This window comes from Salmo salar, chromosome 24 (genome assembly GCF_965601325.2).
Source record: "Salmo salar chromosome 24, fSalSal1, whole genome shotgun sequence".
NCBI classification, from domain to species: Eukaryota; Metazoa; Chordata; class Actinopteri; order Salmoniformes; family Salmonidae; genus Salmo; species Salmo salar.
Window position 1 is genome coordinate 29,943,881 of NC_138314.1, and position 288,358 is coordinate 30,232,238.

General features: G+C 43.9%; 3 protein-coding genes across 8 annotated transcripts; 1 reads left to right on the forward strand and 2 right to left on the reverse strand.

Moving 5' to 3' along the window:
- The first annotated feature begins 2,662 nt into the window (after positions 1-2,662).
- LOC106585716 (protein FAM219A) lies at positions 2,663-14,654 on the forward strand. 2 transcript variants are annotated; one of them, XM_014172253.2, is made up of 6 exons: positions 2,663-3,039; positions 4,384-4,486; positions 7,150-7,252; positions 7,485-7,565; positions 11,361-11,436; positions 12,991-14,654. In XM_014172253.2, the coding sequence occupies exons 1-6, from the start codon at positions 2,971-2,973 to the stop codon at positions 13,147-13,149; spliced, it is 591 nt and encodes a 196-aa protein (XP_014027728.1). In that variant the 5' UTR covers positions 2,663-2,970; the 3' UTR covers positions 13,150-14,654. The 2 variants fall into 2 exon arrangements, with proteins under 2 accessions (XP_014027728.1, XP_014027729.1); XM_014172254.3 differs by having other exon boundaries at positions 2,669-3,039; positions 11,361-11,415.
- Positions 14,655-14,901: 247 nt separating this feature from the next.
- LOC106585360 (Krueppel-like factor 9) lies at positions 14,902-23,740 on the reverse strand. Of its 2 annotated transcripts, XM_014171470.3 has the most exons (3): positions 23,297-23,740; positions 19,966-20,141; positions 14,902-16,070 (listed from the first exon to the last, which is right to left on the reverse strand). In XM_014171470.3, exons 1-3 carry the CDS (start codon positions 23,305-23,307, stop codon positions 15,793-15,795), a joined length of 465 nt encoding a protein of 154 aa, XP_014026945.1. In that variant the 5' UTR covers positions 23,308-23,740; the 3' UTR covers positions 14,902-15,792. The 2 variants fall into 2 exon arrangements, with proteins under 2 accessions (XP_014026945.1, XP_014026944.1); XM_014171469.3 differs by lacking the exon at positions 23,297-23,740 and having other exon boundaries at positions 19,966-21,835.
- Positions 23,741-29,356: 5,616 nt separating this feature from the next.
- Positions 29,357-197,983, reverse strand: LOC106585358 (transient receptor potential cation channel subfamily M member 3). 4 transcript variants are annotated; one of them, XM_014171466.2, is made up of 26 exons: positions 197,071-197,983; positions 115,931-116,010; positions 112,535-112,736; positions 112,036-112,249; positions 111,035-111,159; positions 109,883-110,054; positions 91,761-91,935; positions 91,418-91,541; positions 71,923-71,995; positions 68,788-68,888; positions 68,361-68,495; positions 67,938-67,988; positions 62,369-62,404; positions 62,062-62,202; positions 55,591-55,620; positions 53,601-53,893; positions 52,497-52,725; positions 47,964-48,128; positions 46,009-46,149; positions 44,474-44,602; positions 43,775-44,026; positions 43,029-43,203; positions 39,983-40,133; positions 36,206-36,399; positions 35,985-36,117; positions 29,357-35,812 (listed from the first exon to the last, which is right to left on the reverse strand). In XM_014171466.2, the coding sequence occupies exons 1-26, from the start codon at positions 197,161-197,163 to the stop codon at positions 34,261-34,263; spliced, it is 5,166 nt and encodes a 1,721-aa protein (XP_014026941.1). In that variant the 5' UTR covers positions 197,164-197,983; the 3' UTR covers positions 29,357-34,260. The 4 variants fall into 4 exon arrangements, with proteins under 4 accessions (XP_014026941.1, XP_045562807.1, XP_014026942.1 ...); XM_045706851.1 differs by having other exon boundaries at positions 47,928-48,128; XM_014171467.2 differs by lacking the exon at positions 62,369-62,404.
- Between the last annotated feature and the right edge of the window lie 90,375 nt (positions 197,984-288,358).

The window sequence follows — 288,358 nt, forward strand, 5'->3', positions numbered from 1 at the left end:
AGGGTGATTAAATTAAGATCCTACATCTGTACCACCAAAATAGCGACTTGAGTTAATGTGATATGTCCCACCATGTTTTAAGCACAAAAGGCTGAAATTTCCCACTCGCAAAGAAGCACTAAGGTCTTATGGAGGACAGTTCACTTTACTGTCACAAATTTGAAATTACGTGTTCCGACTTGACCCCTGAAAATCTGAGAGACCTTCTCTGTTGGGGTTAGAAGAAACTGCCAATTCCAACACTCATATCAACATGGTAAGCTTGGATCCATGGCATCCCTCCAGGATAGGGAAAGGAGTGCATTAGCCAGTAGGATTGGCGGTGTTTACACATTCAGTTTTCCAATTGACCCATCCTGGTGGAGATTTAGGAGCTGGACTCAGCATGGCATTACATAACACGTTGAGAATATATTGCAAAAGCAGAATACTAATAAACAGAGGACCGCACAATAATCTGCCTCTCCATCTGCACCGCTGGAGGCGTTGCATAACCTACATCCAGGTAGAGAAGCTGGGATGAAGTCACTGAAGATAGAGGTCAGTGTGTGTGTGTGTGTGTGTGTGTGTGTGTGTGTGTGTGTGTGTGTGTGTGTGTGTGTGTGTGTGTGTGTGTGTGTGTGTGTGTGTGTGTGTGCGTGCGTGCGTGCGTGCGTGCGTGCGTGCGTGCGTGCGTGTGTGCGCGTGTGTGTGTTATTGAAAGATAATGAGGCATGGGAAACAGAGTAGTGGAAGTGAATAATGAATGAGTCACCATGCAGCACTAAGGTTCTAATCACATCTGGCACTGAGATTCCCAGAGATAGATAACCATTCTGAAATTGGGTTTATCAAGCCAATTCACAAACACAAATCACTATGATTCAACATAATTTTCCCTAAGAATGATATAGATGTCTAATTCTGGAAAGAGCAGAAAGTATTGTGCCAACAGATTACAAAATAAAACAAGTATGCAAAATGGTGTACGTGCATGCGATGTGTGTGTGTGTGCGTGCGTGCGTGCGTGCGTGTGTGTGTGTTAGAAGGCTTATTAACTAATTGCTATGACTTGACTGTGTATCCTCCAGTAACAGTGATTCATTTGTAAATCAGGAGTTGCTGGAGCACATGAACATGAGACACTGAATGACCTGCGGAGCTCAGAGGTCCTGGAACATGCATTCACAGTGAGAACATGCATTCACAGTGAGAACATGCATTTTAAAGATGCCATGAATGCATGCACATTAAAAGACATCATAGACTTACCTATACAAATGATTTCTGAACAGATTGGAGATATACTATGGGTATCCCAGGCCTGAGTGACAATGGCCAAAACAGATCTGGGACCAGTCTAATTAAGCAATTTACAACACCTACAGTAGTGACGCACACTAATGAGACGCACACTCTATGGTAACTATACAGTACATGGAAGAAGTCCTAATAGGACGTAATGTTGGCCTGTGTACCGCGTACGTGTAACTATCAATTCTTGACCATGGACAGTTACCACGAGTCACAACCGGCTGGCTAGTGGACAGAGCCGCACCTGCAGTGACGGCCATGTTTCCTTATGCTATTGTTCCCATTCCCCTTTCCCCACTAATTTTGAATTGTAAACTGATAGGGAATGCATTTGAAGATTTTTAAAACTACATGGATTCCATGTATTTGATGCCATTCCATTTGCTCTGTTCCAGCCATTATTATGAGCCTGTCCTCCCCTCAGCAGCCTCCACTGACACACACACACACACACACACACACACACACTGCTCTGTGTCAATATGAGGGACCATAAGCCTACCACAGCCTCTGCTGTCTTTAGTTTGTCTCATTGCCCCGTTGACTATTATCACAAAGCCTATGTTTGGAGCGCCATCTGCTGGTTCACACTGGCCAAGACAACTGGCCCTTGAAATTATAATTTAAATAAATACTATCGTCTTCATTAGTATTGATTAGTTTGCAGTTAGTACATGATATTGGTGCTCTCTGCTGCCAACGACATGTTGTTTTAATTGGGGAGAAAAGGCAGCCTATAATAGATGTGATCCGACAAAGAATTAGGCCTAAATATGTTTATAAAATACACTTCGTTTTTATAAAAAATATATATAAAAATGTCATATTACAGAAGAGGTCTGGGACCCCTCTGAGCCTGGTTCATCTTTAGGTTTTTCCTAAGGAGTTCATCCTGGCCACTGTGCTTCTGCTTATGCATTGCTTTCTCTTTGGGGTTTAGGCCAAATATCTGTTATTTACTTTGTAACAACTGCTGATATAAAAAGGGATTTATAAAATATGTTTTGTCATTTGTTTTTCCAAGTGCACGTATTTAATTATATAACCTATATTTAAGCGTTAAGGCACGATGGGGTGTGGTATATGGCCAATATACCACGGCTAAGGGCTGTTCTTATCACGACACAACTCGGAGTGCCTGGATACAGCCCTTAGCCGTGGTATATTTGTCATATACCACAAACAACCTAGGTGCCTTATTGATATTATAAACTGGTTACCAACGTAATTAGAGCAGTAAAAAAACATGTTTAGTCATAACGGTGGAATACGGTCTGATATGCCCCGGCTGTCAGCCAATAAGCATGCAGGGCTCGAACCACTCCGTTTATAAATAGTAGTATCTTCATTGGAGTTATGCCATGAAGAATCACTGGTCCACATTGTCAGGCCATTGTGGAACAGGTTTACACTCATTCTCGGGCGGCAGTAAGGCGGGCGAGACCATTATGGGCGAGACCGATTAACGGATCCGTACCCGGAAGTGGGTGGTTGAGTCACCGACTGGTCACTACAGATACTGCCTGCTGGGATGAGGCAAAGAACTGGAGAATAGCAGAGATTGATAGAAATCTGAGAAACCGAAAATCTCAGCCACAATTGATCACACTAAAACACACGGCGCTGCCGTATTATTAATTACATTGGCATAAACGGTAGAAATAACACCTCGCCAAAATGATGGAAGAGATACCGGTAGATAGATTTCAGGTGCCTAGCGCTGTTCAGGCGGAGATGCAGCCGCTTGTAAGTGGGATGTTTTTTATAGGCTACAACTTGTTATGATAAATTAATGCATTGGCTAATACAGTCTGCTCCTATACTGTTAGACTAGGCTACTACATGTTTGACGCTATCAATTTTGCCTGTAATGTATTGTTGAATTTCGATATTGGCCTGGTGTTATTTTGTTGCATTTTGTTTTAGCTGTCTGATAAATGTAGATAATGTCGCATTATTGGTAGGCAACCATAAGGTCAAGAGAGTATGCCTGGCTTTATGGCGATGAGAAGCGAATTTAAGACGACCTTGATCAATATCCGTTTTTCAAGTGATCGAGCTGCGTAGTGAGCATCGGTGATGCTTGGCGAAAACAACCAGCCTCGCTGAGCCATCCGCTCTTGGGACAAACAAATGAGACAAAGCCTGTCATTGCAAAAATCGTAGGTAGTGGATTGGCATGTATGCAACAGATCATGTTATTATTTAATTGTTTGCTATTTCTGAACATTACAAAGCAATTGGGTAGCCTATCGGAGCGAGTAAGGCCTAGCCCCCCTTCGATTACTTCATCATGCGGTGACTGCGTGGAGCGGTACCCTCCGCGGCAGCATATGGCGTTTCACTCTGAATCAAACCCGCTCGTTCGCATCAGATGCTGTAGGCATATAGTTAGTGTTGTGTCTCAGTAGACCATGTTAGTTTGCTGTATCGAGTTCGTTTTTCAAGTCCAGGGATGGGCAATACTTTTGGCTCAAGGGCCACATCTAGATTAAAAAATTCAGTGGAGGGCCACACAATTTTTTCCTGAGCAATTTGTTAATCAGAAGCAGTTTGCGGGCCTGAAAAGGGGAAGTTATTTTAAAACAGTATAGGTCCATTATAATTTCTACATACTTGCTGTCTAGTTTTAGACATTCAAGAGTGGTTTTCCTTTTTTACTCAAACCTCCCTCGGGCTAGATTGAATGGCCTGACGGGCCAGATTCGGTCCGTGGGCCGTATGTTGCCAACCCCTTCTATGGTGGAACCTATCTGGAATACCATGATTCAGCGAAAGTGTTGTCTGTATCTGCAGTGGCATAGCTTTTGGGAGTTGTGAGTGTAATGTGTGTCATGGCAGTCAATGAATGGACTGTGTACAATTAAGATGTGACTACCTGACAACCTTTGATGTGTGTGTAAAGTGCATATGTGTGTGTGAGCCGGACAGGGAATCTCACAAATATATTTTTCTAATACAGTAGCAGTAGGCCTATTGTATTTACTAGCCTATACATAATGACAATGTCATATAAACATCCCAGAACGTAAGTCGTGTGACACCAATCTCTCACTACTGTGATGCAATTTAGAACCTCTCTCTCTCCAGGACCCGGCATCGTCCACGGCTTCTTCGGAGGCAGACTCAGACACGAGGGAGGGCGAGCCAGTCACTATTAACTACAAGCCCTCTCCTCTGCAGATGAAGATAGGTGAGTGTAAGAGGTCTCAGCAGAACCTAGTACCTCAGTTTATTTCAGCACCTTGGACAGGGGTCACATGTCCGGAGAGCAATACAAAGATGTTGTGGGGAGAAATACAAGGTTCTGTAGAAGAGAGCAATACAAGGTACAATAGAAGGGAGCAATACAAGGTACTGTAGAAGGGAGCAATACAAGGTACAATAGAAGGTACTGTAGAAGAGAGCAATACAAGGTACAATAGAAGGGAGCAATACAAGGTACTGTAGAAGGGAGCAATACAAGGTACTGTAGAAGGGAGCAATACAAGGTACTGTAGAAGGGAGCAATACAAGGTACTGTAGAAGGGAGCAATACAAGGTACAATAGAAGGGAGCAATACAAGGTACTGTAGAAGGGAGCAATACAAGGTTCTGTAGAAGGGAGCAATACAAGGTACTGTAGAAGGTACTGTAGAAGAGAGCAATACAAGGTACAATAGAAGGGAGCAATACAAGGTACTGTAGAAGGGAGCAATACAAGGTACTGTAGAAGGGAGCAATACAAGGTACTGTAGAAGGGAGCAATACAAGGTACTGTAGAAGGGAGCAATACAAGGTACTGTAGAAGGGAGCAATACAAGGTACAATAGAAGGGAGCAATACAAGGTACTGTAGAAGGGAGCAATACAAGGTACTGTAGAAGGGAGCAATACAAGGTACTGTAGAAGGGAGCAATACAAGGTACAATAGAAGGGAGCAATACAAGGTACTGTAGAAGGGAGCAATACAAGGTACTGTAGAAGGGAGCAATACAAGGTACAATAGAAGGGAGCAATACAAGGTACTGTAGAAGGGAGCAATACAAGGTTCTGTAGAAGGGAGCAATACAAGGTACTGTAGAAGGTACTGTAGAAGGGAGCAATACAAGGTACTGTAGAAGGGAGCAATACAAGGTACTGTAGAAGGGAGCAATACAAGGTACTGTAGAAGGGAGCAATACAAGGTACAATAGAAGGGAGCAATACAAGGTACTGTAGAAGGGAGCAATACAAGGTACAATAGAAGGGAGCAATACAAGGTACTGTAGAAGGGAGAAATACAAGGTACTGTAGAAGGGAGCAATACAAGGTACTGTAGAAGGGAGCAATACAAGGTACTGTAGAAGGGAGCAATACAAGGTACTGTAGAAGGGAGCAATACAAGGTACTGTAGAAGGGAGAAATACAAGGTACTGTCGAAGGGAGCAATACAAGGTACTGTAGAAGGGAGCAATACAAGGTACTGTAGAAGGGAGCAATACAAGGTACTGTAGAAGGGAGCAATACAAGGTACTGTAGAAGGGAGCAATACAAGGTACTGTAGAAGGGAGAAATACAAGGTACTGTCGAAGGGAGCAATACAAGGTACTGTAGAAGGGAGCAATACAAGGTACTGTCGAAGGGAGAAATACAAGGTACTGTAGAAGGGAGAAATACAAGGTACTGTCGAAGGGAGAAATACAAGGTACTGTAGAAGGGAGCAATACAAGGTACTGTAGAAGGGAGCAATACAAGGTACTGTCGAAGGGAGAAATACAAGGTACTGTAGAAGGGAGCAATACAAGGTACTGTAGAAGGGAGAAATACAAGGTACTGTCGAAGGGAGCAATACAAGGTACTGTCGAAGGGAGAAATACAAGGTACTGTAGAAGGGAGCAATACAAGGTACTGTAGAAGGGAGCAATACAAGGTACTGTAGAAGGGAGCAATACAAGGTACTGTAGAAGGGAGCAATACAAGGTACTGTAGAAGGGAGCAATACAAGGCACTGTAGAAGGGAGCAATACAAAGGCTAGGTTTAGTGTCAAGGCTTAAAATGCATAAATATAAACACATTGACACACCTCATTGGGATGTCCAGAAAATGAAATGGTAAAATAATGACTCAATTTAACTATTTTGTAAAAAGACATGTCTTTGATGAGCAATCCCTCCTCATGATACCCTGTTAACAAATGTTCCCATAACATCTGGGATGAGGGAGGGAGTCACTGTTACTGGTGGATGGTCCTAGTCCCGCACACCAGATATTTCCTTCCCAAGCCCAGAAGGTCTGTTATATCAAAACCTCAAACTAGCACGCTGCAGTCATTAGCCTGACTTGTGTAGCCCCTATTCCCACCCATATGCTTGTGTGAGGCAACATGAAGATTTTAGAAAATGTATTTGAGTTTGTTCTTTATTTTTTATGGGGAAAGTTTTCCCCACAAGTGCGACACATCACCCACAGATTAGGATACTATCATTATTTTTGTCTATGTGAAGCTTCTGCCCTTTAGTTAGAAGGTAGCTAGCTAGCTACCATTTATATTTTTCTATTTGGAACCACGCCTTGTAGGTCTAGTAATGTGATTTGCTAAGATTGAATAATGACAAAATACCTTACTCTGTAAATTCACTCAGAAATTGTCTCAGTAAGTTCATTAGGGCCAGAATTGAGTCGTTCTTGCACCAGGTGTGAATGTGCTGTGTGTGTCATAGTCTGGGGATGTGGTGATGGCCCTGGCCTGTCATCTTTGACACATCTCTGACTCAAAACCAGATGACCAGTTGAATGGTGTCAGGAGACTGGTTATCTGAGAGCTGCCATGGCAGGATTGTGTCTGTGGCCCTCTATATTTGTCAATCCTCTGATGTCACATCTTGTGATGTGCAGAGAAACAGCGAGAGCTGGCCAGGAAGGGATCACTGAAGAATGGCAATGCAGGAAGTCCAGTGAACCAGCAGCCCAAGAAGAACAATGTCATGGCCAGAACACGGTGAGAGCTGACCTCGGTCCTGACTAGGGTCTTCTCCATTTTGGCCCATCATTCATTGTTTTCTTTCTCCCTATGTCCCTCTTTACTGGTATCTTCAACCCCTCCCATTTCTTTCACTCTCACTCACTCTCTTCCTCCTGGTCTGTTCTACCTCTTCCTTCTTGTATACTCACTATCCTGCCCACCTCCACCTTTCCCTCTTTTTCACTCGCTCCCTCTCTCCTCTCCACAGGCTGGTGGTGCCCAATAAGGGCTACTCCTCCTTAGACCAGAGCCCTGATGAGAAGCCCCTGGTGGCCCTAGATACAGACAGGTAGGTGATATCGTACACATGTAATGTCACCTGTCCACCATCACCCTTTACTATCAGTCCTGCCAACATGGATACAGTATTTAGGTTATCTTATCAAATCACATTTTATTTGTCACATGCGCCAAATACAACAGGTGTAGACCTAACTGTGAAATGCTTACTTACAAGCCCTTAACCAACAATGCAGTTAATAAAATATTTACTAAATAAACTCAAGTTAAAAAAAATCTCATCAATCAAAAAGTAACACAAGACATTTACATAACAATAACGAGGCTATATACAGGGGGTACCAGTACCAAGTCAATGTGCGGGGGTACAGGTTAGTCGAGGTCATTTGTAAAGTGACTATGCATAGATAATAAACAGCGAGTAGCAGCAGTGTAAAAAAAGGGGGGGGGATCAATGTAAATAGCCATTTGATATGTTTAGTTGTTCAGCAGTCTTATGACTTGGGGGTAGAAGCTGTTAAAGAGCCTTTTGGTCCTAGACTTGGCGTTCTGGTACTGCTTGCTGTGCGGTAGCAGAGAGAATAGTCTACGACTTGGGTGACTGGAGTCTTTGACAATGTTTTGAGCCTTCCTCTGACACGCCTAGATGTCAGGAAGCTTGGCCCCAGTGAAGTACAGGGCCATACACACTACCCTCTGTAGCGCCTTACGGTCAGATGCCGAGCAGTTGCCATACCAGGCGTTGATGCAACCGGTCAGGATGCTCTCGATGGTGCAGCTGTAGAACTTTTTTAGGATCTGGGGACCCAGATCCTAAAAGGTGTTGTCGTGCCCTCTTCACAACTGTCTTGGTGTGTTTGGATAGTTTGTTGGTGATGTGGTCACCAAGGAACTTGAAACTCGACCCGCTCCACTTCAGTCCCATCGATGTTAATGGGGGCCTGTTCGGCCCTCCTTTTCTTGTAGTCCTCAATCAGCTCCTTTGTCTTGCTCACATTGAGGGAGAGGTTTTTGTCCTTGCACCACACTGCCAGGTCTCTGACCTCCCTATAGGCTCTCTCATCGTTGTCGGTGATCAGGCCTACCACTGTTGTGTCGCAAACTTAATGATGGTGTTGGAGTCGTGCTTGGCCATGTACTGGACATTTACTCCTGAGGTGCTGACCTGTTACACCCTCGACAACCACTGTGATTATTATTATTTGACCCTGCTGGTCATCTATGAACATTTGAACATCTTGGCCATGTTCTGTTATAATCTCCACCCGGTACAGCCAGAAGAGGACTGGCCACCCCTTATAGCCTGGTTCCTCTCTAGGTTTCTTCCTAGGTTCTGGCCTTTCTAGGGAGTTTTTCCTAGCCACCGTGCTTCTACACCTGCATTGCTTGCTGTTTTGGGTTTTAGGCTGGGTTTCTGTACAGCACTTTGTGACATCAGCTGATGTAAGACGGGCTTTATAAATACATTTGATTGATTGATTTAGTCGTGGCTGAACAGGAAGTACAGGAGGGAACTAAGCATGCACCCCTGAGGGGCCCCAGTGTTGAGGATCAGCGTGGAATATGTGTTGTTGCCTACTCTTACCACCTGGGCGTGGCCCATCAGAAAGTCCAGGATCCAGTTGCAGAGGGAGGTGTTTAGTCCCAGGATCCTTAGTTTAGTAATGAGGTTTGTGGGCACTATGGTCTTGAATGCTGAGCTATAGTCAATGAACAGAATTCTCACATAGGTGTTCCTTTTGTTCACGTGGGAAAGGGCAGTGTGGAGTGCGATTGAACAGCCTTTCAAAGTACTTCATGGCTACCGAAGTGAGTGCTACGGGGCGGTAATCATTTAGGCAGGTTACCTTCACTTTCTTGGGCACAGGGACTATGGTGGTCTGCTTGACACATGTAGGTATTACAGACTCGGCCAGGGGGAGGCTGAAAATGTCAGTGAAGACACTTGCCAGTTGGTCTGCGCATGCTTTGAGTACACGTCCTGGTAATCCGTCTGGCCCTGTGGCTTTGTAAATGTTGACCTGTTTAAGGTCTTGCTTACATCGGCTACAGAGAGCGTGATCACACAGCTTCAGTGTTGTTTGCCTCAAAGCGAGCATAAAAGGCATCTACCTCGTCTGGTAGGCTTGCATCACTGGGCAGCTCGCAGTTGAATTTCCCTTTGTAGTCCATAATAGTTTTCAAGCCCTGCCACATCTGACAAGCGTCAGAGCGGATGTAGTAGGATTCAGTCTTAGTCCTGTATTGATTGACGCTTTGCCTGTTTGATGGTTCGTCTGAGGGCATAGCAGGATTTCTTATAAGCATCCGGATTAATGTCCCGCTCCTTGAAAGCAGCAGCTCGAGCCTTTAGCTTGGTGTGGATGTTGCCTGTAATCCATGGTTTCTGGTTGGGAAATGTACACTACCATTCAAAAGTTTGGGGTCACTTAGAAATGTCCTTGTTTTTGAAAGAAAAACACATTTTTTGTCCATTAAAATAACATGAAATTGATCAGAAATACAGAAATGCAGTGTAGACATTAGCTAACACAACATGCCAATGGAACACAGGAGTGATGGTTGCTGATAATGGGCCTCTGTATGCCTACGTAGATAATACATTACAAATCAGCCGTTTCCACTTGTTGATGAAGCTGATGACTGAGGTAGTATACTCCTCAATGCCATTGGATGAATCCCGGAACATATTCCAGTCTGTGCTAGCAAAACATTCCTGTAGCGTAGTATCCGCGTCATCTGACCACTTCCGTATTGAGCGAGACACTGGTACGTCCTGCTTTAGTTTTTGCTTGTAAGCAGGAATCAGGAGGATAGAGAAATGGTCAGATTTGCCAAATGGAGGGCAGGGGTGATGCATCTGTATGCATCTCTGTGTGTGGAGTAAAGGTGGTCTAGAGTTTTTTTCCCTCTGGTTGCGCGTGACATTTACCTGCATTAAAGTCCCTGGCCACTCGGAGTGCCGCTTCTGGATGAGCATTTTCTCATTTGCTTATGGCCTTATAAAGCTTGTTGAATGCGGTCTTAGTGCCAGCATCGGTTTGTGGTGGTAAATTGGCGGCTACAAATGATATGGATGTGAACTCTCTTGGTAGATAGGGTGGTCCACAGCTTATCATTAGGTATTCTACCTCAGGTGAGCAATATCTCGAGACTTCTTTAATATTAGACATCGCGCACCAGCAGTTATTGACAAATAGACACACACCCCCGCCCCTCGTCTTACCAGACGTAGCTGCTCTGTCCTGCCGAAACACGGAGAAGCCAGCTGGCTCTATATTATCTGTGTCGTCATTCAGCCAAGTCTCTGTGAAACATAAGATATTACAGTTTTTAATGTCCCGTTGGTAGGATAGTCTTAATCGTAGATCGTCCAGTTTATTTTCCAATGATTGCACATAGGCCAATAATACCGAGGATAGTGGTGGTTTACTCACTCGCTGACAAATTCTCACAAGGCACCCAGACCACCGCACCCTGTATTTCCGTCTTTTCTTCACGCAAATGACTGGATGAGGGCCTGGTCTCCGGGATGCAGTATATCCTTCGCGTTGGACTCATTAAAGAAAAAAAAATCTTTGTCCAGTTTGAGGTGAGTAATCGCTGTTCTGATGTCCAGAAGCTCTTTTTGGTCATAAGAGACAGTAGCAGCAACATTATGTACAAAATGAGTTACAAACAATGCAAAAAAACTAACAAAATAGTACAGTTGGTTAGGAGCCCGTAAAACTGCCGCCTTCCCATTCGGCGCCATTGTGACAGGCATGAGGTGAATGTACATATAAGATCAACAGTGATGACATGAATCTATGTAAATGACCATCCACTTCCCTTTATGTTGCAGTGACGATGACTTCGACATGTCCAGATACTCCTCATCTGGATACTCCTCAGCCGAGGTGAGATGTGTGAGGGACCAGGTACCTATGCACTCTGGGTAACACTACTTAAGCCCGGAACAGATACAACAGCCGACATAAGGAGAAACGAGACGAGACAAAACGAACCAGTTTTAGAATGTTGTGTTGTAGAACAGCTGACTAAAGAAGGGGCATTCAGATAAAAAAAAAGACCATACGTGTATTTGCTACCATTTCCACTGTGATGGTGCCTCTTTACAATTTATTTGGTTTTTATTTATTTAACCATTATTTAACAAGGAAAGTCAATTAAGAACAAATTCTTATTTACAATGACGGCCTACCCCGCCAAACCCTAACCCGGACGACGCTGGGCCAATTGTGCGTTGCCCTATGGGACTCCCAATCACGGCCGGTTGTGATACCGCCTGGAACACAGTGACTGATGTACTTTGAAACAAAGCTGCCTCTGGTTGTAACAAGTTGTAGCAAATGAGTATCATGAAATGCATGCACCAGAAACAGGGTGGACTTTCGTGACTTGTCAGAGAAATATCAGCAAGTTAGGCTAGCTAACTGCAGCAAAATAGCTATCTGTCTGGTAGGCTAGCTAGCTAACGGCTTGGCTAAACACAGAACATCTGTTAAATGGACACCTCTCTTCTTTAGCTAATATTTGAGTAACTGAATCTTATAAACTCCAGCAGCTGACATGAGACGTTCTAAAACTAGATCAAGCAAACCTCGGTTCTAAAACTGCATAAAAACCGTCGTCTCGTCTCAGCTGTTGTATCTGTACTGGACTTTACAGTCATGCCTGGCCATTGCTACTCATCCCCACCACACTCACAATCTTCATGTTCTCTCCCTTCACAAACCTCATTACAGTAAATACGGATTACTGTTGGATAAAATCTCAGGCTACCTTTATTCATTTATGGTCACCACAACTGACCCATTCTTAAAACCACTTACATTACATATTTTAGTCTTATGTCTTTGTCATTAAAACATTTAACTACTGTAACAAGACTGTCTTCAAAAGCCTGATATGATCGCTGAAGTAAGTAAACTTCAATAACTTATGATAAAACATAGTGGTTATGGCTTTCACAGTGTAACAATATGACTAGCCTTCAGTTCCATGGGTACTCCTTGAAGACTCTACTTATCTGGGAGGAGACACACTAGTCTAGGCCTCTCTGATTCCTCCTGGTCATTATTGTGTAATACAAGTGAAAATAAAAACAAGGTCAGTTGATAAATAAGGGGTGTAGACAATGGTCAGGCATGTTACTAAGGGGTGTAGGGGATGGTCAGTCATGTTACTCAGGGCTTTCACCGTGTGAAAAGCCTTTAGTTACATGGGTACTCCTTGAAGACTCTACTTAATAGTCTTCTTAAGTCTATGGTAGAGTGTCTGCAGCCCCAGTAATGTGACATTCCCCTACACCCTCTAGTAACATGACTGACCATCCCCTACGACCCCTTAGAACATAACTGACCATCCCCTACGACCCCTAGTAACATGACTGACCATCCCCTACACCCCTTAGTAACATGACTGACCATACCTTATACCCTCTAGTCACATCCATATGTCCACCCTTGCAGCAAATCAACCAGGACCTGAATATCCAGCTGTTGAAAGATGGTTACCGGCTGGACGAGATCCCTGACGACGAAGACCTGGACCTGATCCTGCCCAAATCTGTCAACCCCACCTGCATGTGCTGCCAAGCCACCTCCTCCACCGCCTGTCAAATCCAGTAGCCCACACATCTGCTGTGAGTTTACTCTGCCATTAGAGCGGCTACAGAGAGCATTGATAGAATATGATAATTATATGAAAACAAATAATCAACTTATCGGGCAGAAAGTTAAATGTAAAAAGAAAAAATAGAAAAAAAGGAAAATTAAGACAAACACAAAAATGTTAAAATACGACTAACAGTGATTACTTCCTCCTATGGTAGGACATGCACTTCTGTTTGTGTTTGAGATCTGGGAGGAGACACACTAGTCTAGGCCTCTCTGATGCCTCTTCCTGGTCAATATTGTGTAATACAAGCCGAAAATAAAAACAAGGTCATTTGATTTAAAATATAATTTTCATGTCCCTAAATAGGAAATATTATCTTAACTGCTGGTGATAAAGCTGCTCTGCTTACTTGACTTCGTCATATTTATTGCATTTTATTTCGTTCATTTTTGTAGTTATATACTTTTTATTTTAAGGATCTGTATGATTGTATGTACTGGGGTGTGTTGTAAAGATTAATATCTGGTATCTGATACTGTAATTTGGTACTGAAAGCAGGGTTGTGTAGCATCGGCCTGGTCCATGGACTCATTCAGTCTACCTTGACACTTTTGCCCTGTTTCTTATGTTCTGGTTGGAGGTATTTATGGTTTTTAAGGATGAATGTATTGCAAAGGGATGACATTCATGATGAGCACCTACTGTAAAGGGATTGGGAAATGTATCTGAATTGGCTGTTTGTTCCCACATCTTACTACTGCACACTCTGCTACTTTGTCCATTCTTCATAGATTTATCACTTTTGAATGTGTTATTCTTGCACATTTGAGTTTGTTTGGGTTCTACGGTAATATGTGTACGGTGATTAAGGTGATTGCTAATCTGCGATGACCCTTATTCAAGAGGATGATACAGCACTCTGTATCATTGGACTCATTCTACAACACAATACTTTTTCCAGTTTGCTTACACAATTCACCCCAGTAGAGGCCAAAGGGAACAAGTGGTTTTGTTAAGTAAAAGTATAAGCCGACTTTAGATAGCTTTTTGGATACAGCCTGTTGACATCCTACCATGCCCCTCCCACATTGTGTCTAACTAACCACTTCTGCTATCTTGATTGGCACAATCATTCTAAATAGTGTCAACAGAGCAGACACACAGCATGGGGTGGGGTGCAGTTTATTTTCCTTGTGATTGGTTGGAAAGTGATCTAAGTATCATTAACTTTGAGTACTAATCCCTCACTGAGTCCTTCACTCAAACACCTCAGAGTTGATTTGCGATTAGAATATGCCTTAAAGTAAAGAATATTCAAACAAAATGTGTGTATTTATTGCCAGTCTCATGACCTAATGTATTTTAAAGGGATTTGCAGTATGAATGTATGCATTTAATTTTTTCATTTATTATTTATTTTACTATTGTGTTCTCATGTAGACACTTACATTCTAGTATTTAACAATGTTACTGTCCTGTGTAGTGTATAATATCAATAAACACAAAGCCAACTGAACCTTCTTGGGGTGTCTACTGCATACTGGGGCATTTTTCTAAATGCATTTCTCTCTCGCAGGGTGAAGGCAGGTACTACGTTCATTAGCAATCTAACAATGAACATGTAATGGAATACATTGTTGAAATAAGTAAGCTACATAAAAAAAATCCATATGGGGAAAAAAGAATGGATGATATTTGGCCTACAAAATGGGTGACACCATCTTGGCTCCCTATAAAATGATGCAACCTCACATAGATCATACTGATGTACAAAGAATTGTTTTAATGTTAAAAATATCTGACATAATTAACTACACAGGTATTTACAGTGAGCAATACTATTATAAATTAGTTATCCACAGGTTGACAGATGGAGCTTCAGACTTTCAGAAAATTAGAACAACTTCAAAACGTCCAAGAATGCTGAGCATGAATTCAATCTGAAAGGCACAAAGTATTACACAATCCCCTATACAAATACAAAAATAATGTACAAAGTTCAAAAAATGTTGCAATACTGCAAATGTTGTAATAGTAATCTAAGCTGCAACACACAACTTTACATTCTATTTGGATAGTTTCAGTTGGCAATTTGACACCTATCTCAGTTGTACAAGTAACCCGTCACTGCACTGCTTTGTGTTATAACATAACCATAATTTAGGCAATTCAATATCAACTACTAGCACACACACACAACTACCAAGGTGATTTATACTATTACATTATGGAGCACTTTAATACATAAGGCCTCTCATTGTCTGGTAGTGTAAAAACAAAATATATGTCCAAAGAATTGTTTTGGACATACTTCACATATATTATTACACTGCTACTTGATGTACTTAATGTACAGCATTCCTTGTAGAAAGAGGAAATGAAATATTATGCGAAGAAAGTGAATGGCTCGACGATTTATACCGCTTTTGTCATTCCAGTGATAATATTGCTCATACCACTAGGGGTCACTAGAGGCCAGTTATTACCAAACAGAAAACAAACAGGGTCATGTTCAATCGGGCACTGGGCCCACAGTAGATAAAACATTTTCATAACATTTTGCTAAAAAATGTATTTGTGTTTGTTATTGGGTATATAAAGTAACTAGCCTACTTCCACCTCCCTGTAGTGTATTTTGGTTGTGCCTGTGTGTCTCACACCTCAGTAGGGCTCTGGTCTCCAGAGTCGCAGGAGGAGAAGGAGGTGGAGGAGCGGCTTCTTCTGACTGTGGGGCCCTGAAGCATGCTGGGGTGAAAGCCTGCGTGGCGGCGGGCGTGTTTGGTCAGATGATCACTCCTCATGAAACACTTGTCACATAGTGGGCAGGTGAAGCGCTTCTCCCCCGTATGTGTTCGGTAGTGGCGTGTCAACTCGTCTGAACGAGAAAACCTCTTAGTGCAGTCTGGCCAGGTACACTGGAATGGCCTCTCACCTGAAGAATCATAGCCACCAAGAGGACAAAGAGAAGGAAGAGGGAATAAGTGGAGTCATTCTGAGGAGTTCTCAATGACAGAATGAAGGTCAACATTTTTCATAATAAATCAAATTGGCTAACATTCTATTCTACAGGTGTGCAATTGAGTGAAAATTCCGGTTTTGAAACGTCACTTACCATTAAGCACTTAAGAGCTGTTGTAATATTGAATTCTTATAACAAGGCTATATAACAATAATATGTTCTCTATGTATCAACATTTATATGAAATGATAGATATGTCAGGAACATTGTAAGATTTGTATAAAATGATCTTAAGGGGATTCTACATGCTCATTATTATACCGACTGATCAATAGCAGTTGTACTACAAATAGGCCTAATTCATTCAAGTGTTGAATTCCTTCATGACCAGGTATCCTGTCTAGAAACAAAAATATGAGTGTAGTGAAATATGTGATGTAAGAGGAAGGGGTGTTGCATGGTTACCAAGGACAATAAGTGGGCTTGAGTGGGTTTATTACAATAATATATCCAGGCTACACATTAAACATAGGTAACAGGTCCTTAACACTTGGATGAAATGGTGGGCTATAGACAGGTTGGTTGATTAGCAACTAAACTGACGTGTGCGCAACTATGGGGCAAAACAGACAGGGTTTACTTAGACCGTTGACAACATGTAAACTATATTTCTTCTCCAAATGTTTATTGAAAACATAAATACATTTGAACAATGAGTACCTGTTGCCTCTAATACATTGTTACAGTTGTTGGTATTATCTATGTATAGTCACCTACCTAACGTTACATGTACATATTACCGCAATTACCTCGACTAAACTGTACCTCTGCACATTGACTCGGTACTGGTACCCCTTGTATATATCCTCGTTATTGTGTTACTATTTTTCCTTTAGTTAATTTAGCACATTTTTCTTACTTACTTTTTAAAAACTCTGCAAGTAAGCATTTCAAGGTAAGGTTGTTGTATTCGGCGCATGTGACAAATACAATTTATATTAACCTGTCTGGGCTAGGGGGCGGATAAAAAATGTACCAAATTTAAACAGGTTACTACTCTGGCCCAGAAACTAGAATATGCATATTATTAGTAGATTTGGATAGAAAACATTCTGAAGTTTCTAAAACTGTTTGAATGGTGTCTGTGAGTATAACAGAACTCATATGGCAGGCAAAAACCTGAGAAAAATCCAACCAGGAAGTGGAAAGTCTGAGAATTGTAGTTCTTTTGATTCTCTATCGAAACTACAGTTTCTGTGGGGTCACGTTGCACTTCCTAAGGCTTCCATTGGCTGTCAACAGCCTTCAGAAAGTTATTTCAGCATTCTCCTGTCGCTGGGCAGATAATAGGAGATCAGTCACTAAGTGGACTGCCTGTGAACAAAGGGATTGGATATGCTCGGTCCCGCGAGCGCGCCGTTCCTTCTTTTTCTTCTTGAATGAATATGCTATTGTCCGGTTGGAATATTATCGCAATTTTACGTAAAAAATACCATAAAGATTGATTTTAAACAGCGTTTGACATGCTTCTAAGTACGGTAATGGAACATTTTGACTTTTTGTCTCTCGTTCCGCGCTCGCGCGTTTTGCCTTTGGATAAGTGATCTGTACGCACGAACAAAGGTATTTGGACATAAATATGGATTATTAAGAACAAAAACAACATTTCTTGTGGAAGTAGCAGTCCTAGGAGTGCATTCTGACAAAGATCAGCAAAGGTAATACAATATTTCTAATACTAATTCTGAGTTTAGGTTGCCCCGAATTTGGCGGGTGTCTGAATAGCTCACCGTGATGGCTGAGCTATGTACTCAGAATATTGAAAAATGTGCTTTCTCCGTAAAGCTATTTTAAAATCTGACACAGCGGTTGCATAAAGGAGTAGTCTATCTATAATTCTTAAAATAATTGTTATATATTTTGTCAACATTTATGATGAGTATTTTTTGTAAATTGATGTGCACATTCACCAGCGTTTTGGTGGGAATACATTTTCTGAATATCACGCGCCAATGTAAAATGCTGTTTTTGGATATAAATATGAACTTTATCGAACAAAACATACATGTATTGTGTAACATAATGTCCTAGAAGTGTCATCTGATAAAGATTGTCAAAGGTTAGTGCTTCATTTCGCTGTGTTTTGGGTTTTATTGACACATGTCCTTGCTTGGAAAATGGCTGTGTGATTATTTTTGTCTATGTACTCTCCTAACATAATCTAATGTTTTGCTTTTGCTGTAAAGCCTTTTTGAAATCGGACAATGTGGTTAGATTAACGAGAAGTGTATCTTTAAAATGGTGTAAAATAGTCGTATGTTTGAGAAAGTTGAATTATGACATTTTGTTGTTTTTGAATTTTCCGCCCTGATATTTCACTGGCTGTGTCCCGCAGGTGGGACGCTAGCCCATAGAATTGAATATGAAAATAAATCAAATGTACAAATGAAATGCTAGCTAGCGAATTGAGCCACATTGGCATCAACATTAAAACAGTCAAAACACCTCAAAACAAGGCATGGTATCAATAACAAGATACAAAGAGCTGAAACGAGCCACCTACGATTCCGCACGACAGCGTCTTGTCATTGTTGCTAGCTATCGGACCATTCAGAATCATAACAACGCACTCCTTCTGGACACATCTATGAGCGCGCATCATTTTTGTGACATTGTCGACCAACCCGTCTATAATGACAGGTTCACAATCTAGTCGGGACTATGAAATTTCCGACTTGTAACTGGTTGAATGCGGCACGTGTAGAACTACAACCAATTAGCAAGTCGGAAATCTTTGAGTTTCCTAATTCTGACTAGCACGTGAGCAAGACCTATGTAGCCTAGTAGAAGTTTGAATAGAGTACCACAGTATGAGTCATAATACCCATAAAACCTAGCAGTCAAACATAGAAATGGTTCCAATCGTTTTTCCACCATTCATCTTTCTCATAGGGGATTTTAGAAACACTTAAAATAGGGTCTGTGTTTCATGTTGGCTTACCCTGGCGTTACATTTTGATAACCGTGTAAATCTCTCTAGGACAAGGTGACTTTAATCAATATATTCAGCTCTATTTACTGTCATATTCAAAAATGCTAATTAGCGTCAAAGTAGACATGCAAGACTACAAGTCCCTAAACCACTAGGTTTTATGGGTATTATAACACCTCCACTCTATGTGCCGTATCTACATGTCTAGGAAGTCAGTTTCTGTACTACTATGCACACTGTTCTCATTTCTTGCTCAACAATTTGTGTCAACCATAATGAGAGATTGAGGACTCATCTTTGTATCTGTGCCATTATAGCACCTGTGACAACATGCACAGCTCCATTGAGGCAATCTCCATTTTGAAGTAGTACATTTTGTTCTTCATGATTGGCTGATCACTCCTGATGTCCTGGTTGGGCATGACTCCAACAGGGTCATCTGGATGGATCAGCCAATGAAGTCGGAAATCCCATCCAGTTAGTTAAAGTGGTGAAAGCCCTCAATGGCGCTGCCAATGCTAATACTGCCTTTTGGTCACTAGAGGCCTCTATGGTGTCAACAAGAATCACGTCCCACTTTGTGCACACACCTCTCTGCCCATGGATACACCTCCGCAATCAAAACACACAGGAAGACAGTTCATGTGTAATTTGAGTTATGTACAACACGCACACATACTACAGAGCGTAGGCACGATGGTTATCTAGATTCTAGAATACCCCAAATCGAATTGTCTTTAGTACAAACTATGAGAGCCATAGTAGACTGGTCAAAGTTATGTTCTCAATAATCTCTGCGCCAGTGTGGGCATACAGAGCTAGGCTATATACCAGTATAGACTATCTAGTTTACTTCTTAACCTTTACAACACTTACCAGTGTGCACTCTAAGGTGGGCTTTAAGGTGGGAAGACTTGCCATACATCTTCCCACAGCCGCTGAACGGGCAACAATGTCTCTTCTCTGAGGACACATGCACAATCACAGCCTTCTTGTTCCGTGACTGCTTTTCTGTCGAGGAATGTGGCGCCCTTGCAGTGTCCCCGCTCACCCTGTGACCACACAGGGATTCGTTAACCATGCTGTTGGCATCACTTTGGCCCAGACATCTACTACCCCCACCACATGTCTCACTGCGTGTTATCTGGTTACATTTGTTCAGGTCGAGCAAAATCATCGCCACCATTAACAAAGTCCTATTTTCTTGGTTCTCTTTCGACATGTCTTCTTTCGGTTTGGCATCGGGACAGCGGTCCTCCGGTGGGCGGCGGTTTGCGATGGAGACTAAACACTCGGCAGCGAGATCAACCTCCGACATTGCCGAAGCCTTTATTTATTTAACCGGTAACAAAAATATGTTCCCTAAACGGATGCTGATATTTTCGCCTTTGATAAATTGACGCTCCTTGTAATTTATCAAGTGGGTTATCTTCACATCACAGAGATTTCAGGAAACATGTGGTTTTCAGTTCCACATGCGTCTTCTTTGTGTCTCAAAATAATACTATTTTACAGAAACTGATCAAATAAACGCTCTTTGGTAACTAGGCTACTGACTAGATAATTATCTTTATGTTTGATTTACTTCTCTGTAGCCTGTAAATAATAAATACGGTCCTGGAATAGTGTTGTAGGTTCTGCTGTCTTCTTTCTCTCCTCGCAAATGCGTCAACTTGTCCTACTTTACAGCATGAAGCTGTTCCCAACTCCAAGAAACAAATTCGCGGAATCCCAGGGTGTCATAATAAAACAGGGCTGCAATTGGCTACGAGTAGAAGTGACGTATTTTTTGTATACACTACTTGGAATAGCTCGTTCATATTCATTGATGGAAGGGATGGTGGGCCAATCACTGGATGAACAATATGAAAAGGGGGACTGTTTCTGTCATGCCACACATCATTGTTGACCAGACTGCGCGAGTGTTCTTTTTCAAGGGTTAAGGCAAGGCGCATTGCAACACAATTCCTCTAGCTCATTTCCGTAACACATTTCTTCAGCACCGAACACGTCTCTTTGACAAAAACGAATATTTTTTCCCTTACATTTTTTCCAGCGTAGCCTATAGCCTCACATGACAATTAAAAAGTGACATTTATTTGGGAATATCCAGCGCTCAAGATGCAAGGACTGACTAGATCCATGACGTCGACATAGTTCTGACCCTGTTTTGTGCTAAACTCGTGAGGCATTTATGGATTATATTCTTCAAGAATCAATGGGAAAATATCAAGAATTATAAATACTGTAGCGAATTCGAGGCCGAACCTCTTGACGAGGTCACTAGGTGTTGTGTTAAGGTCACTACAATACTATTGAACAGCTTCCCAAATCCCGAACTGTAGCCTACTTTGAACTTTTGGGGTTATTTTCTTAGCTCAGGGTTATACACTGAGTGTACAAAACATTAGGAACACCTTCCCTTTCCATGAGAGACTGACCAGTTGAAAGCTATGGTCCCTTATAGCAAAAGGAGGTGCAATTCAATATTAGGAAGATGTACCGAAATGTTTTGTTCACTCAGTGAATAGCCTAATAATCGTTCTATTTTAATTTACTAACACAAGCTATAGGCTACATTTGAATTAACTGACCTTACATAGCCTATTATAACCACAGCGTGTCTTCATTATGTTTCAGTGGTTTGTCATTTTACTCTCAAGGGAACTTACTAATTTAAAACAATGTTGCTCTACTTGAGTTTCTGATAATTCATTTCTCTGTTACAATTATGGCATACTCATCTGCAAATGCATACATAGAATGAAGTCCAGGTCCTGAGAGGTAGGAGAAATCAGCCAATGAGGCTGCTTGTAACAAGAGCCCCTCCAAATGTAAACCCCTTTCTCCGAGCTCACCAGGACACAGTTCGAAGAAAAAATAAACCGTGTTGCCACTTGTCAGGAGAAAATATGTTGCTACAGTCCCCACCGTGATATCCACGTGCCTGGTTTAATTAGGCTTGTGGTTTATTCCATTCTACCCCAACCCGGTTAGACTTCGGTAAGACTATGCCTAGGACCTAGCCTAATATCAGAATGAAATTATTCTATAGCCCCCCCCCCCCCCCCCCCCCCAATACACCCATGTCTGGTGGCCTTACTAGGCTAACAGGATATAGGCTATACGAGTGTAGGAAGACGTCGTGACCATAGGCTATTGCCTGAATCTACAGTCTGCACTGGAATTCTCCACTGTCCATAAACACGTCATTGGATGTCTGTTATTGCCGCTACACCCCTTACCGACAGTATATCACGTTGGTACGCTCTAACATGTTATTCTAACCAACACCACCTCCCTGTGTGTCCACGTGCGACTGTAGAACAGAATGTTCTCTTCCGTGAACTGAGTATGAACTCGTGCGCCATAGCAGTTAAGAGGGCCAAGTTCCTCGAAGATTAGGCTACAGCTACAGAGCTCCCCAGTTTGTAGTCCCAATACCCAGAAAAAAAACGTTTCTGGTTCGTTCAGTCATCCTTACAGGAAAATGAATAGGGTTTTGGAATAGGCTAAACACCGAAAATACGATCTCAGGCTTAGGAGATCTTATACGTTTTTGTTGTACGATATAATAGCAGTCAGTTAACATGACCTTTATGAATTATGAAGCCTTTGTGTTTTTTTTAAATCATTACATAAATTATTCAAAATTCACAAAAAGTGACGTTAGTTGATGAATATTGTCTCATTTAACAAAACGTATAAGATCTCATAAGTTTCCTGTGTTTACCACATACCTTATTTTCGAAGATTATCAAAACCCCCTACAAAAACGTCATTGATTTTCCTCATAGGCTTTGTTCAACGAACCATGGCAGAGTTAGTGCCTACAAAAAGACGCCATTACTATTTCTCTCTATTGGCATGCGTCTCTGTTTTCATATAGGCCTATCTGTAATCTATAGTAGTTGTCCCAGATAGCCTACGTTCCAAACAAACATATAGCAACGCGTTTTCACACAATTCTTACATTTGAGTAATTTAGCAGACGCTCTTATCTAGAGCGATTTAAAGTAGTGAGTGCATACATTTTCATACTGTTTTGAGCTATCGTTTGTATCAGAGTTAGGCAATTTGTTACATTGTATTTTTTAAATTTGGTTTTTGAATAGGTTTCACGTTGCCAAATGTCAAACGAACTAAAATGCCCAAACAAAAACATGTGTCCATGCAAGTCATTTGTTTATTGGACAAAAATACTTACCTTAAATCCATTTTTGATTATCATAAAGCATCACTTGTGTCTCCCAATCTTCATATTGCTTTCGCTTTGGTCTTCCAACAGCATGCGCCAGGAAAGAGCGCAATAACCGCTCTAACTGCGACATTAATAAGCTATATTCAGTATCCTATATCCCTTGTATAGCCCCCTTTTCCCCTAATCTGCATAACATGCGCTCAAAAATGCCCTGCTACTCACAAAATGTTTCAGAGATTTCAAGTTATGATGCTGCATGGATTTCATCAAATGCTCGCAGTCAAACAACCAATAATAATGCGCGACTAGCGTTCTTTTTCTGTGTTTGGTCCAGACTGCGTTCTCAACTACAGCTGTTGTTCGAATTGAATTGGACCGAGATCACACTTTTTGAGCGAACCATGGTGCGTTGTTTAGTGCGCTCCAAGTGTGGATAGAGTATTCACACCAGTTCAAAGGGGGTAAACTCACCAGAGTTCGGAAAAACCTTTCGGAAAAACTGCACCAAAACAATTTGGTGTGAAAGTCCCCTTTACTTTGAGATCTCGTTGAATGATCGATGTGTGTGGATGTGGTCCGTTCATTGAACCCGTAGTCAGCATCTGCTTGGATTGGTATGAACACTATATGCACTAGGAGCGCACTAAACAATGCCTCACGGTTTAGGGTGATCTTGGTCCGAATCCATTCGTAGGCAATCATGATGCGGTTTGCGGCAGGTGAGAACCCAGTCCAGACCAAACACAGGAAAAGAATCAGAGGCTCTCAGTATTGTTGCTTGGTTGGTTGACTGCGCAGTACCATATTTTTCCAGGCTGTAACTTGATATCTCTGAAACATTCTGTGATAAGCAGTTCATGTACAGTAAGAGCTCATTATCTGATGCAGATTAGGGGAGACGGGGGCTACACCGGAGATATAGGCTCAGTGGCGACCTGTCATTCAGTATTTTAAGCCCCACATATTTATCTATGTACAGTGCATTCGGAAAGTATTCAGACTCCTTGACTTTTTCCAAATTTTGTTACATTACAGCCTTATTGTAAAATGTATTACTTAAAAACAAATCCTCAGCAATCTACACACAATACCCCATAATGACAAAGCGAAAACAGGTTTTTAGAAATGTTTGCAAATTTATAACAAATAAAAAAACAGAATTACCTTATTTACATACGTTTTCAGACCCTTTGCTATGAGACTCAAAATTGAGCTCAGGTACATCCTGTTTCCATCGATCATCCTTGTTTCTACAACTTGATTGGAGTCCACCTGTGGCTGTGGTAAATTCAATTGATTGGACATGATTTGGAAAGGCACACGCCTGTCTATACTAGGTCCCAGAGTTGACAGTGCATGTCAGAGCAAAAACCAAGCCATGAGGTCAAAGGAATTGTCCGCATAGCTTAGAGACAGGATTGTGTCGAGGCACAGATCTGGGAAAGGGTACCAAAAAATGTCTGCATAATTGAAGGTCCCCAAGAACACTTAAATGGAAGTAGTTTGGAACCACATAGATTCTTCCGAGAGCTGGCCGCCCAGCCAAACTGAGCAATCGGGCGAGAAGGGCCTTGGTCTGGGAGGTGACCACGAACCCGATGGTCACTTTGACAGAGCTCCAGAATTTCTCTGTGGAGATGGGAGCACATTCCAGAAGGACAACCATCTCTGCAGCACTCCACTTGGAGTTTGCCAAAAGGCACCTAAAGATTCTCAAACCATGAGAAACAAGATTCTCTGGTCTGATGAAATCAAAATGTAACTCTTTGGCCTGAATGCCAAGCTTCACATCTGGAGGAAACATGGCACCATCCCTACAGTGAAGCATGGGGGTGGCAGCATCATGCGTGGGGATGTTTTCAGTGGCAGGGACTGGGAGACTAGTCAGGATCGAGGGAAAGATGAACAGAGCAAAGTACAGAGATATCCTTGAAGAAAACCAGCTCCAGAGCGCTCAGGACCTCAGACTGGGGTGAAGATTCACCTTCCAACAGGACAACGACCCTACACACACAGCCAAGACAACACAGGAGTGGCTTCGGGCCAAGTCTCTGAATGTCCTTGAGTGACCCAGCCAGAGCCTGGACTTGAACCGGATCGAACATCTCTGGAGAGACCTGAAAATAGCTGTGAAGTGACGCTCCCCATGCAGAGCTTGAGAGGATCTGCAGAGAAGAATAGGAGAAACTATGTGCCAAGCTTGTAGCGTCATATCCAAGAAGACTCGAGGCTGTAATCACTGCCAAAGGTGCTTCAACAAAGTACTGAGTGAAGGGTCTGAATACTTAAGTAAATGTGATATTTCAATTTTAAAAAATAAATAAATTTACAACAATGAAAAAAAAAACAGTTTTGGCTTTGTCATTATGGGGTACTTATTGTGTGTAGACTGATGAGGGAAAAAACAACAATTTAATCAATTTTAGAATAAGGCTGTAACGTAACAAAATGTTGAAAAAGTTACGGGGTCTGAATACTTTCCGAATGCACTGTATATATTTTATTTTATGTTTGTTGCTTGTTTTGCATGTTATTTTGGCATTAATACGTGTCACATATCAGTTTGCAAACAATATAAAAAAAAAATATATATATATTGAGTTAATAAAGCCACATACAAACAGTCTCTTTTTTTGCTTTCTTGAGTAAGGCAGCTCCAAAATGCAGCTGTTTTAGCCTAGCTCAGTGCTTTCTGTGGTGGTGCGGCAGCCATCAGAAAATACAGACCATAAGGGTTGGTAGTCTTCTCTAGTTGCGCCATGATTGGCTCAGTGTTCTGTCACTCATGGGGACACTACATCACCGCATAATCTACAGGGAGAGCTAGAAAGTTCAAGCCCCCTTGGGTGCTACCATAGATTTACATTAGAAGTGCCCATCCAAGAAGGCTCAATGTCATTGGCCATAGATAAAATGATGTCAAATCAAGTCTACTGTAGCTTTGATTGGACTGATCATGTCAACAACATACTTTCAAAATCTTAGCTAGCAACCTAGACAAGGAGTCGTCCTTATGAATCACGTCGCCATCTACTGGCAAATCCTTTTTAATCCTTGTCAAATGAAGATAAATAATGAAGAGAAATTATAGATAAAACGTGTCGGTGCTCATCGGGCATTGGACATAAACATTACACAAGTTGGAAATCGCAAATTCAACAATGAGTGGTTTGGAAGGAATCAGTGGCTAACTGCAAGCGTTGCAAAGCAATCACTATTTTGCTATTTTGCTTCCCCTGCTATTTGGTGGAGAGGGTGTGTGGTCCAAGTCTGGTTTTAAGGGTCTCTTTTCCAAGCTTAAAAGGAAAAACATTCATATGCAACACCATGGGCCAGAAAGGTTGAATACATTGGCCATGCTGTCAATCCACCATGACTTCTGCCGCGTTCAAAACTACTGGAAACTCTGAACTGAGAAATCTCAGACTCCAGTAAGTTTAAGACAACTGGGAACTCGGATAGAAACAAGCTCAGACTGGGAAAATACATATTGAATGGTCATCCAACTCGGAATTCCAAGTCGGGAACTCTGGCCTCTTTCTAGAGCTCCGACCTGAAGATCACTGACTTCATAATTCAACCTTGCTTTTTCAGAGTTCCCAGATGTCTTGAAATCACCATACATACAGAGAATGCAAGACTTTGTTGACAAAGTTTTATGAAATTTTTTTTCACAAGGACCGCTTCGTCACCTTCCTGTTCAAGTGAGCACAGCACAACAAGGTGAGTCCAAAAATGTCTTGTATGCCGCTGCATAATTTGCGTAATTTTTAAAAATATTGTTTTATTTAACTAGGCAAGTGAGTTAAGAACAAATTATTTACAATGACTACCTACCCCAGCCAAACCAATTGCCTTAGAGCACTACGCCACTCGGGACGTAATAAATTACGTAATTTGCCAGGGAGATACAATGCATTCGGAAAGTATTCAGACCCCTTGACTTCTTCCACATTTTGTTACGTTACAGCCTTATTCTAAATTGACAAAGCGAAAACAGGTCTTTAGAAATTTTTGCATATGTAGCTCAGTAGGTAGAGCATGGTGTTTGCAACGCCAGGGTTGTGGGTTCGATTCCCACGGGGGGCCAGCACAGAAAAACAAAAATGTATGAAATGTATGCATTCACTACTGTAAGTCGCTCTGGATAAGAGCGTCTGCTAAATGTAATGTAAATGTAAATGTAAAAAATAAAAAACAAAAATACATTATTTACATAAGTATTCAGACCCTTTGCTTTGAGACTAGATATTGAGCTCAGGTGCATCCTGTCTCCATTGATCATCCTTGAGATGTTTCTACAACTTGATTGGAGTCTACCTGTGGTAAATTCAATCGATTGGAAATGATTTGGAAAGGCACACACCTGTCTATATAAGGTCCCACAGTTGACAGTGCATCTCAGAGCAAAAACCAAGCCATGAGGTCGAAGGAATTGTCTGTAGAGCTCAGAGACAGGATTTTGTTGAGGCACAGTTCTGGTGATGGGTAGTTAAACATTTCTGCAGCATTGAAGGTCCCCAAGAACACAGTGGCCTCCATCATTCTTAAATGGAAGAAGTTTGGAACCATCAAGACTCTTCCTAGAGCTGGTCACCCGTCAAAACTGAGCAATTGGGGGATAAGGGACTTGGTCAGAGAGGTGACCAAGAACCCAATGGTCTCTCTGACAGAGCTCCAGAGTTCCTCTGTGGAGCTGGGAGAACCTTCCAGAAGGACAACCATCTCGGCAGCACTCCACCAATCAGGCTTTTATGGTAGACTGGCCAGATGGAAGCCTCTCCTCAGTAAAAGGCACATGACAGCCTGCTTGGAGTTTGCCAAAAGGCACCTAAAGGACTCTCAGACCATGAGAAACAAGATTCTCTGGTTTGATGAAACCAAGATTGAACTCTTTTGCCTGAATGCCAAGCGTCACGTCTGGAGGAAACCTGGCACCATCCCAACGGTGAAGCATGGTGGTGGCAGCATCATGCTGTGGGGATGTTTTTCAGTGGCAGGGACTGGGAGACTAGTCAGGATCGAGGGAAAGAGCAACGGAGCAAAGTACAGAGAGATCATTGATGAAAACCTGCTCTAAATACTTTCCTAACGCACTGTATGTATACTGTAGCTACGAAAGTAATACTAAGTATATGTTGTGTAGTAAGCTGTTGGGTCAGGTGCTGAACAAAAAGTTATATTGACTACATCTGTCTTAACTCGCTCATTAATGTCTTAATTGAAATTACGGATTGCATCTTATCCACTCATCGTTCCTTTATGACATAGTTTGTACATCTCAACTGTCTGTAGAAGCCACATTTGTTTAAACAAGTCAGCCATCAGCTATATATTTTTTTAAAGGCAGTAAATAAGGCTGAATTAACTGTTTCGCTGCCAGATAAGGCTCCATGGTGCTGAAAAGAAAGCTCTGTTGTTGGGATAGCTTTATGTAGGACCTAACAGTTTGTGGGCACATTTTGTCACCATTATAGTGCAATGAATGTATTGTTTGGTATTGTGTTGTGTAGTGGCTTTGCTGGCATGCATAAATAAATGAGTTTGTCCCACCAAGATTTACATGCTAAAATCGCCACTGTATAGGCTACTGAATATAGACTGTTCACATTGCACTTAAAGCTGCTATTGTTTCCTCCCACATGTTGTTGAAAGACCAAAGCAAAAGTAGCCTAATATGAAGTTTGGGACACAAGTTATGCTCCTTGATAATCATAGATGGATTTAACGTGAGCATTTTTCTCCAATAAACATATTACCTGCATGAACATGTGGTTTTGTCATTTTAGTTCGTTTGACTTTTGGCATTGTGAAACCAACCAGACCCCCAAAAAATGTAAATACAATGTAACAAATAATCTAATTCTAATTCAAACTATAGCTCAGAACTATGTGTGAAAATGCCCTAAGACTGCAGAGAATTTTCCTCCATTGACTGAGCATTATTTCTCTTGGATGTTAACGAAAAAGTTTGTTAGAACATTATTTATTCCCTGTGTCCCTGGTAAACATGATGCATCCCTTTCATAACACATTGAAAAATAGCCTACAACGGGGACACCATGGTTATGCATTCATGTGTTTATTTAATAATGCATGCCAGACATGATCCTATTCATACTGAAGAATACAGATTTGCATTTGCATCCAAATACTCACCACTGTGACACAATTTATAATCTCTCTCTCTCTCTTACTCTCTCTCTTTCATCAATTTCACAGAATGTATTTTGGTACATCATCAGTGGAAGAACTGCATGCATTAAAGGACACTAAATGAAGTGAGACTGCTGGAAGATAAGTCCCCTCAAGTAAAACTACAATATCAGCATTATTGCAGAAAACATGTGCTTGGACTCCTCTTTAGCATACGAGTAGCCTACTCACCAACAGATTGAGGGGAAATAAAAACCTATTTGAATTATAACCATAGTCTATGATTCACAAAGCTGTATGCTACAGTATAGGAAAATATTTAAAAAATACTGTACATTAGGTTTTGTTGGATCACATTGGCACAATTCTCAGTATTAGGCTACTGTAATTTCTGTGTCAGAGTCCTCAGACATACATAGACCTCCCTTTTATTTTATATATTGATATATTGTACAACAGCCACAGCAACATATACAAAACATTTACAGAGCATTTACACATGAGTTAGAAGTGCTATGGACATGTTTGTCCTTGCATGTCCCTCTCCATAACGAAAATAAAAATATCTCTTATGTCCCCTGGAGGGCTGACAGCCTATTCACTGAGGTTAGTTAAAGGACCCAGGACCCAAACCAGTGCCTGGACAAAAAGCCAAAGAGTAACCAAACGATCACCTTATCTCTCCTCTATTCTCACCTAATGTTCCTTCAATGAGCGTGTTCAATGAGATGTTCAGACATCTTTTAAACAGTTTGTTAACTTATTTTAAAGCTTATTTTTCGACTACAAATTTGGAAAAAGTGATCTATCCCATGTTTTGTGAGACAAAACCCCACCAACAACTAACATCCGGAGTGTCCAACATTGTGCGGGTATTTCTTTCTTTTTCAGGACTATACTTTACGCACCCCTGCACCTGAACGTTGGATGTGCTTACACTAGTTTTCAACAAAACTCCAAGCCCAGCAAACTATTCTTCACACTTTGTGATCGTATTAAAGCTCATAGTTGGTTTTAACTTTGACTCCTGTGTCCACAAAATGGATGGGAGGGTTTGGTTTCATGGAACACAACTGATATGGGAGTCCCATGAAAATGTGGGTTGAATGCATAAGCACAGTGATTAGTGGAGGCCTGTCTGCTCAAGAGAGATTGAAATATTCCTTATTTTTTGGTTTTCAGCTCATACAACACATTTCCTTCATTTGCTGAGCGTCACTCGCGAATCTACAACCTTACAAGACAAAGAAGCAGCTTAGGAAATGTGTGAAAACACCCTGCAATGGTATTGGACATTGATAAGGAAAATTAAACATTCAGATCAATAGTGAAGATACACAGAGCGCCGCTAGCCCTCCCCCTCAAAAGGCATCAAGTAGTTATCTCTCCTAGTTCTAGCTCCTAGTTCTAGCTCCTAGTTCTCTCTCCTAGCTCTTACGCATGTTCTTAGCCATGAAATCAATGCCTTTCTCCAGTGTAAGAAAAAATGCTGTAAACACTTCAGAAATGCATTATCCCAATAGTTGCGAAATACAGGAAAAGGATACCATGGGTAAGTAGATTTGTGAGAAGAATTACTAACAAAAGAAATGTGCAGATATATGTAGATGTTTAAGTTACTGTGAATTTCAAATAGTTACTCCAGGCCTGAAAGACACCCTCAGTTTGGTAATGCTTGCAGCGGAGTATTGCATTGAAATATCCAACCTACATTAAAAAATATATATTTGTATTTCTTTTTGACAGCTGCTCATGAACATACAATATAGCAAATTATTAAATACTTTAAATATGATTGTGATGTACAATATAGTAATTTATCACATAATATATTAAGTGAATCATATAATACATACGTTTTTAGTGCTTATAGGTGACACCTTTCATTAATGTTAAAACCTTGTAATAATTCAAAATACTTTAAATTAGACAAAATAGCACTGAAAAGATATAAATAGTCAGTTTGTATTTCAAACAGCCATTCAATTATTCATTGTAAGCAACACAATAGTCAAAAATAATCAATCAAAACAATTGCAGTGCAATTAAATTGAAGTGATTTAATAATGATCAAATATAAAAAATAACTAATTTGAGAACCTGTGATGTAAATGTTACTCATCATGTTCCATTATTACAAACATGTTGTAACAGGTATTCCACTCCTGTCAGATATTTTTAGTTGTAATAAATTAAGAGATGAAAAAAAAATGGTTCTCTGCCATTTACATCAACTTGAAAGGTGCCTCTATGTCTCTTAAAATGCATATGATTCATAGAGCTGACTCTTTTGCAAATGTTTCAAATAACTCCATCTTGTGGAATTCAGTTCTCTAACCATTCTCTTCTAGCCTACACATACAATGTACAGTATTATGTAGTCTTACATGTTGTGCAGACTATTCTCTGCTGTTTTCAGATGACCGTTCTAAACAATTACTCTGGTTAGTCTGGTGCTTCGATTTGAATAGAATAAATCATGAATGAATGTCCAAACAATGTAGGAAGTATGGATCCAATGATTGTAGTTTAGCATGTCTGGCTACCCGAGACTAGCAGGTGTCAGACCCAAGCAGCAAAATGCTGCTGCCAGAGGAATGAAAGGAATGGGCAATGCCATTACCAGACATGCTTGATGTTTTCTTGCTGAAAAGGCTGATCTTGAAGTGTTCTAATTTCAACATTGGTTTACTGCTTGGGATGAAGGACTCCTTAAACTGGGTCACAGCCCCCTCTTGTGCCCAGTTTTGAGTTTTGCACTGAGCAGAGTTAATCCAAGGGAAATAATGATGACGCTGGGCCTATCAAACAATCTGTTACATTAGAGGAATTCTTTTGGCTTTCCTTCAGCCATTCCATACACCTTGCTGGCATTAGAGTGCATGTATGACTATGTGTATGTGTTAACACTTTGTTCATACCTTTACACTGTAGGCCACAATGACACTAAGCCCAGGTGACTGGGGATGGGACAACAAGTAGGCACATGATGAGTCTACAATTAATCAAATTCCCCATCTTCCCTGTTACTCAGGCCCTGTAGGTAATCGATTTTACTGCCCTGATTTTGACCCCTGAAATCTATTGAGTCAATGTTACTTGACTGTCAATGTGCATGGATTTTAAACCAGGGACATGCATTATACATAATAGAGCCCTATTATGTCTAGAAATTCAACCTGTACAATGCTCATTGTCTCTATCCATTGATAAAGTCATCACCAGCTGACTGGTGTCCATGTGTTTTACTATAGTCACTACTGCTGTAAAGTGTTTAGTGGCCCTCCTCTTGACGGTGGAGATAATTTTAGTAATTTTAAAGTTCATTTTCTACAAATTTTGCCATGGGGCGGAGAGAAAATGTAACACATTTATAACACATTTCATGCATTCTACTGATTTTGCCATGGGGCAGCATTAACTTTTTGCAGTTATAAGTATGTTTTCTGCCGTTCTACACATTTTGCCATGGGACGGAGATAAAATGTTGCAATTTTATAACATATTTCATACAATTCTACTCATTTTGCAATGGGGCAGAGAGAAGGTTTTGCAATTTAAAGCTAATTTCCTGCAATTCTACCCATTTTGCCATGATTTATGTAATGTTAATGATATCTGAGTGAGCGTGACTAACAAAATCAATGAGGGCCCTCTGGAGGTCAGGGCCCCTGGGCACGTGCCTGTTTAGATAACTGGCTAGACTAACTTATCAATCTAAAAATTGTTAGCTGACATGGCTAATTGAGCGACTGTCAGTGAATGACAAAACAAGAAAAAAAAACTGCTGATGCACAACCAAATTTCGAACTTGCACCTTGTGTATTCTTCTATTCTATCTCTCAACAGTAAGTTGAGACCCAGACTGAGTTCCCAGACTGAGTTTTGTTGGGTGGTCGGGGGCCCCCGGAAGTGACCGCTTATGTCACTTATGCATGCTTGGACAGTCTGGTGGACCAAAGCTTCAAACGTGGCCTTCATTATCCCAACAGAAAGATCAGGAAAAAGTCCTAATCCATAGCCATTGGCTTTATTTGTAATCAATCACCTCCCTCTGAGCACTTCCCACCTCCGTCTTGCTAGCGTCGCACAAGTTTTTTGATTCGGAGACACAACGCCCAGTCGTGTGATTCGCTAAGATCAAAAATGTTTTTGTAGTTTTAATTTTTTTACTACCACATAGGCCAGATTTGAGTCGGTGGTGTTTCAGACTTATATGCAATATGTACAATTACACTGGGGATAAGGTTACTACTGCTGCTACTGTTGTAGCATGCAGTGCTATGTCTGTGGTGAAAAGACTGAATGCTACTTCAGTGGTGGAAAGACTGCTATTTCAGTGGTGGAAAGACAGAAGTATAGAGTCATATCCATGAGTATGGGCAGTTTAAGGGCAAAGAGGAAACTAGAGAACCTGAGGAAATATGGGTTGAGGTGACAATTCTGACCTCCAGTCTTATATTGTCAGGTGGCCAAGTTTATTATTTTCTAAAGACTGACTAAACTGTCCTATCAGAGATTTCATTTTTATACTTTCTATTTGGGCTACACTAGTGTTCTGTGACGTGATGCATTACAGTAACAATGTGTTGACTTGACTAAAAAGATGGTAGACAGACACAGCACATACCCTCCATCACCAAACATACAACAAGTGTCAGCTTCAAGAGGAGGTAAGAACTACCCTAGCTTCATAGCACTTTGTTTTACACTGGTAGGAGCCCTCCCCATGACCCTTGCCTTTACCCCTGGCTGGCCCTATGGTCCTGTATAACAGAGTGTGCCCTGTCCCTGTTCTGTTTTCTTCATCATTGTCACGTGTAGTTGTGTCTACTGTCGAAGCTGCTGAACGCAGAGGGGGTGGTCAGCTTTCTCATGGAGAGGCTGTCTGTCTTGGTGTCGGGCCGCGCCCCAGACTTGCTCCTCAGAAAGGGGTTCCTGGGTCCCCCCAGAACCCCACGGTCTGCACCCCTCTCCATCCTCTCACTGACCGACAGGCTTTTTCTGTGTGAAGGAGGGGCCAATGATGGGTGGGAGGAGTCGTCTGAGGAGCAGCTGTTGGCTCGTTCCAGCCTGGAGAAGGGCGAGCAGAATGGGGTCCCACTCGCCCCTCTTAAGCCCCTCCCCATGCGATGGGGCTCAGGGGCCGGGGCCAGGTCCTCTGGGTCTTCAGGGTCTGACTCTGTGTGGCTGAGCTCGGCCTCGCGCTCTGGGTGGGAGGAGCCCAAGTCGGGGGGCTTATTGAAGGGGAATGAGGTGGAGCCCCCGGGGGAGTGGGAGCGCTCTGCGGTGGAGTAAGGGGCGGAGACACACCTGGTGTCTATGCAGTCGGTGATGCTGGTGTACTCAGCCGCTTTGACCTGAACCCCTGCCCCTAGGCCTCCGTAGCAGCCTCGCGGTGTAAACATGAGGCTGTGAGATTTGACCAGCTGAGTCTCTTCTAGGTAGCCCCTGCCGCCAGTGGACAGGTAGCGGCTGCTCTTGGAGCGCTCCAATGGTCCCGCTGACGGGGGCGGGGAGGAGTCCAGGTCCCAGGTCGGCATGGTGTTATCTGGGAGAAGGTGGGCGGAGCATAGCGACAGGTCTGCAGCCGCGCTGTCCTCGAACATGGCACCACCCTCCGAGTGTTTGTCACCCAAACCGCTGCCTCCGCTGTAGTCCCTCCCGCTTGACAGCACCGCCTCCATAATCTCAGAGTGGAGCGAAGAGTCGTGCCGGAGGGGAGGGGCCATCCTCAGCGGGTCCGAGAAGACCTCGGCTGGCCCCGCCTCCTCGGATGCCGACACATAGATGTCAATGCAGGAAGAGGGGCGGTGCTGCTGGGAGATGGACAGCGTGGCCAGTGGGAGGGGCTTAGACTCCTTGGGGGCAGTACCCGAGGCCACCGACTGAGAGCTATTGGCTCGGTGCAGGCTGAAGGAGCGCTCCTTGAGGAAACGGTCGGCCCTTTCGGCCCTGTCGGCCCCAGCTCGCTCACGACCTCCGCCCACGTAGAAGGAGTGACTGCGTGTGCGCGTGGCCAGGCCGGTGGGGGAGGGCGGAGACATGGAGCCCTCTGCACCCTCATTGAGCCGGTAGGAGTTTCCCTCTTGGCTGTTGAAGCTGCTCTGGCGCAGGATGTAAGCCGCATCTGGGCACTCACCCTGACGCAGCATGTAGGCCGAGTCTGTGCAGTCCGAGGAGGTTCGTGAGCGGGCCTTGTTGACCTCGCCCCGCTCCACTCCCGTGACTCGCTCAAGAGCCACAGCGATCCGACCAATCAGCTCCTCCATTTGGGCCAGCCGTATGTCCACGGTCTGCAGAGATGACTTCATGAAGTGTTCTCTCTCATTCACCTCCTCCAGGCGCATGGCCATGTTCTCCACTCTGAAACGGACAGAGAAAAAGGAGATAAAGAGAGAGAGATAGAAAGAAAATAAGGGAGAGGTAGAGAGAGAGACACACGCAGAGAGAGAGAGAGAGAGAGAGAGATAGAGAGAGAGAGTGAGGAGATAGGTTGCACTTAAGTATGACAGGATTGTGTTTGCCCATGCCCAACCTCTCTGATGTCACTCGGATCCTCTCATCATTTGAAGAGTTGAAGCGGTCATCCTTCTCGCGGAAGTACTCCTCGATGCACTGCTCCTCAAAGTCATGCACTTTCTTCAGCTCGTCTTCAGTGATGAAGAGCTCTGTGATGGAAGGATGAAGAAAAGCAACATGAAGTGTAAAAGGAAAGAAGGAAGGATACATTTCAAAAGGCCTAGGACATGTACTCACTCAGGCCATAGTCTCTCTCGTCATCGTCGTGCTTCCGCCAGCGACAGCACAGGTGCTTGAGGACCATGGTCATGTGACTGAAGATGATGAGGGGAGGGGGGAGGATGGGCCGCTCGTAGAAGGTCATGATGAGCTGGTACCTCTGGAACTTCCACACCTGGTTGGAGATGGACTTCACCTCAAAGAAGGTGTTGCTATGACAACAGACAGTAACAACCAAAATGTCAAACCAATCCTATGCAGATGGAATATGCACTGAACAAAAATATAAACGCAACATGTAAAACGTTGGATGAAATAAAAGATCACAGAAATGTTCTATACGCACAAAAAGCTTATTTCTCTCAAATGTTTTGCACACATTTGTTTACATCCCTGTTGGTGAGCATTTCTCATTTGCCAAGATAGTCCATCCACCTGCCTGGTGTGCCATATCAAGAGGCTGATTAAACAGCATGATCATTACACAGGAGCACCTTGTGCTGGGGACAATAAAAGACCTCTCTAAAATGTACAGTTTTGTCACACAACACAATGCCACAGATGTCTCAAGTTTTGAGGGACTGTGCAATTGTAACGGCTGTCATAATGAGGGGACCAAGATGCAGCGTGGCACGTGCTCATGATTTTATTCCACTCTGAAACACTTGAACAAAAATAACCAAACGAAAACAAGCCAACAGTTCTGTCAGGTACAGAAAACTAAACAGAAAACAACTACCCACAAACACAGGTGGGAAAAGGCTGCCTAAGTATGATTCCTAATCAGAGACGATAGACAGCTGCCTCTGATTAGGAACCATACTTGGCCCAAAACAAAGAAATACAAAACATAGAATGCCCACCCCACACCCTGACCTAACAAAATAGAGAAACAAACCGTCTCTCTCAGGTCAGGGCGTGACAGCAATTGGCATGCTGACTGTAGGAATGTCCACCAGAGCTGTTGCCAGATAATTTAATGTTAATTTCTCTACCATAAGCCCCCTCCAACATCGTTTTAGAGACTTTGGCAGTACCTCCAACCACAGACCACGTGCATGGAGTCGTGTGGGCCAGCGGTTTACTGATGTCAACGTTGTGAACAGAGTGCCCCATGGTGGCGGTGGGGTTATGGTATGGGCAGGCATAAGCTACGAACAATGAACAGAATTGCATTTTATCGGTGGCAATTTGAATGCACAGAGATACCGTGATGAGATCCTGAGGCCCATTTTTTTAAAGGTATCTGTATTCCCAGTCATGTGAAATCCATAGATTAGGACCTAATTTATTTATTTCAATTGACTGATTTCCTGATATGAACTGTAACTCAGTAAAATCTGAAACATTTTAGCATGTTGAGTTTAGATTTTTGTTCAGTATAGTATTCAAACACTTACCCCTCTTCCACCCCCCCTCTAATCATCCATCCACTCATCTAACCCAAATGTTCATTCATTCATCCTTCTGTCCACCTATCTACTAGTGCTACTGTAACCGATGTGAAATGGCTAGTTAGTTAGCGGTGGTGCGCGCTAATAGCGTTGGGTAACGATGCTTCGTGGGTGACTGTTGTTGATGTGTGCAAGGGTCCCTGGTTCGAGCCCAGGTTGGGGTGAAGAGAGGGATGGAACCTACACTGTTACACTACAACCATCACCACAACTTCTACCACTGCAGCCACTACTATGACTATGCCTTCTACTACTTCTACAACTAAAATCACCAAAATCTTCCTACATTTACATTTGAAAGAAAATTCCAGTAAAACAGAGATGTATTAAAACCTGTTGGGGATAGGGGGCAGTATTTGCACGGCCGGATAAAAAACGTACCCGATTTAATCTGGTTACTACTCCTGCCCAGTAACTAGAATATGCATATAATTAGTAGATTTGGATAGAAAACATCCTAAAGTTTCTAAAACTGTTTGAATGGTGTCTGTGAGTATAACAGAACTCATATGGCAGGCCAAAACCTGAGAAGATTCCATGCAGGAAGTGGAAATCTGATTTGTGGAATCACCTTCAACACTTTGCCTATAAAACACACCGTGAGTTAGGATACATTTAGCACTTCCTAAGGCTTCCACTAGATGTCAACAGTCTTTACAAAGTCGTTTGAGTCTTCTCCGGTAGAAACTGACCGAAAGAGAGGCTTGGAAAGTTGGTCACAGGGGGAGGGCCATTACTACTATGACGCGGGCGCCCATGGGTACCCTCTCATTCCGAAACGTTTAGTAAGACAATGCAATCGTCCGCCTTGAATATTATTGAAGTTCTGGTTGAAAAAGGCCCTAAAGATTTATGTTAGACAACGTTTGACATGTTTGAACGAACGTAAATATATATTTTCTGCACATTCGTGACGACAAGTCCCGCGCGCTTCAGTACATTATGAGTAGCCTTTGGAACGCGCTAACAAGAAGGAGCTATTGGGACATAAATGATTTACTTTTTTGAACAAAACTACATTTGTTGTGGACCTGGGATTCCTGGAAGTGCCTTCTGATGAAGATAATCAAAGGTAAGGGAATATTTACAATAGTATATTTGATTTTAGATGGTTCCAAGATGGCGCTAACATGTATCGCCTAGCCTATTTTTCTGAGCATACCACCTCGTTTATTGCAAAGTGTGATTTCCCAGTAAAGTTATTTTTAAATCCGGCAAAGCGGTTGCATTCACGAGATGTTAATCTATAATTCTTTGAATGCCATGATTACATTTTAACAATGTTTTCGAATAGGAATTTTTGTAAATTGTAGCGCTGATTCACCGGAAGCATTTGAGGGAAAATATTTTCTGAACGTCACGCGCCGATGTAAAATGCTGTTTTTATATATAAATATGAACTTTATCGAACAAAAAATGCATGTATTGTGTAACATGATGTCCTAGGAGTGTCATCTGATGAAGATTGTCAAAGGTTAGTGCTGCATTTAGCTGTGTTTTGGGTATTTGTGATGCATGCTAGTTGCTTTGAAAATGGCAGTGTGATTTTTTTTGGCAGGGTACTCTCCTAACATAATCTAATGTTTTGCTTTTGCTGTAAAGCCTTTTTGAAATCGCACAACGTGGTTCGATTCAGGAGAGGTGTATCTATAAAATGGTGTAAAATAGTCATATGTTTGAGAAATTGAAGTTATAGCATTTATGAGGTATTTGTATTTCGCGCGACGCGATTCCACTGGCTGTTGACTAGGGTGGGACACAAGCGTCCCAGGTTCCCAGACAGGTTAACAGTATGTTTCTTACACTTCATCTCTATCTGTACTGGAACTTTCCTCTCATTTGCAATTATTGGTAATTAGTAAAGTAATCACTTGCTAAGCTATATAAAACAAACAAGGATCACAGATGGAAATAAGTTATGTAGCTAACTAACCCTGGTGATATAGGAGTATGCTGTGCATGGGCCCTGGTAAACACATCAGTAAACAGAGTGGGTGCGGGAGAGTAAAAAAAAAACATCCTATGCACATTTTTGGCCGTGTCCAGAAAGAACAACTTTGACGGACCCTACCTCCCCACAATTGTGGAGAGCTGACAGGATTAGGCAGGTGTAAGCAATATGGTGAAAATTCCTCCTGGCCTAAACCTATCAATTTGCTTAAACCTATAAAATCCTCTCAGATCTCCACAAGTGTCTGGAGGGTAAGGGCTAGGGGTGGTCTCTGGACAAGGGCCTGGTATGTATAACTGAGTGGGCGTAAGGCGAGTGTAGGTCTACAGAGCGAGAGAGAGAGAGAGAGAGAGAGAGAGAGAGAGAGAGAGAGAGAGAGAGAGAACGTACTTGAAGACAGCGATGAGCAGGTTGACCAGCAGGATGTTGGCCACCAGAAGGTAGCAGGCCATGATGGCAGGAACGATCCAGGCTCCCGTCTTACAGGGCGGCAGAGCCACAACATGCCCGTCCTCTGTGGTGATATTCTGGCCACATGGAGCTAAGCACAATGACACAACCACAGCGTCAGGATCACACACAAGGTGTCACAGATTGTGTCACAAGACAAACTCTCTTAAAGCTACCCCATTTATTTTGTTATATGACAAAACAAATGAGTAGCCAGCCTAAAGAGAGTTTCCCCCGACAAACATTATTAATAAAGGCAAACATATTGTAAAAGCCAGTTGTGTGACAAAACAAATTAACATACAGACAACGACGAGACAAGCAAGCCAACAGAAGACGAACACAAAATCAAATGAAAGAAAGATGTCAACATACAACACAAACATACAGTACATACAAGCAACCCAGGCAATCACACCAAACAGACAATCACTACGCTGACATCTAAAATAAACAAACCAATAAATAAACAGAACAACAAATACTTCAAGTTTTGCAAACAAACAAGAGGCATAATATACTGTATATATGCATCTTTTTGTAGGGGATAGGAAGGAGTGAGCTCTAGAATGGAAAGGTGTTATGTGCTGAAATGTGTATCTCACAATATATTCTAAAATATATTGTCAATAACTTGCATTCCCAATATATTTAAACATGGCATGATGTTTAAAATATATTGTCACATATGCGTGCCATAGCCTAGCTGAATAATGACTATACTACAGATCAATTGAAATGTATTTAAGATACATTGACATGTATTTAAGATACATCATATGTTTTTTCCATCAGTGATGGTTCAGTTGCTGTGGCTTATAATGGGGACATTCAGCACTTTCACTTTGGATGCTCATTCGTTTGTTTGCCTATCAATCATTATATTCATGCTCATCTCTGGATTTCAATTGATCACACAAGGCAGCCCAAAGGTAGAGAACTGAAGTAATTTGCTATCTCTCTATCTAACAATTTTACACTCAAAGTAATTGGGTTAAAAACTCTGACAACTGAACCACGTGAAAAAACAGATTGCAGATGATGACAGGGTATGATATGTTCATGTTTGTTTGTGTGTGTGTGATTGTGTGTGTGTGTGTGTGTGTGTGTGTGTGTTGTGTGTATATGAATCTGGACGTGTTTGTGTGTGTGTGTTTGTGTATGTTTGGTTATATTTGGAAGTGTGCAGAAGTATTTGCTCATCCATGAGAGTATGGTTGAGAGTGCATTATTGTGAGTTTGTGTCTAGATGACATTGTAGTGATGTTACAATCATGTTCTAGTGATAGCAGAGCTGGCGTTGGGGGATGGCAATAATGACTGGGTTTACCTGGCAGGCTTACTTTTCCAAAATAAAACAAAATAGTGAAAATGTCAAAGGAGCATGTCTGTAACAATCCTAGTTCCCTTTCAGATTTAGTAATGTCATCAAAATAAACCAATAAATAAACCAAAATAAACCAAACAAGAGTGCTACTGCCATGAAACACAGTTATTGACCTGTCAGTATGTCGTGCTGCATGCTTAACCATAGAGATGGTAAAGAGGACACGCCTCCTATCTTTGCCATTGATAGCTTCTGCGACAGCATGGGCATCACCACTGAGAGCTATCTCATAGAGATAGATAAAGGACTCATCTTTATATCTGGGCCATTATAGCATCTGTGACAGCATGGGCATCGCCACTGAGGGCTATCTCATAGAGATAGATAGAGGACTCATCTTTATATCTGGGCCATTATAGCATCCGTGACAGCATGGGCATCACCACTGAGGGCTATCTCATAGAGATAGATAGAGGACTCATCTTTATATCTGGGCCATTCTGGCATCTGTGACAGCATGGGCATCACCACTGAGGGCTATCTCCATCTCTTCTACTTCTATGAGTTCATTGGCGGTCCATAAAAAAACTGAAAAGGTGCATACTGCCACCTACTGTGCAGCAGTGTATATAATCTGAACAAGCATAAAGCGAAGGTTGGTGATTTACTGCCAGCTGAAGTGCTGAAATATTTGCTCAGGAGTATAATTCATTGACTGATCCCTCCTGCTGACCAGTATGGAATTCTTCCCTCCACAACCTATAGAAAGTCCGACCCAGTTGACTACATTAAAATGGTGAAAACCTTCAATGGCGCTGCCCATGCTGAAACAGGCTTTGTGGAAAGTGTACCCTCTATCCATCTCTATGTGCATATCTGACTCAATAGCAGCCCCTAGATGAGGGTGCAGTGATGGTATGGCAGTGAGGCTGGAATGGTGTAGGGAGGGGACGGGACGGGGGTGGGTCTAATTATCGATTTACTGGCATTCTGATTGAACATAGCAATGTTGGTATGGACCATTATTACGCCAGGTTCCATGAGCTCGAAACTGATTTTCGATCATCCAGAGTTTTGAATTCAGCCTGTGCTTTAGCTTCCTACTATGCACATCTGAAACAAAGAATGACAGCATTATTTCAGATCTCCAGCTTTGGGCTAGTCCTTCCATTCTATACACTCTCACACACGCACACACGCACTCCCTCAAAACAAATGGTGCATTCAGAGAGCAAGCATGTTCCTTATTTGAGGCGATTACTAAATTACTAAGAAATGTTACCTGCTGTTAGACATCACCTGACCTCATCACTAAGAAAAGGTGAACTGTTAGTGATCTGTCCTCTGCTGTTGTCAGAAAATATAATATGGGTATTTTTTACTGCAATTTAAAATGTGCATGACCAGCGTGAATAAGAACCAATCCGGCCACCAATGTCTTTCGTTGCACTAATATAGTTCCCCCTGAAACCAGGGGGAACTGAGAGGTTCCAAGTGCGTGGCATTTCAGCACCTGGATGACTTCAGCTAGTCTGCTGAGTGTGTGTGTGTGTGTTGGAGGGGCGGGCAGCCTTACACTCCGAGTTCGACTCTACACCACTCCACCACCCTTTCCCCCTCACTCCCTCCCCCCACATCCACCACCCCTTGTGGGCTTACGGTCAATCTGATCAGCGAACACCTCTCCATAGATCATCCAGTAAGGCATGAAGAAGATGTTCCGAGCCAGCATCCAGGACGGGTCCTCATTGGGATTCAGGATGGCCTGCCTGGCCACTCCGAAACTCATCAACACTACCAGCATGATGATCACAAAGTACATCATGTCAATCATCTGAGAGAGAGAAGGAGTGGGAGGAAGGAGAAAGAGGGTGACAAAAAGGGAGACGGAGAATGTTGGAACCTGATAATACTCATTCATCTTCATAGAATTCTCATTAAGTGAGCAATTAAGTAGAACATTAGACACCAACTGACAGACAGACAGACAGACAGACAGACAGACAGACAGACAGACAGACAGACAGACAGACAGACAGACAGACAGACAGACAGACAGGCAGGCAGGCAGGCAGACAGACAGGCAGGCAGGCAGGCAGGCAGCAGACAGACAGACAGACAGACAGACAGACAGACAGACAGACAGACAGACAGACAGACAGACAGACAGACAGACAGACAGACAGACAGACAGACAGACAGACAGACAGGCAAACCAAAAGATAGGCTGCAACCAGATTCTCTACCCTTCTCCCGAAGGCTGCATTTGCACACTCCACATCATGGAATTCAAAGCATTGGACTGGTGTAAGCATTGGTTGGAGGGATTTTCCGCCATTGTTATTAAATCCATGACTGGGAGTGTGCAAGTGCACCCTGCCAGTGACAGACTCCGCCCCCCTCACCATCTTGCCGATCATCATGACATAGGGGCCCAGGTATTTGTTGACGCCAAAGATGTCGAGCAGCCGGATGTACCAATAGATGATGTTGACACAGTAGATGACCCGGCCGTAACTCATGAGGGGCGGCTCCTGGAGGCGGAGCACCATGCCCACAGAGAAGATGAGGATGGCCATGAGGTCGGTGATGTTCCAGTACTCCTGGAGCCACACCTTTACCTTCTGCAACAGCTTCCCCGGCTCTGACATCAGAATCTGGGGGAGGTAGACAAGGAGGGAGGGATGGAGGGAGAGAGAGAGAGTGGGAGAGAGAGGGAAAGAGAAAGAGAGACGTGCTGGCCTATAAAAGGTCACTGAAGAATCTGTTCTACATAAATAGGTACAGGTTTGGAAATGATGACGAATGCAAATATATGTTGCTTTAGGAGGATGACAGAGAGGGCAGGGCTCTCAGTAGGATCATTTCATATGGTCACTGGAATTTAGCTCCTGTACTTTATTTGATCTTGCATTGGAAAATCTGTGTTGATTGACTAGAATGACACACTTCATAATGTGCAACCCACCCACCTCTCTAACATGTGTCTGTGTTATAGACCTGCATATGCTTGACTGTATTGAAATATCCATGAGAAATCCTGGAGTTGTATTGAGAAATCCTGGAGTTGAACCATCTCTTTGTATATGTGTGTCCTGCCCTACCTCTCTCATCTTCTCGATTCCATTGGTGAAGATGTAAGCGATGACTATCCACTCCTGCGGTGAGGGCCACAGGTCCATCTTCACCAGCACAATATAGTTGAACAGCATCAGGTACGCCACATAGGCCATCTGGGGACAAACACACAGTGTCAGGGCCTCCCGGAGCATGTGAAGAGTCTTCAGTGCATGCAGAGGGTCTTACAGATGACATAAGGTGTGGGTCATAAGTGGGTCTTAAGTAGTCTTAGAGGGCATTCAAATTGTTTTAGCACAGAAAAGTTAGGTCTCACCGCGGTATAGGCAGAACAAGTGATAGTTTGTCAAAAATGAATTGCACAGAATCGCAGCAAATCTTCAGGGTCTCATCAAAATCTAGAGGCGATTCACGTAATGTAGTGACCTCATGAAGCCTGATTTATAAACTAAGCTAGTTTGAATCCCTTTCCCCAGCCTAAAAAATTTACTACTGAACTGCAGTGAGGTAAAAAGTACAATGCAGTGTGACAAGACTGTGTTCATGTTCATTTTCATGGCTGCTTTGTAGATAAGACAACTACTGCAGGAGAGGTAATATCACAGAGGATGGTTTTGAATGCAAAGCAGATCATGATGATTCCCTGACCAAGTATCAAATCAAATCGAACTTTATTTGTCACATGCGCCGAATACAAGTGTAGACTTAACCGTGAAATGCTTACTTACAAGCCCTTAACCAATAGTGCAGTTCAAGAACAGTTAAGAAAATATATTCCAAGTAGACTAAAATAAAAAGTAATAATAAAAAGTAACACAATAAGAATAACAATAACGAAGCTATATACAAGGTGCACCGGTACCGAGTCAGTGTGCATGGGTACAGGCTAGTTGAGGTAATCTGTACATGTAGGTGGGGGCAAAGTGACTATGCATAGGTGACAAACATACAGCGAGTACCACTGCACACAGACACAGACAATGCATACAGATACAGACACTGCACACAGACACAGACACTGCCCTCAGACACAGACAAAGAACACAGACACAGACACTGCACACAGACACAGACACTACACTCAGATACAGACACTAGACACAGATACTGCACTCAGACACAAACACTACACACAGACACTTCACACAGACACTGAACACAGACACAGACACATACACTGCACTCAGACACAAACACTACACACAGACACTGCACACAGACACAGATACAGACACTGACACAGACACTGCACACAGACACAAACACTGAACACAGACACAGACAATGCACACAGATACAGACACTGCCCACAGACACATACAGTGACACAGACACGGCACACAGACACAGGCACAAACACCGCACAAAGACACTGCACACAGCCACAGCCACAGCCACAGACACAGACACAGACACAGACACATACACAGACACAGACACAGAAAGAGACACGCTGTGTCACACACTGCATATATCTACTGGGTTCTCTGTTAAAAAACGTTCTAATCCCCCTAAAAATGTTATGGTTCTAGGTAGCAACAAGCCCTGACAGCAGACTCACTGTGTGAAACCAGAACTTGACGATGGGGGCGTTGTAAAACTCGTAGATCTTCCGGCCCATGGGAATGAGACGGTGTCTATTCTGGACCTCCCCCACGCCCTTCTTACGAGACGCCTCCGTGCTTACCTTACCCAGCATGGCCTGGTACATCACACCCAGAGAGACAGAGAGAGAGAGAGAGAGAGAGAGAGAGGGATGGAGGGAGGGAGAGAGGGAGGAAATCATGAAAGAGCATTAGAGCTGTTCATATACATAGTTGCATGAGCAGTAGCAAGCAGAGACAAACTCATTCTGAATGTGTCATGTTAGCGGCATTAAGTGCTGATGGAGATGATGACACATGATGCAGACAAACACTTATGGATTGAGTCTCGGATGACAGTGACGGACAGTAGAGAGATAGAGATCGAAAGAGAGACAGAGATAGAAAAGAAGGGAGATCGAAAGAGAGAAATAGAAAATAAGAGAGAGAGAGAGAAAGGAAGAGAGAGAGAGAGAGAGAAAAGACGAGAGAGAGATAGAGGACAGATAGGAGAAAGAAATATGTCTGAGGTCCATTTCTAGGACTCTAACAGTCAAATCCCAGAGGTTATGATCATGGATGCCCAAACTACACCACACCGTTGGGGAGCCAGCGAATGGTATTGTATTGTATTGTATTGCATGTCAAGGGATAAGGGAGAGACACCCTGCGGTGTGAAAATCACACTGCCATGCCTACATGCTTAATTTAACTGCATATGGACTGGGAGAGTTGGCGATTACAGTGTGTTTTTGGGGCATCTGAGGCTGACTTGCAATACAATCCCCGCTGGGTGTATTGTAGCCTAGTATATATTTGTATGAATCTGTCTTATTCATATAGTTTGTGTTCTGGGCTGCATTTGAACAATCAGAAACCAGCAGCCCACAATGGCAAGCGGAAGAGCTCATGACAGATGTAATCCTTTGAGTGTTTTGGGGAGTCTCAAGGACTCTCATCAGCATTCTCATAAGCTCTTGTTGCCAGTGAGTTTTGGTGCCGGCTGACTGAATGCAGATGACAATATGTATTGCAATGTCTATGTAGATGGACCGAGTCACCAATTGCCTGTTCTGTATTGAGAGAGAGTGTTCAAACAGTCAGGCGGTGTTTGAAATGGAACCCTACCTCCTATATAGTGCACTATTTTTGACTAAAGCTCTATGGGCCGTGGTCAAACGTAGTGCACTATACAGGGGATAGGGGTCCATTTCGGACACAGCCACAGACTGTGCATCTGCATAGACCAGGCAGATAGGCACAGTTATGTAACCTGAGCAGCTGAAGCTGCTGCCATAGATCAGATGAGAGACACCCTCTGTTAGCAGCATGCGGAGTGATGCGCTGTTGCCAGTGCCACAGGGGAGAGTGAGGGGCAGCAGTCGCATACGATACTGTACCTCTAGTAAGACCTTAGCTAGGAGAGAAACAGAACAGAGGAAGAGAGAGATGGGGGAGAGATAGAGAGAGGTGGAAAGACAGAGAGAGTGAAAGAGAGTGAAAGACAGGGAATGCGTGAAAGAGGAGGGAAAGCGAGAGAGGTGGAAGAGGGACATCCACAAGGAGCCGAGCGAGGCAAACACACTGAGACGTTACAACTCCACAACCACGTCTTCGCCGACACGACAGGAAACGAGAAGCAGGATGACAGGTAGGTTTTGGGGAGGGGCATTAAGAATTTACTACCCCTCCAGTTGGTCAGAATAGGGACAAGGCTTGGATGGGTGTGTAGGGACATTAATAATGGTGTGTGTTTGTTAACTGTGGGCCTATTTGCTGGCTAAGGGTGCATCCGAAATGGCGCCCTATTTCCTATAGGGAATACTAATAGGCTGCCATTTGAGACACAGCCTGCGTGTGTATAGTCTGAAGGCGGGGCTGAGGTGGGTGCTCTCACCACGGAGTTGTACTGCGTCTCACAGTAGGATCTTACTGTGAACTCCATGTCCTCTTCTTCCTTCTCATTGGCAGGCTTCTCAGGCTCCTCCTCCTTCTCCTGCAGGTAGGTGTCCTGGTCCTGAGGCATGTATGACATCTCATCCTTGTTCTTAAACTCCAAACTCAAGATGGACGGAGGCAGCAGCAGGCCCAAGATCACCTGTACAGGAGTGTGGAGTTAGACACATGCACACAGGCAATACACACAACACAAACGCATACAGAGACGCTTCTTCAACAGTTGTCACATGGCACGACGTCGGGAGAGCTGTGGTCGTAATGCGTGGGTCCGTTAAAGTGTCAAACAATTTTTTTTTTCATTGCTCCCGAAGCAAATGTAATACATACCTGACGTACTGCAGTAAATTCCTCACCTTGCAACTTTCTATCCTGCAGTCAAATGACCAACTCGCCTTCTAGTGGCCTCCCGGGCGGAATGTTATTCATATTTTTCATAATCTCATAATTAATAAACATGATGAAAATATGACATGAAAAATCCTGTGTTTCTATGTCAAACGGTTTTGCTATATTTAAGACTTCTGTGATGTATATAAAGTGTAATATTTGAATGCAAACTCAAAATGTAATACATTCCAACTCTATATCTGACATGGAACAAGTGTCTTGTTTTTTTAAGCCCATAACCATGTGTGTGAGGTGTATTCTGTTGTTTCAAAGTAGATTTGTTTAAGACTACCAAGAAACACTCTGTGTGACCCTGATTTTGCCCACTGCAGTAAAAGTTTAAAAGTTGCTCAACTGTCTTCTTGAACCAGTGGATCTGTATAAAGAGAGACACACACACACATGAATTGACTATTTAGTAGTCTTATGGCTTGGGGGTAGAAGCTGCCTTGGAGACTGTTGGTCCGAGAGCCGATGCTCCGGTACCGTTTACCGGACGGTAGCATAGTGAACAGTCTATGGCTTGAGTGGCTGGAGTCTTTGGCAATTTTTTGGGCCCACCTTTGGTACCACCTGATATAGAGGTCCTAGATGGCAGGGAGCTCGGCCCCAGTGATGTACTGGGCTGTCCGCACCACCCTTTATTGCGCTTTGCGGTCAAGGGCGGTGCCTTTACCATACCAAGCAGTGATGCACCCAGTCAATATGCTCTCGGTGGTGCAGCTGTAAAGTTTTGAGGATCTGAGGGCACATGCTGAATATTTTCAGGCTCCTGAGGGGAAGAGGCGCTGCCTTGCCCTCTTCATGACTGTGTGGGGGTGTGTGGACCATGTTAAGTACTTAGTGATGTGGACACCAAGGAACTTGAAGCTCTCGACCCGCTTCACAACAGCCCCGTCGATGACTTAGACCTGGGTGAGCACCTTGACTCCTCAAACATGTCTTACTATGATTGTGATATGCGGTTGTCTCTATTACAGTTTTTAACAATCACTTCGGCACTAATTTCAGAACCTTGTGGTCATTTTTCAAAACTCTAGACACAAAACTCAAAACGGTCATCACTTGTAACACAGGCTGTCTAATGTTCAAAACATTGCATTGTGCATTCATATCTTTAAAGAAACCTTGTACTTGCAGAATCATTGGTTCAAATAACTAATTTATCATGAAATACCATAGGAACATTCATTTAGATCACCCACACACAAGATACAGATAGTTTCACTGTGTAGTTGTCCGTACAATCATTAAATATTGTAGTACAAAATATGTGATACATGTTTCATTATGCTACTACACGTAAATACATCACTCTAAAAGGACTAGTAGAGAGAATATTACAGCCACAGTGGAATCATTGAACAAAATATGAAATTTATTGATGAAATACTAAAAAATCATAACATAGGTTTCTTTGAATCAAAGCAAAAATAGTTAGCTACAAAAAAAGAAAAGAACTACAGTAAAACGTGAACTGCAGTGTTCCTCACCTGGCTTACTGTAAAAAGCAAAACAAAGGATTGATTACTGTACTTCTATATTTCCATCAACCCTGTCTTGTGGATTTGGCCACAGGTTCTCATCCACATCACAATGGATGTTTTCATTAGCCAAACATCTTGGGAAGAATCTTCAGGTATGGTGAATCCAGGCCTGACACTGGTCTGCCGTGATGTCATTGCATGCGTTATCCATGGCCTGGAGAAGGGCGGCTTGTTCGTGAGGGCGCCTATCATATACCTTCCACCTCCAAGTGGAGAAAAATTCCTCAATCGGGTTAAGGAAAGGAGAGAATGGAGGTAAGTACAGGGTGGTAAATTGTGGTTGGGCCTGAAACCATGCTTGCACCATTTGAGCATGGTGGAACCTGACATTATCCCACACAATGACATAGGTCACGCCATCAGCTCTACAGACCTGATTTAGCTCATCAAGGAAGGTTACATTCGAACAGCGAATCATGTGGCTGCCTGCAACTCAATATATAGAGTATATAGAGTAGAGAGCTTTAGATGTTGTTCGACCAAACATTAGAACAGGCAAGATGAGTAATCTAAGCAACTTTGACCGTGGTATGATGGTTGATGCCACACATGGTGATTCCAGCATCTCAGAATCAGCTGCCCTCCTGGGATTGTTACGCACTACAGTCTCTGGAGTTTACAGAGAATGGTGCGATAAACAAAACACATTCAGTGAGCGGCATTTCTGTGGGCAAAAACACCTTGTTAATGAGAGAGGTCAGAGGAGAATGTCCAGACTCATTCAAGCTAACAGAAAGGCCACAAATGCTCAAATAACAGCTGTTTAAAACAGTGGTGTGCAGAAGGGCATCTCTTAACGTACAACACCGTGAATAATTCAGGCTGTTGTGGAGGCAAAAGGGGGTCCTACCCAGTGAGTGTACAGTAATGTCAAATCTGAAAACATGGTCTGGAAAAGCGGTACATGGGACCATAGAAACAGTGTCTGATAAAGAATGATGATGAAATATTACATCCATAGATAATATAGTCCAATTGGTTCATGTTCCACGGTAACTGGTGTCAATGGATCTCGTTATCCTGAAACTTTCATGATCTAAACATGGTATATTGTTTGTCAGTTTCCATAAAACTATGCATTAAGAGTAATGCAACAGTCATTTATCATTTTGAGCACTTGTATCAATTGATAGTTAGATCATTGTAATGAAATGAATAGACAGTCATCTCAGATGTAATGTGTGAATTGCATTTTGAAATGGTAATACTTTGATGTTAAGTTGTGTCATTTTGAACAGATGATTTTAGTTCAATGAACAAATGATCTTAGCTTTATGTGTATTGTATCCAAGAAATTGGAAAAAGTGTTAGAGTTTTGAAAAATGTGCATTTTGATCATCGGTTGTGAGTTTTGTGTCTAGAGTTTTGAAAAATGACATCAAGGTTCCTGAAATTAGTGCCAAAGTGATTGTAAAAAACTGTAACTACCTTAAGATTAATGCACTAACTGTAAGTCGCTCTGGATAAGAGCGCTGATAAAGAGCGCTGATAAATGACTGAAATGTAAAACTTTAAAATGTTTCAGATGAGTGAAGGAAAGGACATGTAGTGTCAAGGAAGCTATATAAGGAAGCTGCATAAATGGATAAGGACCCAATCCATCTTCTCACCACTCTCTACCTGACTTTCTGCTTCAGGCCTGTGGCAGCAGGCCAGTCGTATTCATTAGTGCACATGGTGGAAAAACAGTTTTGCAACTAAAGTACGAAAACAAGTGTTTCTCATTGGAAAGTTTAGGTAGTGCCTTCCTGTTTCAGTCCGTTGTCTACCATTTGGTGCCTGGTGAATAGAACCCAGACAGAAAGGTGTGTGTGGTGGGGCTTTATTGGTCATGATGTGTGTGTGTGTAGTGCTATTTGCTGTGCGATCTACTACTCATGGTATACCAGCCCTTTTGCTCTACCTTTGGTTTCTGCTCCACTGAATCTGTTTGCCAACCAGTTCTATACTGCACCTGGATTCATCCTCCTTACACTACAAAACCACCCAGTGGTCCCCAAGCACAGCTACTCATAATAATACATGACTGTGGCCTTTCATGATCTAAGCAGCTGTATGCTATCAAACCATAGCCAACTCACTGGCTAACCTACTTGACTGGGCTGAATAATAGCACAAGCCTTTACAGTGTAATTATAGGTGCGTTGTCGTAAATCAACATTCAAAGCGTTAGGAACGGTCAAGCAACAGCTCAGATATGGGATATCATTAGCCATTATTCCCAGCAGGCCAAGCGGGGTAATTGCAGCATCTATTTCAGTATACACTTTCACCTCTCCATCTGTCTGTCTGACAGTCTGACTGTCTGTTTGTCTCTGTCTGTCTGTCTGTCTGTCTGTCTGTCTGTCTGTCTGTCTGTCTGTCTGTCTGTCTGTCTGTCTGTCTGTCTGTCTGTCTGTCTGTCTGTCTGTCTGTCTGTCTGTCTGTCTGTCTGTCTGTCTGTCTGTCTGTCTGTCTGTCTGTCTGCCTGCCTGCCTGCCTGCCTGTCTGTCTGTCTGTCTGTCTGTCTGTCAGCTCGTCAACCTCTGAAACCCCATTTAGACAATGCACCGTGTGACCCCTAACCCTCTGACCTTAAGCCCAGAGTTCTTGCGCATGCGCAGCCGTCCCATCCACATGTCGGTGAGCAGCATCTGGCTACAAGTGTGGGCGATGAAGTCGCGGTGCTTGGCAGCCACAGCCAGCTGAAGGCAGGTGGCGTTACTCCAGTTCTTCAGCTCGTAGGTTAGCAGCTTCATGGCCATCTGCTCATCCTGCTTGTAAGACTGGTCCAGCAGCTCAACGGCTAGCTGGCCAAACTCACTGAAACACATATAGGATGTCACACAGTGAATGTTTGAGATGGACTAGGCTACATTGTAGTCTGACATATCAACATAATGTACAGATAAATGCACACACACACACACACACACACGCACGCACGCACACACACACGCACACACACACACACACACACACACACACACACACACACACACACACACACACACACACACACACACACACACACACACACACCAAAATATATTATGTACACAAACGCTAGTCAGAGGATTAGGATAAGACTTCAACAGCCAAACTCTCTGAGGAACAAACATACCAATATGATCTGCACTTGACAGAAAGAGAGGTGTCAGGGCTTTGAAGAGAATGTGTGTGTGCCACCTGGCAGTTCTTCCCTCTAATCAACTTCCAACATTTTCATTACAGTATTTTTACTTGAGCAAGAACACACAAAAAACTAACACGAAGGTCCATCCCACACACATACCATTAATTAAACTACATGTGTGTCATTGGCTAGAGTACCCTATATGTGTTATCATTAGCTCTATAAATGTACGGCAGTCCTATGAGATGTGTGTGTTATCTAAAGCAGGTCAGGCTGAGAGGAGGAGTGTGGATGCTGCTCCAGTCCAGACTCCCAGCTCAACTCTGCATTAATCATTTAGAAGAAAACTTTCAATTTTCCAGCCTAGAAAATAGACTCTGACCGCTTGGTTAGCATCTATCTCAGCATGCTGAGAAGGTGTGTGCGCACGTTCATTTGAGGGTATGTACACGTGTGGCAAACTCTACAAATGCTTACGTGTTTATGATTGCTTGTCTGACTCTGTGTGAGTATCTGTGTTTGTTTTGAACTTTATGTGTGCCTGTCTTGTGGTCGATAGTACCTGGAGTTGTGGTTGAGCTCCTGTGAGATGTCGTCCACCATGTCGTTCTCGGAGGCCTCGTGGGCCATGGCCTTACACAGCTTACAGGCCACCAGGGCTTTAGCCATGGCCTCCTCCCCGTGCTGCCAGAAGAACAGTGCCATCTTCTGTCTCTTCATCAGCACTGCCCACACCATCAACTCATGGAAGGGGAAGTGGAAGTGGTTTATCTCAGGGTCGTCCAGGTCAATGTCCACCTCCTCCTCCCGCTTCCGTGTAGTCTTCTGACGACCCCTTCGGATCGGCATGTCATCCTTACGCAGGGCACACAGGACGAGAGCAGAGAAATTGATTCATGGGTTTTTGAATGTAATACTCAGCCTTGGCACATTGAGGGAGACTGTGATCAAGTAATATTATTCATACTGGCTATGGTCTTGGAGAGATGGATGTAGTACCATGGCCATGTATTGATAAAGGCCTGTTGGTTTACACTCACGTCAGAGTGAAAGTGGAAAGTACTGAGAAAGGCCTTGGTGTATTCTGACATTTATTCCAATATTTATTCAGATATTTCCCTACTACTTCCATATCTCATTAAACAGGGAGACTTCAGCTGAGTTAAGATTCATTCATTTTCGATTTATGGATAAAGGAGTGATTTTAACTGATCTCAGCTAAACTGTGTGAAAATGAGGAAGATTCGTTTAGATTGAATAATATCTTCAATTTTGATTTGTTCACAGATTGCCTTAAGTATCCCCATCGACTAAAGAGTTCAACTTAGAGATCTCCATGGTAATGGTATCACCATGGTAATGCCTGCTTCACTGACAGACACACAAACATGCAAGGTATCAGAATGCTGTATAAGATATAATAACACAAGTCACACAAAGTATTTACATTGTCATAAACTCTGTACACAGACAGGATGTAATATCAGGGCATTCTGTTATTCTAACCAGGGGAAAACACCAAACTATACAACCTGGACGTAACTAGCCAGGTCACCCGTGATACAAGTCAGTATTCGATGTCCAGCCATGTCTGAGGACGTCGGGAGATGACATGGAAATTGTTCACTTGGGGCAACAATGAGCACGGTTACCTTCATGTAGGTTTTAGTTTTGCTAGGGCGTTGTGGACCGGGATGGCGGATGGTTGCAAGTTCGAATCCAGGGATAGAAAGTTGTTTTTGATACTTTTGTTTTAAGCCTATCCCAACCGTAACCCATACCTTAACCATTCAGAGTTAATGCCTAACCTTAACCATTCAGAGTTAATGCCTAACCTTAAGAATTTGGAGTTAATGCCTGAACTTAACCCTAACCTTAACAATTCTGAGTTAATGCCTAAAATGATCCTTAAACACTTTGAAATATAACGTTTGGAACAAATTTGAAATTTGACGTTTGAGTAACATGGATGAACGTCTAATTCTGACGCGAGACTGTCAGAGCTGGTAGAACGTAACATAGTAAATGTAAATCTGTCTCCGACCATTTAGTTTGATATGTTATGGTATGTATTAATTTGTGTATGTCCCTCATCCATTTCGTATAATATTGTACAAATTGCAATTAGTACAATATGTAAAAATTTTGCAATATGTATGATATGTTAAGAATTCCAATTTGTTATGCCTAACATTAGCTAGGTGGCTAGGTGGTTAATGCTAACGTTAGCTAAGTGGCTAACGTTAGTTAGGCTAGGGGTTACGGTTAAGGGTTAAGGTTAGGAGTTAGGTCAAAGAGATAGGGTTAGGGTTAGGGGAAGGTTTAGCTAAAATGCTAATGTTGTCTGTGATGAGATTTGAACTTGCAACATTTAGGTTGCTAGACATTTGTGTTATATGCCCACCCATCCACCCTCCTTATGTAACCACACCAAGCGTAACATATCATACTAATTTGAGTGTCCTGGATTTACTTTTACTATGTTACGTCTAGTCTATGAGACCAGGCTGAACTGTAAACGAATCATAACGACATTGTAACCAGGAACTCACCTCCATCCCCAGCAGTTTCAGGGCTTTGGGCTGGAAAGGTAACAAAAACATGGTTATAGAGAAATCAACACACTCAAGGGAAATGTTTCACATTTAAAATATGCACACACATAAAGTGACACAGACAGACAAATGTACACACACTCAATAAGCCAGATGTTCAAATACAGAAATATATGCATTAACTAAATAATACAGCTGTCCTGTTCCAGATCAACAGTAGCCTGTTGTAGACCAGACAGTAACCTGTTCTTGATCAACATTAAACTGTTCCAGACCAGACAGTAACCTGTTCTAGATTAACAGTAACCTGTTCTAGACCAGACAGTAACCTGTTCTAGATTAACAGTAACCTGTTCTAGACCAGACAGTAACCTGTTCTAGACCAGACAGTAACCTGTTCTAGACCAGACAGTAACCTGTTGTAGACCAGACAGTAACCTGTTCTTGATCAACATTAACCTGTTCTAGACCAGACAGTAACCTGTTCTAGACCAGACAGTAACCTGTTCTTGATCAACATTAACCTGTTCTAGACCAGACAGTAACCTGTTCTAGACCAGACAGTAACCTGTTCTTGATCAACATTAACCTGTTCTAGACCAGACAGTAACCTGTTCTAGATTAACATTAACCTGTTCTAGACCAGACAGTAACCTGTTCTAGACCAGACAGTAACCTGTTCTTGATCAACATTAACCTGTTCTAGACCAGACAGTAACCTGTTCCTGATCAACATTAACCTGTTCCAGACCAAACAGTAACCTGTTCTAGATTAACAGTAACCTGTTCTAGATTAACAGTAACCTGTTCTAGACCAGACAGTAACCTGTTCTAGACCAGACAGTAACCTGTTCTAGATTAACAGTGACCTGTTCTAGATTAACAGTAACTTGTTCTAGACCAGACAGTAACCTGTTCTAGATAGATTTTAACCATTAACCTAGATCAACAGTTGTCTTTAGATATACTGAACAAAAATATAAACGCAACACGCAGCAATTTCAAAGATTTTACTGAGTTACAGTTCATACAACGAAATCAGTCAATTAAAATTAATTTGTTATGGCCCTAATTTATTGATTTCACATGACTGAGCAGGGGTGCAGCCATGGGTGGGCCTTGGATGGCATCCACTGGGGAGCCAGGCCCAGCCAATCCAAAGGAGTTTTTCGCCACAAAATGGCTTTATTACAGACAGAAATACTCCTCAGTGCACCCCCCTTCAGACGATCCCACAGGTGAAGAATCCAGATGTGGAGGTCCTGAGCTGGCGTGGTTACACGTGGTCTGTGGTTGTAAGGCTGGTTGGACGTACTTCCAATTTCTCTAAAACAACATCGGAGGCAGCTAATGGTAGAGAAATTAACATTCCCTTAAAACTTGAGAAATCTGTGAAATGGTGTTGTATGACTAAACTGCACATTTTAAAGTGACCTTTAATTGTCCTCAGCACAAGGTGCACCTGTGTAATGATCATAATGTTTAATCAGCTTCTTGATATGCCACACCTGTCAGGTGGATGGACTATCTTGGCAAAGGACAAATGCTCACTAACAGGGATGTAAACACGTGTGCACAATATTGGAGAAAAAATCTGCTTTTTGTGCATACATTTTGGGGATGTGTTTTTATTTCAGCTCATGAAACATGGGACCAACATTTACATGTTGCATTTCTATTTTTCTTCAGTGAAGTAACCTGTTACTGTAACCTGCTCTCTTTCACCTGTGTGTGTTTGTGTGTGTGAGGGCGAGGCTGGCTAAGTGGAGCTCCATGCAGCGGCAGGCCCTCTAAGGCGTATTAAAGCAGGCTGTGTATGAATTATGTATTTATCAGCCATCATGTGATCTACTTCTCCAACTGCTGGTAAAATAACTCAGGCCTCCTGTGGGGATGTTGATGTCTGCATCTATTTCAGGGCTGTGTTCCTACCACTGTGTGTGTCTGTGTTTGTGTGTGTGTGTGTGTGTGTGTGTGTGTGTGTGTGTCTGTGTGTGTGTGTGTGTGTCTGTGTGTGTGTGTGTCTGTGTGTGTGTGTGTGTGTCTGTGTGTGTGTGTGTGTGTGTGTGTGTGTGTGTGTCTGTGTGTGTGTGTGTGTGTGTGTGTGTGTGTGTGTGTGTGTGTGTGTCTGTGTGTGTGTGTGTGTGTGTGTGTGTGTGTCTGTGTGTGTGTGTGTGTGTGTGTGTGTGTGTGTGTGTGTGTGTGTGTGTGTCTGTGTGTGTGTGTGTGTGTCTGTGTGTGTGTGTGTCTGTGTGTGTGTGTGTGTGTCTGTGTGTGTGTGTGTGTGTGTGTGTGTGTGTCTGTGTGTGTGTGTGTGTGTCTGTGTGTGTGTGTGTCTGTGTGTGTGTGTGTGTGTCTGTGTGTGTGTGTGTGTGTGTGTGTGTGTGTGTGTGTGTGTGTGTGTGTGTGTCTGTGTGTGTGTGTGTGTGTGTGTGTGTGTGTCTGTGTGTGTGTGTGTGTGTGTGTGTGTGTGTGTGTGTGTGTGTGTGTGTGTGTGTGTGTGTGTGTGTGTGTGTGTGTGTGTGTGTGTGTGTGTGTGTGTGTGTGTGCCAGCTTTCCCACTGCTGTTTTATCTAACATGAGACTGTGAGTGTGCCCAAATCTTTTCAAAACAGATCAAAGATAAGTTAGATGGCTACCTCTTCTTATTGCATCCTCTGTCTCTCTTTTTCTATCCTTCACTTTTGCCATCTCTTTTTACTCTATCGTACACACACACACACACGCACGCACACACACACACACACACACACACACACACACACACACACACACACACACACACACACACACACACACACACACACACACAGACACAGACACAGACACACACACACACACACACACACACACACACACACACACACACACACACACACATACACACATACACACATACACACACACACACACACACACACACACACACACACACACACACACACACACACACACACACACACACACACACACACACAGCTGGAATGAATAGACATTGTTCTACACCAGGGCTCTCCAACCCTATTCCTGGAGAGCTACCCTCCTGTACGTTTTCGCTCTAACCCCAGTTTTAACTGACCTGATTCAGTTTATCAACCAGCTAATTATGTGAATCAGGTGCGCTAGACTGGGGTCGGAGTGAAAACCTATAGGACGGTACGGTAGCTCTCCAGGAACAGGGTTGGAGTGAAAACCTATAGGACGGTACGGTAGCTCTCCAGGAACAGGGTCGGAGTGAAAACCTATAGGACGGTAGCTCTCCAGGAACAGGATCGGAGTGAAAACCTATAGGACGGTAGCTCTCCAGGAACAGGGTCGGAGGGAAAACCTATAGGACGGTAGCTCTCCAGGAACAGGGTCGGAGGGAAAACCTATAGGACGGTAGCTCTCCAGGAACAGGGTCGGAGTGAAAACCTATAGGACGGTAGCTCTCCGGGAACAGGGTCGGAGTGAAAACCTATAGGACGGCACGGTAGCTCTCCACGAACAGGGTCGGAGTGAAAACCTATAGGACGGTAGCTCTCCGGGAACAGGGTTGGAGTGAAAACCTATAGGACGGTAGCTCTCCAGGAACAGGGTCGGAGTGAAAACCTATAGGACGGCACGGTAGCTCTCCAGGAACAGGGTCGGAGTGAAAACCTATAGGACGGTAGCTCTCCAGGAACAGGGTTGGAAAATCCTGCTCTACACAATAGTCCTTCTATTGTGGACTGCTTCACTGTTCTTTAAGGAGCCTTGTCTTGAAGGAGGCCTTGAAACAGCACAATCAACAATAAAATATCTCCTTTCTATCTCACAGCCATTGTTCCTAACAGTATAATGTAGTGCAGTTCAGCACTGCTTTCTACTAGTAGTGTGTGAGAGTTGCACGCAGAGGGAGAAAATGAGGCCGTATCCCTAGTGCAGGTTTGAGTTAGAGTGACATGCATGTACATCCTGCATTCAGAGGGACTGCATATTTATTCATATTCATTTACAGAACCTTTGATCACACAAAAAACAGGTTAATTAAGTACCAAATTTTCATTACTCCAAAAGTGAGGCTCGGGTTGGCTTTCAGTTGGCTAGTCAGTTTGTGTTACTGTTACTACAGAGCACCTGTCAACACGCAGTACCTTCTTTAACTGTTCAGTCTGAACAGACAACAAACCATCCCATCACCTGCATTCAGCCCCGAATAAACTGACAAAAAGCACCACACAACCCACTACCGTTAGACATTGCGTATCATACCTTCACAGCTCACACACACAAACATTCAGTTCAGCCTCATATCCATCACACATACACAAAGACACAGACACATGGGCTGGAATTAAACCTGCCATAGCAATATCAACACAGTGCATTTCTTTACAAACGTCATCCCACATGGACACATGCTTCTCTTCTTCTTCTGAAAACTGAAAGCATACGTGAGGTGAGTCCACCAGGTTAGTAGTTGTAGGTTTGTATATAGTACCTAAGACCAGTCAATTAGTTTATTTGAACATGGGAAAAAGAGCTACTGCATAAATACCGCAATGCAGGTTTGATTAAACTGAGCCCACAGAGACAAGTAGACATGTAAACATCGGGGACAACAACTGCCCCCACGCACTGAAGCTACGGAAGTTCAAGGCCGACTGCGGTACTGCAGACATTGTTAGCAGAAAACAGGGTCCTCAATTATAGTTTCATCTTATAGTTTCATCTTCGTGGTCAAACTTCGTGTAAATATTATTCTTTTTTGAAGACAATCATGATGCCAATAATTGCTTCCAATACAGCAGATGTATGTCCTTTAACCGGTTATTTTACAATCACACACAGAAGAGGTGATAAGGATAATTGAGTTGCTAATGGCACCTTGCAGTACTTCAACTTGAGTTAGTCAATGAGAGGGAGCAGCACTGAGCTAGCCTGCAAGGTCAGTTCCTGGAGTAGGTCAAACTGTGTATGTTATGTCTCCATGAGACGTTATCTTAACCGACTTCATTTGGCTTCAATGCGCTATTGAGTCCCCACATAGGAATGAATGGTGTCACGTGATCGATGGCTTTGTCCACTTACTATGTATACAGTCATTGACATATATGCACATACTGTGCCTTCAAAAAGTATTCACTCCCCTTTACTTTTTCCACATTTTGTTGTGTTAGAAAAAATGGGATTAAAATGGATTTCATTGTGATTTTTTTGTCAACGATTTACACAAACTACTCTGTAATGTCAAAGTGGAAGAAAAAATATATGAAAAATAAAACACTAATATGTCTTGATTAGATAAATATTCGACCCCCTGAGTCAATACATGTTAGAATCCCCTTTGGCAGCATTTACAAATGTGTCTTTCTGGGTAAGTCTCTAAGAGCTTTGCACACCTGGATTGAACAATAATTGCACGCTATTCTTTAAATTGGTTGTTGATGATTGCTAGACAGACATTTTAGGTCTCGCCATAGATTTTCAAGACGATTTAAGTCAAAACTGAAACTAGGCCACTCAGGAACATTCAATGTTGTCTTGGTAAGCAACTCCTGTGTATATTTGGCCTTGTGTTGTAGGTTGTTGTCCTGCTGAAAGATTTATTTTTTTCTCCCAGTGTCTGTTAGAAAGAAGACTGGACCAGGTTTTCCTCCAGGATTTTTCCTGTGCTTAGCTCAATTCCGTTTCTTTTTATAAAAAAAAAACTCCCTAGTCCTTGCCAATGACAGTCATACCCATAACATGATGCAGCCACCACCATGCTTGAAAATATGAAGAGTGGTACTTAGTGATGTGCTGTGTTGGATTATTGGCCCCAAACATAACGCTTGGTATTCAGGACATAAATAGCTAATGAAATGGCTACCTGGACTACCTGCATTGACCCTTTTTTGCACTAACTCCCTTGCATTGACTCCATGCACACACACTGGACTCTACCTACACACACACACACATTCACACTCATGACATACGCTGCTGCTACTGTCTATTATCTATCCGGTTGCCTAGTCACTTTACCCCTAACTATATGTACAGTACATAGGTACCTCAATTACCTCGTACACCTGCACATCGACTTGGTACTGGTATTCTCTGTATATAGCCATGTTATTTTCTACTTCCTGTATATTGCCATGTTATTTTTACTTGTTATTTTTATTCGTTATTCACTGTTTATTTATTCCTTGTGTTACTATTTCTATTTTTTATATAATTTTTTATCTTATCTTTAACTCTGCTGACTCAAGACATTTTAGCTTTTCATTATCTATTATTTTAATTAATTCCACTTTAACATCATGGGTTGTAGGCCAGTGACAAAATAATCTTAATTTAATAACTTTTAAACTCAGGCACAACTACATGTGGAAAAAGGATAGGAGCACAACTACATATGTAGCACAACTACATGTAGAAAAAGTATAGGGGTGTGAATACTTTCTGAAGGTACTGTTTCATTTGCAGAATAGGAAAGTGTAAAGCTGGTCCGCCACTCACTCGTTTGGGTCCAAAGAGGTTATGATACAGCGTTCTAAACCTCTTCCTGGTGTAGTTGCATCGGTAAGCTCCGCCCATCAAGTACTCGATGACCAATCCAATGTCAATGAGACTAATGCGGTAATCTGGTGGGAGGTTACCCTGGGGACCGAGAAATTGGTGAGACAACGCCGCACACTCCCACGACAGTTGAGCATAAGAAGGTGAAAGGAAGAGAAAACACCCCACACAAATCATACACACTTCACGTCACACATCCACACACATTTGTTTTGTGCTAAAAAGAATACGTGATTAGTTGATTCACCTTGAAGTAGATCCAACTGAACCCTGGATATTCTTGCTTGGAAAGAGCACACAAGGTCAGTGAGTATACAGCACAAGGCCAAGGAGAGATGGGAGACACAGACCCCCAGATAAGATCACAGAGTTTATAACCTAACCTAATTTAAATGACCTTAACTTAATTTAAATGAAGTTAGCTTAGCTTAATTTAGTAGTTTAGCTTAGCTTAATTTATCTTAACTTAGCTCAGTTTAACTTAGCTTATTTCAACAGCACTGAGATCGACATCAGTATACTGTACTCTGAGAGGAGAGGGGTGGAGGAGTCAAGGAGGTAGGAGGAAGAGGGAGACCATGAAAATATGGAAAAGGTTAAGGAGAAGATGGAAAAAGACAAATCTTGAGGAAATGGAAAAATCTAAAAATCAGACCAATGCTTACTTAATTTGTCTGATTGCTATGTACTAATTTGCATATGTAATATATGACCAGATCTTATCAGGGGTTCAGTGCTGGAAGAGAGAGACAACCAGAAGTCTGAAGATGAGGATAAAAGGAGAACAAATGAGAGACGTTTCTTGATAGAAATAGGCCTTCATCATCCACTTCAGCTAGAAAGCAGAGCTCTATGAGCTGACTGTAATTACCAGGAGGCCATTAGGTCTAAACCAGTGGAGGCCGGTGTGGGGGGAGGGGGGGGGGGGGGGGGAATAGGGAGGCTGGGCTCCCGCCGCTCCTTAGAGCTGGGCCAATTATCATTCATCTACGGATGCTTTAAAGCCATCTCATCCACTGCCCCTGGTTACTTTAGTGGGAAGCTCCCTATATGCCCCATCAAAACGTACTCTATTTTGTTTCTGTTATCCCAGTAAAGCCTCAGTTATCCAGCCAAAGCTCAGAGGCAACCCTTTGAAGTGGGAGAACTCCAAAGCAGGATGCGCTTGTGTTTTTTCACACAAGTTCCGATTAAACGCAGCACTATATCGTTCCCCGCCCTCTACATAGAACGTTCTAAACCTTGCTGGGTGAACATACTGTATCCCATGTTGGCTACATTATTGGCTACATCTATTACCATGTCAGAGTACCGCCCTGCTGTTCCCTTCAAACAAACTATCCCTACAATGAGTGAGCTGACCTCACCATCACTCTGGGGTTCTGGAGGTGCACTTACACAGTCTTATGATGCCGAGACCAGAATACAAACAGTATTTATTTCCTGTCAAATATTTTGAGAGTTAAATCAAGCATGTCTGAAATTCCATATGGGCAGGGTTTGCCCTATTGTATTGGTTCCATTGCACCAAACAAGCTCAGTCAAACACACCTAAAGTAGTTGAACGAAAACAAATTTACCGTGTTTAAGTTTACCGTGTCTGCTTACACGCTCATACGGTTGTACACAGTAGCGGCACTCATATTGATTAAATATAGGCCCCCAAGTCAATCAATTGCAGATAAAGGAAAAGCACACTACAGGTTCACTCAGAATGTTTAACTCTGCATTTTGTAGGCAGGTGTGGTTTTATCACAAAATGTAAACCTGGGTGTGTCAGTTATAACAAGGTTAATACCTCCAATACGGCATAATTATTATGATAGAACTTGCAGTGCCCTTCTCCTTTATCTTCAATTGTTTGCATTGGGGCCATTGTACAGTGGGTCTGAAATGATTGACACCCTCGATAAAGATGAGCACACATTACTTTATGAACTATATTGTATGCAAAAACAAAAAATATATAATATTATTTTATACTAATACAGTTACTCAGGGAAAGAGATTTTGTTTAACAAGTAAAATGTTATATATTTTATTTGGAACCACGCTATGTATGTCAACTAACTGATTAACTTTTATTGTAAAAAGCTGTAACACCTCAACTTGCTTTTATGATGCTAGGTACGAAAGCCTGTACACAACTGCAGTCATGCAGTAAGCCAAGAGATGTCAGCTAGTTTCAACACTCCAAGTCATGTCAGGTTGACTTATTCCAGCACCAGAGAATCCAAGGGTTAGAGTTCAGGGGCCAAAGTTACACACTAAAGCCAATAGCAGTTGCACACTCCCTCTCATGGACTTAACGATGGTGCACCTTCATCCGATGCTTACACCAATTCAATGCTTTTAAATCCATAATGTGTGGAGAATCATGACATAGCCAATGATAGTCTAAGATTTCCTCCAGAGAGAGAACAGGGGAAGAGGACAGAATGTTTGGGCCATCCTGGTTAAAGCAATGCATCCTACTATACTGCACACTAATTCCACACACTCAATACCACACCTTCATACAGCAAGACAAGAGGAAGAGAATAAAAACACAGATATTGGGCAAAAGCCTAAACCGCCATGCTCTATGGTTAAATATGTGTGTGTGAGCTTTATCATACGTTTTAATTTGATAAAATATAAATAATTAATACATAGTATATACAGTACCAGTCAAAAGTTTGGACACACCTACTCATTCCAGGGTTTTTCTTTATGTTTTACTATGTTCTACATTGTAGAATAATAGTGAAGACATCAAAACTATGAAATAACACATATGGAATCATCTATTAACCAAAAAAGTGTAATTGAAAAAAATATATTTCATATTTGAGATTCTTCAAAGTAGCCACCCTTTGCCTTGATGACAACCAGCATCATGAGGTAGTCACCTGGAATGTATTTCAAATAACAGGTGTGCCTTGTTAAAAGTTAATTTGTGGAATTTCTTTCCTTCTATTGCGTTTGAGCCAATCTCTTGTGTTGTGACAAGGTAGGAGTGGTATACAAAAGATAGCCCTATTTGGTAAAAGATCAAGTCCATATTATGGCAAGAACAGTTCAAATAAGCAAAGAGAATTGACAGTCCATCATTACTTTAAGATATTAAGGTCCATCAATCCGGAAAATGTCAAGAACTTTGAAAGTTTCTTCAAGTGCAGTCGCAAAAATCATCAAGCACTATGATGAAACTGGCTCTCATGAGGACCGCCACATGAAAGGGAGACCCAGAGTTACCTCTACTGCAGAGGATAAGTTCATTAGAGTTACCAGCCTCAGAAATTAAAACCCAAATAAATGCTTCACAGAGTTCAAGTAACAGACACATCTCAACATCAACTGTTCAGAGGAGACTGTTCAGAGGCTTGAATCAGGCCTTCATGGTCGAATTGCTGCAAAATAAAAACACTACTAAAGGACATCAATAAGAAGAAGAGACATGCTTGGACCAAGAAACATGAGCAATGGACATTAGAAATTTGTGGTCTGATGAGTCCAAATTTGAGATTTTTGGTTCCAACCGCCATGTCTTTGTGAGACGCAGAGTAGGTGAATGGATGATCTCCGCATGTGTGGTTCCCACCGTGAAGCATGGAGGAGGAGGTGTAATGGTGTGGAGGGGCTTTGCTGGTGACGATGTCTGGGATTTATTTAGAATTCAAAGCACACTTAACCAGCATGGCTACCACAGCATTCTGCAGCGATATGCCATCCCATCTGGTTTGTGCTTTGGGGGACTATCATTTGTTTTTCAAAAGGACAATGATCTGAAACTCACCTCCGCGCTGTGTAAGGGCTATTTCACCAAGAAGGAGAGTGATGGAGTACTGCATCAGATTGCCTGGCCTCCACAATCACCTGACCTCAACCCAATTGAGATGGTTTGAGATGAGATGGACCGCAGAGTGAAGGAAAAGCAGCCAACAAGTGCTCAGGATATGTGGGAACTCCTTCAAGACTGTTGGAAAAGCATTCCAGGTGAAGCTGGCTGAGAGAATGCCAGCTGTGTGCAAATCTGTCATCAAGGCAAAGGGTGTCTACTTTGAAGAATCTCAAATAGAAAATATATTTTCATTTGTTTCAAACTTTTTTGGTTACTACATGATTCCATATGTGTTATTTCATAGTTTTGATGTCTTCACTATTATTCTACAATGTAGAAAATAGTAAAAAAATAAAGAAAAACCCTTGAATGAGTAGGTGTGTCCAAACTTTTGATTGGTACTGTATATTCCCATATCCATTTATTGGTGTGTGGGTGTGTGTATGCGTGCGTGCGTGTGTGTGCGTGTTGCTTGGTTATGTGTGTTGAGCATGTGTGTGTGCACAAGACTCATTAGTCCAATCCTCAGAAGTGCCTGTACGGTCCTCACCCTGCCTACAGAGCTAAGGGGGTTATGGGAACTTTTAAATGAGGGACGATAACACCATGACTTCCTGTAACCTCTACAGCTCTCCCATAGGAGCACATGTTACTGTAATCAACTATGATTCTATTCATCAGAACTAAATACAGATGCTGCTGACCTATGACCTTCTTTGAGCTTTCACTAGAGGAAGATCAAGAGCGTAATGGGTCATCATCTCAAGTTAAGGAAGAACATTTTCGTACAATTGTTTTGTTACATGGTACTGTAGTTCTGTCATAGAATTATCTAAAGGATTTTGGGTAACATTGTCATAATTTGTATGACATAAAATGTATAAAATGTTTATAAACTATTAATAGCAGTCCACTATTTGTAAACATTATACACATTTATATGCATTTATAAGCTATTAGTATTATTAGCCTTACAAATCATAAACGTGTATAACATTTATAACGCAAGCAATTACAAGCATAAAGGCTTGTTCATGAAAGTTATTGTAAAATATTAGTGGCTTTTGTATATTATAGAATAGAATGAGGTATCAGTATTTGAGGGCTAAGGCACAAGCAAGACAGACACAGGCAGAGAGTAGTAGAAAAAGTCATGTCTCATATACAGTCAACAGTCTAATCTCAGACGGACTCTCCATAATGAATGGCATGTTGTACACACTCACTCCTCAACGAGACACCCAATTTGGTGTCAATTGCAGAGAGATAGCAATACATAACGGTAGCTCATTTTAAATAATTGTGTCAAGGCTAAGTGAACTGTGACAGCTACAATTGGAAGTAGTCTGAAATACTGTGGACATTTGCTTTCAGGAGTGCTTTTCCCCTGGTTTAATGTCAGAGATGCAAGAGTACTATACGTTTGAACAATGCATGGTTAGTGTGCATGTGGATACATAATACACATTGGACCCAAATGGAGTAATAATGGATTGGATTTGTATGGGAGTGAGTGTGTACAGAGCAAAAGAAAGAGCGATGGGAGGGGTAGAGACCAGTGAAGGCTGGTGGGAGGAGCTAAAGGAGGACAGGCTCATTGTAATGGCTGGAATGGTCATAAATGGAACGTTATCAAACACACCAAACATATGAAAACCACATTTGGCTCCATTACATTAATTCCATTCCAGACATTACAATGAGCCAGTCCGCCTATAGCTCCTCCCACCAGCCTCCACTGGTAGAGACAGACACAATACAGAGACAGCTCTACGCAGCCACTGCTGTAACCCCCAGCTGAAAAGGAGAAAAGCCGTCTCCTAGATGCGCCGTTAGCAACAATAGCGATCTACAGAGCTACACACACTCTGCAAACAAAAGCAAGACAAGTCTAGACAAATAAGACATTTGCTGGACTTGCATTCACACACAAGCAAACATTCCCACAAACGCCTACGCAGTCACACACACTTACTGTACACGATAAGCGTACCTTTTTGACGTCTCTGACCAGGTGGTATAGAGTGTTGGATGGTCCATGCCTCTGACAAAGCAAACAGAAGCAGAGTTTAGTCCACAGCCACGGCCTCCAGCACGTTGTAGAGCTATGACAGATGGCTCACTTGAATAAAGTACCACACTGTAGGTATAGTGTTATGTCATTGTTGATAATAACTGCCTACGACAGATGCTACAATGTCTTATGTAGCTGTTATAAAGGCTTTAGGAATGAATACATAGGAGGGATACAGTGCAGAGTTACCATTTCATTATTCTAACAGACTCACCAGGAGAGAGTATAAAAGTAATAGTGATATACAACTTGTGTTCTACATACACAAGGGGTTGGAGCAGTTACAAAAACACTGGATTGAAATACAGAGAGTTCAGCGCTGTCCACCGTGCAGTGTAGTACCGTGTTGTAGAGCTCCTCCAGTCTGGAGAGGGTGAGGAAGCGATGCATGCTCACTCCGTTCTCGATCAGCAGCTTGACGAAGTCCACTCTGTCCAGCACCAGGGCATCCAGCATAGACTGCTCCAGAGAACCCACCTACCGTACACACAGGGAAGGCACAGTCAGTCAGTCAACTCAGGGTTAACCATAGAGAAATGCAACCTAAATCCTGATGGATAGAGGATACTTCACATTTTTACTTGGAGAGTGCTGTCTGTAGTCTATATTGTAAACAAGGAAGTAATAAGTTATAGGCTGGATCTTTCAGGCCACTGCTGTGGGTAATATAGAACTAAACACTCCATAAACTGTAAGTACAATAACTTCATGATCCATTGCACAGTGCTGTAGTCTATACTGTAAAGCAGGAAGTGAGGCTGAGTCTTACAGGCCACTGTTGTCCGTAGATGAAGATCTGACTGCGGGCGATGTCCACTCGGTTCCAGGCCAGGGCCAGACTGAGCTGGTCAGGAGCCGATGCGTTGGCTCCTAGGAGGAAGAACAGAGGGCATCACTTGTTTTCACTTGATCTACATATTGTTGTTTTTTAGGATGCAAGGTGATTTTTAGGTTAGTCAGTCTGAAGACACTGACTACAATCTCAAACTCATAGATTTACTTCTCTTGCTGGAGGTGGATGGAGGTATTTACTTATTTTTTATTGGAAGGGCAGAAGATCATTGTTTAGCAAGCAAAAAGCAGATTGCTGTATTTGTGCGGTTGTTCTTAAAGTACAGCTGAATGTAGTTGTTCTTGTCCTCCGACACCTACCACTTACTTTCTTTTTGAGAAAGGATATTTGTCAAGTGGATTGTGCCGTGATAAATTGTTTTGCAAAAAGCACTTTAACCAGTAGTTTGAAAACTCAAACGCTGACGGGAGGAAAGGTTGAGTCTGCACACCTTTTATGATGACTGACAGTTCTACTCGGCAGACTCACAGACTCAGTTGGCCAGCTGAGATATTGCACAGGCTTAAGAATGGGAGCTTTAACAGAGCTTGGAAATGAGATGCTTTAACAGAGCTTGGTAATTTTACCTTTATTTAACTAGGCAAGTCAGTTAAGAACAAATTCTTATTTTCAATGATGCCTAGGAACAGTGGGTTAAACTGCCTTGTTCAGGGGCAGAACGACAGATTTTCACCTTGTCAGCTAGGGGATTTAATCTTGCAACCTTTCAGTTACTAGTCCAACACTCTAACCACTAGGCTACCTGCCACCCCTAGTGGTTGAGATGCTTAACAAAGCTTGATAATGAGATGCTTTAAAAGAGCTTGGTAATGAGATGCTTTAACAGAGCTTGGTAATGAGATGCTTTAACAGAGCTTGGTAATGAGATGCTTTAACAGAGCTTGGTAATGAAATGCTTTAAAAGAGCTTGGTAATGAGATGCTTTAAAAGAGCTTGGTAATGAGATGCTTTAAAAGAGCTTGGTAATGAGATGCTTTAACAGAGCTTGGTAATGAGATCCTTTAACAGAGCTTGGTAATGAGATGCTTTAACAGAGCTTGGTAATGAAATGCTTTAAAAGAGCTTGGTAATGAGATGCTTTAAAAGAGCTTGGTAATGAGATGCTTTAACAGAGCTTGGTAATGAGATGCTTTAACAGAGCTTGGTAATGAGATGCTTTAACAGAGCTTGGTAATGAGATGCTTTAACAGAGCTTGGCAATGAGATGCTTTAACAGAGCTTGGTAATGAGATGCTTTAAAAGAGCTTGGTAATGAGATGCTTTAAAAGAGCTTGGTAATGAGATGCTTTAACAGAGCTTGGTAATGAGATGCTTTAACAGAGCTTGGTAATGAGATGCTTTAACAGAGCTTGGTAATGAGATGCTTTAACAGAGCTTGGTAATGAGATGCTTTAACAGAGCTTGGTAATGAGATGCTTTAACAGAGCTTGGTAATGAGATGCTTTAACAGAGCTTGGTAATGAGATGCTTTAACAGAGCTTGGCAATGAGATGCTTTAACAGAGCTTGGTAATGAGATGCTTTAAAAGAGCTTGGTAATGAGATGCTTTAACAGAGCTTGGTAATGAGATCCTTTAACAGAGCTTGGCAATGAGATGCAGAGTAGTGTAACCAGAGTTTAATAAATAAGTATTTTTAAAAGAGACTGCTCGGGTTTATCACTTAAATAACCCTGAGCTCTCCACAGTTCAGTAGTCGCTGGAGTTTATGGACTCCTTCCAACATAGTTAATCAGTTACTCTCTCTCTTTCCCTCTCTCTCCCTCTCTGTTTCCCTGTGTCACTATCTCTCACACAATCTTTCTCTCACTCTCGCTCTAAAAAGACACAATATGCATAATGAAGTCTGTACTCTTTACTGGTCATGCTTGTGACAGTCCATGTCAGATAGAGAGATCACTCACAGAGAGGGAGATGGACAGAGAGATATGAACAGAAGATGCAAAAAATAATGAGTGTGAGTGAGATAGATGCATAGAGTAAATCATATCTCTTACAGGCTGCCAAAAATGCATTATTTCTTGGCAGCATGTAGTAGACATGAGGCTTTTGTTTCATTACCTTCTAAAGCCAACTGTCTGACTTAAGGGGCCTCTGTTTATATAGTGTGCATGTATGGAAAATCACTGTAGAAAACTATTTCCTAAAATTGCTGTATTGTTGAAATGGTTCTAGTTGGAGTGTTTTCAAACTGGATTTGGGCAACGGCAAAAGTTTAAAGGTGGCAAAATGTAGATATTACGTCATTGTTTTAGCACTATCACCTGAGTTTTTAAACTACGGCGTGTCATATGTTTCAATGTGCCAAAAAATCTGCACAATCTACCTCTTCGGTTGAATTAAAACATAGTAACGGAGAGCAATGTACAATATGGTGAAGAAAACAAGGAATTTGTGGTAAGTGCATAGGGGCCACCATTTTTATGCACCTCCACTATTGAAAGATAGTCCTGAGCTAAGAACAAGAAACTGTGTTTGTGTATCCTAAACTCTTAGAAAAAAAGGTGCTATCTAGAACCTAAAAGGGTTCTTTGGCTGTCCCCATAGGAGAACCCTTTAAAGAATCCTTTTTGGTTCCAGGTAGAACCCTTTCGGTTCCAGGTAGAACCCTTTTGGGTTCAATGTCGAACAATTTCCACAGAAGGTTCTACATGGAACCCAAAAGTGTTCTACATGGAACCAAAAAGGGTTCTCCTATGGGGACAGCTGAAAAAACCCTTTGGAACCCATTTTTCTTAGATTGTAGTGTGTTTTCTGTGTGGTGTTTGTGTATCATAGTGTGTGTTACCTGTGTTTGTGTTCATGTATTCTAGTGTGGGTTATCTCCTCCTTGTGCCTTGCAAAGGACCTTGTAAAGGACCATGGAGATATGCTTTGGTAGATAAAACTGTAATTGGGGCTTCAGCAGGAGGAAAGCTTTCTGAAATTATATCCTATCCTTCTTTTAACTTCCCAGGATACACAGATAAACAGAGATAATTCCCTAAGTGTACCACTGAAGGGAACTCATGGAATACGAACACATTCACATGCGCACGCACGCAGACAATTACCTTTAAGCAGAGCAGTGAGAATGGCCAAGTCAATGTCCTGGTGTCCCTCAGACCCCATCCGAAAAACTGTTATCTGAGACATACAGAGAGAGAAAATAAATAAAGAAAGTGGAAGAGAGAGAGAGAGTGAGAGGGAGATATGAATATAATATGTATGTAACCTGTACATCTTTATTCATCAGGAGTCTATTTCTTATTTGCTTGCTGAATGAATAAATGAATGAAGTGTTTTTACCCATAGAGATAATTAGCGCTGTGAGTAAACCAGTCACGTCATAGCGCAGTGATTTTGATACATGGGATTAGAAAACATCTGTAAATGACTAAGATGTTCCATGAAGTTCTGAACAGAGGATTGTGCAATATGCTCCCTAGCTGACTCACTTTGTGGAACGGAAACAAACACTGTAATGTAGCTTGTATGCAGTGTGGTTCCAGTAGAAAAGAAGGGGAGAGATAAAATGGAATGGATAGAGAGAGAGAGAGAGAGAGAGAGAAGAGAGAGAGAGAGAGAGAGAGAGAGAGCTCTATAGTGACCCTTTTGTGGAGTACAGTATAGTACAGTATAGTATAGTACAGTACAGTATAGTACACTACAGTACAGTATAGTACAGTATAGTACAGTACACTAGGCAATAGAAAAAAGAAGGGCACAAAGCAAGACAGTGGGAGAGAGGGAGTAGGAGACCGGGAAGGAGGGAGGGAAAACAGAGGGAGGGTAAAAGAGAGAGGGAATGCGGCAGTTCCTCCAGATTTTGTCGCATGATGACATGTGTGTGAAGGGCACCTTGCAGCTCCATGTATGAGCTGCGTGTTCTCAATGCCAGAGCGCACTATGAACCCCAGCCACATGGTCATAAATCTATTCCTCTAATCCCTCCATCCTCCTCCCTTCCCCCTCCATCACATCGCCAACCCCATCTCCCCCTATAAATGGCTTCATTTGGTGGAGCACCAGGATTTCAGCTGGCTTTCACTCCCGCCTCCCCTCAGGCTATGATGCAATATAGTATATCTCTCTCTCTCTCTCTCTCTCTCTCTCTCTCTCTCTCTCTCTCTCTCTCTCTCCCCTTCTCTCCCTCTCTTTCTCTCTATTTTTCTACAAGCCCTTCAGACACCAAAGATGCGAGAGAAATGGCAAATAATTAAACTCAAACATTATTATTTATTTAGACACTAGCTCGTTCATTATTTGTCCGCTACTGAGATGACACACATTGTCCCCTTGGAATGGGCTGTGTGATCTCCTGGAGCGAAAGAAATGGGCATACTGTATGTGTTATCTCTTGTCCTGTGTAGCTCTACCATAAACTTTGTTAGATCACACATCTTTGTATCTGTCCCATCATGGTGTGTGTGAGCAGCGCCATTGAGGCCATCTCCATTTTTAAGTAGTGAATGTTCTTCTTCTACTAAGTTTATGAGTTGATAAACAAACTGAAAGGGTGCATACTGCTACCTGGAGTGTGTTGTTTGAACAGGAATAAAGGTTGGTGGTTTACTACCACCTGCAGTTATGGAATGTTTTCTCACAAGTATAATTCATTGGTTGATCCCTCCTGATGATCTGGATATAACACATTGGAAGTCCTCAATGGCAATGTCCATGCAAAAACAGGTTATTTTCCAAACAGTAATCTCTATCTATCTCTATGGTCTCTACATGAGTCTGTGTATGAATATTAATTATTGTGTTTAATGTGTGAATAATGTAAGTATCTGCATACTATATCATCTGCATGATATAAACCCAGCAAAAAAAGACACCTCTCACTGTCAACTGCATTTATTTTCAGCAAACTTATTTGTATGAACATAACAAGATTCAACAACTGGGACATAAACTGAACAAGTTCCACAGACATTTGACTAACCGAAATGGAATAATGTGTACCTGAACAAAAAGGGGGGGGGGGGGGGTCAAAATCAAAAGTAACAGTCAGTATCTGGTGTGGCCACCAGCTGCATTAAGTATTGCAGTGCATCTCCTCCTCATGGACTGCACCAGATTTGCCAGTTCTTGCTGTGAGATGTTACCCCACTCTTCCACCAAGGCACCTGCAAGTTCCCGGACATTTCTGGGGGGAATGGCCCTAGCCCTCACCTTCCGATCCAACAGGTCCCAGAGGTGCTCAATGGGATTGAGATCCGGGCTCTTCGCTGGCCATGGCAAAACACTGACATTCCTGTCTTGCAGGAAATCACGCACAGAACGAGCAGTATGGCTGGTGGCATTGTCATGCTGGAGGATCATGTCAGGATGAGCCTGCAGGAAGGGTACCACATGAGGGAGGAGGAGGTCTTCCCTGTAACGCACAGCGTTGAGATTACCTGCAATGATAACAAGCTCAGTCCGATGATTCTGTGACACACCGCCCTAGACCATGACGGACCCTCCACCTCCAAATCGATCCCGCTCCAGAGTACAGGCCTCGGTGTAACACTCATTCCTTTGACGATAAACGTGAATCTGACCATCACCCCTAGTGAGACAAAACCACGACTCGTCAGTGAAGAGCACTTTTTGCCAGTCCTGTCTGGTCCAGCGACGGTGGGTTTGTACCCATAGGTGACGTTATTGCCGGTGATGTCTGGTGAGGACCTGCCTTACAACAGGCCTACAAGCCCTCAGTCCAGCCTCTCTCAGCCTATTGCGGACAGTCTGAGCACTGATGGAGGGATTGTGCGTTCCTGGTGTAACTCGGGAAGTTCTTGTTGCCATCCTGTACCTGTCCCGCAGGTGTGATGTTCGGATGTACCGATCCTGTGCAGGTGTTGTTACACGTGGTCTGTCCGTCCTGTCTCCCTGTAGCGCTGTCTTAGGCGTCTCACAGTACGGACATTGCGGGGGGGGGGGGGGGGGGGGGGGGGAGTAAGGGAGTGAGGGAATGAGGTAATGAGTGAAGGCCAGTGTGTGGTCAGTGAAGGTTATTGATGACCTGTGGAGTCAGGACTGGACTGGACCATCTATGTATTGTGTGAAGGGAGGGAGAGAGTTACTATGGTAATTTCACTATGGGAGACACTAACAAGCAACCCTGCAAGCCATCTGCTCAACCAAAACATTATAATCAAGGATGTGTGTGTGTGCCAGGCGTGCACTGTATCACTGAATGTCTGTGTTTGTGACCATAATGCCACACAATCAGTGTCCATCACTAGGGGCTTAGGTTTTCCCTCTAATGTAGGGGTAAGAAACACACCCCTCCCCTTCTCCATTTGTATCCTAGAGGGAAATGTTTGCTTGAGTGCTCACTATTAGTATTACATGTACAGTTGAAGTCGGAAGTTTACATACACCTTAGCCAAATACATTAAACTCAGTTTTTCACAATTCCTGACATTTAGTCCTAGTAAAACGTCCCTGTCTTAGGTCAGTTAGGATCACCAGTTTATTTTAAGAATGTGAAATGCCAGAATAATAGTAGAGAGAATGATTTATTTCAGCTTTTATTTCATTCATCACATCCCCAGTGGGTCAGAAGTTTACATACACACAATTGGTATTTGGTAGCATTGCCTTTAAATTGTTTAACTTGGGTCAAATGTTTTGGGTAGCCTTCCACAAGCTTCCCACAATAAGTTGGGTGAATTTTGGCTCATTCCTCCTGACAGAGCTGGTATAACTAAGTCAGGTTTGTAGGCCTCCTTGCTCACACACGCTTTTTCAGTTCTGCCCACAAATGTTCTATAGGATTGAGGTCAGGGCTGTGTGATGGCCACCCCAATACCTTGACTTTGTTGTCCTTTAGCCATTTTGCCACAAATTTGGAAGTATGCTTGTGGTCATTATCCATTTGGAAGACCCATTTTCGACCAAGCTTTAACTTCCTGACTGATGTCTTGAGATATTGCTTCAATATATCCACATCATTTTCCTCCCTCATGATGCCATTTATTTTGTGAAGTGCACCAGTCCCTCCTGCAGCAAAGCACCCCCACAACATGAGGCTGCCACCCCCGTGCTTCACGGTTGGGATGGTGTTCTTCGGCTTGCAAGCCTCTCCCTTTTTCCTCCAAACATAATGATGGTCATTATGGCCAAACAGTTCTATTTTTGTTTCATCAGACCAGACCAGAGGACATTTCTCCAAAAAGTACGATCTTTGTCCCCATGTACAATTGCAAACCGTAGTCTTGCTTTTTTTATGGCGGTTTTGGGGCAGTGGCTTCTTCCTTGCTGAGCGGCCTTTCAGGTTATGTCGATATAGGACTCGTTTTATTGTGGATATAGATACTTTTGTACCTGTTTCCTCCAGCATCTTCACAAGGTCCTTTGCTGTTGTTCTGGGATTGATTTGCACTTTTCGCACCAAAGTACGTTCATCTCTAGGAGACAGAACGCGTCTTCTTCCTGAGCGGTATGACAGCTGCGTGGTCCCATGGTGTTTATACTTGCGTACTATTGTTTGTACAGATGAACGTGGTACCTTCAGGCGTTTGGAAATTGCTCCTGAAGGATGAACCAGACTTGTGGAGGTCTACAATTTTTATTCTGAGGTCTTAGCTGATTTCTTTAGATTTTCCCATGATGTCAAGGAAAGAGGCACTGAGTTTGAAGGTAGGCCTTGAAATACATCCTCAGATACACCTCCAATTGACTCAAATTATGTCAATTAGCCTATCAGAAGCTTCTAAAGCCATGACATCATTTTCTGGAATTTCCCGAGCTGTTTAAAGGCACAGTCAACTTAGTGTATGTAAACTTCTGACCCACTGGAATTGTAATACAGTGAATTATAAGTGAAATAATCTGTCTGTAAACAATTGTTGGAAAAATGACTTGTGTTATGCACAAAATAGATGTCCTATCCGACTTCTCAAAACTATAGTTTGTTAACAAGAAATCTGTGGAGTGGTTGAAAATGAGTTTTAATGACTCCAACCTAAGTGTATGTTAACTTCTGACTTCAACTGTATATATTTAGCAGTGATGTGTGCGTGCATTGGTTTCGCACAGGCCACCATACATGTTTTTCAGAAATGCTATAACCTCTAATGCTGATTGGTCAACAGTCTTTGTGAAGCAAGTATTTATATCTCATTCAATAGAGGATTGGCATTTTTTGGACTCTTTAAGAGCTTGATAAGGTTATTTCTGCAAAAAGAGGATTCTGAGATAAGTGTCTCTAATGTTCTAAACAGTCATTTGTTTGAATGGTGTAAGCAATTTCTATCTTGTATTCTTTTGAGCTTAAGAACATGAATTGGAGTATTTAGAGTACTGTATAGGTAGAGAAGAAGACTATGTCAATAACTACATGAATTGGAGTATTTAGAGTACTGTATAGGTAGAGAAGAAGACTATGTCAATAACAACATGCATTGGAGTATTTAGAGTACTGTATAGGTAGAGAAGAAGACTATGTCAATAACAACATGCATTGGAGTATTTAGAGTACTGTATAGGTAGAGAACAAGGCTATGTCAATAACTCCATTTGGACAAAAATGCAGATAGAACTTTCATGCGTATTGATTGACGCGTGTCGCTCGACTAGGACTGACGAAGAAGACAGGCCATTGACAACCGTCCATCACACTAAAGCAGAGGAAGAAGAGATAAACTAGTAAAAAGCACCCCTTTTAAGTGAGAATGGATGCTTTTTGATCATGGTGCTAGTGCATATTTAAACACTCAACATGATTAGGAATCAAGAGAATGCTCTTCACGGCCAAATGGTTCAGGCTGATAGGAAGACATTCCTTTTAATTTAGCAGGGAAATATTTCCCCTCACACCAGCCCACTGCCAACTCTCCCCTCACACCAGCCCCCCGCCAACCCTGCCTGTAGGTGGCCTACTCTCCCCTCACACCAGCCCACCGCCAACTCTCCCCTCACACCAGCCCCCCACCAACCCTGCCTGTAGGTGGCCTACTCTCCCCTCACACCAGCCCCCCGCCAACCCTGCCTGTAGGTGGCCTACTCTCCCCTCACACCAGCCCCCCGCCAACCCTGCCTGTAGGTGGCCTACTCTCCCCTCACACCAGCCCACCGCCAACCCTCGCCTCACACCAGGCCCCTGCCGACCCTGCCTGTAGGTGGCTTCCTCTTCTCTCCCCTCCACCAGTCTCAACACAAGCCCTGTGACCCACTTCACTGCTCCTACTGCTTAACCTAGTTAAATTGCCTCTCTAACTCTCTTTCTATTAGGGCTGGGAATTGCCAGGGACCTCAAGATATGATATTATCACGATACTTAGGCGGGAATATGATATGTATTATGATTCTCAAGATTCTATATGTATTAATATTCGATACTGCAATTTTATTGCGATTCCATGTTACAAATGTATTGTTTAATCCCAGCTAACCAAAATTGTTTCTGTGAAAGTTCTCAGAACATTTGTTAGGTCACGGCAAATGTTCTCACAACACAAAAGTTGTCCATTTGGGCTGATGATTATAGAGGGTTAACGATCTGGTTGCAGATCCAAAGATTGCAGGTTCAATTCCACATATTCTTTAACCGTGTTCCTTAAAAAAAAAATGAACAGTGAAATTGAGGCTCAAATACATTCTTCTAAAAGAGAGGATTTCTTTATTTTGTCCAGATTTGTAAATCCAGTGTCACGATCGTGTAGAGAGACGGACCAAGGCGCAGCGTGATTGAAGTTCCACATCTTTATTTTAGTGAAACTTAAAATAAACCAAGAGACAAACAACGACCGTGCAGTACTGAGGTGCACATGCACTCTCTCAAAAAACAGTATCCCACAAAGCAGGTGAGAACAGGGAACCCTTAAGTATGATCCCCAATTAGAGACAATGATAATCAGCTGCCTCTAATTGGGAATCATACTCTATCCCAAAACATAGGAAAAAAATGACTAGAACACCCCCCTAGTCACGCTCTGACCTAAACATCATGGAGAACCAAAGGCTCTAGTGTCGGTGTCGGTGACTAGTGTCGGTGGCTGCTCCGGTGCGGGTCGTAGCCCCCGCCCAGACCCCAGATCCGGCCATTGCGCCGGGCTGAACGCCGTGCCTGAACTGGGCATCGGCGCAAAGGAGGGTTCCGGCAATGGAGCTGGGTTAAACGCCATGCCTGGACTGGGCACCGGCGCAGTGGAAGGCTCCGGCCTTGGAGCGGGACTCTCCGGACTGTGGACCATCATAGGAGGTTCTGGACTGTGGACCGTCGCAGGAGGTTCCGGACTGGGAACTGTCGCAGGAGGTTCCGGACTGGGGACTGTCGCAGGAGGTCCTGGACTGGGAACCATTGCAGGAGGTTCCAGACTGAGAACCATCGCAGGAGGTTCCGGACTGGGAACCGTCGCCGGAAGCTCTGGACTGGGAACCGTCGCCGGAAGCTCTGGACTGGGAACCGTCGCTGGAAGCTCTGGACTGGGAACCGTCGCCGGAAGCTCTGGACTGTGAATGCGCACTGGAGGCCTAGTGCGTGGAGCCGGTACAGGTGTCACCGGACTGGTGACACAAACTTCAGGGCGAGTGTGGGGAGCAGGCACAGGACGTACCGGACTGGGGAGGCGCACAGGAGGCCTGATGCGTGGGGCCGGCTCAGGTTGCACCGGACTGGTGACACGCTCTTCAGGGCGAGTACGAGGAGCAGGCACAGGATGTACCGGACTGGGGAGGCACACTGGAGGCACACTGGAATTTTTTTTTTTTTTTTTTAAACGCACCCAATATAATTCCTACTTTGAGACACTTGACATTGTCCCCCCGTTTTATTTTTCGTGATCTGAAAAGCAAAAGTGGTCCTAGATCAGCACAGTCTTGGATACCTTGTAAATATGTGCAGCATATAAAGAGGATGGGTGAAGTGATCAGAATTTCCCTGGGTTAATTATGTCTAAGAAGGCTAAAAAGGAAGCATGGAATTCCTGATTGACCATACAGCCATGTGCTATATACTGAAAAAATAAGATATCTGTGTGATTCCCTGGTGGCGAAAAGGATAAAAGACCTAGCTTAGGAACCAACCATTTCAGGTTCAAACCCTGTATGTGCATATTGTCAACATAGAAAGTGTAAGAAGTATGTTTGAATGCTGCTCAAAAGTCTTATGAATGAAATGAAAGTGCTGTGTGTCTATATCACCTTGTAGTGGGCCTACAATGCAAATTGGCATTCAATCTGTTGAGAAACATGATGGGGATGTATTCCAATCTGCTTTAAGTAAATACAAATTTGCATGCTGAGAACGTATAATTTTCTAAATGTTCTTGAAATCTTCTGAGGACCTCCAAAACAAGGTAGACATGTGTATTGCATGAAAATCAATGGAATATTATGTTAAACCTAAAACAAATATGCTATGACTGTCATAAAAACATATTTATTTGGAAATTGTGGAACATCATGCAACATTTTGGGAATTTTCTGTGCAACCTTCATGAATATTACAAGAATATTGTTTATGCAACATTGTGGGAATATTCTGTGCAACCTTCGTGAATATCACAAGAATATTCTTGCAACATTAAGGGAATTTCCTGTGCAACCTAACTTAAACTTTGTATGACTGTCATCACAACTGGGCATATTTTATGTTTTGGAAACCTATCTCTTGTAATGTATCCACACTGTTCCCATAATGTAATTAAATGTTCTGGGAACCTTTAAAGAACTCAGAAAGGCGGTTCTGTCAACATTCTTGCAACATCAAAGGAATGTTTTTTGCACCCTGATACAAACATTATCTGAACTGGACAGTTTTAGTGTTTTGGGAACCTATCGCTTGTCATATCCCCATAATGTTTCCACAACCTAAAGAAATTCTGGGAACCATTAAAGAACAGATGATATGTGTTCAGGTTAATGTTTTTTTACACCCTAAAAGATACATTGTAGAATCATTCGCACAACTGGACAGTTTTTGTGTTTTGGGAACATGTCTTTTATGATGTCCCCACAATGTTCTCACCAGACTGTTCCCACAACCTAATGAAACATTCTAGAAACCTTTAAAGAACAGACAAAATGTGTTCTGGGAATGTTCTTGCAACATCAGGTGACTGTTTTATAATCATCAGCACAACTGGACAGTTTTTGTGTTATTTGAACATTTGCCAGTACCTAACGAATGTTCTGGGAACTTTTACAGAAGCAATTTGGTTTGCTGGGAAAACATTACTGGTACATTGAGTTATTACATTACGTGGACACTTAATGAGAACTTTTGAGGAATGTTCTATGGTGGTTGTTACAGATGTTGTGGACAACATTATAGTGAATGTTAGAACAATCCAAGAATAAAAATGTATTTTGTTATCAAAAACATTCTTTGAATGTTTTTGGGATGTTATCATCCTAATGTTAGATAAAACCCTAACTAGAACTTAATGGGAATCTTAGCTAATGTTCTGGGAATGTTCCCGGTTTGCTGGACTATGTCCGCTGCAGAGGGTCAAGAGAGGGCCATGAGAAAATGAACTCTCTCACTATTTAATAGAAGATGGAGAAAAAGCTATGAAGGAAAATACTGTTGTTTTGGTGTAGGTACAGCTGACTAGCGCAACATGTTGTTTTGGTGTAGGTACAGCTGACTAGCGCAACATGTTGTTTTGGTGTAGGTACAGCTGACTAGCGCAACATGTTGTTTTGATATTGTAAACAATTATATCCTGATATTTAACTGTATCCATTTTTCCCCTGATCACGTCAGTCAGTCAGTCAGTCAGTCAGTCAGTCAGTCAGTCAGTCAGTCAGTCAGTCAGTCAGTCAGTCAGTCAGTCAGTCAGTCAGTCAGTCTGTCTGTCTGTCTGTCTGTCTGTCTGTCTGTCTGTCTGTCTGTCTGTCTGTCTGTCTGTCTGTCTGTCTGTCTGTCTGTCTGTCTGTCTGTCTGTCTGTCTGTCTGTCTGTCTGTCTCAGGGCTGAGGGGTGTGTTTGGTTTAAAACACACACCCCTCGCTCAATATGACACACAAAGCAACAGAGAGACGGAAACAACTGACTTGGGGCTGAAACTGTCTTCATGAAATCTTAATGTGATAAACCAGCCTCAACATAATCAAGTAAAAGCCGGATGAATCCTCTCATTGCCAGAGAGGCGGAGGAACATTGAGGGCTGGTGGTTCATACTCAGTCATTAATGGGAATTAAACATATAAGGCCTATCCTGCATTTAATTATTCATCTGAGAGAGATGCCAGTGACACAGAAAAGAGGAGAAAGATCTTAGAAAAGGATTCTGCGTAGCCAAGCACATAATGAAGACCGTATTGTGGGGGTATGACCTATAATAACCCCTTTGAGACTTATGTATAAGAGAGGTGTAATCTACAGAGATATAAAGGACATGCCATTCTTACAAAGGCATCATAGTGGTGTTATCGTCATAGAGACTTATTTTCACGAACAACGACTCTTTCTTACGCACTGTGGATGACTTGAATTCAAATCGTTTTCCAACAGTGGTTCTTCAGCAGTGTCACTGTGGTGGATTTACCATCACTGACATGGATACGAAAGAGACGGCTGCTAAATGAAGATATGGGAGCGGTGTAGAGCCTGTGAGGGCATTAGCATGTGCAACAGGGGAGGAAGAGTGTCAAGCAGAGAGCCAGAGACCTGACGCAGATGAGGTCTGACACCTCCAGCCGAGAGAGATAGTCGGGTGATTTCCCTACTGCACGGGGAACAGCAAAAGGTTGCCGGGATTCAATGCACAGCGGAAGCCCACTGCTCAGCTCGCTGATGAGTACATGCATTTTGGAAGACACCCTCACCACCATGAGTCTTTATAAGGAAAAGGAACAAGGTATTCCTGGTAGGAACCATGCGTTTACAAACGGGATTCGGGAACGAACACTCCGAGGCCTGTCAGTTTGATTAATAGGAATGGCGTCGCTCATGCTGGAAAACATGGAGAGAGAGATTGAAACCTCTCGGCTTGCCAGAAGAATAATTCAGGGATAGCACTACAGGGCAGTGCTGGCAGTGGGCCAGCAAGCAGTAATTACCCTGTTCTCAACATGACCCGCTATGGATGTCTACATGGTAGAAGGCTACTAATATGTATCTTAATCGAAACACTGACTAAACGAAAGAGCACCGAACCTGCTGTGTGAAACAGCGTAGATTAGAACGTCATGATGACACGGTAGGCTACAAATCCAAGGGATTCCCAATTATATTCCTTCATTCAAACTCGTTAGTCCCACGTCATCAGAAATCTTACAGGATTTTCTTGCTCTAGCTTTATACAGCCAACACCACACTACTGTGCTTGGCATTACCCTGCATCAGCCTAAGCCAAGCAAGACCAAGGTGGCAGCACATACAAACCAATTCTCCTCAGTATGATCCATTTCATAGAGAACGTACTATAGTAAAGTAGTAGTAGCGTAGGTAGTGGTGCCAGTAGCTAAGGAAGAGGTTGACTCTTTTGTCTATCAGATTTTCTTGGCTCTAAGTTCTCCAGCGACTCCATTCAACTGGGTGTTCTGGAGATGCATCTGAGTGAGCATCAATCACACAATAAACCCCACAGAGCTCAAATCAATCCACTTACACACCCACATCCGTGACCAGCATCTCTCTTCCTCCCTCCCCTCCCCCTCTGTGTGGGAATATGCAGTTCCCTATCTGTGTGCGTGTTTGTCTGTATGGTAGGAAGAAACATGGGATGCACAGTGAAAAGGAGAAACACCAACACAAACACAAAAAGGTTCCTAATCATCACATAAAAATTTGAATATTTTATGGCAAAGGAACAAAGAAGAGACAAAAGAACACACAACAAAATGACACAAAACATTCCAAAATATATATATAGTTTAATTTAAAGAGATTTACAATTACAAAAAAGTAGGACAACAACACATGCAACCATGAATTCAATCTCAATGTTTGCTTGCAAAGTGTGGTGCAGTAGCAACCGCAAAGAAGTAAATTGTTATGCCCCACAGTTTTCAAAGTTAGCTAGCTAGACAATTTTATTTTTTGCAGTTAGTAAAAAAAAATGTTTTAGTAATTTAGCAGACACTTATCAAGAGTGACTTACAGGAGCATCTAGGGTTAAGTGCCTTGCACATCAACAGATTTTTCACCAAGTCAGCTCGGGAATTCAAACCAGTGACTTTTCAGATATTGGCCCCACGCTCTTAACCGCTAGGCTACCTTCCTTTTACATAACATGTGCTCCTATACTGTTTTGCTAGCTACCGTAATGCTGTTTTGTAAAATACAAGTCCTCAATTTGACGAGGTGTCTCCAGTTGTGGTTATGATTCAATGATTGTGATGTAATCGACTTTCCAAGCATATTGTGCAACTGAGCTATGAATGTGTTTTATAAACTAAGTATGTATTTAAAAACCTACATGTACCAGAGTGCGTATTTGCGTACTGTGGCCGACATTCCATGCACATGACATTATACTTGTGCTTGTGCACTGAACTGGTAAATCAGCTATTGCAAAGCAAAGATGTGCTTGTTCAGTGCATGTGGGATAATCGAGGCTGAAGTTTATATTCAGTAGAGACCCAGTGACTGTTATTTCATCTCACTATATATGAGGACAATATGATGTGATTACCATCATCATCCACTTACCATAGAGCGTGTGGCATGCCCTGTGAAATGTCACTCTGTGCCAGGGAAAGTGTTGTGATAATATGTATTGTTGTGTGTGTAGTTGGACTGTCTACTAAACATTGAGGATGAGCTCTAAAATAAATATAATAAACGTGCAGTTTCTCTCCACAAGAGACCCTGATCTGAAGAGACCCTGATCTGAAGAGACCCTGATCTGAAGAGACCCTGACCTGAAGAGACCCTGATCTGAAAAGACCCTGATCTGAAGAGACCCTGATCTGAAGAGACCCTGATCTGAAAAGACCCTGATCTGAAGAGACCCTGATCTGAAGAGACCCTGATCTGAAAAGACCCTGATCTGAAGAGATCCTGATCTGAAGAGACCCTGATCTGAAGAGACCCTGATCTGAAAAGACCCTGATCTGAAGAGACCCTGATCTGAAGAGACCCTGATCTGAAAAGACCCTGATCTGAAAAGACCCTGATCTGAAGAGACCCTGATCTGAAGAGACCCTGATCTGAAGAGATCCTAATCTGAAGAGACCCTGATCTGAAGAGACCCTGATCTGAAGAGACGCTGATCTGAAGAGATCCTGATCTGAAGAGACCATGATCTGAAAAGACCCTGATCTGAAAAGACCCTGATCTGAAGAGACCCTGATCTGAAGACCTTGTCACCACCTGAGGGGAGGTTCATTCATGTGACTGACAGCCACTGCTGTGTCTTGCACTAAACACAGCTAGTGGGGTATGTTTTGAGTGGATTTTGAATGGATGTGACACTTGCAGAGGGAAAAAATAAAAATGAAAAAAGAGGAAACAACCTAAAGCCAAACCAGTTGGTCCTGGACTATGTCAGAGTGCCTTTAAATTCGCAGCCCCATCACAGCGCTGATCACCTAGATACTTGTTGAGATCTGAAAGGATTGGACAGGTGTGACAAAAATATGACAAAAAAAATCCACTAGCCTATTAGAGGGCAGGGTGGAGCTATTACCGTGTCTCATCCTCTCAGATCTCCACAAGTGTCAAGGGGGTAGGAGGTAGGGTGTAGGGGCTAAAGGGGTTGTTTCTGGACAGTGTAGGGGGTAGGGGGTAGGGGCTAAAGGGGTTGTTTCTGGACAGTGTAGGGGGAAGGGGGTAGGGCTAAAGGGGTTGTTTCTGGACAGAGTAGGGGGTAGGGGGTAAAGGGGTTGTTTCTGGACAGTGTAGGGGGTAGGGGGTAGGGGCTAAAGGGGTTGTTTCTGGACAGTGTAGGGGGTAGGAGGTAGGGGGTAGGGGCTAAAGGGGTTGTTTCTGGACAGTGTAGGGGGAAGGGGGTAGGGGCTAAAGGGGTTGTTTCTGGACAGTGTAAGGGGTAGGGGCTAAAGGGGTTGTTTCTGGACAGAGTAGGGGGTAGGGGCTAAAGGGGTTGTTTCTGGACAGTGTAGGGTGTAGAGGGTAGGGGCTAAAGGGGTTGTTTCTGGACAGTGTAGGGGGAAGGGGGTAGGGGCTAAAGGGGTTGTTTCTGGACAGAGTAGGGGGTAGGGGGTAGGGGGTAGCGGCTAAAGAGGTTGTTTCTGGACAGTGTAGGGGGTAGGAGGTAGGGGCTAAAGGGGTTATTTCTGGACAGTGTAGGGGGAAGGGGGTACAGGGTAGGGGGTAAAGGGGTTGTTTCTGGACAGTGTAGGGGCTAGGGGGTATGTGCTAAAGGGGTTGTTTTTGGACAGTGTAGGGGGAAGGGGGTAGGGGCTAAAGGGGTTGTTTCTGGACAGTGTAGGGGGTATGGGCTAAAGGGGTTGTTAATGGACAGTGTAGGGGGTGGGGGCTAAAAGAGTTGTTTCTGTAGAAGGTAGGCATGTTGTTTCTGGACAGTGTAGGGGGTAGGGGGTAGGGGGTAGGGGCTAAAGGGGTTGTTTCTGGACAGTGTAAGGGGTAGGGGGTAGGGTGTAGGGGCTAAAGGGGTTGTTTCTGGGCAGTGTAGGGGAAGGGTGTAGGGGCTAAAGGGGTTGTTTCTGGACAGTGTAGGGGGTAGGGTGTAGGGGCTAAAGGGGTTGTTTCTGGACAGTGTAGGGGGTAGGGTGTAGGGGCTAAAGGGGTTGTTTCTGGACAGTGTAGGGGGTAGCGTGTAGGGGCTAAAGGGGTTGTTTCTGGACAGTGTAAGGGGTAGGGTGTAGGGGCTAAAGGGAATGTTTCTGGACAGTGTAGGGGATAGGGGGTTGATTATGGACAGTGTAGGGGGTAGGGGGGTTGTTTCTGGACAGTGTAGGGGGAAGGGGGTTGTTTCTGGACAGTGTAGGGGATAAGGGGTTGTTTATGGACAGTGTAGGGGTAGGGGGGTTGTTTCTGGACAGTGTAGGGGGAAGGGGGTTGTTTCTGGACAGTGTAGGGGTAGGGGGGTTGTTTCTGGACAGTGTAGGGGGTAGGGGGTTGTTTCTGGACAGTGTAGGGGATAGGGGGTTGTTTATGGACAGTGTAGGGGGAAGGGGGTTGTTTCTGGACAGTGTAGGGGATAGGGGGTTGTTTATGGACAGTGTAGGGGGAAGGGGGTTGTTTCTGGACAGTGTAGGGGATAGGGGGTTGTTTATGGACAGTGTAGGGGGAAGGGGGTTGTTTCTGGACAGTGTAGGGGGGTGTTTCTGGACAGTGTAGGGGGTAGGGGGTAGGGTGTAGGGGCTAAAGGGGTTGTTTCTGGACAGTGTAGGGGGAAGGGGGTAAGGGGTAGGGGCTAAAGGGGTTGTTTCTGGACAGTGTAAGGGGTAGGGGGTAGGGGGTAAAGGGGTTGTTTCTGGACAGTGTAGGGGGTAGGGGGTAGGGGCTAAAGGGGTTGTTTCTGGACAGTGTAGGGGGTAGGAGGTAGGGGGTAGGGGCTAAAGGGGTTGTTTCTGGACAGTGTAGGGGGCTAAAGGGGTTGTTTCTGGACAGAGTAGGGGGTAGGGGGTAGGGGCTAAAGGGGTTGTTTCTGGACAGTGTAGGGTGTAGAGGGTAGGGGCTAAAGGGGTTGTTTCTGGACAGTGTAGGGGGAAGGGGGTAGGGGCTAAAGGGGTAGTTTCTGGACAATGTAGGGGGTAGGGGGTAGGGGCTAAAGGGGTTGTTTCTGGACAGAGTAGGGGGTAGGGGCTAAAGGGGTTGTTTCTGGACAGTGTAGGGGGTAGGAGGTAGGGGCTAAAGGGGTTGTTTCTGGACAGTGTAGGGGGAAGGGGGTACAGGGTAGGGGCTAAAGGGGTTGTTTCTGGACAGTATAGAGGGTAGGGGGTATGGGCTAAAGGGGTTGTTTCTGGACAGTGTAGGGGGTGGGGGCTAAAAGAGTTGTGTCTGTAGAAGGTAGGCATGTTGTTTCTGGACAGTGTAGGGGGTAGGGTGTAGGGGGTAGGGGCTAAAGGGGTTGTTTCTGGACAGTGTAAGGGGTAGGGGGTAGGGTGTAGGGGCTAAAGGGGTTGTTTCTGGGCAGTGTAGGGGGTAGGGTGTAGGGGGTATGGGCTAAAGGGGTTGTTTCTGGACAGTGTAGGGGGTAGGGTGTAGGGGCTAAAGGGGTTGTTTCTGGACAGTGTAAGGGGTAGGGTGTAGGGGCTAAAGGGGTTGTTTCTGGACAGTGTAGGGGTAGGGTGTAGGGGCTAAAGGGGTTGTTTCTGGACAGTGTAGGGGATAGGGGGTTGTTTATGGACAGTGTAGGGGGTAGGGGGTTGTTTATGGACAGTGTAGGGGGTAGGGGGGTTGTTTCTGGACAGTGTAGGGGATAGGGGGTTGTTTATGGACAGTGTAGGGGGTAGGGGGTTGTTTATGGACAGTATAGGGGATAGGGGGTTGTTTATGGACAGTGTAGGGGGTAGGGGGGTTGTTTCTGGACAGTGTAGGGGGAAGGGGGTTGTTTCTGGACATTGTAGGGGGATAGGGGGTTGTTTATGGACAGTGTAGGGGGTAGGGGGGTTGTTTCTGGACAGTATAGGGGGTAGGGGGGTTGTTTCTGGACAGTGTAGGGGATAGGGGGTTGTTTATGGACAGTGTAGGGGTAGGGGGGTTGTTTCTGGACAGTGTAGGGGGTAGGGGGTTGTTTATGGACAGTGTCGGGGATAGGCGTTGTTTCTGGACAGTGTAGGGGGAAGGGGGGTGTTTCTGGACAGTGTAGAGGATAGGGGGTTATTTATGGACAGTGTAGGGGGAAGGGGGTTGTTTCTGGACAGTGTAGGGGGTTGTTTCTGGGCAGTGTAGGGGGTTGTTTCTGGACAGTGTAGGGGGTTGTTTCTGGGCAGTGTAGGGGGTTGTTTCTGGACAGTGTAGGGGTAGGGGGTTGTTTGTGGACAGTGTAGGGGGTTGTTTCTGGACAGTGTAGGGGGTAGGGGTTGTTTCTGGACAGTGTAGGGGGTTGTTTCTGGACAGTGTAGGGGGTTGTTTCTGGACAGTGTAGGGGTAGGGGGGTTGTTTCTGGACAGTGTAGGGGGTTGATCTGGACAGTGTAGGGGGTTGTTTCTGGACAGTGTAGGGTGTAGAGGGTAGGGGCTAAAGGGGTTGTTTCTGGACAGTGTAGGGGGAAGGGGGTAGGGGCTAAAGGGGTAGTTTCTGGACAATGTAGGGGGTAGGGGGTAGGGGCTAAAGGGGTTGTTTCTGGACAGAGTAGGGGGTAGGGGGTAGGGGCTAAAGACGTTGTTTCTGGACAGTGTAAGGGGTAGGAGGTAGGGGCTAAAGGGGTTGTTTCTGTACAGTGTAGGGGGAAGGGGGTACAGGGTAGGGGCTAAAGGGGTTGTTTCTGGACAGTATAGGGGGTAGGGGGTATGGGCTAAAGGGGTTGTTTCTGGACAGTGTAGGGGGTGGGGGCTAAAAGAGTTGTGTCTGTAGAAGGTAGGCATGTTGTTTCTGGACAGTGTAGGGGGTAGGGTGTAGGGGGTAGGGGCTAAAGGGGTTGTTTCTGGACAGTGTAAGGGGTAGGGGGTAGGGTGTAGGGGCTAAAGGGGTTGTTTCTGGGCAGTGTAGGGGGTAGGGTGTAGGGGGTATGGGCTAAAGGGGTTGTTTCTGGACAGTGTAGGGGGTAGGGTGTAGGGGCTAAAGGGGTTGTTTCTGGACAGTGTAAGGGGTAAGGTGTAGGGGCTAAAGGGGTTGTTTCTGGACAGTGTAGGGGTAGGGTGTAGGGGCTAAAGGGGTTGTTTCTGGACAGTGTAGGGGATAGGGGGTTGTTTATGGACAGTGTAGGGGGAAGGGGGTTGTTTATGGACAGTGTAGGGGGTAGGGGGTTGTTTATGGACAGTATAGGGGATAGGGGGTTGTTTATGGACAGTGTAGGGGGTAGGGGGGTTGTTTCTGGACAGTGTAGGGGGAAGGGGGTTGTTTCTGGACAGTGTAGGGGATAGGGGGTTGTTTATGGACAGTGTAGGGGGTAGGGGGATTGTTTCTGGACAGTGTAGGGGGTAGGGGGGTTGTTTCTGGACAGTGTAGGGGATAGGGGGTTGTTTATGGACAGTGTAGGGGTAGGGGGGTTGTTTCTGGACAGTGTAGGGGGTAGGGGGTTGTTTATGGACAGTGTAGGGGATAGGGGTTGTTTCTGGACAGTGTAGGGGGAAGGGGGTTGTTTCTGGACAGTGTAGAGGATAGGGGGTTATTTATGGACAGTGTAGGGGGAAGGGGGTTGTTTCTGGACAGTGTAGGGGGTAGGGGTTGTTTCTGGACAGTGTAGGGGGTTGTTTCTGGACAGTGTAGGGGGTAGGGGTTGTTTCTGGACAGGGTAGGGGGTTGTTTCTGGACAGTGTAGGGGGTTGTTTCTGGACAGTGTAGGGGGTTGTTTCTGGGCAGTGTAGGGGGTTGTTTCTGGACAGTGTAGGGGTAGGGGGTTGTTTCTGGACAGTGTAGGGGTAGAGGGGTTGTTTCTGGACAGTGTAGGGGGTTGTTTCTGGACAATGTAGGGGGTAGGGGTTGTTTCTGGACAGTGTAGGGGGTTGTTTCTGGACAGTGTAGGGGGTTGTTTCTGGACAGTGTAGGGGTAGGGGGGTTGTTTCTGGACAGTGTAGGGGGTTGTTTCTGGGCAGTGTAGGGGGTATGGGTTGTTTCTGGACAGTGTAGGGGTAGGGGGGTTGTTTCTGGACAGTGTAGGGGTAGGGGGGTTGTTTCTGGACAGTGTAGGGGGTTGTTTCTGGACAGTGTAGGGGGTAGGGGTTGTTTCTGGACAGTGTAGGGGTAGGGGGGTTGTTTCTGGACAGTGTAGGGGTAGGGGGGTTGTTTCTGGACAGTGTAGGGGGTTGTTTCTGGACAGTGTAGGGGGTTGTTTCTGGACAGTGTAGGGGTAGGGGGTTGTTTCTGGACAGTGTAGGGGTAGGGGGGTTGTTTCTGGACAGTGTAGGGGGTTGTTTCTGGACAGTGTAGGGGGTAGGGGTTGTTTCTGGACAGTGTAGGGGGTTGTTTCTGGACAGTGTAGGGGGTTGTTTCTGGACAGTGTAGGGGGTTGTTTCTGGACAGTGTAGGGGGTTGTTTCTGGACAGTGTAGGGGGTTGTTTCTGGACAGTGTAGGGGGTTGTTTCTGGACAGTGTAGGGGGTAGGGGTTGTTTCTGGACAGTGTAGGGGGTTGTTTCTGGACAGTGTAGGGGTAGGGGGTTGTTTCTGGACAGTGTAGGGGGTTGTTTCTGGACAGTGTAGGGGGTAGGGGTTGTTTCTGGACAGTGTAGGGGGTAGGGGTTGTTTCTGGACAGTGTAGGGGGTTGTTTCTGGACAATGTAGGGGGTTGTTTCTGGGCAGTGTAGGGGGTTGTTTCTGGACAGTGTAGGGGTAGGGGGTTGTTTCTGGACAGTGTAGGGGGTAGGGGTTGTTTCTGGACAGTGTAGGGGGTAGGGTATAGGGGGTAGGGTGTAGGGGGGGTAGGGTATAGGGGTAGGAGCTAAAGGGGTTTTCCCCCTGCTTACTTCTAATACTTCTAAATCTCAGTTTTTTTCTCCTTAATAATCTCTATCACACTGGTGCTTGAGACTTTGCACAGGTGCAGGGTGGGTATATGTTTCCATGGTGACCCGTGAGCAAGCGTGAACACTCACCAACTCCTTCTTCTTCATGCATTCCATGAGGATGATGAAGAGGTGTTGGGCTTGGGTCCGGCTGTATGTGAATGTCTTCTGGATGGTCACCAGCAACTGGTCCCTCAGAGTCTCATTGATGATCCTGATGAGACGGAGAGATAGAGAGAAGGATAAGTGTAAAAGAGACCTGGAGCCAAAACTTAAATTCAGATTTTAAAGTTGAAGTATTAACATTTAGCATAAGCATTAGGACTGTATTTGGGAAACACTAAAAATACATCTTACTATACAGATTTCTGGAACGGTTTCTGCATTCCGGCAATACTGTAGCAAACCTGTGTATCTGATATGTGACACGTACCCTCCCTCCTCGGAGTACTTGTGTCCAAATGCCAGGATGTCTGAGGCACGCCCGCTCCCGTCACACACCACCACGGGGACAGGCGGAGTGTCCCTCAGGTACTCCAACACGATGGATATCACATTAGGACCCCCCTCCACTATCAGAGCCACCACCGGCACTCCCTGACCAATACCTACAGAGAGAGGGGAGAGGAAGGGCGGAGGACAGGGGGGTAGAGAGAGCAAGAGAGAGAGAGAGAGAGAGAGAGAGAGAGAGAGAGAGAAAGGGGAGGAAGGGGGGGAGAGAGAGCGGTGTGACTGACAACATTTCAACGGGGGCCATGTTGCGTGCTGTTCCCCGATTCAACAAGTGCCCCTACATCTCACCTCTCAATTAAAATAGAACTGCTACCAACAGACAAATCTGGGACACGTGTTAAAAATAGTCGGCAGTCGGCAGCACACTTGTGTGTCTTGATTCTGAGAGTTTCCTATTTCGCTGGGTTTTTCTGAGAAGTTAACGAAAGCACAGATCCGCACTGAGCCGCATAGAAGCCCTGGAGCGAGCACCCTCCTGCTGCACAGAGGGACAGCCTCATGCTGGCTAGTCAGAAGCTATTAACAGTCATTAAAGGTAATTAACAGGTGGGTTCTGGTGCTCACACACAGGCCTGCCTGGGATAATGGACCTGGAAAGAGAAAGGATGCAGCCCTACAGTACCAAACCCCCACAAGTACGCCCAGTTCCTTTGTCACTGCTTCTCTCTTTCTGTCTCTCTCTGTCTCCCACTCTCTTTCTCTCGCTCCGACCCACTCTCCGTCACTCTCTCTCTCTCCCACTCCCACCCACTCTTACTCTCTCTCTCTGTCACCCTCTCCTTCTCTCTCCCCCTCTCTCTCTCTCTGTCACTCTCTCTCCCTCTCTCTGTCACTCTCTCTCTCCCTCCCTCTCTATCTCTCATTTGGCTGACACCCATCAGTGTTTTGACTCAAATTTAGAAGCGATGTCCTTCCGGATCCTCCCTCCCATCCTAGTCTGCATAATTTCACTGGGGATAGGTGGGCTAACGACTCAGGGCCCGCTCACACACGTGCCATCATTGTGTCTCGCTTGCTACAGGCACAGTTACATAAAGAAGGACCTATTTTAGGGCCTCGTCTACTTCAAAGCCCAGAACACCAGCACACTGTCAGACAAAGGAGAATAAAAACAGAGGAGCGATAGTCTTCTCTTTTCATTTACTTGACTTCTTCTGTTTGTCTTCACCTCTGCACGTGTCACAATAATGACTGCTGAGCTTTGGTGGTCATCTCCAGAACCTGAAGGGATTACGCTCCAATTGAAAGACGCCAACGTGCAGATGAGGAAGGGAAAGCACAGCTGTGTCGTTGCTAATTGGCTAGACAGAGAGAAAGAGAGCGCATGGTAGTGGTGAGTGTGGGTCAGCTGTTTGTTCACCCGCACCCGACTGCAATTGCTAATAACCCATCCGCAACCACCCTACTATACTTGATAAAGTGAAACTCTGAGGCCAGCACACGACCCTAACCCACTAATATAGAAGATGTGCTACAGTCAAGAGATGTAGAAATGCTTCTGCTTATAATTTCCGACCTTTTGGTAGGCTATTTGTAAGTCAACTTGTCTATAATTAGATACACGCAGCTTCTCTTCTGTTATTATATGTGGCCCTAGAAGACTAAATAAACCCTTCCTCACCAGAATGATGTCATAAAACAATATCATTAATTCATGATTTATTTATTTAGGGAAAACCCAATTAGACCAGGGTCTCATTCCCAAGGCCGCGCCCTGATCACAGCAATACAACAACCAATAGTTTCATGCCCTGATCTGTTTCACCTGTCCTTGTGATTGTCTCCACCCCCTCCAGGTGTCGCTTATTTTCCCTGGTGTATTTATCCCTGTGTTTCCTGTCTCTCTGTGCCAGTTTGTCTTGTATGTTCAAGTCAGCAAGTGTGTTTTTCCCCGTGCGCCTGCTTTTCTATTCTCTGTTATTAGTCCTCCCGGTTTTGACCTTTGCCTGTTTTTCTGGACTCCATTCCCGCCTGCCTGGCCATTCTGCCTGCCTTGACCTCGAGCCTGCCTGCCATTCTGTACCTCTGGAACTCTGAACTGGTTTTGACATTTTGCCTGTCCACGACCATTCTCTTGCCTTCCCCTTTTGGATTGTTAATAAACATCTTGGACTCTAACCATCTGCCTCCTGTGTCTGCATCTGGGTCTCACCTTGTGCCCTTATAACAGAATGTAAAATAAAACAGCAATCAATAGAAAACAACAGTTAACAAAAACAGTTACATTCCTCTGCTACTAGGTCCTCAATCAACACTCTAAACTGCCCGAGCGACACCAGAACATCTAATTGTAAAGAGTTCTATAAATTGTCCCAGCAGTGAGGCACATTAAAACTAAAAGCAGATTTACCTAATTCGGTAGAGACCCAAGGAACCTCAAGAGTTAACCAACTCTGTGAACGGGTTTGGTAACTCATGTTTTTATACTTCAACAACGAAGTTAAGTCAGAAGCTTGTATAGTAGAGCTTTGTAAACAAAAAGGGAATAGTGAAGTGATCTATGGGAATTCGATGAGGACAAGCCAATCTTTTGATACAGGATGCAGTGATGAGTATTAAAACTGTCACGTGATCAAGCGAAGGACGCTATGGTAGACAGCATCCAAAGGTTTAAGAGCAGTGGCTGCTGCATTCTGGTAAATTGTTTCACCATAGTCAAGTACTGGCAGAAAAGTTGACTGTACAATCTGCTTCCTGCTGTTTAGGGAGAAGCAAGATCTATTTCTAAAAAAAGAAGCACATTTTAAATCTTACTATAGCTTTTTAACTAGCTCATCAGTATGTTTTTGTTTTATGCTAAATCTTTGTCAATCCAAAAGCCCAGATATTTCTAGGCGGGAACCCGATCGATGGGACAACCATTCAATTAATACATATGTAGTCCATCTGATTTAAAAAAAAACTTTAGCGAGAATTTGAGAACAACATATTTCGTTTTTCCCACATTAAGTGCAAGTTATAAAATTGAATGCTTCAATCTAGTTGACATCGGGAAAGTTTTCTGTCATCTCTACTTCTTTTGTGGCGAAAAGATGTTAGGGACCGGGGAGAAAATGCAATAACTCTAAAGAAAACAGGAAAGATTTTCTGTGCAAAATGTCAAAATGACATCAGTTTGACCAGTTGTAAGGAAATAGAAAGCAGTGAGAAAATGACCCAACATGTTTCAGATAAGATTTCAGTTCGGCTTGGATGCATAACTTATATGGTTGAAATAATATCAGCTTTTATGATACTGATAAATATAGCACCTCTACATATGGTATCTAAATGCGCATTCGCATTCCCTCAAGATGCTGAAAGAAATAACTCATATTTCTCCACTTCTATTCCCGAGTCAAAATGTACTGTAGCCAACAATTTGTTGTATCATTTACCAGCAAGAAATGCTCAATTCTGCAGGAGTTAATATTAAAGGTGCAATATGCAGAAATTGCTACGCCATTTCCTAGTTGCTAACATTCTTATAGTTTGCATAATTTCTATTTATGTAGAGAATCATTGTACTTTCTGAACCGCTGTGAAATATATTTTCAATAACCCAAAATATTGGGTGTTCAGCTGTTTGAAGCTGGTGTACAAAACCAAAAGTAAAAGATGCAAAAGCGAAACGAATAAATGGGAAGCACAGAAATAGTCACACAGAACAGATCTACCACATCTTAAACTTGCTTTCAATGAGAATGACAGATCTATAACTCCCATTTCTATGTGAATTTTGTCAGTAGCCCAAAAAGTTAAATATTGCAACTTCAAGGCTATGTGAGAGGTTATAACCCATCTGACCAATAGGCTACAGTTTCCCTTAACGTGCCATAGGCCTATTTGAAGTTCCCGTCTTGAGACGGTCATGTCAAATTTGTATAGCGCCTCACAATCATCACACATTACACAACACTGCTATCATCCTCTTTTACCACTTCACCAAACATGACTTTTCTGGCCCTCCCTTCTCTTTATTTTCAACTCTCCATTTCACAGCTTTTCTCTTTTTGAATTAAACACCGACATTGTCCTTTCTGCCTCAGTGGATCATCGATAACTTTTTCTGCCTGATCCCAAAAGCATTTGGTGATTGGTGTGTAGGCTATTTGGCACACGTAGAGTTAGGCCCTGAATCTTAGGCTTACGCACCAATGCCAAGTAACCTAAAATAATGAAAGAAGAACCTATGTAGCCTATAGATATAAATTGCACAAGAATTCTACATTTATGGATTTTTTAAGGTATTGTTTTCTCTTTATTCAACACACCCACCCGCCATCCACACAATATTTTGTGACCCTAACCTAACCTAACTGCGGATATAGCCGCGGGGACTGCGGGATATGAGTCAATCCACCCATCACTAGAGTGTGGTACCTGCATACGCCACATTACACAACACAATCAAAGAGCAGGAGTAGACTGCACTTACAGTACGTGTGGTCCTAAAGCCAGTTCATATGTCTGAGGGTTAGAGCAAGATTTGTGTAACTGTCAATGCTGACAGTTCTGCAAGTTGCTTTAGATAAAAGCGGTCTGCTAAATGACCATGTTATATTGTTATTATATGAATATCTATGGTCTCTCAGGTAGACTGGGGACCTCAGAATGAGCATTCATTCTTAAATCACGTCACATTGGAAACAGATGAAAAGTTAGCTTTGTGCTCTTTGCTGTGTAGGGTTGAAAAGATTTGAAAATAGCATTACAAAATGGACCAAATTATAAATAAGTTAAAAAAATAACTAATCTGCCATAGCTGTATGGGGAGATGGAATCCATTTTTTGGACGAGATTACTCTCGAGTCTATGGATTGGAACGTTGTGCTTTGCAAGACGAGTCATTGTCAGCACAAACTGTATTTCACTACCCCCTCTGATAACGTTTCCACAACAGCTCACAGTCATGTTGATGAAATAACACCAGGGCATTTAGAACAGGACATTGAATAGATTCCAGTACAGATGCCAGTACCCCATCAATAATGGATAATAAATCACATGTTCACTACCATCCGGTTTATATAAGAGAAATCCTTTGGGGTTTTCCGTATCAGATTAGTGGAGGCTTTGCTAGTGATAGGTCAGAGTAGCTCGTAACTGGAGCAGATCGATCTCTTCCTCTCTTTGAACACTCTCCACACACCCACCTCTATGTATCTACTGTCTTCCCTCTCTCTGACGTCTATGGCCCCTGCTCACAGCTCTTGAGAGAGAGAGAGAGAGAGAGAGAGAGAGAGAGAGAGAGAGAGAGAGAGAGAGAGAGAGAGAGAGAGAGAGAGAGAGAGAGAGAGAGAGAGTGTGAAAGAGAAAGAGAGAGACAGCCCGGAAGAGGGGAGGAGGAGAGGAAAAGTGCGAACCTCACCAGCCCCCAATATCTATCTTTAGTCCGGGAGAGAGGGAGGGAGGGTTGTGAGGGGGACACATGTAACATGATTAAACGGACCTCATTATGGAGCCGTTGACTCACCCAGAGAAACATTAGCATGGCTGGAGGAGGTTTCTCTATGTGGGTCGTTTTCACACATCTAGGCCTTCCCTCGTCATCCACACTGCACTCGCTAGCACCTATTTCCCCAGAGTGGACTGGCAAATTGGAGCTGTGAAAGTATTAAGACATGAAAGGTAGAGAAGAGAAGGTCAGAGGCAGATGTAAAGGGCCGATTCTACAACGCCACCGCTCCATTTCGATTAGTTATGTCTCTGTCACACTTTGACTTTCCTTGTTCTTCTGTTCTCTTCTGAATATAATCCATTTGTTTCTATTTTTGCGTTGTGTAGGCGTTGCATTCGAGATAAGATAATTAGTTGGGCTGGGGGACACTTTCTTTTCAGAGAAATAGGGATAAGATGGGTGAGAGTGTCAAAGGGCTACAGAACAAATTTGAACCCATGCCGACACAGGTATGGCTGTTCGTGGAGGTGGTGGCACTAACCGCTAGAACACCAGATTGTGGGACATTGTCTACTGGAAAATGACACCCATTACAAATATTGGGGAAGCCACTCTGAAAATATAGTTTACAAGCTACCAATTTCTTCACTAAAGCTACCCTTAAGAAAAATATAGTTTACTGTACTTAACTAAAAACTACTTTGTGAAAGATTATCATATGTAAATCTGAAATGTCATAGACTACAAACTGCAAAATGTATTTAGTCTATTAAACACAAAAACTATGTTTCAAGTAATAATTAGGCAGGTCTGATGCCAATTATTGCCTACTTCACCCATGTTTTATTTCAGCAAAAAAGTTATAATAGTTAACCACACCACTACTGTACATATTAAAAAAGTAATTCAGTTCTAAAAATACTTCCTAGATTAGAATTTATTTCAACTACCACCAAGATAAAGCAAAATGTAGTTGAATTACTAGTTGAACTACATGTAGATCACTACTCCCCAATACATGGTCACAGCAGCTTCCCTACTGATTTACCTGGCTGTCTCAGAGCTGACAGTACTGATCTCTCTCTCTCTCTCTCTCTCTCTCTCTCTCTCTCTCTCTCTCTCTCTCTCTCTCCTCTCTCTCTCTCTCTCTCTCTCTCTCTCTCTGACTTTCTCTCCCTGACTTTCTCTCTCTCTCCCTGACTTTCTCTCTCTCTCTCTCTCTCTCTCTCTCTCTCTACTCATCCCTACACCTCCGCTGCCGCTTTAACAAGCACTGCAATTCCACCATGACAGGTGACAGGCGGTCTTTCACTCACCTCTCCCTAACCCTGTGCTCTCAAACTCAATTTCCTGCCAGGCCAGTATGCATGATTTTGTTCCAGCCCAGCACTAGCATACCACATGAAACTAATCAAGGAAGGTGTCTATTAAAGATCATGATTGGTTGATTAGTTATATGGGTTGTGTTAGTGTTGGGTTGAATATCCAGTCCATCCAGTAACTGAGTTTGAGTCCACTGTTCTAACCACTCCAATCATCACTTCCTCTACTGTCCCTCCCTTCTAATAACTCATCAGTCCTGTGCAGTGTTTCCTCTGGAAAAATGTGTAGCAGTGGGGGGAAAAGGTCGCGGAGGGGGCTGAATGGGGGGTCCCTCCTAGACTTCTTATGTAGAAGGACTGTGCAAGGTCCATAGTCTATGCATGGTCCATATTATCAGATATGCTATTAGCAATAAACATTGTCACCTGTAGCCCAACTGATACAGCAAAGTGCAAATAAATAGGCTGAAGCATGGAGTTGCTTATCTACATTTACCCTATTGGGCTAATCATTAGCCAGATACCAAACAGATCCCAAATGTGATCTTTTGACTAGTTACAACCAGGAATACGACTTTCCCGAATTGGATCCTTTGTTCGTACTCCCCTGGGCAATTGAACTGATTCCAGAGGCTAACCCAAAACATCGCCGGTGGAGAAGAGGTACTTGGAGTGGACTTCTAGTCCGAATCAGGAGACCCGCACACCGCCCACCGCTTCCGAGTATATTACTCGCTAAAGTTCCGTCTCTGGATAAAAAAGTTGACGAGCTGAGGGCAAGTTCACCCGACCTAGAATACCTCACAATCAAATGTCGACTGTATTACCTCCCAAGAGAATTTTCTTCGGTTATAGTCACAGCCGTGTATATTCCCCCCCCAAGCCGATACCATGACGGCCCTCAAAGAACTTCACTGGACTTTTATGCAAACTTGGGATTTTAACAAAGCAAATTTGAGGAAAACGTTATCGAAGTTCTATCCACATACTGACTGCAGCAGTCACACTGCTAAAACACTCGACCACTGCTACTCCAACTTCCGGGATGCCTACAAGGCCCTCCCCCACCCACCCTCCCTTACGACTCCATTTTTCTCCTCCCTGCCTAAAGGCAGAAACGTAAACAGGAAGTACCCGTGCTAAGGACTATTCAATACTGGTCTAACCAATGGGAATCCACGCTTCAAGATTGTTTTGATCAGGGTAGCCTCCGAGAATAACATTGACGAATATTCTGATACGGTGACTGAGTTTATCAGGAAGTGTATAGGAAATGTTATACCCACTATGACTATTAAAACCTACCCTAACCAGAAACTGTGGATAGATAGCAGCATTCGCGCAAAACTGAAAGCACAAAACACCGCATTTAACCATGGCAAGGTGACTGGGAATATGGCAGTGTAGTTATTCTCTCAGTAAGGCAATCAAACAGGCAAAACGTCAGCAGAGACAAAGTGGAGTCACAATTCAACGGCTCAGACACAAGACGTATGTGGCAGGGTCTACAGACAATCATGGACTACAAAAGGAAAACCAGCCACGTCGCGGACACTGACGTCTTGCTTCCAGACAAGCTAAACACCTTCTTGGCCCGCTTTGAGGACAACACAGTGCCACCGATGCGGCACGCTACCAAGAACTGTGTGCTCTCCTTCTCGACGTGAGTAAAACATTTAAACGTGTTAACCCACGCAAGGCTTCCGGCACTGACGACATCCCTAGTCGCGTCCTCAGAGCATGCGCAGACCAGCTGGCTAGTGTGTTTACTAACATATTCAATCTCTCCCTATTCAAGTCTGCTGTCCCCACATACTTCAAGAAGGCCACCATTGTTCCTGTACCCAAGAAAGCAAAGGTAACTGAACTAAATGACTATCGCCCCATAGCACTCACTTCTGTCATCATGAAGTGCTTTGAGAGACTAGTCAAGGATCATATCACCTCTAACTTACCTGACACACATTTCCCACTTCAATTTGCTTACCGCCCCAATAGATCCACAGACGATGCAATCGCCATCGCACTGCACACTGCCCTATCCCATCTGGACAAGAGGAATACCTATGTAAGAGTTCTGTTCATTGACTGTAGTGCAGCATTGCACCGTGTTATGCTGTGAAGCGCACGGTGTCTCCAGTGCGCGCTCATAGTCCGGTGCGCTATAGGCCAGCCCCCCGCAAGTGCCATGCTGGAGTGGGCATCGAGCCAGGACGGGTTGTGCAGGCCGTGCGCTCCAGACCTCCAGTGCGTCTCCAGGACCCGGTCTATCCTGTGCCTGCTCCCAGAGCCAGGCCTCCTGCATGTCTCCCCAGTCTGGTGAGTCCTGTGCCTGCTTCCAGAGCCAGGCCTCCTGCATGTCTCCCCAGCCTGGTGAGTCCTGTGCCTGCGCCCAGAGCCAGGCCTCCTGCAAGTCTCCCCAGCCTGGTGCGTCCTGTGCCTGCTCCCAGAGCCAGGCCTCCTGCATGTCTCCCCAGCCTGGTGAGTCCTGCGCCCAGAGCCAGGTCTCCTGCATGTCTCCCCAGTCTGGTGAGTTCTGTGCCTGCTCCCAGAACCAGGCCTCCTGCAAGTCTCCCCAGCCTGGTGCGTCCTGTGCCTGCGCCCAGAGCCAGGCCTCCTGCATGTCTCCCCAGCCTGGTGAGTCCTGTGCCTGCGCCCAGAGCCAGGCCTACGGAAAGTCCCCGTCCAGAGCTTCCGGCGACAGTTCCCCGTCCAGAGCTTCCGGCGACAGTTCCCCCGTCCAGAGCTTCCGGCGACAGTTCCCCGTCCAGAGCTTCCGGCGACAGTGCCCCGTCTAGAGATGGCCCACAGTCCGGAGCCTGCCGAGACGGCCCACAGTCCGGAGCCTGCCGACACGCTCCTCAGCCCTGAGTCTCCAGAGTCGCCCACCAGCTGGGCGCAGCCAGAGTCACCCGCCAGCCGCGCGCAGCCAGAGTCGCCCGCCAGCCGGGCACAGCCAGAATCGCCCGCCAGTCCGGGGCCCGCTGCGAGGGTCCCCAGTCCGTGGTTGGCGGCAAGAGACCACGCTCTAGGGGAGCCATTAAAGAGGGGTGAGCCAGCGGTGGAGCGGGGTCTGCGTCCTGCTCCTGAGCCGGAACTTGACGATTGAGTTTTATGTGCTTCGCGAAAGTTAGAATAACAATGATCCAGGGTTTTGCTAGCCCGGGTCACGCATTCGATAAGCTGATAAAATTTAGGGAGCTTTGTTTTCAGATTAGCCTTGTTAAAATCCCCAGCTACAATAAATGCAGCCTCAGGATATGTGGTTTCCAGTTTACATAGAGTCAAATGAAGTTCTTTCAGGGCCTTCGATGTGTCTGCTTGGGGGGGATATACATGACTGTGATTATGATCGAAGAGAATTCTCCATGCCATCCATGGGAGGGGTGCGTCACTTGAATGGGTTGAGTCACTGACGTGGTCTTCCTGTCTGGGTTGGCGCCCCCCCCTTGGGTTGTGCCATGGCGGAGATCGTTGTGGGCTATACTCGGCCTTGTCTTAGGACGGTAAGTTGGTGGTTGGAGACATCCCTCTAGTGGTGTGGGGGCTGTGCTTTGGCAAAGTGGGTGGGGTTATATCCTGCTTGTTTGGCCCTGTCCGGGGGTATCATCGGATGGGCCACAGTGTCTTCTGATCCCTCCTGTCTCAGCCTCCAGTATTTATGCTGCAGTAGTTTATGTGTCGGGGGGCTAGGGTCAGTCTGTTACATCTGGAGTATTTCTCTTGTCTTATCCGGTGTCCTGTGTGAATTTAAATATGCTCTCTCTAATTCTCTTTCTCTCTTTCTGTCTTTCTCTCGGAGGACCTGAGCCCTAGGACCATGCCTCAGGACTACCTGGCATGATGACTCCTTGCTGTCCCCAGTCCACCTGGCCGTGCTGCTGCTCCAGTTTCAACTGTTCTGCCTGCGGCTATGGAACCCTGACCTGTTCACCGGACGTGCTTGTTGCACCCTCGACAACTACTATGATTATTATTATCTGACCATGCTGGTCATTTATGAACATTTTAACATCTTGACCATGTTCTGTTATAATATCCACCCTGCACAACCAGAAGAGGACTGGCCACCCCTCATAGCCTGGTTCCCCTCTAGGTTTCTTCCTAGGTTTTTGGCCTTTCTAGGGAGTTTTTCCTAGGGAGTTTTTCCTAGCCACCGTGCTTCTTTCACATGCATTGCTTGCTGTTTGGGGTTTTAGGCTGGGTTTCTGTACAGCACTTTGAGATATCAGCTGATGTACGAAGGGCTATATAAATACATTTGATTTGATTTGATTTGGTAGATAATGCGGTCGGCATTTGATTGTAAGAAATTCTAGGTCAGGTGAACAAAAAACTTGAGTTCCTGTATGTTGTTCTGATCACACCACGTCTCGTTAATCATAAGGCATACACCCCCGCCCTTCTTCTTACCAGAAAGATGCTTGTTTCTGTCGGCACGATGCGTGAAGAAGCCAGGTGGCTTTATCGACTCTGATGACGTATCCCGAGTGAGTCATGTTTCCGTGAAACAAAGAACGTTACAATCTCTGATGTCTCTCTGGAAGGCAACCCTTGCTCGGATTTCGTCTTCCTTGTTGTCAAGAGACTGGACATTGGCGAGTAGTATGCTCGGCAGCGGTGCGCAATGGGCCCGTCTACGGAGCCTGACCAGAAGACCGCTCCGTCTCCCTCTTCTGCGGCCATTGTTTTGGGTCACAGGCTGAGATCCGATCCATTGTCCTGGGTGGTGGACCAAACAGGGGATCCGCGTCGGGAAAGTCGTATTCCTGGTCGTAATGTTGGTGAGTTGATGTAAGAAATAACACATAAAAAAAACAAATACTGCATAGTTTCCTAGGAACGCGAAGCGAGGCGGCCATCTCTGTCGGCGCCGGAAGTGTAACAGCAGTTGTACACTTCTGCATAAATGTAATAAGGCAGGGAGATACTGTATACTTTAGCTAAGAAAGTAATACTAAGTGTATTGTCACGCCCTGACCTTAGAGATCCTTTTATGTCTCTATTTTGGTTGGTCAGGGCGTGAGTTGGGTTGGGCATTCTATGTCCTTTTTTCTATGTTTGGTATTTCTTTGTTTGGGCCGGGTATGGCTCTCAATCAGGGACAGCTGTATATTGTTGTTGCTGATTGGGAGCCATACTTAGGCAGCCTGTTTTCCTTTGGGTTTTGTGGGTGGTTATTTTCTGTTCAGTCATTTGTTACCTGACAGAACTGTTTGGCTGTTGTCTTTTGTTCATTTTGTAAAGTGTTCTCTTCTTCCATTAAATTACAAAGATGAGCACTAACCACACTGCGCCTTGGTCTACTCCATTCAACAGCCGTTACATGTATGTTGTGCAGTAAGCTGTTAGTAGCCCATGTGTATCATCCTAAGAATTTGATCTCTCTCCCCCTCAGAACTTAGCCTACTGTTCTGACTTAGAGGTGCACATGTAGCCTATTTTAGAGAAATGTCATCATTGAATATTGTAAGAGACTTCATTGTCAGCTTATATGCCCCCGTTATTTATCCTACTGTTCTGACTTGCTGTACAGGGAGAATGCTGTAAGTCTGTCGCTGTACATTTCAAAATTGCTGAACAAATATGCATATCGACTACGTCAGTCTTAGCTTAATGTCTTAATCGACATTATGGCTTGCCTCCTATCCGCTCATCGACACCTTATGCCATAGTTTGTAAATCTCAATTGTTACAATATATCGCTTATATAGGTCTATCTCATTAGTATCTTATTCACCATCTTAGGCAAAGTTGGAATTCTGCATTTCATTTTTTTTGCTTACTTTGTGTATTATAATTAGCTCATGTGCTTTTCTCCACGAGGAGGAAATACTACATAATGTTGTTGAGTCTGTAACCATGTTTGCCAGTGACAGTCTCTTTTATATATTTTTTGGTCAACAAAAATTGCAGTAGGGTAATAGACCCATATAATTCCAGTTGATATTGCGAGAGTTGTTTTGTTTGTGCAATGCACTGTCTGTGCATCAGTATATTGTCTATAAAAGTGGATCCTCGTGATTGAATTTTCCTTCCTTTTTAGACCACATAGGCCTAGTAAATACTTCACATGGTAGGCTAACTCTCTCTGTCTGTCTCTGTCTCTCTCTCTCCTTAAAGAATAGTAAAGTTATGGCCTCAACATCTTGCTGAATTTATCTGAACTAACATCTATCTGAATTGATGTCGGTGTCCATTTTGAAAGTGCTGAACAAATAGTCCCACCTCATCACAGCTCATTTGCTTGCACTTGCTTATACTTACAGCTAAGCGGTAATGACATAAGAACAAACATGAATTTACTGAACATAAATGTAATAATGTTTGTGTATGGTTCAAAAGTCAAAATTCATGTCGGCATTCCTTATTAATGAAGAAGAATGTGGTTCTTATCAAGTTACACAAATCCACAGAGTCAATAGAAACCACATTTACTTAAGCAAGTCAGCCATATAAGCTATGGTTTTTAAAAAGGCAGTTTAGTGTTATGTTTTGTTGCTGGCATGCATTTAAAACAAATTGGTTAAGTTGCCGCACCAAGATATACATGCTAAAATCGCCATTATGCAGAGGAAAAGTAAATGTGGACTTTTCTAGCAGCTTCAAAGTGCGTCTCAGCAGAAATATTTTTTCATGTTCCTTATTTTTTGCACTGGTGGCAATGATTTTGCCTTGGCCCATCGCCACAGCAAAATGAGTGTGGCGGAAACACTGGTCCTGTGGGTTCCAGCTGAGGTCAGGGCTTCATAGCATTTGATTAGAATCCAATTCCTGCAGGGGCCATTTCTCATCCTTTACATATGACTGTGATTAAAAATGGTATAGATAACCCCCCCCACACACCTAAAAACGGACAGAGAACCTCGCCCCCCACACACACACACCTTAGTGCTGACGAGAGAGTAGGTGAAGGCTACATGAAGAGAAAAGGATCCCTCTTTCTCCGTCATCTCGTATATTCTCATCCTCCTCTTCAGAAGAGACCTCTCAAGGTAACCTCATTGCCTCTCTTTCCACTTCCTCTCTCATTCCCTTTCCCTCTCTGAGACTAGTGCATTACCACACACAGCAGAGAGCTATGACCATCACCTGAGGCCGTCTGCTGTCTCACTCTTCTATCTGCCTGGCTGTTTGAGTTGTTGCCACGGGGAGGGATGGGAGTCTGGTGGGAACAGAGACAGCACTGTTCTTCAAGGATTCCTGTAGTCGTCTGACCTTGGACACATGGGAACGAGGGTGTGTGAGGATGAGTTATTTAAAGGGGGAGAACAAGGGGATATGACAAGTGCACAAATAAGGGATGAGTCCACAAGCGGACTAGAGGACAGGGGTATGGATGACCATGGCTATGATCTAAGAGGACTACAGGACAGGGGGATGGATGACCATGGCTATGATCTAAGAGGACTACAGGACAGGGGTATGGATGACAATGGCTATGATCTAAGAGGACTACAGGACAGGGGGATGGATGACCATGGCTATGATCTAAGAGGGCTAGAGGACAGGGGGATGGATGACCATGGCTAGATGATCTATCGGCTATTCCTGTGTATGGTCATACATGGATCTCTCTAATCTTAAAGGGACAATCTGCAATATGTACTTATTCGTAGGCTGGCTAGTTGGTTTCGTAACGTAATGTTGAAAACAATAATCTATACTTTATCACTGAGAAAGACCAAAGACCGAGGACAAGAGGAAGAAGGGAAGGACAACGGCTGAGATGGGAGGATACAGTTGGTTTTGAAGGAAGCTGCTCAGGCATATCTCCAGCTGTTGCCGGACCGTGCCAGGAGGAGACAGGAATGTATCTAACCTGGCGTGTGATTGTGTTGGCCACAGCCACCATAAACAGCACTTCACCCAAAGCCCTGTCTTTATCCATTTATTCTGTTTACTCTCAGCTGGAGCCGAGCTGTCACCTCGATCCTCAGTCACAATAGCACACGAGGCAACACAGCCGCATGTAATATGGAGTGGGAGGAAGTACTCACTGAAAAATTTCTTTTTTAGTTTTAGCTATAGAAGAAATGTTAGGAGAATATTTTATTCATTAGATCTGACCTAACATAGTTTCATGCTTGTGCCCGCAAAACACAATGTAAAAAATGACTAATATCCAGGACAATATACATTTATTGAACTAGTCTTGAAGTAATGTTCCTGACAGGTATTGTGTAACCAACCACAGGTTTGCACATACAGTACAATGGGACCTTGGGGGCAGATTTTTCTAAGTATCACTTTAATTCCGATATGGGGCCATTCAAACGAAATGATTTTTGTTAGAGGACCCTACTGAGAGGGACATTTATACTGAACAAAAATATAAACGCAACATGCAACAATTTCAACGATTTTACTGAGTTTCAGTGCATATAAGGAAATCAGTCAATTGAAATAAATGAATTAGGTCGTAATCTTTGGATTTCACATGACTGGGCAGGAGCGCAACCATTGGTGGGCCTGGGAGGGCATCGGCCCACCCACTGAGGAGCCAGGCCCAGCCAATCAGAATTTGTTTTTCCCCACAAAGGGGCTTTATTACAGATGGAAATACTCTTCAGTTTCATCAGCTGTCCGGGTGGCTGGTTTCAGACGATCCAGAATGGTCAGTTCGGATGCTGTTAATTTAGTGATGGTTACTGTTCTGGTTTGGAATGGTTTGTGGACAGTATACTGCTTGATTTGGGGATGGTGAGTTGGTTGAGGATGGTCTGTGTGTTAGGATGTTGTTAATTAAGCTATACATGGTCGGTTGAGATGCTGTTATGACGACTGGGCGTCCCTTTGCCTCCCCAGCCCCCTTTATATGAGCCCAGGCATAGGATGACAAAGGGAAGCCCATAGGTCACATGACAGGATGGACAAAGAAGGCACATCTCTTCCTGCTTCCTGTTGACTTCACAGTTGCCATTTGTGAGTGTCATCTCAGCCTCTGGGCTAGGGTTATGGCTTTGCCTGTTTGACTGGATGGTAAAAACAGGGGCTATATAAACTCTACAGTATCTAATGGATATTTAAAAAGTACAACACTGATGCAGTCAAAAGGTCAGGGTTGAATAATCACAAAAAAAAATCAAAAATGGGTTGTATTTTTATATACATATGAAACATTTTGACATTTATGTGTATACCAATAATACAGTATCACATTGCTTAAGTGTTTGTAGTGTAACAGGACATGGTATGTGAAGTTATACACAGGGGAATGTATGGAGTCATTAGGTAAGGTGAGGGCATGAGGGAGTTTGGATGACTGACAGTACAAACAGACAGGGCCGGTTTCCAAAAAACGTTAGATCCACGATGAACTTAGCCTTCAGAAACTTTCGGAAAACAGGCCCTGAGCGTTAGTTCAACATTATTAGAAAATGCAGCCATTGTATCAGTTTACTCAAACAGGATAGGCCTACTAGGCACCAATTCCCTGTAATGGCCAGAAATTACATGAAAAAAGGGGATGAAGCAGTCATGAAATGAGATATAGCAGTCCTATTTCCATAAGGTATACTGTGCAAAATGGGAAATATTGCCTATAAATTCTTGCTTCAGTTTATTCATAAGCATAGAATACTTTTAGGCCGTCATTGTAAATAAGAATTTGTTCTTAATTGCCTAGTTAAATAAAGGTTAATAGGGCCTCCCAAGTGGCGCAATGGTCAAAGGCACTGCATCGCAGTACTAGCTGTGCCACTAGAGATTCTGGGTTTAAGTCCAGGCTCTGTGACCGGGAGACCCATGGGGCGGCGCACAATTGCCCCAGCATTGTCCGGGTTAGGGGAGGGTTTGGCCGTCAGGGATGTTCTTGTCCCATCGTGCACTAGCGACTCCTATGGCAGGCTGGGTGCAGTGCATGCTGACAGAGTCGCCAGGTGTACTGTGTTTCCTCTGACACATTGGTGCAGCTGGCTTCTGGGTTAAGTGGGCATTGTGTCAAGAAGAAGTGCGGCTTGGTTGGGTCGTGTTTCGGAGGACGCATGGCTCTCGACCTTTGCCTCTCCCGTACAGTCTGTACGGGAGTTGCAGCGACAAGACTGTAACTACCAATTGGATACCACGACAAAGGGGTAAAAAAAAATATATATAATAATAATAAGGCGATTTGTTGATAAAACTAGCAGACAGATACAATCAATTATAGCTGAAAGAAACAGTTTTCAGATGCAGGTTCATTCCTGGCTTTGCTCCATTTGAAATGATACAATTGAGAAGATGTCAAGAGTGGAGGCAATGAGATGTGCACATAATTAAGTTTATTTTATGTTTATGCAAATTAATTTGGCTATCAGGCTCCATGATACAGTGGAAATTGAAGTAGGATAAATGTAATGTGACAAGGTCCTCACACAGAGGAGCACACAATCCTTCTTCAGTAATAATACCATTGTGGAATATATAACTAACACACAGATATATTCTGAGCATCTGAAATCATTCATTGTGCTCTCATCGCCAGCAGTGGCTGTGTTGATTACATGCACAAGCTCTGCATCAGTAAAAAACCTATCAGACATATTTCTCTCTTAAACACACACACACACACACGTACACACACACGTACACACATACACACACATGAGGGAGTGGAAGGGGAGGATTACTGGCTTCAGTTGAGGCGATGATGAGCTGTGTCAGGTGGTTAAATACTTGGTTGAGGGAAAAACCTCAGAGAGAGAGGGACAGTTTCAAAGCCTTTTGAGGAGAATCACCTTGGGCTAAATCTGACAGCCTACCTACCACGGAGATGGAATATTGGCCAGGTTGTCTCTGTTAAAACAGAAATGTGAACTCAATTAACCTACCTGATAAAATGGTAGTACTTAGGGGGCCCAATTCAATCAGTTGGAGATAAAGGCACTGTTGGTTCACTCAGCATGTTTACAGGGGTGGTTTTGTGTCAATACACAATGACAATGAGGAACAGCTTGCTCACTGGACACCTCAGATAAAGTGTAAATATTCAGTGTAAACCCGCAGTATGTTTTGACTTCATTTGCAATCTAGCTATTACATTGGGCCATTAAATAATGTTATGTTCATCATGATGCCATGATCTCACTGGAGATCTATGACCAAATTTCACTGTAAGAGCAATGGAGGTCTGGGATTGGATAGTCATTGGAGCTTAGCAGTGACCAACATCTAGCCGGTACATGACTTAAGGGATGTGAAGGGAAATACCTGCACATTATTTAATTAGCCACTCTCCCAGAAGTAAATACAGCAATGTTGGGAGGTTGTCATTTGAACAGTGTGCACTGTGCAGGTATTTCCCTTTCTTTTCACAGCCAGTCATTGGCTTTTGGTGTGATTGACAGTGGCTCCACTTACGTGTGTTGATCTTCTGCAGGGAGATGTGTTTCTCCAGCTGTCTGCGGAGTTTGACCTCAGCACCGTACTTCCCTGTGGTCCCATTATCGGCCAGGATGAAGTGGGAGTGCAGGCTGTTGAGCACGGTCAGCTTGCTCAATGGGTTGGACATGGTCTGGTATGGTCGGACCACCTGTTGGACCACAACAAAGTTTTCATCAACATATTTTGTTTACTCGGCAGTTGAATATCATAAACTAGTGTTGGAGTCGTGGCCGCGCACGACTCCAACACCATCATTAAGTTTGCTGATGACACAACAGTGGCTGGCCTGATCACCGACAATGATGAGGCAGTCCAAGAGGCAGAAAAGATTTGGCATGGGCCCTCAGATCCTCAAAAAGCTGCATCACCACTTGGTATGGCAACTGCTTGGCATCCGACCGCAAGGCGCTACAGAGGGTAGTGCTTACAGCCTAGTACATCACTGGTGCCGAGCTCCCTGCAATCCAGGACCTGTATACCAGGCGGTGTCAGAGGAAGGCCCTAAAGATTGTCAAAGACTGTTCTCTCTGCTACCGATCGGCAAGCAGTACTGATGCACCAAGTCTGCTGCTACTATTTACTATCTATCCTGTTGCCTAGTCACTTTACCCCTACCTATATGTACATATCAACCTCAATTACCTCGTACTCCTGCACATCAACTCGGTACTGGTACCCTGTGTACACTCTTAGAAAAAAAGGTGCTATCTATATAGAACCTAAAAGGGTTTTTCGTCTGTACCCATAGGAGAACCCTTTGAAGAACCCTTTTTGGTTCCAGGTAGAACCCTTTTGGTTCCAAGTAGAACCACTTTGGGTTTCGTGTAGAACCCTTTTCCACATGGTGTTCCACCTGGAACCAAAATGTTTTTTTTTTACCTGGAACCAAAAAGGGTTCTCCTATGGGGACTGCCGAAGAACCCTTTTGGAACCCTTTTTTCTAAAAGTGTATATAGCCAAGTTATCGTTACTCATTGTATATTTATTCCTTGTGTTATATTTTTCTCTCTGCATTGTTGGGAAGGGCCCGTAAGTAAGCATGTCACTGTTGTTTACGAAGCATGTGACAAATACATTTGATTTGACTCACAAACACACACACGCGCCCACATACACACTGTAACTTACGTCTTTTCCCACCAGGTCCTCCTGGTTCTCCACGATGCCCCAGGGGGCAATGCCAATAGTGCAGATCTTCCCCCGAGATTTAGAGGCATGGTCCTTTAGCGCATCACCCACATGCCGGATCACCCCTGAGTGTATGTTTGTGATGTGTGTGTGTGTGAGACAGAGAAAGAGAGAGAGAGAGGAGAGAGAGAGAGAGAGAGAGAGAGAGAGAGAGAGAGAGAGAGAGAGAGAGAGAAAGTGTGTGAGTGTGCGTGTGTATGGGTGTGAGACGAGAGAGAGAATAGATTATGCATGTGAGTGAGAGTTGTATGTGTATGTGTGTTTGAAAGAGAGATTAAGAAAGAGGGCCATTCTGTCAGGATTGATACATAGAGTAATCTTAGATAAATAATACACAGACTACGAAAACATAAAAACATTAACACCGCACCCAGAGACAGAGCGACAGAAAGGTATATCTCAGCCCCACCACCCACTCTCAATCTCTCTCCATCTCCCCCCTGTCACACCTGAGGGGAATCTCATTTCATCCCTCTACCTGACACTCACTGTCCACTTCCTTTTGTCCCCGAAATCCTCCTCTCTGTAAATTATTCACCCTCCCATCTCCCCAACTCTTTTTCTTTCCTCTGTCTCTTCTGTTTCTCTCCAGCTGTCTTCCCCCCGTTTATTTACTTCCTTTATATCTAACCTCTGCCCCTCTGTTTCTCTCTTCTCTTTTTGTTTATGACCTACATCTATACAGTTACCTAACCCTTTGAGGTTACCACCCGCCAGCCAGATTAAACCCAAATGTAATGTTGCGGCTAGGGTCAAGGTTAGGGTGAGCATTTATTATTACTTTTTTTTACTAACACTTGCATTGATTTTTCACACCCACAACACAACACAAGAGCAGCGATAAACAGAAGCGTAGGGTTAATGGGTAACAATGTCATAGCACGTGGTTGTTATTAGCCCACTAAGTGGGCCTTTTTCATGCCTCCACCCACCCAGCCCACCTGTGTTGACCCCGCCGGTGAAGATCCAGGCTCCGGTTGTCATTGCAGCCTTGATGAGGCCCTTGCCAAAGACCTGTTTGAGTTTGGGCTGCAACTCAAAGTTCTGCAGGCCCCCATGCACCGAGATGAGCAGCTTGGGAAGGTCCAGCTGCCACTCCTTGGTCATCAGGTGCAGCAGGAGGTCTGGCTTGGTGTCGTAGGACACACGCACATACTGCAAATGAACATACAAACAACAAATAGCTGTCATTTGTTTGGTATAACATCAACGTAGAATATAGATTACAATGAGAGATATTTTGTGAAAGGCTAAGTACAGTAAAGCTGTTCAATGCATTTGATTGCATACATATGAGCTCAGTGGAATAAGAATTGTTTACTCTCATCAATATCTTTGTCTGCAGTAATGTGGATAGGCCCTATCTATATAAATATGTCCTTATCTGTCTATCCACCCTTTATGTGTTATATCATTCAACCCTATGTATAAAGTGGTCACCATGGCTTTGTTGGAGTGGCCCCCTCCCTGGAACTCAATGGTTCCGAAGGCGTCGGTGGGGCTGAGCTGGGTGTGTTTGCTGATTGACCATTTCTCTGATAGGCTGTCATTCTTAGCCAGACGCTCCGTCTTGTCATTCTGACTGGAGGAGATGCCGGGGGGCAGGCCAACGTGCTGACCAATCAGACGGCCACAGCAGCACCTGGGGAGGCGCAAGAGAGGGGATAGGTAGTCAGAGATGAGGTGAAACGTTCTGAACGTTGCATCCTTCTGATCAGACCCCAGATGTGCACTAGAGCTGGGAAGGAGGAAGTGACATGTCGGGCAGGTTCCCTTTCATCTACTGTGAGAGAATGGATTTCAAAAGGCTGTTCACACAAACCCCATGCAGCCCACTCTCTGCTTTGTACAAATCTCTGATAAAGCCTCTGTAAATGTGCTAGAATTACACTCATAATATCATAGCCATCAGACATACTAGTAGTCAATAGTCACATACATTGGACATAATGGTGTTGAAATGTGACAGGTCCAGACAGGAGTCCCTGAGGGCAGACAACTGGAACCTTTATTCTGAGATGATGTAAACACCGGCCTGAGATCAAAGAAAAAACACATTTCCCTTCACTTGCATGTCGTCGCCCCAGTTTTTACAGATGAGTAACTGTTTGATCCTGGAGCACCCTCATTTTCCCTCCAGAGCTTTACTTATTCTGTGTTCACTGCTTCATTACATGTCATTTTCCCTCCAGAGCTTTACTTATTCTGTGTTCACTGCTTCATTACATGTCATTTTCCCTCCAGAGCTTTACTTATTCTGTGTTCACTGCTTCATTACATGTCATTTTTCCTCCAGAGCTTTACTTATTCTGTGTTCACTGCTTCATTACATGTCATTTTTCCTCCAGAGCTTTACTTATTCTGTGTTCACTGCTTCATTACATGTCATTTTTCCTCCAGAGCTTTACTTATTCTGTGTTCACTGCTTCATTACATGTCATTTTTCCTCCAGAGCTTTACTTATTCTGTGTTCACTGCTTCATTACATGTCATTTTTCCTCCAGAGCTTTACTTATTCTGTGTTCACTGCTTCATTACATGTCATTTTTCCTCCAGAGCTTTACTTATTCTGTGTTCACTGCTTCATTACATGTCATTTTTCCTCCAGAGCTTTACTTATTCTGTGTTCACTGCTTCATTACATGTCATTTTTCCTCCAGAGCTTTACTTATTCTGTGTTCACTGCTTCATTACATGTCATTTTCCCTCCAGAGCTTTACTTATTCTGTGTTCACTGCTTCATTACATGTCATTTTTCCTCCAGAGCTTTACTTATTCTGTGTTCACTGCTTCATTACATGTCATTTTCCCTCCAGAGCTTTACTTATTCTGTGTTCACTGCTTCATTACATGTCATTTTTCCTCCAGAGCTTTACTTATTCTGTGTTCACTGCTTCATTACATGTCATTTTTGAAAGCATCATTCTTGGATTCTTTAATGCAGAAATATGTCTGTGACAGGTGTTACATTCTGCCAATAGCATGCTTTATGTCAGTGTGATGTAGCTCCCTGGAAATGGAGTGATTTTGGTGATTCATAGCATTTTATTGTGTGTCTGTTATGCTTGTTCTGAATGTCCACTTATGCAGAACATATGGCAGATTCATTAAATATTCATATATTTAATAAGGTGCTTTAGAGATACCTCCTTTTTTTAGAGAATGAAACATCTGCAGGGCTCCCTTGCTAAAGAGACCTTGGTCTCAATGGGACTCTTTGCTAAAATACATGTAAAATACAATGTGAATGCGACTCAGGCAAGCTCAGTCTCATTTATACTGTATGTGTGGTGAAGTTTAGAAAGTTTGGTGTTTTAAACATTACAGTTATATGGTTCCTTACCCTGGCAGTATTCTATAGGCCAGGAGAGACTGTAGTCCACAGTTCTGATTTATTTAAACAGCTAACTTCAGCCACCTCTAGCTACAAATCAATTGGGGAGCTGGGGGCAACCGTGTAATGTACATTGTTTGGGGGCAAATCACCTTTAAGTTACTTCAAACAAAGTCTTTGAGTTGATTTGGCTAAGAAATATTTAACATTGCTGCTAATTTTGAACACAGCAGCTTTGTATGCTGCTTCCACTATACTTTGTGTGGTGTCCGGGAGATTGGGACTAACATACAATACATGACGAAAAGTATGTGGACACCTGCTCGTCGAACATCTCATTCCAATGTCATGGGCATAAATATGGAGTTGGTCCCTCCTTTGCTGCTATAACAGCCTCCACTCTTCTGGGAAGGTGTTCCACTAGATGTTGGAACATTGCTGCAGGGACTTTCTTCCATTCAGCCACAAGAGCATTAGTGTGGTCGGGCACAGACGTTTGCCATATGGCCTGGCTCGCAGTCAGCTTTCCAATTCATCCCAAAGGGTTGAGGTCAGGGCTCTGTGCAGGCCAGTCAAGTTTTTCCACACCGATCTTGACAAACCATTTCTGTATGGACCTTGCTTTGTGCAAGGGGGCATTGTCATGCTGAAACAGGAAAAGGCCTTCCCCAAACTGTTGCCACAAAGTTGGAAGCACAGAATCGTCTAGAATGTCGATGTATGCTGCTGCGTTATGATTTCCGTTCACTGGAACTAAGGGACCTAGCCCGAACCATGAAAAACTGCCTCAGACCATTATTACTACTCCACCAAACTTTACAGTTGGCACTATGCATTGGGGCAGGTAGCGTTCTCCTGGCATACGCAAAACCCAGATTTGTCCATCGGACTGCCAGATGGTGAAGCGTGATTCATCACTCCAGAAAACGGATTTCCACTGCTCCAGAGTCCAATGGCGATGAGCTTTACACCACTCCAGCCGATGCTTTGCATTTTGCATGGTTATCTTAGGTTTGTGTGCGACTGCTCGGCAATGGAAACCAATTTCATGATGCTCCCGACGAACAGTTCTTGTGCTGACATTGCTTCCAGGGGCAGTTTGGAACTCGGTAGTGAGTGTTGCAACAAAGGACAGATGATTTTTAAGCACTATGTGCTTCAGCACTCGGCGGTCCAGTTCTGTGAGCTTGTGTGGCCTACCACTTCTGGCTGAGCCATTGTTGCTCCTAGACATTTCCAGTTCACAATAATAGCACTTACAGTTTGACGAAAATTTGACGAACTGACTTGTTGGAAAGTGGCGTCCTATGACGGTGCCATGTTGAATGTCACTGAGCTCTTCAGCAAGGCCACTCTACTGCCAATGTTTGTCTATGGAGATTGCATGGCACTAATTTGAAGGGGTTACCACATACTTTTGTATATATAGTGTAAGAAAGCAAAAATATGAATTTCCCATTCACATTGAACAACAACGTTGTATTTTAGTACTTTTCACTTACCTATGGGGGTCTTTGGCACTCACTATGATATGAACACATTCTCTCTTGTTGAAGGCTCTCTCGATCCACGATTTCTGTGCCTGCGGAGAGAAGAGGAGATGCTCAGTCAGCTAGTTACTCAAACTCAGACAACAGGCCTCTTAACTTGAGAGAGGGAGACCAGAGAATCACAGGCGGCACATCAGGAGGCATGCAGGCAGCTAGTACCCAGCTAAGCCCCAGTCTGAGTCGGAGCCCAGTGGGGCCAACTCATTACCTGGGAAGATAAGAGGCCTTTCTCTACCAAACAACAACAACTATTCATTAGAATGGGAAGAAGGATTTTGTTTTTCTTACACAGACCAATTCTCTTCAAGAACCAAGTAGTTAGCTCTTGCAGAATTTGAAGTGCATAGGTACAAGCCACAGGTTTCCTATCTGATATCGACTAGGACTATTTAAGATGCATAATTTGAGGTCTTGAAACGGGCGGCAGGTAGCCTAGTGGTTAGAGCGTTGGGCCAGTAATTTTTTATTTTACTTTTATTTAAGTAGGCAAGTCAGTTAAGAACAAATTATTATTTTCAATGATGGCCTAGGAACAGTGGGTTAATTGTTTGTTCAGGGGCAGAATGACAGATTTTTACCTTGTCAGCTCGGTAACCAAAAGGTTGCTGGATCGAATCCCTGAGCTGACAAGGTAAAAATCTGTCGATCTGAACATGGCAGTTAAAACTTTTTCCCAGTAGGGCGTCATTGTAAATAAGAATGTGTTCTTAACTGACTTGCCTAGTTAAATAAAGGTTAAAAAAAACAGTGTTGGAAATGACTATCAAAGATGTGCATGCAACACAGTATAGCCTTTTCACTTGCAATCTCAACCATGCAAACTAACACACACTCAAATGCAAATATTTGATATACATTGAATAAAAATATAAACATAAATGCAATGTAAAGTGTTGGTCCCATGTTTAATGATTCCAGAAATGTTCCATATGAACAAAAAGTGCATTTCTCTCAAATGTTGTGCACAAATTTGTTTACATCCCTGTTAATGAGCATTTATCTTTTGCCAAGATAATTCATCCACCTGACAGGTGTGGCATATCAAGAAGCTGATTAAACAGCATGATCATTACACAGGAGCACCTTGTGCTGGGGGCAATACAAGGCCACTCTAAAATGTGCAGTTTTGTATCAAAACACAATGCCACAGATGTCTCAAGTTTTGAGGGAGCGTACAATTGGCATGCTGACTGCAGGAATGTCCATCAGAGCTGTTGCCAGATAATTGAATGTTCATTAATCTACTATAAGCCGCCTCTAATGTCATTTTGGAGATTTTGGCAGTAAATCCAATTGGCCTCACAACCACAGACCACGTGTAACCACACCAGCCCATGACCTCCACATCTGGCTTATTCACCTGCAGGATTGTCAGAGACCAGCTACCCGGACAGCTGATGAAACTGTGGGTTTGATTAACCAAATCATTTCTGCAAAAACTGTCAGAAACTGTCTCAGGGAAGCTCATCTGCATGCTCGTTGTCCTCACCAGGGTCTTGATCGGTCTTCACTCACCTTCGGTGGCCACTGGCACGCTGGAGAAGTGGGCTCTTCACAGATGAATAGCGGTTTCAACTGTACCAGGCAGATGGCAGACGTGTGGCGGCGTGTGGCTGAGTGGTTTGCTGATGTCAACGTTGTGAACGGAGTGCCCCATGGTGTCGGTGGGGTTATGGTATGGGCAGGCATAAGCTACAGCCAACAAACACAATTGCATTTTATCGATGGCAATTTGAATGCACAGAGACACCGTGATGAGATCCTGAGGCCCATTGTCGTGCCATTCATCCACCGAGATCTCCTCATGTTTCAGCATGATAGTGCACGGCCACATGTCGCAAAGATCTGTACACAATTCCTGGAAGCTGAAAATGTCCCAGATCTTCCATGGCCTGCATACTCATCAGACATACCACCCATTGAAAATGGTTGTGATGCTCTGGATCGACGTATACGACAGCGTGTTCCAGTTCCCGCCAATAATCAGCAACTTTGTACAGCTATTAAAGAGGAGTGGGACAACATTCTACAGGCCACAATCAACAGCATGATCAACTATACTTAGGAGATGTGTTTCACTGCATGAGGCAAATGGTGGTCACACCAGATACTGACTGGTTTTCTGATCCACACCCCTACCTTTTTTTTTTAAGGTATCTGTGACCAACAGATGCATTTCTGTATTCCCAGTCAAGTGAAATGATAGATTAGGGTATAATAAATGTATTTCAATTGACTGATTTCCTTATATGTACTGTAACTGAGTAAAACCATTAAAATTGTTGCATGTTGCGTTTATATTATTGCTCAGTATAGTTTATCGACACAGGCACTTCCCCATTGAGATAAAGGGTAGAGAGTAAGTGGATGGTCTGTGCACCCAGGCAGTAAATTCAGTTTGAGTTTCTCAGATATGTGAAGTTCTTCATCCTGATCCTGCGGAGTCCATGAATATGGAACATTTCCTCATTTCCATGGGATTACAGCACACCTGACAGCCAATGGAAACAAGTGTGTGTGTCGGGGCATGAGGCTGTCATGTCTACTGCAGGGTCTGAGGGAGAGAGGCAATTATACCCTGCTAGAGCCTGGTGAACAGAGCCTGGACTCCAACAACACCACTGGGGGGATATAATGTGAAAGCATTTCCTGTACAAAGATGCACATTGACCACATCCACACAGGAAGTGTTAGTGGACATGAGGTGTTGTGGAGATGAGCATGATGGTAGGAGTGTCCGGAACACTCTGTTGCCTCCCGACAGCAGGACGGGACAGCTAAAAGACACTGGAGGAGGGGAACCGAGCCTCCCAAAACCCACGGCAGCTGTGGCAGGAACACCACAAGGCAAAACAAAAGGAGGACTTTTCTCTGCTTTTATTCCGGGAGAATTTGCGTCCCCTGTTCCCAGCCTGCTCTGCTTGTACAGGGCTTTTCCCCTCCGTCGGAAAAAGAACAACACACTGTCTCTCTGCCTGACTGGCCCTGTCCCCCCACGGCACGCCAAAACCCCCTCCGGCACCGACCTCCAACTCCCAGGCAGGCCTCCCTCCACACAGGCACACTTACCCTAACACCAGACTTCCCACGATTAACCATTACTCTGAACAAGTCAAGCCACGGGAAGGGGAGGGGTAGGGGGGCCACTTTACACAGGTCAACCTGACCGCGATGACTCAGCAAGCAGCCCCCCTCCCGTCCCCCGACAGGCTGCGACCAATGTATTCATACGCCGCTGCGCACAAGCACAAAGTAGATCTCTCCCTCCCATTTTTGACAAAATTAGGCGTGACAGTGCTGGCATGAGCCTACTGGTGCTGCTCTCGTGTTCTCAGTAAAAAGAAGATAAGACTAGAAAACCACACAACACGGAAAACACAACACAACCTGTGCCAAAGCCTCAAACAACAGAAAACCACCCCTGGGATAGAAAAGGAGACCCTCCACGATCTTCTCTGTGGTTCTCTCTCTGTGTCTCTCTCTCTCTCTTTGTGTCTCTCTCTCTATGTCTCTCTCTCTCTCTCTCTCTCTGTCTCTCTCTCTATGTCTCTCTCTCTCTCTGTGTCTCTCTCTCTATGTCTTTCTCTCTTTGTCTCTCTCTCTCTCTCTCTCTCTCTCTGTGTGTCTCTCTCTCTATGTCTTTCTCTCTTTGTCTCTCTCTCTCTTTGTGTCTCTCTCTCTCTCTCTCTCTCTCTGTGTCTCTCTCTCTATGTCTCTCTCTCTCTTTGTGTCTCTCTCTCTCTCTAGTATATTGAACATTCTGTCTCCCCCCAGCTTTCTCTCTGTCTCTGTCTCGCTGGTCTTGTTTATGAGTTTTGACATGGTATGATGGGGTGGCCCAAACCCCATTGTGTAATTAAGATTTGTCTCTGGGGTGCATACCTGACATCTGCCAACTAGTGTCAAGGCATGGGAAAGACGGTATGTGTGTGTGTGTTTGTGTGTGTCTGTCAGGTTGGCTGCCTATGCTGTGAGTAGTGTCTTGGTTGTGAGTAAAGGAAATCAGACAACCTGTCATGGGTCTAGACTACATTACAGACTCTATCTCTCTCTCCACCCCCTCTCCCCCTCTCTCTCTCCCTCTCCTTGTTTCTCCCTCTCTTTTTCATTACTAATACTAGTGGGGAGTCTGTTCAAACACCACATCAAATGAACAGCCAACTGTCTAACTGATCTGTTCCAAAATAAGAGTCAAGCCAAACATTAACACACTATATTGAGCAGGTATGCAACATGTTTTTCTTCTTTGGTTGACATAGAATGCTATTTCTACTTAACTTCATGAAAATGAAAAAAAAGAAATAATAAAAAGAGAATAACGTCTGAACTCTGGAGAAATCTCACTGAAATGATGGATTTCTCTTCATCTGTTTTCTTACTGTGCAAAAATATTCTCTATAACTGAATTGCTGTCGAACTAATTGGAGCGCTGGCGGAAGCACTGAGCCATAGGATTAGATTCTTAGCTACTTGTCTCAATTGCACTTCACACTTTTTAATTACCATGTATATCAAATAAAGTATATTTTAACTTCTCTTTGTCTTTTCCATGACTTTTCCTTTATCTTGGAACAAATGGAAACAGTTGAAGATTCCAATTAACGTCAAAGTACAATTTTCATTGTGCTTCTTTCTTGATATCCATATTAAAAGACACACTGCTTGCTTGGGTGAGCATCTTCTTTTAATTGACTATCCCAGTTAGGTGACTCATGACCGAGGAAGATGCATGCGAAAACATTTTTGTGTCTTGAAAAGCATTGGGGGAAAAATAATGAAATAAATAACTTCAACCTTAATAGGTGTGTGTTGAACTTGTTATATTTTACACCATCACTGCTATGTCCTCATCAGAACCATTTACAGCACACATTTACCCTTTAGCTTAGCATACAGGGAAACACATGAAAATGTGGGCTCCCAAGTGGTGCAGTGGTCTAAGGCACTGAATCTCCGTGCAAGAGGGGTCATATAAGTCCCTGGTTTGAATCCAGGCTGTATCACATCCAGCCGTAATTGGGAGTCCCATAAGGCGACGCACAATTGCCCAGCGTCGCCGGGGTAGGCTATCATTGTAAATAAGAATTTGTTCTAACTGACTTGCCTAGTTAAATAAAGGTTAAATAAAAAAAGGTGTTCCTTTGTCTATTCGAGAGAAAATATTTTTTTCTAAATTATTTAACATTGAGTTATGGTCAGACAGTATGTTTTTCATTTGAGAGGACTACACTTTTTTAAAATCACAATAATAATCGTTCATGTTCTCGCCTGTGTCCACAACAGTCTTTAAAACTAAATTAAATAATATTGTATATATTCTGTTCGTAGAAAGGTACATAAATTATTCAAAGGGAGACAACTAGCAAACAGAATCTCTTGAATAAAAAAAATAATAATCCTAATGAATACAAATTGCAGCAATTGAACTGAATATAGAAACATTTCTGGGATACAGAGCAAAGACAGTGGATCAAAGAACATAGACAAATAGAACATTCTGTTTAAATCATTTTCAGTTTCTTGCGTTAGTTAAGTCTAGGCTGCATCAAAATACCATTCAATAAAACTCTGCACCAGTGAGAATTCACAACAGTTTCTCCTCTCATGTCTCTGTGCAGAGAATGTGTTCTTTTTGTGCTGTTCTCTATGAGACTACATCAGTGGTGAGAGATAAGCCTATTCAAACCCTCTTCGAAGAAAAGTTTTATTCAATAAAAAGCTCTTTGTTATTAGAATACGGTAAGTTTTGGCATCAGAACCTTCACTAGGGACTCTGTCGGACTAGAATAAAGTACTTCAAAAACAGTACACCTGAGCCAGACACTTACCTGAGTGTGTTGCTGTGCTGCATTGATGGGAGTGTCCTGTGAAAAGCAGGGCAAGTGCTGAGGGCATCTCTATATCTCTAAACCTCACAACCTCACTGGATCCTGACACCAGGCCTGTCCAGTCCACCCCGCAGCCTAAGGACATTAGGGCTAAACCAGAGCCACTGTGGCCCTATGAGCCCACTGGAATGTGTGTGTTTGTGTGTCTGGTGTTCTAAGGGGATTAGCCTGATCAGAAAGACCCACTGCTGAAGGTCCACAGCCTGGACACCCCCCCGTATGTCCAATCACAAGCCCCAAAAAACAACAAATCCCTCACTACGGTATCAGAGAAGGAACTCTGTTCATTTCCATCATGCATGCACACACACACACACACACACACACACACACACACACACACACACACACACACACACACACACACACACACACACACACACACACACACACACACACACACACACACACACACACACACACACACACACACACACATAAATACAGTCACATACAAACATGCACAATTGGTACATGTATGACAACAATACAACTGCTGACGTTTCTCTACTATAACAACACTACACGTCTCCCCTCCACTATGAATGCTTGAATATGTCTTTTTTCCAGTTATGCCTGTAGTGGCGTTGGGCATCTTTCCCTCAAGGAGATGGCCCACCAGGGAGAGTGGCCATTTAAGTCCGACTACCATGTCACTCACACTGCAGTGTGTCCTCTCTATCGGAGCACACCACACCTGTCTGTCTCCGGCCTCCACAGCTACTGTACAGCTCCTGGTGTGTGTGAGTAGCACATAGCAGCCCTTGACACCACAAAGCACTTCTGAGTAAGGGGGACATTCTTCTTGGGTTTAGCCAGATTATTATAACATTACACCACAGCATTGTTGAATACTCATTTCTGATTGTCTGGAAGGGCATTCTAGAATGGACATTAAAACCAGATAATGACAGTTGAAAAAGAATTCGGGACACCTTGCAATCATGAGCCAATAATATGTGCCAACACATGCAGACCGTACTTGTTACAAAGTTACAAAAAGCTAAACCAACAACCACACAAAATGAAATTGGATACATTGTAAACGCAGTGAGTGATAAACTTCTTCTGTCCCCTCTGCCACTAAAGCTGTCAAATCCTCCCACGTTTTTCTAGTTTGACCAGCTGTTTTCAGCAACTGATATTTTTGAATTCGGTTGTCATATTGGCAGATTTGCAAGACAACAAACTATTTAACTAGCTTCTAGCCCAGTGTTTGATATGCAATGCGATCTCCTCGAAATTAACAGTCAGTGTTGACGAGTGTTCTGACAAGAAGGCAAACTTTTCTAGTTATGCAAGGCAAAATCTGGCATTATCAGCTCATTGTTATGGATGTATCCAAATGAATGTCAATTGAAAACAGCTACTTTGCTGTTATTCTGGCTGCAGAGGTAGTAACTGTGTTAGCCGTAGCTAGCTGGCCAGCTAGCAAGCAAGGGATAGGAACATTGCCATGGAACATTAAGAACGAACGACTGGGTCACGTCCATAAATATCAAACTAATTGAACGAATGACTGAGTCGCGTCTCTAGCAACCAAATGATGAGAAAGTATGAATTCGCTTATACAAATAAAAATATCGACAAACATTTTTTATTTCTACCGGTAAATGAGTGCTTTTTGGTATTTTTGGGGGTATTTTATTAGGATCCCCATTAGCTGTTGCAAAAGCAGCAACTACAAAACATGAAACATGACATAATACAGAACATTAATAGACACGAACAGCTCAAGGACAGAACAACATAAAACATGTTTTTTTTAAATTATTTTTTTACAAAAGGCACACACAGCCTACATATCAAGACATACAAACAAAATATCTAGGTAAAATAGGGGAGAGGCATTGTGCCGTGAGGTGTTGCTTTATCTGTTTTTTGAAAACAGGTTTGCTGTTCATTTGAGCAATATGAGATGGAATGGAGTTCCATGCAATAATGACTTTATATAATTCTGTACGCTTTCTTAATTTTTTTTCTGGATTTGGGGACTGTGAAATGATCCCTGGTGGCATGTCTGGTGGGGTAAGTGTGTGTGTCAGAGTTGTGTGTAAGTTGAATATGCAAACAATTTGGGATTTTCAACACAAATTAATGTTTCATATAAAACCAAGTTAGTATTGTTTTCTTTGGCAACAGTGGTATAAGCGGGATAAACAACTTAAACAAATGCAATGGAGTAAACTGCTGTTATTCTGACTGCAGAGGTAGTATCTGTGTAGCCGTAGCAAGTTGGCTAGCTAGCAGCAAGCAAGGGATAAGAATGTTGCGTTTATCCCTTACTTATACCACATCATTGTTGAATACTCGCTTCTGATTGACTAGAAGGGCATTCTAGAAAGGACATTAAAACCAGATCACAGGACAGTTGGAAAAGACATCGGGATAGTTGGAAAAGATATCGGGACACCTTGCAATCATGATGCAATATGTGCATACACATGCAGTACACCGTAAACACAGTTTCAATGTAGAAAAACATAGCTAGCTAGCTAGCAATTGATTTGTTTTTGCAGCAACATATTTTTTCTGTCAAATCCCCCCACATTAAATTTGTACTTCGACCCGTTTTCAGCAACTGATACTTTTTTAATTAATTTGTCATATTGGCAGGTTTGCTAGCAACAAACTATTTAACTAGCTTCTAACCTAGTGTTTGATATGCAATATGATCTCCTCGTAATGAACAGTGTCGATGAGTGTCCTGATGAAAAGGCACTATGGCAGGCAAAATTGGGCAGCGTCAGCTCATCGTTATGGATGTATCCAAATTAATATCAATAGAACACAGCTTAAACCAATGTAAATGCAGCAACTTCCTGTTATTCTGGCTGCAGAGGTCGTGACTGTGTTGGCCATAACTAGCTGGCTAGCTAGCAAGCAAAGGATAAGAACGTTGCCACCGAGCAACGAATACAGTGCATTTGGAAAGTATTCAGACAACTTGACTTCTACATTTTGTTATGTTACAGCCTTATTCTAAAATTGATTAAATCATTTTTTCCGTCATAAATCAACACAATACCCCATAATGATGAAGCTAAAACTATTTTTTATACATTTTTGCAAATGTATAAAAAAATGTACATAAGTATTCAGACCCTTCACTCAGTACTTTGTTGAAGCGCCTGTGGCAGCGTTTACAGCCTTGAGTCTTCTTGGGTATGACACTACAAGCTTGGCACACCTGCATTTGGGGTGTTTCTCCCATTATTCTCTGCAGATCCTCTCAAGCTCTGTTAGGTTGGATGGGGAGAGTTGCTGCACAGCTATTTTCAGGTCTCTCCAGAGATGTTCGATCTGGTTCAAGTCCGGGCTCTGGCTGGGCCACTCAAGGACATTCAGAGACTTGTTCCTAAGCCACTCCTGCATTGTCTTGGCTGTGTGCTTAGGGTCATTGTCCTGTTTGAAGGTGAATCTTCACCCCAGTCTGAGGTCCTGAGCGCTCTGGAGCACGTTTACATCAAGGATCTCTCTGTACTTTGCTCTGTTCATCTTTCCCTCGATCCTGACTAGTCTCCCAGTCCCTGCCACTGAAAAACATCCCCATAGCATAATGCTGCCACCACAATGCTTCACTGTAGGGATGGTGCCAGGTTTCCTCCAGACGTGACGCTTGGCATTCAGGCCAAAAAGTTCAATCTTGGTTTCATCAAACCAGAGAATGTTGTTTCTCATGGTCTGAGTGTCCTTTAGCTGCCTTTTGGCAAACTCCAAGCAGGCTGTCGTGTGCCTTTTACTGAGGAGTGGCTTCCGCCTGGACACTCTACCGTAAATGCCTGATGGGTGGAGTGCTGAAAAAAACGTTTTGTTTTAAGCAAACTGAACCATTTTAATGTTGAACGCCATATCTGACAAATGTTCTATAAATCTGTCCTTCAGAGTCTGCTATCATTTGGTCTGAAATGCGTGTTCGGAAACATGCTATTGCAAGACCAAGTCAAGCTTCAGCGCTTGATTAAAAAGTCAGGAAAGATAATTGGTATAGATCAAATATCAGCCACCAACCTGTACACAAAACTCATCCTCCTAAAACTTGAAAATGTTTTGCAGGACAGTACTCATCCCCTTCACTCAAATTCAGTCACAGCAGCAGCCGGACAAGGGGAAAGAGACTTCTTCAAAATTCCAACATCCATTAGGCTGTATAATAAATAGTATGTTGGTCCCTTGAGTATACAATAAACTTTCACTTTAAATGTAGCTATAGCATTATTTTGTGTAGTTTCTGTGTTTTTCATTTATGTACTGTCTTTCTTAGGGCTAGGCCCCTTTCTTCTCAATTTCCGCATGAATGACGTGCCCAAAGTAAACTGCCTGTTGCTCAGGCCCTGAAGCCAGGATATGCATATAATTGGTACTATTGGAAAGAAAAGACTTTGAAGTTTGTAGAAATGTTAAAATAATGTAGGAGAATATAACACAATAGATATGGTAGGAGAAAATGCTAAGAAAAACCAACCAGAATTATTTTGGGGAGAGAGACCATACTCTTACAATGGTAAGTATAAGGTTATATGGAAAATTTGCTCCGTGGATGCAATTCCTATGGCTTTCACAGGGTGTCAGCAGTCTATGTTCAAGGTTTCAGGCTTGTAACTTCCAAAACAAATAAGAAATAACAGTTTTAGTAGAAGGACACAGTCTTGGAAATTTGTGTTTGCGCGCCATGAAGACAGGACGCACCTGCTAAAATCAGTTCCCTGTTGAACATACATCTTTCCATAAGAAATATTATAGTTTGATTACATTTTAGGGTATCTGAGGAGTAAATAGAAACGTATTTTGACTTGTTGAAACAAAGTTTAGGGGTAGATTTTCAGATTCCTTTCTCTGCATGTTGAACGAGCGGATTACCCAAATCGATGGCGCCAACTAAACAGACCTTTTGGGATATTAAGAAGTATTTTATCTAACAAAATGACAGTACATGTTATAGCGGGGACCCTTTGGATGACAAATCAGAGGAACATTTTGAAAAAGTAAGTGAATATTTAATCGCTATTTATGAATTTATGAAACCTGTGCCGGTGGAAAAATATTTTTATGTGGTGCGCCGTCCTCAAACAATCGCATGGCATGTTTTCGCTGCCATACCTACTGTAAATCGGACAGTGCAGCTAGATTAACAACAATTTAAGCTTTCAACTGATATAAGACACTTATATGTACCTAAATGTTTAATATCCATAATTTGTATGATTATTTATCTGAATTGCGCACCCTCCAGTTTCACCGGAAGTTGTCCCGCTAGCGAGACCCCTTGCCATAAAAGGTTCTTTTTAAGCACATGACCAAATGAATTTCCCCCTGCTGGGATAATAAAGTTGAATCTGAAGAGATGGTTGTCCTTCTGGAAGGTTCTTCCATCTACACAGAGGAACTCTGGAGCTTTGTCAGAGTTACGATCGGGTTCTTGGTCACCTTCCTGACCAAGGCCCTTCTCCCCGATTGCTCAATTTGGCCGGAAGGCCAGCTCTAGGAAGAGTCTTGGGGGTTCCAAACTTCTTCCATTCAAGAATGATGGAGGCCACTGTGTTCTTGGGGACCTTCAATGCTGCAGAAATGTACTGTAGAGTGAACAACTGGGTCTCGTCCTTAAATATAGAACTACTGTAATCGAACGACTGGGTCGCGTCTCTAGCAACCAAAATATGAGAAAGTATGAATTTGCTTATAACATTTCTGCTTTAGTATTGTTTTCTTTGGTAATCGGGATAAATGCAGACGTTTTATATATTACCTTGGAATAATGAACTCGGTTCCGCCTCGTTCCGCTGCGGTGTCCATTATTTCCAAGGTAATGTACAGAACGTCGGCGTTTATCCCTTACTTACAGTATCTCTCTTTCCTCTTATCTCCATAGGTGTTTGTGTGTGCATCTATACGTGTGTGTTTGTTTGTGTTAACAGGGCCTAACTCAAAGAAGGCCATAGCACTATGTTTGTTCATACAGTAGGTGTGTTTACTATGTTTTGTGTATTTCCCTCAATTCCCTGTGTACGTGTGTTTGTTTGAGTAGGATTTAAATTAGTGCAGATTAGAGTATTATTTTCCTGGTCTCCCCACTGTTCATACTAATTAAAACCTGCCCAGATTACTTTAAATCTGTATAATCCCTGGATTAGGAGACCAAGAACAGACAGGTTCTAAACCAGCACTACAAAAGAGCAGTGTTACAGCTTGACCTCGCCAGCTACCCCCAACCGACCTGCCCTCTGAGAAACGTTCCATTCGAAGAAATGGCTGGGAGGGAAAAAAGTATATTTGGCAACGTATCATGAGTTAGCCATAGACATCGAATGTGTATTATACTTATAGCATTCTACTAGTGTATAATTGGGCAAAGTAATGATGGCATCTTGACCCCGTCAAGTTAAACAGCATGAAAAAGATGATTGAGTCGAGCAGTGTGGCCAGGTAAAGAAATCCAGTTGAGATTATCTCAGTTTTGAGGATTCAATGTGTTCAATTTATCTAGAGTCTCAGATTTCAAGAGAACTCAAAGTTCTAAAATCAGAACACAACTGATCAAATCTGAACCAGTCCAGTTGAGACAAGTGTAGATGTTCTCTGTGTGATGGTCTGTGTTAACTCAGATTTAGATTATATACAACTTCTACTGGGAATATTATACAGATTTTGTGACAGGCCAAGTTAGAATGCACAGTCAGAATGTGATAGGTCTCTTGGGAGGTCAGGAAGGCTGAGTCTGTGAGCAATGACTTTCAAAGAGCCAATTAGAGCTGAGGAAACCTGCAGACACACTAGCCTAATGGTGCTATAGAATGAGATCAGTTCCTCAGTCTCATTCATAAGGTGGCCAGCATCACCAGCTTCCATGCCAATACTGGGATTGGGAGTGGAGAGAGCAGCTAATGATATGACACAAAGTCAAAGCCCTTTACAAGGACATTATAGAAACTCTCAGACAAAGCCTTTCCTATTCTCGAAACTCCCATGTTCAATATGCCACAAAATGGATGCCAACATCAAAACAAAAGGCAGACAGTACTCTATTCCTCTGAGCAAGAGTGTTTGTGAAATTATAAACAGGACACACAAACAGATTAAGAATTCCGTTGGATTAAGCATCGTGAGGATGTGTTTGTCGTGTTGAAATTCCATTCCTAATGCATCTAATGTGCCACACCAGAGGAGAATTCAAGGTCCTTTTACCCCAAACAAAACCCCAAATGGTTGTCTTCCTTCCCGTTGATTTTGCTGTGACCTGAATGCTTTTACACAGAGTGGGGACAGGTGGAAAGGTGGACAAAAATGTGTGAAAACACCTGGAAGCTGTTGTAATGCTTTAATGGGGAAGATTTCAGGAGATGATCTGAAATACACCATGATGGTTCAAGTGTACACACACATTAGAACACAGACACTATTGTAAGCATACCCTGACATAAACTCCATGCGCTGTCTCCGATTGATTATGCACACACACACACACACACACACACACACACACACACACACACACACACACACACACACACACACACACACACACACACACACACACAAACACACACACACACACACAGATACGCACATAAACACACGCAACACACACACACACACACACACACACATATTCTCACACTATCGCTCCTTCATAGGCCCACTCTGGTCAAGGTCATTGCATTGGAAGCATGCAAGCTGGTTAGTCTGCAAGGGGATAGAATAGAGGGGTGGGTTGCAAACAGCTCTCCCAATGAAAGTTCTAGACCCAGGCCTCCAGGTGCCTGTCATCAACATCTCATGAGCTGAGCTATGTGTATGTATTTCACCTAAACCTGCCCTCAATCCTGGGCCTAGAGAGGACGTGGCCACTTCAGAGGAGGGCCTTCTAGCTTATTCAATCTGTACGATGGTGCCATACAGTATGGCTGCTGTCTCGTGAGCTCCGACCCAACTTTGCTATTCTGTGATTCTTTTGACGTTTATCTTTTTTTTGTTGTTGCTCAAAATGTATCCTCTATTATTTCTTATGATCAACAACTTCTGAACATCAAATCGGCAGTTACTAACCTCAATTCCAGCATCAACTTCGAATTCGACTCATCTGCCATGGGCTCTGTGTAATTCTGACCCAATTTTCGGGCTACCCACAAGGAAACGTCGGCAAAAAAAGAGTCCGGAGAGGGGTAGTCCTGACGAGATAACGGCAAAGGGAAAACCGGCCACCTATTCCTTCCATTATATTGGCCAATATAATTGATAATAAGATGTTTGACCTCCGATCGCAGATTTGCTATCAACGGGACTATCGTAACTGCAATATTTTCTGCTTTTCTGAAACATGGATTATGGTCAAGATACCCCCATGGCTATCCAACTCGATGTATTGTCCATTCACCGAGCAGACAGGACAATGGATTCAGGAAAATCAATAGAGGTGGGGGGTATGCCTCTTCATCAACAGCAAATAGTGTGGTGACTCTAAGGTAGTGGAAGTCTCGCCCCATTGTTCACCCGTCTTGGAATACCTAATGGTCAAATGCCTACCCTTCTACCTCCTAAGATGTTATCATGACTGCTGTATATATTCCACCTCAGGACAAGAAAAACATCAAGCTGGCACTTTATGAACTGTACGAAGCTATAAATAAGCAGGAAACCATGCACCCAGATCCTGCTTTTCTTGTTGCCGGTGATTTTAATTCCACGTCATTAAGAGACATGATGCCCAACTTCCATTGGCATGTCTTCCAAGTGGCTCAGTTGGTAGAGCATGGTGTTTGCAGCGCCAGCATGGTGTGTGCAATGACAGGGTTGTGGGTTTGATTCCCACGGGGGGCCAGTACAAAAAGAAAAATGCATGAAATTAAATGTATGTATTCACTACTGTAAGTCGCTCTGGTTAAGAGCGTCTGCTAACTGACTAAAATGTAAAAAAAATGTGAAAAATGTCTCCGTCTCCACTAGGGGCGATAAAGTCCTAGACCACTGTTACTCTACCCACAAGCAAGCATACAAGGCCCTCCCTTCTCCCCTGTTCAGCAAATCAGATCATGGTGCTCTATACTCCTGCTTCCTGTTTACAAGCAGAAGCTCAAAACAGGAAGAAACCTGAGGCTCCGTATAGAAATCATCATCTGAATTGGAAGCTATGCTGCAGGACTGCTTTGCTAGCACGGACTGGAATATGTTCCGGGACTCCGGCGATAGCATCGGTGAGCTATCCACCTCAGTCAACGGCTTCATTAGGAAATGCAACGCCGACGTTGTCCTCACAGTGAAGGTTCACTGCTTCCTCAATCCAAAAACCTGGATTAACCTGTTAAGGTGTAGGGGGCAGAATTTTCACGGCCGGATAAAAAAACATACCCGATTTAACCTGTTGGGGGTAGGGGGCAGTATTTACACGGCCGGATAAAAAACGTACCCGATTTAATCTGGTTATTATTACTGCCCAGAAACTAGAATATGCATATAATTATTGGCTTTGGATAGAAAACACCCTAAAGTTTCTAAAACTGTTTGAATGGTGTCTGTGAGTATAACAGAACTCATATGGCAGGCAAAAACCTGAGAAGATTCCTTACAGGAAGTGCCCTCTCTGACCATTCCTTGAGCATCTTGTCTCTGTTTATTGAAGACTGAGGATCTTTGCTGTAACGTGACACTTCCTACGGCTCCCATAGGCTCTCAGAGCCCGGGAAAAAGCTGAATGATATCGAGGCAGCCCCAGGCTGAAACACATTATCGCTTTTGGCAAGTGGCCGATCAGAGGACAATGGGCTTAGGCGCGTGCACGAGTCGACCCCATGCTTTATTTTCTTTCGTCTTTTTACGTAAACGCAGATTCCCGGTCGGAATATTATCGCTTTTTTACGAGAAAAATGGCATAAAAATTCTTTTTAAACAGCGGTTGACATGCTTCGAAGTATGGTAATGGAATATTTAGAATTTTTTTGTCACGAAATGCATCGTGCTCGTCACCCTTCTTTACCATTCGGATAGTGTCTTGAACGCACGAACAAAACGCCGCTGTTTGGATATAACTATGGATTATTTTGAACCAAACCAACATTTGTTATTGAAGTAGAAGTCCTGGGAGTGCATTCTGACGAAGAACAGCAAAGGTAATCACATTTTTCTAATAGTAAATCGGACTTTGGTGAGTGCTAAACTTGCTGGGTGTCTAAATAGCTAGCCCTGTGATGCCGGGCTATCTACTGAGAATATTACAAAATGTGCTTTCACCGAAAAGCTATTTTAAAATCGGACATATCGAGTGCATAGAGGAGTTCTGTATCTATAATTCTTAAAATAATTGTTATGCTTTTTGTGAACGTTTATCGTGAGTAATTTAGTAAATTTTTAGTAAATTCACCGGAAGTTTGCGGGGGGGTATGCTAATTCTGAACGTCACATGCTAATGTAAAAAGCTGGTTTTTGATATAAATATGAACTTGATTGAACAAAACATGCATGTATTGTATAACATAATGTCCTAGATGTGTCATCTGATGAAGATCATCAAAGGTTAGTGCTGCATTTAGCTGTGGTTTGGATTTATGTGACATTATATGCTAGCTTGAAAAATGGGTGTCTGATTATTTCTGGCTGGGTACTCTGCTGACATAATCTAATGTTTTCCTTTCATTGTAAAGCCTTTTTGAAATCGTACAGTGTGGTTAGATTAACGAGAGTCTTGTCTTTAAAATGGTGTAAATTAGTCATATGTTTGAGAAATTGAAGTAATAGCATTTCTAAGGTATTTGAATAACGCGCCACAGGATTCCACTGGCTGTTACGTAGGTGGGACGATTTCGTCCCGCTGACCCTAGAGAGGTTAAACTGGTTACTACTCTTGCCCAGAAACTAGAATATGCATATTATTAGTAGATTTGGATAGAAAACACTGAAGTTTCTAAAACTGTTTGAATGGTGTCTGTGAGTATAACAGAACTCATATGGCAGGCAAAAACCTGAGAAAATTCCAAGCAGGAAGTGGCTTGTCTGAGAATTTGTAGTTCTTCTTTTGATTCTCTATCGAAACTACAGTATCTGTGTGGTTACGTTGCACTTTCTAAGGCTTCCATTGGCTCTCTAAAGCCTTCAGAAAGCGGATTGAGGCATCTTCTGTCTCTGGGCAGAGTATAGTAGCTTAGTTTCTCAGTGGTCTGCCTGGTGACAAAGAGATTGGATATGCGCTTTCACGCGAGCACGCTGTTTTTTCTTTTCCGCTTTGAATGAATACACTATTGTCCTGTTGGAATATTATCGCTATTTTACGACAAAAATACCATAAAAATTGATTTTAAACAGCGTTTGACATGCTTCTAAGTACGGTAATGGAACCTTTTGAATTTTTTTGTCTTGAAATGCGCTCGCGCGTTACCCTTTGGACAGTGAACTGAACGCACAAACAAAACGGAGGTATTTGGACATAACTATGGATAATTTTGAACAAAAAACACATTTCTTGTGGAAGTAGCAGTCCTGGGAGTGCATTCTGACGAAGATCAGCAAAGGTAATACAATATTTCTAATACTAATTCTGAGTTTAGTGTGCTCCGAACTTGGCGGGTGTCAAAGTAGCTAGCCGTGATGGCTGAGCTATGTACTCAGAATATTGAAAAATGTGCTTTCGCCGAAAAGCTATTTTAAAATCTGACATAGCGATTGCATAAAGGAGTTCTGTATCTATAATTCTTAAAATAATTGTTATGTATTTGTCAACGTTTATGATGAGTAATTTAGTAAATTCACCAGAAGTTTTTGGTGGGAATGCATGTTCTGAACATCACACGCTAATGTAAAAAGCTGTTTTTGGGTATAAATATGAACTTGATTGAACAAAACATACATGTATTGTATAACATAATGTCCTAGGAGTGTCATCTGATGAAGGTCATCAAAGGTTAGTGCTTCATTTAGCTTTGTTTTGGGTTTTTGTGACATATATGCTTGCTTGGAAAATGGCTGTGTGATTATTTTGGTCTATGTACTCTCCTAACATAATCTAATGTTTTGTTTCGCTGTAAAGCGTTTTTAAAATTGGACAATGTGGTTGGATTAACGAGAGTCTTATCTTTAAAATGGTGTAAAATAGTCGTATGTTTGAAAAATTGAATTTATTGCATTTTTGAGGTTTTTGTATTTCGCGCCATGCTGTTCCATTGGATATTGGCTAGGCGTTCCGCTAGCGGAGAACAGGGCTATCGCAGCCAACCCTGAGGCTACGGTTGAGGACACGAACAAGTACAAGAAGTCCTGCTACGATCTCCGCTGAGCCATCAAACAAGAAAAATATCAATATACAGTTGAAGTGGGAAGTTTACAGACACCTTAGCCAAATACATTTAAACTCTGTTTTCACAATTCCTGACATTTAATCAGAATAAAAATTCCCTGCCTTAGGTCAGTTAGGATCACCACTTCATTAAGATTGTGAAATGTCAGAATAATAGTAGAGAGAATTATTTATTTCAGCTTTTATGTCTTTCATCACATTCCCAGTGGGTCAGAAGTTTACATACACTCAATTAGTATTTGGTAGCATTGCCTTTAAATTGTTTAACTTGGGTCTAACGTTTCGGTTAGCCTTCCACAAGCTTCCCACAATAAGTTGGGTGAATTTTGACTCATTCCTCCTGACAGAGCTGGTGTAACTGAGTCAGGTTTGTAGGCCTCCTTGCTCGCACATGCCCATTTCTGCCCACAAATGTTCTATAGGATTGAGGTCAGGGCTGTGTGATGGCCACTCCAATTCCTTGACTTTGTTGTCCTTAAGCTATTTTGGCACAACTTTGGAAGTATGCTTGGGGTCATTATCCACTTGGAAGACCCATTTCCAACCAAGCTTTAACTTCCTGACTGATGTCTTGAGATGTTGCTTCAATATATCCACATAATTTTCCTACCTCATGATACCATCTATTTTGTGAAGCGCACCAGTCCCTCCTGCAGCAAAGCACCCCTACAACATGATGCTGCCACCCCCGTGCTTCACGGTTGGGATGGTGTTCTTCGGCTTGCAAGCCTCCCCCTTTTTCCTCCAAACATAACGATGGTCGTTATGGCCAAACAGTTATATGTTTCATCAGACCAGAGGACATTTCTCCAAAAAGTACGATCTTTGTCCCCATGTGCAGTTTATGGCGGTTTTGGAGCAGTGGCTTTTCCTTGCTGAGCGGACTTTCAGGTTATGTCGATATACAACTCGTTTTATTTACTGTGGATATTGATACTTTTGAACGCCTTCCTGAGCGGTATGACGGCTGCGCGGTCCCATGGTGTGTATCTTCATTGGGATAGGGGGCAGCATTGGGAAGTTTGGATGAAAAGCGTGCCCAGAGTAAATTGCCTGTTATTCAGGACCAGAAGCTAGGATATGCATATAATTGGTACTTTTGGATAGAAAACACTCTAAAGTTTCCAAAACTGTTAAAATAATGTCTGTGAGTATAACATAACTCATATGGCAGGTGAAAACCTGAGAAAAATCCAACCAGGAAGTGGGAATTTTGAGGTTTGTAGTTTTTTAAGTGAATGCCTGTCCAGTATCCAGTGTCTGTGGGGTCAGATTGCACTTCATAAGGCTTCCAGTAGATGTCAACAGTCTTTAGTTGTTTCAGACTTCTATTGTGAAAGGGTAGAGAATAAGACCACTCAGAGTAAGTGGCTCAGCTGAAAGCCATGATTTGTTTATCCTGCGTGGCCATGAAGCGCACCGTTCGTTCTCTTTCCTTTCTAATGAAAACGGTATTGTCCAGTTGAAATATTATTGAATATTTATGATAAAAAGATCCTAAGGATTGATTATAAACATCGTTTGACATGTTTCTACCAACTTTAATGGAACTTTTTGACTTTTCATCTGGATGTTGGGAGCATGGATGTTTGTGCCTTTGGATTACTGAACTAAACGCGCGAACAAAACGGAGGTATTTGGACATAAAGAGGGACTTTATTGAACAAGACGAACATTTATTGTGTAACATGGAGTCCTGGGTGTGCCACCAGATGAAGATCATCAAAGTTAAGTGATTAATTTAATCGCTATTTCTGACTTTTGTGAGTCCTCTCCTTGGCTGGAAAATGTCTGTATGGTTTTCTGTGGCTAGGTGCTGTCCTAACATAATCGCATGGTGTGCTTTCGCCGTAAAGCCTTTTTGAAATTGGACACAGCGGCTGGATTAACAAGAAGTTTATCTTTAATCCTATGTATAACACTTGTATCTTTCATCAATGTTTATGATGAGTATTTCTGTAATTTGATTTGGCTCTCTGCAATTTCACCGGATGTTATTTGAGACAATGCATTACTGAACATAACGGGCCAATTTAAACTGAGGTTTTTGGACATAAAGAGGGACTTTATTGAACAAAACAAACATTTATTGTGTAACATGGAGTCCTGGGAGTGCCACCAGATGAAGATCATCAAAGGTTAGTGATTCATTTAATAGCTATTTCTGACTTTTGTGAGTCCTCTCCTTGGCTGGAAAATGTCTCTATGGTTTTCTGTGGCTTGGCGCTGTCCTAACATAATTGCATGGTGTGCTTTTGCCGTAAAGCCTTTTTGAAATCGGACACTGTGGCTGGATCAACAAGAATTAGCGTCCCACAAATCCCAGAGGAGTTAAACTTGCATACTATTGTTTGTACAGATGAACATGGTACCTTCAGGCATTTGGAAATTGCTCCCAAGGATGAACCAGACTTGGGGGTCTACAATTCTATTTCTGAGGTCTTTGCTGATTTCTTTTGATTTTCCCATGATGTCAAGCAAAGAGGCATTGAGTTTGAAGGTAGGCCTTGAAATACATCCACAGGTACACCTCCAATTGACTCAAATGTTGTCAATTAGCCTATCAGAAGCTTCTAAAGCCATGACATCCATTTTCTGGAATTTTCCAAGCTGTTTAAAGGCACAGTCAACTTAGTGTATTTAAACTTCTGACCCATTGGAATTGTGATACAGTACAAAACTATAGTTTGCTTGTGGAGTGGTTGAAAAACGAGTTTTATTGACTCCAACCTAAGTGTATGCAAACTTCCGACTTCAACTGTACATATTACCTAAATTACCTTGACTAACCTGTATCCCCACACATTGACTCGCTACTGGTACAACCCTGCATATAGCCTCGTTATTGTTATTTTATTGTGTTAAATTATTTTTTTTCTATATATACTGTACCAGTCAAAAGTTTGGACACACCGACTCATTGCATGTTTTTTGTTTATTTTTATTATTTTCTACAATGTAGAATAGTAGTGAAGACATTAAAACTAAGAAATAACATATGGAATCATGCAGTAACCAAAAAAGTGTTAACCTCTTACATCTAGACATTCCGCTAGCGGAACACCTGCTCCAATATCCAATGATGGGCGTGGTGCGAAATACAAAGTCCTCAAAAATCCGAAAACTTCAATTTTTCAAAAATATGACTATTTTACACCATTTTAAAGACAAGACTCTCCTTTATCTAACCACACTGTCCGATTTCAAAAAGGCTTTACAGCGAAAGCAAAACATTAGATTATGTCAGCAGAATACCCAGCCAGAAATAATCAGACACCCATTTTTCAAGCTAGCATATAATGTCACAAAAAACAAAACCACAGCTAAATGCAGCACTAACCTTTGATGATCTTCATCAGATGACACTCCTAGGACATTATGTTATACAATACATGCATGTTTTGTTCAATCAAGTTCATATTTATATCAAAAAACAGCTTTTTACATTAGCATGTGACGTTCAGAACTAGCATACCCACCGAAACTTCCGGTGAATTTACTAAATGACTCACTATAAACGTTCACAAAAAACATAACAATTATTTTAAGAATTATAGATACAGAATTCCTTTATGCAATCGCTATGTCGGATTTTAAAATAGCTTTTCGGTGAAAGCACATTTTGCACTATTCTGAGTAGATAGCCCGGCCATCACGGGCCCACCAAGTGTGGTATTCACCAAACTCAGATTTACTATAAGAAAAATTGGATTACCTTTGCTGTTCTTCGTCAGAATGCACTCCCAGGACTTCTACTTTAATAACAAATGTTGGTTTGGTTCCAAATAATCCATAGTTATATCCAAATAGCGGCGTTTTGTTGTGCGTTCAAGACACTATCCGAAGGGTGATGAAGGGTGACGCGCCCGGCGCATTTCGTGACAAAAAAAAATCAAAATATTCCATTACCGTACTTCGAAGCATGTCAACCGCTGTTTAAAATGAATTTTTATGCCATTTTTCTCGTAAAAAAGCGATAATATTCCGATCGGGAGTCGTTGTTTTCGTTCAAAGACTGAAAATAAAAACATGGAGTCTTCTCGTGCATGCGCCCCCAGTCTCATTGTTCTCAGATCGACCACTATCCAAATGCGCTACTGTTTTTCAGCCATGGCCTGCAAAGTCATCATTCACCGTTCTGCCGCCTTCTGAGAGCCTATGGGAGCCATAGGAAGTGTCACGTTACAGCAGAGATCCTCAGTTTTCAATAAAGAGAGTGTAGAAGGCCAAGAAATGGTCAGAGAGGGCACTTCCTGTAAGGAATCTTCTCAGGTTTTGGCCTGCCAAATGAGTTCTGTTATACTCACAGACACCATTCAAACAGTTTTAGAAACTTTGGAGTGTTTTCTATCCAAAGCTAATAATTATATGCATATTCTAGTTTCTGGGCCGGAGTAATAATCAGATTAAATCGGGTATGTTTTTTATCCGGCCGTGAAAATACTGCCCCCTATCCATAACAAGTTAAACAAATTCTTCAAAGTAGCCACCCTTTGCCTTGATGATAGCTTGGCATTCTGTCAACCAGCTTCATGAGGTAGTCTCCTGGAATGCATTTCAATTACCAGGTGTGCCTTGATAAAAGTTCATTTGTGGAATTTCAAATATGCAAAATAAAACAACAGTCCATCATTACATTAAGACATGAAGGTCAGTCAATGCGGAAAATTTCAAGTACTTTGAAAGTTTCTTCAAGTGCAGTCGCAATAACCATCAAGCGCTATGATGAAACTGGCTCTCATGAGGACCGCCACAGAAAAAGAAGACCCAGAGTTACCTCTGCTGAAGAGGATAAGTTTATTAACTGCACCTACGATTGCAGCCCAAATAAATGCTTCACAGATTTCAAGTAAGAGACACATCTCAACATCAATTGTTCAGAGACTGAGTGAATCTTGCCTTCATGGTCGAATTGCTGCAAAGAAGCCGCTACTGAAGGACATCAATAATAAGAAGAGACTTGATTGGGCCAAGAAACACAAGCAATGGACATTAGACCGGTGGAAATCTGACCTTTGATCTGATGAGTCCAAATTTGAGATTTTTGTTCCAACCATCGTGTCTTTGTGAGACGCAGAGTAGGTGAATGGATGATCTCCGCATGTATGGTTCCCACAATGAAGAATGGAGGAGGAGGTGTAATGGTGCTTTGCTGGTGACACTGTCTGTAATTTATTTAGAATTCAAGGCAGCATTCTGCAGCGATACGCCATCCCATTTGGTTTGCGTTTAGTGGGACTCCCATTTGAATTTCAACAGGACAATGACCCAACACATCTAAGGGCTATTTCGCCAAGAAGGAGAGTTATGGAGTGCTGCATCAGATGACCTGGCCTCCACAATCACCTGACCTCAACCCAATTGAGATGGTTTGGGCTGAGATGGACCGCAGAGTGAAGGAAAAGCAGCCAATAAGTGCTTAGTATATGTAGGAACTCCTTCAGGACTGTTGGAAAAACATTCCTCATGAATCTGGTTGAGTGAATGCCAAGAGTGTGCAAAGCTGTCATCAAGGCAAAGGGTGGCTACTTTGAAGAATCTAAAATCTAAAATATATTTTGATTTGTTTAACACTTTTTTGGTTACTACATGATTTCATACGTGTTAATTCACAGTTTTGACGTCTTCACTATTATTCTACAATGTATAAAATAGTACAAAAATAAAGAAAAAGGTGTGTCCTAATTTTTGACAGTTGCTGCATATTTTTTTCACTTCAGTTTATTTAGTAAATATTTTCTGAACTCTTATGTTTCTTAAAACTGTACTGTTGATTAAGGGCTTGTAAGTAAGCATTTCACGGCTACACCTGTTGTATTCGGCGCATGTGACAAATACAATTTGATTTGATTTGACTTTACACTCATCATATGCTGCTACTACTCTGTTCTTTATTTTATTCTTATTATTATCTATCGTGATGCCTAGTCACTTTACCTGCTTTCATGTACATATCTACCTCAAATACCTCATACCCCTGCACATTGATCAGGTACTGGCAATCCCTGTATCAGTGGAGGCTGCTGAGGGGAGGACGTCTCATAACAATGGCTGGAACGGAGCAAATGGAATGGCATCAAACCATGTGTTTGATGTATTCGATACCATTCCACTGATTCCGCTCCAGCCATTACCACCAGCCCATCCTCACCAATTAAGGTGCCACCAACCTCCTGTGCCCTGTATGTAGTGTCATTCTTGTGTATTTTATTCCTCGTGTTACCCATTGTATTCGGTGCATGTGTCAAATCCAATGTGAATTGAGGTAGGGATGGACAGAGGAGAGGAGGATGGGTCTTTTTAATCAGTCACACATCTGTCAGTGGGCTAGCTAACAGCATTAGTGAGAGAGAGCTGTGCTCATTTTGTCAGCCCCTTTAGAGTGTACACTGAGTTACAGACTTTATTGGCTTGTCATAGAGAACCTGAGAGGGGCCGAAAATGTGGACATATTTAAAATAGATCTTAAAACACACTTATTTAGCTTTGCTTTTCCTTAGGGTGCTTTTTTTTTTGTCTTTCAGTTTTAAATCGTTTTTGTCCTCTTATGTTTCTTGTGTAGTAAATATTTCTGTTTTTATTTTCATTGTTTATTTGTTTTTTTCCTGTGAAGCACAATGTGTTGAAATTTGCTATATAAATAACACTTGATTTGATAAAGAAATCCAAACAGGCCGTAAAGCCCGTCTTTCAAAGGGGAAGGGAAGGCATTTACTTAAACCCTGACTATAGGCTGTTTGCCAACCACAACAAACACACATTAATCCTTGGCAACAGGGTGTGATTAGCCAGCCCCTTAAATCACCTTACAATGAATGTACCATGCCACATCACATTTTAAAATAAGAAGAGGACAGAAGGGTGTGTGTGTGTGTGTGTGTGTGTGTGTGTGTGTGTGTGTGTGTGTGTGTGTGTGTGTGTGTGTGTGTGTGTGTGTGTGTGTGTGTGTGTGTGTGTGTGGTGTGTGTGTGTGTGATAGAGGGCGCTTGTTTTAGCCCCATCATTTCCAATCCATTTCCTGAGGGTAGAATAAGCAGCTCTTTTTCCCATAGGCCTTCACTAAGCCGCACTAGCCGCTTGCCCGAGCGACTGCTAATCAGGAGTGGCAAGGCCATTCTGTCTGAGAACATGAGAGGTGATAACCCTGACCCCCTCACAGAGAACAGAGGGAAATAGAGAGACAGAGAGCGACAGAGAGAAAAACAGAGAGAGAGAAAGAGAGAGATAGAGAGAGAGAAAGAAAGAAAAAAAGAGATGGTGGTGGGGCAGAGAGCCAGGAACAAATGAAAAGGTAAGGAGAGATACAATACAAGAGATTGGGTAGATGGAAAAATAGAGAGAGAGAGCGAGAGAGCGAGGGAGCGAGAGTGAAACAAAGGAGTGGTGAGAAAGAGGCAGTATGCAAGCAACTAGCTCTCACAGTCTCATGTCAGAATTAGACGTTCATCCATGTTTCTCAAACATCACATGTTTAAGTTGTTGCAAACTTAAAATGCAGAAGTGGTTAAGTTTCGGCATTAACTCCAAATGTTAAGGTTAGTGTTAAGTTTAGGCACTAACTCTTCAATCTTAAGGCGAGGCATTAACTCTGAACGGTTAAAGTAAGGGTAAGGTTTGGGATATGCTTCAAACAAAAGTCTCAAAAATAACATTCTATTGCTGGATTGAAACTTGCAACCTTTGGAATCAGAGGCAGATACTTACACTCATCTGCCATCCCCAATGCTCTAGCAAAACCCAAACTACTTGAAGGTAGCAGTTCTCACTGTTACCCCTAGTGCACGTCATCTCCCGACGTCCTCAGACATGGATGGACGTCGAATACAGACTTGTATCACGGGTGACCTGGCTGATGTGAGAGAAAGAAAACGAGAGAGATGATTGTGTGAATGTAAGAGAAATCGAGAGACAGGGAGAGTGACAGGGCCTTGAACTCCCATCATTCTTTATCTAAAGATCATATTAACTCACAAAGTGTATGTGACAGCAGATTGATGGACACCTGTCGGCCAGTCAGTGCAAGTAACCCTTAATATGAAACAGCATGGGGGCAGGATGGGGAGAGGCAATGTTGGTTAACAGAGCAAAGGATAAAAAGATGCTGAATATCCTGTTAGGTAATACAGTGCAATAACCATGGAAACAGCCCTCCTGCTGTGTGTGTGTGTGTGTGTGTGTGTGTGTGTGTGTGTGTGTGTGTGTGTGTGTGTGTGTGTGTGTGTGTGTGTGTGTGTGTGTGTGTGTGTGTGTGTGTGTGTGTGTGTGTGTGTGAACTGACATGCAGAGAATCGATGTGGACACCTACATACGAGAGAACACATCAAACATAATCATAATATCAAACATAATAATACATGAGCCTACATACCCACACTCCTGCATCTTTATACTGGACAGCCAAGACATCATATAACAAAAAAACATAATCAGTGTCCTTGCAGCATGACATGACTGATATTTCCCCTTGGGTCGTGTTCATTTGGTACCAAATGGAATAAAACTGACTGAAACAGGAAGGGACTACCAATAAGAAACTGTTGCTCTGTGAACACTCGCCATGTCGATGAGACAAATGCAGTGGTGGAAAAAGTACTCCATTTTCATACTTGAGTAAAAGTAAAGATATCTCAATAGAAAATGACTCAAGTAAAAGTGAAAGTCATCCAGTAAAATACTACTTGAGTAAAAGTATACAAGTATTTTGTATTAAATATACTTCAGTATCAAAAGTAAATGGAATTGCTCAAATGTACTTAAGTACCAAAAGTAAAAGTATAAATCAAGTCAACTTCTTTATATTAAGCAAACCAGAAAGCACCACTGAAAAAAAAAAAAACGGATAGCCAGGGGCACAGTCCAACACTCAGACATCATTTACAAACAAAGCATTTGTGTTTAGTGATTGGACCAAGTATGTGAATTGGACCATTTTCCTGTCAAAATGTAACGAGTACTTTTGGGTGTCAGGGAAAATGTATGGAGTAAAAAGTACATCATTTTCTTTAGGAATGTAGTGAAGTGAAGTGAAAGTAAAAGTTCCCATAAATATAAATAGTAAAGTAAAGTACAGATACTCCAAAAAACACCTTAAGTAGTACTTTAAAGTATTTTTACTTAAGTACTTTATACCACTGGACAAATGCTCCTTTCTCCTTTGATGGCCTTTCAATTGAAATGTTCACCACAGTTCCCCAGCATTACACCACACATCCACACAACCAGAGATACTAAACTAACCACTGGGCTGTGCTACTCCATGTATTCTGTACAGCCGTGTGTTGATGTAGCTTCAGTCTGTGTTATGGGTCTCTGTGTGCTCTGATGTGCTGTTCTATGGCTTTATAGAACAGTGTGCAATTTAGTTTCAGGTGTTGACGTGGCACGGCTGTGAGAGCTGCGAAATTGATCCTCACTCTCTCTCGTGGTGAATGTACTGGTGCAGCTCAATTGCACATGGTGGTGATTCATTTTAAATATCACACGTTTAGCCATGGACACACACAGCGATTCGCATCTGACGCCATTAACCGTAGCCTCGGGGCAGAACAGCTGTCACAAATCTCACTGGGACAAAATCCAATGTTCTTTAGGAAGCTACAGGTAAATCAAACACCTTAGACCACCACATTTCTCAGGTGAATCTCACTGGAATAGCCTTTATCAAAAAGCCCTTTATGACCCATTTGAGTCCAATAGAATAATCAGAATCTGTTAATTTAAAATGTAGGAAATCTTTGCTATTTCTGGAGCATAGGGAAATCATGCATCTGAAATACTCGCTGTCTTCTGAAACAACAGCTCTATTTCTTGGTCTCTCCTGGAAAAACACAGAACGTTCTTCATCTCATGTCCCATTTTGGGGACAAAAGTGAAAGTGCAGTTTCAATTTCGTGGACCTAATGGAACTAGAATTTGGAGTTACCGAGCAAAAGGAGAGATGAAGAGCTAGGCCTAAATCAATTTACCACACACATACACACACATGTATACACACACGCACATGTACACACACGCGCGCACACGCACACACACACACACACACACACACACACACACACACACACACACACACACACACACACACACACACACACACACACACACACACACACACACACAGACACAGACACACAAACACACACACAGTCCTACTGTACACATCCCTGGGATATTCATTATCATGCGTATTACTCTATATTCCTCTTCCTGTCTTCTCTCTGGCACAGCAGAACAGCTGACACCAACAGGTCTCTTTTGGCACACTGTCAATGATACCCACACGCACGCACACACACTCACACACACTGTCTGAGAGCCCCGTGAACACACTCATACCCTAACTCAATAATGCAAGACTCAACCCCTCTGGTGTTCTAATCACATAATCAAAGGAAAAATATTGAGCATTGAATTTATTGTAATTCTGCTCACGTTGGACCCCATCCAATCAATAAGCTTGGTTTGTCTTGAGTGATGAGTTATCCCTCATTCACAGAAATGTCCATGTCATTGTGTTAGAGACCCTGGGGGTGGAGACAGACAGATGGAAAGCATCTCACACCACAGTGGATCCAACCAAATGACATCATAGTTAGCCCCATTGAAAGTGCCACAGACAGAGACTAGACCAGACAGCCTTCAAGAAATGACATTGTCAGTGTAACAGTGTTGCTTCTGTCCCTCTCCTCGCCCCAACCTGGGCTCGAACTAGGGACCCTCTGAACACATCGATAACAGTCACCTTCGAAGAATCATAACCTATCGTTCCACAAAAGCAGCAGCTCTTGCAGAGCAAGGGAAACAGCTACTTCAAGATCTCTGAGCGAGTGACATGACCGATTGAAACAATACTAGCGCGCACTGCTAACTAGGTAGCCATTTCAGACGGGTTACACTCGACCCCCTTTGACCTCCTTCTCCGCAGCAACCATTGATCCGGGTCACGGCACCAATTTAACAGTATTGCTTCCATCCCTCTCCTTGCCAACATGGGCTAGAACCAGGGACCTTCTGAACACATCGACAACAGACATCCTCGAAGCATCATTACCTGTTGCTCCACAAAAGCCGCGGAAACAACTACTTTAAGGTCTCCGAGCGAGTGACGTCCCCAACTGAAACACTACTAGCGTGCACCGCTAACTAGCTAGCCATTTCATACTGCTTACATCAGCACCAGTAGCCATTTACTGGGAAATATCACATCACATCTTAGGCCTTGATGGCTACTCTACAACATTCCCAATTTTATGAACTACTGTATTCCCATTGACATTATACCAGCTCACTTCTTCTTTACAGTAATAACCAAGGAGTTTCACATGTTTCAATGCTAATAAATCTATAACATTCAGTCTATAGAACTGGTGTGTTCCTTAAGGGCTTGCCTTGAGCACATCGAAAAGACTGGATGACATTCAGCCACTGCTGGGTTTTGGCTGACCGCTGCCAGGAATCTTTGCTAAAATACGCACTGGAGCACACTACAATGTAAAAAATGATTAGTTGTTTCAACGTGTTATTTCCATGCATGAAGTTACATGGCCTTTTTTCAAGCTTTGGCAACTTTACATTTCAAGCTATCATAATTGACACCAAGTGTTTTACTAATTAAAGATAGTTAAGTCAACTATACAGTTTGTCAGTATAATCTACTATTTTTAGTTGAGTCAATGTATGTTTTAGTAGAGATAACTAGCCTCCCTTTTGAAATGACTTAATATTTTCAATTAGTCTAACTTACTATCAAGTTAAGTAGACTATATATTCTTTGATTAAACAACCCTAATCTAAACCTTAGCAATGGAATAATAGAGAATTCAGTAAGGAACATTATGCTCCCATCTGTCTCTTGCTCCTGTGTGAGATTTTTCGCCAGTTTCGCCAAAACTGGCATTGCACATAGCAATGTCAACCAACCAACAGACCACTTTAACTACAACGACATTCTCAGTAATGGTTAAAGAAACATTTTACTTGTTACTTTTTACCTTTGTTGAATGCACTAACTGAAGTCGCTCTGGATAAAAGCATCTGCTAAATTACCAAAATGTAAATGTCAAAATGAACAAGCATGTTGGGTAGGAACTCCGCCCCCCCCCCCAAAAAAAGTAATCTTAACATGACATTTTTAATAAACACAACTGATATGTTGCTTCAGGCTTTTTGCCTTCATAGTTGTGAATTTCTAAGTTGTGTAAACACATTGTTTTTTGCTAACACTCTGAGCCTTTTGCTAGAGAGAGTTAGACAGAGAGAGAGAGAGAGAGGAAGGAAGGTAGGAAGGAAGGAAGGAAGGAAGGAAGGAAGGAAGGAAGGAAGGAAGGAAGGAAGGAAGGAAGGAAGGAAGGAAGGAAGGAAGGAAGGAAGGAAGGAAGGAAGGAAGGAAGGAAGGAAGGAAGGAAGGAAGGAAGGAAGGAAGGAAGGAAGGAAGGAAGGAAGGTGGAGAAAGAGAGCCAGGGAAAGTGAGAGAAAGCTAGGGAGAGGTAAATTGAGAAGTGAGAAAAACAGGGGGAGGAGAAACAGGGAAAGTGAGTAGTGAGAGAAAGTAAGAGCAAGTGAGAGAGAGAAAGTTGAAAGAGAGGGAGCTAGAAAAAAGATAGAGAGAGAGCGAGAGGAAGGGAGAGAGAGAGCGCGAGAGAGCGAGAGAGGTTAAGTACTGGCCTAGCCCCAGCCCTCAGGGTGTCTGTCTGGACCAAATCCCTGAGCAGATGGGGTGATCTCATATTATATAATACACTCAACCCTCCTAGCCCACCATTCTCTCCTCTCTCCTCTCATCTCTCCTCTCATCTCCACTACTCTATCAGCTCTTCTCCTCTGTCCCCTCCCACCTTCCCTACTTCCCGCTTTCCCTTCCCTCTCTTAAACCAGTGTCAGCACCACTGGCATGGCTCCTGTCCTGCCATGTGCTGGTGTGTTGCTATGGATACTGAAAACTAGGAGGCTCACCGCCATCTTCCCTCCCAAACATGTCAGTGTTTGGGAGGTGCATGTCACAGCATGTCAGAAACATACACACGTGCACATGCACAGACTTGATCAATCATGCACAGACCTGATCAAACATGCACAGGCATCTAGAGATTCTGGGTTCGAGTCCAGGCTCTGTCGCAGCCAGCCACAACCGGGAGACACATGGGGCTGCGCACAATTGGCCCAGCGTCGTCTGGGTTAGGAGAGGGTTTGGCCAGCAGGGATGTACTTGTCCTATCAGGCACTAGCGACTCCAGGGCGTAGTGCACGCTGACAAGGTCGCCAGGTGTACTGTGCTTCCTCCGACACATTGGAGCGGCTGGCTTCCGGGTTAAGTGGGCATTGTGTCAAGAAGCAGTGTGGCTTGGTTGGGTCGTGTTTCGGAGGACGCATGGCTCTCGACCTGGGCCTCTCCTGAGTCCGTACGGGAGTTGCAGCGATGAGACAATTGGATACCACGAAATTGGGGAGAAAAAAGCGTAAAACCAAAATAAAATACAGGCACATGCACAGACTTAACTGTTGGAACACCAGAAATGTGACACGCATCAAATCATTGTTTCACAAGCAAAGAGTCATCTGTCAATCAATCTGGCTGTGGGCGGGAGAGGGCCATAGCGCTATATCAACACCATATTAATGTGTCATCAACACCTAATCAATAATGTCCTTTAAGTCACTTATCATCAAAAATAATCTTACGATGATGTCACATTCAACGTATGATGTCTGAGATTTTATGAGCAAAGATCTTTTCATTGTCTCTTTTCACATCAAAAATTGACAAATCTGTGTGTGTACGTGGTGTGTGTGTGTCTGTGTGTTTGTGTGTGCACAGCAGTGTGTGCACATCAGTGATTGACTGGAATGACCCGGGCCTATTCATTTATATTCATGGTCAGACCACACTTCATCAACACCAGTCTGTGAATTGTGAGAACAGAACAGAACTAGATTCTATCCATTGTGTCAAGGATCATATCACCTCCACCCTACCTGACACCATAGACCCACTCCAATTTGCTTACCGCCCCAATAGGTCCACAAACAATCAATCGCAATCACACTGCACACTGCCCTAACCCGTCTGGACAAGAGAAATACCTATGTAAGAATGCTGTTCATCGACTACAGCTCAGCATTTACAGTTTTTTTACAATTGCTAGGACCCATTTCTCAATACTTAGGTCACTTTTTCAAAACTCTTCACACAGTGAGTACAACAGCAATCTATGTGGGCTAAACTGTGGATAATTTTTCATTGCTTTGGCACAAAATGCATTCAATGACTACATCTTTCAATTTTCATGAACTCTTTTCTCACTCAGACACAACCACCACCAAAACTCTATGTACCAACAGTCCAATTTGCACATGTTTACATACTCTTTTCAAAACTGTTAAACTTAAGCTGAAATCCTAAAATAACACAAAATTGAATAAGAAATACATTTGCTACATTTCTACAGTAATACCGTATTGAAATATATTCCAAATCTAAAAAATGAAATACAATCAAAACAATTACACCAACCACAGCTGATTCCCATTGTAGCTGAACACCTACACAGGTGTTAGTCTGTCAATTACATTACCATCTATACAAAAGGGGACATCTTAGGAGTAATGCTGTACTGTAATGTAAACATGGACCCAGCCAGAGATAGAGAAGTGGCTGACAGAGGAAGAAGAGTGGCCGGGAGTGGGAGAGGAGTATGTACGCGTGGTGGAAGAAGACTGAGAGGAAGATAAAGAGCTGTAGTCTCAGATGAGATTAGGGCTACTATAATTGATCATGTAATAAATCATGGTCTATCAATGAGAGAGGCTGGTCTGAGAGTACAGCCAAATCTGCAACGCTCAACAGTGGCATCTATTCTGAGAAATTTCCGGCAAAACAACCGGTAAGATGTGCATTCTGCAAGGGCATCTGACTGAACTGCACATTACAGAAGTAAATTGAGCAAAGCCTCCAAACCTACTTGTTTGTAATTGTAATTGTTTTTGTATTTCTGCTTAGGACCCAACGGTTACCTTCTACAGGCGGGAGAGGTAGGATTCTCACTGCTGTGCAGGAAACTGCAATCGTTGATATGGTCATCAGAAACAATGGCATAAACTTCACAGAGATTCGGGATGAGTGTTGGCAGACAATGTAAGCATAACAAATATTTCTAGAGTCCTGAAACAACATCAAGTCAGGATGAAGCAGTTGTACACTGTCCCTTTTGAGAGGAACTCTGAACGAGTCAAGCAACTCAGGAACCAATAAGTCCAGGTAAGATGACTATAAAATACAGAACTGGTTTTGAACAAAACCAAACAGGGCAGGGACACACAATGGCATGTTTTTAGGTATAATGTAAACTACCGTAATAGCCTAACTCTTATGTTGCCTTGTGGATTTATTTTAGAGAGTCATGGAGATTGAAGCCAGGCAAACACATTCATCTTTGTGGATGAGGCTGGTTTCAACTTGGCCAAAACACGGCGGTGAGGAAGGAATGTGATTGGGAAAAGAGCCACAGTGGATGTCCCGGGCCAGAGGGGTGCCAACATCACAATGTGTGCAGTAATATCCTCTGATGGATTGCTGTTACACAAACCACTAATTGGGCCATACAACTCCGAGCGTCTCATTTCATTCCTGGATGACCTCTATGGAAGGGTTGTGCCAGGTGAGGAAAGGGTTGCAGTGAGGCGAAATCGGCCAACGTTTGTAATTGTATGGGACAATGTGGCAGTCACAGAGTGGTTTGCAGCCCATCCCAGGATGATGTCACTTTTCCTCCTTCCTTACTCTCTATTCCTCAACCCCAAAGAGGAATTATTTTCCTCATGGAGGTGGAAGGTAATGACTACCATTCACATGATCAAATGTCCCTGCTGGACACAATGAATGCTGGATGCCTGGACATATCTGCAGAAGATTGCCAGGGATGGACCAGACATTTACATTTAAGTCATTTAGCAGACGCTCTTATCCAGACATGCCAAAAGATTATTTCCTATGTGTATTGCCCAAGATGACATAAGATGTGACGTGGATAAGAACCTGTGGCCAAATGCATAAGACAGGGTTGACTAGTATTGCTACTGTATCTGTATCGGTAGATGGTGTATATACAAACTTTTGTATTTTGGAATCACTCAATGCCATAAAATAACATAAAACATATTGAAGCATATTGCATCATGTCTGATTCATTCCTGTAACATATACTGCAGTGAATTCTAAACAGTAGAGAGGTGTCACTCTTGTTTTGTAAAGAAAACATTGTGTTATGCTACCTGTTGTTAGTGTTGTTTAGGTCATTGTTTTATGAGTGACAATGTGTGCTTGTTGGGTGACAACCTTTGCTAGTGTTATGGAAGAACGAGTTGATTTGAGACATGTATGAAGTGTTTTGGTAGTTTTAGGGCATTTTGAACGTGAAATTAACTGCTGTGCCAAGCTGAAAGTTAGTTAGGAGAACTGTGTGAAGAGTTTTGAAAAAGTGAACTAAGTATTGAGAAATGCGATTGTAAATAACGGTAACACCATAGTACCCTCCAAACTCGTCATTAAGATCGAGACCCTGGGTCTCAACCCCGCCCTGTGCAACTGGGTCCTGGACTTTCTGACGGGACTCCTCCAGGTGGTGAGGGTAGGAAACAACATCTCCACCCCGCTGATCCTCAACAATGGGTCCCCACAAGGGTGCGTTCTCAGCCCTCTCCTGTACTCCCTGTTCACCCATGACTGCGTGGCCATGCACACCTCCAACTCAATCATCAAGTTTGCAGACGACACTACAGTGGTAGGCTTGATTACCAACAACGACGAAACGGCCTACAGGGAGGAGGTGAGGGCCCTCAGAGTGTGGTGTCAGGAAAATAACTTCACACTCAACGTCAACAAAACAAAGGACATGATTGTGGACTTCAGGAAAAAGTAGAGGGAGCACCCCCTATCCACATTGACGGGACAGTAGTGGAGAAGGTGGAAAGTTTTAAGTTCCTTGGCGTACACATCACGGACAAACTGAAATGGTCCACCCACACAAACAGCGTGGTGAAGAAGGCGTAACAGCGCCTCTTCAACCTCAGGAGGCTGAAGAAATTTGGCTTGTCACCAAAAACACTCACAAACTTTTACAGATGCACAATCGAGAGCATCCTGTCGGGCTGTATCACCACCTGGTACGGCACCTGCTCCGCCCACAACCGCAAGGCTCTCCAGAGGGTAATGAGGTCTGCACAACGCACACCTCAACGCAGACCTGTCACAGGAAGGCCAAAAAGATCATCAAGGACAACAACCACCCGAGCCACTGCCTGTTCACCCCGCTATCATCCAGAAGGCAAGGTCAGTACAGGTGCATCAAAGCTGGGACCGAGAGACTGAAAAACAGCTTCTATCTCAAGGCCATCAGACTGTTAAACAGCCATCACTAACATAGAGTGTCTGCTGCCAACATACTGACTCAAATCTCTAGCCACTTTAATAATAAAAAATTGGATGTAATAAATGTATCACTAGTCACTTTTTAACAATGCCACTTTAAACAATGCCACTTTATATAATGTTTACATACCCTACATTACTCATCTCATATGTATATACTGTACTCTATACCATCTACTGCATCTTGCCTATGCCGTTCGGCCATCGCTCATCCATATATTTATATGTACATCTTCTTATTTATTCCTTTGTTGTTGTGAAATTGTTAGATTACTTGTTAAATATTACTGCATGGTCAGAACTAGAAGGACAAGCATTTTGCTACACTCGCATTAACATCTGCTAACCATGTGTATGTGACCAATAAAATTTGATTTGATTTGATTTGTGGTGAGGCAAAATCCAATGATCTGACATTCATAATTGATGAATGTCATTAAAATCTAAAAGTCCCTTCTGATAAGGGACATGGCTTTAGGTGATTGTATAGGATTTGTGGGGACAGTAATGTGTGTGATCTCCCCATGGAACTCCCATAGACAGTGAGGTACGTTGCTCCGATCCCTCTCCATCAGAGCTCCGCTCTGTCTGCGTTGGCTCAACGTTGCTATGACGTATCCATGCTTAGATCCATCCTGACATGTGAAAGGTCTGCTGTCCTCTCTCTCTGTCCTCCCATATGGAATAGCATGCTATGTACCGATCGCTACGAATCTACCTGGTTCCAGTAATGAGGAGAGAAGGAGGAGAGAAAGAGACAGAGGAAAGACAAAGAGAGAGAGAGACAGAGGAAAGACAAAGAGACAGATGGCACAGGAGAACAAGGCTGACGTTTTATGTATTCCAAGCCAATTGTGTTTTTTGTTCGTTTCTTTGCGTTGTTTGTAACTTGTTTTTTTACTTATTTTGTACATAATGTTGCTGCTACCGTCTCTTATGACCGAAAATAACTTCTGGGCATCAGAACATAGATTACTCACCACGGACTGGCAGAATCCTTTTTTTCCTTTAACTTCATCGGGGTAGGGGGCAGTATTTTGACGTCCAGATGAAAAGCGTGCCCGTAGTAAACTGTCTGCTTCTCAGGCCCAGAAGGTAGGATATGCATATTATTTAGAAAACACTCTGAAGTTTCTAAAACTGTTTGAATGATGTCTGTGAGTCTAACAGAACTCATATGGCAGGCAAAAACAACCAGGAAGTGTGGAAATCTGAGATTTGTAGTTTTTCAAGTGATTCCCTATCCAGTATACAGTGTCAATGGGGTCATTTTGCACTTCTTAAGGCTTCCACTAGATGTCAACAGTCTTTAGACCATTGTTTCATGCTTCTACTGTGAATGGGGGGAGAATAAGAGCCATTAGAATCAGATGACTGAGAAAATGACATGAGCTCAATCGCGCGCCCTCACGTGAGAGTGAGCTGTGTTCCTTTTCATTTCTGAAGACAAAGGAATTGTCCGGTTGGAATATTATGGAAGATTTATGATAAAAACATCCTAAAGATTGATTCTATTCATCGTTTGACATGTTTCTACGAACTGTAATACAACTTTTTTGACTTTTCGTCTGAACTCGTCTGCGTGAGCACAGTGGATTTGGATTACTCGACTGAACGCGCGAACAAAATGGAGGTATTTGGACATAAAGATGAACTTTATCGAACAAAACTAACATTTATTCTGGAACTAGGATTCCTGGGAGTGCATTCCGATGAAGATCATCAAAGGTAAGTGAATATTTATAATGTAATTTTTGTCATTTCTGTTGACTCAAATGGCGGGTATGGCATGTTTTGATATCTGAGTGCTGTACTCAGATTATTGCAAAATTAGCTTTCGCCGTAAAGCTTTTTTGAAATCTGACACAGCGGTTGCATTAAGGAGAAGTGTATCTATAATTCTTTGAATAACAGTTGAATATTTTATCAACGTTTATGATGAGTATTTCTGTAAATTGATGTGCTCATTCACCGGAAGTTTTGGGAGGCAAAACATTTCTGAACATTACACGCCAATGTAAAATGGGTTTTTTGGATATAAATATGAACTTTATCGAGCAAAACATACATGTATTGTGTAACATGAAGTCCACTGACTATCTGATGAAGATCATCAAAGGTTAGTGATTAATTTTAGCTGTATTTCTGGTTTTTGTGACGCCTCTCCTTGCTTGGAAAATGGCTGTGTGGTTATTCTTTTCTAGGCGCTGTCCTAACATAATCTAATGTTATGCTTTCGCCGTAAAGCCTTTTTGAAATCGGACAATGTGGTTGGATTAACGAGAAGTGTATCTTTAAAATGGGATATAATAGTTGTATGTTTGAGAAATTTTTGTTGTTTTGAATTTGGCGCCCTGCTTTTTCACTGGCTGTTGAATAGGGACGCTAGCGTCCCACAAACCCCAGAGAGGTTAACGAGTCCGACAAGCCCGACGTGAATGAAATACTGCTTCCCCGAGAACAGGCCCAGATCCCTGTGATTTGCATGAAGAGAAGGTGGAGAAAAAGGGGCCAGAGGGTGGGCTGCCTTCTGAGAATTCGTAGGCAATCGAATAAACCCCCACTTCCTTCCATTCTGCTAGCAAACGTGCAATCTTTGGAAAATAAAATCAATGGCCTACGTGGAAGATTAAACTATCAACGGGACATTCAAAACTGTAATATCTTATGCTTCATGGAGTCGTGGCTGAACGACGACACTATCAACATACATCTGGCTGGTTATATGCTGTATCGGCAGGACAGAACAGCGACGTCAGGTAAGACAAGGGCCGGCGGACTATGTATTTTTGTAAACAACTGCTGGTGCATGATATCTAAGGATGTCTCGAGGTTTTGCTCGCCTCAGGTAGAGTATCTGTCACGTCCTGACCAGTTAAGGGTTATTTGTTGTTGGAGTTTGGTCAGGATGTGGCAGAGGGTATTTGTTTTATATGGTTTGGGGTGGTGGTGTAGGTAGTAGGTTGTTTTATTTATGTATTCCGGGGTTTTGGGCACTGCTCTGTGTTTATGTATTTCTAGGTTTAGTTAGTTAGTTATGGGTATAGGTTCTAGGTTTGTTTTCTATGTAGAGTTAATTGGGATTGGACTCCCAATGGAAGGCAGGTGTGTTGAGTTGCCTTTGATTCGGAGTCCTATATTAGTAGGGTGTGTTTGTCTGTGTGTTTGTGAGCACTGCGTTTATTGAGCCTGCTACACTGTCTAGTCGTGAGTACTGTTTATTGTTTTGTTTTTCCTGTGGATGCTTTTCGTTTTTTCCATTAAAAGAATGAGTATCCACATACCCGCTGCATTTTGGTCTTCCCTTCAACACGACGCCTTTTGTGACAGTATCTCATGATAAGCTGTAGACCACACTATCTAACTAGAGAGTTGTCATCTGTATTTTTCGTAGCTGTCTACATACCACCACAGACTGATGCTGGCACTAAGACTGCAATGAGTGAGTTGTATTCCGCCATAAGCAAACAGGAGAATGCTCACCCAGAGGCGGCGCTCATAGAAGCCGGGGACTTTAATGCAGGGAAACTTAAATCCGTCTTAACAAATTTCTATCAGCATGTTAAATGTGCAACCAGAGGGGAAAAAACACTGGACCACCTTTACTCCACACACAGAGACACATACAAAGCTCTCCCTTGCCCTCCATTTGGCAAATCTGACCATAAGTCTATCCTCCTGATTCCTGCTTACAAGCGAAAATTAAAGCAGGAAGTACCAGTGACTCGATCAATAAAAAAGTGATCAGATGAAGCAGATGCTAAGCTACAGGACTGTTTTGCTAGCACAGAGTAGAACATGTTCCGGGATTCCTCTGATGGCATTGAGGAGTATACCACATCAGTCATTGGCTTTATCAATAAGTGCATTGATGACATCATCCCCACAGTGACCGTACATACATACCCCAACCAGAAGCCATGGATTACAGGCAACATCCGCACTAACCTAAAGGCTAGAGCTAACCCGGACTCTAACCCGGAAGCTTAATATAGGACTAAGATCGAATCGGACTACACCAGCTATGGCGCTTGTCGGATGTGGCAGGGCTTGCAAGCCATTACAGACTACAAAGGGAAGCACAGCGGAGAGCTGCCCAGTGACACAAGCCTACCAGACGAACTAAACTATTAGTATGCTAGCTTCGAGGCAAATAACACAGAAACATGCATGAGAGCACCAGCTGTTCCGGAAGACTGTGTGAACTTGCTCTCCACAGCCGATGTGAGTAAGACCTTTAAACAGGTCAACATTCACAAGGCCGCAGGGCCAAGTGGATTACCAGGACGTGTACTGAGAGCATGCGCTGACAAATTTGCAAGTGTCTTCAGTGACATTTTCAATCTCTCCCTGTCCAAGTCTATAATACCAACATGTTTTAAGCAGACCACCATAGTCACTGTGCCCAAGAGCACTAAGGTAACCTGCCTAAATGACTACTGACCTGTAACACTCACGTCTGTAGCCATGAAGTGCTTGAAAGGCTGGTCATGGCTCACAACACCATTATCCCAGAAACCCTAGGCCCACTCCAAATTGCATAACGCCCTAACAGATCCACAGATGATGCAATCTCTATTGCACTCCACACTGCCCTTTCCCACCTGGACAAAAGGAACACCTTTGTGAGAATGCTATTCATTGACTACAGCTCAGCGTTCAACACCATAGTGCCGTCAAAGCTCATCACTAAGCTAAGGACCCTGGAACTAAACACCTCCCTCTGCAACTGGATCCTGGACTTCCTGAGGGCCGCCCCCAGGTGATAACGGTAGGTAACAACACATCCGCCACACAGGGGCCCCTCAGGGGTGCGTGCTCAGTTCCCTCCTGTACACCCTGTTCACTGATGACTGTACGGCCAGGCACGACTTCAACACCATCATTAAGTTTGCAGATGATTCAAAAGTGGTAGACCTGACCACCGACAACGACGAGACAGACTATAGGGAGGAGGTCAGAGGCCTGGCCATGTGGTGGGAGGACAACAACCTCTCCCTCAACGTGATCAAGACAAAGGAGATGATTGTTGACTACAGGAAAAAGTGGACCTAGCACGCCCCCATTCTCATCAACGGGGCTATAGTGGAGTAGGTTGAGAGCTTTAAGTTCCTTGGTGTCCACATCACCAACAAACTAACATGGTCCAAGCACACCAAGACAGTTGTGAAAAGGACACGACAAAACCTATTCCCCCTCTGGAGACTGAAAAGACTTGGCATGGGCCCTCAGATCCTCAAAAGGTTTTACAGCTGCACCATCGAGAGCATCCTGACTGTTTGCATCACTGCCTGGTATGGCAACTGATTGGCCTCCGACCACAAGGCACTACTGAGGGTAGTGCGTATGGCCCAGTACATCACTGGGTATAAGCCTACTGCCATCCAGGACCTCTATACCAGGCGGTGACAGAGGAAGGCCCTAAAAATGTCAAAGACTCCAGCCACTCTAATCATAGACTGTTCTCTCTGCTACCGCAAGGCAAGCAGTACTGGATCAAATGGCTACCCAGACTATTTGCGTTACACCCCCCACACCACTGCTACTCTCTGTTGTTATTATCTATGCATAGTCCCTTTAAGAACTCGACCTACATGTACATATTACGTCAACTAACCAGTTTCCCCCTGTGTATAGTCTCACTATTGTTATTTTACTGCTTCTCTTAAATTACTTGTTACTTTTATTTCTTATTCTTACTCATATTTTTTTTTAAACAGCATTGTTGGTTAGGGGCTCGTAAGTAAACATTTCACTGTAAGGTCTACACCTGTTGTATTCGGTGCATGTGACTGATACAATTTGATTTGATTTTGATTTGAGAGAGACAGAGGAAAGACAAAGAGAGAGGGAGACAGAGGAAAGACAAAGAGAGAGAGAGACAGAGGAAAGACAAAAAGAGAAAGAGAGAGACAGAGGAAAGAGAAAGAGAGAGACAGAGGAAAGACAAAAGAGAGAGAGAGAGACAGAGGAAAGACAAAAGAGAGAGAGAGACAGAGGAAAGACAAAGACAGAGAGACAGAGGAAAGACAAAGAGAGAGAGACAGAGGAAAGACAAAGAGAGAGAGACAGAGGAAAGACAAAGAGAGAGAGACAGAGGAAAGACAAAGAGAGAGAGACAGAGTGGTGTTTCTCTGTGGGTGGTTTTATTGCGTGTGGTGTTTCTCTGTGGGTGGTTTTATTGCGTGTGGTGTTTCTCTGTGGGTGGTTTTATTGCGTGTGGTGTTTCTCTGTGGGTGGTTTTATTGCATGTGGTGTTTCTCTGTGGGTGGTTCTATTGCGTGTGGTGTTTCTATGTGGGTGGTTTTATTGCGTGTGGTGTTTCTCTGTGGGTGGTTTTATTGTGTGTGGTGTTTCTCTGTGGGTGGTTTTATTGCGTGTGGTGTTTCTATGTGGGCGGTTTTATTGCGTGTGGTGTTTCTATGTGGGTGGTTTTATTGCGTGTGGTGTTTCTATGTGGGTGGTTTTATTGCGTGTGGTGTTTCTCTGTGGGTGGTTTTATTGTGTGTGGTGTTTCTCTGTGGGTGGTTTTATTGTGTGTGGTGTTTCTCTGTGGGTGGTTCTATTGCGTGTGGTGTTTCTATGTGGGTGGTTCTATTGCGTGTGGTGTTTCTATGTGGGTGGTTTTATTGCGTGTGGTGTTTCTATGTGGGTGGTTTTATTGCGTGTGGTGTTTCTATGTGGGTGGTTTCTTCACGTGTGCTGGAGACACTTAACACACTTAAGGTTCATTAAAATGCAGTGTCCCTCCCACACTTTTACACAACTCCAACTGAAAGACTTTCACAGCACAGGGAAGAGAGGTAGAGAAGAGAGGAAGAGAGACAGAAAATATATAGAGAGAAGAGAGAGAGAGAGCAACGAGGTAGAAAGAGAGGGAGAAGCGAGACAGAGAAGATATAGAGAGAAGAGAGAGAGAAGAGAGGGGTAGAGAAGAGAGGAAGAAGAGAGAGAGATATATTGAGAGAAGAGAGAGGTAGAGGAGAGAGGGAGAAGAGAGACAGAGAAGATATAGAGTAGAGAGAGAGAAGAGAGAGGTAGAGAAGAGAGGGAGAAGAGAGACAGAGAAGATGTAGAGAGAAGAGAGAGGTAGAGAAGAGAGGGAGAAGAGAGACAGAGAAGATATAGAGAGAAGAGAGAGGTAGAGGAGAGAGGGAGAAGAGAGACAGAGAAGATATAGAGAGAAGAGAGAGGTAGAGAAGAGAGGGAGAAGAGAGACAGAGACAATATAGAGAGAAGAGAGAGAGGTAGAGGAGAGAGGGAGAAGAGAGACAGAGACGATATAGAGAGAAGAGAGAGAGGTAGAGGAGAGAGGGAGAAGAGAGACAGAGAAGATATAGAGAGAAAAGAGAGAGAGAGAAGAGAGAGAGGGAGAAGAGAGACAGAGAAGAGAGAGAAACCCTTACATGATTTATATGATCATTTGATAAATGTCTATCAAATTTGTCAGCTCCGTTGACACGTCTGCTGTGATGACAGCACTCAATGGCACACACACACACACACACACACACACACACACACACACACACACACACACACACACACACACACACACACACACACACACACACACACACACACACACAGGGGTTTTCACAGCATTTCTTTTTAAAGGTTCGGGCCATGCAGGTCAGAGGAGAGATCTGTAGGAGTGAGAGATGGATGACATCACCCACTAGTGGGAATGACCTTTGTTGAGAAAGGAGAGAAGAGATAACATCTCACCATGTCCCTGTCAGGAGATATTACTACTCTCTACCTGCAATCTGCCATCAGTACACTCTACATCAGTATGATTCAGCTGCTACATTTCAGGTGTACAATTTCACTGCATATTTCAGAATACTTCAAGCCCCGGTGAACTTAAGACGGCGAGAAAACATTGCTGTGTTTCCAACTTGTCTAGATTACTTGTTACTACAGTATAAACAGATATAACGGTGGATGAATAACAGAACAGTGGTGAAATAACAGAACAGTGGTGGAATAACCGAACAGTGGTGGAATAACAGAACAGTGGTGGAATAGCCGAACAGTGGTGGAATAACCGAACAGTGGTGGAATAACAGAACAGTGGTGGAATAACCGAACAGTGGTGGAATAACAGAACAGTGGTGAAATAACAGAACAGTGGTGGAATAACCGAACAGTGGTGGAATAACCGATCAGTGGTGGAATAACCAAACAGTGGTGGAATAACCAAACAGTGGTGGAATAACAGAATAGTGGTGGAATAACCGAACAGTGGTGGAATAACAGAACAGTGGTGGAATAACAGAACAGTGGTGGAATAACTGAACAGTGGTGGAATAACCGAACAGTGGTGGAATAACCGAACTGTGGTGGAATACCCGAACAGTGGTGGAATAATCACAGAACAATGTTGGCTGTTCCTATCCTTGTGGCTTTACCTCTAATGTCCATTGGAATGTGAAGTATCCTGTACTGCAATGATCTGCTTTAAAGGGGCAGTCTGGGATTCAAATAACACCAAAGTTAACCAATCCCAGATTGCCCTTTAAATGTTTAAGACAGAGGGATGAGGAGGAGGATGAAGAGAGGCTGTTTACTGACACCCCTTCCCTCCTCCTATGTGTGTTGTGTATTGCTGGGTGACTTGATTTGCCCAGATCAGCAGTGTGACGCCGACGCTGTCCCCGAAAATGAACTGTCAGCCCTGCCAGGTTTCAGCAGACAGCACCATCACCTCGGCCAATCAGTGGGACCACACAACACTCCCACACACACACACATCCATACAGACTCAAATAGACACACAGCCGCAATGTCACACACACACGTGCGCACGCTTGTTAGCACAGACATACACGCTCTCTTTGACACACACTGTTGAACTAACGCACCCGCACCCGCACAAAAACAATAACACACACAGGCATTTCATTCTGCATTCAAAATAGGACCTTCAAGTGCAGCCTTTTACAACTGAACAGCCATGCACACTGTTATTATTGTGACCCCACAAATAACAGTCTGGATCTGAAAATCAACCAAACAGACAACTGAATGTGGTAGCGCTCCGCCAGGTGGGTCTGGGTTAGATCCATATGGACAGTATGGACAGGAACAACAAGAGCACCGTGCTGCAGTCACTTCACTGTAGAGCATATGTCCTTTGCAATATTAAAAAAAGGCCGGGGATTAGACAGACACCTGGCCATAAGAGGCCGGTGATTAGACAGACACCTGGCCATAAGAGGCCGGTGATTAGACAGACACCTGGCCATAAGAGTCCGGTGATTAGACAGACACCTGGCCATAAGAGTCCGGTGATTAGACAGACACCTGGCCATAAGAGGCCGGTAATTAGACAGACACCTGGCCATAAGAGTCCGGTGATTAGACAGACACCTGGCCATAAGAGGCCGGTGATTAGACAGACACCTGGCCATAAGAGGCCGGTGATTAGACAGACACCTGGCCATAAGAAGCCAGTGATTAGACAGACACCTGGCCATAAGAGGCCGGTGATTAGACACCTGGCCATAAGAGGCCGGTGATTAGACAGACACCTGGCCATAAGAGGCCGGTAATTAGACAGACACCTGGCCATAAGAGTCCGGTGATTAGACAGACACCTGGCCATAAGAGGCCGGTGATTAGACAGACACCTGGCCATAAGAAGCCGGTGATTAGACAGACACCTGTCCATAAGAAGCCGGTGATTAGACAGACACCTGGCCATAAGAGGCCGGTGATTAGACAGACACCTGGCCATAAGAGGCCGGTGATTAGACAGACACCTGGCCATAAGAAGCCGGTGATTAGACAGACACCTGGCCATAAGAAGCCGGTGATTAGACAGACACCTGTCTGTAAGAAGCCGGTGATTAGACAGACACCTGGCCATAAGAGGCCGGTGATTAGACAGATACCTGGCCATAAGGGGCCGGTGATTAGACAGACACCTGGCCATAAGAAGCCGGTGATTAGACAGACACCTGTCTGTAAGAAGCCGGTGATTAGACAGACACCTGGCCTTAAGAGGCCGGTGATTAGACAGACACCTGGCCATAAGAGGCCGGTAATTAGACAGACACCTGGCCATAAGAAGCCGGTGATTAGACAGACACCTGTCTGTAAGAAGCCGGTGATTAGACAGACACCTGGCCATAAGAAGCCGGTGATTAGACACCTGGCCATAAGAAGCCGGTGATTAGACAGACACCTGGCCATAAGAAGCCGGTGATTAGACACCTGGCCATAAGAAGCCGCTGATTATACACCTGGCCATAAGAAGCCGGTGATTAGACACCTGGCCATAAGAAGCCGGTGATTAGACAGACACCTGGCCATAAGAAGCCGGTGATTAGACAGACACCTGGCCATAAGAAGCTGGTGATTAGACACCTGGCCATAAGAAGCCGGTGATTAGACACCTGGCCATAAGAAGCCGGTGATTAGACAGACACCTGGCCATAAGAAGCCGGTGATTAGACAGACACCTGGCCTTAAGAAGCCGGTGATTAGACAGACACCTGGCCATAAGAAGCCAGTGATTAGACAGACACCTGGCCATAAGAGGCCGGTGATTAGACAGACACCTGGCCATAAGAGGCCGGTGATAAGACAGACACCTGGCATTAAGAAGCCGGTGATTAGACAGACACCTGGCCATAAGAGGCCGGTGATTAGACAGGCACCTGGCCATAAGAAGCTGGTGATTAGACAGACACCTGGCCATAAGAGGCCGGTGATTAGACAGACACCTGGCCATAAGAAGCCGGTGATTAGACAGACACCTGGCCATAAGAGGCCGGTGATTAGACAGACACCTGGCCATAAGAAGCCGGTGATTAGACAGACACCTGGCCATAAGAAGCCGGTGATTAGACAGACACCTGTCTGTAAGAAGTCGGTGATTAGACAGACACCTGGCCATAAGAAGCCGGTGATTAGACAGACACCTGGCCATAAGAAGCCGGTGATTAGAGAGACACCTGGCCAAAAGAAGCCGGTGATTAGACAGACACCTGGCCATAAGAGGACGGTGATTAGACAGACACCTGGCCATAAGAAGCCGGTGATTAGACAGACACCTGGCCATAAGAAGCCAGTGATTAGACAGACACCTGGCCATAAGAGGCCGGTGATTAGACACCTGGCCATAAGAGGCCGGTGATTAGACAGACACCTGGCCATAAGAGGCCGGTAATTAGACAGACACCTGGCCATAAGAGTCCGGTGATTAGACAGACACCTGGCCATAAGAGGCCGGTGATTAGACAGACACCTGGCCATAAGAAGCCGGTGATTAGACAGACACCTGTCCATAAGAAGCCGGTGATTAGACAGACACCTGGCCATAAGAGGCCGGTGATTAGACAGACACCTGGCCATAAGAGGCCGGTGATTAGACAGACACCTGGCCATAAGAAGCCGGTGATTAGACAGACACCTGGCCATAAGAAGCCGGTGATTAGACAGACACCTGTCTGTAAGAAGCCGGTGATTAGACAGACACCTGGCCATAAGAGGCCGGTGATTAGACAGATACCTGGCCATAAGGGGCCGGTGATTAGACAGACACCTGGCCATAAGAAGCCGGTGATTAGACAGACACCTGTCTGTAAGAAGCCGGTGATTAGACAGACACCTGGCCTTAAGAGGCCGGTGATTAGACAGACACCTGGCCATAAGAGGCCGGTAATTAGACAGACACCTGGCCATAAGAAGCCGGTGATTAGACAGACACCTGTCTGTAAGAAGCCGGTGATTAGACAGACACCTGGCCATAAGAAGCCGGTGATTAGACACCTGGCCATAAGAAGCCGGTGATTAGACAGACACCTGGCCATAAGAAGCCGGTGATTAGACACCTGGCCATAAGAAGCCGCTGATTATACACCTGGCCATAAGAAGCCGGTGATTAGACACCTGGCCATAAGAAGCCGGTGATTAGACAGACACCTGGCCATAAGAAGCCGGTGATTAGACAGACACCTGGCCATAAGAAGCTGGTGATTAGACACCTGGCCATAAGAAGCCGGTGATTAGACACCTGGCCATAAGAAGCCGGTGATTAGACAGACACCTGGCCATAAGAAGCCGGTGATTAGACAGACACCTGGCCTTAAGAAGCCGGTGATTAGACAGACACCTGGCCATAAGAAGCCAGTGATTAGACAGACACCTGGCCATAAGAGGCCGGTGATTAGACAGACACCTGGCCATAAGAGGCCGGTGATAAGACAGACACCTGGCATTAAGAAGCCGGTGATTAGACAGACACCTGGCCATAAGAGGCCGGTGATTAGACAGGCACCTGGCCATAAGAAGCTGGTGATTAGACAGACACCTGGCCATAAGAGGCCGGTGATTAGACAGACACCTGGCCATAAGAAGCCGGTGATTAGACAGACACCTGGCCATAAGAGGCCGGTGATTAGACAGACACCTGGCCATAAGAAGCCGGTGATTAGACAGACACCTGGCCATAAGAAGCCGGTGATTAGACAGACACCTGTCTGTAAGAAGTCGGTGATTAGACAGACACCTGGCCATAAGAAGCCGGTGATTAGACAGACACCTGTCTGTAAGAAGCCGGTGATTAGACAGACACCTGGCCATAAGAAGCCGGTGATTAGAGAGACACCTGGCCAAAAGAAGCCGGTGATTAGACAGACACCTGGCCATAAGAGGACGGTGATTAGACAGACACCTGGCCATAAGAAGCCGGTGATTAGACAGACACCTGGCCATAAGAGGCCGGTGATTAGACAGACACCTGGCCATAAGAAGCCGGTGATTAGACAGACACCTGGCCATAAGAGGCCGGTGATTAGACACCTGGCCATAAGAGGCCGGTGATTAGACAGACACATGGCCATAAGAGGCCGGTAATTAGACAGACACCTGGCCATAAGAGTCCGGTGATTAGACATACACCTGGCCATAAGAGGCCGGTGATTAGACAGACACCTGGCCTTAAGAAGCCGGTGATTAGACAGACACCTGGCCATAAGAAGCCAGTGATTAGACAGACACCTGGCCATAAGAGGCCGGTGATTAGACAGACACCTGGCCATAAGAGGCCGGTGATTAGACAGACACCTGGCCATAAGAGTCCGGTGATTAGACAGACACCTGGCCATAAGAGTCCGGTGATTAGACAGACACCTGGCCATAAGAGGCCGGTAATTAGACAGACACCTGGCCACAAGAGTCCGGTGATTAGACAGACACCTGGCCATAAGAGGCCGGTGATTAGACAGACACCTGGCCATAAGAGGCCGTTGATTAGACAGACACCTGGCCATAAGAAGCCAGTGATTAGACAGACACCTGGCCATAAGAGGCCGGTGATTAGACACCTGGCCATAAGAGGCCGGTGATTAGACAGACACCTGGCCATAAGAGGCCGGTAATTAGACAGACACCTGGCCATAAGAGTCCGGTGATTAGACAGATACCTGGCCATAAGAGGCCCTTGATTAGACAGACACCTGGCCATAAGAAGCCGGTGATTAGACAGACACCTGTCCATAAGAAGCCGGTGATTAGACAGACACCTGGCCATAAGAGGCCGGTGATTAGACAGACACCTGGCCATAAGAGGCCGGTGATTAGACAGACACCTGGCCATAAGAGGCCGGTGATTAGACAGACACCTGGCCATAAGAAGCCGGTGATTAGACAGACACCTGGCCATAAGAAGCCGGTGATTAGACAGACACCTGTCTGTAAGAAGCCGGTGATTAGACAGACACCTGGCCATAAGAGGCCGGTGATTAGACAGATACCTGGCCATAAGGGGCCGGTGATTAGACAGACACCTGGCCATAAGAAGCCGGTGATTAGACAGACACCTGTCTGTAAGAAGCCGGTGATTAGACAGACACCTGGCCTTAAGAGGCCGGTGATTAGACAGACACCTGGCCATAAGAGGCCGGTAATTAGACAGACACCTGGCCATAAGAAGCCGGTGATTAGACAGACACCTGTCTGTAAGAAGCCGGTGATTAGACAGACACCTGGCCATAAGAAGCCGGTGATTAGACACCTGGCCATAAGAAGCCGGTGATTAGACAGACACCTGGCCATAAGAAGCCGGTGATTAGACACCTGGCCATAAGAAGCCGCTGATTATACACCTGGCCATAAGAAGCCGGTGATTAGACACCTGGCCATAAGAAGCCGGTGATTAGACAGACACCTGGCCATAAGAAGCCGGTGATTAGACAGACACCTGGCCATAAGAAGCTGGTGATTAGACACCTGGCCATAAGAAGCCGGTGATTAGACACCTGGCCATAAGAAGCCGGTGATTAGACAGACACCTGGCCATAAGAAGCCGGTGATTAGACAGACACCTGGCCTTAAGAAGCCGGTGATTAGACAGACACCTGGCCATAAGAAGCCAGTGATTAGACAGACACCTGGCCATAAGAGGCCGGTGATTAGACAGACACCTGGCCATAAGAGGCCGGTGATAAGACAGACACCTGGCATTAAGAAGCCGGTGATTAGACAGACACCTGGCCATAAGAGGCCGGTGATTAGACAGGCACCTGGCCATAAGAAGCTGGTGATTAGACAGACACCTGGCCATAAGAGGCCGGTGATTAGACAGACACCTGGCCATAAGAAGCCGGTGATTAGACAGACACCTGGCCATAAGAGGCCGGTGATTAGACAGACACCTGGCCATAAGAAGCCGGTGATTAGACAGACACCTGGCCATAAGAAGCCGGTGATTAGACAGACACCTGTCTGTAAGAAGTCGGTGATTAGACAGACACCTGGCCATAAGAAGCCGGTGATTAGACAGACACCTGTCTGTAAGAAGCCGGTGATTAGACAGACACCTGGCCATAAGAAGCCGGTGATTAGAGAGACACCTGGCCAAAAGAAGCCGGTGATTAGACAGACACCTGGCCATAAGAGGACGGTGATTAGACAGACACCTGGCCATAAGAAGCCGGTGATTAGACAGACACCTGGCCATAAGAGGCCGGTGATTAGACAGACACCTGGCCATAAGAAGCCGGTGATTAGACAGACACCTGGCCATAAGAGGCCGGTGATTAGACACCTGGCCATAAGAGGCCGGTGATTAGACAGACACATGGCCATAAGAGGCCGGTAATTAGACAGACACCTGGCCATAGGAGTCCGGTGATTAGACATACACCTGGCCATAAGAGGCCGGTGATTAGACAGACACCTGGCCTTAAGAAGCCGGTGATTAGACAGACACCTGGCCATAAGAAGCCAGTGATTAGACAGACACCTGGCCATAAGAGGCCGGTGATTAGACAGACACCTGGCCATAAGAGGCCGGTGATTAGACAGACACCTGGCCATAAGAGTCCGGTGATTAGACAGACACCTGGCCATAAGAGTCCGGTGATTAGACAGACACCTGGCCATAAGAGGCCGGTAATTAGACAGACACCTGGCCACAAGAGTCCGGTGATTAGACAGACACCTGGCCATAAGAGGCCGGTGATTAGACAGACACCTGGCCATAAGAGGCCGTTGATTAGACAGACACCTGGCCATAAGAAGCCAGTGATTAGACAGACACCTGGCCATAAGAGGCCGGTGATTAGACACCTGGCCATAAGAGGCCGGTGATTAGACAGACACCTGGCCATAAGAGGCCGGTAATTAGACAGACACCTGGCCATAAGAGTCCGGTGATTAGACAGATACCTGGCCATAAGAGGCCCTTGATTAGACAGACACCTGGCCATAAGAAGCCGGTGATTAGACAGACACCTGTCCATAAGAAGCCGGTGATTAGACAGACACCTGGCCATAAGAGGCCGGTGATTAGACAGACACCTGGCCATAAGAGGCCGGTGATTAGACAGACACCTGGCCATAAGAAGCCGGTGATTAGACAGACACCAGGCCATAAGAAGCCGGTGATTAGACAGACACCTGGACATAAGAAGCCGGTGATTAGACAGACACCTGGCCATAAGAGGCCGGTGATTAGACAGACACCTGGCCATAAGAAGCCGGTGATTAGACAGACACCTGGCCATAAGAAGCCGGTGATTAGACAGACACCTGTCTGTAAGAAGTCGGTGATTAGACAGACACCTGGCCATAAGAGGCCGGTGATTAGACAGATACCTGGCCATAAGAGGCCGGTGATTAGACAGACACCTGGCCATAAGAAGCCGGTGATTAGACAGACACCTGTCTGTAAGAAGCCGGTGATTAGACAGACACCTGGCCTTAAGAGGCCGGTGATTAGACAGACACCTGGCCATAAGAGGCCGGTAATTAGACAGACACCTGGCCATAAGAAGCCGGTGATTAGACAGACACCTGTCTGTAAGAAGCCGGTGATTAGACAGACACCTGGCCATAAGAAGCCGGTGATTAGACACCTGGCCATAAGAAGCCGCTGATTATACACCTGGCCATAAGAAGCCGGTGATTAGACACCTGGCCATAAGAAGCCGGTGATTAGACAGACACCTGGCCATAAGAAGCCGGTGATTAGACAGACACCTGGCCATAAGAAGCTGGTGATTAGACACCTGGCCATAAGAAGCCGGTGATTAGACACCTGGCCATAAGAAGCCGGTGATTAGACAGACACCTGGCCATAAGAAGCCGGTGATTAGACAGACACCTGGCCTTAAGAAGCCGGTGATTAGACAGACACCTGGCCATAAGAAGCCAGTGATTAGACAGACACCTGGCCATAAGAGGCCGGTGATTAGACAGACACCTGGCCATAAGAGGCCGGTGATTAGACAGACACCTGGCCTTAAGAAGCCGGTGATTAGACAGACACCTGGCCATAAGAGGCCGGTGATTAGACAGGCACCTGGCCATAAGAAGCTGGTGATTAGACAGACACCTGGCCATAAGAGGCCGGTGATTAGACAGACACCTGGCCATAAGAAGCCGGTGATTAGACAGACACCTGGCCATAAGAGGCCGGTGATTAGACAGACACCTGGCCATAAGAAGCCGGTGATTAGACAGACACCTGTCTGTAAGAAGTCGGTGATTAGACAGACACCTGGCCATAAGAAGCCGGTGATTAGACAGACACCTGTCTGTAAGAAGCCGGTGATTAGACAGACACCTGGCCATAAGAAGCCGGTGATTAGAGAGACACCTGGCCAAAAGAAGCCGGTGATTAGACAGACACCTGGCCATAAGAGGCCGGTGATTAGACAGACACCTGGCCATAAGAAGCCGGTGATTAGACAGACACCTGGCCATAAGAGGCCGGTGATTAGACAGACACCTGGCCATAAGAAGCCGGTGATTAGACAGACACCTGGCCATAAGAGGCCGGTGATTAGACACCTGGCCATAAGAGGCCGGTGATTAGACAGACACATGGCCATAAGAGGCCGGTAATTAGACAGACACCTGGCCATAAGAGTCCGATGATTAGACATACACCTGGCCATAAGAGGCCGGTGATTAGACAGACACCTGGCCATAAGAAGCCGGTGATTAGACAGACACCTGGCCATAAGAGGCCGGTGATTAGACAGACACCTGGCCATAAGAGGCCGGTGATTAGACAGACACCTGGCCATAAGAAGCCGGTGATTAGACAGACACCTGGCCATAAGAAGCCGGTGATTAGACAGACACCTGTCTGTAAGAAGTCGGTGATTAGACAGACACCTGGCCATAAGAGGCCGGTGATTAGACAGATACCTGGCCATAAGAGGCCGGTGATTAGACAGACACCTGGCCATAAGAAGCCGGTGATTAGACAGACACCTGTCTGTAAGAAGCCGGTGATTAGACAGACACCTGGCCTTAAGAGGCCGGTGATTAGACAGACACCTGGCCATAAGAGGCCGGTAATTAGACAGACACCTGGCCATAAGAAGCCGGTGATTAGACAGACACCTGTCTGTAAGAAGCCGGTGATTAGACAGACACCTGGCCATAAGAAGCCGGTGATTAGACACCTGGCCATAAGAAGCCGGTGATTAGACAGACACCTGGCCATAAGAAGCCGGTGATTAGACACCTGGCCATAAGAAGCCGCTGATTATACACCTGGCCATAAGAAGCCGGTGATTAGACACCTGGCCATAAGAAGCCGGTGATTAGACAGACACCTGGCCATAAGAAGCCGGTGATTAGACAGACACCTGGCCATAAGAAGCTGGTGATTAGACACCTGGCCATAAGAAGCCGGTGATTAGACACCTGGCCATAAGAAGCCGGTGATTAGACAGACACCTGGCCATAAGAAGCCGGTGATTAGACAGACACCTGGCCTTAAGAAGCCGGTGATTAGACAGACACCTGGCCATAAGAAGCCAGTGAGTAGACAGACACCTGGCCATAAGAGGCCGGTGATTAGACAGACACCTGGCCATAAGAGGCCGGTGATTAGACAGACACCTGGCCATAAGAAGCCGGTGATTAGACAGACACCTGGCCATAAGAGGCCGGTGATTAGACAGACACCTGGCCATAAGAAGCCGGTGATTAGACAGACACCTGGCCATAAGAGGCCGGTGATTAGACAGACACCTGGCCATAAGAAGCCGGTGATTAGACAGACACCTGGCCATAAGAGCCCGGTGATTAGACAGACACCTGGCCATAAGAAGCCGGTGATTAGACAGACACCTGTCTGTAAGAAGTCGGTGATTAGACAGACACCTGGCCATAAGAAGCCGGTGATTAGACAGACACCTGTCTGTAAGAAGCCGGTGATTAGACAGACACTTGGCCATAAGAAGCCGGTGATTAGAGAGACACCTGGCCAAAAGAAGCCGGTGATTTGACAGACACCTGGCCATAAGAAGCCGGTGATTAGACAGACACCTGGCCATAAGAGGCCGGTGATTAGACAGACACCTGGCCATAAGAAGCCGGTGATTAGACAGACACCTGGCCATAAGAAGCCGGTGATTAGACAGACACCTGGCCATAAGAAGCCGGTGATTAGACAGACACCTGTCTGTAAGAAGCCGGTGATTAGACAGAGACCTGGCCATAAGAAGCCGGTGATTAGAGAGACACCTGGCCATAAGAAGCTGGTGATTAGACAGACACCTGTCTGTAAGAAGCCGGTGATTAGACAGACACCTGTCTGTAAGAAGCCAGTGATTAGACAGAGACCTGGCCATAAGAAGCCGGTGATTAGAGAGACACCTGGCCATAAGAGGCCGGTGATTAGACAGACACCTGGCCGTAAGAGGCCGGTGATTAGACAGACACCTGGCCATAAGAGGCCGGTAATTAGACAGACACTTGGCCATAAGAGGCCGGTGATTAGACACCTGGCCATAAGAGGCAGGTGATTAGACAGACACCTGGCCATTAGAGGCCGGTGATTAGACACCTGGCCATAAGAGTCCGGTGATTAGACAGACACCTGGCCATAAGATGCCGGTGATTAGACACCTGGCCATAAGAGGCCGATGATTAGACAGACACCTGACTGGCGAACTATAGACAGTTAAGCAGCGATTCAGCTGAACTCTAGTTTGGACAGAGCAATCAATTACCTTAATGCTCAGCTGCCTACTAAACCAACCAAGTGAGCTGGTAGATGTGTTCTAATACACAGCTAAGATAGTGAAAGTGCAGTCAAAGTAAAATGATCTGATATTTATTTGTCTGTTTATTGACATAGTAAAATACCTACACTCATCTGGGACATAACTGCTAATATGGTAATAATTACAGGGATTTCATGCTCTCCCCCCTCTCTTTCTCTACATCCCGACTCCTCTCTCTCTCTCCCCCTCTCTTTCTCTACATCCCGACTCCTCTCTCTCCCCCTCTCGTTCTCTACATCCCGATTCCTCTCTCTCTCTCCCACCCTCTCTCCCCTCTCTTTCTCTCCATCCCGACTCCTCTCTCTCTCCCACCCTCTCTCCCCTCTCTTTCTCTACTTCCCGACTCCTCTCTCTCCCCCACACTCTCCCCCCCTCTCTTTCTCTACATCCCGACTCCTCTCTCTCTCCCCCTCTCTTTCTCTACATCCCGACTCCTCTCTCTCTCCCCCTCTCTTTCTCTACATCCCGACTCCTCTCTCTCCCCCCTCGTTCTCTACATCCCGATTCCTCTCTCTCTCTCCCACCCTCTCTCCCCTCTCTTTCTCTCCATCCCAACTCCTCTATCTCTCCCACCCTCTCTCCCCTCTCTTTCTCTACATCCCAACTCCTCTCTCTCCCCCACCCTCTCTCCCCATAACTCTCTTTCTCTACATCCTGACTCCTCTCTCTCTCCCACCCTCTCTCCCCATAACTCTCTTTCTCTACATCCTGACTCCTCTCTCTCTCACACCCTCTCTCCTCCTCTCTTTCTCTACATCCCGACTCCTCTCTCTCTCTCACACCCTCTCTCCCCCTCTCTTTCTCTACATCCCGACTCCTCTCTCTCTCCCACCCTCTCTCCCCATAACTCTCTTTCTCTACATCCTGACTCCTCTCTCTCTCTCACACCCTCTCTCCCCCTCTCCCCCTCTCCCCCTCTCTTTCTCTACATCCCGACTCCTCTCTCTCTCCCCCTCTCTTTCTCTACATCCCGACTCCTCTCTCTCCCCCACCCTCTCTCCCCATAACTCTCTTTCTCTACATCCTGACTCCTCTCTCTCTCACACCCTCTCTCCTCCTCTCTTTCTCTACATCCCGACTCCTCTCTCTCTCTCACACCCTCTCTCCCCCTCTCTTTCTCTACATCCCGACTCCTCTCTCTCTCCCACCCTCTCTCCCCATAACTCTCTTTCTCTACATCCTGACTCCTCTCTCTCTCTCTCTCTCTCTCTCACACCCTCTCTCCCCCTCTCTTTCTCTTCATCCCGACTCCTCTTTCTCTCATCTACCCTCTCTCTCCCTCTGTCACTACATTCAGACACTTGCAGCAACTCAGCAAGTGGTGCTGGCTCAGGTACTGAACAGAATGAAATGAAACCGTGTCCACAGCTCTGAGCTCCCAATGTGAGACATGTTGACACATGGACAATGTTTTGATCCCTATTCGGCTCTTTGCCAGGTTATTATGTTGATTGTTGATTATACCCATCATGCCTTGTGTTAGGGTTGCCCGACATGTCACATACAGCTCAGTGCTCCCACAGGAACTCCTGCTTCCTTGATTCGCATAGCAATTAGCATCCTGCTGAAACAGGGAGAATCCATTTCATCTCTGTAATTTCCTCTGGGAATTTAACAGTGGATTAGCATAACTCTCTCTCCCTCTTGTCTCTCTCTTTAGCTCTCTCTTTCTCTCTTGCTCTTTCACGAACACAATTCAAACCATTTAAAATATCTAATTTCAAATGGAAAACAAACGATTTGAAACCACTTTATGACAATTTTCACGCCTGTGGTGGGCAAAATGACATCACACACACCAGTGACTTTGGCCCCTTGAAACTAGGGAACGGCGTCTGAAACTCATTAACCCACGGGTTAATCTGCATCAGTTATTGTGTCACACATCGTAACCTCTGACAATGCAAACACGGCGCCTACAACATGACCTGCCTGTTAACACCAACTTTACAGTATGTAGCCACACATTTGAACGTCTCGTAATGAAATGAACTATGTTGATGGCAGTAGTGGTGCTTCCTTGTGGAATGTGGTTAGAAGTGTAATGTTGATAATGACGCAAATTGTGATGCGACACACATCCGAATCAAGCCATGTGTCTGTAGGGCATGTAAAGCTCTTAGACCATTGGAACCAGAGTTGGAGAACCCCATGCCTTGGCAGGCAACCCCGTCTCGCTGATGAGATGGGGTTAGGGCCTCTGGCCATGCTGACGGGTAAGAAGCACACTGTGGGTACATGTGCGTCTTCCATGTCTGGACGAGACAGATAAGGCAAGGGAGAGCTGGCGCAGCATCAGTGGGGGCAATCCTCTGCTTCCACTCTCCCTCTCTCCTCATCTCTCTTCACCAGTCCATCCCTCCCTCCTCATCTCTCTTCACCACTCCTTCCCTCCCTCTCTCCTCATCTCTCTTCACCACTCCTTCCCTCTCTCCTCATCTCTCTTCACCACTCCTTCCCTCCCTCCTCATCTCTCTTTACCACTCCTTCCCTCCCTCTCTCCTCATCTCTCTTCACCACTCCTTCCCTCCCTCTCTCCTCATCTCTCTTCACCACTCCTTCCCTCTCTCCTCATCTCTCTTCACCACTCCTTCCCTCCCTCCTCATCTCTCTTTACCACTCCTTCCCTCCCTCTCTCCTCATCTCTCTTCACCACTCCTTCCCTCCCTCTCACCTCATCTCTCTTCACCACTCCTTCCCTCCCTCCTCATCTCTCTTTACCACTCCTTCCCTCTCTCCTCATCTCTCTTCACCACTCCTGGTGCAGTGGATTAGTGTCACTGATTCTTTGACTATTTATGATTTTGCAGAGGTATTTCATATTTTATTAGGACCCCCATTAGCTACTGCTTAAGCAGCATCTGCTCTTCCTGGGGTCGACAAAGGTGGTGCTTGACACAATGCTAACAAAATGGTCAGCGTCGAAAACATTGGAAGATGTCTGGGGATGGGCTTTGGCAGAGCTTTTTGAGGGGGTGCTACTTGTCTGCTACCTCTGTTCAGTGCAGATTTGAACATCTCAGCCCTGAAAACCAAACTGAATAGCTGGTCAGCTCACATAAGATTTGGTTCTGGGTTCCAAGACCGCTCTGTCCTGCGTTTCCTCCCTTGTCATTTCTCTCTATATTTTTCTCCCTCGCTTCATTTCCCTCCTTCTTTGGTTTGCCTCTCTCCCCCCCTCCATCTCGCTCAGAAGCTTGGCTCCCAGGCTGACAGGCTGAGAATGTGACAGGATTAGAGGGCAAGGCTGCCCATTTAGAGAGAGAGAGAGAGAGAGAGAGAGAGAGAGAGAGAGAGAGAGAGAGAGAGAGAGAGAGAGAGAGAGAAGGGGGGAGAGAGAGAGAAGGGGGGAGAGAGAGAGAGAGTGAAGGGGGGAGAGAGAGAGAGAGTGAAGGGGGGAGAGAGACCAGGATCACACATCCGCAGAATTTCCATTCCTGATTCCACAAGTTAAAGCGGGAGGCAACTACTAACATTAGATACATTGATTTAAACATGAGGACTAGAATAGGTTATAATCATCAACTCATTAACTTCCAAACATAACAGATCATCCTGCATCATCTATGTAGATAGCTATAATAGCCAGCTGCAACATTTCTTTTTTCCCAATATTTCTAGGATTTAGCTATATTCAAGGACAAATCCAGTGGTACTGCCTCTAAGCGATCCTATTGGATTTCCTGCATTGTGCTGATTGGCTCACCGCTTAACAGAAGAATAAAAAATAGAGCACTCTCCTATTTTCTACTCATTCGCGCTTTGCAATAGCAAACACAGTGTAGGCACTGGGAATTTACCCATGATGCCCAATGGCAATCTACCAGTTTACTTGCTGAGTTTCTGCAAGTGTCTGAATGTAGTGACAGAGGGAGAGAGAGGGTAGGAGAGAGAAAGGAGTTGGAAGGGAGAGAAATAGAGGGGAAGAGAGGGTGGGAGAGAGAGATGAGTTGGGAGGGAGAGAAAGAGAAAGAGAGAGTTAGGGGGAGAGAGGATGGGAGAGAGTGAAATCCCTGCAATTATGACCGTATTAGAAGTTATGGCCCAGATCAATTCTGCCTATTGCTGCAATGCATGAAACCAGATGAAATATGACTTCCATATGTTAACAGTGTTACAGTACAGAGTCCAGAACCAGACATTACCATGTATAACAGCTGTGTGTCTCGCTGGTGCAGAGATGACTTGTCTCACGGCAATGCCAGCAGATCATTAATATTAGGAACACAGTGTTTTATGCACATATGTATGGAGGTGAGAGATGGAGAGAGGAGAAAGATCGTTTTGGATGGATGCGTAGTGTGTGTGTGTGTGTGTGTGTGTGTGTGTGTGTGTGTGTGTGTGTGTGTGTGTGTGTGTGTGTGTGTGTGTGTGTGTATAGATATGTTTAACTATTGTGATGGAACATTTTATGTTGGTGCTTTTCTATTTATACATTTCTGTGTTCCCTGTTTGTGCTTTTCTATAAACCAATTTCTGTGTTCATGCAAGTGACTGATTGAACGAATCCTCACTATCAGTGTCTGTAATTTTCTCTAAACCTTGTTTAGAGAAAAGGATATCTCAGTTTCAAGGTCTCAGCTTAGAGAGAAGAAGCCTCGTGAGGTATTGGTCTGTCACATGCATGAACCAGTATTGGTCGGTCACATGAATGAAGCAAATGTTAATGATTCATTAATTATGAATAAGCTAAATCATGCAAATATGAATTATCTGCTGTATATGAGAGAACTAAATGGGACTGCCCCGTTGGAGCTCCTGATCGTCATGTGTACTTGGTGTATTGAGATGGTTGGAACCTCTCCAGTGCGCTGATAATAAACAATGATTCATTTAAGATTGACTTTGAGTGTCCCTGTGTAAGAATTTTAACAACAATTTGGCGTCACAAACTGTATGATTGATTCTGCCTGTGGAGCTTTTCAGTGGGGGTCTTTGACGAAAACCAGTGGCGCATGAGGGAAATTCCCATCTGACCAAAAGACAACGAGATCTGCCCAGACCAGCCCCCTACTGAGAGCTGCCCAGGAGGAGACACATCATCCGCGAACAATTGAGGGGTGGCAACTGAAATCAATTTAAAATCATTTGTATAAAAAATAAAATACAAATATTATAAAACCAATAAATATAGTATTAAGTAATAGCACAAGGTGCTATTCTATATGTATGGGAAGCGGCAAGACTATAGAGTCTATAGAGACCATAGCAGTTATGACTATTATATCAACTATTGATACTATGGATGCTGAGGGACTATAGATTCTGTAGGGACAATAGACGCTATAACTATAGGGACTATGGATGCTATTGGGACTATGGATGCTCAGGGACTATAGATGCTCACGGACTACAGATGCTTAGGGACTATGGATACTGTAGAGACTATGGTGACTGTAGAGACTATAGAGGAACCTTGAAGAGACATATGATGTGGAAGAAGGCTAGAGCTAGTCTTAAAGAGAAGGCTAGAGCAAGGGCAAGTCCCCATAAGAATAGTAAAAAAAAAAAACATTTGACCAACTGGGGACATTTTGTTAGTCCCCAACAAGGACAAATGCTATTTCTAGGGGGTTTAGTTATTTTATTTATTTAACTAGGGAAGTCAGTTAAGAACAAATTCTTATTTACAATGATGGTCTACCCCGGTCAAACCTTAACCCGGACAACGCTGAGCCAATTGTGCACCTCCCTATGGAACTCCCAATCACGGCCGGTTGTGATAGAGCCTGGAATCAAACCAGGGTCTGTAGTGACGCTTCTAGCACTGAGATGCAGTGCCTTAGACCGCTGCACTACTCGGGTTAAGGAATTTGTGTTAGGTTTAGAATTAGGTTTAGGAGCTAAGGTTAGTTTTAGGGTTAGGAGCTAGGGTTAGGTTTAGGTTTTGGGGTTAAGGTTAATATTATTTTGAATGGGACTGAATTGTGTGTCCCCACAAGGTCAGTTATACAACACTGTGTGTGTGTGTGTGTGTGTGTGTGTGTGTGTGTGGTGTGTGTGTGTGTGTGTGTGTGTGTGTGTGTGTGTGTGTGTGTGTGTGTGTGTGTGTGTGTGTGTGTGTGTGTGTGTGTGTGTGAATGTGCATTGGCAGCACATCAACAGGATTGTACCCCTGTGTGTAATGGCAGAGATTAGTTAGCAGCTCCTGCATGATAGGGCCATTCTTTCTGCCAATCCTTCACTATAATGCATTACATGACCAAAGGTATGTGGACACCTGCTCATAGAACATCTCATTCCAAAATCATGGGCATTAATATGGAGTTGGTCACCGTTTGCTGCTTTAACAGCCTCCACTCTTCTGGGAAGACTTTGAACTAGACGTTGGAACATTGCTGCTGGGACTTGCTTCCATTCAGCCACAAGAGTTTTAGTGAAGTCGGCACTGATGTTGGCCGATTAGGCCTGGCTTGCAGTCGGCGTTCCAATTCATCCTAAAGGTGTTTAATGGGGTTGAGGTCAGGGCTCTGTGCAGGCCAGTCAAGTTCTTCCACACCGATCTCGACAAACCATTTCTGTACGGACCTCCCTTTGTGCACGGGGGCATTGTCATGCTGAAACAGGAAAGGGCCTTCCCCAAACTGTAACTACAAAGTTGGAAGCATAGAATAGTCTAGAATGTCATTGTATGCTGTAGTGTATACTGGAACTAAGGGGCCTAGCCCAAACCATGAAAAACAGACCCAGAACATTTTTCCTTCTCCAACAAACTTTACTGTTGGCACTATGCATTCGGGCAGGTAGCGTTCTCCTGGCATCCACCAAACCCAGATTAGTCCGTCGGACTGACAGATGGTAAAGCGTGATTCATCACTCCAGAAAACGTGTTTCCACTGCTCCAGACTCCAATGGCGACGAGCTTTACACCACTCTATCCGACGCTTGGCATTGCACATGGTTAATTTAGGCTTCTGTGTGTAATGAACACGATGGGAGACAGAGAGCTGGTTTCAAGCGCAGGGCGCAGCAGGTGTTTATTGTAAAGGACCACAGGAGGAGGCAGGTAGCTGGGTCCAGGGGCAGGTAGTAGGTCATACACAGGGGGTCCAAAAAGGCAACAGTACAGGCAGGGAATAGGCTAGTGACATCGTCCGGGAGAGCAGGCAATAGGTAGATAACAGGAAATCCGATAGGCTAAGGTACAGGCAGGGAATAGGCAAAAGGCGTCGTTAGTGAGGCAGGGAAAACCTGTCATACACAGGAGGATTAAATTACGGGAAAATAGAGCTCTGAATAAAAGTGTGTCACAAAACAAACAATACCTCACAATGATGGGGTGCAAAGAACTGAATTAAATAGTGTGTGATAATGACATACAGGTGTGTGAATAGGTGATCAGAATTCAAGTGATTGGGATCTGGAGATTGAGCTGCGTTCAGGGGATCGATGTGTTTGAGAGTGTGAGCTGGAAAGTGGGTTGCGTTCAGGGGATCTATGTGTTTGAGAGGGTGATTTGGAAGCAGACGTTACACTGTGCGGCTACTTAGCCATGGAAACCCATTTCATGAAACAGTGATTGTTGCAACCGAGGACTGTGTGCTCGATTTTATACACCTGTCAGCAACGGGTGTGGCTGAATTAGCCCGAATCTACTCATTTTAATCCACTAACTTTAATATATAGTGTATGTTCTAATATCCACACAAGCATACCACTTAGAATGCATGTCCAGTTACTGTTTTAACCTTGGACAACATTTTCCTGTGAAGCCCAATTCCCAATTCAACCACCGGCGAAATCCCTTCACAATGATCTCAAACTATGTTTCTAATAAGCAACGAAGCTAAACACAGACTGCCTCTTGCTAATCAGGAAACTCTAGCCCATAATGACAAAGCGAAAACAGGTTTTTAGAAATGTTGGCACATTAATTGAAAATGAACAGAAATACCTTATTTACATAAATATTCAGAGCTTTTGCTGTGAGACTCGAAATTGAGCTCAGGTGCATCCTGTTTCCATTGATCATCCTTGAGATGTTTTTACAACTTGATTGGAGTCCACCTGTGGTAAATTCAATTAATTGGGCATGATTTGAAAAGGCACACACCTGTCTATATAAGGTCACCCAGTTGACAGTGCATGTCAGAGAAAAAAACAAGCCATGAGGTTGAAGGAATTTTCCATAGAGCTCCAAGACAGGATTGTGTCGAGACACAGATTCGGGGAAGGGTACCAAAAAGATTCTGCAGCATTGAAGGTCCCCAGAAGACAGTGGCCTCCATCATTATTAAATGGAAGAAGTTTGGAACCAGCAAGACTCTTCCTAGAGCTGGCCGCCTGGCCAAACTGAGCAATCGGGGGAGAAGGGCTTTGGTCAGGGTTGTGACCAAGAACCCAATGGTCACTCTGACAGAGCTCCTCTGTGGAGATGGGAGAACCTTCCAGAAGGTCAACCATCTCTGCAGCACTCCACCAATCAGGCCTTTATGGTAGAGTGGCCAGACGGAAGCCACTCCTCAGTAAAAAGCACATGACAACCCACTTGGAGTTTGCCAAAAGACACCGAAAGACTCTCAGACCATGAGAAACAAGATTCTCTGGTCCGATGAAACCAAGATTGAACTATTTGGCCTTCCCTGTGGCTCAGTTGGTAGAGCATGGTGTTTGCAACGCCAGCATGGTGTGTGCAATGCCAGGGTTGTGGGCTCGATGAAATGAAATGTATGCATTCACTACTGTAAGTCGCTCTGGATAAGAGCGTCTGCTAAATGACTAAAATGTTTTAAAAAAAAATGTAAAAATGAATGCCAAGCATCACGTCTGGAGGAAACCTGGTACAATCCCTACAGTGAAGCATGGTGGTGGCAGAATAATGCTGTGGGATGTTTTTCAGTGGCAGGGACTGGGAGACTAGTCAGGATCAAGATGAACGGAGCAAAGTACAGAGAGGTCCTTGATGAAAACCTGCTCCAGAGCGCTCAGGACCTCAGACTGGGGCAAAGGTTCAACGACCCTAAGCACACAGCCAAGACAATGCAGGAGTGGCTTCGTGGACAAGTCTCTGAATGTCCTTGAGCGGCCCAGCCAGAGCCTGAATTTGAACCCGATCAAACGTCTCTGGAGAGACCTGAAAATAACTGTGCAGCGACACTCCCTATCCAACCTGACAAAGATTGAGAGGATCTGCAGAGAAGAATGGGAGAAGCTCCCCAAATAGCGTCATACCCAAGAAGAATAGCGTCATACCCAAGAAGACGTTAAATTTCACAACCACCTAAAAAGAAGCGATGCCCACACATTCCACCATAAAGCCCTCACCTACAGAGAGATGAACCTAGAGAGGAGTCCCCTCAGAGCCCTCACCTACAGAGAGATGAACCTAGAGAGGAGTCCCCTCAGAGCCCTCACCTACAGAGAGATGAACCTAGAGAGGAGTCCCCTCAGAGCCCTCACCTACAGAGAGATGAACCTAGAGAAGAGTCCCCTCAGAGCCCTCACCTACAGAGAGATGAACCTAGAGAGGAGTCCCCTCAGAGCCCTCACCTACAGAGAGATGAACGTAGAGAGGAGTCCCCTCAGAGCCCTCACCTACAGAGAGATGAACCTAGAGAGGAGTCCCCTCAGAGCCCTCACCTACAGAGAGATGAACGTAGAGAGGAGTCCCCTCAGAGCCCTCACCTACAGAGAGATGAACCTAGAGAGGACTCCCCTCAGAGCCCTCACCTACAGAGAGATGAACCTAGAGAGGAGTCCCCTCAGAGCCCTCACCTACAGAGAGATGAACCTAGAGAGGAGTCCCCTCAGCCAGCTGATTCTGGGGCTTTGTTCACAAACACAAATAGACCCCACAGAGCCCCAGGCCAGCAACACAATTAATCCCAACCAAATTCTGAGAAAGCAAAAATATAACTATTTGGCACACTGGAAAGAATTAACAAAAAAAGTGAGCAAACTAGAATGCTATTTGGCCCTCAACAGAATACCTGACCACTGTGACTATGTACAGACTCAGTGAACATAGCCTTGAACAGATACAGTATGCAGACCTGGCTCTCAAGAGAAGACAGGCTATGTGCACACTGCCCACAAAATGAGGTGGAAACTGAGCTGCACTTCCTAACCTCCTGCCAGATGTTTGACCATATTAGAGACACATATTTGCCTCAGATTACACAGACCCACAAGAATTTGAAAACAAATCCAATTTTGATAAACTCCCATATCTATTGGATAAATACCACAGTGTGCCATCACAGCAGCAACATTTGTGACCTGTTGCCACAAGAAAAGGTCAACCAGTGAAGAACAAACGCCATTGTAAATACAACCCATATGTGTTTATTTTCCTTTTTTTCTTCAACTATTTGCACATTGTTACAACACTGTACATAGTAATTATTTAGAAACTTTGTGAGTGTAATGTTTACTGTTCATTTGATTGTTTATTTCACTTTTGTTTATTATCTATTTCACTTGCTTTGGCAATGTAAACATAAGTTTCCCATGCCAATAAAACCCTTTGAATTGAATTGTATTGAGAAAGAGAGGAACATAGAGAGAAAGGTGGAGATAAAGAGAGAGGGTGTGAGAGAGGGAAAGAGAGAGAGAAGAGAAGAGAGATGTGAGGGAGAGAACGAGGGAATGGAAGAGTTGAAGAGGTGGATAGATGGGAAAAGAAGAGGAAAGAACAGGAAGAGAAGGAACAGGGGACAGAAATAGCCGTGTTCCACGGCAGTCACTTTAATTTTCCACATTCCAATATCCCATTTACCTCCCTGTCTCACTCACGCACACACAGACAAACCAACTCATTTTTTTTATGCAAGGCCTATAACTCACGACACACTATCTCATTTACCTTCTCCACACCATCTGTCTCTCTCTCGCTCTGCTCACTCACTCACATACAGTACCAGTCATAAGTTTGGACACTTACTCATTCAAGGGTTTTTCTTCATTTGAACTATTTTCAACATTATAGAATAATAGTGAAGACATCAAAACTATGAAATAACACATATGAAATCATGTAGTAACCAAAAAAGTATTAAACAAATCAAAATATATTTTAGATTTTAGATTCTTACAAGTAGCCACCCTTTGCCTTGATGACAGCTTTGCACACGCTTAGTATTCTCTCAACCAGCTTCACCTGGAATGCTTTTCCAACAGTCTTGAAGGAGTTCCCACATATGTTGAGCACTTGTTGGCTGCTTTTCCTTCACTCTGCGATCCAACTCATCCCAAACTATCTCAATTGGGTTGAGGTCAGGTGATTGTGGAGGCCAGGTCATCTGATGCAGCACTCCATCACTCTCCTTCTTGGTGAAATAGCCCACTAAGCGCAAACCAAATGGGATGGCGTATCGCTGCAGAATGCTGTGGTAGCCATGCTGGTTAAGTGTGCCTTGAATTCTAAATATATCACTAACAGTGTCACCAGCAAAGCACCCCCACACCCTTACACCTCCTCCTCCATGCTTCACGGTGGGAACCACACACGCGGAGATCATCCGTTCACCTACTCTGTGTCTCACAAAGACATGGCGGTTGGAACCAAAAATCTCCAATTTGGACTCATCAGACCAAAGAACAGATTTCCACTGGTCTAATGTCCATTGCTCATGTTTCTTGGCCCAATCAAATCTCTTCTTATTATTGGTGTCCATTAGTGGTGGTTTCTTTGCAGCAATTCAACCGTGATTCACGCAGTCTCCTCTGAACAGTTGATGTTGATATGTGTCTGTTACTTAAACTCTGTTAAGCATTTATTTGGGCTGCAATTTCTAAAGCTGGTAAACTCTAATGAACTTATTCTCTGCAGCAGAGGTAACTCTGGGTCTTCCTTTCCTGTGGCGGTCCTCATGAGAGCCAGTTTCACACACACACACACACACACACACACACACACACACACACACACACACACACACACACACACACACACACACACACACACACACACCAGACGCACGGATATGAACATGTGCTGTTAACTACATCGTCATTGACAGCACTCCCAAATGGTCTGTCCTATCGCACCATTTCCCCAAACAGAAGAAGAGATAAGAGTGAGAGAAAATGAACAACGTCTCAGCTCTCTGTTAATCCTTGAGAGGGACGCTCTGACACAGGTATGCAGACTATTTAAAACAGCTTTTAAGGAGAATGAAGGCTTAATACTGCAACACAGCTTTCAAAAACCAGCTGGGGTCTGCACTGAGGGTGTTTGTATTGTTGTGTTCGTGTGTGTGTGTGTGTGTGTGTGTGTGTGTGTGTGTGTGTGTGTGTGTGTGTGTGTGTGTGTGTGTGTGTGTGTGTGTGTGTGTGTGTGTGTGTGTGTGTGTGTGTGTGTGTGTGTGTGTGTGTGTGTGTGTGTGTGTGTGTGTGTGTGTGTGTTCGATTTGGGAAATATATGGGAGGAAGCAGCACAGTAATAAAGCTGCTCTACAGGAATCACTGCTAATGACCTGAGAGAAACCATTACCACTAAGACAATACGCTTTGCTGGAGCGGTGAGAAAGACAGAGAGAGAGCGAGAGAGAGCGAGAGCTAGAGAGAGCGAGAGCGAGCGAGAGAGAGCGAGAGAGAGAGAGAGAGAGAGAGAGAGAGAGAGCGAGTGCGAGAGAGAGCGAGAGAGAGCGAGCGAGAGAGCGAGAGAGAGATAGAGAGCGAGAGAGAGAGAGCGAGAGAGAGAGCGAGAGAGAGAGAGAGAGATTTCAGGTATTCTACAGGCTTGGGACCAAAAAAGACCAAGGTATTGATTCCCTATAAACAGTTCACAGAAGCCTTGGATTACAAGTTGTGTAATCCAAGGCTTCTGTGAAGGAAGAAGGAAGAAAAGACTACAATATCTGTGTCCATTGGATCACTATGCAAACATGCACACAATTGAGGCGGACTGGTCATCAAAGAGTTACAATTCTGGATATAATTTCTAATTCTGTGGTTGACATTGTCAAAATGTCTGAAAAACTCTAAGCTGGATATACACAAGTGAGGATGGAAACCCAACAGAGGATGTCTATAGTTGCCATGGTAGAACAATCTCAAACCATTCTAGCGCACTTACGGGTGCGAGAGCACGTGAGTAATATGATGTATGTGACATCAATCACAGTGGGATATTATTAGCAATCAGAATGGACAGAATGTGAGAGATATATACGGGTAGAAAGACCTTGGAAGGGAAAGAGCGAACCTAGGAAGAGAAATAGACATGTAGCCTTAATGTGGAGAGTCAAACATATGTTAGACATTAAAGAGATTTGCGTGTTTAATCTCAGAAAAAAAAGAGAGAGTGAGAGAGAGACAAATACAAAGACAGAGAGCGAGAGAAGTGAGAGAGAGCGAGAGAGAGAGCGAGAGTGAGAGAGAGCGAGAGAGAGACAAAGACAGAGACAGAGAGCGAGAGAGAGACAAAGACAGACAGAGAACGAGAGAGAGCGAGAGAGAGACCGAGAGAGAGTGCGAGAGAGAAAAAGACAGAGACAGAGAGCGAGAGAGAGCGAGAGAGAGACAAAGACAGAGACAGAGAACGAGAGAGAGCGAGAGAGAGACAAAGACAGAGAGCGAGAGAGAGCGAGAGAGAGCACGAGAGAGAGACAAAGACAGAGACAGAGAACGAGAGAGAGCGAGAGAGAGACAAAGACAGAGAGCGAGAGAGAGCGAGAGAGAGCACGAGAGAGAGACAAAGACAGAGACAGAGAACGAGAGAGAGCGAGAGAGAGACAAAGACAGAGAGCGAGAGAGAGCGCGAGAGAGAGACAGAGACAGAGAATGAGAGAGAGTGAGAGAGAGCGCGAGAGAGACAAAGACAGAGAGCGTGAGAGAGAGAGAGAGAGAGAGAGAGAGAGAGAGAGAGAGAGAGAGAGACAAAGACAGAGACAGAGAGTGAGAGAGAGCGAGAGAGAGCACGAGAGAGAGACAAAGACAGAGACAGAGAACGAGAGAGAGCGAGAGAGAGACAAAGACAGAGAGCGAGAGAGAGCGCGAGAGAGAGACAGAGACAGAGAATGAGAGAGAGTGAGAGAGAGCGCGAGAGAGACAAAGACAGAGAGCGTGAGAGAGAGAGAGAGAGAGAGAGAGAGAGAGAGAGAGAGAGAGAGAAAGAAAGACAGAGACAGAGAGCGAGAGAGAGCGAGAGGGAGCGCGAGAGAGACAAAGACAGAGATAGAGAACGAGAGAGAGCGAGAGAGAGACACAGAGAGCGAGAGAGAGAGAGAGAGAGAGAGAGAGAGAGAGAGACAAAGACAAAGACAGAGAGCATGAGAGAGAGACAAAGACAGAGACAGCGAGCGAGAGAGCATGAGAGAGAGACAAAGACAGAGAGTGAGAGAGAGAGAGACAAAGACAGAGAGTGAGAGAGAGCGAGAGAGAGAGAGAGAGAGAGAGCGAGACAAAGACAGGGAGCGAGAGAGCGAGAGATAGACAAAGACAGATAGCGAGAGAGAGCGAGAGAGGACGAGAGAGACAAAGACAGAGACAGAAAGCGAGAGAGAAACAAAGACAGAGAGCGAGAGAGAGAGACAAAGACAGAGAGCGAGAAAGAGAGAGAGACAAAGACAGAGAGAGAGAGCGAAAGAGACAAACACAGAGACAGAGAGTGAGAAAGCGTGAGAGAGAGACAAAGACAGAGAGCGAGAGCGAGAGAGACAAAGAGCGAGACAAAGACAAAGAGAGAGAGTGGGAGAGAGCGAGAGAGACAAAGACAAAGAGAGAGAGCGAGAGAGCAAGCGAGAGAGAGCGAGAGAAAGACAAAGAGAGAGAGAGAGAGAGAGAGAGAGAGAGCAGGGTTGCTTTTTTGCTAAGCTCTCTCAGATCAAAGCCAAGTATGTCTGTCTAGAAACATCCTTTTCTCTTTCACACCCCCTTACACTGAAAACCCATCTGGCTCAGTGTTCTGCTTTTGGGTTTCACACTGCAGTACTAAACCAGGCTCCTAACACTGGGAGTGGCAAAGCAAATAGAGATAGAAATAGAGATGACCATGATATTGACATGATACAAAGGGACAGGGTTGTATGGGCCCTATCTATAGACTGAAAACCCCCTTCCTGGCCCCTAGATAAAACCCCTTCCTGGCCCCTAGATAAAATCCCTTCCTGGCCCCTAGATACAATCCCTTCCTGGCCCCTAGATACAATCCCTTCCTGGCCCCTAGATAAAACACCTTCCTGGCCCCTAGATAAAATCACTTCCTGGCCCCTAGATAAAATCCCTTCCTGGCCCCTAGATAAAACCCCTTCCTGGCCCCTAGATAAAATCCCTTCCTGGCCCCTAGATAAAACCCATTCCTGGCCCCTAGATAAAACCCATTCCTGGCCCCTAGATAAAACCCATTCCTGGCCCCTAGATAAAATCCCTTCCTGCCCCTAGATAAAACCCATTCCTGGCCCCTAGATAAAACCCATTCCTGGCCCCTAGATAAAATCCCTTCCTGGTCCCTAGATAAAATCCCTTCCTGCCCCTAGATAAAATCCCTTCCTGGCCCCTAGATAAAATCCCTTCCTGGCCCCTAGATAAAACCCATTCCTGGCCCCTAGATAAAACCCATTCCTGGCCCCTAGATACTGTATGATAGATGCATGATACTCTGTACGTGGAGTCGAGTCGAGCTCTCCCCCACAGTTGAGCTATAGTGTTAATTAAACTGGGTCAAGAAGCAGAGCCAGCTAGCAGACGTTGCCACCGTTTCCCTTTTCGTTTCCAGCCTTTTAATCAGTCTACAGCAGTCAGATCATGACATGAACTAGTCCCGGTCTTAAGTGTTTCACTCTGAGCTTACCAAAGACTCCTGAATTATTAACACTGACTCCATCAGACTTCCAATGGCCAGCCTGTCATAGAGGACCAAGGCTATTCAGAGTCATTCCACACAGAGGCTAAAGTACATACTTTTCCCGTACTGTACGCTGTCCAGAGTGATGAAATTAAACGTTTGTCCTATTATGACATTCCCCAATGGTAATACTCCTTAAAAAGCACTTGGCTTTGTCTCATTAGACCTAACGAAACCCCTTTTCTGTGACTAGAATCACAATACAACTTGACTTCGCTCTTGGTGTTTTATAACCCAGAGACCAAACAGCCTTTGGTACAAGCTAAAAGTGTAAATTGGACATGTGTACAGTTTTTTACTTATCCTCTTGCTATTCGACATCTTCGTTATTCTAACAGCCTTGAGTGTAATATATCACATGAACATAGATATATCATCAAACAGAATTGTATTGATTAATTGATTTGACTATGGACAACGGGAAAGCTATGAATGCACACACTCACTAACATGCATGTCAAACACGAACAACATTTAAACATTCAAGAATAAACACACCCTAGAAGACATACATACACACCCTATGCACACACCAGGGTTTTACACACACCTTATGCACACACCAGAGTTTCATACACACACCTTATCCACACGCCAGTGTTTCACACACCCTATGCACACGCCAGGGTTTCATACACACACACACCCTATGCACACACCAGGGTTTCACACACATCCTATGCACACACCAGGGTTTCACACACAACCTATGTACACACCAGGGATCATACACCCTATGCACACACCAGGGTTTCACACACAACCTATGTACACACCAGGGTTTCACACACAACCTATGTACACACCAGAGATCATACACCCTATGCACACACCAGGGTTTCACACACCCTATGCACACACCAGGGTTTCATACACCCTATGCACACACCAGGGTTTCATACACCCTATGCACACACCAGGGTTTCACACACAACCTATGCACACACCAGAGATCATACACCCTATGCACACACCAGGGTTTCATACACCCTATGCACACATCAGGGTTTCATACACACACACATCCTATGAACACACCAGGGTTTCATACACACCCTATGCACACATCAGGGTTTCATACACACACACAACCTATGTACACACCAGGGTTTCACACACCCTATGCACACACCAGGGTTTCACACACAACCTATGTACACACCAGAGATCATACACCCTATGCACACACCAGGGTTTCATACACCCTATGCACACACCAGGGTTTCACACACAACCTATGTACACACCAGGGTGTCATACACCCTATGCACACACCAGGGTTTCACACACAACCTATGTACACACCAGGGTGTCATACACCCTATGCACACACCAGGGTTTCACACACAACCTATGTACACACCAGGGTGTCATACACCCTATACTCTGGACCCTGATCTCTCTTTTGACGAACATATCAAGACTGTTTCAAGGACAGCTTTTTTCGATCTACGTAACGTTGCAAAAATCAGAAACTTTCTGTCCAAAAATGATGCAGAAAAATTAATCCACGCTTTTGTCACTTCTAGGTTAGACTACTGCAATGCTCTACTTTCCGGCTACCCGGATAAAGCACTAAATAAACTTCAGTTAGTCGTCCCACAACTGTCCCAGAGTCTGTTTGGGCCATTTCTTTCTCCTGATGAATAGAAAAGGTCAACTTTTCTACTATGGGGGATAGTAGATTGGCATAGACTCATAGGCGGCGCGTCCATAAGTCTAGGGGAAGCTAAGCTTTCCCTAAGTAAATTGAATTAAATTGCCAAGATTATATAGCTTAATTAGCCCACTCCTGTCTAAACTGAAATAAGGCGGTCGTCGTCGCCGGCCTACTAGCTGCCACCGATCCTCTGTTTCACTTTCTGTTGGTTAGGTCTAGGTTAGGCATGCACCTGTTTTGTATTAGTTGTTTAGTGGGGGGGGGGGGGGGGTATTTCTATACGCCCTCAGCCATGCATTGAACAGTATTTATTTTTACAAATAGTGATTTATATTATTAGCCTAAATTATGAATATGAAATCTACATAAGTCTGCAAATGTAATGATGCATGGAATGCTTTATTATGAAGGTGCATTTTTATGGTGGAAATGTGTTTCCCCAAACCTGAAACTCACACACCTCCTATGATTAGGCTGGTGATTTTCTGTTTGTTACTCGTCTTGTTGGCTGAGGAAAAGTACATGTGGACAGTTATTCTAACATCTTCAAAGTACGCGGTAAGGAAACACGTCATTCCATCCTCGACTTTCATTTTCTGTTAAGATTATTTACCATAATATAAATGTTATTTCTGTCATTCTGAGCACCGTGGGTGGACGCCCTAATCTGGTTACACACCCACATCTGGTTACACACCCAATGCATATGGGTCTGGTAAACTTCTCAAATGTCTGGTCAATTTTTGATTTAACCTTTATTTAACTAGGCAAGTGAGTTAAGAACAAATTCTTATTTACAATGACAGCCTACCAGGGAACAGTGGGTTAATGGCCTTGTTCAGGGGCAGAACGACAGATTTTTACCTTATCAGCTCGGGGATTCGATCCAGTAACCTTTCGGTTACTGGCCCAACGCTTTAAACCACTGCCGCCCCAAACTAAAATGCTGCCGGTCAAATATCTAGAGCCACATTTTCATAACGGAAACCCTGGCACACGCACACATTCACACACACAAAGGCACCCACCCACAACATACTTACATCTAGGTGAAAGTGCCTCATTCCACATTCTAAGCACACAGTAAGAAGGTAGCACTTAGACTAATCGATTAGACAGATTTAATAATGCTCAGTGCACCCAACCAAAACCTTTTCCCTCTACAAGATTTACTTTCATCAAGCAGCCAGCTCACCTCATGTTGAAATACAGGGGGACAGGGTGTGTGTGTGTGTGTGTGTGTGTGTGTGTGTGTGTGTGTGTGTGTGTGTGTGTGTGTGTGTGTGTAGAGGGTGCATAAGAGAGCCATGACAAGAGGCGATGACTTCTGGGACCACGGACCAGTGGCCAACCAAGCCACACACACTCACGCACGTACGTACAACATGCACGCAGGCACCACACACACACCCACACCCAACACAAATACACACACACATTCGAGAACAAACACACATACATTTTATTCTAACTGGATACCGTACTACATGGGTACCGTACTACATGTTGAACTGTCTACTGAGACTCCATAAATCACAGCTCTGGCGGCAGATACATGACTTCCTCCCTATACATAATCAAATTGTCTTCCATCCCAAGAAAGACCCATAACTTCCACCCGCTGACTGACGGCAGCATAGACAAAGTTCTGGGGGTCAAAGGTCCACGCAGAGAGAGAGTCCTGGGGGTCAAAGTTCCACACAGAGAGACAGTCCTGGGGGTCAAAGGTCCACACAGAGAGACAGTCCTGGGTGTCAAAGGTCCACACAGAGAGAGAGTCCTGGGGGTCAAAGGTCCACACAGAGAGACAGTCCTGGGGGTCAAAGGTCCACACAGAGAGACAGTCCTGGGTGTCAAAGGTCCACACAGAGAGACAGTCCTGGGGGTCAAAGGTCCACACAGAGAGACAGATCTGGGGGTCAAAGGTCCACACAGAGAGACAGTCCTGGGGGTCAAAGGTCCACACAGAGAGACAGTCCTGAGGGTCAAAGGTCCAAACAGAGAGACAGTCCTGGGGGTCAAAGGTCCACACAGAGAGACAGTCCTGAGGGTCAAAGGTCCAAACAGAGAGACAGTCTGGGAGGTCAAAGGTCCACACAGAGAGACATAAATCTGTTGATGTCATGGATGTTGTCATGATAATGGGCTAGGGGTTGGAGTGGGGGTGGGTTGGTACACTTTTAGAAAAACAAATTGCTATCTAGAACCTAAAAAGGTTATTTGACTGTCCCCATAGGATAACCATTGGAAGAACCCTTTTTGGCTCCATGTAGAACCCTTTCCACAGAGGGTTTTACAAGGAACCAAAAAGGTTCTACCTAGAACCAAAAAGGGTTCTCCTATGGGGACAGCCAAAGAATCCTTTTGGAAGCCTTTTTTCTAAGAGTGTAGAGGGAGCGTGGGCCAGGGTTTGAAAATGACTTTCTTCCAGGAGCAGAGGAGTGGGATTTGAACATGCGCACACTGGGGTTATTATGGTTCGCCAAGCATCGGGCCCAGGCCCCTCCTCAGTGCCCCAATAGCAAGCATCTTTACCATGCTGCTGTTTTGGAGGTTTTTGAAGCATGGTAGACAGGTGATATACAGCACTGGAAATAGAGACAAAACACAGCTACAGTAGGCCCATATTTAAGTGGCAAGACATCTTATTTAGACGGTTTATTTCCAACTATTACTTTGTTTTCTCAGAAAGCGTTTCAAATCTGAAAGCAAATACTGTCTGAGAACGGGCCCTTTCATTTCAGATGCCTAGTGGGAGCCATGCCAACGGGAAATACATGTCTGAGAGTGAAAACAAACAACTGAGGTCTTAATTGCGAGCTTGTGTTCTTCGCTTGCCTAGTTAGTGAAATAATGTCTTAATTGTAATTTCATGCGTGTAGCGTTTGATTAATTTAGACATAAAGGTGAAAGCTTTCCAAAGCTCCTGGAGTAGGCTGAAGTGTGTTTACACACCAAAGTGCACAAAGTTAGAGACGTTCCCTCAGGGTTTCCATGATTACATGTCCTCTGTTCACATACCCTAGCTAAGTTCACACCTGTAGGACTCTCGCTTCACTGACTTTCAAATACCATTTCTCATTTGCACTTACTTATTTAGGTTATAAGAACATGGACGTGTCGAGGAAGGCAAGAGAGAGAGTGAGCGAAAGAGATGAAGGAATAGGCTACTCCAATGAGATGAGGAGAAAGACTGATATAGCGAGATATTCTGTGGTTAATTAAACCTCCATCCAAAACAGAAAAAGTGTGCAGTGTTAAATGTGAGCACCAGACATAGTGTAGTAAAGCATCCTTCACTCCAAGCATTTTACAAATAGATTGCTCTGACTCAGAAATGACACTGTTGTGAGTGTCCTCGGACCACAAACAGAGAGAACATAACGTGCAATGTGACTCGTGTCAGTATCACGCAACATGGCTAATTGAATGTGATAATCACTAGTTTTCCAAAAGCCACTAGAATTGAAACAATCCCTCTCACAATCTAAATGATTAATCTGGGTTGGTAATGAAGTACAACATTTGTTCTGTGCAGCAGTCAAGAAATCCGCAGCAGAGGCTTCAGCCCAACCTATTAATTTACTTGATTTAACCCTGATGTATGCAGTATACAGATTACTGTTAAGCCTAGAGCGAAAAGGACTAACACACATATCAGTCATTTTTCTATTTTTAACTACAGTGCATTCAGAAAGTGTTGTTTCTTTTTCTCATCAACCTACACACAATACCCCATAATGACAAAGGTTTTCTGACATTTTTGCTAATTTATAAAAAATAGAAAACGGAAATATCACATTTGCATAAGTATTCAGACCCTTTACTCAGTACTTTCTTGAAGCACATTTGGCAGCGATTACAGCATCGAGTCTTCTTGGGTTTGATGCTACAAGCTTGGCACACCTGTATTTGGGGAGTTTCTCCCATTCTTCTCTGTAGATCCTCTCAAGCTCTATCAGGTTGAATGGGGAACATTGCTGCAAACCTATTTTCAGATCTCTCCAGAGATGTTCGATCAGGTTCAAGTCCAGGCTCTGGCTGGCCCACTCAAGGACATTCAGAGACTTGTCCCGAAGCCACTCCTGCATTGTCTTGGCTGTGTGCTTAGTGTCATTCTCCTGTTGGAAGGTGAACCTTCGCCCCAGTATGAGGTCCTGAGCGTTCTGGAGCAGGTTTTCATCAATGATCCCTCTGTACTTTACTCCGTTCATCTTTGCCTTGATCCTGACTAGTCTCCCAGTCCCTACCACTGAAAAACATCCCCACAGCATGATGCTGCCACCATCATGCTTCACCATAGGGATGGTGTCAGGTTTCCTCCAGATGTGACACTTGGCATTCAGGCCAAAGAGTTCAATCTTTGTTTCATCAGACCAGAGAATCTTGTTTCTCATGGTCTGAGAGTCCTTTAGGTGCCTTTTGGCAAGTGGGCTGTCATGTTCCTTTTACTGAGGAGTGGCTTCCGTCTGGCCACTCTACCATAAAAGCCTGATTGGTGGAGTGCTGCAGAGATGGTTGTCCTTCTGGAAGGTTCTCCCATCTCCGCAGTGGAACTCTGGAGCTCTGTCAGACTGACCATCGGGTTCTTGATCACCCCCCTGACCAAGGCCCTTCTCCCCCAATTGCTCAGTTTGGCCGTGCAGCCAGGTCTAGGAAGAGTCTTGGTGGTTCTAAACTTCTTCCATTTAAGAATGATGGAGGTCACTGTGTTCTTGGGGACCTTCAATGCTGCAGAAATGTTTTGGTGCCCTTCCCCAGATCTGTGCCTCTACACAATCCTGTCTCGGAGCTCTACGGACAATTCCTTCAACCTCATGAATTGGTTTTTGCTCTGACATGCACTGTCAACTGTGGGACCTTATATAGACAATTTACCACAGGTGGACTCCAATCAAGTTGTAGAAACATCTCAAGGATGATCAATGGAAACAGGATGCACCTGAGCTGAAATTCGAGTCTTATAGCAAAGGGTCTGAATACTTATGTAATTAAGGTTTTCTGTTTTTTTTGGTTTAATACATTTGCAAAAATTTCTGAAAACCTGTTTTTGCTTTGTCATTATGGGGTATTGTGTGTAGATTGCTGAGGATTTTAATTTTTTCATCCATTTTAGAATGAGGCTGTAATGTAACAAAATGTGGAAAAAGTCAAGGGGTCTGAATACTTTCCGAAGGCATTGTACGTTACCCAACCTATTTGAGACAGCAATTTTTAAGAATTAAACAATCACAGCAAACGGTGAACATTCCTACAACTTTAGGTAACGTTCCAATTGGGTCCCAATTTGGTTTCCAACTAGCTTGACAAGATCCCATGAATATAAAACAAAAATGTCCCAGGGTAATATTATATGATAAACATTAGTAGAAGTACATGCCATAATGGTTACAAGAACATTTGGAGAATGTTTGTTTTTGACGTTTTTAGAATGTGTTAATCAAACGCTCATTGAGAAAACATTATAGCCATGTCATAGGAACATCCGAGGGAACCTCTGTCAAACTTTCGGGCGAACTTTTAGAAAACTTTATAATATTACAACATTCTCAAAACATCCCTGCAAACGTTCTGAGAATTTAGGGTAACCACAAATTGTTAGCTGGGTTTAGAGCACAACCAAGTCCACAACAAAATCAACAACAATGCAGAATTCTCGACAGCTATTCCAAAACTGTTTACAATAATTGGCAAATTGTCTATTTCTTGGACACCCTTCTCCCCTGAACTGATCAGTCTGTCTAAGGTTAACTTAAACTGTAGAGGCCATCCACTCCAAATACCAACTCAGTAAGAGCGCCACCTATAGATAACACAGAGTATATACGTGCATTTGTATATGAACAGTGTAAAAATAGCACATGAGAATGATAGACACCGGAGCTGTTGTATAAGACTATTCTGCAGTTCCATTTTCTCACCCTAGGAGCTATAGCTACATAACTGCTACTGTGGTATTCAAATGTATTCTTTGGCGGTCTCTCCCTTCCATGCACTCTGCATAAGATGGAGCATTAAAATTGGCATTGGAAGGCTTCATATACATGCATGATGAGAGAGAGAGAGGAGAGAGAGAGAGAGAGAGAGAGAGAGAGAGAGAGAGAGAGAGAGAGAGAGTAAAAGGAGAGCATTTCACACTTCTTGTGCAACTCCAGGGGGCATGAAAACAATTCAGTAATGAATAATACACTCACTATCTGAGTCTCTCTCCTACAGAGGGAGAGGAAACAGAGAGGATGAGAAAGGTGCCAAGAAAAACCTCTCCCAGAAGAGGGACAGAGGAAGAAGGGATACAAAGAGGAGAGGAAAGTGCTGAAATCCGAAATATAGAAAAAGGAAGAATATAATAGCAACGGCAGATTGAAGGAGACAGGTATTCAGTTTCAGGGCAATTGTCTTTTTGTATGTCACACTTTTTTCTTTCAGCAAAAAGTAATCTGTAACGATAAGCCAAAGAATATGCCAAAAAGCGTGAGATGAAAATATTGTGATTGCTCAAGAGAGGGCTGTCCAGCAGCTTACATTAATGGGTGTTTCCTCTCTAGGCTATATCATTTCAGTCACCAATTCAGCAAACACTTATTTCCCTCCATAATGGAAACATTATTCTCTTGGGGGCCGACACTTGACCAATTGCTTGTCATTTGAAAGGTCGAGAGGAAACTCTGTCATAATGGGGGATTTAATTACTTGTTGAAAACACCTGCCAGAGAACTTGATTCATTGCCAGTATGTCTCAGGAATGAATCATGGCACAGACTCAGTGAATTACCATCGCACGCTGGCTCCATGTGTCCAACACTTTATTTTCACTGTTCACATCCACCCTGGCAGACATTCATCCTTATTCTGAATGATCTGTAAATCCATGTGGGTAAGGGTGCTGGCAAAGAGAACAATTGGGTTAGAAGACGTACCATGATTGGTCAATAACAGCACCAATCAAACACCAGGGAATTTAATCTGTCAAACCAAGTAACCTGCTGTCCTTGAAAAGGATCAGGTGACCTACAGTTGATCCAGTAGGATCTCCGTGAGGTTAAAACCCCTGACGTTCCCAAGATGATCAATCTTTAATCGATCGGTTTGTATCTGTGTGTCACCTACCTAATCCACATCATCCACTCTGCTACTCTCCCAGGCTGTGAAAGGGCACATGGTGGGCTGTTACCGTAGCAACACATGGTGAGAGTGGTAATGGCTTTTTGATTAACTGTGCCGACCAATCAACACTTGGCCATGGTGTGTCAGCAGGTTGGAGTGTGAGTGTGACATTTAGAGGTGTGACTGTGGCTGTGACATGATGGGACTATTGGAATCTGAGGGAATGTGAAGTTACCAATGATTTATCTACATTAAGCACTACTATACAGAAGAGCTGTGTTCTAGTGAATGACTTCCAAATAAGCACAACCAATATTTCTAATCACAACCTCTAACCATTGTTTCATCATGAGCAAAGAGTGTCAAGCAGTGGATGCCAAAAGCCATCTACAACCACTGAGAAAGGACCTCCGTGGACATCATAACAGCAGTGACCACCTCCGTCTCTCAGCACTGAAAAGTCCAACAGCACTGATTTCTGAATAGACATTGTGGCCAAATATAATGGCACCCTTGCAAATTTCTTAAATAATTCCCTATTTGTTCTAAAATATGTTGAAAGAAGGTGAAGGTGCTTGTGTGGGGGAGAGATATGAGGTCCAAGAGTTTGGCTGTAGCATCAAAGGGCCTCATATGGGGACACCCACACAGATCTATTTGAGCCATACACATGCAAATGCTTAACACACACACACCGGGTTATTAACAAATGCCGGGTTATTAACAGCCTGTAATATGTTGTGTATCAAATGCCTGGTTATTAACAGCCTGTAATATGTTTATACCAGACAGTGAATAAAACCAGCTTATAACCAGGTCTATAAATATCCTGTGACAACCAATACATTTCCTCATACATTTTCTCACTGCCCCTCATACACTGGACACACGCATGTGCACATTCAGTGCACGCACACAGCCCAATGCAGAGAAGGCTGGTTACAGTATGGTCTCTTGCACCCAACAAGGATAACCTCAGGGAAGTCACATCCAGGAATAAAACACTTGTCAGACAGAAAACAGGAAGGTGTGGATTGGCTATAATACCATCTGAACCTAACTGCTCAGATATCTTCACCAAACAGTCACAGTATAATCCTCTGCTGGCCTTTCTTCCTCACAGCCCCATCCTGTGTCAGCCTGGTCCCAGATCTGTTTGGGCCATCTTGTCAATGACCAAATAGGAATTGGTAAGACAGCACAAACAGATCTGGGACCAGGATATTCCCGTGTGGCTTCAGCAGTTACCTGTATACCGAATGGAGAAAAAAGAATTCCTAACTACCCACCTTAAGTCAATATCAACCTCCCCTTCTTCTTCCTCTGCTCCTAATCCCTCTCCATTCACTGTCCCATATCTCCTCCACCTCCCTCTCTCGCCCTCCCCATCCCAGACCACTCTGGTACCCATACCTTGAGCAGGCGTACAGATGGTAGGAAGGCTGCAGCGCACAGTTTCCTAATGGTCCAGTTGATTGGCCGCGGAGCATCCAGCTGCTGGTTCATGGTTCCCGCTCCTCCCGCCCGGCTTTTCCAAGAAAAGAGCCCTTTGGAGGGGGCAAAGCAGCAGAGTCTCCGGCCAAATAGAACAACTCAGATCCCGGCAGAGCATGACCCCTAACACCAGACCACCACCTTCGTCTTGGTCCCCCGGCAGCTCAGCCCTTCCTTCACCTGGGTGCCCTCCTTCCACTCTCCCTCTCCCCCACCCCTCCCTCCCCTCCCCACAGATCCAAAGGGTCCGATGGCCGAGTTCTGAATGCCTGGAGCATCCAGCCCTCTCTCCACCTGTGGTATCCCAGTATCCCAGTCTGCCAGTCCACCCGGAGCATACGTTCCAGAACAGAGTAAAAAACAAAGAAAAGGATATGGAGAAAGAGGAGAGAAGAGAGCAGCAAAAAGGAGAGGAGGAAAGGAGAGGAGAGCAGCACAGCACGGGAGAGCAGAGCAGAGCCCGTAAACTGAGCAGAGTGACAGGGAGCAGCACAGCACTGTCTCCAAGACGAGAGAGAGAGAGCGAGAGAGGACGAGAGAGAGTGGACGAGAGAGAGAGAGAAAGAGAGAGAGAAAGAGAGAGGGGGAAAGGGAGAAGGAAAGAGAATGGATGATGCAGAGAATGGATAAGGCAGATTGAAAGAGAGAAAATATAAATAAATTAGAGAATGAGAGAGCCTGAGCACAAGGCAAAAAGAGGAGAGAGGACAGGAGATGAGAGAGGAGAAGAGAGCAAGCGAGCAAGTGAGAGAAAGAGGGGAGAGATGGAGAGAGGTATGGCGCGTAAGAAAGATGCAACGAGAGGAGTGTGTCACAGATATAGCCCCGTTCATTTGGAATGGAGATGAATATGGAGAAATGTAACTGATATGGCATTCAAATCAGTATCATTTTTACACTGAATGCATATGTCATCATCATCCATGTTTATAAAACCATCAGAATGCTAAAGCAGGCAAACCCCCACTTAAAAATATTGAGTAGAAATGTCCATACTCTAAAGAGCTATGTTTCTTCCGCTCCATTTCACTCTCTGTAGTGTCCCTCTTCTCCATCCCTCTCTTTCTCTCTGCCCATTCCACTGACTCTCTCCAGGGTGTGTGTGTGTGTGTGTGTGTGTGTGTGTGTGTGTGTGTGTGTGTGTGTGTGTGTGTGTGTGTGTGTGTGTGTAGAGTGCAAATTATACCGTGACATTCAGGGATCTATTTTTGTTTCACAGGACTTTTTCACAGCAACACATTCCCGCACCTATTTGTGCGTACTCTTGCACCTGCACAAAAAAAAAATTATGGGCCTAATAGCAAAGACATGTGCTTTAACAGGCAACATGGATTACCTTTAAATGTGGCATGAACACAACTAGTCAAGATGTTTTCATCTGATTGTCTAACAAATCACTTCAAAAAGTATGCTACCAGCACATGTTGGTCCACTCCAAAATAATCCAAACAGTGCACTGTGCACCTGCCATTTGATGAAGGGAAAGACACACCTATTACAAAACACTAAAAAGTGTGATGTCATTCTGCGATTGTCATTAGGCCTACACTCTTATAGCCTGAATTAATTGATGCGTCTTGCTGAAAAATGTACCTTTTATCTAAAAAGAAAAGTCGGGACCCCTGAAAAGGGGCTAACATACAGGACCCAAATAGAGCTGTGTCTGTTCTGAACTCATCGGCGATGGAAACTGTGAGGGTCCAGTTGAAACAATGTTGCAAATTTGCTAGCAGGCTGGACCCAGTTGATAATGTTGCAAGTTCGCTAGAAGACTGGACCCAGTCGATAATGTTGCAAGTTCGCTAGCAGACTGGACCCAGTCGATAATGCTGCAAGTTCGCTAGCAGACTGGACCCAGTCGATAATGCTGCAAGTTCGCTAGCAGGCTGGACCCAGTCGATAATGTTGCAAGTTCGCTAGCGGGCTGGACCCAGTCAATAATGTTGCAAGTTCGCTAGCGGGCTGGACCCAGTTCGATAATGTTGCAAGTTCGCTAGCGGGCTGGACCCAGTTCGATAATGTTGCAAATTCGCTAGAGGGCTGGACCCAGTTCGATAATGTTGCAAGTTCGCTAGCGGGCTGGACCCAGTCAATAATGTTGCAAGTTCGCTAGCGGGCTGGACCCAGTCAATAATGTTGCAAGTTCGCTAGCGGGCTGGACCCAGTCAATAATGTTGCAAGTTCGCTAGCGGGCTGGACCCAGTTCGATAATGTTGCAAGTTCGCTAGCGGGCTGGACCCAGTTCGATAATGTTGCAAGTTCGCTAGAGGGCTGGACCCAGTTCGATAATGTTGCAAGTTCGCTAGAGGGCTGGACCCAGTCAATAATGTTGCAAATTCGCTAGAGGGCTGGACCCAGTTCGATAATGTTGCAAGTTCGCTAGCGGGCTGGACCCAGTCAATAATGTTGCAAGTTCGCTAGCGGGCTGGACCCAGTTCGATAATGTTGCAAGTTCGCTAGAGGGCTGGACCCAGTTCGATAATGTTGCAAATTCGCTAGAGGGCTGGACCCAGTTCGATAATGTTGCAAATTCGCTAGAGGGCTGGACCCATTCAACACAAGTTTGCTAGCGAAAGCTCAAGACAGACAGTTTTTTGTTGTCTGGGTTACTCTAGCCCCTCCCTAGTGAAAGGACCCCATAACCACAACAACATCTTGTCCAAAGGGACAAGCTGAAACAAAGCTGCAAACACCTCTTAGTACCCAATAATTAAAACCTTGAGAAAAAAATTCACAAGTTCAGACTGGTACAGACAGATTCAAAAAGCAGTGATGCAATAATTGTTTGTGTGTGTGTGTGTGTGTGTGTGTGTGTGTGTGTGTGTGTGTGTGTGTGTGTGTGTGTGTGTGTGTGTGTGTGTGTGTGTGTGTGTGTGTGTGTGTGTGTGTGTGTGATTGGTATAACAGTGACAAATACACGTAAAACCGTGGGGGGGATCTGTAGAAGAAAGTTGATGACTGCTTGTATCAGTTGAGGTCTTTACTGTGGTAAGAGTTTAGCTAAGAACAAAAGGGATGGCATTAGCAATAGCAATAATACCAGTCCTACCATATATGTATATATCTCTCTGGTCACCCCCAAAGCCAATTCCTCCTTCGGCCGCCTCTCCTTCCAGTTCTCTGCTGCCAATGACTGGAACGAACTACAAAAATCTCTGAAACTGGAAACACTTATCTCCCTCACTAGCTTTAAGCACCAGCTGTCAGAGCAGCTCACAGATTACTGCACCTGTACATAGCCCATCTATAATTTAGCCCAAAACAACTACCTCTTCCCCTACTGTATTTATTTATATATTTATTTATTTTGCTCCTTTGCACCCCATTATTTCTATTTCTACTTTGCACTTTCTTCCACTACAAATCTACCATTCCAGTGTTTTACTTGCTATCTTGTATTTACTTCGCCACCATGGCCTTTTTTTGCCTTTACCTCCCTTATTTCACCTCATTTGCTCACATTGTATATAGACTTATTTTTCTACTGTATTATTGACTGTATGTTTGTTTTACTCCATGTGTAACTCTGTGTTGTTGTATGTGTCGAACTGCTTTGCTTTATCTTGGCCAGGTCGCAATTGTAAATGAGAACTTGTTCTCAACTTGCCTACCTGGTTAAATAAAGGTGAAATAAAATTTAAATAAAAAAAATATATATATATGTCAATACCATCAGTGCAGGGCAGTGCATTTCGACAGGGACTCGCGTCATGTGACTGGTTCTCAGTAGGATGCCCCGGGGCTCATGGGAGAACAGCGAGTAGCGTTTTTGGTCGCCGTGGTGACTGGTGAGATGGACTCTATCTGGAGAGCGAGATTGCTGCACTGAGCCCTGATGGCCTCTCCCACACCGGGGTCGTGTCTGCATGCAGACTAACACACACCCACACGGAGCCACCCGCATCACACCACAGAATCACAGGGTAACCATTACACTACTGCAAACACACACAGTATTACTCCCCACAGGTCACACCAGTACAACTAGACACCACACACAGTATTATTCCCCACAGGTTACACCAGTACAACTAGACACCACACACACAGTATTACTCCCCACAGATTACACCAGTACAACTAGACACCACACACACAGTATTACTCCCCACAGATTACACCAGTACAACTAGACACCACACACACACACGGTATTACTCTCCACAGATTACACCAGTACAACTAGACACCACACACACAGTATTACTCCCCACAGATTACACCAGTACAACTAGACACCACACACACAGTATTACTCCCCACAGGTTACCCCAGTACAACTAGACACCACACACACAGTATTACTCCCCACAGGTTACCCCAGTACAACTAGACACCACACACACAGTGTTACTCCCCACAGGTTACCCCAGTACAACTAGACACCACACACACAGTTTTATTCCCCACAGGTTACACCAGTACAACTAGACACCACACACACAGTATTATTCCCCACAGGTTACCCCAGTACAACTAGACACCACACACACACAGTATTACTCTCCACAGGTTACCCCAGTACAACTAGACACCACACACACACAGTATTACTCTCCACAGGTTACCCCAGTACAACTAGACACCACACACACACAGTATTACTCCCCACAGGTTACCCCAGTACAACTAGACACCACACACACACAGTATTACTCTCCACAGATTACACCAGTACAACTAGACACCACACACACAGTATTACTCCCCACAGGTTACCCCAGTACAACTAGACACCACACACACAGTTTTATTCCCCACAGGTTACCCCAGTACAACTAGACACCACACACACAGTATTATTCCCCACAGGTTACCCCAGTACAACTAGACACCACACACAGTATTATTCCCCACAGGTTACACCAGTACAACTAGACACCACACACACACAGCATTACTCTCCACAGGTTACCCCAGTACAACTAGACACCACACACACACAGTATTACTCCCCACAGATTACACCAGTACAACTAGACACCACACACACACACAGTATTACTCCCCACAGGTTACACCAGTACAACTAGACACCACACACACAGTATTACTCCCCACAGATTACACCAGTACAACTAGACACCACACACACAGTATTACTCCCCACAGATTACACCAGTACAACTAGACACCACACACACACAGTATTACTCCCCACAGGTTACCCCAGTACAACTAGACACCACACACACAGTATTATTCTCCACAGGTTACCCCAGTACAACTAGACACCACACACACAGTATTACTCCCCACAGGTTACACCAGTACAACTAGACACCACACACACACAGTATTACTCCCCACAGATTACACCAGTACAACTAGACACCACACACACACAGTATTACTCCCCACAGGTTACACCAGTACAACTAGACACCACACACACAGTATTACTCCCCACAGATTACACCAGTACAACTAGACACCACACACACACAGTATTACTCCCCACAGGTTACACCAGTACAACTAGACACCACACACACAGTATTATTCCCCACAGGTTACACCAGTACAACTAGACACCACACACACAGTATTATTCCCCACAGGTTACCCCAGTACAACTAGACACCACACACAGTATTACTCCCCACAGGTTACCCCAGTACAACTAGACACCACACACACAGTATTATTCCCCACAGGTTACCCCAGTACAACTAGACACCACACACAGTATTACTCCCCACAGGTTACACCAGTACAACTAGACACCACACACACACAGTATTATTCCCCACAGGTTACCCCAGTACAACTAGACACCACACACACAGTATTATTCCCCACAGATTACACCAGTACAACTAGACACCACACACACACAGTATTACTCTCCACAGATTACACCAGTACAACTAGACACCACACACAGTATTACTCCCCACAGGTTACACCAGTACAACTAGACACCACACACACAGTATTACTCCCCACAGGTTACACCAGTACAACTAGACACCACACACACACACAGTATTACTCCCCAGTTTCACCATTGCAAACACACGCCACACAGTAACCTATTACTCCCCACAGCTAACAGTCCAAACACACAGGCTGTCAGATTGGTATTCCGATCTCCTTTTGTTTGTTTTTTAAAGAAAGAAAACAGTAAGAAACACAACAAAGACAATCACTTAATTGAATTCCCCATTCCTTCTCACAAGATAAAACCTTTAGCGGTAACTCTGACATACTCTAACCCCAGTCACCTCAGCCAATCTCTCAGATGTCAAATCAAATCTAGTTTTGACAGTGAATGACACACCTCTATAGTATGATCCAACTTCACAGCGACATGTAGACTAACACAGTGTGTGTGTATGTGTGTGTGTGTGTGTGTGTGTGTGTGTGTGTGTATGTGTGTGTGTGTGTGTGTGTGTATGTGTGTGTGTGTGTGTGTGTGTGTGTGTGTGTGTGTGTGTGTATGTGTGTGTGTGTGTGTGTGTGTGTGTGTGTGTGTGTGTGTGTGTGTGTGTGTGTGTGTGTTGTAAGGCAATGTGACCACCAACAGAGAAGTGTCATACACTCTCTCTCATCCTCCCTTTCCTCTTCTCCCTCCCCTTGATCACTCTCTCACTCTATCAAACCTGATTGTGAACCTGTTGCTTTTCTATCTCTCGGCAGCAGTTCTGTTGTTGTTCATCTCACACACAGCAGACGAGGGTCATGGTCCTGCACTGCGCTGCCCCTGTACAAGCACTAGATGGCAACCCTCTAATGTAGATCACCAGCTCCAGCCCCACTACTTCATGTTCATTATGTTTTCAAATCAAAATCCAATCAAATTGAATTTCTGACATGCACCGAATACAACAGGTGTAGACCTTACAGCCTTACAGAGAAATGCTTACTTATAAGCCCCTAAACAACAATGCAGTTTTAAGAAGAATACCCCAAAAAATAAGAAATAAAGTAACAAATAATTAAAGAGCAGCAGTAAAATAACAATAGCATGCTATGTTGTTCTTTGATCACTTAACAATCCTAATCACTGAGGTCCTGAGAACATATTGACTTCCTAATGAAGATGTTTCTGTCAGAAGGCTTTGCACTGGAGAAGTGGATTGTCTGTAACACTTTCCCACATGCTTGTCTAAATCCAATTGCAGCACACGCGTTGGCCACTAGAGGGCCTCAGTCCAACATACTAGCAGTCCACTACTCTACAGTGCACTGTGTTTAAGTCGATGTTTTCATCCTCTTGTAAGAAAGAGGAGCGAAGCCCATCAACAACCCAATTACCACTGCAATCAGAAGACATTAAAAAGACAGAATGAACAATACCGGACAAGACCGAACTTTACCATCTCAGACTGATTTATTTCTCTAAAGGGACATCGAGTATGACTGAGGGAGGAAACCTGTGAGGCAATTTACAGTGAATGACCTTGGAGGGTTTTAGTATTGAGCAGTGAGTGTGCAGACATCACAATGAATGCCAATCACCCACCTCACACTTTTACTGTCACACTGAGGTGAAAAAAGTACAGATGGTAATTGGTCTTCGTACAAGACAGGACATTTGATTGCAAGTCTATACAAAATCTTTGAATGCAATGGCAAGTGAAATTCTAACAGTTTCTTTCTATTGTGTGACATCCGTGACATAATTTTTGTGAAAAGGTGGGAAGAGGATAGTCTGGAGTCCTGCATTAATACAACATTATGAAGAGGATAGTCTGGAGCCCTGCATTAATACAACATTATGAAGAGGATAGTCTGGAGCCCTGCATTAATACAACATTATGAAGAGGATAGTCTGGAGTCCTGCATTAATACAACATTTTGAAGAGGATAGTCTGGAGTCCTGCATTAATACAACATTATGAAGAAGATAGTCTGGAGTCCTGCATTAATACAACATTTTGAAGAGGATAGTCTGGAGCCCTGCATTAATACAACATTATGAAGAGGATAGTCTGGAGTCCTGCATTAATACAACATTATGAAGAGGGTAGTCTGGAGCCCTGCATTAATACAACATTTTGAAGAGGATAGTCTGGAGCCCTGCATTAATACAACATTATGAAGAGGATAGTCTGGAGTCCTGCATTAATACAACATTATGAAGAGGATAGTCTGGAGTCCTGCATTAATACAACATTATGAAGAGGATAGTCTGGAGCCCTGCATTAATACAACATTATGAAGAAGATAGTCTGGAGCCCTGCATTAATACAACATTATGAAGAAGATAGTCTGGAGTCCTGCATTAATACAACATTATGAAGAGGATAGTCTGGAGCCCTGCATTAATACAACATTATGAAGAGGATAGTCTGGAGCCCTGCATTAATACAACATTATGAAGAGGATAGTCTGGAGTCCTGCATTAATACAACATTTTGAAGAGGATAGTCTGGAGTCCTGCATTAATACAACATTATGAAGAAGATAGTCTGGAGTCCTGCATTAATACAACATTTTGAAGAGGATAGTCTGGAGCCCTGCATTAATACAACATTATGAAGAGGATAGTCTGGAGTCCTGCATTAATACAACATTATGAAGAGGGTAGTCTGGAGCCCTGCATTAATACAACATTTTGAAGAGGATAGTCTGGAGCCCTGCATTAATACAACATTATGAAGAGGATAGTCTGGAGTCCTGCATTAATACAACATTATGAAGAGGATAGTCTGGAGTCCTGCATTAATACAACATTATGAAGAGGATAGTCTGGAGCCCTGCATTAATACAACATTATGAAGAAGATAGTCTGGAGCCCTGCATTAATACAACATTATGAAGAAGATAGTCTGGAGTCCTGCATTAATACAACATTATGAAGAGGATAGTCTGGAGCCCTGCATTAATACAACATTATGAAGAGGATAGTCTGGAGTCCTGCATTAATACAACATTATGAAGAGGATAGTCTGGAGTCCTGCATTAATACAACATTATGAAGAAGATAGTCTGGAGTCCTGCATTAATACAACATTATGAAGAGGATAGTCTGGAGCCCTGCATTAATACAACATTATGAAGAGGATAGTCTGGAGTCCTGCATTAATACAACATTATGAAGAGGATAGTCTGGAGCCCTGCATTAATACAACATTATGAAGAAGATAGTCTGGAGTCCTGCATTAATACAACATTATGAAGAGGATAGTCTGGAGCCCTGCATTAATACAACATTATGAAGAGGATAGTCTGGAGTCCTGCATTAATACAACATTATGAAGAGGATAGTCTGGAGCCCTGCATTAATACAACATTATGAAGAGGATAGTCTGGAGTCCTGCATTAATACAACATTATGAAGAAGATAGTCTGGAGTCCTGCATTAATACAACATTATGAAGAAGATAGTCTGGAGTCCTGCATTAATACAACATTATGAAGAGGATAGTCTGGAGCCCTGCATTAATACAACATTATGAAGAGGATAGTCTGGAGCCCTGCATTAATACAACATTATGAAGAGGATAGTCTGGAGCCCTGCATTAATACAACATTATGAAGAGGATAGTCTGGAGTCCTGCATTAATACAACATTATGAAGAAGATAGTCTGGAGCCCTGCATTAATACAACATTATGAAGAGGATAGTCTGGAGTCCTGCATTAATACAACATTATGAAGAGGGTAGTCTGGAGCCCTGCATTAATACAATATTATGAAGAAGATAGTCTGGAGCCCTGCATTAATACAACATTATGAAGAGGATAGTCTGGAGTCCTGCATTAATACAACATTATGAAGAAGATAGTCTGGAGTCCTGCATTAATACAACATTATGAAGAGGATAGTCTGGAGTCCTGCATTAATACAACATTATGAAGAGGATAGTCTGGAGCCCTGCATTAATACAACATTATGAAGAGGATAGTCTGGAGTCCTGCATTAATACAACATTATGAAGAAGATAGTCTGGAGTCCTGCATTAATACAACATTATGAAGAAGATAGTCTGGAGTCCTGCATTAATACAACATTATGAAGAAGATAGTCTGGAGCCCTGCATTAATACAACATTATGAAGAAGATAGTCTGGAGCCCTGCATTAATACAACATTATGAAGAGGATAGTCTGGAGCCCTGCATTAATACAACATTATGAAGAGGATAGTCTGGAGTCCTGCATTAATACAACATTATGAAGAAGATAGTCTGGAGCCCTGCATTAATACAACATTATGAAGAGGATAGTCTGGAGTCCTGCATTAATACAACATTATGAAGAGGGTAGTCTGGAGCCCTGCATTAATACAACATTATGAAGAAGATAGTCTGGAGCCCTGCATTAATACAACATTATGAAGAGGATAGTCTGGAGTCCTGCATTAATACAACATTATGAAGAAGATAGTCTGGAGTCCTGCATTAATACAACATTATGAAGAGGGTAGTCTGGAGCCCTGCATTAATACAACATTATGAAGAAGATAGTCTGGAGCCCTGCATAAATACAACATTTTGGGATTGAGACAAACCATTTTAGAAGACATCTATGTTGCAAAATGTTTGACACGTTCTACCTTCTCCAGGAGTGAACAATAATATTTGCTAGTACTACCAAGATCTGCACCTTTGAGCACTATTTCTAACTCTATCCCCCAAACATTCTTCCTCCTATTCATACTACAGTGCAGGCCTACTTTAGTCTAGGAGAAGATAATCAGGTCAGTATCGAGCACATCCTCTGGCAAACCCATTAGAGATGTGTGTGAGGGGCAAATGTTAACACGACACCCCGCTCCTCCGCTCTCTCCACTGGCTTCCAGTTGAGGCTCGCATCCGCTACAAGACCATGGTGATTGCCTACGGAGCTGTGAAGGGAACGGCACCTCCATACCTTCAGGCTCTGATCAGGCCCTACACCCAAACAAGGGCACTGCGTTCATCCACCTCTGGCCTGCTGGCCCCCCTACCTCTGAGGAAGCACAGTTCCCGCTCAGCCCAGTCAAAACTGTTCGCTGCTCTGGCACCCCAATGGTGGAACAAGCTCCCTCACGACGCCAGGACAGCGGAGTCAATCACCACCTTCCGGAGACACCTGAAACCCCACCTCTTTAAGGAATACCTAGGATAGGATAAAGTAATCCTTCTAACCCCCCCCCCCCCCTTAAAAGATTTAGATGCACTATTGTAAAGTGGTTGTTCCACTGGATATCATAAGGTGAATGCACCAATTTGTAAGTCGCTCTGGATAAGAGCGTCTGCTAAATGACTTAAATGTAAATGTAAATGTAACACAGCAGATCTATGCAGCATGGCATTCCTGTGCGAATGTGCGTGCGAGTGTGTGTGTGTTTTAAAAGGTATCGTGCATTCGGAAAGTATTCAGACCCTTTCACTTTTTCCACATTTTGTTACATTACAGCCTTATTCTGAAATGGATTAAAAATAAATATTTTGTTCATCAATCTACACACAACACCCAGAATAACTTAGCCAAAAAAAGACCCTTTGCTATGAGACTCGAAATTGAGCTCAGGTGCATCCTGTTTCCATTGATCATCCTTGAGATGTTTCTACAACTTGATATGGCACCTAAAGGACTCTCAGACCATGAGAAACAAGATTCTCTGGTCTGATGAAACCAAGATTGACCTCTTTGGCCTGAATGCCAAGTGTCACATCTGGAGAAAACCAGGCACTGCTCATCACCTGGCCAATACCATCCCTACGGTGAAGCATGGGTGGTGGCAGCATAATGCTGTGGGGATGTTTGTCAGTAGCAGGGACTGGGAGACTAGTCAGGATCGAGGGAAAGATGAACAGAGCAAAGTACTGAAAGATCCTGAAAACCTGCTCCAGAGCGCTCATGACCTCAGACTGGGGCAAAGGTTCACCTTCCAACAGGACAATGACCCTAAGCACACAGCCAAGACAATGCAGGAGTGGCTTCGGGACAAGTCACTGAATGTCCTTGAGTGGCCCAGCCAGAGCACGGACTTGGACCCAATTGAACATCTCTGGAGAGACCTGAAAATAGCTGTGCAGCGACCCTCCCTATCCAACCTGACAGAGCTTGAGAGGATTTGCATAGAAGAATGATAGAAATACAGGTGTGCCAAGTTTGCAGCATCATACCCAAGAAGGCTCAAGGCTGTAATCGCTGCCAAAGGTGCTTCAACAAAGTACTGAGTAAAGGGTCTGAATACTTATGTAAATGTCAAATTTCAGATTTCAATTTCTTATACATTTTCAATAATGTCTAAAAACCTGTTTTTGCTTTGTCATCATGGGGTATTGTGTGTAGATTGACGAGGGAAAAAACTATTTAATCAATTTTAAAATAAGGCTGTAACATAACAAAATGTGGAAAAAGTGAAGGGGTCTGTATACTTTCCAAATGCACTCTATAATTTAAAGTATATATATATATATCTGTGTACATTGTGTGTTTGTTTGTTTTTGTGTGTGTGCATGTTCTGTGTGCACGCCTCCATGCATGTGTATGTGTACTCTGAGCACATCGACAGATCTGGGCCAGCCTGTCTCTGCACTCCTCTCTGAGCTGCTCTATCCCTGGAGGTGCTGCGTGAAAATAGCCCTGCCTCACACCTCTCTTTCAGCACAGTTTGACGTTTATTGTGATGAGTCTTGTCCTTGAGGCAGAACGGAGTGATTTCCGCTAGATGGACCAGCTGCAAAGTCTAAATTGGCTTTATATATTATCTACTTTGTGGCTGTGTTATCTAGTGGAAATTGGGTCAAGTGGCCACTATAGAAATCACTCTGTCATTTCCTGGTTGCAAAAATTCTAAACTGTTTTCTCAATTTCAGTTTATGTGAGAAAGGACTTAATAGTGTAGGGAAACATTATTCCATCTAAATCGCTGTGAAATACCTATTCAATAACAACAAATATATATTTTTTACAGCTGTTTGAAGCTGGTGGACTTAACCCGAAAGTAAAAGGCTCAAGTGTGAGTGTCCTCCATTTTGCGGGAAATGGGATGTGGGGGAGGGGGGAGAATTGTTTTGAATATAACCTAGTGCTGTTGCAATTCACCGAGCTTCCACATAGGGGAGACATTCTGAGAAATTCTAAGTGTAGCACCTTTAAGGAGAGTTAGGCATTAGGGTTAGCAGTGGAGTTAAGGGTTAAGGATAGGGTTAGACATTAGGGTTAGCAGTGGGGTTAAGGTTAGGCATTAGGGTTAGCAGTGTGGTTAAGGTTAGGCTTAAGGTTAGGGTTAAGCATTAAGGTTAGCAGTGTCGTTGAGGTTAGGGTTAAGGTTAGGGTTCAGCATTAAGGTTAGCAGTGTCTTTAAGGTTAGGGTTAAGGATAGGGTTCAGTTTAAAATCAGATTTTATGACTGTGGCTGTGCCAGCTAATGACCATTCTGCAGAGCTGCCTCCAGAACAAGATTCATGATGAAAAACGCTAACCTGCTCTTTCAGCCCTCATTGCCCCCCTTCCTTCAGATCCCAGTACCATGCACCTCTCACCCTGAGGCAGGAAGACCTCTGCTGGGCTTGGTTTTCTCCATCTGGAGAGAGGGAGCGATTAGCCCCCAGGACACAGCTCCTGTTGCACACCCTTCTATCACACAGCCTTCAAAAGTGGCCTGGGCCTGCAACAGCCAGGCTTGCACCAACAAAACACTGGCATGTGCAGAACCTGTGGTCGAGGGGCAACACTACTGCCTCCAAGCACATTACGACCCTGGAGACTGCGGTTCAATCCCTGCATCCACACCCTCCCACTTATCTCTTTCATCTGTTTCCACTGCTGCATAAGTAAAGCAGAAAAAAGAGTGGGATTTCGCTGCCCTTAATAAAATCTTCACCAGCATGCATACCCACCAACCATCAATCTAAACCAGGGATGGGCAACTTTCATGGGTGTGGGGGCCACAAAAAAATCATCATGAGGGGTCACAGTTGCTCGCTGGTCTGCATAACCATATCCCCCCCCCATGCAAAATATTTTAGTGGTCCCCCTCTTGACAGCAGCTTTCCTGCAATTCTACACATTTTGCCATGGAGTGTATAGTAAAAAAAATTTTAAAGCAAGTTTGCTGTAAATCTACACATTTTGCCATGGAGTGTATTGTAAATGTTTTTTTTAAAGCAAGTTTGCTGTAAATCTACACATTTCGCCATGGAGTGTATAGAAAATGTGTTTTTAAATAAAGTTTGCTGTAATTCTACACATTTTTCCATGGGGCGGAGAGAAGATTTAACAATTTCATAACTCATTTCATGCAATTATTTTCAATTTACAATGGGGCAGAGAGAAATGTTATCTCAGTATGACTAACTAACAAAATCAATGGGGGCCCCCCAGCAGGTAATTCGACCATAATAACATGATAAATGACAATGATATCAACACAAATAAACTCATACACACCCACACAACCTGACAAACACAAACATGAATGCAAAAAAACATACAGATAACGGTCATTGCCAGTGGTGTGTCAAATGAGAACCTGGTCTCCATGGCAACACCCCACTACCGTTTCCCCCCTCTAAACGTCAGTAACAATGAACACTTTACACTTAAGCCTGATACAGCATCCACATCAAACAGGTGAGGAAAATGGTATTTGACGGTAATCATCACATATCAACCCCTCCCTGTCTTTTTATCCCCTCCTCTCTCTACATCCAGATATCTGCCTTCCCCTCTCTCTACCTACAGAGATATCTGCCTTCCCCCTTCTCTTTCCACCTCCAGAGATCTCTGCCTTCCCCTCATCTCTCTACCTGCAGAGATCTCTGCCTTCCCCTCATCTCTCTACCTCCAGATATCTGCCTTCCCCTCTCTCTACCTACAGAGATATCTGCCTTCCCCCTTCTCTTTCTACCTCCAGAGATATCTGGCTTCCCCTTCTCTTTCTACCTCCAGAGATATCTGGCTTCCCCTTCTCTTTCTACCTCCAGAGATATCTGGCTTCCCCTTCTCTTTCTACCTCCAGAGATATCTGGCTTCCCCTTCTCTTTCTACCTCCAGAGATCTCTGCCTTCTCCTCATCTCTCTACCTGCAGAGATCTCTGCCTTCCACTCATCTCTCTACCTCCAGATATCTGCCTTCCCCTCTCTCTACCTCCAGAGATATCTGCCTTCCCCCTTCTCTTTCTACCTCCAGAGATATCTGGCTTCCCCTTCTCTTTCTACCTCCAGAGATATCTGGCTTCCCCTTCTCTTTCTACCTCCAGAGATATCTGGCTTCCCCTTCTCTTTCTACCTCCAGAGATCTCTGCCTTCTCCTCATCTCTCTACCTCCAGAGATATCTGCCTTCCCCTCATCTCTCTACCTCCAGAGATATCTGCCTTCTCCTCATCTCTCTACCTCCAGAGATATCTGCCTTCCCATCATCTCTGTCCCTGATTTGAATGATTGTCAGACTTGTCATGCCTTGCCAGTGCTAGGCCTCATTAGCCATCTCCCACAGTGAATGTCTGTCAGGGAAGTAATCAGGGCTTGGTTATAGTGATAGTTGGCAGGCCTTAATCCTCAAACAGCAGGGTTGGCACAGCAAGGCTCAGTGACACAGCTCCTATTGATATTTGGACTGAATCAACCTCTACTGGCTCGCATGCTCTGTCACACTGACTTCATCAAAATGGGCATGTGGGACCACGACCACTGTGACATCATCAAAGGTCACCTGTGAGAGGCAGCCAGGTGTGTCACCACGGCTCATATCAGAATAACCAGGAGTCAGATGTAAACACGGGCAGATACAAAAAGGTCACTAGTTGACCTAAATGTCTAAACAAACCAAACATCAGTGAGTGGCCAATCATCACCTGTAGTCCCTGTGGTGTTGTCCAGGGACCACCTACTGGGTGATTGCGACTTGAGTAGTGGCTGTCTTTCCTGATTCAACATGAAGAATCGTAGTCTGCTGTTAGCAGAGGTGGCACCACAGGTTCAAAAGTGGTGTGGCAAAATGTGTATGTCTTTTCTGGGACCTGGAGTTGTTCCTGAGCCCCCTTTGCCTGCAGAACACCCTGAATTATTTGGGGCATGGATTCTATATGGTGTGGCATTCAAATGTTGTTCAATTGGTATCAATGGACCTAATGTGTGCCAGGAAAACATTCCCAACACCATTACACCACCGCCACCAGCCTGTACCATTGACACCAGGCAGGATGGGGCCATAAATTCATGCTGCTTACGTCAAATCATGACTCTGTCATTAGCATGACGCAACGGGAACCAGGATCCATCGGACCAGGCAATGTTTTTCCACTCCTCAATTGTCCAGTGTTGATGATTATAGCTAATAGGAGTGGAACCCAATGTGGTCGTCTGCTGCAATAGCCCATCCATGACAAGGACCGACGAGTTGTGCGTTTCGAGATGCCGTTCTGCACACCACTGTTTTTACTGTGCCATTATTTGCCTGTTTGTGGCCTTCATGTTAGCTTGCACGAATCTTGCCAATCTGCTTCGACCTCTCTCATCAACGTGCTGTTTTCGCCCACAGGACTGCCACTGACTGGATGTTTTTTGTTTGTTGTACCATTCTCTATAAACCCTAGACACCGTCAGTGTGAAGCGCTGTGTGAGCAAACAACTATTGGCTATTTCTTATGTCTGTAAAGAAATGGCCTGGGTATCAGTTGAGCCTACTGCAATGATTGGATTAGAACAAGTCAGTGGCAGTCGGTGCCATTTAAGATGAGGGAGAACTATTTTTTTTATGAGCATTGTCGTGTCTTTGGCATCATTAAAACTGAAGACATATTTATCAAATAACTCTCTGTAATTATTATTACGCGATTAACCTGATTAATCATGTAACTGTAATATACTAGGAAGTCGGGGCACCAAGGAAAATATTCAGATTACAAAATTATAATTTTCCTAATATAACTTTCAGATATTTTAATATCTGATCAATTAGTCTTCGAATTAATGACTTATTTACCTCACGTCAGTCTCATTCCAAACGTCGTAAATTGTTGGTTATCTACACGAACCCAGTCTTCACTATGAGTCATCCATACATCAATTGTCTTAAAATCATTTATTTACTAACTAAGTAATTCACAGAAATGCATAACAAACAGTAGATATCGATACAAAGAAATGATAGGAGAATGTGCCCTAGTGGGGTAAACCGGCATGGTGGCTTGTTAGACAAAATGGGGGTCAACTGAGAAGGCACTACAGAGTTGATAATTATAACAATTGAAATGCTAATCCTTTGCACATGAACGCTCACTCATTCGGGAACAATTGCAATCAATATATATATTTACGCTCAGTGTGTCGTCGGGATCTCTGTTGAAAAGTTTGTTTCTGTTGGAGAGTCTGTCCGCCCTCTCTCTCTCTCTGTTGTTGTTAGAGTGGATAGTTCAGAGTGACATTCATTCATGTCGTTATAGAATAGCTGTTTTCGGCGGTTGTCGGTCTTTGCGTTCAATGATACCGAATTCCTCGCTGCAGACTAGTAATTAATAGCAAAGACTTGTTCTTATTCTGTCGGTATCGATAGTCTAAGAGTTTAACCACGTGGTATGGTTAAAGTTCAGAAAGAGGAATGCTGGTCTCCAACCTTTAACCTGTTGGGTCTAGGGGGCAGCATTTGCACGTCTGGATAAAAAAAATTTACCCGATTTAATCTGGTTACTAATCCTACCCAGTAACTAGAATATGCATATACTTATTATATATGGATAGAAAACACTCTAAAGTTTCCAAAACTGTTTGAATGGTGTCTGTGAGTATAACAGAACTCATTTGGCAGGCAAAACCCTGAGACATTTTCTGACAGGAAGTGGATACCTGATGTGTTGTATTGACTTTAAACCTATCCCATTGAAAAACACAGGGGTTTAGGAATATTTTGGCACTTCCTATTGCTTCCACTAGATGTCACCAGCCTTTACAAAGTGTTTTGAGTCTTCTGGAGGGAGATCTGACCGAACAAGAGCCATGGAACGGTGATGTCCCATTAGACACCTGGCGCGCTACTTCATGTTGCGTACCCTCGTTCCAATACGTTATAAAAGAGTATGCATTCGTCCACCTTGAATATTATTCATGTTCTGGTTAAAAAAGGCCCTAATGATTTATGCTATACAACGTTTGACATGTTTGAACGAACGGAAATATATTTTTTCCCCTCGTTCATGACGAGAAGTCCGGCTGGCTTACATCATGTGCTAACGAGACGGAGATTTTTGGACATAAATGATGAGCTTTTTTGAACAAAACTACATTCGTTATGGACCTGTGATACCTGGAAGTGACATCTGATGAAGAGAATCAAAGGTAATGGATTATTTACATAGTATTTTCGATTTTAGATCTCCCCAACATGACGTCTAGTCTGTATCGCAACGCGTATTTTTCTGGGCGCAGTGCTCAGATTATTGCAAAGTGTGATTTCCCAGTAAGGTTATTTTTAAATCTGGCAAGTTGATTGCGTTCAAGAGATGTAAATCTATAATTCTTTAAATGACAATATAATATTTTAACAATGTTTTCTAATTTTAATTATTTAATTTCTGACGCTGACTTGACTGCCGGTTATTGGAGGGAAACGATTTCCTCAACATCAATGCCATAGTAAAACGCTGTTTTTGGATATAAAAATGAACTTGATAGAACTAAAAATGCATGCATTGTCTAACATAATGTCCTAGGAGTGTCATCTGATGGAGATTGTAAAAGGTTAGTGCATCATTTTAGCTGGTTTTATGGTTTTGGTGACCCTGTCTTTGACTTGACAAAACATTACACACAACTCTTGTAAATGTACTGTCCTAACATACTCTAAATTTATGCTTTCGCCGTAAAACCTTTTTGAAATCGTAAAACGTGGTTAGATTAAGGAGATGTTTATCTTTCAAATGGTGTAACATAGTTGTATTTTTGAAAAATTTGAATTTTGACATTTATTTGGATTCAAATTTGCCGCTCTTGAAATGCACCTGCTGTTGATGGAGTGCACCACGGGTGGCACGCTAGCGTCCCACCTAGCCCCAAGAGGTTAACCATCTTGTAATTGAGGTAAGCTCGGTCTGGTGATAGAAAACCAAGGTGGGGGTTTTATTCGGGACATAGAAAAAGGCTGTCTCATGACGCCAGGTCCTGTCTGTGTCCCTGGGGGCGTGCCAAGGATTTAGTTAAGACTCCAAAGGGAATTGGAGTTTCCTTCATTAAACAGTCCAAAATCACATTACACAATTTCACAAACAGTTCCATCCTTATTCATTCATTTTATACAACCATTTAGATGTAAGTCTCATACCTGAGACTCTTCTATAAACATGATTATGGTAATGTGGCCGTATTGTCTCTCATGAGTTTCACAAAATTGTACCAAATGGACCAGTTCGTTGCTGGATTCTTCACCGATCTTTTATACCTTCTCCAGAACATAAATGTTGTTCGGTTCTCCAGTTCTGTGAGGTAGAAGAACTCCTTTGTTCTCTCTATACTGGGGCCATGAGGAGAGGGTCTCCTCGTAGGAATTTACGACCGCTCTTACAGAGCCTGGTGTCAGAATTATAGAGGTCGGGAGATGGTGCTCGCAGTGCCCAAAGAGGGCAACATCATGACAGCATGGTCTTTTTTCTATTACAGCATATTGGATGACTGTCATTCATATTCGGAGTCAATCACCACCTTCCAGAGACACCTGAAACCCCACCTCTTTAAGGAATACCTAGGATAGGATAAAGTAATCCTTCTAACCCCCCCCCCTTGAAAGATTTAGATGCACTATTGTAAAGTGGTTGTTCCACTGGATATCATAAGGTGAATGCACCAATTTGTAAGTCGCTCTGGATAAGAGCGTCTGCTAAATGACTTAAATGTAATGTAAATGTAATATTCCATTCACCCAATTCAATGTAACATCAATAGGTTTAGGCTATTACATGACTCAAACATTTTCCCTATACCCATCATGAGGTTGCTACAACCTAGTCTATGAATTCATGTTTATAATTCAGGTGCACAGGTCGAGAGAAATGTTAATAATCAAGGTGACAGACATTGACAAATTCCATATCGCCTTGCACACTTGCCTGCATCTAGCTGATCTAGGGTGTAATCATTAATCCAACAGTTGTAAACAAGTTTCGTTTGGACAAATTCAGGTGTGTTTATTCCCGTTTCGTTCTGTTTGCTTCTGTTCAAGAAACGTTTTTCAACAGAATCGGCAGAATGAATACACCCCTGATCACACAGGTGTGACACTACATCATTGTCACCATATTAAGGAAATAGTCAACATAGCTACTAGAACTAACATGTCATTAAAGCCACTACAACCATGCAGTACAGTGTACAGTCAGCAGCAAACAGTTTAGCAGTTACACCAGCGTGGCCTGCTGACAATAAATTAATAAAACCTAAAGCTTACTTTCACTTGGAAGAGTTCCAGTGTTGGATAGCCATAGCCAGTTAGCTAACATAGCATCCCTCTGTTTGAGCTGGATGTTTGAGTAGGCTAAACTAGCTAGCTGCATTTGCAGTAGGTGAAAGTCAAAGTGAAAAATGTTTTACAAAGAAATGTATTTAACTCTCTCTCTCGCTGCTCCTTCATTTTGAAAAAAACTGTTCAACTATTGTCTTTCTCTCTCTTTGAGTCAACTCCTCACTACATTTTTTGCACTGCACTTATAGCTAGCTGTAGCTTATGCTTTCAGTACTTGATTACTTCTCTGATCCTTTGATTGGGTGGATAACATGTCAGTTCATGCAGCAAAAGCTCTGATAGGTTGGAGGACATCCTCCAGAAGTTCATAATTACTGTGTAAGTCTATGGAAGGGGTGAGAACCACAAACCACAAAGTCAATGTACCCAGAAGAGGACGTAAACTAGCTGTCCTCTGGCTGCACCATGGAGAGTGCTGTCGAGGCTACAGAAGACCTTCATTGCAACACAGTGTGTTTTTCTTTTCAATTCATTGGTGACAAAAATGATAACTTTTTTAATGTTTCACTATTTCTATTTTTATGAAATTCACTGAGGAGGATGGTCCTCCCCTTCCTCCGCTGAGGAGCCTCCACTGGAACAAGCCGCTCTCCATCTGCTCTCATTTCCCCAGACAGACACACGCACGGAACTCACTCACATTCACTCTCACTCACATTCACTCGTCTCAGGGCACAAGTCTCCCCTTCTCCAAACATTGTGTATGAATCATAATCAGTTGCTAGTCATTGTTGTTCAATCTAGTTATTTCCTGTCATCATTGCTGAGTCCATATGGTTGTTTTGTCTACTTGGCGTTGTTAAGTAGGCTGACTTTGTCTGTCCATATAATTATTACATTGCTGTCGAAGTCTGTTATGTAGTGATCCAAGCCCATGCTTGTTGGCTATTATTATTTATTCTTGCCCAGGCATGTTTACTGAGTGACAGATCATTCGAAAATAAAATTACAAATGTAGTTTTGCTCCTCTTGAAAGTGAAACAATATATGGGGCAAGTGAATTAGCTTAACTTTATAAATCTGTGTCTGGAGTAAATGCAGGCAGTAGTAGTCAGCCATGCATTAAACTATTTATTAGCCTATTTCATTAATAACCGAAAGGGACTAAGTAAGTAAATAATGTGCATTTTCATCTGTCTGGGGTCATTTACCTTTGAACAATGTGTGTGAATGAGTGAAGGACACAGGACCAGGTTTCCGGTCTAGCACGATTTCGACTACTCCAACAGTTTTGCTTTGTTTCTGCAGTTTAACTGACAGCTAACCCAGAAAGACAAATTCCATAGATGGCCACATAGAGAAGTCAGATTTAGTCACAAAACATCCATTGAATTATTCAAATAATTTGCTGCTCCCTGTGCGCACTGTGTGCTAGTGCGCATGTGTTGTTGGTCCGTATAAATCGGATGCCCATGATTCAGCATGTAATTTTAGCTCACTAACAGCATGTGATTTTAGCTAGCTAACATTTGCATTGCAAGCTATTTTTGACAAACTTTGCTAGTAACAGTAACGGCAACATTGCCATCTCTCTAAAGTAATTGTCACGTCCTGACCAGTAAAAGGGGTTATTTGTCATTGTAGTATGGTCAGGGCGTGGCAGGGCGTGTTTGTTTTGGGGGTTTTGATGTTTTGGGGGTTTTGTTCTATGTTTTATATTTGTATGTTTATTCTAGTTCTATGTTGGTTTTTGCAATGACCTCCAATTAGAGGCAGCTGGTTGTTGTTGTCTCTAATTGGAGGCCATATTTAGTTGTGTTCGTTTCACTTGTGTTTTGTGGGTGGTTGCTTTCTGTATAGTTGGGTTACCTTACAGAACTGTTGGTTGTCGTTTATTGTTTTCGTTTAAGTGTTCACTTTAGTAAGTAAATAAAGAAGATGATCACTATACCCGCTGCGTTTTGGTCCTATCCTTACGACGATTATGACAGAACCACCCACCAAACAAGGACCAAGCAGCAGAAGAAGGAGCAATGGGAGAAGTATCTCGAGTCATGGACGTGGGAGGAGATCCTCGAGGGCAAGGGTCCATGGAGCCAGGCTGGGAAGTACCAGCGCCCGAAGGCGGAGCTGGAGGAGTCGAAGAGGGAACGACAAAGGTACGAGGCGTTGTGTCCTCCTACTCAGGAGGTGGAGAGGCAGCCCCAAAAACATTTTTTGGGGGGGCATACGGGGAGTTGAGCTAAGTCAGGGGGAGCTCTCACCTAACTTCCCGGGCGTACAGGAGAGAGCCGTGGAGCAAAAAGGAGCCAGTCAAGGAATCAAGCGAGGAGCTTGACGCGAGATTCCGGAGAGAGGTACTGGCAGAAAGGGCACGAAGGAGCACTTGTGCTTACTATGAAGAGCGATGGATCAAGCAAGCACCATGTTATGCGGAGATACGCACGGTATCGCCAGTGCGCAGCTACAGTCCGGTGCGCTTGGTGAAAGCTCCTCACAGGTGTCATGCTAGAGCCAGCATCGAGCCAGGACAGGTGATGCAAGTTGCAAGCATCAGACCGCCGGTGGAGGGTTCATGGCCCAGTGTATCCTGTTCCTACTCCTCGTACTCTTCCTCCAGTGCGTCAGCCCAGTCGAGTACATCCTGTTCCTGCTCTCCGCACTAGCCTTGAGGTGCGTGTTACTAGTCTGGCGCCTCCAAAGCCAGCCCCACGCATCAGGCCTCCAGTGCATCTGCCCAGTCCAGTACGTCCTGTTCCTGCTCCTCGCACTAGCCCTGTGGTGTGTGTTACTGTTCTGGCGCCTCCAAAGCCAGCCCCACGCAGCAGGCCTCCAGTGCACCTGCCCAGCCCAGTACGTCCTGTTCCTGCTCCTCGCACTAGCCCTGTGGTGCGTGTTACTGTTCTGGCGCCTCCAAAGCCAGCCCCACGCATCAGGCCTCCAGTGCGCCTGCCCAGCCCAGTACGTCCTGTTCCTGCTCCTCGCACTAGCCCTGTGGTGCGGGTACTAGTCTGGCGCCTCCTAAGCCAGCCCCACGCATCAGGCCTCCAGTGCGCAGTCCCCGTCCAGAGCTTCTGGCGACAGTTCCCTGTCCAGAGCTTCTGGCGACAGTTTCCCGTCCAGTGCTTCCGGTGACGTCCTACAGTCCGGAACCGACAGAGATGGCCTACAGCAGAGATGGCCTACAGTCCGGAACCGACAGAGACGGCCTACAGTCCGGAACCTGCAGAGACGGCCTACAGTCCGGAACCTGCAGAGACGGCCTGCAGCCCTGGGTCTCCAGCGACGCTCCTCAGCCCTGGGTCTCCAGCGACGCTCCTCAGCCCTGGGTCTCCAGCGACGCTCCTCAGCCCTGGGTCTCCAGCGACGCTCCTCAGCCCTGGGTCTCCAGCGACGCTCCGCAGCCAGGAGTCTCCAGCGACGCTCCGCAGCCAGGAGTCTCCAGCGATGCTCCGCAGCCAGGAGTCTCCAGCGATGCTCCGCAGCCAGGAGTCTCCAGCGACGCTCCGCAGCCAGGAGTCTCCAGCGACGCTCCTCAGCCCAGAGCCTCCAGCGACGCTCCTCAGCCCGGAGCCTCCAGCGACGCTCCTCAGCCCGGAGCCTCCAGCGATGCTCCTCAGCCTGGGGTCTCCAGCGACGCCTCTCAGCCCGGGTTCTCCAGCGACGCCTCTCAGCCTGGGGTCTCCAGCGATGCCTCTCAGCCCGGGGCCTCCAGCGACGCCTCTCAGCCCGGGGCCTCCAGCGATGCCGCGCAGCCCAGAGTCTACTGATCGGGAGCTATGGCCAGAGCCAGAGCCACCTCCGTGGTGGGAGGATTGGGAGGGGGGAGGGTGTAGCACAGGAACCGTCGTTGACAGTGGCCACCCTCCCTTCCCTCCCTTTAGGTTTGGGGTTGTTTTTGTGGGTTTTGTTTTGAGGTGCATTCGGGGTCTGCACCTTTGGGGGGGGGGGGTACTGTCACGTCCTGACCAGTAAAAGGGGTTATTTGTCATTGTAGTATGGTCAGGGCGTGGCAGGGGGTGTTTGTTTTGGGTGTTTTGATGTTTTGGGGTTTTTGTTCTATGTTTTATATTTCTATGTTTATTCTAGTTCTATGTTGGTTTTTGGCAATGACCTCCAATTAGAGGCAGCTGGTTGTTGTTGTCTCTAATTGGAGGCCATATTTAGTTGTGTTCGTTTCACTTGTGTTTTGTGGGTGGTTGCTTTCTGTATAGTTGGGTTACCTTACAGAACTGTTGGTTGTCGTTTATTGTTTTCGTTTAAGTGTTCACTTTAGTAAGTAAATAAAGAAGATGATCACTATACCCACTGCGTTTTGGTCCTATCCTTAAGATGAGTATGACAGTAATTTTGATGACACCATAATATGGCAAAGTTGTTTCCTACTAATTATTTGCCAACTTTAGCAATGTCATCGTATTTCCATGCCAGTCTAAATTTGTGTAATTTAGACGAAACAGTCACAGTAACCTTCGAGGTGCAACCCATGTGTTGGGCACAAATAAATATTGGACGCAGCTATGGTGGTACTATCTAACTCAAGTCTGACTACAAAAGTGTACTAACTAGTAGCAACAAACACAAACTAACCCAGGGCCAGTTCGTTGCATAGTGTAACGCCATCCCCGACCTGAATCTAATCCAATGTGGAGACAGTCAGTCTACATTTGTAAAGCATAGAATTAGCTTCAAAACGAGATTATGTTATTTCTACGTCCTGACCAGCAAATGGAGCTAGTGTTTTAGTTTTGGGGTCAGGACGTGGCATGTTTGTATTGGTTTAATGTTGGGTGGATGATTGGGACTTCCAATTGAAGGCAGGTGTGTATAGTTGCCTTTGATTGGAAGTCCTATATAGGTGTGTGTGTTTTTCTTTGGGGTTGTGGGTGGTTGTTTTTTGCACTGCGTTTCTAGCCTGCAGAACTGTAGCTGTTGTTACTTTGTTTGAATTGTTAAGTGGATGCTTTACTCCTTTATTTTAATTAAAGATGAGTATTCACGTACCTGCTGCGCCTTGGTCCATTTCTACAGAAGACAACCGTTACACCACCATTAATAATGTAATCAGTGCTCTGTGTGTGTTTGTGTGACCGACCAGTATGTTTGATGAGAGGCCAGGAGCTGATCTAGGCTGAATCAATGGGGCTCTGGCAAGACCTCACCTAGAGCATCACCTCTTGCCTGGTCACCAACATCATTGTGGAGAACAGAGCTAAGTACATTTAGTTTTACTAGTATATGTTTGTGTGTCAGATATCACCTATCCCTAACTGCCATTGGTAATAGAACAGTGACTGTGTGTGTGTGTGTGTATGTGTATGTGTTCACAGAAACACATACACACGCAAATCCTTTCTTCGTCCACATTACATCCTGGCTGACCATGAAACGATGGACAAGGACATGGCCCAGAGTTCATACAACCTGCAAGGAACATTAGTCTACAGTATCAAGGCTTTGTGTTGAGACTGAGGATTGTTCTGCCTAGGGTTTGGCAAATATAACACACAGTCCCTAAAACAAAACTGTTTGTTTTTAAAAACGGAGAACACTTCTGTTCCTGTTAGAGCTAGCACATGGAGACTTGCAAGATGATGAGATGAAGTCCAGACTGACTTGATATGGATTTCTCTGAATGCAGAGGGACCTGGCACTCCGCAGTAAAATTTTACCAGACACAACTTTTATTTGTATTATCTTTAAAAATATATATTTCAGGGTATCAGTCAATATGGTGGAGGGAGATACCCTGTGTATTCTGCACCAGGATAAGGGAACTGCTGTTTTATACAGGACACCACACAGGAAGGTATGACCACTCTGAAATGTTTGACAAGGTAACCAGACAAAATGTCGATAAGCACAGTATCTTTATTGAATGACAATGAAGATGAAAGGTGCACATTGTTATATTAGCAGAACATTGCTTCTATGGTATAATGTAGGTTTGCTTATTCTATGTACCTACATTTGAAAGTTATCAAATATCTTGTTACTTCTTAATGTTACTCATTGTGTATTTATTAGGGCTGTGTCGGCCATGAAGTTTTGTCAGCTGGTTATTGTCATGCAAAAGAAAAGAAAATAAAGTTTGGAGCAAAGGATAAGGTAACCATTCCATGCAGTGTGCATAATAATACAGTCCAAACTCAAAATCCATGGAGGGGCCATTTTTATTGCTTTGGCCAAAGCTTTTGATACAGTAGACCAGTCCATGCTAAGGAATATTGGTGTCTCTGAGGGGTCTTTGGCCTGGTTTGCTAACTACCTCTCTCAAAGAGTGCAGTGTTTAAAGTCAGAAAATCGGCTGTCTCACCCACTGCCTGTCACCAAGGGAGTACCCCAAGGCTCAACCCTAGGCCTCACGCTCTTCTCAATTTACATCAACAACATAGCTCAGGCAGTAGGAAGCTCTCTCATCCATTTATATGCAGATGATACAGTCTTATACTCAGCTGGCCCCTCCTTGGATTTTGTGTTAAATGCTCTACAACAAAGCTTTCTCAGTGTCCAACAAGCTTTCTCTGCCCTTAACCTTGTTCTGAACACCTCTAAAACAAAGGTCATGTGGTTTGGTAAGAAGAATGCCCCTCTTCCCACAGGTGTTATTACTACCTCTGAGGGTTTAGAGCTTAAGGTAGTCACCTTAGACAAGTACTTGGGAGTATGGCTAGATGGTGCACTGTCCTTCTTTCAGCACATATCAAAGCTGCAGGCTAAAGTTAAATCTAGACTTGGTTTCCTCTAACGAAATCGCTCCTCTTTCACCCCAGCTGCCAAACTAACCCTGATTCAGATGACCATTTTACCCATGCTAGATTACGGAGACATAATTTATAGATCGGCAGGTAAGGGTGCTCTTGAGCGGCTAGACGTCTTTACCATTCGGCCATCAGATTTGCCACCAATGCTCCTTATAAGACACATCACTGGACTCTATACTCCTCTGTAAACTGGTCATTTCTGTATACCCGTTGCAAGACCCACTGGTTGATGCTTATTTATAAAACCCTCTTTGGCCTCACTCCCCCCTATCTGAGATATCTACTGCAGCCCTCATCCTCCACATACAACATCCTTTCTGCAAGTCACATTCTGTTAAAGGTCCCCAAAGCACACACATCCCTGGGTCGCTCCTCTTTTCAGTTTGCTGCAGCTAGCGACTGGAACGAGCTGCAACAAACACTCAAACTGGACAGTTTTATCTCAATCTCTTCATTCAAAGACTCAATCATGGACACTCTTACTGACAGTTGTGGCTGCTTTGTGTGATGTATTGTTGTCTCTACCTTCTAGCCCTTTGTGCTGTTGTCTGTGCCCAATAATGTTTGTACCATGTTTTGTGCTGCTACCATGTTGTGTTGCTACCATGTTTTGTTGCTACGATGCTGTGTTGTCATGTGTTGCTGCCTTGAAATGTTGCTGTCTTAGGTCTCTCTTTATGTAGTGTTGTGTTGTCTCTCTTGTTGTGATGTGTGTTTTGTCCTATATTTATATTGTATTTTTTTTATTTTTTTTATCCCAGTCCCCTGTCCGCGCAGGAGAAATTTTGCCTTTTGGTAGGCCGTCATTTTAAATAAGAATTTGTTCTTAACTGACTTGCCTAGTTAAATAAAGGATAAATAAAAAAATCTATCAAAAATGCAATAATAAATACAAATTTGGAAATAACACATATGGAATCATGTAGAACCAAAACAGTGTTAAACAAATCAAAATATATTTTATATTTGAGATTCTTCAAAGTAACCACCCTTTGCCTTGATGACAGCTTTGCACACTCTTGGTATTCTCACAACCAGCTTCATGAGGTAGTCACCTAGAATGCATTTCAATTAACAGGTGTGCCTTATTAATTTGTGGAATTTCTTTCCTTCTTAATGTGTTTGAGCCAATCAATTGTGTTGTGACAAGGTAGGGTTGGTATAGAGAAGATAGCCCTATTTGGTAAAGGACCAAGCCCATATTATGGCAAGAACAGCTCAAATAAGCAAAGAGAAATGACAGTCCTGTCACGACTTCCGCCGAAGTTGGTGCCTCACCTTGTTCGGACAGCGTTCGGCGGTCGACGTCACCGGCTTTCTAGCTGCCACCGATCTACGTTTATTTTTCTATGTTGTTCTGTCTTGATTGTACACACCTGGTTCCCATTAAGTTATAATGTATTCCCTATTTAACCCTCTGGTTCCCACATGGTTTTGGGCGTGTTTGTTCTTTGTTTAGTGTTCAAGACTTCTGTGAGCTGGTGTGTTTTTTCTAAGCGTGGAAATCATTGTTGTTTCTTTTTGAGTAAAGTACTTCTTTTACTCAGTTATGTGTCCTGCGCCTGACTCCGTCGTAACCGCTGCACACTGACACTTGACAAGTCCATCATTACTCAGTCAATCCGGAACATTTCAAGACTTTTGAAAGTTTCTTCAAGCGCAGTCGAAAAAAGCATCAAGCGCTGTGATGAAACTGGCTATCATGAGGACCGCCACAGGAAAGGAAGACCCAGAGTTACCTCTGCTGCAGAGGATAAGTTCATTAGAGTTATCCTTCACAGAGTTCAAGTAACAGACACATCTCAACATCAACTGTTCAGAGGAGACTGCGTGAATCAGGCCTTCATGGTCAAATTGCTTTAAAGAAACTACTACTAAAGGACACCAATAAGAAGAAGAGACTTGCTTGGGCCAAGAAACACAATCATTTGACATTAAACTGGTGGAAATCTGTCCTTTGGTCTGATGAGTCCAAATTTGAGATGTTTGGTTCCAACCGTGTGCAATTCACCTTTAAGGCAGGTGAGAGCCAGAGGGAGAGGGAGAGGAGAGAAACCTCTCTTTCTTGTCTTTCTTTCTGAAGACAAACGAAAAGTTTCTTACAGTGAAAATTAGTTGGGCTGGTTCCAACACTTCAAATAATTTTGATGTTAATATTTGTCATGCAAATTAGTCAATTTACTATCATTACAACCCAACCTAAAGGCAACACCCAGAAAGAGAGACAAAACGGGTAATGTAACCTGCTGTGTCATCAATGGCCACCTTCCTATGCAAAGGTTAGCTGCGTGTTCAGCCCAACAGCACCAATTAGAGCACAGGGCTTGGTTCCTGTGACAGCTACAGAGGAAGGCATCAAACATACCCCAAACAAGGGGAACAGGGGAAGACATAAACGCAGTGCAGCATGACTGAATTAGAGATGCTCTGTCCTCATAATTGGTTTTGAATTATGCATTAGGGCTTAGAAGATGCTAATTTCTGCTTTTCAAGGAACCACAAATCACGCTATACTTATAGGTTACATCTAGCTACAATTTTCCTTCTTCATCTATTTGGCTTGAAAATGTCAGAGACTCACATTATGCTGAACTGATCGAAAAACACTGTAACCTTTATTTAAGTAGGCAAGAACAAATTCTTACTTAAAATGACGACCTACCCTGGCCAAACCCTAACCCTGACAATGTTGGGCCAATTGTGCACCGCCTTAAGGGACTCCCAATCACAGCTGGTTGTAATACAGGCTGGAATTGAACCAGGGTCTGCAGTGACACCTCTAGCACTGAGATGCAGTGCCTTAGACCACTGAGCCACCCGTGAACCCGTGAGTCAGCATCAAATTATAAAAATGAATAAGTGCATCAAATAAATTATGCTTTCCACAACTATTGCACAATTCATCCACATTGAATTCACCCACATTGAATCTCTGCATCTCAGAATGTCTTTGTAGAGGATTGGAATATGGTTTGATTGGCCGAGAACATTTTCACACAAAAGCAGGATACACCATTGGCCTCATGGTGAAATCCTTGAGTGGTTTCCTACCTCTCCGGCAACTGAGTTAGGAAGGACGCCTGCATGTTTTTAGTGACTGGGTGTATTGATACACCATCCAAAGTGTAATTAATAACTTCACCATGCTCAAAAGAATATTCAATGTCTGCTTTTTTATTTTTACTCATCTACCAATAGGTGCCCTTCCTTGCAAGGCATTAGAAAACCTCTCTGATCTTTGTGTTTGAAATTCACTACTCGACTGAGGGACCTTACAGATAATTGTATGTGTGCGTTACAGATGAGGTGGTCATTCAAAAATCATGTTAAACAATATTATTGCACACAGAGTGAGTCCATGACACTTTTGTATGTCACTTGTCAAGCACATTATGACTCCTTAACTTATTTAGGCTTGCCATAACAAAGGGTTTGAATAATTATTGACTCAAGACATTTCAGCTTTTCATTTTTAACTAATTTGTAAACAGGTTGAAAAACATCATTCCACTTTGACATTATGGTGTATTGTGTATCGGGCATTGACCAAAAACGCTCAATTTAAACGATTTTAAATTCAGGCTATAACACAACAAAATGTGGAAAAAGTCAAGGGGTGTGAATACTTTCTGAAGGCATTGTACATGTATGTGCCTCCACTTCCCTATAAAGCTGAGGAAAAGGGCACAGAAATGTCAATAAACCCCATTCCTCTCCTCCCACTATTTTTTTTATTTATCCTTTATTTAACTTGGCAAGTCAGTTAAGAACAAATTCTTATTTACAATGACCTACCCCGGCCAAACTCGGACGACGCTGGGCCAATTGTGCACCGCCCTATGGGACTCCCAATCACAAATGGATGTGATGCAACCTGTTTCACCAACATTGTGGGTTCTTGCATTGGAATTATGTTGAATTATGCTTATATCACACTATAACACAATAAACATAAAGTTCAAATGCAGAGACTCAGATCATTGAGTGCTTTTCAAGTGACAGGTTGGCGTGAAATCTGTTGCCTATCTCAGCTGCACTGTATCAGTGTAAAATAGCAGCAGTCGTAAGGACATAGACTCAGCAGGAGGCAGGCAGGTGGAACCGAGTTAATGGATTTGTATGGAACACATCACACACATCCATGTGTTTGATACCATCCCATTCACTCTATTCCAGCCATTGTTATGAGCCCTCCTCCCCTCATCTGCCTCCTGTGCTATGCACACTAAAGCGTGCGCGTCCACACAACATTAAACACGGCGGAGAAACTAGATACATGCTTTCCTAACAAAGACAAATAGTGTGCACGAATTGGCGGGAGTCAGAGCGCAATAGTGGAGAGAGACGTGCCTATAGCGAGTCTTCACCATACACATAGTGCTGAGCGATTAACCAACATTTCTGTTATTTTGCAGTTTTTAAACAACTAATTGACCAAAGTCGGTCCAATTATTTAAATACCATTTCATTAAGTTTTTTTCTGTGAGCTCAATGCGCACATGATCTCTAGAGATAAATCAGAGCCAGCCTGAACTTTGAGATGTAGTAGGGAGTTGTAGTTTCCAACAGGCCAATATTCGACATAGTTTAGCGCATAAAACATGGGAATGAACTACAATTACATAATCCATTGCGCATCTACTTGTCTGCTCTGTGTTTGTTTTATGCCTGCTACAGAAGAAGCAGAAGAATGCGCAATCGTGAGGGTGTTGCGTCACGTGGTATCTCTACCTGAAAATACATGATCTGAGTGACTGATAGTTGGTATTCAGCAGTCATAAAAGTATGCTTTATTTACTTTGAAGAATTTCCAAAATAGTGATTTTGCCAGAAAGCATAGGCAGCAGCTCTTTTAAAAAAAATTATTTCACCTTTATTTAACCAGGTTGGCCAGTTGAGAACAAGTTCTCATTTACAACTGCGACTAACACAAATGTAATACACACAACTGACGTATTGTATTAAAGTAAAGTAATGTGAATACATGTTTAATAAGTGATAAGCAGTAATGGGCAGTCACGACCATCATGGGACTTTTGTTCATTGTTTTATTCTGTGTTGTTAAATCATTCAACCAAAATAATCTAAACCGAAATCAAAAACCGTGATTATTTTGTAATAATCAAACCAACCTCTTAAAGCACTAATCACTCATCACTACCACACACCCTCCCCTTATTCTGGTCTCAACATTTTAAATGATGCTCGAGGCACATTCCTCACACATAAGCAGTAATCACAAACATTGTCAGGAAGTAGCAGTGGTCCTTTTGACTTCAACTGAAATCATTACGGTTCAGTATTTCTAACCACCCCCCTTAAATGTACATGTGACAGCAAGGCAAAATGGCACATTCCAATGTAGATTGGCGGAGCAAATAAAGGAACATCATAGCAGTTGCCCCGAGGCAGATTAACACTTTGCCCAGGCCCTTCTTCCGTGCCACTCCCAGGAACATTTTACGGTGCATTCATTTTCTCTCCAAGCCCCGGAAAAGGGTCAGAGCACACCCTCTTCTCTCCAGGATCCGGAGAGAGCTCAGTCATAGTCAATTCAGTGTCAGTCAATGTTGGGATGAAAAATTCACACCCCATCATAGGGCAGACACTCCTGCAGACCGCCCCCTATAGGAACAGCAGAGGAGTAGGAAGGCGACAGTTCGGCCTCCAATACAACGTCTTCACCAGGACCCGAGTGGTAAACTTGACCCCGCCAATTTAAATCAATATCAAATATTACAGGCGGAGGCATATGACCTTATTCACTTCGAAGCGTTTATTCCCGCTTTTTATGGAAACCCAAAGGAGTCATACCTAGCCCCCCCCCCCCCCCGCAGCGCTGCTCTGTCCACTGTGCTGACACAGCGCAACGGAGATACAGATTTTTTTTGCGCCAACCTGTCTCTCAATCATTTGCATCATTGAGAGCATCCTGTCGGGCTGTATAACCACCTGGTATGGCAACTGCACCGTCCGCAACCACAGGGCTCTCCAGAGGGTGGTGAGGTCTGACCAACGCATCACCGGGGGCCCACTGCCTGCCCTCTACAGCAACCAGTGTCACAGGAATGCCAAGAAGATCAAGGACCTCAGCCACCTGAGCCACGGCCTGTTCACCCCGTGTGTATTGTTGAGGATTGTTAGATACTACTGCACTGTTGGAGCTAGGAACACAAGCATTTCGCTACACCCGCAATAACATCTGCTAAATATGTGTATGTGACCAAATTTTTCAGGTTTTATAGATTTTTTCTATTTTTCTATTGGGACATAAAACTAAAACTGAGGGACAAGTTTGAACTGAGGTGGCTAAACCCCCTTTAGCCCCTCGTGGAGCCGGGTATGGTCTGAGGTGGGTCTGGAAGGGGCATAATTTGAGTGACAGTAAGTGCATGCGCATGCGTGTATGTGTGTGTGCTTGTGTGTTCGTTCATGCGTGCGTGCGTGCGGGTGATGGAAATGCAACATTCAGCAGTGAGGTATGGTGGAGGAGTGGGAGGTAGGTGGGTAGTACCTTGAGTCTCCTCTACTTTCCCCTAGGGAGGTGGATCAGGTGGATCAGTGATGTGCCCATCTGGCAGTGCCAGTGCTATATCCCTGTCACCTAATGGAGCTAATGATAAACTTTACTGCTATGGCTGACTTAATCTCCGGAGTCAACAGACCATGTTCGGATATAGCTCTACTTCAGGGATACAGTAATGAAAAGTAATTAAGTATAGCACTGAACTCACAGTGGAACAGATTGGTTCTTTAAGACTTGAGAGCTCTCAAATAAAACTAAAGTAATGCAGAGTGAGTGGCTGTTACGTTCGTTGATGGAAGGATTGGACCAAGGTGCAGCGTGGTAGGCGTACATTTTAATTTATTAAATTAACACCGAAACAAAAACAAATACAAACGAAAACGTAACGTTCAGTAGGGCATACAGCACAGTACCAAAAACAAGATCCCACAAACTAAAGGTGGAAAAAGGCTGCCTAAGTATGATCCCCAATCAGAGACAACGATAGACAGCTGCCTCTGATTGAGAACCATACCCGGCCAACAAAGAAATAGAAAACATAGATTGCCCACCCTAGTCACACCCTGACCTAACCAACTAAATAAAAGGGATCTCTAAGGTCAGGGCATGACAGTACCCCCCCCCCCCCCCCCCAAAGGTGCGGACTCCAGCCGCAAAACCTGACTCTATAGAGGAGGGTCCAGGTGGGCATCTAGCCTCGCCGGAAGCTCCGAAACGTGGATCGTCGTGACTGGGAACCCGCGCTGGTGGCTCTGGACCACCGACTGTCGCTGGAGGCTCTGGACCGCCGACCGTCGCTGGAGGCTCTGGACTGCAGACTGTCGTTGGAGGCTCCGGGTCAAGGATCGTCACAGGAGGCTCCGGGCCATGGATCGTCACAGGAGGCTCCGGGTCGTGGATCATCACTGGAGGCTTCAGGCCGTGGACCGTCCCAGGAGGTTCCGGACTGTGGACCGTCCCAGGAGGTTCCGGACTGTGGACCGTCCCAGGAGGTTCCGGACTGTGGACCGTCCCAGGAGGTTCCGGACTGTGAGCCGTCTCAGGAGGTTCCGGACTGTGGACCGTCTCAGGAGGTTCCGGACTGTGGACCGTCTCAGGAGGTTTCGGACTGTGGACCGTCTCTGGAGGTTCCGGACTGTGGACCATCGTCGGAGGTTCCGGACTGTGAAACGTCGCCGGAAGCTCCGGACTGGGAACTGTCGCCGGAAGCTCTGGACTGTGAAGGCGCACTGGAGGCCTGGTGCGTGTAGCTGGGACAGGTGGCACCAGACTGACACGCACCTCAGGGCGAGTGCAGGGGCAGGCACAGGACGTACCTGACTGGGGTCACGCACTTCAGGAAGAGTGCGAGGAGCAGGCACAGGAAGTACTGGGCTGTGGAGGCGCACTGGAGACCTGGTGCGTAGAACCGGTGCAGGATTTACTGGACCATGGAGACGCACTGGAGGTCTGGAGCGTAGGGCTGGCACAACCCGTCCTGGCTGGATACTCACTTTAGCCCGGCAAGTGCGGGGCGCTGGCACAGGACGCACTGGGCTGTGAAGGCGCCCTGGTGACACAGTGCGTAGAGCTGGTGCAGGATATCCTGGACCGAGGAGGCGTACTGGAGACCAGGAGTGCTGAGCCGGCACAACCCGTCCTGGCTAGATGCTCACTTTTGCACTGCAAGTGCGAGGAGCTGGCACAGAACGTACCGGGCTGTGGATGCGCACTGGAGACACATTGCGTATCTCCACAAAACATGGTGCCTGACTGGTCAGTTGGCTCTGGTCTGAGTGCGGGCAGTTGGCTCTGGTCTGAAACCTGGCTCTGCCAACCAACCCGTGTGCCCCCCCGTGTACCAAAAACAAGATCCCACAAACTAAAGGTGGAAAAAGGCTGCCTAAGTATGATCCCCAATCAGAGACAACGATAGACAGCTGCCTCTGATTGAGAACCATGCCCGGCCAACAAAGAAATAGAAAACATAGATTGCCCACCCTAGACACACCCTGACCTAACCAAATAGAGAATAAAAGGGATCTCTAAGGTCAGGGTGTGACAGTGGCTCCTGTAATAACGCACACTGACTACTGTATCAATTGAAGAAAGAAATATAGCTCATTCTGGACAGAATCTTAGTTGAATGCTTTTTCAACCCAAACCCCATGAGTCAAGCTGGTCAAGTCTGGTTCACCTTAGCTCTGTCTGGATCAGCCTGGTGAGTCAGTGAGATTAATGCTTTTTAGTGTTTAGTTTTAGGCCTTGCTGCCTCCGGAGCGGCTCCTGACCACTGATCTGGATGGACCCAGCCAGTCATGCGAAACGAATGGTTACCGTGACACAACCCCCAGTACAGAGCAAATGGATCTACTTTCTCTATCACTCCCACTCTCATCCCTGTGCCCCCATAATATTGCAAGCCTACCGCACTCTGGATAGAAACAAAATGCCACACTCGCCAGACATAATTTCTGCATTAGTCATTGAGAACCCGGGCGTTGCCAGGGCGACAGTGTAATTACCATCTTATAGGAATTGGTGTAATAAAGGTGGGCCCTGAGGCATGGAGCTAAGGTAATGGCCTTTATGAGAGGATTTACTACCCTGCCATCGCACCAAGACATGCTTCGCCACTTGCAGCCAGCAGCCTAAGGCAGAGCGGGCGGCAGGTGTGTTCGTGATACACCGGAGTCGTGTTCGTTAGGCATAATGGACTGAAGTAGGGTAAGGTACAATCTGAACTCGTACAATAACAAACACTCTTTTTTGTTTTCCCTTGCATAACGTTTTGAAATGTTTTGCAGCTGTGTTCCCTAATGAACATGACCCAGGACAGGACATCCCTACCAGTGTCACCTCAATGCCATTCTGGGTCAGGAGGCAATATCATGATAATATATAGGTACATAATGAGAATGATCAAGAAGTGAATTTATAGGTGGGGATATGCATGTTTCTCTTTCACAGAAGGTGATGAAAACCCCAAGCAAAGAATTGAAAGAGCATACCGCAAACGTGTATGTCAAATACTGAGCTTCTCCACTACTTGTTTCTCTAATGCGAGTAGCTTGGAGTGAGGCATGGCTGAACATCTCTTAATGTCAGCTGTCTCCCTATGTCTAGGAATACATTGACAGAAGGAATTCAGAAAGGAATTTAGAGAGAGCCAGTTGTGAAAGCTTTTATCAGAATCCATGCCATCCTTGCATTCATTAATCCAGAGATATTAATGACAAATCCAGGAGTGAGTGTGTGTGTGTATATGTTTGTATGTGCGTGTGTGCACGCTTGCATGTGTGTAGAAGTAGAAGTGCGTGTACTCTACTTCTTTATGATATTGAAGCTGTAGAGTAGAGATGAATGACTCTTGAGACGACAAGGTTTAATCCCACGCTCCTATGAGGATTCAGGAGGGGCGGATTTCAGTTGATCCCTGCCACTCAGAATTAATACCCAGAGTTAGAAAGCTCCAGTGTGGAGCGCAAAAAGATTAGAGGGGGGACACCTGACATAACGGCCTGATGCACTTGTACAGAGTGCCATTAATTTGTATTTACTTGTGGAGGGAGCTGTGTTCACAACGGCCTTTTCATTTTCACAAATCACTCAAGAAAAAGCTCAGGACAAATCCCCATGACACACACACACACACACACACACACACACACACACACACACACACACACACACACACACACACACACACACACACACACACACACACACACACACACACACACACACACACACACACAGTGTAGGTACATACAAGGTCTATTACTCACACCTTGTGGTAAGAAATGGACACAACAGGCCTCATGGGGTTGCGTTTTACATTGACTGACTGTAATGTTGCCTCAGTCACCTGGATCAGTAAACAGTCGTGGAAAAAGTACTAAAATAAAATAAAATTGTATTTGTCATATGCACCAACTACAACAGGTGTAGACCTTACAGTGAAATGCTTACTTACAAGCCCTTAACCAACAATGCAGTTTTTAGAAAATGCCTGTAAAAAAGTAAGAGTCAAGAATAACAAATAATTCAAGAGCAGCAGTAAATAACAATAGATGTGCTATACACAGAGGGTGCCGGTACAGAGTCAATGTGTGGGGGCACCGGTGTCGAGGTAATTGAGGTAATATGTACATGTAGGTACAGTTATTAAAGTGACTATGCATAGATAATAACAGAGAGCAGCAGCAGCGTAGAAGAGAGGTGAGGGGCAATGCAAATAGTCTGGGTAGCCATTTGATTAGCTGTTCAGGAGTCTTATGGCTTGGGGGTAGAAGCTGTTTAGAAGACTCTTGGACCTAGACGTGGCATTCCGGTACTGCTTGCCAGTAGAACAGTCTATGACTAGGGTGGCTGGAGTCTCTGACAATTTTTAGGGCTTTCCTCTGACACCGCCTGCTATAGAGGTCCTGGATGGCAGGAAGCTTGGCCCCGGTGTTGTACTGGGCCGTACGCACTACCCTCTGTAGTGCCCTGCGGTCGAAGGCCGAGCAATTGCCATACCAGGCAGTGATGCAACCCGTCAGGATGCTCTCGATGGTGCAGCTGTAAAACCTTTTGAGGATCTGAGGACCCATGCCAAATCTTTTTAGTCTCCTGATGTGTAATAGGTTTTGTCATGCCCTCTTCACGACTGTCTTGGTGTGCTTGGACCATGTTAATTTGATGGTGATGTGGACACCAAGGAACTTGAAGCTCTCAACCTGCTCCACTACAGCCCCGTCAATGAGAATGGGGGCATGCACGGTCCTCCTTTTCCTGTAGTCCACAATCATCTACTATGTCTTGATCACATTGAGGGAGAGGTTGTTGTCCTTGCACCACATGGTCAGGTCTCTGACCTCCTTCCTATAGGCTGACACTGTTGTGTCATCGGCAAACTTAATGATGGTGTTGGAGTCGTGCCTGGCCGTGCAGTCATGAGTGAACAGAGAGTACAGGAGGGGACTGAGCACGCACCAATGAGGGGACCCCGTGTTGAGGATCAGCTTGGCGGATGTGTTGTTACCTACCCTTACCACCTGGGGGGTGGCATGTCAGGAGGTCCAGGATCCAGTTGCAGAGGGAGGTGTTTAGTCCCAGGGTCCTTAGCTTAGTGATGAGCTTTGAGGGCACTTTGGTGTTGAACGCTGAGCTGTAGTCAATGAATACTGTAGCATTCTCACATAGGTGTTACTTTTGTCCAGATGTGAAAGGGCAGTGTGGAGTGCAATTGGAGTGGGTCTAGGGCTTCTGGGATAATGGTGTTGATGTGAGCCATGACCAGCCTTTCAAAGCATTTCCTGGCTACTGACGTGAGTGCTACGGGTCGGTAGTCATTTAGGCATGTTACCTTAGTGTTCTTGGGCACAGGGACTATGGTGATCTGCTTGAAACATGTTGGTATTACAGACTCAGACAGGGAGAGGTTGAAAATGTCAGTGAAGACACTTGCCAGTTGGTCAGCACATGCTCGGAGTACACGTTCTAGTAATCCGTCTGGCCCTGCGGCCTTGTGAATGTTGACCTGTTTAAAGGTCTTGCTCACATCGGCTGTGGAGAACGTGATCACACAGTCGTCTGGAACAGCTGATGCTCTCATGCATGTTTCAGTGTTACTTGCATCAAAGCGAGCATAGAAGTTATTTAGCTCATCTGGTAGGCTCGTGTCACTGGGCAGCTCTCGGCTGTGCTTCCCTTTGTAGTCTGTAATAGTTTGCAAGCCCTGCCACATCCGACGAGCGTCGGAGCAGGTGCCATACAATTTGATCTTAGTCCTGTATTGATGCTTTGCCTGTTTTATGGTTCGACGGAGGGCATAGCGGGATTTCTTATAAGCTTCCGGGTTAGAGTCCCGCTCTTTAAAAGCGACAGCTCTAACCTTTAGCTCAGTGTGAATGTTGCCTGTAATCTATGGCTTCTGGTTGGGGTATGTACGTACAGTCACTGTGGGGACGACGCCATCGTTGCACTTATTGATGACGCCAGTTCATCCCGGAATGTATTCCAGTCTGTGCTAGCAAAACAGTCCTGTAGTTTAGCATCTGCTTCATCTGACCTCTTTTTTTTATAGACCGAGTCACTGGTGCTTCCTGCTTTAATTTTTGTTTGTAAGCAGGAATCAGGACTATAGAATTATGGTCAGATTTGCCAAATGGAGGGCGAGGGAGAGCTTTGTATGTGTCTCTGTGTGTGGAGTAATGTTTTTTACCCTCTGGTTGCACATTTAACATACTGATAGAAATTAGGTAAAACTGATTTAAGTTTCCCTGCATTAAAGTCCCCAGCCACTAGGAGCGCCGCCTCTGGATGAGCATTTTCCTGTTTGCTTATGGTGGTATACAGCTCATTGAGTGCAGTCTTAGTGCAAGCATCAGTCTGTGGTGGTATGTAGACAGCTACAAAAAATACAGATGAAAACTCTCTAGGTAGATAGTGTGGTCTACAGCTTATTGTGAGATACTCTACCTCGGGCAAGCAAAACCTTGAGACTTCCTTAGATTTTGTGCACCAGCTGTTGTTAACAAATATGCATAGGCCCCCGCCCCGTGTTTTACCAGAGGCTGCTGTTCTATCCTGCAGATAGAATGCACAATCTGCCAGCTGTATGTTATTAATGTCGTCGTTCAGCCATGACTCAGTGAAACATAAGATATTACAGTTTTTAATGTCCTGTTGTTAGGATATACGTGCTTTCAGTTCGTCCCACTAATTGTCCAGTGATTGAACGTTAGCTAGCAGTACGTAGGGCAATGGCAGATTAGCCACTTGTGGCCTGATCCTCACAAGCACCCTGATCTCTTTCCGCGAAATCTCTGTTTCCTTCTCCAGCGAATGACAGGGATGAAGGCCTGTTCGGGTGTTTGGAGTATATTATTCCCATCCGACTCATTAAAGAAAAACTCTTCATCCAGTTTGAGGTGAGTAATCGCTGTTCTGATGTCCAGAAGCTCTTTTCGGTCATAAGAGATGGTAGCAGCAACATTATGTACAAAACAAGTTACGAACAATGCAAAAAACAAACAACATAGCACGGTCGGTTAAGAACCAATAAAACAATACTCAGTTCTCATACTTGAGTAAAAGTAAAGGTACCTTAATAGAAAATGACTTAAAAGTGAAAGTCACCCAGTAAAATACTACTTGAGTAGAAGTATAAAAGTATTTAGTTTTAAATATACTTAAGTATCAAAAGTAAATGTAGTTGCTAAGATGTACTTAAGTATCAAAAGCAAAAGTACAAATAATTGTATTTAAAAATAATAATAATATGCATAGCCAGGATCACACTCCAACACTCACATCATTTACAAACAAAGCATTTGTGTTTAGTGAGTACGCCAGATCAGAGGCAGTAGGGATGACCAGGGATGTTCTCTTGATAAGTGTGTGAATTGAATCATTTTCTGTCCTGCTAAGCATTCAAAATGTAACGAGTACTTTTAGGTGTCAGGGAAAATGTATGGAGTAAAAAGTACATTATTTTCTTTCGGAATGTAGTGAAGTAAAAGTAAAATTTGTCGAAAATATAAACAGTAAAGTATAGATACCCCCCAAAACTACCTAAGTAGTACTTTAAAGTATTTTTACTTAAGTACTTTACACCACTGTAAATAAAGGACAAATAAATGGATAGCAGATAGTCCAACAAAATAATGGTTCAACAAAACTCCCTGGAGGTTGCTGCCAGGTCATTTATGTACAATACTGCTGCAGTATGAAACCAGGGGCTTAAGCAGTGGTTGTTATGACAATGAAGTAAGCCATGTCACTGTCACAACTGTCCTTCCCTACCATTTCCAAATTGGTCTTGCCACAGTCTTGCCTACACCATCCAACTTTTTAGAGTGAGCTTCATACAGTACCATGCCCCATATCACTACCATATTCATACATTTATCCAACACCTTCTGCCTTCCTTCCCTCCAATAAAGTCATGCCTCCTCAGCACGTTCTCCCACCATATAACACCTCCCACCAAGCATTGCTGCTAAAACAAACACTCATGGATAAATAACTTCTTCTGTTTCCAAGTTACTGTTGCCAAGGGTGCTCATGGACAACTCCCCACCTTCCAATCCAACCATCACAGCACCATGTTCTGAACACATGTGTGGTTGTAAGACCATTAAGATGTTAGTTAGAGCATAGCTATTGGCAGCACTCAGTGCGTTAACTATCTGTGCAGCCACAGATCACCATTGGAGCATGAAATCAAACATGTCTAAGGTTTTTTTTTTTAAAGCTTGAAAGCCATGCAGCGTGTTTACATAGAAATCTGTGTATTTCTTCAGAAATGTGTTTGGTTCAGTTTGACCCTCAAGGGAGGATTAAGTGTTTGTTGTTTGCTTGTTTGCATTGCCTCGTTTGTAGTTAGAGGGTGGTTAGGGATTGGTGTATTCAGACGCCCAGTGATCTGCCTCTTTGCTCCATCTCCAGATGGTGTTCTTTGTTTCATGCTTCGATTTGCCAGATTTTTAACTTTAATTAGAGAGGAGCATTATTTGAGGCTAATGACTTACACATTGGCTAATATTCCTCTGCAGTTAAGTACTGCAAAAAAATTCTCTGAGTGGGCAAATGTGATTTACAGACATTTTGGATAATTTGATAATTCATTGATATAAATAATAGCACTTATGAACTTAGTTAATCTCAACACCATCATAACACTCCCTTGTTAAACAAACTTTGTAAACGGCGTCTTTGAAAACGAACAATGTAGGCTATAATTTCAAAATATGGTTAAAACTATCAGGTTGTCCTCATGGACTGTCCATGCGTCTATACATTTGAGTGGTTACATTTCTCCAGGCTTATCTCTCAGCTTTAAAGCAAACATTTGGTTCAAAAAGGTTCCAAGTCATTAATAAAATAATTTACGCACAGTAATGTTGAAGTGAAACATGTTGAGCTTGTAAAGGAACACGTAGGGGACCTTTCTCCTGGATCAACGGCCCAAAACTTACCAATTCTAAAGCATCTCACCCAGAACTAGAATGATGGACCAGACACAGTTATGTCTGGTACAATTACCGTATAACCATGTAACCGACGGTTATGGATGAAGACCTTCATGAAAATAAAATAACCGTCATAACCATTAAACGTCCAATGCCGCTGTTTTTATCTCAATATCAAACAGTTTCTAACAACTAAGTACTTTACTGTGATTGTTTTCAATTAAAATTGTCAAAAAGAACACAAATATTTTCTTAGCAAAGAGCAATTTCTCAATCCAGAATTTTGGTAGGACTGTCTAGGAGTGGTCTGAGTGAGGAGGGGAAAACTGAAAACTAGCTGTTATTGAGCGGTCTTTTCAAACAGCTCTTACACTAAAAGTGCATCATCATCACTTTCACAATAGGCTATTATTCCAAACATATAGTGTGGAAATATATATAAAACACAGGGAAATCACATTTTTGACTGCACTGGGCCTGTGTGTGTGTGTGTGTGTGTGTGTGTGTGTGTGTGTGTGTGTGTGTGTGTGTGTGTGTGTGTGTGTGTGTGTGTGTGTGTGTGTGTGTGTGTGTGTGTGTGTGTGTGTGTGTGTGTGTGTGTGTGTGTGTGTGTGTGTGTGTGTCTAACGAACAGCTGACTGAAGACGGGGCGGCCGGACATTCGTGCGGTTGAGTCTATCTGCAGTAACATGGACTCTTAACAACGTTAAGAAACTTTGTTCCTGAAACAAGCAAGGTGTTGTAGCAAACAAGTCTTCGGTTGCCTAGGAAACTCCCCCTCCCTGCAGCCGCAGCAGCACACATATAAATATAATTAATAGAATTGACTTGGAATCTCTAACCCTGGCAATTTGACTGGTAAACTCATTGGTACACTTGCAATGGATGCCTGGTATTGTGATGCAATCATTTCCATGGTAATGTAATATGTTCATTTAAATTATGTTAACTAATGCGGCTCATGCAATGGAATCATTTTTTTTGTATTAATTGCAATGAGAACATATTATACATCAATTTTCTCATCAATCTACAAACAATACCCCATAATACTCCATAATAAAAAACAGTGTTCGGACCCTTTGCTATGAGACTCAACATTTAGCTCAGGTGCATCCTGTTTCCATTGATAATCCTTAATTAAAAAGTAAACTGCCTGTTGCTCAGGCCCTGAAGCCAGGATATGCATATACTTGGTACCATTGGAAAGAAAACACCGAAGTTTGCAGGAATGTTAAAATAATGTAGGAGAATATAACACAATAGATATGGTAGGAGAAAATCCAAAGAAAAACCAACCAGATATTTATTTTTTGAGAGACCATGCTCTTGCAATGGCAAGTATAAGGGCGTACTCAAGTCTAGCTCCCAGGATGCAATTCCTATGGCTTCCACATGGTGTGAGCAGTCTATGTTCAAGGTTTCAGGCTTGTAAGTTCCAAAACTAATAAGAAATATCAGTTTTAGTACAAGGACACAGTCTTGGAAATTCGTGGTTGCGCGTGCCATATAGAAAGGACGCACCTGCTAAGAAGTTTCCTATTGAACATACTTCTTTCCGTAAGAAATATTATAGTTTGATTACATTTTAGGGTATCTGAGGAGTAAATAGAAACGTATTTTGACTTGTTGAAAGAAAGTTTAGGGGTAGATTCTTGGATTCCTTTCTCTGCATGTTGAACGAGTGGATTACTCAAATCGATGGCACCAACTAAACTGACTTTTTAGGATATAAAGAAGTATTTTATCTAACAAACAGACACTACATGTTATAGCTGGGACCCTTTGGATGACAAATCAGAGGAAGATTTGGAAAAAGTAAGTGAATATTTCATCGCTATTTGTGAATTTATGAAACCTGTGCCGGTGGAAAAATATTTTGGTCTGGGGTGCCGTCCTCAAACAATCGCATGGCATGCTTTCGCTGTAATAGCTACTGTAAATTGGACAGTGCAGTTAGATGAATAAGAATTTAAGCTTTCAACCGATATAAGACACTTGTATGTACCTAAATGTTTAATATCCATCATTTTTATGATTATTTATTTGAATTGTGTGCCCTCCAGTTTCAATGGAAGTTGTCCCGCTAGCGGGACGCCTAGCCCTAAGAAGTTTTAAGATGTTTCTACAACTTGATTAGAGTCCACCTGTGGTAAATTCAATTGATTGGACATGATTTGGAAAGGCACACACCTGTCTAGATAAGGTTCCACAGTTGACAGTGCATGTCAGAGCAAAAACCAAGACATGAGGTCGAAGAAATTGTCTGTAGAGCTCCAAGACAGGATTGTGTTTAGACACAGATCTGGGGAAGGGTACCAAAAAATATCTGCAGCATTGAAGGTCCCCAAGAACACAGTGGCCTCCATCATTATTAAATGGAAGAAGTTTGGAAACAGCAAGACTCTTCCTCGAGCTGGCCACCTGGCCAAACTGAGAAATCGGTAGAGAAGGGCCTTGGTCAGGGAGGTGACCAAGAACCCAATGGTCAATCTGACAGAGCTCTAGACAACAATGTCTGCAGCACTCCACCAATCAGGCCTTTATGGTAGAGTGACCAGATGGAAGCCACTCCTCAGTAAGGCACATGACAGGCACTTAAAGGACTCAGACCAATTCTCTGGTCTGAGGAAACCAAGACTGAACTCTCTGGCCTGAATGCCAAGTGTCACGTCTGGAGGAAACCTGGCACCATCCCTATGGTAAAGCATGGTTGTGGCAGCATCATAATGTGGGGATGTTTTTCAGTGTCAGGGACTGGGAGACTAGTCAGGATCGAGGAAAAGATGAATGGAGCAAAGTGCAGTGAGATCCTTGATGAAAACCTGTTCCAGAGCGCTCAGGACCTCAGACTGGGCTGAAGGTTCACCTCCCAACAGGACAACGACCCTAAGCACACAGCCAAGACAATGCAGGAGTGGCTTCGGGTTTGAACGGATTTGAACCCAGTCAAACATCTCTGGAGAGACCTGAAAATAGCTGTGTAGCAAAACTCCCCATCCAACCTGACAGAGCTTGAACGGATCTGCAGAGAAGAATAGCAGAAACTCCACAAATACAGGTGTGCCAAGCTTGTCATATCCAAGAAGACTCGAGGCTGTAATCGCTGCCAAAGGTGCTTCAACAAAGTACTGAGTAAAGTGTTTGAATACTTATGTAGATGTGATATTTCCATTTTTTATTTGTAATTAATTTGCTAAAATTACTAAAAACCTGTTTTTGCTTTGTCATTATGGGATATTGTGTGTAGATTGATGAGAAAAAAATATTTTATCAATTTTCGAATAAGGCTGTAACGTAACGAAATGTAGAAAAAGTCAAGGGGTCTGAATACTTTCCGAATGCACTGTATATCTCTACTGTATTGATTGTTTCCCCCGTCCCTAGTGGCTGGGGGTGTTGTGTGTGTGCTTTGATTTTAATCCACCACCACAACGATCATCATCCCACTGAGACTAAATGATGCTCATTATAGTCAAGCACCATCAGAGAAAATGATTATGCTGCCGGCGAGGAATCTGACATTATGATCACTAACAGTTACCAGGGGAGATTCCCCACTACAAACACATCCCACAGACGCAAATGCATGAACACATACACAAAAACAAAACAACAATTAACACATACTGGTGTTTTCAGTAAAAAGTTAAGAGGGTACAGTTAGGATGTAACGTGCTGAACAGAAGGCAACCGTGCCCCACAGATTGCTGTATGAACTGCAGGGCATTCTCAAAGAGATGGCGCACACACACACACACACATAATCGCACAGACACACTGATGATCATAATAAACCATAATGATGTAAGGTATCCCATCTGAAGCAGCAGAGCTTTGAGAGCATCACTCTGTGGTCCATATCCAGGCAACAGATCCCCGTGGGGATAATGCACCAACAGTAACATCTCTAATACACACTTTGTATTATCTCTCATTCTCTTCTTTCTATGCTTCTCTGTACTCTGAAACAACTCATCTCAGTCTTTGCCCGGGAAAAATAGCAGTTATTGTTTCAGCATGTCATTTCCCTTTGGACATGGTATTGTATTATCAATTTGAACTCTGGGACCATTTTCATAACGTGTCTCAGAGTGGGAGTTTTGATCTATGATCAGTTTTTTTCCAGTATGGCCTCTGTAAGTCTTACCGGTGGCTGCTGGGAGTTGAGCGCACTCCTCTTGGTGGAGCCCCCCCTGGAGCTAAGCCTCTTCCAGGACTCCGAGAAGCGCCCTCTGGTGGTTGGATGTCCCAGCCCCTCTGACGACTCCTCCCGCATGGAGTACGCCTGGTCCCTGCGAATGCCCTCTCTCCGACTATCACCCCACTTCTTCTTAGAAGCCATATAGACGCCCCAGAAGAAGCTACAGCCACAGTAGCCCTGAGAGAACCTGAAGACACGTAGCTACTCAGAACACTATTCAACCTGCTACAGGTGTCAGGTCATTTCCTTTCTGCTGTCTTCTCAACTCTTTACCTTCTTCTCTTCGCTTCTCCTCTCTTCCCTTCTTTTATCTTCTGTTTCCTTGTCTTGTCCTCCTCTTGGAGAGGAGAGTGAGAGAGGAATGACAGAGGGCGTCTGCACCCTGTTGCATGTGCTGCTGCTACCGCTGTTGTTGTTGCTATTTCTTCTCTCAGGAGGTAGAGACTGAGAGAATGGAGGGAGAGACACAGCTTTCTAAAACTGTGTGGCTTCTGTCAGCGCGTGGCTCCTGTTGAGTGGAGCGCTGCACTGGTTCTTGAGACAGAGAGGCAGAGAGACCGATGTTGTGTTCCGTAAGTCACTCTCTCGCTCTGAATGCGGCACCCCCCTCCCCTCCGTGTTCTCCCATTCATCCGCCCTCCACCTCCCCTCCATCCTTCTCCACACTAGCTCCCCTCTCCTTTACTGCTTCGGTTTAGTGTTTGTGAAAATGCCTCCATCTAAAACTATTCAGAAGCACAGCGACCAGTGAGAGCGTAAAGCTGATACTCCTTTAACTGCAGTACAAATAGATAAAAGCAAACCCATTACAAAAGCCTGTGCAGACAGTGGTCTTAACCCATGTAATGGCTCTGTCAGTCCCTGTCTCTGTCTCTGTCTGTCTCTGTCTGTCTGCCTGCCTGCCTGCCTGCCTGCCTGCCTGCCTGCCTGCCTGCCTGCCTGCCTGCCTGCCTGCCTGCCTGCCTGCCTGCCTGCCTGCCTGCCTGCCTGTCTGTCTGTCTGTCTGTCTGTCTTTCTTTCTTTTCCAGCAGCCCTGTCCATCACTCCCAAGACCATGGAACAGAGTCTGCCCACACCAAACAGAGGAGAGACAGAGGAGAGACAGAGGAGAGACAGAGGAGAGACAGAGGAGAGACAGAGGAGAGACCGAGGAGAGACCGAGGAGAGACAGGGGAGAGACCGAGGAGAGACAGAGGAGAGACCGAGGAGAGACAGAGGAGAGACAGAGGAGAGACAGAGGAGAGACAGAGGAGAGACAGAGGAGAGACCGAGGAGAGACAGAGGAGAGACCGAGGAGAGACCGAGGAGAGACAGAGGAGAGACCGAGGAGAGACCGAGGAGAGACAGAGCAGAGACAAAGGACACAGGTCACTGATAGTAACCAGCCACCACACCTGCAACTGAGGCCCTGAGAAGCTCAACCAACCACCAGAGAGAAAGATAGACAGACAGTCTCTTGTTTATTTTTTTCCAACTGTTTTATTTAAGTAATCAAATTACAAATTGTAATGTTTTGTTTTTATTGTTGAACATGTTGCTATGGCAATAAAAATAAGTACATATCACTGTCATACCAATAAAGCATTTTGAATTGAACTGAATCAACATAGAGAGAAAGTGAGAGAGAGAGAGAGAGAGCGCGAGAGAAAGCTAACAACCAAACTGCCATCTTACATGCTGTTTGGAAGAAAGACTCACAAGGGGGATGTTGGTGACTTGATAGCTACATGTAAATGTCTCGCCAAGACACATAAAGACACAAACCCCAAGGTTTTAAATGAACTGAAATGCAGGTTTGATTGAATGAAACACCTCAGTCTGAAACTGAAATTCGCCAACGTTCAGTCCCTGTTACTTAGGTCAAACTTCAGCCCTCCCCATCCCTCCTCTCTACCCTTCCTCTGCATTCCCATGAAGCCCTCTCCCCTTATCACTCCGATGTGCCCCCTTTTAGGATACGCCCACTCAGGGCCATGTTGTTGCCATGGTTACTCCCAAGAAAACCTTGATCTTGCATCGTTAATGATTCACATCAAGCCACCACTGAGGAACACACACCATATACTCATCATACCGCCAATCTACCTGGCACCATGAGGAATACGGCAAGTAAAATATATTTTGGAATACTGAAACATGTGCATCTTACCACTATACTCCCTTGGTATCCATCATGCAGGTACAATAAATATCCTCAGAACTAAGTTTCTCCTAATGTGTCATACCACACACCTGTCATCTGTCTCTTCAAATATTCAGGAGACCACTAGTACTGTAAGTGGATCCGTAAATTCAAAAGAAATGCGTACCCACTTTAGGAAAAGAACGGTTTAGAATCCCCACAAACATGACTTTAAAATTACATTGTAATAAATCTGTAATTCTTTATCAACATCTCAACAAAATCTCAATCAACAAAAATCTCTTCAGTCCTACATGAAGCAACTGTAGATTCCAGATAACATGCTACACCTTGTGTTGACGTGCATGTAAATGTAGAATTTTCCCTTGGAAGAAATTCAATTGGCTCCCTGATTAATAGGATACTGTTTCCAGGTCCATGATTACTTCCTCAACCTGAAATCTAAATGAGATTCTGAGAGAAGAAGAAACATGCAGCCTATTATGAGTTGTAGCCATTGCTGCCGATATAACTAAACACTTCAGAAATTGCTTTCATGCGTTGTAATTTTGAAAAAGAAGTACACGGATATGATTATATTTTTGCATATTGAGTGTTGAAGATTCAGGTAGCAACAGACATCTATTAATGTCATCAGCAATGTGTAACAACACAACAGTTACAACATCCAATAACAATCCAATTACGTATTGTGATACTGGTGTAATTTATGTTACAGCACAGAATGACTCTGGAACAGTAATGATCAGGTCTTTGAAACAGGAATAACAACTAGCTTTCATATCTAAAATTGTGCTACTGTGCATTCCTCTAATACTATTTTCTTCCAGCACTTTTCGAACATAGACATTAGATTTATATGGTGTAAGTCTGAAAACTTTTCCCTAAATCTGCAAGAATGTCTTAATCTTTTAATGCATGTTCCTGCTTCTTAACTCCATAAATGTACCCGTAATCCAAATGACATTCTGCATCTCCTCTCAGACTATAGCGAGTCATTTAACCTGTGGAATTATGAACATCTCTTGTTTACACATTTAAAACTTAAAATAACTGTCCAGTGTTTCCAGATTTCTATGAAATATGATCTAAAATGAATTACAATATTAGTGAAATAGCTTTCCTTCCTTTTTTTTTCATAAGTATGTTCAAAAGCAGCTTTTCTGTGTTGGAATGGTGTGGGCATACCACAGCAACAGAATGGTGAGGCCGTATAGGATGGGTGACTAATGTCTATGGCGGCGGCTCTGGTTCTGGGCGTAGTACCCCCATCGCCCGCAGATCCCCACGCTTCTGTGTGTCCGGAGGAACCAGACCATGGATCATCGCCGGAGGCTTCGGAAAGCCAACCACCACTGAGGACTCTGGGCTAAAGGCCGCCGCTGAAGACTCCGGGCTGCGGACCGCCGCTGGAGGCTCCGGGCTGCAGAGCGTCGCTGGAGGCTCCGGGCTGCGGAGCGTCGCTGGAGGCTCCGGGCTGCGGAGCGTCGCTGGAGGCTCCGGGCTGAGGAGTGTCGCTGGAGGCTTCGGGCTGAGGAGCGTCGCTGGAGGCTCCGGGCTGAGGAGTGTCGCTGGAGGCTCCGGACTAGGGATGCGCACTGGAGGTCCGATGCGTGGGACTGGCATAGGTGGTGCCAGACTAGTAACACGCACCTCAGGTCGAGTGCGGGGAGCAGGAACAGGACACCCCGGACTGGGCAGGCGCACTGGAGGCCTGATGCGTGGAGCTGGCATAGGAGGCGCCAGACTAGTAACACGCATCTCAGGGTGAGTGCGAGGAGGAGGCACAGGACGTACTGGGCTCCGGAGGCGCACTGGAGGTCTGGAACTTAGGGCTGGCACACCCCGTCCTGGCTGGATGGTTATTTGAGACCAGCAAGGGTGGAGTGCCGGCACAGGACGAACTGGGCTGTGCTGGTGAACGGGGGGTACCGTGCGTAGAGCAGGCGCAGGATAACCTGGACCGAAGAGACGCACTGGAGACCAGATACGCTGAGCTGGCGCACTTCTTCCTGGCTGACGGCCAACTCTAGCACGGCAACGGTGAGGAGCTTGCACCGAGTGCACCGGGCTGTGAGTGCGCACTGGCGACACAGTGTGCCTCACCGCATAACACGGTCACTCGCTTCCCACGGTAAGCACGGGGAGTTGGCTCAGGTCATAAAACAGCCTTAGCCACAAAACAGGAAGAGAAAAACCCCTACTTAAATATGATCTCTAATCAGAGGCAACGAGGATCAGCTGCCTCCAATTAGAGATCAATCCAAAGAATCCCAACACAGAAATAGAAAAACTAGAACTTAAACATAGAAATAGAATACATAGAACAACCCAAAACACCCCCTGTCACGCCCTGCCCTACTCTACTATAGAAAATGACATCTTACTAAGGTCAGGACGTGACAGAAGACATTCAAGACAACACAACTTTTACATGTTAACATTGTATCATAATATGATTTATAACCAGATCCTGCCTGACAGCAAAATTATTATAGACCAAATCCGTCCTACATCTACAAGGTTACCACTTACCACTTGGCCCAGTTACCACTTGGGTTTATGGTAGTAATACACCAGATCTGGTTTCCATACCTTAACCAGATCTATGTCATGTAAAGACCTTCCTTGGCAAGGTACTGTAGATGTGGCCCACAGTCATACCTTAAGCCAGAGTTGGCCAATAAGCAAAGTGCCAACCTTCCCCGGTACGCATCTCCCAAATTCGGACAAGATCTGGGCTATATGACATGTTGCGATGCCAGATTTGGCCATTAGTCATCTGCTGTTTAGGCTAAAGAGTATGAATGGCTAAAAACCAGGGGATTTGTACAGTCTTCTTACAGCAGTGTGTCATCAGAGTGGTTAGTGATGGGGCAGGAAATACACAGTGAAAAACAAGAATTCTGTTCCTACCTTCATCTCTGCGCACAGTGGCGTCAAAACTCTTCTGCTGTGGGCTTTCCTCGTCATGGTCCTCTGGAAGAAAGACAACAATAGATATAAACAGAAGGTGGGGTTGACTAGCAGTGACTCATCAGCTATCAACCATTTGGTCGTTTTTTTCCTCACTGCAATTCAGTAAATAGCTGTTGAAAACAAATCACTTGTTTAAAAAACAGGTCTAAAATAGCCCTCATCTCAACAACACTGACCAATTTGATCTCTTTAAGAATTTTGAAACTTGACTTCACATACTTGAATAGACAAAGATAGAGAGGGAGAAAAGACTAGTATTCAGTAGACATCCCACTCAAGTCAACAGTCAGAACCTTTTCAAAAAAATTGGGTAAAAAGTTCTGGCTCTTAAACCAAAAACTTTACTACAGAGCACGACTCATTCATGCTTATTTAACTCAGAAGGCAGTCGATGGAATCTCATAACCGGTCTTAATGCTACTGTGCATCACAGGGGTTTATCTGAGCTACCAGCATTAGAAGGTAAACATTGTATGTTGTAAACAGAGCATTTGAGTCAAGTCATAACCTACAGTGCACACCAAAAAAATAGATCATATACAATTTATTAGTCAACTGTAAAACCTCTCTACCATCTAAATGTCATGCAACGGAAGTTTTGAGCGGCATTATACTTGCATTATAAGGACAACGAATGACTGGGCTTACGTTTGTGTACATATGTGAGTTTATGGCTATGCTAATAATGTGTGTACGCCTTGACAATGAAGCCTCCCTCACTTGACCTGAAACTGATCTACTCTTAACTTGACTTGATGACGACACTGAATGGATTTTATTGTATCGTTGATTTCATTACGTGTGCTTGGCTTTCCTGCCGAGGTAGGCTTTATTGACAGCTCAAGAGGTCATATCTCTGACACTGGGGCACTGATCACATCGGCTGATGAAGAAGTAATGGTGTTCTGGTGGAAGAGATTGCACAAGCCACATCTCTTCTCTGGTCTTCTGACGTCAGTATTCATGTGCCATGCTCACACCAAAGAAGAGCGAGAGGAAGAGAGAGAGAGAGAGGGAGAGAGCATGAGGGAGGAAGAGAGAGAAGAAGGGACAAGATATAGAGCATGAAAGGTATGGACATTTCTTAGAAATGTTACTCATTTAGCAGACATTCTTATCCAGAGTGACTTACAGGAGCAATTAGGGATAAGTGCCTTGCTCAAGGATACATCAATAGACTTTCCACCTTCTCTGCTCAGGGATTCAAACCAGCAACCTTTTGGTTACTGGCCCAACAGTCATAACCGCTAGGCTACCTGCCATATGAAAGGACAGGAGCTCATACGGCAATTAGTAATAATATTATACCATATGAAGGACCCTGAATAATAATTGGGTAACTCTGAGTAGTGATGCTGAAGGAGCGTTTTCAGACCTCAAAAGTAGTCTAATGTTAAGATAAATCCACGTCCAACGCAATCAGTGCAGATCCAGCTACATTCCTCATATGGACAAGTATTACAACTAAATAAAATCAGGATTGTGCCATATACTGTATCCACACAACACATGGCCTGGAATGTGTATGCATCTCAACAGAGGTCTGAAAATTGACAAACTTTGATTTTGGAGTGAACTGTCCCTTCAATTTCAAGTAGGCCTAATAATTGTATACATTTTGATAACATTCATCCTCTTCTTGCTCACATCCTCTTTCTCTGTCTTTTGTTATATTATCCACCCTCTCCCTCTGAGTGTTACTGTAGCTCTCTGCTGAAAGTGTCTTATAACCAAGACCCAATTAATGCCCTGCCCCTCATCCAAATGCTCAGGTATTCCAAGGAGAAATGGAGATGGAGATTACTATATGCAAATACCTGTTCAATAAATTCAGAGGCATGTTCCATTTCAGAAGCTAATGCGTTGTGTTAAATTGCTCTATTTCATTAAGATGGAATCCTTTCACGCTGCCTATTTCACTTCCTTTCACGTTGTTCTTTCTCATGGTTACTCACCTTGTCTGACTATTTTTTTTGCTCTCTCACTCACTCCATATTATTTCCCCTATCCCTCCCTCTCCCCTCTCCTCCTCCAAATGTATAAAACCAGCAGATTTAGGTACATCATTGCCCTTTGACAATGTGTGCAGTGTGTGTATGTGTCAGAGAGAGTTGACTCATGTATTTACACAAGGATAATCACCCTATGTCTCCTCTTATAGACCAGCTCTAATTAGCACTTCCTCTCCCTACATGATAAAAAGGTTGTGGATGCATTTTTAAGCAGGCTGTAGCCATCAATAATTCACATGAAACATCGACAGACGACAGACATTTGTGTGTGCTTGTGTGTATGTGTGTGTGTGTGTGTGTGTGTGTGTGTGTGTATGTGTGTGTGTGTGTGTGTGTGTGTGTGTGTGTGTGTGTGTGTGTGTATGTGTGTGTGTGTGTGTGTGTGTGTGTGTGTGTGTGTGTGTGTGTGTGTGTGTAATTAATAAAAAACGTACCCGATTTAATCTGGTTACTACTCCTGCCCAGTAACTAGAATATGCATATAATTATTGGCTTTGGATAGAAAACACCCTAAAGTTTCTAAAACTGTTTGAATGGTGTCTGTGAGTATAACAGAACTCATATGGCAGGCCAAAACCTGAGAAGATTCCATGCAGGAAGTGGCCTGTCTGACAAGTTGTTGTTCATCTTGGCTCTTTTTATTGAAGACTGAGGATCTTTGCTATAACGTGACACTTCCTACGGCTCCCATAGGCTCTCAGAGCCCGGGAAAAAGCTAAATGATATCGAGGCAGCCTGTGGCTGAAACACATTATCGCGTTTGGCAAGTGGCCGATCAGAGTACTATGGGCTTAGGCGCGTGCCCGAGTCGACCCCTTGCTATATTTTCTTTCGTCTGTTTACCTAAACGCAGATTCCCGGTTGGAATATTATCGCTTTTTTACGAGAAAAATGGCATAAAAATTGATTTTAAACAGCGGTTGACATGCTTCGAAGTACGGTAATGGAATATTTAGAATTTTTTTGTCACGAAATGCGCCATGCTCGTCACCCTTATTTACCTTTTCGGATAGTGTCTTCAACGCACGAACAAAACGCCGCTATTTGGATATAACAATGGATTATTTGGGACCAAACCAACATTTGTTATTGAAGTAGAAGTCCTGGGAGTGCATTCTGATGAAGAACAGCAAAGGTAATAACATTTTTCTTATAGTAAATCTGACTTTGGTGAGTGCTAAACTTGCTGGGTGTCTAAATAGCTAGCCCTGTGATGCCGGGCTATCTACTGAGAATATTGCAAAATGTGCTTTCACCGAAAAGCTATTTTAAAATCGGACATATCGAGTGCATAGAGGAGTTCTGTATCTATAATTCTTAAAATAATTGTTATGTTTTTTGTGAACGTTTATCGTGAGTAATTTAGTAAATTCACCGGCAGTGTTCGGTGGGAATGCTAGTCACATGCTAGTCACATGCTAATGTAAAAAGCTGGTTTTTGATATAAATATGAACTTGATTGAACAAAACATGCATGTATTGTATAACATAATGTCCTAGGGTTGTCATCTGATGAAGATCATCAAAGGTTAGTGCTACATTTAGCTGTGGTTTGGGTTTATGTGACATTATATGCTAGCTTGAAAAATGGGTGTCTGATTATTTCTGGCTGGGTACTCTGCTGACATAATCTAATGTTTTGCTTTCGTTGTAAAGCCTTTTTGAAATTGGACAGTGTGGTTAGATTAACGAGAGTCTTGTCTTTAAAATGGTGTAAAATAGTCATATGTTTGAAAAATTGAAGTTTTTGCATTTTTGAGGTATTTGAATAACGCGCCACGGGATTACACTGGCTGTTGAGTAGGTGGGACGCAAGCGTCTGTTCACTCTGTTCTTGTCATGAGAAATTAAAGCTATTCCATGTGAGAAATTGCCAAGAAATTGAAGATGTATGTACTACAATAGTCATTTACAACATTAACAATGTCTACACTGTATTTCTGATAAATTATTTTAATGGGAAAAATTTTGCTTTTCTTTCAAAAACAAGGACATTTCTAAGTGACCCCAAACTTTTGAACACTAGTGTATATTGTACACACACACACACACACACACACACACACACACACACACACACACACACACACACACACACACACACACACACACACACACACACACACACACACACACACACACACACACACACACACACACAGAGAGATACATACATACATACATACATACATACATACATACATACATACATACATACATACATACATACATACATACATACATACATACATACATACATACACTACCGGTGAAAAGTTTTAGTGCACCTACTCATTCAAGGGTTTCTCTTTATTTTTACTATTTTCTACATTGTAGAATACTAGTGGAGTCATCAAAACTATGAAATAACATATGGAATCATGTAGTAACCAAACAATTAATTTTTATTTTTATATTTGAGATTCTTCAAAGTAGCCACCCTTTGCCTTGATGACAGCTTTGCACACTCGTGGCATTCTCTCAACCAGCTTCATGAGGTAGTCATCTAGAATGCATTTCAGTTAACAGGTGTGCCTTGTTGAAAGTTAATTTGTGGAATTTCTTTCTTTCTTAATGCGTTTAAGCCCATCAGTTGTGTTGTGACAAGGTAGGGGTGGTATACAGAAGATAGCCCTATTTGGTAAAAGACCAAGTCCATATTATGGCAAGAACAGCTCAAATAAGTAAAGAGAAACGACAGTCCATCACGAAGGTCTGTCAATCCGGGACATTTCAAAAACTGTGAAAGTTTCTTCAAGTGCAGTCACAAAAAACATCAAGTGCTATGATGAAACTGGCTCTCATGAGGACCAAAACAGGGTAGGAAGACCCAGAGTTACCTCTGCTGCAGAAGATAAGTTCATTAGAGTTACCAGCCTCAGAAATTGCAGCCCAAATAAATGCTTCACAGAGTTCAAGTAACAGACTATCAAGGCACAAGGCGAGACCCAGATGCAGACACAGAAGGCAGATGGTTGGAGTCTTACAATGTTTAATAATCAAAAGGGGTAGGCAAGAGAATGGTTGTGGACAGGCAAAAAGGTCAAAACCAGATCAGAGTCCAGGAGGTACAGAGTGGCAGACAGCCTCGTGGTCAAGGCAGGCAGCAAGGTCAGGCAGGTGGGTACAGAGTCCAGAAACAGGCAAGGGTCAAAACCGGGAGGACTAGAAAAAGGAGAAAAGTGGGAATACGGGAATACGGGAAAAACACAATGGTTGACTTGACTAAACATACAAGACGAACTGGCACAGAGAGACAGGAAACACAGGGATAAATACACTTGGAAAATAAGCGCCACCTGGAGGGGGTGGAGACAGGGACAGGTGAAACAGATCAGGGCGTTTCAACACCCCCCCCCCCCTCCCCCCTCTAGGGACACCTACCTGGGTGCATACCTGGCTGACCGGGGTGTAGGCGGTGGAAATCGGCAATGAGGGCCGGGTCCAAGATGTTTTTAGCCGGGACCCAGCACCTCTCCTCCGGGCCATAACCCTCCCAGTCAACCAGGTACTGGAAACCCCTGCCCCGTGGTCGAACCTTCAGGAGGCATCTCACTGTATACGCTGGCTGGCCACCGATAACCCGGGGGGGAGGGATGGGCATGGAGACAGAAGACAAAAGGACAATGAGACAAGGCTTAATCCTAGACACATGGAAGGTAGGGTGAAAATGGAGGGTACGGGGTAACACAAGATGGACAGCAGTGGAACTCAGGACTCTGGCGATGGGAAAAGGACCAATGAACCGGGGAAACAGCTGGCGGGACACTACCCGAAGGGGCAGATCTCGAGTGGAAAGCCATACCCTCTGCCCAATGCGGTAGCGGGGAGCTGGGGTCTGGCGACTGTCCGCTTGTCGACGATCCCTGGAGTTGGTCTTGAGAATAGCCGGGGGTACGCTGACCTCCTGCTCTTGTTCCGGGAAGAGTTGAGGCAGAACTGGGAAGGGTGTTCCGGGCATACTCCACCCAGACCAGTTGACGGCTCCAGGCAGTGAGGTTGGTTGAGACCAGGCATCTTGGTGATATCCAGGTCTTGGTTGGCTCGCTCCGACTGACCGTTAGTTTGGCGATGGAATCCGGACGACAGACTGGCCGACGACCCAATAAGGGTGCAGAATGCCTTCCAGAACTGAGACGAGAACTGAGGACCCCAATCTGAGACCATGTCTACCAGGAGTCCATGGATCCAGAAGACATGCTGCACCATAAGCTGGGCCGTCTCCTTGGCAAAAGGTAGTTTGGGGAGAGGAATGAAATGGGCGGCCTTGGAGAACCGATTGACTACCGTCAGAATGACAGTGTTGCCATCAGACGGAGGGAGCCCAGTGACAAAGTCCAGAGATATATGAGACCAGGGACGATGAGGGACCAGTAGTGACTGAAGGAGGCCAGAAGGAGCTTGCCTTGGAGTCTTGTTTTGAGCACACACTGTGCATGCGGCAACGAAGGCAGAGACGTCAGGGACCATTGTGGGCCACCAGAAACGTTGTCGGAGGAAGGCTAGTGTACGGCGGGATCCTGGATGACAGGTCAGCCTGGAGGAATGAGCCCATTCCAGGACCCGGGACCGGATTGGATTAGGGACAAACAGCCGGTTAGCCGGGGCCCCTTCAGGTCCAGGCTGGGAGCATTGTGCCTCATGGACCAGGTTCTCAATACCCCAATCCACAGTGGCATCAAGGCATGAGGTAGGGAGAATGGTGTCAGAGGTCGAGGGTGTGGCAGAGGAACTGTATAGGCGGGAGAGGGCGTCAGGCTTCACATTCTTTGACCCTGGGTGGTAGGAGATGGTGAAATTAAATCTGGTGAACAGGAGGGCCCACCGGGCCTGCCTAGAGTTGAGGTGCTTGACTGTACGGAGATATTCTAGGTTTTTATGGTCGGTCCAGACTAGGAATGGTTGTTCTGCTCCTTCCAGCCAGTGCCTTCACTCTTCCAACGCCATCTTCACTACCAGGAGTTCTCGGTTGTCTACATCGTAGTTCCTTTCAGTAGGATTGAGACGATGGGACAGGAATGCACAGGGATGAAGCTTCTGGTCCTGGGCAGATCGCTGGGACAGGATGGCCCCCACTCCAACATCCAAAACATCCACTTCCACCACAAATTGACGCGAGGGGTCCGGATGGATGAGGATGGGTGCTGTTGTGAACCGATGTTTCAGGTCCACAAAGGCTTTGTCGACAGCTGGAGACCATTGGAACAGTACCTTGGGAGAGGTGAGTGCCGAGGGGGGGGGGGGTAGTCCCGAATGAAATGACGGTAGAAGTTTGCAAGCCCAAGAAACCATTGCAACTGCACCCTGGACGTTGGTTGCGGCCAATCCACCACTGCTTTTACCTTTCCAGGATCCATCTGAACATTGCCCTCAGCAATGACATATCCCAGAAAAGTGATTGTAGAGCGGTGGAACTCGCACTTCTCGGCTTTCACAAACAGTTGGTTCTCCAGGAGCCGCTGAAGGACCTGTCTGATATGAAGAACATGTTCTTGTGCAGATCGGGGAAAAAACAGGATGTCGTCAAGGTACACGAACACAAACCGGTTTAGCATGTCCCGAAGCACATCATTGACCAAAGCCTGGAAAACAGCGGGGGCGTTGGTGAGTCCAAATGGCATGACCTGGTACTCATAATGTCCACTGGCTGTGTTGAAGGCTGTCTTCCACTCATCCCCCTCGCAAATCCAAACCAGGTGGCAAGCATTTCGAAGGTCCAACTTGGAAAATATGGTGGCCCCCTGGAGAGGTTCAAACGCCGAGGAGAGGAGAGGTAGAGGGTAACGATTATTGACAGTAATGTCATCAAGTCCCCGGTAGTCAATGCACAGACACAGGGTCTTGTCCTTCTTCTCCACAAAGAAAAACCCTGCACCGGCAGGAGATGCAGATGGACGGCCCCAGTGGCCAGAGACTCCTCTATGTACTCCTCCATAGCTCTGGTCTCTGGTCCAGACAGAGAATACAATTGACCACGAGGTGGTGTAGTGCCTGGGAGAAGATCAATGGCACAATAATAAGGATGGTGCGGGGGAAGGGAAGTAGCACGTGCCAGGAGCTCATGGTATTCTGTGGGGATAGCAGAGACATCCACAGTCTTGCTAACATCCAGAGGAAGACGACTTGAGGAAGGCTGTGCTGCTTGGAGGCAGTGGGAATGGCAAAGGTGGCTTCGAATCCTCTCGGAAGAGCTCACTTCAGAAACTTCCGGATTCCCTTGGAGGTGAACGCGCCATAGCGGGTGCACGAGTTTGCCCGAGACCAGACCTCTCACTCTTGTGTTCCCTTAGGCGTCCATCAATTTTAAAATCACATTACATAATTTCACAAATAGTTTCATCTTTACTCATTAATTTTATACAATAATTAGATGCAAATCTCATAACGGAGACTCTTGTATAAACACAGTTATGGTAATGTGGCTGTATTGTCTCTCAATGAGGTCACAAACATTAAACAAAATGGACTGGTCGTAGCTGGATTCTCCACCGATTGGTTACACATTCTCCAAAACATGGATATTGTTCAGTTCTCAAGTTCTGTGAGGTAGAAGAAGTTCCTTTGTTCTACTGTGAACCTTTCTCTCTCTATACTGCATGAGGGAGAGAGTCTCCTGCAGGAATTTACGACCTGAGATAACAGAGCCTGGGTGTAGTGGGACGAGAGAGGTGGCGAGAGAGAGAGAGTTGGTGCTTGCTATATCCAAAGAGGGCCACGTCATGACAGTCCCCCCCTGGTGGTTTGGATCTGCAAGTTCCTGCAAGTTACAAATCAACATAAAAATAATGACCACGTGATGTCCTGTTTGTAGATCATCGCTGCAGTCCCCCTCTGGTGGTTGAACTTGGTAGGCTCTCTGAAAATGGAGCAATCCACCACAAGGATGGGCAGTTGATGTCCGGTTGGAGATCGCCGTTGCGGTCCCCCTCTTGTGGTTTACCTTGGTAGGTTCTCTGACAGCGGGGCAGGCCGCCACAAGGATGGGCAGTGGGTGTCCGGATTTGGGATCGCCAATCCGGACCTGTCGTCTGGTCATCCAGACTGGAAGATCTGGGCAGTAACTTAGGCAGATGTTAACAACACACACACTCTCACGAAATATATATAATTACAGTCATTCCCCAATGAGTGGCGTTGTGGCACTAAGTGATGGTTGTATGGGGCTTTGTTCATGGCTCTATCACTTCCTAAGTGTCAAAGGAACTGAACCGAAAAGGAATGAAAGCATAAACAAAAGATATACAAAATATAGTTCTCACACAAAAATCATCTAATTGGACTGTATTCTATATACGTCCAATGTCCTGGCAAAATGACTATCATGGCATTGTCTCTAATGCCATATCTAGTGTTTTCCTACTTGGTGTGTTGCTTAGTTGATAACTATATGATAAGTCTACAGCTGTAAGGCATTAGTTTTGGGCAGTCTACAGGGATGACCTATGGACTTCTGGGAAGAAAACTGGTGAGCACTGTAACTTTACTAAGGCTGGTATTTTGCTCGGACCCTTAAGTGATCCTAGCATAAATCCTAATTGGATGTTTCGTTGTGCATGTGTGTTTATGCTTACACAAGTGCGCATGTCAAGGGAAGAAAACCAAGTACCCTGGCAGATTACAACTAGTTCAGAATGAGCCTGACGTAGTCAGGTAATTTTCAGGTCAATGCCTGGAGGTCAGTCAGAATTTGTGTCGAGGGAGTCTGTAGTGATTTTACTCCAAGTCACTGTGTCTTCCACTATTGTAGTGGCAATAGGTATGAAGTAGTCTATTTAATGGCTATGTTATCCACGGAGGAGCTAACCTCAGAATGGAAGTACTCTTTAAGTACTGGACCAGTCGTACCTGGTGTGACCATGGTTCATGACTTCTAATAACTTTCCTCCTGAATGGAGGATTCTATTTATTAATGGTATGTGTGTTAACCATTGGAAGAGTGCACTGGAGATTCCCTTCCGGTGTTGAACTCTGAGTGACTCCTAACTACTATGTCGCTGTTGTCAAGGGTAATTTGATTGGTTAGGTCTCTAACCTTCTTACTGATTGTAGCTGGACTGACTGTTGCTGGCATTGGTACTGGTACTCAAGGGGACCAGTTATCCTACCGATTTATTCTGAAATATTATACTACCGGAACACATGATTAGAGCATTTTACTAGTTGTATTGCAGTTGAACCTACACATGGCAAGGAATGATTATTGTTGCCATTTGTTTTGGAGGTGGACAAGTCCACTGGACTTCCTTTACGACCAGTGTGGTACACCTCAGTACTATCTTAGATGTGTTCTAAGATAATCCCCGTCTAGGGGCCTGTCTGCTCCTCACTGTTCTCATAGGGGAGTTTACAACTAGATTTGATTTATGTACTGGCAGCCTCGTACGGTGTTGTCCGTAGTCTCAACCCCCCCACCGGCCTCAATGAGGCTCATCATGGGTCTGGGCTACTATTCCTCCCCTTTGTGTCTCGGAACCCCCCCACCAGCAGGTGGTGTTGGTGTCCGAGGCGCAAACGAAAAGGTCGGGGCCTATGTACGAGTTGTCAGCGTCTGCGTCGTTATGAGAATGGCTGTAACCTTTCAATCAAATCTCCTGGTGTTTGTGCTTCAATACGCTCAGTGGCTGTCGAGGCCTGTCAGTCACCACCCGTCCACGTGTGGCAACCTCTTCAGTACCTGCGAACTGAGACGAGGATATCGGTCTGTGATATCGCAAAGTGTTTCACCAGTGGGAGTCATCGGGTCAGTTGCTGGACTAACGCCATTGGTGTCATTGTAAAGGGTGACAGTCCCCCACAAAGCGGAAGGTGTATCATCGGAAGAAGAGTGTACTCTGTGCATCAATGTTTTTCTTGCAGAGACGGCCGCAGTGCTTGTGGAAGTGTCCGAAGGGCAAGAGAAGTTCATCTCAACTACCGTATTGCACGACTGCAAGGAGGAGGGAAGTTGCTTATTCACAGAGACAGCTGGCTCGAAATCATGAAAACCATGGTCAATCAGGTTGGCTGATGGAATGTGTTGAGATATCGTAATATCTCCTTGGATCGGATTCTGCACCAAGAGGTTTCTAAACGTCTTTTTCCCAAGGGGTGCTTTCGACAAATACCCCTCGTGAATGACAGCGTTGCAGCAAGCGTTAGGGGAAGTCAGTGTGGTCAGTGGAGAAGGCACTGTGGCCTGTGACCATACCTGGTTGGTTTTCCAATCCATCAATGGGAGTAACCGATCCATCAAGTCTGCTCCAAGTAGCAGGGGTACAGTTTCGAGGCTGGTAACATACACAGGGTGAATGAGCGATACGTCCTGTGAAGTGTAGTTTCAGCATGACTATCCATGTGAGAGGCGAGGTAGTCTGAGTGACTCCTCGAAGTGTAGTGTCGCATCGTTCCACTTTTAACCAACGTTTAGTTGGCTTCAAAGCCCTTCTGAGTTCATTGAACAATGTTTGAGAGATGAGTGATATTGTCGCACCCGAATCAATTAGCGCATGACATGTTAAGCAGTCCTCCAGGACTGTTTCCAGGTATGGGCAATTAGATTCGTGTTTAGTGGACATATTCCCCACAAAGTGGAGTGGTCGTTCGCAATGACGTGATGTGCCATTTCTGTTCAAGGTGGAAGCAGATCGACTTTTCAGATTTTGAGTGGGCTTGGCTTTAACGAAGCGATTGACCTTTTTCCTCGCAACCTTAGTATCAGAGTTTATAGACAAAGCCCATGGGCTTGTTTCTTGATCAAGCGGGCCCTTGATAGGGTCTCGAATGAGAGCGGGACAAATTTGAACTTTAACTTCTATGGGCTACATGGGACGCTAGCGTCCCACCTGCGGGACACAGCCAGTGAAATATCAGGGCGGCAAATTCAAAACAACAAAATGTCATAATTCAACTTTCTCAAACATACAACTATTTTACACCATTTTAAAGATACACTTCTCCTTGATGTAACCACATTGTCCGATTTCAAAAAGGCTTTACAGCGAAAGCATAACATTAGATTATGTTAGGAGAGTACATAGACAAAAATAATCACACAGCCATTTTCCAAGCAAGGACATGTGTCACAAAAACCAAAAACACAGCTAAATGAAGCACTAACCTTTGACGATCTTCATCAGATGACACTCCTAGAACATTATGTTACACAATACATGTATGTTTTGTTCGATAAATTTCATTTTTATATCCAAAAACAGCATTTTACATTGGCACGTGATGTTCAGAAAATGTATTCCCACCAAAACCACCGGTGAATGTGCACATCAATTTACAAAAATACTCATCATAAACGTTGACAAAATATATAACAATTATTTAAAGAATTATAGATAGACTACTCCTGGATGCAACCGCTGTGTCAGATTTTAAAATAGCTTTACGGAGTAAGCACATTTTTCAATATTCTGAGTACATAGCTCGCCATCACAGCAAGCTATACAGACACCCGCCAAGTTCGGGGTCACCTAAACTCAGAATTAGTATTATAAATATTCTCTTACCTTTGCTGATCTTCGTCAGAATGCACTCCCAGGACTGCTACTTCCACAAGAAATGTTGTTTTTGTTCGAAATAACCCATATTTATGTCCAAATACCTCCGTTTTGTTCATGCGTTCAGAGCACTATCCAAAGGAATAACGCGCGAGCGCGGTACCAGAGACAAAAAGTTAAAATGTTCCATTACCGTACTTAGAAGCATGTCAAACGTTGTTTAAAATCAATCTTTATGGTATTTTTTACGTAAAATTGCGATAATATTCCAACCGGACAATAGCATATTCATTCAAGAAGAAAAAGAAGGAACGGCGCGCTCGCATGACCGCGCATATCCAATCCCTTTGTCCGCAGGCAGTCCACTTAGTGACTGATCTCCTATTATCTGCCCAGCGACAGGAGAATGCTGAAATAACTTTCTGAAGGCTGTTGACAGCCAATAGAAGCCTTAGGAAGTGCAACGTGACCCCACAGAAACTGTAGTTTCGATAGAGAATCAAAAGAAGAACTACAATTCTCAGACTTTCCACTTCCTGGTTGGATTTTTCTCAGGTTTTTGCCTGCCATATTTCTGGGTCAGAGTAGTAACCATTTTAATTTCGGTACGTTTTTTCATACGGCCGTGAAAATACTGCCCCCTCCACCTCAACAGGTTAACATCCTTGCTATGGGTGTTAATTCCTGCGGACCTGGTGTCCGGTAATTCCCCGTCTAGTCCTTGTGACTTATCTTTTACCCTTTTCTCAAATTGTTCTCTCTTTAGTTCTTCACGTAGTGGAACTTCGGGAGAACATTGGTCTACATTTTGATCATCCTTCAACCCTTTGTTACCCTTGTGCTCTGACACTTTCTGTGGGTTGGGTGCAGGAACGTAGCGAACAGGTATATTGTAGCGGTAGTCATTTTGATGGTGACGTACTTTACAGTTATTTCGACCGCGGACGTTATTGGAATCGTGGTTTTTGTGGTAGAAACCGTTGTTGTGTGTCCTCTCTCAATGCTCCAATACCTGATAATGCACCCTCTAACTGGTCAAAGTTCAAAACCGAGTAGTCAGGGCTCTTAGCGTTGTGAACTTTTGATGCCTCAAAAGCTGTGCTTGCAAGCTCTCTGAGTTGAAAGATAGGCAAGTCAACGTGGGCTGCAGGGCCCAAGAAGGTAATGAAGGTGGGATACATGTTCGACAGAAACATTTGTTTGAATGGTAACAGCTCTTCCATTCCTGTTTCAGTGAGTAGGCCAAAGTAAGCTGAATGAAGCCTATGATAGTAAGCTTGTGGGTGTTCGTTCCGAGCTTGTTTTATGGTGTTAGCCAGTGAGCTATCGTGTTTGCGAGTCGCAGAACCACTGAATTCTAATTTCAAAGCTTTGGCAAGTTTAGCATAGTCATTTAGCACATGTTGCTGTTGTAGACAAATGAACCTCGTCACGTGTCTATTCGATGGTTTGCTTCAACAGGTAAACCCTGTCAGAACCCGTAGCGTTCGGGTAGCCATCCAACGCGTCCTTTATGTCAGCTAGGAACGTCTCAGTATCGTTTGGCTGATCTGGAACAGGGTCAAAGGTGGGGAAATTCTTGACGAGTTTGTCAAGGTATTCCACGCCAAGCGGGCGGAGAGGGTTGGCTTCCTCCTGTGGGGAAATTGGGGCCGAAAGGCCAAGAGGAGAAGCCAAGCATTGTTGTTGTTGGCCAAGTGGCGCCATATTACTCAGTGCCGAATGGCCAAGAGGAGAAGACTGAGGGACACATGAGGGAGGCAAAGTCTGAAACCTATCATCTTTACTCCTGTGAGTACAGGGCTCCGGTTGCTTGGATAGGTAGTCACGCTGTAGAGCGTGACCATTCTGGACTTCTTCCAGATGGTACCTAAGGGTGGTATTCTGCTGCATTGCAGAGTCCACTTGAGCACTTAGAGTACTGATTTTGGACACGTAAGTGTCGCACTTGCTCCTTTCAGTCTCACACTTATCTGTCATGGTTTGCAGATAGAGGTCTTGAGTATGGAGCGAGTGATTCAGTGATGAGATTTCCTCCGCTTGCTTAGAAATCAATATTTCCATCTCCATCACCTGAGTTCTCTCATCATTCATTTGATCAGCGACTTCAATGAGTTCTGCTGATTTGTCATCCAACTTTGTCATTGTGTTCATTAACTGATCATCTTTGGTCTGCAGCATTTTGAGTAGAACCGTGTTACTTTGAGTAGAACCGTGTTACTTTGAGTAACGTTCAACAAAACTGCATGCATGTTATCAAGTTGAGCGCGCTTGTTTGTAGATAACTCTTGAGATTTATCTAGTTTGGCGTGGACATCATCGTATTTAGTTTTGGCTAAATCGAGTTGTTCCTGTAGAAGCCGATTTTGTTCCTGTAGAAGATGATTTTGTTGAAGAGTTTGTGCTTGTTCATTGTCATACGTTTTTGCAATTACATATAATTGTTCAGTTTTCAACCGCAGTTCCATAGCTAGCAGAATATTTCCCTTTTCAGCATTTGTCATTGGTTTCCCGGTTCTCTCCACCTGTCCCTTTATGTCTACCGTTACCTGCCAATCTCGGATGGCAGGACATCAAGGCTAGACTGGAGAGAACCTTTACGAGGCCTGCGCCCGATGGTTGATTTTGGAGAGCGTTGTTGTCTGCTGTTTTTCCGCTAATGTCATAATTAGGGTTGGTATCGCTGCTGAGGTCAGAGATCAATCCATTTATGGGTGGAGGTTCACTAATTAGCGGGCGAGTGGGGACTACCCCTCTGATAGCTTGCACATTATTAGAACATTTGAAAGGAAAAATGTTTTTCCTATTTTTCCAAAGTTTGGTTTTGGAATATGTTGGAAGCTGCAAAGATGATTTGAATCTATTTAAAGACATTAATGAACCATCAGTACTGTACCAGTACTGTGTGAGTTGGACGTGAATGAATTTGCAAAAGCATATTGAATTAATCAATGATAATGATTAATCATCCCTGGATAGGTTATCTGGGAATTAAACTTTACTTAACCTGGGAAGTTGGTTCATCTAGGTTGCTATTGCAAAGTTTAAAATGTCTCATTTAATTGGAAGAACCTAGAAAGGTATGTTCGACAATTTAACTAATTCAATTGAATGAAACAATGATATCCAAGCAATTGAGATTGTCTGGATTATCATAAAAGTAACCAGTAGTTTAAATGTTAGGGTACATTCACCACTAGGTTCCCTGCTCCCTAAGGCCAAAGCCACGTGGGATTCCCCCGTCAGTACTGGGGTTTACTGAATGTGCTTTGCAAAAGCAGATTTTACTGATCTATTTTAATAATAAATCAAATCTGTATAGGCTATCTGGGAATTAAACTTTAAATTACCCTGAGAGGTTGGTTCATCTAGGTTATTATTGCAAAGTTTAAAATGTCTCATTTAATAGGAAGAGCCTAGAAAGGCATGTTCGACAATTTAAGTGGTTAAATTGAATGAGACGATGACATTCAAGCAATTGGGATTGTTTGGATTATCATAAAAGTAACCAGTAGTTTAAATGTTAGGGCACATTCAACACTATGGTATACTTCTCCCTAAGGCCAAAGCCACATGCGATTTCCGTCAGGGGTTTACTGAATGTGCTTTCCAAAAGCAGATTTTACTGATTAATCTATTTTAATGATAAATCAAACCTGTATAGGCTATCTGGGAAGTAAACTTTAAATTAACCTGAGAGCGTTGCTTCATCTAGGTTCATGTGGAAAAAGTTTAACTTGTCTCATTGTAGAAACCCAATCAATTTGGATATTATTTAAAAGATCCACTTGAAAAGTAAATCTGGCAATTTCACTTGTTAGTTACATTGAATGAGACATCGATATCCAGTCAATTGCGATTGGCTGGATATCTTAATGTGATCCATGTTTGGGTGTCACATACTTCTTTTTCCAAGAGATGTACTGGCGACTCTTCACCACCAGTGATTGCAGAAATCTGAAATCAAACGGAAGTACAAAGGGCGGGACTTCCGTCGCGCAAGGCGGAGGAATTACACCGTGACACAGGAAAAAGAAACTACTGTTTCCCTTTGTTAGCTTAGCATCTCGTGCAAGCTAATCCTACTTTGTACAGGAATCTCACTTCCAAGCACAAAACAGGGTCCCTTTCACCATGGAAAGGGGGGGTTTACTAGTGACGTCTCACATTAACCCATTCGGCATACTTTGCTAGCGTTATGTTGACCGGAGCGACCCGGTACACAACTACAGATACGCCTGTGGCCTATCCACACTGGCTTAGTGCGGTAGGTGGACAGAATACTTCGGCTCGAGCACCGAACAGATCTATCCTCTAATTCCTAACCTTACTGGCTCTATGAATTAATATTGACTGACAGAAATCGTACCGTTTGGCCTAACGGACTACATCTGGAATTTACAACTCATTGCTATCGACACACGACCGGAGATTTCTCAACTTGGCAGTCTGTTTGTACAATTCTGTTTGCACAATTGATATATAGAATTCAACAGCAAAGTCCAATTCTATCAAGGATTCCTCGCACGGGTCATCATATATGTTATCAAATTGACCCAAATGTGCGGCCTAGTTTTATCTTAGATGCCTCACACGGGGCGCCATATATGTTGTGTCTTTGGCATCATTAAAGTGAAGACTGTTATTTTATCAAATCAATTCTCTGTAATTATTATTACGTGATTAAACTAATCATGTAAATGTAATTAACTATGAAGTCGGGGCAACAAGGAAAATCTTCAGATTACAAAGTTATAATTTTCCTAATATAACTTTTCAGATATTTTAATATCTGATCAATTAGTCTTCTAATTAATGAATTATTCTTTACCTCATTCCTTCATTAGTCTCATTCCAAACGTCGTAAATTGTTGGTTATCTGCACGAACCCAGTCTTTGCTATGAATCATCCATACATCAATTGTCTTAATCATTTATTTACTAACTAACTAAATAATCACAGAAATGCATAACAAACAAACAAAGCAGATATGGTTACAAGGAAATGATAGGGGATGTGCCCTAGTGGTCTAAACCGGTATGACGGCTTGGTAGACAAAGGGACTGAGAAGGGCGCGAAAGACAAAAGACACTACACAGTTGATAATTATATTAATTGAAATGCTAATCCTTTGCACATGAACGCTCACTCATTCGGGAATAATTGCAATCAATATATATATTTACGCTCAGTGTGTTGTCGTGATCTCTGGTGGAATCGTCAGTCTTTCTGTTGAAAAGTTCATCTGAACTTCTTTTTGTGTCCCTGGAGTCTTTCGTGGTTAGAATGCATACTTCAGAGTCCCATTCAGAAATGTTCTTGAAGAATAGATGTTTCGGCGGTTGTCGGTCTTCGCATTCCAGGTCGACATAAATTCTAGCTGCAGACATCTAATTAGTATAGAAGATTTGCTCTTATTCTGTCGGTATCGATAGTCTCAGAGTATAACCATTTCCACCAGTGTAGCCAATGCTCCACGTGGTTCAACAATTGTTACAACCTTAGCTCCCTCAGATGACCAAGGAATGCATGGTCTCTACTCAGACCTTAGCCCTCTCGGTAATCGAGGTACGCATGGTCTGTACTCAAACCTTAGCCCTCTCGGTAATCGAGGTATGCATGGTCTGAAGTGGGCTTCTCCAGGTGGGGGTTTTATTCAGAACAATAAAAAGGCTGTCCCATGATGCCAGATCGATGTCTGTGCTCATGGGGCGGGCCAATGACTTAGTGAAACTTTAAAGGGAATTGGATTCTCTTTCATTAAACAGTTTAAAATCACATTACATAATTTCACAAATAGTTTCATCTTTACTCATTAATTTTATACAATAATTAGATGCAAATCTCATAACGGAGACTCTTGTATAAACACAGTTATGGTAATGTGGCTGTATTGTCTCTCAATGAGGTCACAAACATTAAACAAAATGGACTGGTCGTAGCTGGATTCTCCACTGACCGGTTACACATTCTCCAAAACATGGATATTGTTCAGTTCTCAAGTTCTGTGAGGTAGAAGAAGTTCCTTTGTACTACTGTGAACCTTTCTCTCTCTATACTGCATGAGGGAGAGAGTCTCCTCCAGGAATTTACGACCTGAGATAACAGAGCCTGAGTGTAAGGGGAAGAGAGAGGTGGTGAGAGAGAGAGAGAGAGTTGGTGCTTGCTATGTCCAAAGAGGGCCACGTCATGACAACATGGACTTGGTCTTTTACCAAATAGGGCTGTCTTCTGTATACCACCCCTACCTTGTCATAACACAACTGATTGGCTGAAATGCATTAAGGAAAGAAATTCCACAAGTGAACTTTTAACAAGGCACAGCTGTTAATTGAAATGCATTCCAGGTGACTACCTCATGAAGCTGGCTGAGAGAATGCCAAGAGTGTGCAAAGCTGTCATCAAGGCAAAGGGTGGCTACTTTGAAGAATCTCAAATATAAAATATATGTTGATTTGTTTAACACTTTTTTGGTTACTACATAATTTGAGATGTGTTATTTCATAGTTTTGATGTCTTCAATATTATTTTACAATGTAGAAAATAGTAAAAATAAAGAAAAAACGTTGAATTGAGTAGGGGTGTTTTGTTTTGGTGTGGTTTTCATATAATTATAGCATAACCTGCACATCGTTTTTTTACCTTGCTTTTATCTGCTCTGTTTTGTCTTTCACGTTTTCTTTCGTGTGAATATAATGTATTTAATCAAGCCTAAAACCTCTCTCCCTCTCCTCTCCTGTTGATTTAGCCATTTCTCTGAAATAACTTTTGAATGCAACTTTCTCTGAAAAACCGTTTCTGACAAAACATCTCTAAAGTGACTTCACAATAGAAGGAAGAGGCTCATTAGACCTATGAAGCTCAATTAGATTACATTTCCCTTCGATAAACTGAAAGCTAACTAGCTGTCACACTGAGCTCCTTGATGTGAGATTCATACCTGGCACCGTGTTATGAGGAGCCACCAGAGTATTTTTACCAGTGACACTACTCTCTTATCCCTCAGCAATACTGTGAGAGTTGGTCTGTTTGACAACATCCCGAATTACAGCTAGCTGATGACACAGTAAATAGTTTTAAACTCAGAGATTATAGGTGTGTCTGTATGTCGGTGTGCGTGCATCTATATGCTTGCATGCAACTCACCGTCACTATGAGAGACACTAACAAGGGATTGTTCTGTGTCGAGGCAGCCAGAGACATGTAGCCTAACTAATAACTGAGTCAACGGGAATTGAGAAATGTTGCAGATGTACTTTATATTGGACTGGAATTCATCATGAGGTTTCATGTCAATACACTGTCAACTAAGCTTAGGTTTCATGTCATCACAACAAAAAACCTTGTTCCAAAAAATTAGGACGGTCTTCTCTGTTTACTTTGTTAACAGTGAAGATGCTTTGCAAAATACATTTGTCACCAATGCCATAATGTATAAACCTTGTTATGGGTGAGGTCTCACAAGTTGAACCAATACAGTACATATAGAGGAGGAGTTAAGATGGGGTGTCGCCTTGTTAACGTCCAAAAGGGGAAGTCGCGTCACAGGCTCTCTTTCCATTTCCATTGAAAACCGGTTATAACCAACCCTGCTGAAGGTGATAACAATCAAACTCAGCAGAGCCAATATACCTCTCAAAATGAAAAATGAAAATTAAGGAAAAAAGAAAGATGATTACTAAGGAAACAGAGGAGACAACAGCGGAAAGAGAACAGTGAAAATTGCAGCGTAACAAAAAGTTAGTTGAAGCCCTTAAAAGGAAAGACTCCACCATTTTGAATGTTATACAGTTTTTGGGCATCTCTGAGCGATGTTCTATTGATTCCCAGGGTAATTTCATGTTTTCATGTGTATCTGAACTCTTCACGTTCACACAGTCAGAAATACAGCCGGTGTGACTGATAAGGGATTTATCTGTTTAAATGTAATGATTAAATAATTCCACCCTGAAACCTAACTATTAGTGATTATTAGTTTATGTAGCATGTATAATGAATAATTAAAGTACTAAACGTAAGTCCCATAAGGTTTAGTAGAGACCTGTGAGGAAGAGAAATGTATGTGTGTATGTGTGTGCCTAAGAAAATACCGAGAACAATAGAGACTGTGTTTGGCTCGACCTGGATAGAAACTCGGAGAAACTTATGATAGGACAGGGAGTACTTCTCAAGGTTCCTCTAATCTCAGGGGAATGGAACGGACAGTGCTGGGTAGTGATAAAAAGTGGTAGAACTCTGGGAAGGGATACATCCCACCTACTGTTTGTGTGTATGTATGTGCGTAAGGAAGAAGCAAGTTATAAAATGAATGTCTCTGTATTATGGACTTCAGAACGTTCTCTGAATAAACTGTACGAACCTTTTGCATAAGCTGAGTCTTTGACTAATTATTATTAACTCAGTGTCTTACAAACCTTGGAGATTGGTCAAAGCTTATTGATTGTTAGTTATTATCATTGGGATTGAAAATTCTCGTGACAGTGACGTAGCATTGTGATGAAGCCGCTCTCACTACACTGGATGTTAATAGGAAGATTACTTTTAGGTCGTGAAAATGTCTATCATACATGTCAGATTTCAATACTGGCCGATGGCATAACGCGGGAGGTTGTATTCTCTCGAATGTGCCATTGATTATATTTTTTGCGATAGTCCTACCTTGAGAAATGTATAATTTACAGTGTAACAGAGGGTCCACCACATTTGTCCTATTTTTCTACCTCTTCAGTCCAGGGTGCGTTTCGTTGCTAACTTCCGACTCCACTCTGTGAAGCACACAATCTGCAGGTTGAATATGGTTAGATTGTAGACTCCTATTGATAGTGCAGTTTGTTTGTTTCAAGTTTTATTAGTCGTATGTACAGCATACACATGGTATTCAACGTCCAACGAAATGCTTACTTGCAGGTCCCTTCTAGAACAATGCAACAACAATAACAAATAATAAAAGATAAGAATACGCACATGAAGTAAATGGCTCAGTAGAATAGAATACATTTTTTAAGACAAGTATAATACAGGAAGGCACAATCTATATGTATCAGGGAAGAGGGGATTGGGGGGCAAGTGTTTACATTGTGCAGTATTAGCAATAGTAAATAAGAGTCTGATAGCAGCAGTTGTGATATGTGTGTAAGCATGAGTGTGTGTGTGTGAGTGAGTGAGTGAGTGAGTGAGTGAGTGAGTGAGTGAGTGAGTGAGTGAGTGAGTGAGTGAGTGAGTGAGTGAGTGAGTGAGTGAGTGAGTGAGTGAGTGAGTGAGTGAGTGAGTGAGTGAGTGAGTGAGTGAGTGAGTGAGTGAGTGAGTGAGTGAGTGAGTGAGTGAGTGAGTGAGGGAGGGAGGGTATATGTACTAAGGTGCGGAGAGTCAGTGCAGGTCTCAGTCCTGTTCAAGTGTTCAGCAGTACTTTTCCGCACTGTTCCGTCTTCACCATCCGCTGGCCTAGGACAGAGCAATTCCTGTACCAGGCATTGATGCAACTGGTCAGGATGCTCTCGATGGTGCAGCAGTAGTATTTGGAGAGGACCCGGGGTGGCATGCCAAATTTCTTCAGTCACCTTAGGAAGTAGAGGCACTGTTGCACCCTCTTGACAAGAGTGGTGGTGTTGTTGGTCCATGTCAAGTCATCAGTGATGTGGACTCTACTGCAGTCCCATTGATGTGGATCGGGCGTGTTCTCTGCTTCCTGAAGTGAACAATCAACTCCTTTGTTTTGCTGACATTGGGGGAGAGGTTGTTGTCCTGGCAACACAATGCCCGTTCACATGCCTCTTCCCTATTGGCTGATTCATCGTTGTTGGTTATCAGGCCTGCAACCATGGTGTCGTCAGGAAACTTAATGGAGTTGGTGTTGTGCAAAACCACATAGTCATGGGTGAACAGGTAGCACAGCAGAGAGCTGAGGTCACACCCCTGGTGGGCCCCTGTGTTTAGAGTCAGTGTGGAGGAGGTGTCGTTGCCAATCCTAACACCCTGTGGTCTGCCTGTCAGGAAGTACAGGATCTGCCTGTCAGGAGGTACCAGATCCATTTGCAAAGGGTGGTGTCCAGACCCAGGGCTCTGAGCTTAGTGATGAGCTTGGAGGGAACAATAGTGTTGAACACTGAACTGTAGTCAATGAACAGCATTCTCACATAAGTGTTCTTCTTGTGTTAGACTGATGTGTTAGACTGTGTGAATAGCAATGGAAATGGCATCTTCCATGGATCTGTTGGAGTGTTAGGAAAATTGGATTGGGTCTAGTGTTCCTGGCATGCTAGCCTTGATGTGGGCCATGACCAGCCTCTCGAAGCACTTCATGATGACAAGGGTGAAACGGGGCGACAGTCACTCTCACCCACCTTTGTTTTCTTGGGCACTGGGACGATGATGGTCTCCTTAAAGCAAGTGGAGACTACAGCCTGGGACAGGGACAGGTTAAAGATGTCCCACCAGCTGGTCAGTGCACACTGAGGATGCAGCTAGGGATGCCATCTGGGCCAGTGGCTTTATGAATAATCATTATTTAGAGAGTTTTCCTCACGTCAGCCTTGGAGAGTGAAAGCACCTGGTCGTCTGCAGCAGCGAGAGTCCTCCTGGATGGCTCGGTATTGTCTGCCTCAAAGTGGGCCTAGAATGTGTTAAGCTTGTCAGGGAGGGAGTCTTCGGTGGGCACCACACAGCTAGATTTGCCTTTGTAGTCCGTGATAGCCTGTAGTCCTTGACACATGCATTGCGAGTATGAGTTGTCTAACATCGATTCAAGTTTGACTTTGTATCATCTTTTATGTCCCTAATGGGTTTGCGGAGCTCGTACCTGCTTGCCTTGTATGTATTGCACACCACTGAGTTGTCGGGGCTCATTGTGCTGACATTGAATTCTGCAGTATGGGCTCTCAGCATGATACGGATTTATTGGGGTTTTTGGTTGGTGTATGTCCGGTTTGTTATTGTGGGTACAACATCATCAATACATTTAATAATGAAGCCTGTGACTGGCGATGCACAGCATATTCCTCAATGTTGATGGATGAGTCGTGGGTAAACGAATCTTCTAACATATTTCAGCAGTATTCTCAAATACGTTGTGCAGCATTGAGTATGCCTCCTCTGTCCAGTGCCTCACTATTCTGTGTGTTGGCTCCATCTTGAGTTGCTGCTTGTAGGCTGGGAGTAAGAAGAGAAAGATGTGATCTGATTGGCTGAAGTGGGGGCAGGGGATGGCTTTGTACACGTCACAGATGTTATTGTACACATGGTCCAGCACATTGTTTCCTCTCATGGGGGAGGGATACATGTTGGAGATACTTTGGAATAATTTGTTTTAAAATCGCTTGGTTAAAATCTCCCGCAAGATTTCGTTGATTTTACAGTTAACTAGCTACTTCACATACTAATATTGACTTTGGTATTATTGTGTGTAGTTACGTTTGCTAGCCAGCCTATAGAGAGAGCATTGCATTGTGGGGTTTTTAGTTGACAAGAAAATTAAACAAATTTTTCTCACATACAGTATTAGTGTTATTTAACATAGTAAATTATAGGAATTAATGGTTTTGGGTGGATTTTCCTTTAACTTAAGGGCTTGTTATAGAAAATGATTGTGAAATAGATATAGTGAGAGAGCGAGAGAGAGCGAGAGAGAGAAATAAAAAAGAGATTGAGAGAGGAGAGGATTGTCAATGATTTATATAGACAGAGCATATGGTGTTGGCTGCCTCACCATCCAACAACCAACAGATGGAAAATTAGATAAAGCTATAATTTATTCACCACACCAGCAGTCCCATCAAGTCTTACCATGACCTGCTTGGTATCATTATCATTATTTAGTACAAACACAGGCTAGGCCTATAACTACACTCTTAGAAAAAAGGGTTCCAAATGGGTTCTTTGGCTGTCCCCATAGGAGAACCCTTCTTGGTTCCTGGTAGAACCATTTTGGGTTCCATATAGAACCCTCTGTAGAAAGGGTTCTACCTGGAACCTAAAAGGGTTCTACAAAAGGTTATCCTATGTGGACAGCCGAAGAACCCTTTAAGGTTCTAGTTAGCACCTTTTTTTCTAAGAGTGTACAGTTATTCATTTAGTCAATTTTATTCAACTGTCAACTGTCTATTTTTTTAACAGTCCATCACAACAACAAAGTACAGTACAGATAAATACAATGATCATTTAACAGACCGTCATATAAAGGACAGTTCGCTACAGTATCAACTTACGGCTAGGCGCATCTATTCATGTCCACACACCATCTCTGACCTTTTAAGCAGTTATAGACAAAGCCAACAGCCACGGCAAGTTAGTGTGACCTATACTCTACACAGTATGGCTAGCCACTATCCTTGAACAACTGTATCAATCCAAAAGATTCTCTTGCCAAATACCACCATGACCTCCTAAACTGCCCAGAAAGCCAAGTCACATCACAACAGATGAACACGATCTTGAATTATGTATGAGAAAGTCTAATAAACTAAAACGAATAAGCCTACTGAAAGTATATCAATGTGGTTATTCCCAGATAAATGTTTTTCTCTAACAGAATAACAAATGAACAGTAGCCTAATGTTTGACCACTTGTATTTTCATCTTAATTTGTTCATCCAAAATGGCACCTCTTACCGTTTCAGTGGTCTGTGAGTGACCGCTGAGTTTTCTTCCTGCTTTTCTTGAGTGACCTCTGAATATTATTATGAAAGAATACTTTCTTTGCTGAAGGAAATGGGCCCGCTGAAAAAGAATGCCACTCTACAATTTCAATGGAGAGAGTGGCTCAGTGAGAAAATGTCTTTGTCCAGGAGCCACAGGTAAGTAGTCCCTCGATTTCCTCTCTTCTACTGGGAACGTGCTGGGGGACGAGGCATGACGCACATGTGTGTAAAATAGCAACACTATCACCCTTAACTTTACCCGCTCTTTCGGGGTCACGACACCGCACTGGGGCCCAGGAGACTAGAACCCAAACACCATGACACACCCCATGCACACCTCTGCACAGAAAACAGCTGATCACTTCTCCTCAACACTGATGATGAAGACAATACCCAGGAGGATGGTGGTGATGATGATGATGATCCTGTCACTCTTCCTTAAATGATACCATAAATCTCCTCTGTTCTCCCAAATTGGTCAAATTGAACCGTTTGTCTGAAGATAAAAATGACAAATGCCAAAAAACTCGGAGAACGAGAATAAAATAAAGAAAGAGAACACTTCTCCTGTCTGTCTATCTGTCTGCTGGACCTCACTGGTGTGTGACACGCAGAACGTCATTGGGGGAGGCACCTGAGTCACCAGCAGTGGCACCACTCTGTTCTGGGGAATGCTGAGCAGGGTGGGGGGTGGCGATGTGATGTGAGGACCAGAAGAGTCCGGATCCTTTGAGCATCTCCCCGGTGCAGGTTGCTAGGTGAGGGAGTTATAAAGCTCCCCCCTGAATGGGGGGGTAATGACGGCAAATAAAATAAAGTAAACAGCAGGAGGCTAACGAGTGCTAATTTAGCCTGCGTTCCGTTATGAATTAATGACGAGATCCCACTGACACCAGGGAAACATCGGGGTAGGGGGTCTGCTGGGGCGACTGAAGGGCCCCTGCAATCACTTTAAGGCCAGGGGGGTAGAGTTCTGTTGTCTGGATACTGAGGAATGATGGCCCCCTTCTCTCTTCTCCTCTAGTCAATATATCTCCATATCTTCCCTCAACCCCTTGTCAATATCCACCACCTCTCCGAATTCCTGTCCTGTACTCTGTCTTCTACTGACTCTGAAGTTTTCAGTTGCTTCTCATTTCCCCCAACATTTCAATCATCCTATGTCGTTCTTATTCGGTCACCCTCTTTCCATTTCCAGCCTCATTCTCAGCCCACTCCTTCTGTTTCTCTCCCCCCCCCCCCCCCATTGTCACGGCCTGTCCGTTCTCTGACAGGTCCACAGCAGACTGATTTGCCGCGCCTGTCACAACCGGAACCCAGACTTAGGCCCATTCACTGCCACGCTACTTCTTTAGAGCCATTACTCATCCTCAAGTCAAATGGACCACACACTAAAACCCCACAACTTTACTCTTATCTGTGATACCTTATCCAAAGAACTGGCAATCAGTCTCCACTCGCCTTTTCACAAGTAGACTTAGATGCAATCAAGCAAAGTAAGTGTGTGTGTGTGTGTGTGTGTGTGTGTGTGTGTGTGTGTGTGTGTGTGTGTGTGTGTGTGTGTGTGTGTGTGTGTGTGTGTGTGTGTGTGTGTGTGTGTGTGTGTGTGTGTGTGTGTGTGTGTGTGTTTGAAATAGAGGTTCGAGAACAGACCTGAAAATCTCTCCCTTAATTAGTGTCTAAACATGCTGACAAGGTTAATTATTCGCCAAAGAACCGCAAAACCATGAATAAATCTTAAAGAACAGACAATACTACATTGAAGTGTAACAATTAGGCCTATACCATTCAATTATGACCCAACCGACAATGAGGAGGTGGCTGGCTCCGATATCATGATTACAGCTTCCTCCATACAACACTGAGGAGAGATGATGAGGATCCTAACACAACCCACCATTTTACCACTTTAAAGTGCTGGCTGATTGGGTCCTGAGTTTGAGCGTGGGGGGGTAAATAATCCCCAAACAGCTTTGTAGCACACCACACATATTATTACAGAATACAGTTTCCCTTCTCACAACTGTCTCATTTTAATAACTTCTTATGGATGGTGGCAGTATTGAGTAGCTTGGATGACTGACGTGCCCAGTGTAAACTAAGATATGCATATTATTATTGTTAGATTTGGATAGAAAACACTCTGAAGTTTCTAAAACTGTTTGAATGATGTCTGTGAGTATAACAGAACTCAAATGGCAGGCAAAAATCTGAGATAAAATCCAAACAGAAAGTGGTTTGTAGTTTTTCAAGTGATTGCCTATCCAAACTACAGTGTCTGTGGAGTCATTTTGCACTTGCTAAGGCTTCCACTAGATGTCAACAGTCTTTAGAACCTTGTTTGAGGCTTCTACTGTGAAGTGGGGATGAATAAGAGCTCCTGGAGTCAGATGACTACCAGCAGGACATGAGCCTCAGCCATGCACGCTCACATGTTTCTACGAACTGTAATTGAATTTTTTGAGTTTTCGTCTGACCTGCGCGTCATGAATTTGGATTTGTGAACTGAAGGCGCGAACAAAAAGGAGGTATTTGGACATAAAGGATGGACTTTATCGAACAAAACAAACATTTATTGTGGAACGGGGATTCCTGGGAGTGCATTCTGATGAAGATCATCAAAGGTAAGTGAATATTTATAATGCTATTTCTGACTATTGTTGACTCCAACATGGCGGATATATTGTATGGCATGTTTTTGTGTCTGAGCGCCGTACTCAGATTATTGCTTTTTCGGTAAAGCTTTTTTGAAATCTGACACAGCGGTTGCATTAAGGAGAAGTTTATCTAAAGTTCCATGTATAACACTTGTATTTTCATCAACATTTATGATGAGTATTTCTGTAAATTGATGTGGCTCTCTGCAAAATCATCGGATGTTTTGGAGGCAAAACATTACTGAATATAACGCGCCAATGTAAACTGAGATTTTTGGATATAAATATGAGCTTTATCGAACAAAACATACATGTATTGTGTAACATGAAGTCATATGAGTGTCATCTGATATATAGTGATTAATTTTATCTCTATTTCTGCTTTTTGTTACTCCTTTCTTTGGCTGGAAAATGGCTGTGTTTTTTTGTGTACAGGCGCTGACCTAACATAATCATATGATTTGCTTTTGCCGTAAAGCCTTTTTGAAATCAGACACTGTGGCTGGATTAACAAGACGTAAAGCTTTAAAATGGTGTATAATACTTGTATGTTTGAGGAATTTTAATTATGAGATTTTTGTTGTTTTGAATTTGGCGCCCTGCACTTTCACTGGCTGTTGTCATATCGATCCCGCTAACGGGATTCAAGCCATAAGAAGTTTTAATCTAGTTTCACTAGTGGGCTCAATGATGTGATAGCCTTCTGGACTCTTGGTAATGAATGACTAGAGAGGGTCGAGTACTCAAGTACTCGATTGAAGGTTTGTATTCAATATTTAATAATCGAATACAAGTACTACAATATTTAAAATGTGCAACTATTTTGGAGATTCAATTTATAAAGCACTGAAAAAATGTACAAGTCTAAGATGTGTTTAGTGTTTGTGGAGTATGTAAAGTGCCGTGAAAATATGTAAATGCTGTTCTCAGTTGTCAGAAAAAACAGTAATTTGAACAACCGATGACATTCTGCAAAAAATGTCAAGCTTTATAAAATGTACATCAATGTACAGTAAGTACAAAGATTTTACCATATCCCAACCACCCTCCCTCCATACAACACATCCACCCAACCCCCCTAGTCCCTTCCCTACCTCTCCACCCTACCTCAGTCCACCCACCTCGATTCCCTCCCTCCCAAACACTCACTCCCAACCCCCTTCCAACCACCCACCCTGATCACCCCATATAGACAACCCATCCTACACCCTCCCTCAATTCGGTCCTAGAAAACAACAATTCTACAGAGATTTCACAACAAATAAACAATCAAGAATACAGGGGAATACAAACAACTCAATACAGATTCAAAATACAAAAACAGAAATAAATAAATGATCAGTAAACCTTAGACAAACTTGCTTGGACTGGATAGCATTATATTGATGACTGTACCTATTATGTAATGACTACTGGTAATGCCTACTGGGAAACCTTAAAGCATCTCATAAGAGGGGAGCCTCTGCAAGCCATTAAAGTATGATATAAATGGTTGCCATTTTATAACAAATGTATCATTGGAACCCCTAAGAGAATATTACATTTTCTCAAGCTTTAGGAAGAACATTACATCGTTGCGCCATTGAGAAGTAGAGGGGGGCTGAGCAGACCTCCACTGGAGAAGAATTCTACATCGAGCTAATAAGGATGTAAAAGCAACAATATCGGCTTGTTTGGGGTCCAAGGAGAACAAGTCTTCTGGAATACCAAAAACGGCTATCAAGGGACAAGGCTGCAGGTTAATTTCAAGCACCTCTGATAAAGTTTTAAAAATAGAATTCCAGTAATTTTGTAGTTTAGAGCATTGAATGAACATGTCACTAAGGTCACATGGTGAGACATGACATCTATCACACTCATAATTTACATTTGGATATATGTCAGACAATCTGGATTTGGAAAAATGCACCATATGTAAAACCTTAAATTGTATGAAACCAAGACGAGCACAAGATATAGTGGAGCGTACTCTATCAATTGCCTCATCCCACCACTCCTGAGTAAATTCAACATTCATTTCCCGTTCCCAAGCAGATTTAATTTTGTTGGTGGAGTGTTTGTCCAATGACAAAATACACAGATCGATTTGGAAATGACTGCTTTCTGTTGAGGTAATAGAATCAATATGCCATTCCAGGGTTGGCAAGGGGTTGGAGCAGGGAAAACAGAAAATTGGGAGGAGACAATGCCTAATCTGAAGGTAAAGGAAAAAGTGAGATGGAGGCAAAGAGTATTTAGAGGCCAGGTTGGGAGAGGGGGATGTTGGGAGAGAAGAGCAGAGTAAAGCAGGAAGAGAAGAAGAAATACAAGAATGTGCCTCTAGGTGGCACCATAGGGTATCTGGAGCATGTAACCAAAATGGCAATTTCTGAAAGTTGGCTGCCCAGTAATAGTATACAAAGTTGGGTAGTGTCAGCCCTCCACTAAACTTGCAGCTCTGAAGTAAAGACCTACTGACTCTGGGTACCTTTCCTCCCCAGATAAATGTGGTAACAGCCTGATTGATTGACTTTTTTAAAAAACACTTTGGTAAAAACAATGGGATAGATTGAAATAGATATAGGAATTTGTGTAGACTGTTCAGTTTTACAGCATTAATCCTTCCTAGAAGTGATAGTGGTAAGCTACCCCATCTCTGAAAATCAGTTTTCATTTGCGCAAAAAGGGGAGCAATATTTGCAGAAAAAAGAGCATGTAATGAACAAGTTACGTTCACTCCAAGGAATTTAAAACCAGCTGAAAGGGCAAGTCTGTCTGCTGGAGCTATAGCGCTGCTGGATTGATTGGGAAGCACTCACTTTTCTGGAGATTCAGCTTGTAACCAGAGAAGGAGACAAAGTTCTCCAGAATAGAAAGGATGAAGGTAAACAGGTTACAGGGTTATTTACATAGAGTAACAAATCATCTGCATATAATGATAACCTCTGTTCAACTCCTTCCCATGTTACACCTTGAAAAGAGGAGGCTGCCCATAAAGCTACTGAAAGGGGCTCAATGGCAATGGCAAATAATAAAGGGGACAGTGGGCAGCCTTGGCGTGTCCCACGTTCCAGGGCAAAATAATCAGAATGGGTGTCATTGTTACAGACACTGGCCTGGGGAGATGTATACAAGAGACGGATCCATGAGCTAAATTTGTCCCCAAATTCTTTTTTTTTTTAAGAACAGCAAATAGGTACTCCCACTCAATTCTGTCGAATGCCTTCTCTGTGTCTAGGGAGATTACCACCTCAGGGGAGTTGGAGAATTGTTTAGAATAAATAATGTTAAACAGAGTCCGTATGTTAAAAAATGTATATCTGTCCTTTATAAAGCCGGTTTGTTCCTGTGATATGAGTCCTGGTAAAACTACTTCCAGATGCCTCGCTATCACATTCGCCAGCACCTTTACATCCACATTAAGGAGACTTAGGGGCCTAAATGAAGAACAGGAAGTGGAGTCTTTCACCTTTTTAAGGAGAAGCGCTATTGAAGCCTGTGTTAGGGTAGGTGGCAACGAGCCACGTTCAAGTGATTCATTATACATAGATAAAAGTCAAGGGGCTAACTTGGCATAGAATTTCTTAAAGAACTCAGTTGGAAACCCATCAGGCCCTGGAGCCTTCCTGTTTTGCATTGACTTGATAGACTGAATAACTTCTTCAAGGCTGAGAGGGGAATTAAGGTAATCTGCAGTTTCAGCCTCAACTGTGGGAGTCTCCAGTTCACCCAAAAATGTAGCCATATTGGCAGTATCTGATGGAAATCCAGACGTATACAGGGAGGAATAGAAAGATTTGAACCTGTCATTGATCCCCGTAGGGTCAGAAATGAAGCTATGAGAGGAATCGTTCATTTGGGGAATCAGGCGGGTAGCAGCAATGCGTTTTAATTGGTGTGCGAGCAGACGACTTGCCCTGTCGCCATGTTCAGAGTTGGTACCACGTAAATGCGTATGTAGTGGACAAGAGATTGAATTCAGATTGTAAGTTCAAGCGTTGCTTATACAGCTCTGGGATGGCGTCAGGGCATATTGATGGTCTGAGTCAAAGATGGCTTTAGTGAGTTCTTCTAGTTTAGCTTTCTGTGTTTTGTTTAAATGAGAAGAATAAGAAATCATTTCTCCTCTAAGATAGGCCTTAAGTGATTCCCATAAGAGAGAATGAGAGGTTGAGCTTGTCTGATTTGAAAAAATAAAATGATCAATAGAAGTGGAGATAACGTTACAGAAGTCTGCATCAGACAGGAGAAGAGAATTGAATCTCCATCCAGAGAGGAGTACGAGTTGGTCCTGATAGGTCTATGTCGAGGGCTAAAGGTCCATGGTCAGAAATTACAATGGGTAAATATTCAGAAGAGGTGACATTTGGAAGTAACTTATGATCAATAAAGAAATAGTCAATACGAGAAAAAGAATGGTGTACGTGTGAAAAGAAAGAATACTCTCTTGCCTGGGTAATCTGAAATCTCCATGGATCTGTACACTCATTCTGAACCATAAAATCTGAGAAGGACTTTGACATAGCAGGAGACATAGTTCTGCGGTTTGAGCAGTCTAAAGCCGGGCTAATAACACAATTCAGATCCCCGCCAAATATCAAAAGATGGGTGTTCAGAGAAGGGATTTTCCCCAGAAACCCATTGGCAAATTCAACATAATCAAAATTGGCATCATATACATTGACCAATACTACAGGTGTGTGCCAAATGGTGCCAGTGATGATTAAATATCTCCCATTACTGTCTGAAATAACATTAGCAGTAGAGAAATGTATTCTTTTATTAACCAAAATTGCAACCCCCCTGGCTTTGGAGTTAAAGTCTGAATGGAAAACCTGACTAAACCTGGAGTTTTGTAGCATTGAGTGATATTTAATTCGTAAATAGGTCTCTTGTAAAAAATACCACATCTGCGTTTAGCTTTTTCAAATGAGAGAAGACCCTAGACCTCTTGACAGGATTGTTCATGGCCTTAGTATTCCAAGATAAAAACATTATAGGATTAGGCCTACCTAGAGTTCTATTATTAGTGTTGTTAGCCATCTAAAATATTGAAATGATAAAGGTGTGAAAACAGACCAAGCATTTGCAAAGATAACAGAAAAAGATTAGGAAAAAAAGCTAATAAAAAATAGGACCATAAAAGTTCACTCCCACTCCCCTCCCACCTAAACCCAAAGTCTCCTTCCCCAGAGAATGGAGACAGCAGGTTGAAGTTTGCGCAGCTTCAGTGCATATAAACAGAAAACCTTCCTATCCTAACGCGGAGAGGCTCCATAGCACCAGTCGTGAAATACACTTGAAAAGGCATTCACAAAACGGTAAAGTAGGTCAACCAAAACAAACACCCCATAACAGTGAAATGGAACTGTCCTGACTCAGGGAGTCTTCAATCAGTGCAACACGTACAACGTGTCTTAAGGATGGCCAAATAAGTGTCCCACAGTATGTTACCCTGTTCCAAAAAAGAAAAGGATCCGAGTGTCTGTACATGTACGAATGATAAATAGGGCATAGTAAAGTGGTGAAAAGTCCTTCAGTAAGTATCTATACGAAAAGAAAGAAAAAACAATAGAGGAAAGCTCTGCAAAAGCCTGGAATTGTAGCCATGCATTACTACGTTAGCCATCTAGCCAAATGAAAAGGAACTCCCAAATGTGTAGCTTAAATGACAACCACACAAGACAGTATTAGTCATATTTATCAGAGTTCAATAACGTCAGTGTTTCTGCCGAGTAGAAAAGGAATGGCAACATGAAGAAAAAAAATGACCTGTCATAAAAGTCAAACATACCTTCGACTTAGAGGCTAGGCTATGCATGCTACCTGGCAAAAGAGTAGGTCATAGATCCAAGATCCGGCTCAGAAGTGACTGAACCAATGCTGGGCATCCTCGTGGTAGACGAATTGTAGCTTCCCCCCGGCATGTTCAATGTGCAGATGAGCAGGGAAGCGGAGTGAGAATTTCACTTTATTCTCATGAAGTTTGCGTTTCACGTCGAGGAATTTAGCTCTTTTCTTGGCAACATTTGAGCTGAGGTCAGGAAAGATGAACACCTTGCATCCGCAGAAGTGTAGCTGGTCTCTGCCCTGCCTCTGGAAGATGCGCTCCTTGTCATGGTAGCAGTGAAAACTGACGATAAACACTCTAGGCTTGGAGTTGTCGTCTCCGCCCGCTGGGGAGGGGCCAACGCGGTGGGCTCTAAGAATTCTGACATGAACTTAACTGAGTCCCCTCCTTCACGTTTCTCTGGTATACCAACAACACAAAGATTGCAACGGCGAGAACAGGATTCCAGGTCATTGTTCTTGTCAATCAGCTTTTGGTTTTCGGAGCTCAGACGGGCGACCGTTTACTTAAGTGCTACTATGCGATCACTGTAGTCACACAGGTCATGTTCAAAGCTGTCAATTCGGCGGCCTTGTTCATCCGCACGGGCTTGGACACCATTTAGGACAGGACAGAGGAGAAGGGGGCCAGAGCAGCATCAATGGCAGTTTTGAGCTGAGTGGCAATGGTAGCTGTAATTTCCGAGACCAGAACCGTACGGAGGTTCTGAAGATCTGTGGGAAGTGTGACCGCATGAGGCTGTGTAACAGTTGGACTGGAGTCGGCGGCATTACCATTCACATTTGCCATCGCGGTTGAAATGTTACATACAGGTCTTCTGCTCCTCAGGTCGTGTGACATTTGAATCAAAAAGGTAACTTACGAACTCATCAATCAAATATGATATGTAAGAAAGTGGAATGCAAAGTACAAATTCGTCAAAAAATTAATTAATGAGTAGGAGCCTCGTCCACAAGCTTCTTCTCCATTCACATGCTAAACCTAACTCCGGCATTCTGCAAACGTTTTGCCTTCAGCCCTATTTCACGTTAACATGCAAGTACTCAAAATTATTTTCATGACAGTACTCAAAAACAGAGATTCTTTCAAATGCCCATCCCTAGTAATGGCATCATACCTGTGATGACTGGTGTTTTGTCAGTCTCTGTACGTGGCTCTTCAGTTGGCGAGGGAGCAGCCAAATCTGATGCTGCTGAGTGTCTGGAGGTGGAGGGTAGTTGTTGTGGAGACGTATGGATTAAGTCCCTGGATGAAGAGCCATGCTGAATATGTGCTTACAGTTCACTTCCACTCACCTGAACACCTGGTGCAGAGAAAGAAACCAGGGTCATTAGCACTGCTGAGGACTAAAGCCAAGGTTTAAAAAGCATGGTGAGAAAAAGACCAACAAACTCCTAAATTCAGCGACTTTCTATGACTGTGGACAGGTTTGTTAAAAAGTTTGTCTTAGACATCCCACTGGGCACAGACATCAATTCAATATCTATTCCACATAGGTTCAATGTAATTTTGTTGAAATTACATGGAAATTATTTTGATTCAACCAGTGTGTGCCCAGTGGGATGTCATCTACTGTAGTCGGCAGTGTATAATAGTCAGGGGTAAGGTTGCACATTTTGGGTAATATTCAGAGGTGGAAACTTTCCGTGGAAATTAACAGGAATATATGGGAATTAACGGGAATATATGTGAATTAATTGAAATATATGCAAATTAATATTAATACCATTTAAATGTTGATGTTTTTTGCATTGGATATATTTACCATATCATATGGAGACAGAAACATAAACCTTTTACCTTATCATAAGTAGACATAATTGCAAATGATTAAATTTCCAATAGAAATTTTTAAAAAACAATTTAGTTAAGAATTGAACTTTAATTAAATGAGTTGACTCTTCACATGGGATGATTTCACTTAACAAACAAAAAAAGGGAATATTGAAAGATCCCCAATGATCCATTGAATCTCCCAAAATGTTTTCAACATACAGTACATCTGTAAAATGATAGTCTAGATACCAAAGCTTTGGTTCTCATCCTCTCAGGCTTCAATGTCTTCTCCCTGGACCTCCTCAATGTCCACCTCTTGAACATCAGACTCTGAGGCCTCATCTTCACTGTCACTTTCCAACCTTGTTGAGGATGGCTCGTTGTCAGGCTCAAAAAGCGTCAAATTTTCCCGGATGGCCACCAATTTTTCAACCCTTGTATTGGTCAGCCTGTTGCATGCTTTGTTGTGTGTGTTCCCAAACAAGGACCAGTTGCTCTTTGAGGTGGCTGATGTTGGTGGGATTTGGACGATGATGGAGGCAACAGGGGAAAGAGCCTCAGATCCACAAAGTCCCTTCCACCAGGTGGCTGATGAGATATGTCGGCACGACTGCCATATTGCATCTCCATCCCAAAGCCCTTGCTTGGAAGTGCAATTCGCCAGACTACCAAGAACCTTCCCCTCATCCAGGCCAAGGTGGCGAGATACAGTAGTGATGACACCATAGGCCTTGTTGATCTCTGCACCAGACAGGATGTTCTTGTCAGCATACTTGGGGTCCAACATGTATGCTGCGGCGTGTATGGGTTTCAGGCAGAAGTCTTCACGCTTTTTGATGTATTTCAGAATTGCAGTTTCCTCTGCTTGGAGCAACAAGCAGAGTCTGAACATCAGACAAGCAGAGTCTGAACATCAGACATGATGGCATTGTCTCCCTCAATCCGTGCAATGGCCATTGCTATAGGTTTCAGGAGTTTCAGGCTGCTTACCACTCTCTCCCAAAATACATCATCCAGGGGTATCCTCTTGATGGGGCTGTCCATATCGGCAGACTGTGATATGGCCATTTCTTGGAGAGACTCCTTCCCCTCCAGGAGACTGTCAAACATGATGACAACACCACCCCAACAGGTTTTGCTGAGCAGCTTCAATGTGGTGCTCTTCTTCTTCTCACTTTGCTTGGTGAGGTAGATTGCTGCTATAACTTGATGACCCTTCACATACCTAACCATTTCCTTGGCTCTCTTGTAGAGTGTATCCATTGTTTTCAGTGACATGATGTCCTTGAGGAGCAGATTCATGGCATGAGCAGCACAGCCAATGGGTGTGATGTGAGGGTAGGACTCCTCCACTTTAGACCAAGCAGCCTTCATGTTCGCAGCATTGTCTGTCACCAGTGCAAATACCTTTACATTTACATTTACGTTTACGTCATTTAGCAGACGCTCTTATCCAGAGCGACTTACAAATTGGTGCATTCACCTTATGATATCCAGTGGAACAACCACTTTACAATAGTACATCTATATATATTTTTTTTGGGGGGGGGGGGTAGAAGGATTACTTAATCCTATCCCAGGTATTCCTTAAAGAGGTGGGGTTTCAGGTGTCTACGGAAGGTGGTGATTGACTCTGCTGTCCTGGCGTCGTGAGGGAGCTTGGTCCACCATTGGGGTGCCAGAGCAGCGAACAGTTTTGACTGGGCTGAGCGGGAACTGTGCTTCCGCAGAGGTAGAGGGACCAGCAGGCCAGAGGTGGATGAACGCAGTGCCCTTGTTTGGGTGTAGGGCCTGATCAGAGCCTGAAGGTACGGAGGTGCCGTTCCCCTCACAGCTCCGTAGGCAAGCACCATGGTCTTGTAGCATATGCAAGCTTCAACTGGAAGCCAGTGGAGTGTGCGGAGGAGCGGGGTGACGTGAGAGAACTTGGGAAGGTTGAACACCAGACGGGCTGCGGCGTTCATGATGAATTGTAGGGGTTTAATGGCACAGGCAGGGAGCCCCGCCAACAGGGAGTTGCAGCAATCCAGACGGGAGATGACAAGGATTAGGATCTGCGCCGCTTCCTGTGTGAGGCAGGGTCGTACTCTGCGAATGTTGTATAGCAGGAACCTACAGGATCGGGTCACTGCCTTGATGTTAGCGGAGAACAACAGGGTGTTGTCCAGGGTCACGCCGAGGCTCTTAGCACTCTGGGAGGAGGACACAATGGAGTTGTCCACCATGATGGCGAGATCATGGAAAGGGCAGTCCTTCCCCGGGAGGAAGAGCAGCTCCGTCTTGCCGAGGTTCAGCTTGAGGTGGTGATCAGTCATCCACACTGATATGTCTGCCAGACATGCAGAGATGCGATTCGCCACCTGGTTATCAGAAGGGGGAAAGGAGAAGATTAATTGTGTGTCGTCTGCGTAGCAATGATAGGAGAGACCATGTGAGGATATGGCAGAGCCAAGTGACATGGTGTATAGCGAGAATAGGAGAGGGCCTAGAACTGAGCCCTGGGGGACACCAGTGGTGAGAGCATGTGGTGCGGAGACGGATTCTCGCCACGCCACCTGGTAGGAGCGACCTGTCAGGTAGGACGCAATCCAAGAGTGAGCCGCGCCGGAGATACCCAACACGGAGAGGGTGGAGAGGAGGATCTGATGGTTCACAGTATCAAAGGCAGCAGATAGGTCTAGAAGGATGAGAGCAGAGGAGAGAGAGTTAGCTTTAGCAGTGCGGAGAGCCTCCGTGACACAGAGAAGAGCAGTCTCAGTTGAATGACCAGCCTTGAAACCTGACTGATTTGGATCAAGAAGGTCATTCTGAGAGAAATAGCAGGAGAGCTGGCCAAGGACGGCACGTTCAAGAGTTTTGGAGAGAAAAGAAAGAAGGGATACTGGTCTGTAGTTGTTGACATCGGAGGGATCGAGTGTAGGTTTTTTGAGAAGGGGTGCAACTCTCGCTCTCTTGAAGACGGAAGGGACGTAGCCAGCGGTCAAGGATGAGTTGATGAGCGAGGTGAGGTAAGGGAGAAGGTCTCCGGAAATGGTCTGGAGAAGAGAGGAGGGGATAGGGTCAAGCGGGCAGGTTGTTGGGCGGCCGGCCTTCTGTGGTTCAAGGTCATTGATGACTGCCTTCAGCTAATTTGCAATGTAGAGACCGGTGTGTCTGTTGTCCCTTGTGTCTGTGCTCTTGTAGAATACTGGTTGAGGGGTGGAGATGATGTAGTTAATTATTCCTTGCCCACGAACATTCAACCACCCATCAGAGATGATTGCAATACATTCTGCTTTCTCTATGATTTGCTTGACCTTCACTTGAACTCTGTTGAACTCTGCATCCAGCAAATGAGTAGATAAAGCATGTCTGGTTGGAGGGGTGTGCTGTGCGAAGAACATTCAGAAATCTCTTCCAATACAAGAATTTGATAGAAGAATGGAATGTTGATAGAAGAATTTGTATGTTTAAAGTAATGACTAAGATATTTCACCCTGAAACTGTATAACTGTGTGAAATGTACTGTGTGAAATGTATTAGAGTCTTAAAACTATAATCTGATGATGTGTGTAGTTTTAGTCAGAATTAGAACCAGGACATTTTGTTCCTTTTTAGCTGTGTAAGCAGGGTGCAAGTGTGAAACAAATGATCCGAGGAACTATCGACAGACAAGTTGTGCAACTGTGAAACCAATAACAGGACATTCTGTCCCCACCCGTGGAGTGGAGAAACTGTTAGGCTTGCAGAAAATGATGAAACATGTTGCAGAATATGATAAACAATGTATGTGGACAGTAGAACAATACAGCCTGCCTAAAGCGGGGTGGGGTTCTCGACTGATGTGTGTGTATAAAAGATGGGCTCTGAACTTGAGAGGGCAGAGCTCTCTGAATAAAGAACTGATCATTTGTATGCTGAGACTCTATCTGTTTATTAAA

Bases quoted from the DNA above. Each gene is read 5' to 3' on its own strand.
- LOC106585358 (XM_045706851.1), bottom strand. From the start codon at position 197,163: ATGAACCAGCAGCTGGATGCTCCGCGGCCAATCAACTGGACCATTAGG. The intron at 68,496-68,787 runs GTAAGACTCAGC...TGTGTACGGTAG, and splicing joins TCTACGGACAACAGTGGCCT to GTGGGTTCTCTGGAGCAGTC. The intron at 55,621-62,061 runs GTGAGTGGCGGA...TTACCTTTCCAG, and splicing joins ACCTCTTTGGACCCAAACGA to CCCAAAGCCCTGAAACTGCT.
- LOC106585716 (XM_014172253.2), top strand. From the start codon at position 2,971: ATGATGGAAGAGATACCGGTAGATAGATTTCAGGTGCCTAGCGCTGTT. The intron at 7,253-7,484 runs GTGAGAGCTGAC...TCCTCTCCACAG, and splicing joins AATGTCATGGCCAGAACACG to GCTGGTGGTGCCCAATAAGG. The intron at 7,566-11,360 runs GTAGGTGATATC...TTTATGTTGCAG, and splicing joins GTGGCCCTAGATACAGACAG to TGACGATGACTTCGACATGT.
- LOC106585360 (XM_014171469.3), bottom strand. From the start codon at position 20,407: ATGTCGGAGGTTGATCTCGCTGCCGAGTGTTTAGTCTCCATCGCAAAC. The intron at 16,071-19,965 runs GTAAGTGTTGTA...ATGATTCTTCAG, and splicing joins CCACCTTAGAGTGCACACTG to GTGAGAGGCCATTCCAGTGT.